At 40.7% G+C, this 227,443-nt stretch overlaps 11 protein-coding genes and 3 long non-coding RNA genes across 36 annotated transcripts; 4 read left to right on the top strand and 10 right to left on the bottom strand.

The window, feature by feature from the left end:
* Positions 1-588: 588 nt before the first annotated feature.
* On the bottom strand, positions 589-10,401 carry eif4e1c (eukaryotic translation initiation factor 4E family member 1c). Of its 2 annotated transcripts, none has more exons than XM_031305553.2 (7): positions 10,300-10,401; positions 8,819-8,904; positions 4,716-4,811; positions 2,390-2,453; positions 2,097-2,210; positions 1,830-1,969; positions 589-1,700 (listed from the first exon to the last, which is right to left on the bottom strand). In XM_031305553.2, the coding sequence occupies exons 1-7, from the start codon at positions 10,315-10,317 to the stop codon at positions 1,586-1,588; spliced, it is 633 nt and encodes a 210-aa protein (XP_031161413.1). In that variant the 5' UTR covers positions 10,318-10,401; the 3' UTR covers positions 589-1,585. The 2 variants fall into 2 exon arrangements, with proteins under 2 accessions (XP_031161413.1, XP_031161405.1); XM_031305545.2 differs by having other exon boundaries at positions 10,291-10,362.
* Positions 4,165-4,709, bottom strand: LOC116054186. Its single transcript, XR_004106015.1, has 2 exons — positions 4,413-4,709; positions 4,165-4,365 (listed from the first exon to the last, which is right to left on the bottom strand). It is a non-coding gene; the product is annotated as an uncharacterized LOC116054186 (long non-coding RNA).
* Positions 10,402-13,377: 2,976 nt separating the features above from the next.
* tet1 (tet methylcytosine dioxygenase 1) lies at positions 13,378-43,627 on the bottom strand. 2 transcript variants are annotated; one of them, XM_031305374.2, is made up of 12 exons: positions 43,332-43,627; positions 40,364-42,724; positions 20,125-22,399; positions 19,464-19,554; positions 18,829-18,922; positions 18,258-18,466; positions 18,015-18,165; positions 17,712-17,801; positions 17,408-17,545; positions 17,110-17,286; positions 16,799-16,943; positions 13,378-16,660 (listed from the first exon to the last, which is right to left on the bottom strand). In XM_031305374.2, the coding sequence occupies exons 2-12, from the start codon at positions 42,551-42,553 to the stop codon at positions 15,603-15,605; spliced, it is 6,618 nt and encodes a 2,205-aa protein (XP_031161234.1). In that variant the 5' UTR covers positions 42,554-42,724; positions 43,332-43,627; the 3' UTR covers positions 13,378-15,602. The 2 variants fall into 2 exon arrangements, with proteins under 2 accessions (XP_031161234.1, XP_031161247.1); XM_031305387.2 differs by having other exon boundaries at positions 20,125-22,393.
* A 100-nt stretch (positions 43,628-43,727) lies between these two features.
* Positions 43,728-53,281, top strand: slc25a16 (solute carrier family 25 member 16). Of its 6 annotated transcripts, none has more exons than XM_031305483.2 (10): positions 43,728-43,816; positions 45,426-45,551; positions 46,357-46,449; positions 46,534-46,667; positions 46,982-47,045; positions 47,440-47,561; positions 47,718-47,784; positions 47,928-48,090; positions 48,198-48,266; positions 50,168-53,281. In XM_031305483.2, exons 2-10 carry the CDS (start codon positions 45,458-45,460, stop codon positions 50,322-50,324), a joined length of 963 nt encoding a protein of 320 aa, XP_031161343.1. In that variant the 5' UTR covers positions 43,728-43,816; positions 45,426-45,457; the 3' UTR covers positions 50,325-53,281. The 6 variants fall into 6 exon arrangements, with proteins under 6 accessions (XP_031161343.1, XP_031161349.1, XP_031161356.1 ...); XM_031305489.2 differs by having other exon boundaries at positions 43,760-43,816; positions 45,407-45,551; XM_035992278.1 differs by lacking the exon at positions 43,728-43,816 and adding an exon at positions 44,859-45,174 and having other exon boundaries at positions 45,441-45,551.
* Positions 53,282-53,850: 569 nt separating this feature from the next.
* On the top strand, positions 53,851-59,996 carry alox5a (arachidonate 5-lipoxygenase a). Its single transcript, XM_031305455.2, has 14 exons — positions 53,851-54,120; positions 55,267-55,465; positions 55,575-55,656; positions 55,747-55,869; positions 56,583-56,689; positions 56,812-56,984; positions 57,087-57,233; positions 57,332-57,535; positions 57,620-57,706; positions 58,040-58,218; positions 58,415-58,536; positions 58,875-58,975; positions 59,392-59,562; positions 59,720-59,996. Exons 1-14 carry the CDS (start codon positions 53,971-53,973, stop codon positions 59,897-59,899), a joined length of 2,025 nt encoding a protein of 674 aa, XP_031161315.1. The 5' UTR covers positions 53,851-53,970; the 3' UTR covers positions 59,900-59,996.
* Positions 59,997-62,476: 2,480 nt separating this feature from the next.
* Positions 62,477-144,721, bottom strand: march8 (membrane-associated ring finger (C3HC4) 8). 9 transcript variants are annotated; one of them, XM_035992270.1, is made up of 10 exons: positions 144,602-144,721; positions 123,020-123,213; positions 91,834-91,842; positions 83,408-83,458; positions 75,368-75,447; positions 74,024-74,962; positions 67,789-67,969; positions 66,814-66,949; positions 65,066-65,080; positions 62,477-63,895 (listed from the first exon to the last, which is right to left on the bottom strand). In XM_035992270.1, the coding sequence occupies exons 2-10, from the start codon at positions 123,110-123,112 to the stop codon at positions 63,591-63,593; spliced, it is 1,809 nt and encodes a 602-aa protein (XP_035848163.1). In that variant the 5' UTR covers positions 123,113-123,213; positions 144,602-144,721; the 3' UTR covers positions 62,477-63,590. The 9 variants fall into 9 exon arrangements, with proteins under 9 accessions (XP_035848163.1, XP_035848166.1, XP_035848164.1 ...); XM_035992273.1 differs by having other exon boundaries at positions 144,582-144,720; XM_035992271.1 differs by lacking the exon at positions 144,602-144,721 and adding an exon at positions 144,323-144,575.
* Positions 63,098-81,490, top strand: LOC118493223. The gene is made up of 3 exons (XR_004895213.1): positions 63,098-63,198; positions 80,342-80,348; positions 81,438-81,490. It is a non-coding gene; the product is annotated as an uncharacterized LOC118493223 (long non-coding RNA).
* On the bottom strand, positions 70,432-72,037 carry LOC118493224. The gene is made up of 2 exons (XR_004895214.1): positions 71,335-72,037; positions 70,432-70,632 (listed from the first exon to the last, which is right to left on the bottom strand). It is a non-coding gene; the product is annotated as an uncharacterized LOC118493224 (long non-coding RNA).
* A 12,601-nt stretch (positions 144,722-157,322) lies between the features above and the next one.
* Positions 157,323-173,818, bottom strand: zfand4 (zinc finger, AN1-type domain 4). 2 transcript variants are annotated; one of them, XM_031305443.2, is made up of 10 exons: positions 173,462-173,818; positions 171,575-171,886; positions 170,402-170,477; positions 169,640-169,707; positions 169,307-169,490; positions 168,757-168,904; positions 166,988-168,223; positions 165,059-165,113; positions 159,029-159,146; positions 157,323-158,394 (listed from the first exon to the last, which is right to left on the bottom strand). In XM_031305443.2, exons 2-10 carry the CDS (start codon positions 171,756-171,758, stop codon positions 158,259-158,261), a joined length of 2,205 nt encoding a protein of 734 aa, XP_031161303.1. In that variant the 5' UTR covers positions 171,759-171,886; positions 173,462-173,818; the 3' UTR covers positions 157,323-158,258. The 2 variants fall into 2 exon arrangements, with proteins under 2 accessions (XP_031161303.1, XP_031161296.1); XM_031305436.2 differs by having other exon boundaries at positions 169,307-169,493; positions 173,462-173,817.
* A 345-nt stretch (positions 173,819-174,163) lies between these two features.
* On the bottom strand, positions 174,164-185,550 carry washc2c (WASH complex subunit 2C). 4 transcript variants are annotated; one of them, XM_031305398.2, is made up of 31 exons: positions 185,349-185,550; positions 183,979-184,104; positions 183,580-183,744; positions 183,360-183,428; positions 183,045-183,218; positions 182,830-182,923; positions 182,674-182,735; positions 182,509-182,565; positions 182,303-182,413; positions 181,928-182,012; positions 181,692-181,751; positions 181,444-181,568; positions 181,248-181,338; positions 181,074-181,127; positions 180,785-180,985; positions 180,538-180,686; positions 180,274-180,384; positions 179,702-179,794; positions 179,513-179,614; positions 179,293-179,406; positions 179,020-179,195; positions 178,744-178,873; positions 177,970-178,407; positions 177,725-177,850; positions 177,480-177,581; positions 177,215-177,289; positions 176,952-177,011; positions 176,236-176,463; positions 175,421-176,125; positions 175,145-175,316; positions 174,164-174,996 (listed from the first exon to the last, which is right to left on the bottom strand). In XM_031305398.2, the coding sequence occupies exons 2-31, from the start codon at positions 184,102-184,104 to the stop codon at positions 174,851-174,853; spliced, it is 4,401 nt and encodes a 1,466-aa protein (XP_031161258.1). In that variant the 5' UTR covers positions 185,349-185,550; the 3' UTR covers positions 174,164-174,850. The 4 variants fall into 4 exon arrangements, with proteins under 4 accessions (XP_031161258.1, XP_031161265.1, XP_031161275.1 ...); XM_031305405.2 differs by having other exon boundaries at positions 181,444-181,565; XM_031305415.2 differs by lacking the exon at positions 176,952-177,011.
* A 2,041-nt stretch (positions 185,551-187,591) lies between these two features.
* slf2 (SMC5-SMC6 complex localization factor 2) lies at positions 187,592-202,608 on the bottom strand. Of its 3 annotated transcripts, none has more exons than XM_031305344.2 (21): positions 202,420-202,608; positions 201,794-201,828; positions 200,941-201,479; positions 200,555-200,803; positions 198,802-198,847; positions 195,482-196,941; positions 195,284-195,363; positions 195,056-195,169; positions 194,783-194,950; positions 194,325-194,430; positions 194,148-194,235; positions 193,912-194,053; positions 193,703-193,790; positions 193,393-193,569; positions 192,693-192,787; positions 192,469-192,556; positions 192,198-192,323; positions 191,928-192,005; positions 191,718-191,804; positions 189,200-189,268; positions 187,592-189,035 (listed from the first exon to the last, which is right to left on the bottom strand). In XM_031305344.2, exons 1-21 carry the CDS (start codon positions 202,452-202,454, stop codon positions 188,475-188,477), a joined length of 4,431 nt encoding a protein of 1,476 aa, XP_031161204.1. In that variant the 5' UTR covers positions 202,455-202,608; the 3' UTR covers positions 187,592-188,474. The 3 variants fall into 3 exon arrangements, with proteins under 3 accessions (XP_031161204.1, XP_031161195.1, XP_031161212.1); XM_031305335.2 differs by having other exon boundaries at positions 187,863-189,035; positions 195,284-195,366; XM_031305352.2 differs by lacking the exon at positions 201,794-201,828 and having other exon boundaries at positions 187,863-189,035; positions 195,284-195,366; positions 202,420-202,581.
* A 1,090-nt stretch (positions 202,609-203,698) lies between these two features.
* Positions 203,699-207,144, bottom strand: LOC116054035 (phosphoglycerate mutase 1-like). Its single transcript, XM_031305323.2, has 4 exons — positions 206,851-207,144; positions 205,701-205,975; positions 204,751-204,931; positions 203,699-204,548 (listed from the first exon to the last, which is right to left on the bottom strand). Exons 1-4 carry the CDS (start codon positions 206,987-206,989, stop codon positions 204,379-204,381), a joined length of 765 nt encoding a protein of 254 aa, XP_031161183.1. The 5' UTR covers positions 206,990-207,144; the 3' UTR covers positions 203,699-204,378.
* Positions 207,145-214,320: 7,176 nt separating this feature from the next.
* marveld1 (MARVEL domain containing 1) lies at positions 214,321-217,109 on the bottom strand. Its single transcript, XM_035992261.1, has one exon. The coding sequence runs from the start codon at positions 216,596-216,598 to the stop codon at positions 216,101-216,103; it is 498 nt and encodes a 165-aa protein (XP_035848154.1). The 5' UTR covers positions 216,599-217,109; the 3' UTR covers positions 214,321-216,100.
* A 439-nt stretch (positions 217,110-217,548) lies between these two features.
* On the top strand, positions 217,549-220,790 carry LOC116054012 (arginine vasopressin-induced protein 1). 2 transcript variants are annotated; one of them, XM_031305298.2, is made up of 3 exons: positions 217,549-217,782; positions 219,037-219,395; positions 219,500-220,790. In XM_031305298.2, the coding sequence occupies exons 2-3, from the start codon at positions 219,046-219,048 to the stop codon at positions 219,756-219,758; spliced, it is 609 nt and encodes a 202-aa protein (XP_031161158.1). In that variant the 5' UTR covers positions 217,549-217,782; positions 219,037-219,045; the 3' UTR covers positions 219,759-220,790. The 2 variants fall into 2 exon arrangements, with proteins under 2 accessions (XP_031161158.1, XP_031161142.1); XM_031305282.2 differs by having other exon boundaries at positions 217,554-217,782; positions 219,032-219,395.
* The last annotated feature ends 6,653 nt before the right edge of the window (positions 220,791-227,443 follow it).

Raw genomic sequence — 227,443 nt, 5'->3', positions numbered from 1 at the left:
ATAATAAGTTACACTAATAAGGATTTTAGCTTCACATTGAGGTTCTTTGAGCACTTCCACTTAATAAAAAATGACCACTATACTCAGTGAGAAGTCCTGTTATTCTGCTGATACAGCTTTTACTTTATAGCTCTACCAGAAGTTGGAGGACGTTGCAGTACACCATTCAGATAGATTAGTCCCTGTGACGTCACAAGATCCTGTTTGACTGGATGACTGAGTGATAGTCAGAAAATAACAGTACAAGGACAACAGCATATTATTCAACAGGTTACTGATCTAGAAGCATTGAGTACAGTGTTATGTATAGTCATGTACAGTGGTTGTCCGTAAGCTTTCCATTACGTTTTTAGGTGTGGTCAATGTGTGTGAGTCAGAGGACAGCAACTTAAAAGCCCTGAAAAAGTATTTTCTATTTCTCGAGTGATGTGAATACAGTAAGTGCTTTGAATTACATCTCTTGTATCAAAATTGCTCTATAAATAAAAGATTATTATTATTATTTTGTGCCAAAGTTAGAACAGATTGCTAGAAGTAATTAGCAGGTTTGTAAAACCATAAATGTAATGACAAAACAAGACAACGTGGTTCTGGTTTTAATGCAAAGCACTTAACCTTTACTTGAAAGAAGGTAATATACATCCTGGAATTACAGATAGATACATTATCAGCAAAATCATTTCACAATGAGTATCTTTTCTTTGCATTAAACAAGAGAGGAGTGTGACATTATCTACAGTTTTTGTTAGGAAGAAAACAGTGAAAAGCACACCTAATTCTTTCAGCATCTTTACTTTATGGTAAAAAAATTCATCTATATGCAGTACTCTATATAAAAAAAAAACATCTTTCATGGTTGTCTTTCAACTAAGTAATTCAACTGCAATGCATACATTATAAATAAATGTAAGGGGAAGAAAAAAAGTTTAAAAAGTTCTACAAGCAATATTCCACAATTCCAGCATGGCTGAAACAATAAGTGGCCTCAAATCCAAACCATATACTTTGGAGTGCGACCACAGCTTTTACAAACCTTTAAGATACTGTAGATTCTTCAAACAGGTGTGTCTGAAAACCCAACTCATGCGTAACACTTATGGAAAATCAAGTTAAAATTGCCATTAAAAATTGTTCAGTGAAAGGATAAGTTGACTTTCCTCTTTACCTGTGAGGTGAGAAACAGTTTTTGTACTGAGTGAGAACTCAGCATAAGAAAAACGCAAGACTGTATAGTTTTAGTTATTAAGTACTGAAAAAAAACAAAAAAAACTTTTTTCTTAGCCAAGCTAGGGGAGGCCACTGGTATTAATCACAGAACTCTTCAACTCTAAAAAGGAAATAATTTGTATTATCTCGCTCACCTGTTACATTTTGAACCAAATACTCCTTTCTGGCCTCCTCCCTATTTATAACTATCACCCCACTGGTTTCTCATGTTGCAGGAAGCGCCAGCTGTATACACTATGAACAATTCTCTTTTCAATAAAAAGGAAAAGACACTTGACAACTCAAAATTATTATTGTGATGATGCGGTCTGTAATTGTTTAAATCTACAGCAAGATGAAATGGGGGTGGTGGAGTTTTTCAAACGGAGTACATGTTCTTGGTGGTGGACCCACTCTTGCTGGATGTGTCGTCATGCGACTGGTAGCCAATCAAGGCTTTGATGGGGACGCTCAGGCGCTCTTTATAATTTTGCCTGTGGAAAGAAAAACAGTGAGTGCTGTGTCAAGACTAACACTAACTTAGTGTCTCCATCTAGTGGTCAGCTACAGTACTTTCCACCACTTGCGTTATTTCCTGTCGACGATGTGAATTTTCAATTTACCCTATCGTCATGATGGCTTCCCTGTTTTGGCAGTTGCTCGTCCAGATGGCTATTTTGTCGCCTTTAGGTCTGACGTTGACCACAGCTCCACACACATCTTCACTTGCCTCATCAAATGACTCACCGACTAAACACAGGAGCTGCAAAATACACAACACATGACACACTATGAATCATATTTGTTGTATGTTGTTTGTATCATGAATCCCAATCGTTGAGAAGAAATAGGTTTATCGGGGAGCTGCTCCATGAAAACAGTTGTCTTACCGTCTCCATCCAGTAGCGGTCAAGGTCATTGTGTCTCTGTTGCTTATTGAGAGTCATCAACCATCGACCCCCCAGCTTGTTCCTGTCGTCCTCCCACATCGGCTTGATCCCATCCTGACACACAAAGTGAAAACGCTATTAAATCTTAATTAATGGTTTCACTACTATGAATTTGCAATCATAAGTTTAACTCTGCTACTCGAATGAGTCTAATTTTACATGCTGCAAACATCCCAATGGTTGAAAAGGGAAACATTTAAAAAAAAAAAGATTATTATTTTTAAAGGCCTTACCTTAAATAAACAATAATCGCAGCCAAAGCCAAGTTTGCTTGGTTGCTGTATGTGGTTGTATAATCTGTAAGAAACACAGAATAGTGTTGGAAGTACAGTATTCCAACATTTTGACTACAGTGACAGTATGACCTTCATCGGACATAACTCAGATTCATTGGTACAGTGAAGAATTATCTGAATGAGGGATATGGTGTGGAAAACGTCTGCGGTCCTTTAAGTGTTCCGTGTCTCTGGGGATCAGCTGGACGCGGCGGCAAAATCTGCTCTAATTAAGGACATCAGTGATATCACTGGTGTCTAGAAGAACTACAAGCTACTTTAGCTTTGGTAGCTGGGAACACAAAGCCGTTCACAAACTTCTTAGGGGTGCACGATATTGAAAAAAAGTTGATATTGCGGTATCGATAATGAATATTGCGATATCGATATTAATTTACATTTTTAAACATATGTAAAATTACCAAAGTTTTGGGAAAACGCATCAAAATAGATTTATAACAAATAAAACAAGTTTTCTGACTGTCATATTGGACTGGTACAACATGTGTCTACAGAACAGGACATGTTTTACTGGTTGTACAGTATAAAATAAATAAATAAAGAGCATGTCTATAGAACAGGACATGTTCACTCTCTCTTGAGGTCCTTTCTTTTCTTTCGCTTCGGTTTGTCGTCTCTGTCTATTTCTTCACTGATTTATGGTTCTGCGGAGGCTCCACGCAGCTGATGTTTATACTTGTGCTCTGGTGTGTGCGTCGAGCCGGTGTGTGTGTGTGTGTGTGTGTGTGTGGTAGAGCGAGGAAGAAGTGAGAGAGTGACGGCGATTTTCTTTGGAGTGAGTAGAGACTCTAGAGTCATAGTGAGAGAAACGAAGTGTCTCCCCTGTTCTTTCTGACCACGGTGGGAAATCTGGAGCAGGAAAAGTTAACTCTCTCCTTGATTTCATGTTGTTTATGGAGAAGGAGAACCAGGAAATGAGTCGGGGGAAATGCAACGCTACCAAGTGATGTGTATTTTTCGAGAGGTGCATCAAAGAGTATAGACGTAACAAGAGGCGAAACTCAATAGAATGTTGTGCTGCAGCTTGCAATGGAACATTCTATTGAGTGAAGCACCGCCATCTTGGACTGAATGCAACACAACGTTCCATTGAGTTTCGCCACTTGTTGCTTCTATACTCTTTGGGTACATGTTGGGTGGGATGCAACGCTTCACAAATAAAACTAAATATCGCATAATTATTGTGACGCTTTCGGTATATCGTGCAACGTGATATCGCGATAACGATATTGAGTCGATATATCTTGCACCCCTAAAACTTCTATTGTATTACAAATGCGGGATGCAACGCTTCACAAATAAAACAAAATATTGCATAATTATCACGAGACCTTTGGTATAATATCGCGCAACATGATATTGTGATAACGATATTGAGTCGATATATCTTGCACCCCTAAAACTTCTATTGTATTACAAACTAACTAGGGGAGCCGGCATATTTTCAGATCTTACTGTGAATTAAGATTAAAATAAAAAATAAAAACAGATGCTGATTGTTGAAACAGTGGAAAGACTTAACTAAGACAGATTCAGTGAGTTTTATTTTTTTTGTGTCCCATTTGAATAAAGTGTGTTTTATGATGAGTTAACAATGTAACGTTAATTAATCTCGTCGGAGAAAGAGACAAACTTGAATTCAAAAGGTGTACGGTTGTATTTTTCATTTTCTTCTCATTTAGTGAGTTTATTTTGTTAACTAAGAAAGCTAAGAGAGTTTAGCGCTGCTCGCGCAATGCATCCTGGTAAATGTAGGCACAGCTGCCATGGCTCCACAAGCAGGAGAACTCCAACTCAATGGACATCCAAAGTAAAGGTGCCAAATTTCCCCTTTAAACCTGTAAATTCCCTTGTGTTTTACATGTCATATGTGAAAAGGTGCCAGTCGCTTTCCAGTAAAAGTTGTTCTGCTACTTAGGGCATGGTAATATTTAAGAAACTTTAAATATTATAGATGCACATAAAATGAGAAAATAGAGGAAAATGTAAGCATAAACAAAGTTGTTGCATACTCAAGTTGCCCGCATGTTAATTTAATGCACACCACTATTTCAGCGATCTGTGCCCCCATCTGCGTTAGAAATAATTTAATGACCGGCTAATTTCTCTAAATCTTCATAAAAATAAGTGTTTGGCTTCAAGAAATCCCTTCTTATCTTCACGTGTATCACTGAGTAAGACACTTGTTTTTCAATATGCCATTCTTCTGAGGTTTATAAAGTGACAAAAACATAACATTACAGGATTAGTAGAGAAAACTTACGCCCAAAAGTCTTCCACTGTGTCAAACTTGGAAATGAGACGCAAGTTCTCTGTCCAGCTTTTGCTCTTGTCATTTTTGAAATACCACAGGGCCCATCTGAGAGGAAAAAAAACAAGAATCAAAACACTCAGCAAGTAACGGACTGTAGGGAAACTACTAAAGTACAATCACATACATATACACACATATACAGTGAGGAAAATAAGTATTTGAACACCCTGCTATTTTGCAAGTTCTCCCACTTAGAAATCATGGAGGGGTCTGAAATTGTTATTGTATGTGCATGTCCACTGTGAGAGACATAATCTAAAAAGAAAATCCAGAAATCACAATATATGATTTTTTAACTATTTATTTGTATGATACAGCTGCAAATAAGTATTTGAACACCTGTCTATCAGCTAGAATTCTGACCCTCAAAGACCTGTTAGTCTGCCTTTAAAATGTCCACCTCCACTCCATTTATTATCCTAAATTAGATGCACCTGTTTGAGGTCGTTAGCTGCATAAAGACACCTGTCCACCCCATACAATCAGTAAGAATCCAACTACTAACATGGCCAAGACCAAAGAGCTGTCCAAAGACACTAGAGACAAAATTGTACACCTCCACAAGGCTGGAAAGGGCTACGGGGAAATTGCCAAGCAGTTTGGTGAAAAAAGGTCCACTGTTGGAGCAATCATTAGAAAATGGAAGAAGCTAAACATGACTGTCAATCTCCCTTGGACTGGGGCTCCATGCAAGATCTCACCTCGTGGGGTCTCAATGATCCTAAGAAAGGTGAGAAATCAGCCCAGAACTACACGGGAGGAGCTGGTCAATGACCTGAAAAGAGCTGGGACCACCGTTTCCAAGGTTACTGTTGGTAATACACTAAGACGTCATGGTTTGAAATCATGCGTGGCACGGAAGGTTCCCCTGCTTAAACCAGCACATGTCAAGGCCCGTCTTAAGTTTGCCAATGACCATTTGGATGATCCAGAGGAGTCATGGGAGAAAGTCATGTGGTCAGATGAGACCAAAATAGAACTTTTTGGTCATAATTCCACTAACCGTGTTTGGAGGAAGAAGAATGATGAGTACCATCCCAAGAACACCATCCCTACTGTGACGCATGGGGGTGGTAGCATCATGCTTTGGGGGTGTTTTTCTGCACATGGGACAGGGCGACTGCACTGTATTAAGGAGAGGATGACCGGGGCCATGTATTGCGAGATTTTGGGGAACAACCTCCTTCCCTCAGTTAGAGCATTGAAGATGGGTCGAGGCTGGGTCTTCCAACATGACAATGACCCGAAGCACACAGCCAGGATAACCAAGGAGTGGCTCTGTAAGAAGCATATCAAGGTTCTGGCGTGGCCTAGCCAGTCTCCAGACCTAAACCCAATAGAGAATCTTTGGAGGGAGCTCAAACTCCGTGTTTCTCAGCGACAGCCCAGAAACCTGACTGATCTAGAGAAGATCTGTGTGGAGGAGTGGGCCAAAATCCCTCCTGCAGTGTGTGCAAACCTGGTGAAAAACTACAGGAAACGTTTGACCTCTGTAATTGCAAACAAAGGCTACTGTACCAAATATTAACATTGATTTTCTCAGGTGTTCAAATACTTATTTGCAGCTGTATCATACACATAAATAGTTAAAAAAACATCATACATTGTGATTTATGGATTTTTTTTTTTTTAGATTATGTCTCACAGTGGACATGCACCTATGATGACAATTTCAGAGCCCTCCATGATTTCTAAGTGGGAGAACTTTTTTTTTATATATATATATATATATATATATATATGTGTGTGTTTTTAACAGCAAAACAAGAATATTCTTAAATCTCAGTAGTCTGAGGAAATCTCTAAAAAGTAATTTACTGTGAGTACTATTGTATGAAAAACAAAATATCCTTAAGTTAAAGTCCTAATAACAGATATGCACCCTATTTCACAACAGAACAGCTTGTTGGAAAAGCATGCATATCGATGCAAAAGAACAGAGAAAGCTGGCCATCATCAGCACTACAAGTGCAGCCTTTGTTTGTGACAGACGCTGTTATTCTTTCATCTATTCCCAGGAGGGATGGGGCTAGCAGGGGAGCATGAGGGCAATGAGAGGACATTAGCCGAACCCTGCGCTCTCCACCACCCCGAACCACCACCACAACAACAGTAACCATCAACCACACCCATGTGCCATAAACACTGATGTTAATTCACTGAACGAAGACAAATCATTGCATTAAACTGTACTCCTGTCATGTAGAAACTCCACTTGCACACATTATTACACAAGAGTGGTGGAGGGACTAGACAGCATACAAGGGCGGACCAATTAGAAAAGCCTTTAAAATCCTAATTCATTCAACCGTTTCCTCAGGCGTGGGTGGTGGATTGTATTGCCAAACACAGGTGTAGCTATCTTGGCTAACTGTGCTCTTGTTTTGACATAAAGGCACCACAAATGGAGAGACATAAGAATCAGCAGAGTGGCTCAAAGAGGCCTTTTACTGTATGTCAACATTTAATGAATGAGGAATGGTATGAGAACCTTGTTTTATCTAAAATCGTGACACACTAACTAAATGACAGTATTTAAACCTATGTAAATTATTATGTTGCCAACATATGGGCAGATATTAGCTTATTGCAGATAAATTGTTTCAGTGAACGTGTGTGCGTCGTCAATAAGTAACAAGAAATGGTCATTTTGGAGGTTGTGATGCAGTATTAGAAAGCAATAGTTTTAGATAGGTGTTCCTAATACACTGGAAACTGTATTAGGTTTATATTTGTATATAATATATAACACACCAGTCTTACAAAATTCTAATTAATTCAACAAGCCAGGACTTCCTTATAGTGAAGAACAGTTGTGAGGCAAGACGGCAACATCTAGCCCTCTAAATGAGCCGTTTACCATTGACTGTGACAGTGGACGCTTCCAAATACAAAAACCCGACCACAGTTTAAATCAAATCTGAGCGCCTAAAACCAGAATAGCTAGAGCAGCAGATGTGGACAACCTTGACCTCTGAGGCTGGGCTGAACAAGCAGAATGGCCTAGAAGTGACTTACTAAGTGAACTACTCAGCATTTCCTAAACCGACTGTACAATGCTCCTGAATAGCTCGTCACTTCCACAGAACTATGATAACATTTCTAAAAGGACAATAGTGAACAACAATTGCAACACTGACATGCAGATTAGGAAGCAGAACGTTTCATTCTGTACTTCTGATTTAAACCTAAAAACAGCCTCCACTTATGATATATACCTGTAAATTTACCATCATGATTTTCTTGTGACTTTTCTTTGCTTTGGCACTCTTCAACAAAACACAAATATCCACCAGTTGTCAAAAAAATCATTTTACTAAACATGTAATGGTTTAAAAACATTAACACAAAATACCAGTTTACAAGTCAGTCACTGTGGAGAAGCACTTTGACTACTTTCTCTACTCAGCTAGTATCAAAACCAGCAGTACCCAATCATTGTTGGTATTAAGTCTACCTTAAGTTTTACTATTTTAAGGATTGAAAAATCAGTTAATGACCTTCCATTTGCTCTTCAGTGCAAAACTGAATTTATGCAACCTCTCCAAACCACTTAAATGTGTAATTAATATGTACTGCAATAAAAAGACTATTGACCTTATTCTAAAAAGGGGACAATAAACAGTACTAACAATTCAGTTTTACTGCCTTTGACTTTATACAGAGCATACATGGTTTAGACTGAAGAGCCCTCCTCCATGTTGTGTGTTACATTATTAGTTTCCTTCTAGTAATTAGCCTTTGTCCCATTATTTCTGTTATGTTGTGACTATGTGTATATATATTGCAAAAACCTATTTTGGGTCCTTTTTAACAGCAGTAGACCATATGTTATCAAGCAGATGGCTTACAGTATTTATCGCAAAAATGCCATAAAAACTTTTTCATTAATGTCAAAGTTTTGAGGATCCACAAATACTGTTTAAATGACAAATTCTGTATTACAATTAGTGTCTAAATATCAATTAATATCAGAATACTGCAGTCTGTATGAGCACAAGCACCTTTCGGTTGAAATACCCTGTCAAACACAGCAGCTGTTTTATTCTCACCTGTTTTGCAAGGGGTGCTTGATATACTGCTCAGGATTTGCAACGACTTGGCTTTCAGTTGGTGGTTCTACAGTTTCGGGTGCCTTCTGCGGGGACACACACAAACACATATCTTTGAATACAAAAGACATTTATTCATAAATATCTATGTCAGTCTCCTCCCTGTGTGTTCATTGATCGCCACTAAAATGTGCAACATTTGTACAGGTTTTCATGCAAAGCTGAGGTGGCAGATGTATTAATATTTTACTAATCTTGTGATATATTTTTAGTATATAGCCTAAACTATAAGAATGCTCCGAAACCGATACCAGTATCAGAAATGCCTCCGATACTGCATAAAATGCTGGTATTGGTGAGTATGTGGGTCTATGCACCAATCCGATACCACGTAATTTATCACTGAAAATTATATTACTTTAAAGTAGTTTAATCTTTTTCCATTATGACTGTCAAATTAGATAATAAAAGAAAGTTATGACATTCATTCTCTATATGTATTTCATGTATGTAGTTCATGTTTTAAAAAGGGTTTAACCTTAACCAGAGTATACAACAAAGATAGCAATTATATCACATCCATAAGGGGTTAGTAGTATACCGCAGTTAAAAAATCGGTACTCTGTATTGGTCGATTCGAAAGTTCAGGTATCAGGGTATCTGAAAGGAAAAAATCGTTTTGCAACATCTCTATAAACTATTATAAAAAATATCTACCTGATAGGCCATCACATCCACATTATAGTTATTGATTTTTCTCAGGGACCATAGCTATCACACACACTATTAAATATGTTATGAAACATAACGTTACACTGCCAGACTATCGACATGTAAGTTAATGTTATGTGTTAATTTTAAGGTAATGTTAACTCATTGTAGTGTTAATTATTTTACAGTAGTGTGCAGCTCTACAACGTCAAACACTTCTAACCATTATACGTTTACAGCTCACAAAAAACAGCTATCATTTGGTTGGTTAAAAAAAACGTTAATAATCAATTGGTAAAATACACGCTAACGCTACAGTTAGGTAGCTAAGTTAACATAACATCGCTAGCACTAGTTTTAGCAGACATGCTAAGCTAGCTACGAGCTAGCTAGATACACACGTGTCAAGATTGTCAAACATTTAATCAATATTAACATCGTATGAGCATTTAAAAGGTGCTAATAGTTAATTATGATCACCAGGATATTAACTAATATCGAAGTAGATTAAAACAAATCATTGATTGGAGTTTGAATGAACGACGTGCAGTGAGTCCCTCCCTTGCCTTTTATCCATCACATTGCTGTGCATGCTAACTGCTAACTGTGGTCCACATCAGGGAGCCGAAACACAATCATTTCCCAAATATTGGAGATGCCGTTTCAAGGAAGCAGGATTATATAACAAAGTCGCAAGATACAGTGAATATTTAGCTAGTTTTTCCATGAATATTAGTCGATTTTTTTTCAACATCTCTTATCTCTCTTACCGGCTCGGATGTCGCCATCTTGACAGTAGAAATGTTCTGCCTGTTCAGCGCTTCTGCGTCACACTGGTCACACTCCAGCCACTCACACACCTACGGAAGCCACTAAAGTCCAGTTAACTAAAGAAAGGACACAATCAAATTCAATAATTTTGATGTAGATAGATCAAATCTAAGTATAATAGTTATGGAAGCCCATTTTCACCAAGGTCATGAAAAAAATAATTATGAATATATATTATAAAAGTCATTAAATGAGTTAGTAGGCTATTTCAAAAATAGTGAGAACATTTCTCAAAATAATGATCAGCATTTCAAAATAATGACTATATTTTGAGAAAGCTTCTCATTTTTTTCAAAAAGCTTCATATTATTTTGAGATACTAAGTCATTATTTTCAAAAAGCTTCTCATTATTTTGAGATACTAAGTCATTATTTTCAGAAACTCTAATTATTTGGAGATATTATCTCAATATTTTCAGAAACTAAGTCATTATTTTTTAGACTTACAGGATCTTTTTTTTCATCAAATTGGCAGAAATGGGCTTCAATAGATAATGCAGATGCAGGTAGAATTAAAACAAAAATGTATCAAAGCCCCAGAATCACATGGCCCAAGATGCATACAAGGGGCCCATGTTACTGTCTGTATGTGAACATCCTTATTGCACCTATTAATGCGAAAAAGGTGTATTATGATAAATCCTCCCTCATGGTACTGGTCATTTTATTCAGGGAAAAAAAAATGAAAAAGTGAAGTGCATATACAAGTGTCCTTTCCAAATATTTCAGTATTTATATTTCAGGCATTTAAGCATGACAGGTAACTCCACAGAGAAGCTGTGGTATATGTAGAAGGTATTATTTGAATAAGAGAAACAGTGTTTCATTTGTGTAAGAGTGGCAAGTTGGATGGACGCCTGAGCTGTTTTTTGTTGACAGACTAGCCCATCCTCGTGTAATGTCAAATCAAAGCTAGTGTGACAGTACATATCATTGATGATGTACATGGGATTTCTAATTTGCCTGAATCCTCACTATGACTTTTTTGTTTCTCTAGTAGTCCATACATTATTGACCTTTGAATGAATTTACCATAAAGAGTAAGGTTATATAACTCTGTTTAAATTCTTCACAGATTGCCTTCATGGTGTAATTACTTCAACGCCATCACTCCAATGGTAGCTAAATCCAATTTCACTGTCACTCCCTCCCAATTCCTTATAGTTTACTCTATAATGAGCTGTAAATGAGATTTCAGACAGTTATGAATCATTGATTAATGAAAATTCACAAACTACCCAGCAGTAAATACAATCACCAGTTGCAACATTAAATTAATGTTGCAATTGTTGCATCAGTAATTATAATCCATTAGGTATTTTTAGATGGTAATACTTGTGTAATGTACTTATGCACCAGCATTTTGATGGCATTACTTTTACTTGTAATAAAGAGTATGTTTACAATGTGGTATTTTTATTTTTATTTAAAGGTGCAGTAGGTAAGCCTTACGGTAGAGATCCATTTGTCCGACACGACTGAAACGTGGTGTCGCGACGTCATACATCCATGGTTGATGCTCCACGCCCCTGACCGGCAGCTGATTGGACGAACGCGTGTTGTGGGTTTGTCTTCTCGAGAATTTCAACAGAGTGTCATGGCGGCTCGTTGAGAATACGATCTCGTATTTTACGAAAATAGTTCACTGAAACGTGCTTCTGAAAACATTTTAAGTAAGAAATAGACCATGCAGTTGCTGAATCTGTCTTTATTTCAGATCGACAAAGGTCAGTTTAAAAGATTTTCGTCTACTTCTACTGGATAGTTGCGTCGCGTTTAACGGATTCATTTGCATAAAGATGGGCATAGGCCAGCTTTTGGACGCGCAGCATTTTTTCAAATGCAGCGCCGCCTTCCCGGAATGCTTTGCGTGCACGTTGAAGTCGCTTGACGTCACCCATAGGAATAGAGTGGGGCGCGGCACGACAGAAGCGTTGCGCGGTCAAATGGATCTCTACCATTATAAAACTAACTTTCTGTCATATTTGCTGTTCCAGTAGAACTACATGAAGCAGGTAATTAAGAAAAATCCAGCTTCTCTGGCACCACCTACAGCCTGTAGTGCGATTTGCAAAAATCCACAGCTCCCTGTTCAGATGCACCAATCAGGGACAGGGGGGGTGTCTAACTGGGTGTCAGTCACTGCTCATGCACACGCATTCCTTCTCCCTTGTGGGGGGAGGGGCTTAGGAGAGCGTTTTGGGCTCTAGCAGAAAGGGGGGGCAGGGGGGACTGAGAAGTTGTCGATGTTCAAATCTTTTGGCTAAGTCTTCGCAATCCTACCTACGGCACCTTTAAGTAAAAGATCTGAGTACTTCTTGCACCGCTGCTTTCATTAAGTAAGAAAACTGATTGATTCAGTATGATACTTTGACTTGAGCTCGACATTAAGTTTAATTAAACTTAAAAAAATATAGACAAACACCTTTCTTCCACTTGTGTGTTTATGTTCTTCCATGTGTCTTTTTGATTTGTTGTAAGATTCAAAAAGGCCAGTGCAGTTGTGTGAAAATGGTTACATTTATGATTCACATTCTCTTTAAATTTCACTAAACTCCTGAAGCACTCTTGTTTGTTGAAGTTATTAAATTATTCATCTCAGTCAGCAGTAAATGATTTTCTTACATCTTCAATGCCATTTGAGAGGAGAAAAAAAACATAAATCATATTACCAGTTCTGGCAACAAAAACAAAGTACAAAAACAAGTAGTGATTCATCCCCAGACCGAGATAAAGAGGACTCTAAATGACTTAACTGAAATTCCACAGCAGTGAGTCATACAGTATGCCAGTGTGGGAAATTTAGAGAGAAAAAAGTTTTTTTGGCTTTTTTTAAATGAAAATGAACTCATAAAATGTGTTGTGTTAATAACTAACACGATGCAAGTGTTTAGAAAATAAATGCTTAAAAAAACCCTTACATATAACTTAACAGTTAACTGTCCAAGGTTGTATCTTCATCTTTATCACACACATACGCATGCACACACAACAAATCAAGACAGAGGAAATATTGATCAGGTCCAAAATATAAATATGACTTTATTTCACAATCCAAAAAAGAGATCAGACTTCCATATAAGGAAAGCTAAATTTAGTCTCTTCTCAAGTCTAAACTGGATATATTTTGAGCAACGTACAGTAATTCAGTTTCAAAATAAACAAGATCATCTTTGTCTAAACACCATTAACAGTACAGTAAAAACAAAATGGTTCACATTCATATTTACACATTTTCTACTAATAAAAGTTTTTTTTCAGATTTTTCAATGCTGGTGCTAGTTGTTAGTTCCTCGTTGATACAAAGACTTTCATGGTGGACTGAGAACGTGCCCCACAGTAAATCAAAAGAAACTTTACAACTGTAACTTTGTTATGTTGTGTTAAAACATGTTAAATCAAGTGATTTAAAAACAGTTTACATTCATTTTATTTTGTGTGTATGACGCGATTTTTGCAGTTTGGTTATCCGTGGAAGACATTTGAACTCTAAATGGACATCTGCACAATAAGTTGCTTTTTACTTGAAAAACATCATGATCAATGATGGACATACCAACGCATCTCAGTCTGTCAGCCAGTAATCATCCAGAAAAATTCTACAACTACTAAGGTATTGATTCATATACCAGATCAGTGTGTGCTGAGTTTTATAAAAGCACCATGCCATCACTGTACAGTATATAACCAGATCAAATCAATGCATGTATCTTGACATCTTTTGCTATTAGCACCAAAAGGAAACATTATACCACCAGTGTTAGTGTGAATATCAGTGAAAGGTCTTTTATCGGTTGTGCTGAAATGTCATTGATGAGTTCTTAAAATGAGGAGCTTCTCATTCATGTGTAATACAAAATAAAGATCATGATTTAGCAAGAGTTGACACCAACCCTAGACCCTGTATAAAAAAAACTGTAAACGCTCTTCACAAGGGTCGAGCACCTTTGAGTGGGGATTGTCTGAGTGGGATCTGATGTTTGAGTGGTTGACCAACAAAAGCACAGAGAAGGAAAAAGAAGAAATAGTTTGATTATTCAGGATCGGCTGACACAATTTTGTTTTCAAATTCTGAGAATGGACATTAAAACTAGTAATATTCTGTTGACATATCTGACACTTCTTCGTCTTATTAGCACCATCAAAATGTACAGTACGTTTTTGAAATCCTATAGTCACACTTGTGCCCTGTGAAAGATTTTTTAAATTCCTATTTTTCAGAAGATGAACATAAGTTAAGAGCCATCAATGCTAAGCACTTCATTGTTGCAGCATTTCATGATTCCTCATTGTGCTAAGTTTTGAATTGCATGAGATATGTATGCCATTTTCAATCAAATGGATGAAAATCAAATAAATGCAGAAATACTGTAAAAATAAAACCGTGTTCATGCTAGACTGTCATATATATATATCTCTATCTGTACATACATATTCAGGCCTATGGATTGGGACCTTTTTCAAGTTAGGTTTAGGGAAATAAAAAAGTGCTTCTTAATATGCCATACATATCTGTGAATAAAAGACAAACCATCCAGACAAAAATTAAAAAAATTAACAAAACAACAAACCGAAGAAGTACATTTCTTTCATTGACTGCCAACAGAAGTCAGAGGCAGCAGAAGGAAAAGCACAATGCTACAAGTGACAATCTATAGTAAATATATGCACAATATTAGTCTTATTTTATACATTATGTGATGTAATGAGTTTAACAGAGGTTACGGTGAGAATGGCACCAACGTAAAAGCCAATGAGATTCATCTTATAAAAAGCGAACTATGGGCTGAAATAAAGAGCATAGTCCTACTGTACAACATCAATTCTGAGTGTCAACACATAATGCAGGTTATCGTAGAAATCTTGCAGTAAACAGGCTTACACCAGGAATTAAATAGAAATCGTTATGATCAGAATAAATAATCAATGCTTTTTTGTTCTTAATCATGTATATAAAACCAGTTTAAAAATCTTTAAAATGCTTCAAAGCACCATCTCTTTACAATAAAAACACAGAAACTCACAGTTAAGAAGCCAACAAACTTTGGTCTTCCTCATCACTTTGAAGGCAGAGACGAAGAAGGGCAAAGTCAACAAACAGATACTAGAAAAGCACAATGACAACGACGTAAAAATGAGAGTCGCAGTTTGAAGTTGATTGAGGTAAGGCAGAAGTACAGGGAGTAGGAGTTTTCTGTGTGTGTGTGTGTGTGTGTGTGTGTGTTTGTGTAAAACATGTTGACTAAGTCCAGCGATTGTAAGGGCCCGTCACTTGGGTAAGAGCATAAGGGGACACGGTGACGACACCATCCCTCGGGAGAGTCCACGCTAGCCGTGTGGGGACATTCATCATCCTCCTGGTCTCCTCTGCCTCCTCCCCAGTTTCCTCCTCTAGTTCCACACCTCCAGCTCTGGTGCCATTCTTCCCAACACATTTGCTCGGGCAGTCCTCCATCCTTAACCTTTCTGCCTCCTCCTCCTCCCGTTCCCGTTCCCGCTTGGCCATTTTGGCATCCCACATAGCCATCCCGTGGCCTGGTTCATTTAGAGATTTGTGCTGGTAGAAGACCAGGGAGATGCGGGTCGGGTGGCTGCGGTTTGGCCTGAGGATAGGGGTGGTGGCATGAAGCTCCCGCCGTGCACACTCTATCAGGATGGAGCCGTGTGACGGTGCCACGGCGACTCCGCCTATATCACGGTCCAGGAAGTTGTGTTCGCTGTCTGACCACACCTCTTCCTGCTTAACTTCCTCAGGTTCAAGCGGGGGAGCTTGTGGGGGAAGGGGGAGAGATGAGAGCGGAGGGAGACCATGACCTCTGACCTCTGCTGCGACATCTCCTGCAGCCCTGTGGAGTCCATTGAGCCTGCTGAAGAGGCCCTCAGAGGTAGGTCTGGGGGAGAAGGAGGAGGGAGGAGGAGCACTCCCACTGGGGGAGAGTCTGTGCAGAGGAGAGCAGTGCACCGTGTTGGGCTCAGTTTTAAAAGTATGGGAGTAGTCAATAAGGGCATTATGTGGAGTTATACGAACACTCTGATCACCAGACGCTGGAGAATAACCATTCACAGTCTCACTTACTGTCTTATAATTAAGAGCTGAGCCATTCTGTCCAAACTGCAGGCCAGGCAGGCCATGGTAGTTGGGGGAGATGACCTCCTTCTGTGGGGTGAGCCCTGCACTCAGAGTGGGGTAGCTGCTGGTGCTCTGGTTGTAAGTGCTGGGTTGAATCCTCTCTGGTGGGTACCTTCCAACGCTGGCAGGTCTGGGTGGTAGACTATATGAGCTGTAGAAGCCCTGTGGCTCTGTTTTAGACGTAGAAAATATGCATATATATATATATAACACTGATGTAATCATCAAAAAACATTTATACTTTCAGACCTCAACATTTTACTTTTTAAAGCAGATTAACAACATGACTAGAGACTTGGATTTACTACCTTTGTTGGGGGTTTCGCTTTTTACTTTCCCAGGAGTGAGAGGAGTCAGGCCGAGCTTCTTCTCCATTTTCTCTGCTTGAGCCCTCAGACGAGCTTCTTGCCTAATCTTACGGGCTGATTTCACTGGCTCAGCCAGTAGACGCACCTGATAAATACAAAGAATCTATGATTTAAAACGCGATACATGTTTAGAATTTTATTTTGAATTTTTGCGACAAAGGACTCAAACCACTGACGTTGATAATAATAAATAACACTTATGATAAACATAACAATAATAAATAGCAAAAGCTGCTTTCCTGTTCACTCACCTCTCGAGGAAAAGCAGACAGAACTTGCAAAGCACCACTTCGGATCTTGGCCCACTGGCCCTCAACCTGACCAAACTCATCCCTATCAGAGATCTTGTAAAGTGGCAGAACATGGAGCTGCTCATCTTCTGGTATGTTACGCACTGCACGGTTATCTTCCTTGGTTAAAGTGCACACCTAAAAAAGGACATCAACAAAAGGTAAGTTGTTCAACCAAACAGTACCAATCAATACTTTAAGGAGGTAGACACATGATATAGAAGTAGATAGCATGGTGTCACACTTGTAGCTTGCTTACCACAGTGCTGCCATTATTCATGTTGTGAGTGTCCTTGTGAGCGTGGGCACAGAAATCCACACAGGCTGTTACCCCAGAAAAAGGACGTCCCTCCCTCCCACCCAGCCGACAGTCACTCCCTGCCGCCTCATTTTCCACCTATGAGAGGTGAAAGGATAGATAGAAGTGTTTGGTTTGGGGTGAAGTAGTTTGAGAACAAAGAGAAGAAAATTAAAATCACTTCTATTGGAATTCTATTAACTAGTAGCCTAAGAAAGCTCAGGATCATCAGAGGCAAGTGTGGCAGCTGTTTAATGTTTCATACCTGGTTTTGGAAGGCCTCAGGAGCCAATCTTTTGTAGAGTGGTGCGAGGTCAGTGGCGAGACTGTGAAGGTTGTTCTCTATCTTCTCCTCCTAAAAGTAATAGACAGATTTACGAGTTTTGGGGTGAATAACAGCTGATTGAAAAAAAATACAGGTTTAATTGTCATAGCCAACATAAGCCACTAGAAAGCAAATGTTTGACAAAATATCCTCTTACATCACTATAACAACAGGTAAAACAACTATGAGAGATTATAACAGATGATTTCTTCTAGGATTTCTGGAAGATGACCACTCCCTCACCTCCTCCCGGTAGTCTCCAAGCAGGCGAAACTTGCGGGGCACTTTGCTGCGGGCAAACTTACAGCCATTGAAGTACATACTCCAGGAGCAGCCAAAGGAAAATGAAGCTCCACAGGTGTCTGGGTCCAAACCCTGGCATGCACATGTACGACTGTGGAGATGGAGTGGCGGGAGGAAGATAAAAAATCGAACAAAAACTGGGAAGAAATAGTGTCATTGCAAAACAAAGGAAGAGGTACTCACTCTTCATTGAGGGCACAGCGACGGCTGGTGGGGGAGCCGTATTTAAAGAGGGTCTGTGTAAGATCCTGGTAGAGATTGTCCGCCACCGGCCGAGGGATTCCCTCCCACGCCAGGATGAGGATCACCAACACGGCAGTGTCACAGTAGTGCCCTGGCCTCCGGCGGACCAAACACAGCAGCTTCTCCTGTTCACTGTCACGCCGGATCACCTGTCAGATGATTGTCACACAAAAAACAAGCAGATGAATGACAGCACTGTAACAGACAAATAACAATATATTTTTTTAAATATCACAAAATTATGTAACCCTATGGGTTAAGATGGTCATGTTTAGGTGTAAAGCCTCGACATGTTTATGTTTAGGGATGAAGGTGGAAATTATTATATTTAGGTTATGGTTGAATGGTTGGGGGAAGGAAAGGGTTTGTTGTGATAAGGGTAAGGGTAAGAATCTGAGAGTGACTTCCGTCTCTGCCCCTACTATGGTGGGATCCACAAGAACACTTCAATACACAGAAGACATATTCAGGACATTTAAGTAACTACCATAGAGAAGCACCAGCCACCTACCCATTTAGCTATTGGACACCCCTGGGAGCTCTTGCCTTCTTTCCCAGTGTAAACAACAACTTCCACCCTTACTGCATTTCCTTTGGCACCGTATCTGTAACACACATACGTTTGTGCTATTGACCACAGAGCACATATCACTGACAACACATACTGTATTAAACAGCATTACATTGCTATCCATACCTTAGGGCAACTGACATTACATACATCCAATCAATAAAATGCACAGACTGTAGAGATCTGTTAATATACTCCAATGCACAGCACATTAGCCCACACTGTTTAGTACAAAATAAATACCCAAATTGCTTTGATTAGAAATACATTTTTCATCGAATAGAATTACATTGTTTCAGTTAAATGTGGTTGTCAGATGGACTGTGATGGACCTCAAGATGTTTTAAACAGGCTGACATCTTGGTTTATGGGCCCCTTGTCTCAGCTCTAGGGGTTTCCTGTTTCAACATGTTGTGTTTATCTGAGACAGAGGGTACCCGTGTTGAGCTAGCTCAGCAATGCTTCCTTTTAACGACAGACTCTTTTTTTTTTTTTACTAGAACGCTCTCAGCATGTTTGGTAGAAAACACATCCGCATATACACAGTGTAAACAGAGTGGTAGTAGTCACTCTACCTGTTCTCCATCAGTTCTCTCACTGCAGGAACACTAGGTCCTGCTCCAAGGTGAGTATAGTAAGGGCCTTCCTCCTTTTCAATGAAATGATCTGTTGGAAAAAAACAAAAAACAAGATCTATTTAATATCATAGCAACTTTACAGAGTATAACTATCCTTCAAATACTGATATGATGCTGGTATATGTTTGAGAAAAACTCTGATGCCCTTGATTAAGGAGACTGATTAATGTAAATGCCATATACACAGTAAATGTAGCTGGATCTCAGTTCAGGGGCCACCACCTTGGATGTCTGAATTTCAAGACCAGTTTATAAAGGGTCAACATAGCATCCCAAAGCCTTCTCCAAATATGGCATAGAAATGCAGCCTCCTTTTGCTCGAATTGGCCCTTGAATTAGGACACAGCTTGTGTGCGTGTGTGTGTGTGTGTGTGTGTGTGTGTGTGTGTGTGTGTGTGTGTGTGCGTGTGTGTGTACGTGTGTGTGTTGGCATCAGAGAGAGAGAAACCAAAGACATTAGTTTGAGGACTGCCGTTTTACTCAAAAAGCAAACTTTTAGGGTAGATTTAGTCACAAAGTGGAATATATCAAATGTGACACCAATGCAGATGCGACACACTTATCTTCCTCTGAAAGGTGTTAGGTAGCACCAACTCACCCACGCATTGACAGGATGGAAGATCAGCCATTTTTTTGGAAGGTGTATTGAGCAAGTTCTTGGTAGGGGTATCCAGAAAACTCATAGGAGACTCCAGAAAGCTGTTGATGCTGTTCTTGGATGGAGTTGATTCTGCAGAGTGGGCCAGATCCCCATCAGTAGCTGTGGACAGGACAGTGACAGGTCCTGCCCTTTCCAGCTTGTAGTAGCCCTGCTGGCTCGGAGGTGGGGACTGCCGAGCCCCTGAGAAGCCATTAGCCAGACCATGATGACCAGTGTTGTAGCTGAGGAAAGTGGTATTGGCTGGGCTGGTGTTAGGATCAGCATCGTGCTGCAGCCCACCACAGGGCTGCGCTACCTGAGATAACAAATGCTTTTCACACTCCTGCCCTGGTCCTGCATCATGACCATTGCATGGATTGTGTTGGTGGAGTGGACCATTTGAAAGTGACCATAGATGGTTTTCTTGACCACGAGTATGGTTGATCCTTGTGAGAGTGTTGTAGTTCTGAGTCTGCGGCCTTAACAGGGCTGTATTGTGTGCGTTACTGTGATGGATGAGTTGCCTCCTATCCTCCTGAGCCTCAGCCAAGTATCTCTTCAAGTCAATTTGAGCCTGAGGCAGAAACAGGTTCCTCTTGTGGGATTTCCCCTGCGGTTGATTCTTCTGGCCTCTGCTCCTGTGGGCCGTCTCTCCATTTGGCATGCGTTTTGAGAGGGGGGTCCTGCAGTTGGTTCTCTCATTAGGTCCATCACTTTTCTTCTTCCTGGGCTTGATAGGCGTAGCTCTTGTTTTTTTCACAATGGGCTTTTTCTGACTGGGGGGTAGCTGGGAGTTGTAGTTGTATTTGATGGCTGACACAGGTGTTCCTTTCAGAGGGTTGTTCCTTGACTGCTGGTTGTGTCGAGACTGGATGATGAAGGCCAGGTCTGCCAGCTGAGCTGCCACCTCCTCCTCCTCTCTGTTTCTCCTCACTTTAGCAACAACCCTGTCTCTGTCTTCCCCAAACAACCGTTCATGATCTTTACTGAAATTCATGTCACTGGGATCTTTATAGGTGCATTCCGACTTGATGACATGAGAACCAAAGCCTGGCTCTGTCCTCCTGCAGGGTGCTTTATCACTGTCTGAGCTGGCTTCTAAAAGATACTGCAGAGACAGCTTTGTGTTCGAGCTCAGCCCCTGAGAGCACTGGGTAACATTCCCTTGTCTGGCCACAGGAGGGTGTATGACTGACGTCTGGTGCAGTGGTGAGCTAATGACCGAGACTTTGTTGTAGCGGATAGCTGCTGTGGGTTTGGCTTCTTGCAGGTTTGTATTTGTATCAGAGGTTGAAAATGGGGCAGCAGTAGAAATGGGATGTTCACACTTACTTTCAACTTTAATGGACCCTGGGGTGCTTTGAGGTATAGCTGCCAGTTGGGTCAAGGCCTCAATTGCAATAGCCTGATCAAAACTAAGATTTCTTCTCTCTGCCAAAGTCTGCACGCTTGGTTGCAAGACACTTGGAGGAGGTTCACTTTTGATAGGCTGGGGAGTCCTTTGCAGGCTAATAGGAGTGCTTTTCTGACACAAGTCATTTTTTAAGTCCTCTGGCTCTTTTTTGACAAAGTGCAAATCTGGTGGCTCTGTTTTGATGGAGCAAAGAATGGAAGAACGTGAGCTGAAAAGTTTCTCCTCCAGTCCCTTCCTCTCTGTGACAGAAAGACACACCACGGCCGCCAGCGTGGACAGTGGGTCTTCGCAGACCTCATCTTCATCACTCAGCTGTGTGGTGGCCTGTTCAGTGATCCACATCCACGGCTCCTCGAGTTTGATCTTCTTTAGTGGAACTGACATGTCGTCTGGAGGAGTCTTGGGTCCATCCTGAGGGCAATCTTTAGGGATTGCAGTTATTATAGTCCTTTGAGGCTCAGATGCAATCGTAGTCCTTTTATATGCAGACTTCCGATCAGAGTGTGACCCAGTGGTCATATTAGCACCGTTGGGTTTTGTCAGGTTCTCAGCAGAACCATTCTGAAAAGTCACAGAAGAGCATAAGTGTTGGTGAAGTGCAATGCTGGTCAGCTCCAGCCCTGGCTCTCTTTTAACAAGTGCCAGCCGTCCGCCTTGGTCCGAGGCCAGGTTGTGGGTGAGCAAGTGGGTGATAAGGGGAGCTTGTTTATGAAGTATGTGGCCTTCCTCCCCCTCATCCTCCTCTGTTGCCGTGTGGGTGTCATCCATCTGTGTCTTGCCTTTGCCATTTACTGAACCACTTTCTGGAACCACCTGAGACAGAGATATATATATATATATATATATATATATATATATATATATATATATATATAGAGAGAGAGAGAGAGAGAGAGAGAGAGAGGGAGAGAGAGAGAGAGAGAGAGGTGACTCAACAAGCTCTGGCAGTATACAGTGATTCAGCTTGTTCTAAACAGTCACGGCACACAGCACAACAGATTGCCTCCCAGCATGGCATAAGCATCTGCTGCAGCCACTATTGAGGCTGTGGAAAATATTATGACATATGAAAACAAAGAATCTACTCTCTATAAATATTGCCGAAACCGATCTCTAAAAAAAAGCAAATAAAAAGTTAAACTGAGCTAGTTCACAGTTGAGGCTTCAATCAGGAATAGATTCCTGCATGAGCTGTAAGGTAGCTGAGAGCCAACAAGTAAACATTTAGAGTCACGCATAGTTCATGATTCCGTCACTACTATTGGATCACTGAGGGCATGTGTTCAACGTGCAAGTACATGATGTGTTTGTGCCGGGTTTGTAGGTGTGTTCCTGGGCATGTGGCATGTGTATGCAAGCACATGTAATCATTAACACAGCAGCCCTGCCATGTTAACCCCTGTGAATTGTTAAGTGAATAATTAACCTACTCAGGGTCTTATCCAGACACAGTGCAGCTTGACCCATTGGCTAAGACGGATTCTGACTGCCTGCGGAGTTACGGCCATTTTAAACTAAATCATAGTAATAACGCCGTAAACAGGAATAACATCCAATGATTTAGAAGGAAATTTAGGGGGAAATAGAAGTTAAGGCAGTTTTATCAAAGCTTTGACGACGATCCTTTGGCCAGAATATTGTAGTTTACAGGTTATCTTAGAAACTAAAAGGGCACAAAGCCAAATCATTCTAATAGAAATATAGCTTATATACAGTGTTTCTACAACTGAATCTGTAAAAGCCTTCTTTATTTTTCATCATCTTGAGTAAGCATATGATCAACTGAAGTAAAGCTGCTTCTTATTTTAGGATTTAACCCCACATCACTAGTCTACTTGCCTATTACAGAACTAAAGCCTCAGCTGACAAAAGGATTTTTAACTCGTTTGCAGGAGCTGGAGGATATGTGTGAATTACTATGCGCTGTGTTTATTGTATGTGTATGTGTATGTCTGTGTGTGTCTTTGTGTGTGTGTGTGTGTGTGTGTGTGTGTGTGTGTGTGTGAGGCATCCCATTTTCCCTCTAATGAACTAGCGCAACTGCAGGGTAGCTGGAAATTTGTTCTTTATCACTGTTTACCTGGCATAAACACCCATTAAACGCCATCATTGCCGCAGTTTTAATGCATTTTACAGCAGGAGATGTGCACTCCAAGCTGACAGATCAAGCAACAGTACTTCAATATAAACCAGACTCCTATGAACCCACAGACCAAGCAGAAACACTTTATCAGTTACATGTGCTCTATTCAACTTTGTTCTCTCTATTTCCATCAAACATGGGGGCTGGGGTTGGTCCACTTAAAAGGTTCTGAGACATCCTGGATAAAATGGTAACAGTTTGTTTGACTTCCAAGCGCGTACAGTGAAAACAGAGTTGAGCCTTGTGACATCCCACATGTTATAGCTGCTGAGCAAGGTCATTTATGAGGAAGAAGGCATTGAAAAATAAGAGATGAAGAGTTGGTTAAACTACTTTCTCAAAATCCTTTATTTAGCATGGAAATTGGTATACAATATATTTAGTTTTATTACATATCATATTATTAATCTTTATTTGTATACTGACTGAATCTCAACCTAGACTGTATTTCTGATAAGGAGATTTGACCCCCAGAAGCTGCTGTGTGAATTGTGTTGCATTTAGTGTTTGATTGCAAATGTGCAAGCAAAAGAGAGCGAAAACCAAGATTGTGTAGTCAAGGAAAGAGAGTGAAGAGAGCAAAAAAAGCAGTATGTGTTCAAGCTGTTAATACAATTGAAGCCAATGTCATTGGAAAAAATGTGTACATCTTTATTTATATCTACTGCAGTGATTTCCAGTCTGGTTTATGAAAATCCATAAAACATGCTGTATCTGATAAAAGCCCTTGTTCTTAGACTATGCGGGACAGGCACTGGTCAACCTGGTGTTTACCACTGATGGCTGAGATAGCTTAAAATGTTTCTCAAATTTAACTCCATTGTTGCTGTGCTGGAAATATTTCAACATGGCACCACTTTGTGCCTGTTCTTGGCTGGTTATCCACAGGAATTCAAGGCACAGTGCCAAAAGCTTTATTAAAACAATGTTAAAGAGGTGTAGGGAGGATTTGACTTTAGGTAGAGGTCGTTTGACAATGCAAGGGAGAGTTTCAGTGACTATAGATATATTCATGGTTGATAAAATGCTGAGATCACACATTATTAGTATGGTGGAAGCGATTTATTACCATGTTTTTTCACTGATGTGATATTCCTAATCCCTCTCTGATCCATTGCCCTTTTCCACAGTCCACTACACTCTCCGTGACTGTCAGGACTGTTCCGTACTACTAGAAACACGCTGCTGATGCAACAGATAGCTGGAGTTCAGCAACAGCCGTTGCAACAGGGTGCGATACCAGCTCCACAAAGCATGTGGAAATGAGCCACCGCAACGTCCAAATGTAGAAAGAAAAGCAAGTGAGAGAAAGAGGGAAAAAGATGGGGAGCAGGGAGAGAGTGGAGAAAGGCAGTGTGTCTGTCACAATAAACTGCTTTCAATGACAAAGCAGCTCTGGCCGGCTTCCAGCACTGCACCAGACACACGCGTGTCTCTATGCATGTGAATGCATGTGCATCCAATTGTGCATGCAAGTGTTCATGATCCAAAGCTGACATCAAAGTACAGCCTCTGTTTTTAATTATGTTGCATTTAGCCTTGTGATAACAAAAAGCCTAATGCAGGATGTAAATGCAGAGTCATGTGCTCTCATTTAGCCGCTGGGTCTCTGGAGAGAGCTGGGTCTGTGATGTGTTAGGGCTGTGTCTTTGTATTGTGCTTGTTGTGTCTACCTCAGGGTGTCTAAAGTCACTCATATGTTACTGTACTGTTTTAACACAGTCTTCTTCTTTTCTGTTAGACAAACACAAACCGACTGCTGTGCCTGTCAAAGCTTTGAAAATCAACAAAACATATGTTAGAGTAGCTAAGGGTGATAGCTTTACACACAAACACGTTCAGAAACCGACCTTAGCAACAGAAGTGTAACCATTGCTTGAATCCTAACAACCCTCTCTCTCTCTCTCTCTCTCTCTCTCTCTCTCTGGGTCTCCAAGGAAGTTCAAAGGAGTGTGTATATATTCTTCACTCAACAACACAGACATACAAACACACTCATATACATATAAACAAGTCTATTCCAATAAAAAAGAGTGTTCCAAATTCATGAAATAAATAATAAGTAACTTTCAGCTGTTGTTCACTTTGTGGCTGTGCAGAAATCATACAACGTTAGGATCTTCACCTTACAGTGCTCTTAGAAATGATACACAGAAGAATTATACACAGTAAAAGCATGCTTACTTCCTGGCTGAGAGTGTAAGTATAGTGTTAGTAGTGGTTTATGTGTGTTTCTCTGTGCACGTGAGAATTTCCTTCATTCATTGAGTGAGTGTTTCCTGTCTGTGCTAAACTCAATGTCACATAATCAACACTACATTAAAAAGAAAACAGTGACATTGGACCTTATAGATGGCAATAAACCTAATGAACGGGCTCCTGGTACACCAGTATGAATTAGAGCTTAATAAACTATCAAATTATACAGATTAAGACAACATCAGCAACAGAAGGACCTTTCCTACAAACCACACATTAATAATGTTGTCACTACTGCAGCCAAACTAGTATAGCCTGTCAAAATTAAGTTACGACCCACGGCTTAACAAGCACTTCACTTCTCTGCTAAGCAGTCAGATAACAGCAGGTCCAGAAACATGGCTGTCAAAACCACTGCTAGAAAGAAAAGGGGAAGCAAAGGGGCTCTTCATACATTATAACGGCTAAAAAAGCCATGCAACAGGAAAAGAGAAGAGGGGTGTCTGCTACCGTGGAAACTGACCTCTTTATTGCTGACTTTGTTGTTACATCCTTTAAACCCACATGGAAAAGACAAGCCAAACACTCACACACAGAAGCCCGGTTCTCAGTCATTCAGTAGGAACATAACAACACCAGCTTCCAAATAAAGCGCTCCAATCAGCTAAATCCAGGGTGGCAAAGGGAGAGAAAACGGAGGATAACCTATAGATGAGCTCCATTGTAGCTGACCCATCTGCAGCGAGACAATAGACCCTAGGGTGAACACTCCGGTTGCCTTTACCTTGTCTGTCCTCGGAGGAAGCCCTTCAGGTTTAGGGCAGCATATCCCTAAAAGATATTGGTGGCCATCTTGCTTTGCCTTCTTTCAGCCTCAAAAGAGAACGCTGGCTACAGTAGCCGTGTGCAGGGCAAGCTCCTGGGTGTCATGAGTAGGGTGACTGTGAGCCACTGGAGAAAAGTGCTGCTACAGCAGACACGCACACACTCGCCGCATGCACACAGATATATAGACACACACATACGGGATGCCTTTTGCAGACGCAGACAGAGCCTCATCAGCCAATGGCGTGAGGACCTTAGCGGCTTGTAAATTATCTTCCATGCCTAGACTCTCCTAAACAAAGGATCCCCTATGTGGGCTTTTTACTCCAGCCCTACACACATGGATTGGTGGCAAGCTGTGGAACGGATACTGCACACATGCTGGATCTGGATCACAGAAAAACAACTCCACCACCGCTGAGATATTAAACTCTGAAGCAGTTCACTAACACTGCTTTTGGGCTCTTGGTGATTTTCACTGAATTCCTTGCCCAACTGCTGAAACAATTAGTCCATTAATTAATTTGCAGAAAATATTATCTTCAACTGATACATATTATTTATTTCATATCTTTTATTTGAGGATAAATTGATGAAAATTAATTACTTGCTTAAGTCCTATATCAAGAAAACGTAAACTGCATATCTTTGGTTGGTTGTTTCATGGACTGTTGGTTGGATGAAACAATTTGAAGACTTCAACTTGGGCTCTGTTAAATTTTGATGGTCACTCTTTAGCATTTCCTGACATTTTATATACACAGAACAATTCATAAGCTAATTAAAAAAATTGCCAACAGATTAATTGTTAATGGAAATAAGCCCGCCTGCTAACTGTTAGTTAAACGTACACCTATGGCTGAAGGATGATCAGGGGTGACTCCTTGAGCCGCAGAGAAAAGCTGGACTATGACAATGTGTGTGAATGCAGATGTTGTTAAAATGCTCATGAGCAAAATACTTCTTTTCTTAAGCAGAAGCCAGCATCACATGACTGACACTGGCAAATTAGCAGTTATGAGCATGCCTTTGTGTGTATTTGATAATCTTTATATTGAATATAATATGTGTATGCGTTGCAGTCTGTCCTAGTAAACATGTGGCAGCATCATTTTCTGCAGAATGTTTAATTCCCACATGATCGAGAGACTATGTGGAAGACTGTGGTGTGAGCAGAAAAGAGGATGTTCACAGCATCCATACTGTCTCAACAACCCCTCCCCTCATTCTCTCTCATCCAACCCCCAAAGCCTTTTTCTCTTTATAAACAATTCCCTGAGGAAAAGCTGTCGTCAGAGAAAAAAACACAGAGACAGAAATCAAAAGACAAAAAGAGAAATATGTTATGAGAGAATAAAGTACTCCCCTTTTTAAAAGGCAACCATGTGGCCAAGATGCTGAGGTCAAACCAGGACAAGGAAACATGAAGACAGCCTGAGCCAGTGCCTGTCGTTAACACTCTAGAAACCGATCTCATTGTGGAAGCAGAGAGTGTGCAGCTTCATTCAGACACAACAATGAAAACTATATCAGTGTAGTGTCCATGTAATAAACATGACAATATCAGGATGAATAGAAATAATGGACAAGCATGCCATGGTGGGAGATGAAGTCATTATTAAGGGACTTAGAAATAAGCCAAGTCAAAATCTCAAAAGGTATTCATAAGGATGTTACACCTGCTAGGCCTGAATTATAGCCAATACAGCACATGATTAAATGTGTTTAGGAAAAGGATAGGTTGAGCCCTCTACGACCTTAACACGTCACAGTTCATTTATAAAAATGTACCTATTCCCACCATATTAACATTTAACTACAATGTTTTAAATACTATGGTGCCATTTTTGAGAACGACAAACTATACTAAAGATTTGCATGTTTTTATCTGTTTTTTATCACACTGAGTCAGTCAGTCAGTTAGATGCTTACAACTTATCATAGTCAAACTCCTGCAGGCTGTGGCTTCATGCATATGTTGTCTCACGGCAAACATTTTCAAAACCAGTAACATCACACAGGCTGTGTTCAGATATCATATCCTTTGCTACGTGTTAGCAGGCAGCTGGTAATTTATTGTACATCTATATATACACGATTAGCATAAAAAACAAGTAACATTCAACAGAGGTAATTTTCCCCAACAGTCATAATCACAAGTTTCCTGACACACTGTAAAACAAACACAGATGTAGACTAAACACTTGAAATATACACAAGGCATGTGTGTGCTGGAGCATACTTCATCCCTACAAAAATAATATTTCCCAAGCACTGTCAGTAACAGAAAACCTCAGTCCACATTACAACAACATATTCTCAGCTATTTTAATTACAAAGTGGATCAGTGCCTGCAGATTCAGAATCCGTATTGCCTATCCATGAGGACATACTGTAGCTTTTACGGTAGTTTAACCCTGAACTGGACATAATAAACTTGTATGGACATCTGAAAAATCAATGTGGATTCACGTAACAGCATTTCATTACCATTTACACCTGCCGAAATATGCATATTTCAATTTTTCAGTCATACAAATCAAGAATAACTTCCTGACTAACAGTAATGAATGCACTGGACCCACCTTACATCTGGATATGTTTATGATGGTAACTAGTGTACCCCAGTTTTCACGCTTACCAAATGGGGAGAGATAATAGATATTTTCAGATTGACTGTGGCAGTTATAGCTGATCTCTCCTCTTAATGGTAATATCTCAGGTAGTCTGACAGGTTTGTGGCAAAGTCTACAAACTAAACTGTCAAACAGGTTAAACCAACCTAAACAATAAGATACACACCTACCAACTGCTACCATTTAACTATCAACTGGCATGTGCTGCTGAACCTGCTGAACACAAAATGGTGAACTACACAATTTAACAGCTAGATAAATTGAAATGGTACATATAAACTGTGACTTCACTCCCCTATGATATGGTGTGTAAAGAATAGAAAAAATAAACTTTTTTTCCTCTGGCTGTAACATTAGTTTAAACAAACAGCTCAACATTTATTGGCTAATGTAACCTTTGATTCTCTGGTATAAAGACTAACAAATACACTATTACATTATTACAATGTACATGACAATATAATTTATAAAAACATGCACATTACAGTACATCTCTATTATAAAAATATAGTTTAAAATTAAGCATGAACTGCGTTGGTTGTACTGTCCTTCTTTGCCTTGATAGCAGTCCTCCTACTGCAGCCACTCCATTCCTGCATCCAAAAATACTCCACAACAACCAACAATATTGCACCACACCCTTAATTTTCAGCTCTTTAAGTGTCCCATATGTTTTTTCCCTTTAACGAGCTACCCAGCTCTTGTTAGGAACAAGTAATCTGGACATTAATCACCCTAAGCTATAGTAAATGAGCATGCAAGTGAGGTAAAGAAAGTTGTTCTGCACCACAGTCGTAAACTGTCTCTGACACATCTGGAGGCTGACCCATGGAGACCGGCCTGGTGATGGAGCTGTGCCAAGCATGATTGTTGCCAATAGTTGTCACTACTGCCATTACTGCTTACGCTAATGTAAACTTGTCCCTCATTTGCATGGAAACGCTACAGATCTTTGATGAAGAGCTGTAGTTTAAGGAAGTTTCTCATATTCTTTCTTCTTTATTTAAGTTGTGACTTTTTTCCTTCAGTGAAAGATAACAGTGGGAATAGCGGTAACAACCATGGGAAAATGTGAAAACATAACGATGTGCTTAGTCCCCATGCTGCTCATCCAGTCCATTAATGCACAAGTTACCTCCCACACAATCACAGACTCAAACATCTATTTGACCAGGCCAAAGCCCAAAAGACCAACACACACATAAACATTTAGAAACTAAGTATATGCAGTACTAATCTATATGCAAACCCCCACATTAGCATTTGGATCCTGTGAAGCCAGACCGAGACAGTTTGAAAGCTGATTTTCCTTGAAGAGAAAACCTTGAAACCATAAAGTCAGTTACCTGAGAGGAGGCAGCAGTATGGCTCACATTCAACAGACCCCAGAGGCCGCTCACAAATCACACTATTACCTTTTCCAAAAGAACATAGATGTGGACTCGAGCCTTTGACTAAATGTCTACACAATGGCTTTCTGCACTCTCTTCTACATGCTCTCTGCTTCCTCAACAAACACACATAAATACAAATGCATGTTTGCAGCTTTCAAACTTCCTGTATGGGTAGTTTGTAACCCATGGGGGAGCCTATTTTGGACACAATGGAGTCACATTCACAATTCCATTTAGCACACAAACACAGAGTGTGTTATGTAACATACTACAATCCCACTTTGGAAGAAAATGTGCACCATTCAACACCACACCCTAAACCCACATGGACTTAATTTTAGGGCCGTCAGTGGTTGGTCAGCATGAGGGGATGGTGGGTCACTCCAACTCTCACACCTCCAGCCAGGAGAGGAGGGAGGAATTTTAGAACCTGTATGCATCAACGAAATGTCCTCTTTAATCTTGTGCCTGTACTATCCAATGTGTTTCTAACTGCTGATTTTGGTCAGAAGGTATAAGACAAACATCTGTATAAACACACAATGAAGTATTAACTCATCATAGTTCTGTGGTGTTATGTTTTGGAGTTGCTGTGGCTAAATATGGCAAAGTGTTTCACCTTAGGAAGGAGAGAAGAGGAAGGTGAGCGGGTCCTCAGTTTATGTAAACAATGACAAACACACACACACACACACACACACACACACACACACACACACACACACACACACACACACACACACACACACACACACACACACACACACACGCACTGACCCAACTATACACACAAACAGTATGCAGGCAGAGCAGCACGGGGCCCCCAGATCCTCTAACAATGAGACAGGAAAAGGCTTACTTAAGTTTGCGCTAGTACAACGTGCTGAGTAGGCACGTTAGCCATATGACTGCACGTGTGTGTGCATGCACTCACACACAAATATGTGTGTAGACAGATGCATTCAAAATCCAGTGGTGCATTAGTGACTACACATACTGTACATACAGATAAACAAGCACATGAGTTCATTACAGCTCAGTGGATGGAATTCTGGGGTAGAGAAATAATGACAGGAGGGAGGAAGAAGATGAGAGTTTTTATCCTCCTCAGGTGAATGAGCTATTTAGGCTAAGTTAGGCAGGTCAGGTTGATGCATGAATAAGCTCTGGTTTCTCCAGAAGGAGGCCACTGTGTGCCCTTGGTAGGATTTGAGTGGCATTTCTATTGGGGGGCAAAGTGAGGATTTCTTTTCACCCAGAGAAACCAAGTGGCACGACTTCAAAGCTTATCCAGGGACTTAGAGCCTTACAACAGTCAGGACACGGCACAAACTCATAGATGCAAAGAACTCAGCTGACTCAGGAGTGGAACAATAGTGGTATACAAGTTTAAAGCTACAAATATCTTGCTGAATTATAACCATTAAAGATACTACAACACATAATCAAAATCTTTGCATTGCTGTTGAAGAAACCGAATTGCTGCTGAGCTGCTACACCTGAATGTACATTAAAGCAAACTGAGTGGAGTTCCCCGTCATTACAGTAAATCATTGTCTTGGGTTGGATGTAAGCCTTCAACCTGGCACAGCCTGGGCCATACATCTGCTCTGATGTATAGTGGGCTCTGGCCAAATAACAGAGCCCCCAAATCACATACAACAGACATTTCTCCTTGAGTCTTTTTTGGGCTACTACCCAAGCCCTGCAACTATTACAGAAAACTACCTCACAGGGTTGTTTTAAATTTAATTGGCTTGGAACAGGTTAACAGCAAATACAAAGCAACCCTAATCAGAGGCAAGGTAATATAATAAAATGTGTGTCTATGCAGAGGAAGAGGTGAAGTCAGAGGAGAGAGAGTAGGCTAAAGCACAACACAATGTGCTTCATCATAATGACTTGGCTCTGATAAAATGTTGGCAGTATCTCTGACATTTCATGAACCTTCCTCACTACTTCGGCCCTCTTCTTTCCCACACATTTATGTAATAAGAAAGGGAAAAAAAGACTGTGGATGTGTGTGTCCTTCGGCTTATTGCCAGAGTGCCCACGTGCATATGTGGGAGAACCTTTACTCATTTTTGTGAAAGGAGAGTGACACACCAAACTCTAGCATGGCCTAGAAAATACATTTGGGAAAATTCACACTTATCACTGCTGACAATTTTCTACAAGGTTTTTTACTTTCCAGGCTGCCAGTTGTTCCATTTCACTTTAATACAATATACCAATCACCTTGAAGAGGCTTGAAACTTGTTTGAGATAGATAATGCATCACAGTGAACATCATGTTTACGTTAATGATAGTAGATGTTGCAGCATGTAATTACTGTGTGGTAATGTAGATCAGTGCAGACTCAGATCAATCTGCACTTGTAATTGCATATATTTCTTCCTCTTAAGAGTTGTGGTTTTATAGTTTTTATGTTGTCAGTGAAAGATATTATGTCTAGAATAGATACATGAAATGTTTTGTATATTCTGTGTATATTATATTCTTCTTATGTATCTTCAATAAGACTGCTTTTGTTGAACAATAAAAGATCAATTAAAACTGAATGAGAAATGTGAAATCTGTGTCAAATTCTTGCTCCAAAACAGAGAGAATCTTGAAAAATGTTTACAGTATAACACAGTGCCGCAACATATATTGATAGTGTAACTGTGATATATATATATATATATATATATATATATATATATATATATATATATATATATATATATATATATATAGTAGTGCATACAGAGTATTTTAAAAAGAATATAGCTCGTTATTTCGTCCCAATTATAAAAAGAAGCTTACTTAATAATTACAGTTTATTAGCAACAAAAACAAGTGCAATTACCTCACTGAATTTACAGAGATAATGTAGGCAATTTTGCCTTGTTTAAGGCATTCATCCCTTGCAGACAGCCATAACTTGTTGCTGACCCACTATGAGCAGGACAATCTGAGTAGTTTAACCTAATTACCTGCATATAGGTTACAGAGTTCACAGCCTTAAACCCATAGTGCGTGTCTGCTGATTATCTCCACTAATCCTCCTTACGACCCAGAGAATACTCCACCAGACAACAGTGGCAGGTGAAAGGTCAGCATCAGACAAAGAGGTCGCCATAGCAACCGTTGGTGCTGAAGACTTCCATTGCTGTGTGTGTGTGTGTGTGTGTGTGTGTGTGTGTGTGTGTGTGTGTGTGTGTGTGTGCGTGTGTGAGAGAGAGAGAGAGAAAAAGAGGGGGAAGAGGAGCTCAGACCTGACAGGAGTGTCTGCTGGAACAAACCACTCTCACTTTACATTAAGCTGGTTCCATTTGAGAACAATGCGTGTGTTTTGCTGCATGATGGCCTGAACTACAAGCCGTAAAAAACCTTCATGCACCCTACACACACACACACACACACACACACACACACACATGCATACAGCCATGTGCATGGACATTCTCCTTTGACACAAAAATACAGGTAATATTCATTCAAATGAACGCAGACACACACAGCTTTCAATATCTGTTACAAAGCAAACAGTCACCGTTGGGTGCTGCAGGCTGCCTGTCCTCCCTACCAGAGTGCTGTCTGAGGGATGGCAAGTGTTTTCCTGATACACGTGTTGTGTCAGCTGGGCTACTTTTCTGGCAAATGCATTGCAGCAGAACAAAAAGGAGTGGAAGAAGTGCGGGAGATAAATTAGTTCCAGGCGGAGCTGGGCGCTGAGCTGGCTAGCTGACTGGAAGCTTGCAGGCTACTATTTGTAAAAAGTAGAGTCTCCCTGCAGCTGTATTGTGCTGAACTGAATGCTTCCTTTGCTATGTAATTATGGTGAAACCTCAAACTTACCAAAGTGTATTTCACCAGGTGCATGGTCTTGATAAATGCAGTGACAGAAGGAGACACAAGCACTCACGGATAATAGTTATACTATCTGCTCAAATGTGGGCGCAGTGTCTGCACCAGTAGGAATCGGTGAATGGAGCTCTGGCTGATATCAACATTAGGTGCATTATAGTAGTCCAGGCCAGAAATATTCTATGCTACAAACTGTCAACTGGTCAAAATGGCAGAGTTTGGGCCGGAAGCTGGCTGAAGCATCAACGAGGGCCCGCAAGCACAGTAATGTGGGCGAGCGAGCTAGAGAGTGACTAAAAAGAGCGAGCTGCGTTAATACAAAACAGTGAATTAGAGAAATGAAACGGTTTTGTCGTTTAATCACTAGAAATGTAACTGTAGCAAGCATCTCACTATCACTAACGTTATCCACATTCATGTTAAGATGCAAAAAATTATATATCCAGCTACAAAAAAAGCCTAAAAGTCAGAATTTAGAACGGAAGTACAAAGAGTCATTCCTATGAAGATGATACACTGTCTCGTCACATTGGTGTAAACTAGCAGGTTTCAGAATGTTGCAGACCGGCGCTTTGCAAGTAGTTGCAAGTTTCAACTTGACTCGTTGCGAATCTTTGGTCTGAACTGGGGAATTTACGTCTCTGCGAAGATTCAAATGTGAGATTGGCAGTCGAATCAGACTCCTTCGATCGAAGCATCAAATATACGACTATTCGTTATATTTCAAAAAGTTTTCCGACATCCAGTATCAGGATGTTGAGGCAGGCAAGGAGGTTATCCAAGCTGCTGGAGTTATTGGACTGGAGAGGGACATATAGCTGTGTGTCTTCCGCATAACAATAGTGGGAGACACCGTGCATGCATAAAAACAACAGAAGCCCAAGAATGGACCCTTGAGGAACCCCACAATCAAAATGAGCAACATAGGAACAGGCATATAATAACAGAGAAGTAGCGGTTAAATAATAGCATGTTTGAAACCATTTGTAAATTATGCCAGAAGTCAGAGAACTATTAATAATCAATTAAAAAAAACTCTTTAAAAACTTTGTGGTTGGGATACTATCTAAAACAGCAGAGCAGGGATCTTCAACGGGTCCTCAGAGTCAATGCAGGGGGGCCTCCAAATTATTATTTTGTTTTTTCAAAAATGAAAAAGTCTTAACATGAAGCCAACATATTATTAGCAAATATAAGTCCCCACTGCTTACTGGCCTATAGGTAAGGTAGTCACTAAGGCCATCCATAGATACAGTTAACTCTATTATATGCATATCACCGCTACAGTGTAATGATAGGAAAAAGGAACTAGTAGAAGCAAGACACATGGTGGTACTACACACTCAAATCTTAAATACTGTATCAGCTGATTACAATGGAAACGTACAGAACTGCAAAAACATCTTGCATCCATTTATGAATTTCATTACATATTTAAAAACCTATGCTAGTTTAAGTCAAATAAACTGCCAGCACTGACTGACAGAGGGGCAATATGTTTGTACTATTTTGCAGAGAAGTGAATGTTAAAAACATTATCAATGAGTGCTGACATCTGCCTTGTTAGGCCGTAAAAAAGTGAGTCAGTTATGCAGCCTGAGCCTACAGCTCTAAACATGTCAGGACTGTTACAGTCTAATTCACTCTACAAAAAGTGGAGCTTTTGCACTCAATGAACTGTAGTATTTTCTTTCTGGTGTGTACGTGTTAGTGTGTGTTGGTGTGTTCAGGGCCAGGTCAGACAAGGCAGTGAGCCCTGTCCTCATTGCCCAATACATAGCAAGGCCACGAGGGGGACATCAAGCCTGAGTGAAACCAGACATTTTTAAAAGGAAAGCGCCACGCTCACTCTCTTTCTTACAAACACACAAACCTTAAAAGCTCAAAGGTTTACATTTTTAAACAGTTTTAGTGTTTTTGTATGTTGTCTTCAAATACACCAGCCTTACACTGTTCAATCTGTGTTCTGTTTTGTGTGTTTTTTTGCAAGTATGTTATGTATATAAGGTTTTATGATCAAAATAAATCACAGCCACACCAACCATAGTAGCTCACTAAAACCATGAACAGAATCCACATGCCACTACATGAACTCTTTTTTGGCCTCTGCGCCTTTTTTCACAATCTCGTGGGGTGGAAATTATTCGTTGGAAGGGTGTGTGAGCTTGATCAACAAGACTGGCCAGCAAGTAAGTACACATAAAGTAAACCCTCATACACTCACAGTGTGGTTTCTTGAGTTATAGATTTAAATACAAGACAAGAGGTAAAGTTGCTCACCCTGTTCTGCATCTAGAATTAAGTAAAGGATGGATTTGGGAATATGACCTACAGTACAGTTCATCATGATGATAGCTGTCCTGAAAGTGCAAGCTTGAAGCACCTGGTGCAGGCTCCAAACCTGCAGTTGCATATAATCAAACAAAAACCTGTTCCCAAACCACAAACACAGGCATTGCTATAAATATGTGTATGGCAATGTGATGTCAGTTGAGAGAAATGGGGAAACAACAATTGGCTATGTTGCCTGAATAAGAGTGGATCTGCAGTTCTGTCATCTTATCACTCTGTCTGCTGTCCAGCCGCAGCACGGATCACGCAAATGCGTAGGCCTGTCACAATAACACATTTTGCTGGACAATAAATTGTCCCAGAAATTATTGCGATAAACGATAACATTGTTGTTCTGAGACCATTTTCATTTAATATAATGATAATGGCATAATAATGCAGGTACACCTTTTCAAAGATCAATAAACTTTTATTTCTAAAGAATATTTAACACTGGAACTGGAAGACATTTTAAATATCCACAATATGTCTTTGATCTCCTTTAGTATGTCGTCTTTCACGCTGTTGTACAGTTGTGGAATTGCCGTTTGTGACACGTATGTTCTCCCAGGCAATTCGTACTGGCTGTCAAATGTTTGCAGCATTCGTCGAGTGTTTGTTTGTGCGATAGACTACAGACTCTGTACTACATTTAACAATTATTTATTAAACACTAAATATTAAATTTAAATAATATATAATTAATAAATTATATCTATATATATGTGGCTATCTGCCACATGGCGAGTAAATGTTTGTATCAAAATAGTTCTATTTTTCAGTCTTCATTTAAGGCGAAGGTGCAGCTACTTTCTTCTGCTCCTCTGCTGTCTGCAGGTCGGAGCTTCGCGGGACGGGCCGACACCCCCACACACCCACACACATACACAAACACTGGCGCACACACAAAAACTGGCGCACACACCAGACGCCAGCCACCACGTCACTTCTGTTTACTGAAAGCTATCGTTTACCTCAGGCTAATTAATTAGCTAGTAAGTGGCGATTTTTGGCAGCCAGCCTACCAAAAGAAAGCACAATGAAATTAAATAACCGATCATTAACCGTTGACCGACAAGCAGGTAACGGAGTCTCAGTTCACCGTCTGGGAGCCTCTGACACACTTTCCGTACTCCGTATCCACGGACAGCTGTAGGCTTGTACCAGTTAATGTTCTGTGCATTGTCGGACACATGCAGCCACTTTCCTGAAACCGCTTGCAAGACTGATAAGTCCACAGCGGCGTGTATGTCCGAGCCTGTCTCCACCTGCAGGTTGTCAACTGTGTGCTTTGGAATGAAAGGGAGAAAACAGGACGCAGAGTAACACGTAACGTAACATTATCGCGGCTGGAAAAATTATCAAGCTCATTTTTTTTATCGTGCGATTAATTGATTTATTGACTATCGCGACAGGCCTACATATACGTATTCTATGTAACGACAAAAGTCACAACAACCACATATACTGTAAATGTGTATTTGATCTACACGCACTGACCCACATTTCAGGGTATTCCAAAAAATATGTTTATAAATCTCTTCCTCCTAGCCCCCTCTTACACTTACATAGAAATAGTGCACAAAGGTCGTCACTACTAATACCGCAGGTGTTATATAATCAGCCCTAATCTGCTACTGCCACTGCTACGACACTGAGGACTCGGCCAGTGTATGCATGCACGCTTGCAGGCACAAGATTGCACTGCCACATGGACCCTCACTCACAGTTGTTCACACAGAGCCCTCCCCCAGCCACATGGACACCACTGAACTATGTACTGTTGTGTAGCTCTGGTAGCCAACTGCTATAAGGAACTCTTATTTCCACCATCCAAAATGATTGAGAAAATGTGTATTAGCCGTCTGTCCCTAAATAAGCATGTTATAGATAAAGCACCATAATCAGAAATGCTTTTTAACACCTCGTCTAAATAATTTTACTACTACTTTATAAAGTTTCATGCACAAACAATTAAACGTAGAACCCTGCATTAATCATTTTTGGCCACAAGGTGGTAGAATAACTCCGAAACAAGCTGACAACCACACAGCCCTGACACAATATTGGTATTGCTAAAGTATTAGCAAACAGTTGCCTTCTTCTTCCACATGCTGCCCAGAGCAACATTATAACTTCACTGGAGTTGTGTTTCTGGGCACTCGCCAAATTAAAGTCCAACATTCAATAGCCTTTTAGCTCTGTTTTGGTCTCAACTGAGTCCTGAGAAAATATATGGGTCAGTAGGCTACTTGATAAATTTGTCTGTCTGCCACTTGTTGCTGGGCAGGTAAGTATAATGTTTTGTTTCAAAGCCTGTTTGCTGAAAACAGCTAAAAACATTTAAGTTTCAGGCTGAACAGCTAAACAATGCTCTGACACTCGCTATAGAGCTCTGTAGAGCTGAGAGTTGCAGATTCAAGTAATATCTGTAGGCTCATCACTATTAGCGTGATAGTGACACCCTTTTCACATTGTGTCAGTTTTCACATCGTCATCGATTATAGCGGTTTTAAAATTGACTGGGGAAAAAAATCCTGGGTGTTCATTGTCTTAATGGGTTCTAAAATATGCATTCACAATGCCATTCAGTGCCACTGTGCAAAAACATCCGGCTCAAATTGGCCTTAATTACTACCCATACCCATTCACACACATAAGCATGCACATACGAGTGAGTTCCACAGTCACCATGTGGAACTCATAAAATAGCTTATTCTCTTGCTTGCACCATGGATGGCACACACACACACACACACACACACACACACACACACACACACACACACACACACACACACACACAGTTTCCAAGCACATGTTGAGATGCTGCTAGTCATGTGACAGGGCTTCCCCTCTAACACAATACATCATCAACACTGAAGTTGTGGATTCACACCTGATCTCTATTCTCTAAACAGGCGCACACACACACACACACACACACACACACACACACACACACACACACACACACACACACACACACAGCACTTCCTCTTTTATCACTCAACACATTTCCCAACATTTAACGGGAAGATGCCATGAAGTAGAGTGTACATCATCTGTTGAAATCGACCGAGACAAATGTGAAACGCAATGTTAAAGTGAAACCTTCTGTTTGTCTAATTCAATACTCGATCATTGCTGCTACCAGTGGGCGGCTGGGAAACCTCGGAGATCAAAAGCTATGCTGTCAGACAATAACCTTTTTTCAGTTGCTTCAGATCATCTGTTTGTAGATCGCATAAAGAAGCTCCAATAAATTCCCACTCAAATCATTGTCTAAATTTACCTCTTGTGAGAATGAACTGAAGACCTGACTGCAATAAAAAAACAACTGCAATGTGTTACTATTAAATGTAATTAAATGCACATGTGCAGTGTAATAATAAGCCTCACCTGTGCAGCAGAGAGCATGAGCAGAGATGAAGGTCTTCTCCTCCTCAGTTCTACGCACTTCCTCATCTTACAGATCTGGTGGCCAGTCCTGCGGTTGAGGCAGCAACTGCACTGGCCACAGTTGATCTTCCTCAGGCATGGCTCACACGTCCCACACCTGCTCCGCTTCTTCCTCTCCTTCTTCTGTGTTTTCCAGGAGGGCAAGCAGGCCTCCTCTGTCCCACAGGATCCAGGTAGAATAGAGGGGCTGGATTCTCCATACCCTGCCTCTGATTCAGTGTCAAAAGAAAAAGAGGAGCGTGTGCTTTCTGAGCTGCAGGAGAAGGTGAAGCTACCGTCCAGAGAAGGAGTCGAGATCTTTGGCACTGTGCCTGGCTCTGACACTGCTACCACAACACTGTCCTTGCTATGGTTTGGTTCACACTCAGCTGTAAGGGCATCTGTGCTCAACTGAGGAACAAGTGACAATGACAGCGAAGATGTCACTTTCTGGCTGTGGCGCGCCAATGCCTCTCGATTGAATTCACTATCTTTGGTCTTCGTCTCTGCTAGTGTGCAAGCATGTTTCTCTCCCTGAGGAGAGGGGATCGCTAGGCTTTGCAGTTGGTGTGGTTCCCCCTGGCTTGAATCCCTCAAGCTCCTGGGTTTGAAGGAGTCACTATGTATAATAACCGGCATATTTCGTTTTACTAGAACAGTCTGCACCCTCAGGGCAGTTTCAGCGACAGCTGAGGACCCTGTGAATTGAGGTTTAGCACCATGAACGGTAGGTTGCATGTCTGTCTTACCTTGGCTCAGAACCTCTGGCTTAAGTACCTCTGAGGTGAAGGGGGCTTTGGTGGGATTTGAGGTAGCTGCGTTGGAGACTGATAGCACATTTACAGGTGATTCTGACTGTGCTGTCAGTCCATTGTTAGAGTGAGGTGGATCTGGACATTGAGAGGCTGGAGTGCTGGGGTGGGAGTCAGCAGGATTGATGGAAACATCATTCTCCTTTTCTTTATTTCTTCCCTCTTCTCCCTCACAATTACCCAGCCTCTCAACAATCTGCTCCATCACTTCCACGGTCTCATTTTGTCTCTCAACGGCTTTCTCTGCCTCTAAACTCTCTCCTCTCTCATGATGTATCTTCTCTTTTCTCTCGTTGACAAGTATCACTCTTTCATCTGTCCTATTCTCTTTCACGTCTGACATGTTACCTTCCTCTTGATATACAGTACACACATCATCTTGCTTACTATCACTGGCAAGGCGATCAAACTTATTTACGAGGATAGATGAACTGTCATTTCCCTCGCTGCTGCTCTGCACCCCTGGTGAGCCACTATTCATTAGCACAGAGGGGCTATCTTTACTTCTGTCACTGCAGAGTTTTAGCTGTCCATCAACATCATCACAAACCCTAATCACACACCTCAGGTTACCTTCACTGTTATGACTGACAGGCTTTTTGTCTTTGGGTTGGGTTATAGTACTGTCACAGCTGCACTGCACACAGTCTTCCAGCATATCGTTACACGGTGGTGAATCTGCTTTAAGAGGGCTACACTCTTTAGCATTGTTGACTCCTAAACCGTGATCTATGATACTCGCAGGAACTTCAAAATCAGTTATTAGAGAAACTGGAAGTGTTTCTTCAGCAGCACAGGCCTCCAGATTCTCATTTCCGTCATCGTCAGAAGTTAAATCGTTGATGCTCGTGCCTGAGTGCTGGTTCCTTGTGTTTCCTTGCTGTGATGCTGCTTGTCTCCCTGCGCCCCTCCTGCTGTTTCTCCCCCCTCTGCAAGGTTTAGGAAGCTGGCAAAGAGTAACAGACATCTGTGTGCCCCGCAGGGACTTCCTTCGCCCTAGGGGGTCTTGTAACTCACCACAGTGGTCAAGCGGATTGCTTGGCCGTCTAAGCCTTGCAGATCCTGTTACATTTAGGGCATGGTTAACTCTGCCAGAGGACCTGCCAGGGCCCTGACTAGCAGGTCTGCTAACCCCTCTTCCACGGGGGCTTCGGCCTGACTGTGCCTTGGCCCTGGCTGTTGACCTTTTGGATTCTGCAGGTGTTTTCTGGGGCCTCTCTGTGGCTCTTCCTCTGGGTTTATTTGAGTTACAAGTTTGCTTCTTGGTGCTAATCACTTTCTGGCCATTTTTTCTCTGAGCAGGTGTCTGTCTCCTGGTGGGTTTGGTAGTAGCAGGCATGGCTGAGGGTGTGGAGAGGAGGATTTCTGGCAGACAGCATGGGAGCCAGTTGAATGTTTATCTTTTGTTCAGCACACAATTTTTTTTCTTCTTTTTAAAACCTTCCTCTTCTGCGTTTTATTCTTATCTATTATATTCTGATCTCTTTATAGTGTAATTGCAGTGCATGGCCTATAAAGACAGAGTAAACAGGAAAAGAAAATCAAAATACAAATAGTCTCACCTTTAAATGCATTTTCAGTGTAATAAAGACAAACTGTTAGCGCAGTACAAACAATCAAAGACACCAGGTACAATTCGATGACTGATATCATGTAGTACAATAGCTATAAAGCTAAATCTATACAATTTTTGTTATTCTTTACTTTGCTGGAAATGACACTTTTGCCCCGCCTGAAATATCTACTCTGACGAGCAAATGCTGTAAGGTTGACGTCAATAAAGAGAATCCAATGCACTTATACATAATACAATATTTCGATATAAGAATTATATGAATACAAATAGTAGCCTTTTGCTTTAGGAATGGCTAACAGGACTCAAACAGTTTAAAGGGCAGGCACGTTGAGGAGTGGGCTCTAGCCGGAGGTCGGATCCTGTTTTCGTCTTTCTGACTGGCGGAAGAGGGGGTTATTACCGTGTAAAAACGCCTTCAGGGTCGCTGTTTATTATTATTTTTGCACTTGACCGCTGTAAAATAAAGTGCCGTGTAGATATAGGTTGTTTTGTTGCCCGTGAGGTTTTATTTACACGTTTACGGCTGAAATGCTTTACATACCAGAGAGCGACAGTTGCACTGCCTGAACTGCTAATAATACTCCGCTCCAGGGAGACAGCGAGACCTTGTATTGGTTTCCCTCCTCGGCAAATATAGACTGCTGGCAAGTTCAATCCTCTCTCGACGATGACACATATACATGGTAAAAGCACCAACATGAACATACATCGAGCGGAATAGTTGGTTTTCAACTTGTACCGTGTAGTTTTACCGGAGCACGACACCCGTTAAAATATAAATCCCCTCTTATGTCAGTCCATTCGGGGCAGCCCCGCTCACTCTCCCTCCACCAGACTCAACTCCTGTCTCTGCTGGCCAAAAACTCGTCGTTGGCAGTGGAGGGAAGCGTGGAAAAGAAAACCTGGAATGGAGTAGCCTACTGTCGTTTGTCCCAGTGTTGCTAGCACTGTGTGGTTTCAAGTAGAAAGTGGACGCAAGGGTGTGCTAAAAATGATTGGAACGGATTACCAAGGCAACACCAGTTTGTAAGGATAATAAATAATTTATTGTACGTTAATTTTTAGCACGCTAGCTTTTTTAAAGACAGGATTTAAATTGATTATGCAGAGTATTGTGTGTGTGTGTGTGTGTGTGTGTGTGTGTGTGTGTGTGTGTGTGTATATATATATATATATAAAAAACATTTTTACGTTATTAAAGTAAAATTCGTCTGACCAGCGGCGTTCAATTTGACGATAATATGTGATTTGTAAACTGCAATCGGTACTTCGCAATATGTCAAGGCTGCGCCTCCGTTTGGGGGAAAGAAAACAGAAGCGCGTAGCTAGCTAGATGTCAATGCAATTTGACGCGTTTGGATCATAATTTTGACAAATGTGTATGGATTTATTTCTTGTTGAACAAACGTTTGTTTTATATAGCTAGCTACATGTATAATACTTATTTTGTGACCTTGCCTGAATCTGAGGGTTCGTAAAGCTGATCACCGTCAGCCTTTCCCCGTCTAAGTAGCTAGTTAGCTAGCTAGCTATGTGGATCAATGACCCAACACAGTGGTCAGATATCGCTTATCTGGACACACCTTTATCGTTAGGATAACTATTATATGTACTGTACATAATCAACATCTTGTTAAAGACCAACATTTTGATTTTGACAGTCTGCCGCTGCTGTAACGTTAGCAGCCTGTCGTTAACGTTAGCTAGCTAGCTAGCTAGCTAGCCTGTTACTGTCACCACCAGTTATTTAGCGTAAAGTCCCGATTAGCTTTTCTGCATTTTCCTGTTTCTCTCCTGATATGAAAGCGCGATTATGGCAGGGGAACAAATCAGGGTTTTTGGATGTATTGTTGGTGCAACCAACTAGCTAACGTTACACAGTAACTCTTCGGCATAGCGTTATTAATTTAAAACGGTTTGTAGATAAGTTCAACCTCCTCTGTTTAAGCTGTGGCCGTTTATACGGATTGTTTTCCCTCAGAAAGCACATAGACAGTTAAAGAGGCGGGGTGATGAGACCATAGACGGTAGATAAGAAGGATGAGACTGAGCCTCCCCTGGATGACGTTTTGCCGCTCTGAACAACGTCATCCTGCGACATCAACATGCGACTGTTTTCGGTCAGAGCAGTTTTGCCAGCGGGCGAAGGACATGAATGCGGTTATGTGAATCTTGACAGCTCCTCAGCTTCTTTCATTACTTCAATATTTTGTCCGTTTTTTTACTGGAACAGTTAACGACAAGCTTCTCGGTGCGGGACCACCAGGTGTCCATGGTAACGGACAACAGCCACGATTACGAGAGAAAGAGATTTTTGAAAGATATTTCATCGGACCGACCCTTTACTTTGCTGTTTCTTTGCCTCTAACAGTTTTGATTATCTTGTGAGTATGAACCAGGGGTGTCCTTGTCTTTCAGCTAAATATGTCCACTACTCCACTGGTTGTGGCTCTTAACCCTAACACTTATGTCCCATTTCAAAGGAAGACTTATAATCAACCTTACACCAGCCTTAAGTCATTAAAAAACGGACAATTGACAGAAGGTTGACAATCTGGTTTGCCCATAGAGATATTTGCCAGGATGATGATACATACTCATAACGTGCATTTACAGTATTTTCTTCAAATTGCAGTCATGGATGTGGCAGATTCTTGATCAGGAAGGATGACATCAGAGGCTGCGGTCTCCACATCTCCTGCCATAAGCAGCACCCCTGTCAAGAGGGACTACTACTTTCTTCGCTCCTTTGTGGCTGGAGGTAGGATCTGACACATCAGTTCATACCATCAGTTTCAGTTCTGTGATGATTCACACAAGGGGACACAGTTCCAAGCCTCTGTGTGTCTGCAAGACTGCTTCCCTTTACCAAAGAAACCCTTTCTTATTTGCTTTACTCCCCTTCTTTCTTTTGTAACCTATAAACTTATGTCTGTGCATGTTTAAATAAGTTGCTTCAACAAAACCTTAACAGCAGCTTTGGAGAAACCATGTCTCTGCTGTTACTGATCTCTCACCTCCCTGTGGAGGTTGGCAAGCAAACATGGAATGATCCTTAAAGAAATAATGATTACTAAATTAATCATTATTCACATACTTATCCCTATACCCTTGTCCTTAAAGCCTGCTGTGCTACCTTTAGCACACCCTGGTTTACGTTTCCCTACATGTGATAGACATTTTTTTAGTTTGTACAGTATTTGTTTCCTATATTGTACTGGTATTTTAAGTTACAGTTTTAAGACAGTAAATATTAGTACGTTTCTGTGTCATTGTTTGTGATTCTTCCTTTATTGTATTATGAAATGTGTTACATGAAAATCTGAGTAGTTGACTGTTTCACTTGTTCCCTTTTCTCTGACTTTTCTGCAGCTACTTTTGTATGATGACCAACGTTGAACTATTCAACTGTTCAACTAGCTTTAAGTGATGGGTCTGTTTAATTGCCAGATTCACTCAAGATAAAACAAAACAAAACCATTACCAACCATTCTACTATAGTTACATGAAAAGTTGCATATTTAATAATAAATGCATTGATGCCGTGTTTTTCTGTTTTTATTTAGGTGTTGCAGGATGCTGCGCGAAGACTACCATCGCTCCTCTGGACAGAATCAAGATTCTTCTTCAAGCGCAGAACCCCCATTACAAACATCTAGGTAAAAACAAGACATGGAAAGCCAATAAGTGTTTGTTTTTACACATATGCGCCACATGAGGGAAACTCTGATCTATCTTTGCAGGAGTGTGGTCCACTCTCAAGGCTGTGCCAAAGAAAGAAGGCTTCCTTGGCTTGTACAAGGGTAATGGGGCAATGATGGTCAGGATATTTCCTTATGGAGCCATCCAGTTTATGTCCTTTGACAAATATAAAAAGGTACAGTTACAGTATATACTTTACTGTGGAATAATTCTTTCAAAGAGAAATGTTATAATAATAACTGGGTCGTAGTAAAACGAACAATAGCAGTTTTCTAGGGAACTGTAATCAGCTTTCACGTTGTTACTGTATGTGTTTTTTCCTGCATTTTGCTACAATTCAATTATAAAAACTTTAGTTGTACCCAGGTAGAAAATTTGCCAAATTTGAAGAGTAGTTAGACAAAAGAAGTAAAACAAAGTTGAAGTAAAACAAGAAAAATTTCAGTGCATTTGTTTTTATTGGTTGACTTTTGTTTCCTCCCTTTACAGCTGCTAAGTAAAAAGATTGGGATCTCTGGACACATTCACCGCCTTGTGGCCGGATCAATGGCAGGTAATATATCTTTCCCACTTGCCTTTTCAGTCTGTGCCAGCTTAATATCATGTCCTCTTGAATCATAGACTATGTTTAAATTTGTCACCTCAGGACACACTTTCTCATAATGTGACATCACTACGATGCAAGTAGGCGTCATGCTTTGTTACTGTGTGCCAGACAAAAAGAAGAAAAAAAACCAACTTGTTATTGCATGTTATTAAATCTTCAGTCTGCCATTATCAGTATAAAAAGATTGAGTAACAAAGTGGAAAGTCAGTCACATGGAATTAAATACAGCTACAATGTGTGACTGTGTCTTAGTGTTTAATCTCAGTAAATTATTTTGAAGCATAACTATAGTCATAAACTGTGTTTTTACAACGTGTGTTCTTATGTTGTGTGTTTTCAGGGATGACAGCGGTGATATGCACCTACCCTCTGGATGTGATCCGAGCCAGACTGGCCTTCCAGGTGACAGGAGAGCATCGATACACTGGAATTGCCAATGCCTTCCACACTATCTACCTTAAGGTAGTGGGCTAGGGTTGTTCTTAAACAAACAACACAGTCTTCACAAACATTTTATCCCTTCATTAAAAATGCATTACATTTTTTTTTGTCAAGGTTGTTAATAATATATACAGTATCTACTTCTTACTACAGACCTGTTTCTCTTTTTATGCAAAGGAGGGGGGCATCTTGGGCTTCTATAGGGGACTGACACCAACACTTATTGGAATGGCCCCTTATGCAGGTGATTATTACGATTATTTTGCATAGTTTGATTGTGCTCCACGATCATTGAGCAGAACAACATTATATGTCCTTCACATATGTAACCAGTGTTCTTTTGGGTTGCGTTAGCCTGACTCTTTGTCTCCCACTTCTATCCTTCAGGTTTCTCATTCTACACCTTTGGCACTCTGAAGAGCCTTGGCTTGAAACATTTCCCAGAGCTGCTGGCACGCCCCTCCTCAAACAACCCTGATGTCCTCATTCTGAAAACCCATGCAAACCTGCTCTGTGGGGGGGTTGCTGGTGCCATCGCTCAGTCAATATCGTAAGTGCTGAGGGCAGGCAGCCAACAAGCCTCGAGCTGACTGTGACTGGAGTTTGCTATACAGTGATTTATTGATGATTCTGTCACATTGTGTTTATTATCACTAGGTACCCGTTGGATGTTGCTAGGAGAAGAATGCAGTTAGGAGCCGTGCTTCCTGACTCTGAGAAATGTGTGTAAGTATCACCAATGTTCCTACTCTCTATATTCTGTTATACTATGATGTACTGCTGTGCATTATACATGTCAGTGTGTGCAGTGTACTTCATCAGACAAATATTTTGCTCCTGGATTCCTAGTCTCATTTAAGAATTGTGTTGTGAAAAATCAAAACAAAGAAACATACAGTATAGTTGCTCCAGTATTGTGTTCCAGTTTTGCAGTGAAACGTATGGGTGACCATTTTAAAGGAGAAATGAAGGAGAAATAATTTTAAAGTGCCCATATTATGGAATGAAATCACTTTTTCTGGGATTTGGGGTGTTATGTTGTGTCTCTGGTGCTTCCACACACATACAAACTTTGAAAAAAATCCACCCATGCTGTTTAGAGTGAGATACGGTTTCTGAATGTGTCCTGCCTTCAGTCTCTGGGTGAGCGGTTCAAAATCGGCACGGCTTGTGACGTCACAAGCCGAAACGAGCAGGCTAACCGCAACCATTAGCTCGTAGCGTTAGCATGCTAACGCTATGGCTAACGCTAGCATGCTAACGCTAGCATGCTACCTCGTTCTCAATAGCAAAGCACTGCTACAACACACACAAGTTCACCATAATCTACAAAAGAACTACTTACATGTGCGCCCTCATTTAGAAGTCTCCCAGCTGATCCTGCCTTGTAACTGACCGAAGTTGTAGAAACAGCCTTTCTTTTACTGTCTATGGAGCTAGCTAGCTGACATGATCTACATCTGAGCTACTGGGCATGTGCAGTGCAATCAAAGATAGTACAGAAGAAGAAGAAAAGAGGTCTCACTCTGTAGCTAAAACAGAGACCAGCTGAAAAGAGGATCTGCAGCAGTGAGAGAGAGCACTGCAGTACAACACAAATATGGTGTTTTTTGAAAATTAAACCATGTAAACCTATTCTGGTACAACCTTAAAATACAATTATGAACCTGAAAATGAGCATAATATGGCTGCTTTAAGATTGATACTGAGGGTAATAATTGAGGTGAAAACTGCTCACACTACACTGCTGATGAACATCATCATTTCAAAAGCAAAATTAAGCTACAGGATTAATTGGTATTGAAGAAGTTGTTAGTGAGTGTGTCTATTTGGGGGAGTTTCCTCCGGCATGTTTTTCTGCACTCTCTGTAATATGGAGTCCTTAATACATAATGTTTGGTCCCTGTTTCTCTCTTCGTCTCTGTGGCAAGGTGTCCATGTTTTAAAAAACTAAAATCTGTGTTTGAATTCAAGTGTTTGGGACATAAATTGAGGAGTTTCCTCTTAAAATAGTTGATTCCACATTTGGCTTTATAAGCAGAGTTTGATGAGGACGTGCATGCTCACAACTTCACATTCCAGAACATTCCAGAGGTTGGTGGGCTGTTTACATTAGCCTAAAACTTCAAGGAGCACAATAGCTACTGAGCTGTAAAACTACAGCAACATACCATTCGTACCTGTACACGTTTACACAATGCCAGTCCAAACACTGCTCATTGTTCTTGCATTATGCGCTTATCCTTGATATTTAAGAAGAACACATTCATAAGGTCCAGTCAATACATCAGTGCCCAAGAATTTGTCTCCTACCCAAGGTTTGTTTTATGTTCATATGGCTGCTGTTCACCAACAGGGTTTAGTTCCCCACAGCACAGGCACACCTCAAGAACAAACAAATTGATTTATCATGCCTGTAAAGTCAATAATAAAACTGTACATTGTTGTCATATGCAAGATTTAATACTTAATTGTCAGCTCAACATAGTTAGGAATTAGCTTTAGGGGAGCTAATAAACAAAACCTCAGGACACATACTGTATCATGACCACACAAACAGTGGATTTCTGTCTGTTTTTTTCTGTCATTCTAAAAAGTGTATGATTTCTTGTCTTGCACCTTAACAGATCACTGAGCAAGACCCTGACATACGTGTATAATGAGTACGGGGTCAAGAAGGGATTATACCGAGGCCTTTCTCTCAACTACATCCGCTGTATCCCCTCCCAGGCCGTGGCCTTTACCACCTATGAGTTCATGAAGCAGACCCTTCACCTCAACTAGCCGCTGTTTTCATTCCTTCCGAGTCATTAAGGGATCGACCTCAATGCTTCATCATAGAGTGATCGGAGGCTCACTCGCTACGTCTTAAACTCTTCAATGTGGGAATCGCCTTTTCCTTGAGTTCACTGAAGGCAACAGAAGTCAGTTAACGTGGAAAAAGGAAACTGGATATCAGACAGTAAGGCACTCCTCGTCTGTCCTATTTCATTCCCTCTTCCTGCTTTTGTGAGTCACCGCCTCTTAAGAGAAGATTTACTCAAACACACGACATGTGGCTTGAATTTGAGCAACTCCCTCATCAGTGTCTCCATGGATACAGCAGGTCAGCGGCTTGGTTGGTTGGATGGCTCGGGGCAATGATATGTTCTTTAAAAATGTTGTTGGCAACACCACAACAACCCTTTGATTGTGTAGAAGCCCCCTCATTCACACAGATGTCCTCATACTCTCTTTTTCTGTCTATCTCATGACCCAAAGTGATATAAGATGGACACCATCTTAAAATGATCACATTAGCTGTTTTTTTCTAATTTAAAGTAAAGTTTCTTTACAAAGTCAACTCGGTACAACTCAGTGCTATGCATTTATTTGAAAAGCGTATCACCCCTAAGCACTTCAATTCTACAGCTCCTTTTTTTTTTTTTTTAATAGTTTAATATATTCTTTTTTCCAAATGTTGTTGAAGTGGCTGGAGTTTTAAAATAATCTGATCTATAAGGTTTTGTTCATTCACAGTTTAGCTTGTCTTTTAATCTACAGTGCAGGTTTGGGGTGCAGTAACTTTAGGCGAAGTTGCTGTTTGTGTGTCTTTGCCTTTGTTCTCGACACAAATCTAAAATCAATTTAATAATAATAAAAAAAAAAAAAGATGCAGTGGCCGGGGTGGCACATAATTTCAGTTTAAGACATTAACATTTTATTGCTAGTCTTTGAATAGTGCAGTTACTGTATGCATTTTCGGTTTTATGTTGGTTAATGTGCACTCAGTTTTTGTTTAGCCTGTAGCTTTGATATTGAATTATGTGCATCTTTTCTCAGCTATGATCAGAAAGATATTTTGAGTTTAAGATGTCAGCATTTTGACATAATATGGATTTAGGTCTGACATGTCTGGAGGGAGGTGAAGGGACTCAGGAGAAATTTGCACTTCATCACTGTAGCTTTTTCTTCATTTATGTATTGTTTTAGCGACCTATTGCCACTGGGTGGCAGCATTGAATTTAAATTGTATTGTTTACCATCAGAGCTGGACACAACATTCATTTCATACATATCTTATCAAATACAAGTCAGATTGCCTAACAAAAGAAAGTTGACTATATAATAGTAATATATAGCAGATAGTGAGTATATAATAGTAATATATGCAGCGTTTTTAACCCAGTTCAGCTAAAATGTTTGACTACCCACCAGAGCTCCTGCAGGTAGGCTGAACATTAATAACTGAATAGAAAAATTTCCCACTGGCCTTTAATTAAAGGCTGCATTCACACCAAATCAGGCTTATTGCTGCAACGCCGGATTTGGTGTGAATGCAGCCACCACCACTAGTCACCACCAATGTTTACGTCTGCCTCATTAGTTGTACAAGCATCCGTCTTTTTTCAGCCTGTTGCCTTTCTCTGCATTTAATGTCTTACTTCACCAGAGTGATTACTGTGTTTTATGGAATTTTCTTCAAAAGTTTCAGTCGATGCCTCAGGTTTTAGATCACTGTATATGAATAGGGGGGAAATTGCAAAGAGCAGATGGTTTCCGACTTGGCTTGTGACCGCTTAAAATGAAGCATGACTACATACAACCACTTATCACAGTTAACATCTATCCACCAACATTCAGATGTTTCATTTGAATGATTGTGGGAGGAGTGAAGAGGTAAAACTTTACTCTTAATATTTCACAAATAAGCAAATATTTGAGGAAAGTCCAAACACACAAGCACAAAATTGTGTCAGAGACGGTCCCCTTGACCCTACCAAAATCTGTGAAATTTTTTACATACCCTGGTATTCCCCATCCCCAGATTACGAGGTGATGTCACGTTCACCCCCCACACCCACCCCACCCTCCGACTCACTGTATAGATGCAGCAGTCAACTGTCAGTAGTGTGGACAGTATGGAGTAATGAAAGGTCTGTCAGAGCAGTGGGGTGGAGCGGCAGCAGGCTGCTGCGGAAGCAGGGGTGGTAGCGTGTGTGGTTCAAATGCACATTTTTTTTAATTTGTAAAGGGAAGCATGTTTAAGCTAAAATGGAGTGTTAAGTTGCTCTTTGATAATATTGTGATCGCTGAGATTCGTTTTGTGTGAGGTTAGGAACTACTGCTAGTATACTAATACTAGAATATTGTGCATGCGCGCAAAGGTGTTGTTGAACAAAAGTGTGAACATATAATTCTCCCAAATCACAAGCGAGATGAATAAGAGACCTCTATTTAATTCTTGATTAAAGTGCATCTAACAATGAATAAGCTACAGTATCTGTAACTGTACCGCCCTGCTGTGCGTAAGAGCTTAATCACACACTCTCACTGGTGATAAGTGGGAAACAAAATATAGTATTCAGTAACATTTCTGCTTTTCATGGTTCCACTCATTCATCTACAGTACGGCTGTGCTTTAATTTACGCTTGTTTTTTTGTTTTTGTTTTACAAAGTCTCCTATCAATCCTTCAAGAGCAGATCAGCTCTGTCCCTGCTGCTCACTGCAACACCTGATTATGTACCGTAGGAGAAGGCAGATATTTCTATATGTAAATGTCTATAATAGTATGCTGTATTACTTTATCAAACTATATTAGATGTGACTGAGACAAGATGCATAGTTTTGAGACTGATTGAACAATGAAAATGCCTTTTTTTTTTTGTCAGTTATTTTCTCAATTTGTACATGTACATGTTCGCCTGCCTGCTTTTCATAAGCAGTGTCTGAATTAAATGTCACCTTCTTAAAACGGTACCAATGCTTGTGTCTTTATTTTGTCTGTAAGTATGAACATGTGAATGTATTCTTTTTTTTTTTTTTTTTTTTTTTTTTTTTTTTTTATCAAACTTGTGAAGCAGGAACAAGTAACTTCCAGTTCTCACTTTGAGTTTTACTCGCACAGACCCCTGTTAATGTTACAGTTTCAGCTGTAAAACCACAGATACATTTGCATTTATTTTCCTGAAACTAGAATACACTATGTGTTGTTCAGTGTCACGTACTGATTTGACTGGTAAATGTGATGTGTAAAAGACGTGTATGTTCAAATGTTCCATTTCCACATCAGTCAAATAAAACATTCTCGGTTTCGGCCTGTAATACAGGAATTTATTCCATTATCCTTTTATTAACCACCCTCCTGTTTGCAGACAAAGGCAATGGCGTTGATATCAACCCCCTGGACACCTTTACCTGCGCCCACATTCATGTCTGTACACCGATAACACATCTAGGAAGGGCAGTTGTATTATATTCTGACCTCATTTATAGTGGGTGGAGAGCCGTGTCTTGCACCTCCCTCTTCTGCCTGATTACACTTGTTATTGTTTGTGCAAGGGTAATGGGGAGAAGTAGACATCAGTGAAAGAAATAGTTTTGAACAAGAAGGGGAAACTTGCTTTTGCAAAAGATTTACAGAGGGCGTTTGGACCTGTGGGACCGCCATGCCTACTTACACAGTGACTGTTTCCACAGGGAGCCAGTGGTTCGCAGGGACAGATGATTATATCTACATTACACTGGTGGGCACGGAGGGATGCAGCGAGAGAACGCTGCTGGACAAAGCTCTGTACAATGACTTTGAGAGGGGGGCGGTAAGTGATGTTACACTGCTGTAGAGCTGTGAGGAAGACTGTGACAGCTACATGTATTTTAAATTTCTGATGAATGGTGAGAATGGTTTCAACAACTACAACACTGGGTTAGATTGTTTGCATGTTGATGGAAAAGAGGAAGAAGTTACGACAGAGATGTTAGTTCTGTTTTTTTTTAACAACTTAATTCTGGAAGGAAAACAAAAATAAGCAGAAAAAAGAAGTCTACTCTAAACAATTTGCTGCTGTTAACATAAAGCAGATTTTAATGGAAAATATAAGCAGCTTTTTCATTTTATCTTTTATAATATACTGTACACTGTTCAGTGATTCAACATTAACAAAGTAGAGGTCCTTCTACAATGTCACTAAAATGTATTCTTGAGATCAATGCTTCTATCAGTTGATATTAAAATATTTGAAATTAATTCTAAAGAAGTGGGTCTTGAGCTGAGGTCTGGTCCAGTATCAAAACAAAATTTTGCATTCTTCATACAATGTTTTAAATTAAAACGTAATTTGCCATTGGAATTGAGATGCAAGTTTTAGCTGTTGTCCAATGTAAACCTGAAATTTAATTTGAGAAAAGACATTTTATTGAGCTAAATAATGTTTTATTACAACATAATACAAAATGTTAAAGTCACATACAGTATATGTTAGCTTCCTACAACTTTCTCTTCATTGCATATTTCAAACTTGTTTTTAGGGCTGCACGATATGAGGACAATATGTAATTGCGATTATTTTGACAGATATTGCAATTGCAATATAATTCACAATATTTTGCAATATTTTTGCATCATTATTCTTATTTTCATTCAAATTTCATTGATCATTGTGTGATTTTGCGAGGATCTGTACCAAACAAAAACATTTTTCTTAAGTCTGTATAATTAAATAGGCTGGGATATCTCTGTAGTACCACAATACTTAGTTCAGAATGGTATTTGGACACATATTTTGCCTTTAACAAATTGTGCTCCCTCCTGCAGTTTGGACATTGCACCAGTCCATATTGCGACAAAAAGCATGTGGTGACATGTGAAATGTGTTTCACCCACAACAAAACTTTAACTACACTTAAATACACACCTGATTCCTTTTTTTTCCATCTTATTTATTTAGCCGCTGATTTAATTGCAGGTGGACTCCTATGACGTGAGGGTTGGGGAGGACCTGGGTGAGATAGTGTTTGTAAAGATTGAGAAGAATAAGTACTGGGTGCAGGATGACTGGTACTGCAGGTACATCACAGTCAAGACTCCATCTGGAGACTATGTGGAGTTCCCCTGCTTCCGATGGCTGGTGGATGACAAAGAAGTTGTGCTGCGGGATGGAAGAGGTACATCAGTTCTTTTTTTTTTTTGCAAAACAGACTGCCTGTCTCCTTCTTTGTCATTAGTCAGAGTCTGAAAGTACAAGCCATCCCCTTTGTCTTGTGTCTGCTACAGCACACCTGCCTCAGGATGATAAGACAAGCATGGTCAAGCTGCACAGACAAAAAGAGCTGGAAAAAAGGAGAAAAACCTACAGGCTAGTTCACTCTACACATGCAGTTTGTGCTTGTGTTGTGTGTTACAGGAGGCTGAGGCTGCTCACTAACATCTCTGCTGTCCTTTATAGATGGAAGGAGTGGCAGCCAGGCTTTCCCATGAGCATAGATGCTAACAGACACAAGGATTTGCCCCGGGACATCCAGTTTGACACTGAAAAGGGAGTGGACTTTGTACTGAACTACAGTAAGGCGTACGTGCTCCCTCTAACAGCCTGCTGTAGTAAAGCTTTAACAGGTTCACAGTAGTTGTGAGGACAGTTGCTGCCCCTCGGTCAGTGGAGCTTTAACCTCAGGGTGTTTTTCAATGCAAAGTTTTCATGATCAGATGTTAAACTTCAGCCTGATAACATGCTTCTATTTTCTGTACTCATGATTTCCTGGAAAAACAGAGGCGTCATTGTGTATTTATCACCAGGGAACATTTGCATTTAGCTTTTATGCAGGCTTGATAGCTTGCACATAAACATAATAACACAAAACTGATCCACAACGCAACTGTTTGCATCATGTAGTAGTACTGCTAAAAATCGCAACGAATGACAAAGCTTTGAAAATGATGTATGATAATGATTTGTGGACTGGAGAAGTAGGTGAGATGGAGAAAAATGAGTCACACAATTTGGCAAAGGGAGCTTCAAAGGTGTTGACAGAAATGCTGCATATTTGTGGACAGAAATTATGGAAGGAAAATTGCTTTTAAGGCTGATTCTTGCTGCAAAAATCATCGTAACTACACATGCAGTATAACACAACTCTCTTTTCCAAAATACATTTTTAATTGCAGTGTTTAATTGACATATTACATGAAAATGCATCAGATTTCAGATACTTCTTGATCGCTTTGACATGAATATAGTGACAAATATGATGATGATGATAACCATGAATAACCATGAATTTCCAGAATAGAGAACCTGTTTGTGAACCAGTTCATGCACATGTTCCAGTCCTCCTGGAGCGACTTCGCTGACTTTGAGAAGATCTTTGTGAGAATCAAAAACACAATCTCAGGTCAGCCTCATATATTATATTATATTATATTATATTATATTATATTATATTATATTATATTATATTATATTATATTATATTATATTATATTATATTATATTATATTATATTATATTATCCAGAGTATGTGATGCAACACTGGAAGGAGGACTTCATGTTTGGGTACCAATTTCTAAACGGTTGCAACCCGGTAATGATCCAAAAGTGCACCAAACTTCCCGACAAGTTTCCAGTCACTCATGAGATGGTTTCTGTCAGCCTGGAGAGGGAGCTGACTCTGGAGCAGGAGATAGAGGTAGACATTGTTGTGTCTGTTTCTGTGAATCTATTTATAAGTTATATGTCTCTCCTGAATTCTCCTACTCAAGTACAATGTGAATCGATGTTCTGTCTCCAGGCAGGTAACGTGTATATAGTGGACTACGAGGTGTTGGACGGCATCAGTCCTAACAGCACAGACCCATGCACGCTGCAGTACCTGACAGCCCCGATGTGTCTGCTCTACAAGACCACTCAGAACAAGATCCTGCCCATAGCCATACAGGTACGGTGATGTTGAGCAGCAGCAAGTATGTGTTACACAATGAGGGGGACATTTCTCCTCTTCTACCTGCTTTTCCCTCATCCTCCATCTTTTCCCAGCTTGGGCAGACTCCAGGTGAAGACAATCCAATCTTTCTGCCCACTGATGGTCAGTACGACTGGCTGCTGGCTAAGATCTGGGTCCGCTCAGCTGACTTCCAGTACCACCAGAACATCACACACCTGCTCAGGACTCATCTGATGACAGAGGTGTTTGCTATTGCCATGTACAGGCAGCTCTCTGCTGTTCACCCTGTGTACAAGGTAAAACATAGACTCATTAACTGATTAGTTGATTGATTGATTAATTAAACGATTGATTGATTTATGGATTGATGTTCCTTCTAGCTGCTTATCCCACACATTCGTTTTACCATCGCTATCAACACCAAGGCCAGAGAACAGCTCATCTGCGAGTGTGGCATCTTTGACAAGGTGAGTTGGTGAATACAAAATAAAGGGACAAACTTTACAAACTCAACTCAGTCTCTTTTTTTTAACCTTCAGTTAATTTGGGCTTTTTTATTTTTTAATTTGGGCTTTTTAGTTTTTGTTTTAGTTAGAAAGCAAGATAAAAGCAAATAATGTGGTGGATAAGAAGGAAAAAAGCCAATTCCCTTCCATTAACTAAATTATAATCTGAAAATGACCAATAAATGTCAGTTATATCTAGATGCTTTGCTTTATTGACACTCAAAAGCACAATCATTAGCTGCAGGAATAATGAGTGACATGTGATGATGCTGTATCTTCTCCATCCTCGTCAAGGCTAACGCAACAGGTGGAGGTGGTCACATCCAGCTGATCCAGAAGGCCGTGAAGTCTCTGACCTTCAGGTCTCTGTGCTTCCCGGAGATCATTCAGGCGCGCGGTGTGGACAACAAGGAGGAGCTGCCCACCTACTTCTACAGAGACGACGGCTACAGGGTGTGGGAGGCTACCAAGAGGTGAGTAACAACTCATTTTAAGAGTTTTTATGGACGCTACTAAGGAATAGTTTGTGTCTGAGGGAGTGAAAACAGTCATAACAAAGTATAAATAGTGTGGGAACATATTAACATATTATTGTGTGTGTGAGAAAGAGAAGTTGCAGCATTTTTTCCCCCTCTATATGTGACTGTTGTCCTGTTTTCTGTCTGGCAGTTTTGTGTCTGATGTGGTGCATATTTACTACGCTAGCGATGAGACGGTGCAGGAAGACGAAGAAATCCAGGCCTTCATTAAAGATGCGTGCAGCTTCGGTATGCAGGACTTCGATTACTGTGGTGGGTACACGTTACAGATGTCCTGTTCAAAATGCAGCACCTAACCAATATGTAAAGCTTCTTTTCCCAAGGAGAGAAGCAGCTCACTCAACCTTCAATTTTTTTTATTAGTGTAGGGTTTTTTGGAGAAGACAGTTACGACAGGAAACTGACAGCGTTACAAATTCAAATCTGTTCTGTCATAGACGAATGGTTTGAGAGTTTGGACAGGAAGCCACAGAAGTGTGATGGTGTCACTGCTTCAGTGTTGTAATAACCTTTGTGCATTTCTCTATTACCTGCATTGTGCAAGGGTCTTTTTTGTAAAAGCTTACTTTGTCAATTCTATCCGTGCACAGAGTTTCCAAAGTCCCTGAAAACACGTAAGGAGCTGATAGAGTATCTGACCGCCGTTGTGTTCACTGCTTCATCTCAGCATGCAGCGATCAACTTTGGACAGGTAAGTAATAGATTAGCAGGAACCTGACATTCATATAATATATAATATAATCAAAATATAAAGTAACAGAACTTGGAAAACAGAAAAATGGTCCCTGGGACTGATATATTATTATCTGACACTATTGGATTGCTAATACTGATGAATAGATAAGTAGCATTTCACTGTAGCTAGTTTAGACTACTTTATATACAAGTAAGGTAGTTTCGTCCAGTGCTTCCTGACATAGTTGTTGACAAAAACAAATGATTGGATTCCACTGGTTTCTTCTTTAATGATGCATTGCATTTTTATAAAAAAAAAATTATTTTTTATTTTCATTTTTTTCTTAACCTGTAATGTAACTAGTAATTATAGCTGTCAGATAAATGCTGTACTGCATGCACGTACTGTATATCTTTGTGTACATTGTGTAGTATGACTGGTATTCCTGGATCCCCAATGCTCCATCTACCATGAGAAGGCCCCCGCCCAACAAGAAGGGCCTGGCAAATGTGAACTTGATCATCGAGAGCCTCCCTGATCGTGGACGTTCCAGCTGGCACCTGGGGGCCGTCTGGGCCCTCAGCCAGTACCAGGAGGGCGAGGTACGGAAAGGGCACACTGTGTGTGACACACACACACACACACACACACACACACACACACGTCTCAGTACAGACTGGCTGTTTTAAGGAACAGTCAAAACTATAAATTTCTAATTTCACAATAAGCCTCCTGGCTGAATGGCCTGTCTCCCTGCAGCTGTACCTGGGCATGTATCCCGATGAGCATTTCATAGAGAAGCCGGTAAAGGCGGCCATGGAGAGGTTCAGGATTCAGCTGACAGAGATAAGCAGCTCCATCAAGAAGAGGAACGACGGAAAGAAGCTGCCTTACTACAACATGTCCCCAGACAAAATCCCAAATAGTGTCGCTACTTGATATTTTGCAAATAGCACCTTGAAGTTATGCTATTACTGAGCTGGGTACATATGCTGTTAGAAAACGGTTACTTTTTCACTTTTCACTTATTGGGGTGAAAATGAGTCAGCAATTAAAATGTTTTCATTTCTAGCTGCAGTGTGTTATTTCTATGTGCTCCTTTTTCATAGTATAGTAGTAGAGTATATAACAGAACATGGTAAACTGCTTGACATCTGATAATACTGAAACAGTAATCTTCTCACAGTGTCACTAAGAAGTCCCGTTACCTTCCCATTTAAATTCAGAACACATTATTTTAATTGACAAAGACGCAAAGCATTAAAAGTAACGTAATTTTTATTTGGTTGTTCTTTTTAAGTCTACATACTTTGTTCGATAATGGCAAATTAAACTGAAAACACATCAATATTTCTTTTAAAAACAAGTACTTTTACCAATTTTTTTACAGTTACTATTCCAAAGTAAATTCACAGACAAATGTGGAATGATATCATAAGACAGGGGAACAGTCATATAGGTTCAAGTCCAGTCAGTAGTAAACAAATGTAGCTTTATGCAAGTTACACTATTCCCAGACATGATAAAATACTGGGACAGCGAGGCTGTCAAATGGGATTATAAAATTAAGAAATCAGTTCATGTCATGATTAGACACTAAGAAAAAAAAGAAAACACTGCTATCAGAGAGCAACATGCCTGCTTGTAAAGTTGTCCTAAAGTGGCCTCAAAACTTCTGTCTCAGACTTCATGAAAGGAGCCAGCTCCTATGAGAAGAAAATAAAGAAGAAGCATAATTTACATCTTTAATCTTCCATCTCAAAGAAACTACATGCCTAAATATCCCATGTTGTTTATGTGAAAAATGTGAAATGTTTAAATTTGATGCTGCGGTTAAATGTCTATATTCTGCATATTTAAAATAAAATTCATCAAGCAATTTAAAAAGCGAGATGGAGGAGCAGATGTTCACATTAAGTTCTGGGAATCAAGGTATCTGAAGTGCAAAACAAAGAGTTAAAGTGATGTTCTGGCATTTATGCCTGGGAGAAAAAAAAGTGTAAGTTGCATAAAACTACTAATGAAAGGATTTCTTTTTTTTTTTTAAATGAACAAATTGTACTCGGTTTTCTTTTAAAAATAAATACAACACAAAATGAAGAAATAATCATTTTATACCCAGAAGACACCCTGGACATTAAACACCATTACATAACTATATAATAGAATATCAACAAAAGGGTAATTGCACTTTTTATCTGTCTAATTGCACTGAGCCTCGCAGGTATCAAAGTTTCAGAGAAGCTTCTCATTACTAGGTCTTAATCCAACTTGACACACAACTCCCTTGGCTCATATTATGTATTAAAATTATATTAGACTCCAGATCTCAAGTCACCGTGGGGCATATACACAAGTACGCTATGAATTGTTGCAAAAACAAAGCACAGATTTCATTTATTGCTGCTGCTGCTGAGCAGTAATTGTCACATGTTGTTGGACCATCATTGTTCACAGACCGTATACTGGTATCAAAGACATTTTAAAAATGTGGGTGTTGTTGGAATGGCTGTGAGGCTCAACATGAGCCTGGCATCACTGTGCTCCCACATACACAAAAGCACTTACAATGACTGTAAGCCCAAAAACACATCGCTCTGAGAAATCAACAGCTGCCTACTTCAGACTGCACCTTCAGCTTCTCACCAGCAGGCGGCGCTCCAGTCAGCTCATCAATAAAAGATGACGCATAATGTCACAGGCAGCAAATGTCGAGATGTATTGCATTGCTTTTATAGCACATTAAACTGATTGTTAATAAATGTGACAACCCAAAATGTTAAACACAAAAAAATTAAAATCATCCTGAATGCTGAAATAATGCAGTTAGAGTATTTAAGCTGTGCTTCCTTTTAGAAATGAAAAAAAAGGTGTTCGAGTAATTTGTTTTATTTGAGCCACAGAAGGACAGATGTGAGAAAAAAACTAAACACCAAAATAGACACACCATGTGATAAGAGTCTGGCAAGAAGAAAGAAGACACTTTCGCTGAAACAGACTTCTGCTTGCCTGAAATGCTGAGCAATTATCCTATAAAGTACATCATGTGCAAACATCCAATCTTTCACCTTATATTCAGGAGTGTGTTAATCTAACTGAAGGGATGGACTGTAAATGTGCAGGTCCTGCAGAGCAAAAATGTGCCTATTTTGAGCAGCCAAATCAAATACACATAGTCAGCCTGCTTCTAAATCAAAACTATCCATGAAGCAATGGGAGGACAGACTAAAAATAGGCAGCTGTGGATTTCTCAGGGCACATCCTGTGACTAAGCAAACAAATCAACATATTAAAAACTGCACATGGAATATCACACTGGAAATACTGTGTCATTCGCATGATAGAAAAACATGAGCGGCGCTGTTTATGCCCAAAGGCTCTTGTAATGTTCTCAAGACATGGAAATTATCTCGCAATTTCCTGTGAACAGTAAAAAATGTTGTTTTTCTTTTTATTTATATATATATATATATATATATATATATATATATATATATATATATATATATATATATATATATATATATTTATTAATTTTTAATCATTTAAAAAAAAAAAAGTTTACATTCTCAAAGCCTTCAGAAAGTTCATGTTGGGGTAGAGAAGCTATGTGGATGGATTTTCCATGATCTGCATTAGAGCTTTGAGCCTGACGTCATATTCAAAACTCATTTTGTCTATTTTAACTAAAACACTCAAATGTTTCTTTCAGCATGATTCCATTTTTAACCCCCAATTCCTTTTTTGTCATCCATGGGAGGGTTATTATATATATGTTTATGTTTATGTGTGTTTGAGGAAATGTCAAATAAAACCGGAGTTCAAAGTTCGAATATGCTCTCCCCCATGTACAACACATACAGTAACAGAGAAGAAGAAAAAAAGAGTAGCAAGAGGAAGGGAGGGGATTTGTTGTGGGAACTAAAAAACAAAAGTGCTTCGATGCATGTCCAGATCAAGGCCTGGTCGGATCCAGACCAGCTCAGAGCTGACAGATTACAGCAACCGAGATGGCAGTAGCTGGAATGTTCCAGAGATCCTATGTGCGGCGCTACATACTGATCCATGGCAGGTTTGCCCAAGACGACTCACAGGAGGTAAAAACAAACAAATCTAACAAACAACACAAGCAAAGAAACCACGCATTAGAGACATGTCGACATCCAGAGCCGTTTGTGAGTCCATTTGTCTCAGTCCTGCTCTCCCAGAGGTGTACATACAAGTGTGTGTGTGTGTGTGTGTGTGTGTGTGTGTGTGTGTGTAGTGGTATCTCTCTGTAGAGTGGTATGCTCCAGGCATCTTCAGACATTTACAGAAGTCAGTAAAAACAGTCCGGTCCTGGGAAATATGAAAGGCGGAGTGTGGATTGAGGGTACAGGTGGAGGGAGGGATATGGTCTGATAGGAGGAATGTGGTTAGAAGAAAATAGTCATGGTCTGTCAGTCTCTGTGGATGGAGTTTTGGAAATATAAGACGACCAGAGGAGGACAGTGGGTCAGTCGGAGATCAGAAGAAGGGGAGTGTGTGGTCGTTCCTCGGTCACCGAGCATTTCCTTGACGGCTGCTCTTCACTATGGGCCTGCTTGTGTGTGTAGGATACGTAGGACAACCAATGGCATGGACTGAGTGGTCAGACATGGAGCACCTCCATGCTGTAGTCCTCTGTCTCTGTGTACTGGGAGGCGTTTGTGTCCGACTGGTTGGGCGCCAGAGCTTCCTTGCTCTCCAGATTCGGCTCCATGAGAGGCGGCTTCTCCAGCGCCAGCTTTTTACATGTGTCTGGCCGGTTCTGGACGTATATGACCCGGTTGTAAGCCTTGAGTCTCCTCCATAGATGGATGTAGACTTTGCACTGGACGTACATGAACACTAGTCCACCCGTAAAGCCAATAGCCACCACCACCAGCTTGGTCCAGAAAGGCCATTCTAGGATCCCTGAGAAACAGAGAGCAGATAAAAAAGAACACATGCACCAGTCAAACACACACTGCAAATAGGGCAATAGTTGCATTAATTACTTTATACTTTTACATCAATGTGATAAAGATTTTTCAGATATTCAATTCACTGAATTAGATAGATGATTTTCCAGAAAATGCACTACTTACATACAGCACATTGATAATGTGACATAAAACTACACATACCGTGATAGAGGATTTTATCGATACCACCCATTAATTTTCAGATCAGTCTGCACAACAATGTTTTATAAACAATAAGAAACAAATGATTGCTTGAAAAGCGGGAACACCACCACTAAAAAACTACAACACGACAGCAGGCTTTAGAAAATAATGATTTGTAGTAAATTTGCTAAACCGTGCAAAAACATGTCTATGGTCCCTGAGGCAGTTGTAGCATTTCTGAAAATTGCAAAACCCCTGAAACATAAGGCCTCAAGTAAAAGGTAAAAGATGTGCAATTATGGAAAGCTCGTTACCAATATTTGGAAAACGAGCAGCAGCACTAAGAGGCAGAAAAAGGATCTTCAAAAACAAAAAGGAGAACAAAAAAAAGTGTCTATAGAAGTACTTTGAAAATACACAGCTGACCTGCAACCGTTCAGTCTTTTCATGTTGGCCATTATACTTCAGGTAGATATTAAGGCAAGGAAGGTCCACAATTGAATGACATAATAACGTCATAATAGAAGTAGGTATAAGGAATGAAATACAAAAATGCCTCTTATAATGGGAAGAATACTATTTCACACAAGGTGGACATAGTATAATTTATATGGTAATACTTACTATGCTTATACAAGTTTATGAGAAGAGATTAGAGTGTTTGTTGTGTAAGAATGTTTGAAGGTTTGTTTTAATCATAAGTCACAAAGTACAACACAGACAATAAATCACAGCATGTTGCTCGGTCATTGTCTGTCTGCGTTATTTCGTTGGAACACTCAGTGAAGCGGTGTGAATATAACCGGCCTTTAAGGGTGAAGAAGCATTTTTATCCTGAAATCAAGGCAGACAAGGGAAGGAAAGGGGTGTAAAGTGAGGTTGGAAAAGAACTGGACACAGCTGACAGAAAAGCTGACGGGGAAAACACAATTCAAAAGGTCAAGGAAAGTCAAAAGGTCAAAGTTGAAATGTTTACCTGGGATTCTTCCGGCTGCATGAGTAAAGAAAGTGTAAGTATCATGTAAGACACACAAACAGATTGATAGAAAAGCGCAGAAATTGAAAGTAAAGTCCAATATTACAGTTGTATGAAATTCATCATGCAATCATAAACATTACATCTGCTTCACAAATCAAAGTAGACAATGGAATACATTTCAAGGCGTATTAGATCTAACTCTGTTGCAATATTTGCGAGCAAATTGAGAGAAAAACATAACTGTAGCAGAGGACAAACAGGACTGGTGAGCAGCTACTTGGCATCACCATGGTGATTGGACCTGACAGCCCTTAGGGACTCTAATAAGTCCGAATCATCAGGTTGGGCTTAACAGACACAGCCTGCTCTTCCATCTGCACGCTGTCTCAGAAGCACTGAATATGCCAGAGAGGAGTGAGTGGCAGCAGACGTAGTGCCAGCGGAAGATACAACAGCTCATCATTCAAGCAGCCTTCTTCATTTTCAGCCCTGATAGCGAGAGCATGGCCCTATCTGTCCGTAACTCAGTGCTGCTGACCACTTAGGTCAATATAGAATATATATAGAGCAGCCTAGGCGCTAGGTGCCGCTAAAGGGGCTTTTTAAACTCCTACTGTAGTCACAATTTCCTCTAACGCTTTAAAAGACCACTAACGCCCTACTGACCACTAGTTTTTACAGTGTATGGTCAGCAGCAGGTCAAAGTTTGGCACATACACATAATACTACAAAACAATTGGTGACCAAATCTGCCAACCGGCTGTAGCTTCATATCTACACACTGATGAAGGCCGTATTTCCAGACAAATGATCAAATAAACTTTTTGAATGATATGTTTGCGACTCTCTCTTCTTTATATGTATACATGCATCTAGGATAACGCACCAGTTGGTCAAAGCACAGTGGCAACCCTACAAATAGGCTTCATATTTAGTACGAAAACATGAGTGGTGTCAATTCTCTCGTCTAACTCTCGGCAATAAAGCAAATAAGAGTATTACCCAAAATGTCAAATTATTCCTTTAAATTGCTTCACAAAAAATTGCTTGAATATCATTGTGTGTTTAGATTTGTGCTGTCTTTGCAACAAACATGCATGCACCAAGCTGTTACTAACTGCTGTCACATTATGATGCCGGTCCTCACACTATGTACCAAGTCATTTTCTGTGACACACACACACACACACACACACACACACGCTGATAATACACACACAGTCGTAAAAACAACCACACAAACTTACACACACTTTTAAAAGTTAAGGGTCACCTCACTTTGCAGTAATAACCTCTGTCTGAAAGTCTCAATCTCAAATTGGATCTTAGAATGATAGACGTAAATATATCTATTTTTAAAATCTCTTTTCTTTTATGTCTTTTTACTTTCTTTTTTATGGAAATTCCCAAAAAAACATATAGCCAAAACATCATCTTGAAGAATCACAGGCTCAGCACACTCTTCTACACATTTGTTCGTGACTTAGATGCCCACTGAGCTTCTGCAAGTGAATTACGCCCACATCTATTCCAGTCTTAGGGAAAATTTCACACTATTTTCACTCAATACTCACACAGCTGAAAATAACACTACAGTTATGCAGATCTGTCATAAATACTGTATATGAATGATGGAAGACTGTGGATAAATGGTCGACATCTAACAACACTACATCCAACACAGACAACGGCGTTACATCAATGATTTCGTGTATGTTTGTGTGTGCGTCCGAGTCTGTGCTGACCTTGTCTGATTTCGTCTGCTGTTCTGTCGATGAGGACGTACAGCGACCATACCACGCAGGTGATGGCGATGACATGGAAGGTGACCGAACACATGATCTTCCTTCTCTCGCTCGCCGTCATCTGTAGCTTCTCCCACTGCGGCAGAGAGAAGGAGAGGACAAGGGAACGACATTAAAGGAGGTTAACAATACATTTACACACAAAGACAAAAGCTTTCAAACACACTTTAAACTTAAAGCAATTCAATTGCTGGCTCTCTTTTCTGGAGCAGCTCGGAGTGTGGGCTAAATAATGGATGGAGAGCATTCACCTTCTGTGATCGAGATCCAATGCTACATAACGTTTCTTGGCATGGCGAGTAAGACTGAAGAAAAGTGGCATACAGCCGGCAGCACACAGAGGCCTGGTGCCTTGTCTGTCACTGGCTTCACAATACATAATCAGGAAATGAGCCCAGGGATACAAAGAAAATACCAAATACTAAATCAGTTTTGTAAATGAGCTGTACAGGCTGTCCCAACATCCAAAATGCATTCCTCTGTATTTAGTGATGAAATGATTGCAGGGTCACTTTGATGAGAAGCGGACGTTGCAGTGCGAGATGGAACCAAGCATCTTTTGATAAACACTTCACGGCAAGACCGAAATACTCATCTCATCTTCACATGCTCATACGTGAACAATTTCAATGTTGACCAATAGGATTCAGAAGCTATTAACAGCGGAGCATTTGTTTAGGGTCCTTTGTGCAGCTAATGAAGGTTGGAGGAATTTTAATTAGAGTGTCCTGCTATCTTCAGGCCACAGCGATTGATAAGAGTCTTTAATGGGAGTGTACTGCCTCTGAACTATTTCAGTTAAGTTTGGACAGTCTGAGCTGCAACGACACCCTGAATTTATCAACTGAGGCTGAACTAATGAACGTGTGCATTAATTGACTTCAGACAAATATGTGCACATCCAAATGGTCTTACCTTGCGCAGTGGTTTGAGCTTGGTCTCCATTATGAACTCATATTTACAGAGCTCACAGCAGCGAGTGTCGGAGCTCTTGATCCACTGCTGTAGACAGGACTGGTGGACGAAGCGCAGGCTCCCTGTGCAGTGGCATGGTGTGATCAGAGGACTCTCGTCATCCCCTTCACAGTGACAAATCCTACGGGAGCCAAAGAATACAGTCAACACAAAGCTAGAGGCTAGACAGCTGTAATAGGAGGAAGACAGGGGAGAAGAAAGATCAAAAAGAGAAAAGTTGGCAGGCAAAGCTGACAGATATTTCCCTGAACTCCAGCAAACAGAGTTTTGGAAGATGTGTCAGCAAACTTGTAGCATTATCTAGTATACTTTTTTTTTTTATTATTTAGAAAATGCTAAATTATTCCACACATGCCACAGATCTAGAAAAACAAGGTGGGAACATTATTTCACAAATATTTAGACCCTGAACGCAGAAGACAATACATGTCCCACATGAATAAACTCAATCAAGTCAAACTCATTTGATTCAAAGCGCTTCATTTGCAAATCAAAATGACATTTTAAGAAAATAACGCTGTGTTCTTGCAAGGTCGCAGAGCAAAATTGGACACAGCAAATCTAATCTCAGATACCCTGAAGTTGTAGCAGCAGCAATCTTAAGGGGTTGGAAGAAGTGATACAAGTTGCCTGTAATCATAAACATATTAGACACATACAAGGAGTGCAGACAATATAATCAACAACATGGCATCCAATACACCAACACAAATGTTGACCTAAAAAATAGTTCAATTTTTAAAGCTTCTCAAATCTGGCATTTGTTGCAATGCTACTGCATGCAATTGCATTCAATTTAGCAGGTGTTTGTAATATTATGTTCATCCCCCGTAGATGCGTCTTCTGTACAATATTCTGGCAAAGATGCGGAGAGCTGGAACATTCGATAAGGTGTCTGCTACCGCTAAGGACTGCTGGACAGGCTTTTCTCAGTGAGAGGAACCAATCAGATTTTGATATCAGACTAAAGCGGTCCCCCACTCCTCCTCAAGATCACATGTCGGACACGGTCTGACAGGTTAGAGGACAGGAGCTGTTAGTCACCCATGCTAAGGAGGAGTGTATTTGTCGCGGAGATAGATTGTGTGAAAAAATCCAGACAACTTTGTACACACTTTTACCAGTAAGCAAGTCACAGTTTTGTTTCAGTGGTAAGAGACAAAATGAAGGGTTGGAGAAGGTAATTAGAGCACACACACACACGACATTGAATGAGCAATAAGCCCAAAAATCAGCCACTGCGTCTTACACCAGAACAAGCTACACAGAGGAAGCCACAAGCAGTTATTTAAACCTATACTTCAAATCAACTTTTTTTACCGATTGCATAAACCAGGAAAAGCTTTGACTGTTTCCCCCTGAGTGAGTGGCTCTTCTCTCTCAGGAAGAATAGACGAGTAAACAAAAGCATCTAAAGAAGATGCAGAAGGAGAAGAGAGCAGGGTGTTCAAATGGGTCTGTCTTTATCCTGATTCAGGGGAGGAAAATAACACATTAAGACACACATGCACACCCACACGTTAGAAAGTGAGCGAGCAAGTTAAGGTCTATTTCCAGACTACACTGATCTGGCCAAAGCGTTACAAGATTAAAAGACAAAGTGAACAAAGAAGGATAAAAATAGGTCATTTCTACAGGTTTCTCAAATAGAAAAGGAGGTGGAGGGAGTGGAATGAGGAGGGATTAAGGGATAGAGGAGGCACAATTAACGTCTCTGGAAGAGCGTATTTTCTCTTGCTTATGGTTTTTTGTATGGATCACAAGATGAACTGCAGATTATGTCCCCACACATACTGTTGTGTACAAACTAAACAAAAAACAGCCTCAAGACCTGGACTCTCTTGGTGCTCATATCAAGGGTTGGCTCCTGCTGAAATGGACAGATTTGACAAATGATTCTAATGTTGATGTGGATTTGTTTTTAAACATAGGAGGGCATAACAACAGAAAAATTGCTACACCTCCACATGGAGCCACGGTGGAAATAAAGTGATCAGTAAACAACATGAATGGAAGAGGACTGTAGGGATCTTGAGCTGAGAAATTTAGGTTTCAAGCTAGATGCCTGCTAGATTGTCTTTAAACTGCTGCAAAAAGGCACTTAAGAGATAACAGAATAATCCCAAACCGCTATTTACTGTATCTGTTTCGGAAGCAGCACATTCCAAGCACGTTAGGCATGGGAAGTTAAAATTTAATTTGCATCGCTTGAGCAGCCAAAACCCACCCTGTTAAACAGTAATTTCGGGATGGCAGAGGCGCCGTTACAGTATGTCAACATTAAAATGTGAGAAGCAAAACAGAGTCGGGAAATCACAAACACCACAAGCTGAGCGAGAAACGAGCTCAACAACATTAGAGCCCTGGCGAGGCATTCACTTTTTTGCGGTTTGCCCGTCAGTTACCTCGTACTTCTCCTGTGGCATTCAGCCGATCTTTGCACTCATAACTCTCAATGTCTCACTTTAAGATTCACTCCCTCCAGCTATTCCTTGCTCTGCCCTGGACCTGAAATGTTTATGTATTTATTTTCAAATTAATTTTTCAACACCATCTTTTTTTTATATTTCTTTTTTTTTTTGAGTTTGTGCTAAACAGATTTTCTTCGGGCTGGTATGGGGCAGAGTGTGACATCCAAGGCATTTTGTTCTCTCCTGTTCTCAGCATGTTTTTAGTCGGAACAGTTTAAGCTCTACACTCTGCTAGAGACACGCTGTTCAGAGAAAAACACAATTCAATCAGAGGCAGCACCACCCTTTTTACTCCTTTCCCCTCTGTGCATGCCTTAAAGCAGCCATATTATGCTCATTTTCAGGTTCATAATTGTATTTTAAGGTTGTACCAGAATAGGTTTACATGGTTTAATTTTCAAAAAACACCATATTTTTGTTGTACTGCAGTGCTCTCTCTCACTGCTGCATATCCTCTTTTCACCTGGTCTCTGTTTTAGCTACAGAGTGAGACCTCTTTTCTTCTTCTTCTTCTGTACTATCTTTGATTGCACTGCACATGTGCAGTAGCTCAGATGTAGATCATGTCAGCTAGCTAGCTCCATAGACAGTAAAAGAAAGGCTGTTTCTACAACTTGTCAGTTACAAGGCAGGATTAGCTGGGAGACTTCTAAATGAGGGCGCACATGTAAGTAGTCCTTTTGTAGATTATGGTGAACTTGTGTGTGTTGTAGCAGTGCTTTGCTATTGAGAACGAGGTGGCATGCTAGCGTTAGCATTAGCGTTAGCATGCTAACGCTAACGCTACGAGCTAATGGTTGCGGTTAGCCTGCTCGTTTCGGCTTGTGACGTCACAAGCCGTGCCGATTTTGAACAGCTCACCCAGAGACTGAAGGCAGGACACATTCAGAAACCGTATCTCACTCTAAACAGCATGGATGGATTTTTTTCAAAGTTTATATGTGTGTGGAAGCACCAGAGACACAACATAACACCCCAAATCCCAAAAAAAGTGATTTTTTCACAATATGGGCACTTTAAGAGGTTACTTCTCTCTTTCTGTGGCCATGCTTGCCTTAAAAGAGAATATGAAATGTGCTGAGAAGAAACTTATCTTTAGGAGGAAGGTTAAGGAATTACAGACTCTTGTGGTTTATATTGTTAGACGTAAAAGCTTAAAAAGGTACTCTTTGGAGTTTTTAAATACTAGAGGCCCTATGCAGCCATGTTTGTGTCCCTGTTTTGTTAGGAAAGTATCTGGTGTACACAATGTGTTTAGTTGAGAAACACAAAATGTAAACATGTGTTTGTACCTTTAGGTTCCTCTGAAAAAAAGTCCAAGAGTCCAAGTCACCTCTTGAGAGACTTTCGATTAATACTTTCTGAAATGTTGTCAACAAATGACCTGGCTAATAATTAACATGCCATTCGTCTGTTCAAACAACCACGCACCCATACACAGACTTTTACAGGGGAGGTCAGGTTCTGCGCTCACGCTTCAAGCCACCTGACAGAAAGCTGCCATGATGTGTTTGTTAGTCAGAGACTACGCAGGCTATTTGAAGCTAATAATCTGTCTCCTGATCTCTGAATCTGGTCACCTTGCCAATTCTAAGCTCACGTATCTCTTAGCCCACAGCTGACGTATAAAACGTATAATCTGGAACGGACTACATGCACAGACCACAGCCCAGGGGCCAAAAAAACAAGACAGACGTATATAATTGACATTCCTTTGTGTTTAAAGGGGTGATAGAATGATTATATAGGGTATTTCACACTGTTCCTTAAGGTCTCCTAATAGAGTATGTAACATTGGTTGGGCTGAAAATTGCCCAAATGCTATTTTATTAGGCCCTTAACTACCCTGTGAATATGGCTCTATTTGGAACAAGAGCTTTTCTTCCAAATATGGTATGCTCATGAATATTCACATGAGCTGCGCGCTGATTGGTTTGAGCGAACCACATAGAAACACATTGGAGACGAGACTGCAGGTCTCATATTTCAGACACTGCAAAGTTATACATTGTTTGTCGGGCTATTTCGTTATTAAATTCACTTCTGAGACTTTTTTTATGCTCAGTTTTAATTTCGTCACGCCACTCATATAACATCTACCCCAAGGTCTTATAAAGCTAACAATGGTGTCCGATTTCAATTTAATGCATTTTTGTGAACATTAGCTAGGGATTTCGTTAGTTGCTACTGTCCCTTCAATCCTATGTGTACAGATCGCGGCTAGTTAGCTTCACTTTCGGCATAATTAAAGTATATTTACAGTTTGAATTTCATCACGCCACTTATATAACATCTACCCCAAGGTCTTATAAAGCTAACAATGGTGTCCGATTTCAATTTAATGCATTTTTGTGAACATTAGGGATTTCGTTAGCTGCTACTGTCCCTTCAATACTATGGGTAAAGATCGCGGCTAGCTGCAGGCCCTGGAGCTCCATCAGGGCCTCGGCATTTTGTAGTCCAGTAACCCAGAAACGGTGACTTTGCGCGGGTATGGAGCACCGCGGGCTTCCCTTCGTGACAGAGATCCAGCTAGCTCACAGCGAGCCGGAGTCTATGAAGTAGGACACGCCGGGCGGCAAGGCAGCACTGGCCGCTGTCACGTAGCCTGCTGAGCTCCTGCTGAACTCCGACACACAGTCGGACAAAATTTGCAATTAGCCATCAATTTTCGTAAAACATAACATCGTAAATATCGTAAAATATTTGACCACTGCCTTTTCAGCGGCAGTTTCAAAATGTGAGATTTGCATAGTAAAGGGGTATCAATGGGATTTTGAACTTCTATGTATGTCCTATTTACCCTCCAAACTGTCGTTATTCAACTATGACAAGGTAAAAATCGGTTTTGCATTCTATCACCCTTTAAGACATAAGAGGGCCTAAAAGCGATCAATGTAGGGCTAAAAAAAATTAGTAAGATCTACCGCTACCATGCCTCATCTGTAAGGGCCACGCAGCCATGACCTCGTCTGTAATCAAATATTACTTACAATCTGTCCTTCCTAACATAGCCTGGATCTGCCAGGCAGATTGCACACAGACTGCCATGTGAAGACTGATGATGGCCCTGTTAACCCAGTCGTTTATTGTGCCCTGTCTGCTTCTTTTACACTATTTCTAAGACGGACACACACTCCATTCCTCAATACTATTAAATGTTTCACCCTAACCTCTGCCCCTACATCTTTTCCTTAACATTGCCATCCATATTACTGCAAAGATCAAAGCTTGCAGGCAAAATCAATCACAAATTTTCGCAGCCTACGTAAGACACTGAAATGCCTCATCAATCTAGTAACAATGAAAAATGATTTAAAAAACACAGCTTGACAGCACAGTAAAAAACATGGCACACATACTGAGATAACTGTAAAGTTAAATGAAATTGTATGAAATGAAATAAAATCATCTTTCCTCTAGAAACACTAGTGGTTGAATCAGGACATCTCATGGTGCTGCAGTGTGTGTAGACTAAAGCACCTACGTGTCAGGTTCTCCTGATTAACAGCTCCACTCCGAGCAGCGGTTTTGAGGACAAATACTGCTATGGTGCAAGATATTTGCTGGGTAGTTAACAGGATGAGAAGCTCTCCACTACTCCACAGGGCTCTGGGGTTCACTGCCACGTTACGGCACAGGGATGGTCTGGGCTCTACCAAGTCACAGGAAGGGTGGATTATACCATCCAGAAAGTCACCCACCTGCACCAGTCTTCAGATAGCGAATAGGGTGACAGTGGCCCAGTTTTCTCTGACAAAGGGGACGGGCAGCAGTCCAAGTCGCTGTCCTCATCCATAAAGCACAGGGGGGCAAGAGGAGCACCTGTCCCAGCCATGGTGACTGTTTCTGGGGTGGCCAGCTGAACCTTTCCCCTTGAAACTAGACTGGGCTGGTCCTCCTCAAACACGTCGTCATCTCCCAGTAGATCCTCGACCGGGTAGCCTAACTCACTGCCTTCCAGAAGGACACTAGAGGACTTGGTGATGTGGAGATGAGAGGTGTAGCTGCCCAGCTCAGAGCACTGCAGGCTGGCCGAGGTAGAGGATCGAGAGAAGGGGAGTAGGAGATGGAGAAAGTTGGCGCTCGGAGAGTGATGAGGGTGGAGTTGGGTGTTGGAAAGAGGAGGAGGAGGGGTGCGGATGGCAGGGTCAGATGGGAGACAATTGGAGGGAGGGATGCACAACATGTATTTGTAGTTGTTGGTGAAGGAGGGGACGAGGTGGGGGTTGGTGCGTGTTGAGCAGGCTGGATTTTGGTTCTGGTGTGTGGGTGCTGCAGCCAGCTTGCCGCTGAGCATGTGCGCCCTTTGATCTGAGCCGGGTGGCTGAGCGGGCTTGGGCTTCAGCTCCAGCTCTCCCTCCGAGCAGGTGCGGTCTATAAAGTGCAGGCCACGACAAAGGCTGTCCACGCGTTGGCCCACATCGTTCAGAGACACAGAAAACCTGAGCGAGCCGTTTGGGCGGATGTTGACGGAGGAGGGGCGGAGCAGGGAGAGCCAGTCTCGTTGTTTGGTGTGTTTGGAGGCTGGTAGGCCGTCTGTGCAGAGGGTGGTCACTGAAATACCTCCTGAACCGTGACAGGTTTTACCGTTTGAATTCAGCAGAACCACTGCAGTCTGCTTCTGACAGTCCTGATCCTCACTGCTGGTGTGAATGTGTTTTATGCATGTGCGTTTATGAAAGAGGAAGTAATTGACGGCAGTGGTAAAGGACAGCAGGAAAAGGAATGAGAAAAGACAAAAAAGAGAAATGGAAAAGACATCATGCATTTGAAAACAAAGGAACTTGAAAGAAGGAGATACAAGGTTTCGGGGGCTTTGCCTCTGCATGAAAATACCAAACACTGGATGACCCATTTTACTATATAATCCATTTAACAGCAGGTTACACGCAACCAAGACTACTTCAAACAGTGACAGTGTATTGCTCAAGGGTAAAGGATAAACATCACCCAGTGATTACCATTAATGGACTGATAAATAGATTCAATTCATTTAAGTTTTCATATCATTGTGGACTGAGGAGTGAAATGGAGGTGGTTTGTACCTGCAGATATCCTGGCTGGAGGGGGAAACCGACGTCCTGGAGAAACTGCATGGAGCGTTGACTGAAGTTGGGCTCCCCGCCTAAAGGAACAAAACAAAGATATAACTAAAGAAATAACTACTGTATTATTCAACAGGCAGGATCAAATCATATTTCCTGTGTTTCCAGTAAAGGTCCTGTGTGGTGAGAATGAAAAATTAATTATAAATCTGATCTTTACAGAAAGAGTAAGCACTTCACGCACTGATGCACAGGATGATAAAAAGGAAAAACACAATACTGGCTGTTAATCTGTCTGATTAAAGTAGAGCCAAGCAAAATCTGTCTCACGAAAACACCAGGCTGCCACGGAGCGAAGCGCTCAGGAGACAGACTGCGAGACAGAGGGAGAGTTATGAAGAATGAGGCGCTGAGAGAGGCACAGCTGGATGACTTAAGGCTATAGACTTGTTCAGCCTCAACAGAGAATTTTTATACAGATGCAACAGATTACTAAAAATGGTTCAAAAGGAAACTTCTGGTTTATTACAACTTGGGCTTTATTCACAAACGCACAAAAATATATATTTTTGCCCTTGATTATATAATTGATAGATTACTCAAAATTCATTAATAATAAATTATATTTCCTTTTAATACTGTACTATCTTATACATTGGCTGCTGTAACTTCTCATATACTGACACCTACCAAATTAGCCAGCACAGTAATCACAAATCGCAGTCACTGCAACATGGTTGTGCGCACTGCATGCACCGCTCCACTGTTTTAGAGTTTGAGTGTGGATGGATGAACGTGGTATTTCCAACATTTCTGTCACATGGAAAAACTAAAACCTTTTGGAGCAACTACAGTATCAGCTTTTAGAAGTTATGGCACCTCTTTCCTCTTCTCCAGCCATGGCCACAACAGCTGAAGGCCAACCTTTTCCAGGAAAGTGTGTCACTTGTGAAATGTACTGGCTTCCAAAATTAGAATTTGGCCAAAAGAACTACTTAAGGCTTTCTGCAGTCTCTGCTCACAGTGACTCCTGGAAGTTTTTTTAAAACTTTGGACAGAGCGAGGCTAGCTGTTCCCCCTGCTCCCTGCAGCTAAGCTGGTTCTACTTTTATTTTTAGCATACAGTCATGAGAGCGGCATCAATCTTCTCATCTAACTTTAAACAAGAAAGCGAATAAGTGTATTTCACAAAATGGTGAACTATTCCTATAACAATGTATAAAACGTGTGACCCCAATCACAATGGGTAAAAGAACGGATCAGATGATGTTTGGGTTGCAAACGTTAAGAGACGGGGGGGCGGGTGGGGGGGTGGGGGAGCGGTAATTTCAATGAGAAACTAATTAACTATTGATTTCATTTCTAACTAAGGGGAAATTTATAGCTCATGAGCCCTGACACCAATCAATAGAAAATTCAATGCCCAGCTATGCCCTTCGGTCTGTTTTTCTGAACAGCTCTTTTCTGTCTTTTTTCACTCCCACAAAAAAGACACAAACATGCTGTCCCTCTCTTTTCTATTGTCCTTCTTTAATAGTTCATCCAAGGTTGCTTGAATGTCTCTTTAATATTTAATTTTCTTATTTTAATAAGAACTGCGTAAGAAACAAAAAGATCAGATCAAAGCAATAAAACATAGCAACCAGCACTATATGTATGCTGCTTCAGCTCTACAACATCGACAAAAGAAACAAAAAACTGATGACATATGCTGAGCTAAAACATCATGTAAATGAAATATGAGTGTAAACTTGTAAAAAAAAAAAAAGGTTAGTCATGCTTACACTAATAACACTGGATGGTACAGTATCTTTATTCCTTAGTTTAATATGGGTGTGTAAACACAATGTTCCAGTGCCGTCTTGCCTCCGTTAATCATTTGTGTTGTGATCTCGTGTGAGTTGGCGGATAGATAACTAACTCTGTCTCTGAGCAGACTGAAACAGCAGAGTGATGATAACATAGTTGAGATAGTAATGATTAACATCCTAACAGCCTGTATGACTCTTCAGACATCAGCTCTCTCAAAACTGCCCTCTCTTACGACAAGGACCTTTGATGAGCAAATGAGTGCCAGCATTTAATGGAGAAGCAAAACACTGCGGGCAATATCTCAACAACTACTGAAAGATTGTGTCATATTTTACTTTAGAAGTTAGAAACTATGAAAATAAAAATAATTATTGGATGTATTAGTGGATGTATAATGTATCCACTCAGTTCTTGTTGCATTCAGTTCTTTGGCTCTGATTTGCTAATTCATTACAATCCAGCCTTACATCATACTCTGACTGTAATGAACCTGTTTATTTTGCTTGGAAACGGTCTCTTAAGTCATTATCATAACTAATCATTTAACCGCTCTCCTTGAGAACTCCACACACACACACACACACACACACACACACACACACACACACACACACACACACACACACACACAAATCATCCTCTTTCCACTTTTTATACCTTTCATTCATTTTCTTATTTCTTCTCCTTTATCACATCTGCTATTACCACGGCCTTCATTCTTCTTTAACCGTCTCCATCTGTACCTGTAGAGAACTATAGCTCTCATTTTCTAAGCCACAGGGGCCTTTTAAAAGAACAACCTTTAAAATCTAACAGTAACAATGAATCACTGCCTCTCAGTGAGAAGCTCCTTACAAGTTGGACACATTGTTGAACAGACCGCATGACTGGACCAGATCTTGACAAGGTGCCAATAGAAAAGCAACATAGAAGATAACCATCAAAATGCATTATTTACCTTGAAAACAGAACAAAACAAACCCAAGGTGTCAGCATCCACTTATCCTCATCAACATCACTTTCATGTCACACTGAATTCTTTTTAATATATATTCTATTATTAAAAACTTTTTATGTTTGACAATCCAATCCAAATTCAAGGCCCACTTACTACAGTACATGTAGCTTTTCCCCAAGTTTTTGACCACATCACATAATCTTTATCAGTTTGTGATGGAGGTCGAACTGTTGACATGTTTCTAAGGTCAATAATCAACTTTAAAGGGTACGTTTTCTTTCACTTTCTTGCCAAGGAAGATTGATGTTTGTTGTCTCATGTTTCTCTGGGAACTTTAATGTTAAAGTACTTGCTAGAGGTTTTTAATAGCTGCAGAGCTGACATGATCAGTTGATTAATCGATAGTAAATCAACAGACAATACTCTTGTTCCAGCTTCTCCAATGTGAACATATGCTGCTTTTCTCTGTTATATGTGATAGTAAACAGAATATCTTCTGATTTTGGATGCTGGACATTTTTCATAAAGAATAAATGATTGACCTATTAGTTAAAGGAATGATCTGCAGATTAATCTATTATGAAAATAATCAATATAGTTGTAGCACCGGAGCCAGCTTCAGCAAAAACCAGTAAAAAAAAAAAAGAAAGAGCAATGCTGCTAGACAAACAAACAAACAAAACTAGGATGTGTTCCAAGAAATTAATAATTAACTTTCAAAATAGTGGCTTGGCTCAGTGCCTGGTTTTAACATTAGTGGTCTGCCAAGCTGAACTGGTCCAGTAGATATCTAGGTGGACAGACCTGGTTTGTGCACTGTAGCAATGGAGCATGAAACTGAAGCAGCTTGAATTTCCCCAAACATCCCCAGATGTTTGGCTGACTGTCAACAGCTGCCCACTGTACGGTGGGTCGCTGCTTTGTGTCTTTTTAAGGACTGTAATAGTTTAATTCCTTCCCAAACAGTGTAGGAGGCATCACACAGCTCCCTGGCACGGTGCTAAAGAGAGAAACGGCTACAGCTATGCCTCCTGACCTCGCCGAGTAGAAAATCAACTCCTGCCAAATCACCGGGCAATCCTCAGCCCACTAAAGCTTTCAGAGCTGCTTTTATAGATATTCTACACTGACCATTCCTTCATTTAACAAAAATGCTGATTATTTGCCCTCAACTCCACCTTTCTTTCACAAATCTCCAGACACAAACAGCTCGATAAAAGTCACCTTCTGAATACATGAATCAATGAACAAACAAATACACAGCAGAAGAGAGATAATGAGGTTTTGGCTTTGAATACACGCACACATTTATATCTAAGACCATACACCTTAATCCCCCACAGTGACAAGCTCACTAATGGAGGCAATATTATCTTTATGAAACAATTTACCCCCTGGCTAAATGCTGCAGCTAGTTTTCCTGTTTCTGTCCTGTGTATTATCTTGTGTATTACATATAGAGGTCCTGGTGTGTGTGTCCCATGACAGGTATTCCAGCGAGTGTTACATGTAACTGGATACCTGGAGAGGCAATGTTTTTCGGAGTCGATTAAAGAAAATACCAACAGTTCAGTTGTCTACACCACAAAGGGACCACAAATATCCTGCCAGGTTATCAGTATAAAACTAGAGCAGATGCTTTGACAGAATGTACAAATTCCTCTGACATACAAATGATCCACACTGTATTTCCGTGCCAAGCTGGAAATGTTATGAAATGTTCCTCTCAGGCCAATGCTGTGGTTGTTTATGTAGAGAGATATCTTTTAAGCAGGTCGACAATTGGATATGTGCACATTCATTTTTGATTTGATCTGACACGAGCCAATGTGATTAAGCTTGAATCTGTGCCATGTGAAGCAATGTGGGGTATGTTTTTGTGTCCTTATTTTGAGTCTGGCTGGAGCTTGTGTAGAAATGAATAAAAATGAAACACGTGTCAGTCAAGATCATCAGCTGTGGCACATGTGTAAATGAACTTAAGTTCTTACCAGCTGTGCATTTTACTGTGATCCATAAAAGTGCTTTCATCTTTCATTTTATGGAGCTTTGCATCATATATGAACTTGACCTACATTTTATATTCTTTCAGCAAAAAGGAATGTTTCAAAATAGGAAAACTGCAGAGTGGGGAAACTGCATTTATGCATAAAATAATCTTCTGTAGTCTCTCAGATCATATTCTGATTCAAGCAGCTTCCAAGGAGAGTGGTTTCAGGAAGGAAAAAAATATATAACACCTCTATAACAGTCCTCTGTTGAATCATGTCTTTTTAGTTTAATGGCGCGTTCATGCCACCTCGGAATGACAGGGACCGCCTCCGTGATTACGATGTTTTTCCGACTACCAGCGTTCACATGGTTAGGATGGTCGGGACGCGTGTTCTTCTTCTTCTGTTATATTGGCGTTTGGCATAACAACTTGTTGCATGACAGTGTGTGAAAACCTGGTGAAAACATGAAGGCCACAATAATTTGCTGCTGTTTTCTTATGCGAGCATACAAACAGCACATCGTCAGGTGTTTGTGTTATCTGCAGGACAACAAACGGGAAAGGACACGGATAAGGTTTTTTTTATACATAGGCCTATTTATGAATAATTTGAAACATGTTATGTCTGTGTATGTTTCTCAGCAGAGGCGTTTGTCCACAATAAATAAGTTTATTGTCATTGAAATATGTTGAGTGAACCAAATTCGCCTACATCAAACGTCAGTTGTCAACAACGTGTCACCAACTGGGAAACTCGGTTAGCAAAATCTGGCCCGAGTTTCCCACCTCTGATTCCCACAGGAAGGGACGTGAATGATGACGTTTTCACTCGGAAAAACGTTTTTCCGATGTCCATGAACGCACGGTAAGTCTTTGACAATATCTGTCAAGAGTTTGAAGAGGACTTCTTCTATTTCCTTGCTTAGGTATTCCAAACTAGTCTAGCGATTCCAACCAGCAACCTTTCCAGTCACAAGCCTTTTGTTGAGATTACCGGCAGACCAGAGAACAATTAAAATAGATTTAAAACCTGCCAGTCAGTGGTATTTCCCTTTAGGAAGGAGCAAGAAACACCAGCTGACAGGCAGACTGCTGGTTATTAATTAAAGCTGTCAAACTTAAGAGCCTTGTTAATACTTTATTTCTATCACTCCATTAAACACACATTTGTTAGAGGTACGGTGGTCTACGTAGGACATTCAATGACAATGCACAGCGTCTAGAAAGTACTAACTAATTAAATCCACCCCTCCATTTACGCATGAGATACCTGGCACTACGATTATTGGCCATCTCGTGTGTGTGAGTGTGTGTGTGTGTGTGTGTGTGTGTGTGTGTGTGTGTGTGTGTGTGTGTGTATAAAGCAGGTGCAACAAGAGAAACACTTATTACGACTCCAGACTTTTCAGATGTGACTAAACTATCAATCGTTACCATTATACATTCAGTTGTACTGTTCAACCTAGACTAAATGTTTGAAATAACCAGGATGTTCTTGAGCATGTTTAAATGAATCGGTTTCACCTATTTTAAGCCCCAACAAGCTATTAAACCAAAATATCCTGCCACAGCAGCTCCAGTCTGATACGGCTGTCTCCACTGACACAAAACAAAACCCTGCTGGAAACAAATTGACATTTTGGGAAATCGCCTATTCGCTCTTTTTGCTGAGAGTTTGATTAGAAGTTTGATACCACTCTCGTATCTGTCTGGTACATAAATATGAAGCTACCGCCTGCAGCTGGTTAGCCGAGTATAGTATAGCAGAAAGACTGGAAACAGTGGAAACAGCTTGCCTGGCTCTGTCCAAAGGTAACGGAATCTGCATACAAGCATCTCTAATGCTCACTAATAACATGATGAATCTTCTTTCTTTAATCTCTATAAAAAGTGTAAAGACTTCAAATCATAGTTTTACAGGATATGTTATGTGCATGATTATTTTATCAGCTACCATAGGCAATTTACATAGAGGTAATGACTTCGCTTTCCACAGAACTCAATCACATGAGCAAGTCCACAAGTCCATAATCCTTATATCACTGTTTTGTATTTGTACTTTAAAGTTCTTACCCAACTTGAGTTGGAAACATTTGATACTGCAGGCGTACGCCCTGGTTCAACTTTGTACTCACTGCTGTTGTGCACACAACACACCCTTACAAAACAATGGATGACTGTAGTGAACATTTTGGGTCTGTTCACGTTTGGTTTCACTATGGAATCAGTAGTAAGATAAGATAAGATAAGCCTTTATTGATCACTAGAGGGGAAATTCAGGTGTCGCAGCAGCACAATAAGTGTAGATGAATAGAGAAGAGTAAAAGTAAAGTACTCATTGTTCAGCTGTATTGCACAGAAAAATGTGAATATTGTGTCATGATTCTGTGTATTAAATACACATTAAATATATTGCATTAAATACGATACAATAGATGACTCAGGCCATGATCAGGTGCATGAAGGTATTAGTGTGTACAATCTACACATGAAAGCCTTCCTGGTTTCACCACATCTCTTATCTGCCATCAAATTGAAATAGAAGTAAAATATGAGTTCTATTAAATAAATCAATAACGTGAGCCAGTTTATGTAAAGTGGTCAGTGTTTGTTTTACTGAGGCCATACAGTATACACCTCTCTAGTCTGAGAGTGGCACATTATCTTAGAAAACAGTATATTTATATTTAACCATATATGTGACCCTGAAAATGATTGTTGGTATATTCGTCCCTCAGGTGCAAAACCTTCCATCCCTCACGTTTTAAAATAACTGGCTTGTGGATCAAACATTATTGCAGGATTGGTCCCATGGTGATGTAGTGACCCTGACACCTATTAGCACAAGTAAAGGGTTTATCCTTATAAGAGGCTCAGGAGAAAAAGGATTTAATCAGATTCAATGCAGGGTGTAGCTTTGCCTGAGAGAACGAAGAAGAGAAGAGGGAGGAAGGAAGGGAAAAAATAGAGAAAGACAAGAGTCACAGAGAAACATCCTGTCTGACAAAGAACAGTGAGCTGAGAAACTGAGTTGAAAGCCATGTCTACTCTCTGGAGATCTCTTGATCAGAGGGGAAGCTCCGATTGTGGTGATGTGATTCAAGAGAGGCAGGTTATCAGCTACTCTCTGTGTCTGTCTCTGCTGTCAATCTCTGCCTACCTCCAAAGCTCACATCACCGCCGTCCTCCTGTCTTTATGTTCTCGCTCTTTTCTCTCTCTGTGGCGGAGGAAGGCCACACATCATTCATTAAAAAAATGTCCATTTGTTTTGCTCACCTTTGATATATTGCTGGACCTGCTTGCAGAATGACCCAGAGGCTTTTCATTCTGTAAAAGAGGAGAAGAAAGACAGATCATATCTGCACATGCATTCTGCACAGTGAAAACTGACATATTTACTATTGGCATCACACTAAATGTGTAATGAATGGTGCTGTATTTGATCATTTGAAAAGATAGAAAAATAGAGATTCAGATCTATCACTAGATAAGTGACATTTTGACCTGCTGGTGGCACTACAGTAAACATCAGGGGTTCACCAAAGTCAGTAGGATTTGTCCTCCTTGCAACATGAATGTCTGAAGCAAATTTCATGCCAATCCATACAATAGTTGTTGAGATATTTCACTCTGGACAAAGTGGTGGACTGACCAACAGACCAACATTGCCATGCCTAGAGCAATGCTGCTAGCATGTATACAAATTACAATGAAAAGCAGATTTATCTCATAATGCAAAGGTTTTTATAGTGTAGATATGATAATATGAATGAAGAATTCTATAGCAGGAATAGGAAGGACTGATTCATGGTTTGTCTCCTAACGAGCACAGCAAAGCTACATTTCTCAGCAGCTGAGCCTAAGCCGTTTGGCCTCTTAAGTTGGTAAACAAAGTTCTTCTGGTGTGAGACGAAAGGAGGACAAGCCGATTACATAACACATCCGTCCAAACTCCAAATCAAATGGTGTCAGAATATGTGTATCATTACCCAGGGAGCGAAACAGGCCAATACTGTCAGCACTCCACACAGTCCAGTATTGTTCTGAGGCTGTAATGATCCTCGATTCCCACTAAGTGTTCTCGGCTTGCATCCGAGACTCGGATAAACAGCCACTGGGGTGTTGTACTGCCTTCAGTATTGGTATTTAAGCGTTGCGTGGTTTCTTAATGAGTAATCAATCATAGTTACATAATGCTGAGTTCACACCGGCTCTGACAGGACTGTGGTGCTTTGGAAGCAAACAAATCTTTGTGAAGGTAAATCAACTCTGTTCATAGACTGTACATATACAGCAGAAAGCATGGCCAGATTAAACTGTTAGGGGCAAACATTTCCTCCAAGCTACAATCACATACAGTGCACACAGCAGACCACACGTGGAAGTCTTATTATTCAGAGTATTTGTTAGAAGGAGAAGGATAAAGATAAATCATCTCATTTTCGAGGGGTTCTTTAAGACAATTATACAGAAAATGCATGTCGCCCAATTTCTTTGGAGATTGTGGGAACGAAGAAAAAGGGTTACTCAGTATGTCTCAGACTATATGTAGATCTATATGGGATTAAATGTTGTTTTAAATATGGAGGATAGTTAAAGAAAATGGATTTAAAAATGAACTGCAGCCAGTGAAAATGCCTTTTAGACTTAGGTGGTAACCAAGCGACTCATATATACAACCAGAGTCCCAGAAATCAACCAGTATTCCTATGCAGGAATAACACAACCTGACCCAAAATTTCAAGTGTGTCAATTAGTTTGTGATATTTTGATTACATTTCAATGTAATTAAGCATAAGAATATGTGAGCACATGAGAAACTAATTAAGTTGATTTTGAACACTGGAACCTTAGAGGTCTGGGGCCAGTTGGTAATCCAGCCTTGCAGAGGACACCAAGAGAGACACCTGAAGACACACACACACACACACACACACACATATATATATATATATACTGATAGGCAGCATATGTTTGTGTGTGTGTGTGTGTGTGTGTGTGTGTGTGTGTGTGTGTGAGTGAGTGAGAGAGAGAGAGAAAGAAAGAAAGAGAGAGGGAGACACACACACACACAAGAGTACCCAACTTGCTTTTAAATTCTTAATTACTTCAGCGCTTCACTCTTGTCCTCGACTAGTTGTCATGGTGATAGAGGACCACTGTGTGTGCCAAGTCTCTATTTTTTATATATATATATATATATATATACACACTCTCTGCTTCCTTCCATCTCAATAACTCCTGAGGACATTTATTTAAACACAAGACGCACACACACACACACCTTGAATATAGTTTCTGAGAACGCAAACACAGCTGAACTCGCATCCAAACTTACAAATTATTGGCCTTTGAACTACTGTCACACACTCATCTAGTCTTGCTAGGAGCAAAGGGACAATAATTTGTGGTCAGTGCAGAGAGTGCAATTAAACACATCTTACGTCTCCCTTCAAATTTTCTTAGTCAGCTGGTCACAGAGCAATAGCAAAAGTGTTCATTATCTGATAAGGCAAAGAGCTGACATTTTATCAGAAGAAAAACACAATTCTGAATAAACAACTATAGGCAATTTCCTGTCACTTTGACAAACTAAAATGCCATCTGCAGCGTGTGGCCATTATCTTCAATCTCAAACTGTTCATCTCCTGTTTTAATCTGCCAACCTCCTGTGAGATGCACTTCCTAGCTGGTGAATTGACAATTCGAAGGCTTGGATTCACATGCAAAAATATAGAAACGAGGACAAAAAAAGTCTAGAAAAACATCACCAGGGATTTTGCAGATATAACTCTCCTACTCCGTACTAGTGGATTAAAGTGAAGCAGTTCTCCTCCATCTCCATGTTATTTCTTCAATGCCTTTAATACAATATCACACAATGATAAATACAGCTCTCAACGGGTGCAATTTGTGCAGCAAATCTATTGTCAGATTGTCGAAGAACATACACAAAATGTAGTTTTTTTTTGTTTTTTTTTTACAGGAGATGACAGACAGGGATAACAGGCACTGCAAAAGCATAGAACAAAGTGATGATCCTTCCCCTCAATCCTCTTTTCTTGGCCAAAAATGGAATAACAAGCAGATATGCCCAGACCGAGGGTTTCTGGGAAATAACAAGGCCACAAATGGACCGATGACTTTCATAGACAGCAGTGCTTAGAGCAGAGAGGCTGCAGACAGATGACAAAAGATGAGAAAGGAAATAGATCAACACCATTTCCATGCGTCCTCTCTTTCTTTCTAACCCTGTTTCTCTAAAATTCCTCTCAAACTGTGCAACCTGTACAAGCTCTGGGAGTCACCTTCACTGCTGCCATGACTGTAGACTATAAAGAGCCTTATTCTCTGGGCTCATGCATAATTCTGATAAAGAAGGGTTCAGGTTTCACACACCGCTGTGTCCGTCTTTCTTCACCTCCTCTGTGGGTTCGTTTGCAGCCCCAGCCTTTGATAACAACTTTCAGACTGGACTCAAGGCTTGTAAGAAAACGACGCAGGAGAGTACAACAGAAGAGGGGAGGTCATATTCAGAGGGATCGCTGTGTCTTTCAGGGCTCTGTTCTTGGCCCACAGAGGGGTAGGGCTCAGCTCGTTTTTATGCAAAAATCAAAAAAGATAAAACCTCAAAAAGGCAGGGTTGAATTCACAAAGTTTTATCCTCAACAGAACTTTTTAAATGTAAGGGTAATGATTGGGAAATAGATTATATACACAGGCTAGAACTGAAACAATTCAGTCAATTTTAATCAATTGGCAACCATTTTATAATCAATGAATTATTTCAGTTGTTTAATCAAGCACTCAAGCAATCAATACCAAACATTCTAATTATTTGTTATTTCCCACAGCCCAATATGACATTCTCATAGCTCATTTTGTCTGACCAACAGTCCTAATAGAGATATTCAATTTACTAATATGACGAAGACAGCATAACATCCTCACATTATTTATCGGATTTTACATGAAAACACTTAATGTGACCACAAAGAATGTAAATGCTTGTGGAATATGAAAGTAAAATAACTGATCAAATACTGCTGTAGGACTGATTGTGAAAACAGTAAAACACTGAAAAGAGCCGTAAACTTTGAAAATTACATAAACCAGCCTAAGGTTAATCTCTCTTCTTTTGTTGACAAACTAGAATTAGAGAAATTAATCTTGCTACTAGATTCTTCCTCCTGGCTTCTGCACCATTTCCCACCAGCATCATAAAAGTATGTTTGTGTTTGAGGTCAACAGCTTCTCAGAATACAAACCTGAGACCTACCGTCAGCGAGGCTGCTTACTGCACCATCTGTGCATATCTAAACCACAACACAGACATGAAATCGAATTTCGCGTTAGGCTTCACAAATGAGAGATGCTTGTTAAGCGTGCAACCCTTCACCTTGTACATTTTTTGTCATGAGATTGAGACAATTTTAAAACAGCTATGGTGCAGAGTTTGTGATTGTTTGTTTGTTACTGCTTATGCATTAAATATTATGCATGCATGTGGATTTTTTAAATTATTTTGTTGTATCCATTTTCCTAAACTGGCTCCATCTACTTTCCGTTATCTTTACTTCCCTGGAGTATCTTTAACCATCCCACAGAGGACATGCCTGGACTTGTCTGGAGTGATAGTGATTGAGACACTCATAGAAAGACTAATGCCACATGAGTTTGTTTTTCCAGCTGTGAATAAGCAACCCTAGTGCTCCTTTACAACAACCTTTTAGCTGCAGTGCATTATCGTCTGTCAAGGCTTCAATCAGTGGAAAAAAATCAACCATCAGATCTCATCATTGCCAGCAACATGTTAAAGCCAACATTTCTGTTGCCTGGAATCCTCTTAACTCTTAACCTGTAAAGAATCACAAATATAAACAATCAACTACAACATGCTCCAAGCATGGAAAAGAAAGAACTTCAACCTTCTTCAAGTCACTGCAGAAATATAATTAACGGGAAGGAAACTTGGAGAACGCAGACCTCCGCCAAGGCCTGGCCCATAACATTAACAAAACATTAACATTAACATTAACGAAAGTGAAAAATAATGTGTGTATTGTCCTGGAGAATTGGATCCGCTCCGGTTCTTCCTTGGCCCATGCTACACAGCAATGCAAAGCAACTCCATAATCTACTGTAATAACAAACCACCTGTTTCCAGAGGTTTTTGCTTTTGGACTTATAATTGGTGGGATGTATGAAAGCATCTATTTTCAGGGTGCCAGGAGGCAGAACACTGATTATGGGCAATCAATGGCATTTTAACAGATGTCCTGGAAAACACAATGTTCAACAATGGCACCTCTGTACAGGAAATGCAAAATACATCAGGTTTTCTTACAATAAGCAGCTCCTTGCTGTGCGTCCCAGACACTGACAGAGAGTTGTTTAATGCGACAGTTACACAGTTGAAAAAGGGCCAAAGACTTCACTAAAAAGACTAGGAGGGTGTGACAGAGATTGTAGAGACAGAGGAAGAGACAGAGAAGTCAAATGAATGATAGCTATCAGACAGTGATAATGAGGGGACTGTCGAAATAATTAAATCAGGGAAATTAATGGAGGTCTTTCTTTTCCTTTGTTCCTTCTCTGTAAATCCCCTGCATGTATAAGTGACCTTTGCAAGCTGCTTAACTCTTCATTCAACAGAAGGGTATTATTTCATAATCATCAGTTAAATGTCCAGCAGCTTACTGTACCTACACCTTTGTCTATGCATACTGTAGTGTGTTGAACCAACTGCTCCACCAACTTCTACTACTATGAAAAGTATTAAACATGTATGTATCAATAGATTAAACTAACTCATCTTCAGTCACTTTGGTAGTATTCAAAAGGAATAATGGATGTTACACAACTGAAACCTTGGGTGTTTAAGGATTAAAGGAAACAAAAAATAGAAGAAATATATAAAAATATAAATAAATTCACTGGCCTAATTTAAACATGATAGGAACAAGAAGAATGCATGTAATCTCACACAATGCATGTAGAATTTAAATATGTGTTACCAACAAGTGAAAACACCTGTCCAGGTGAACAGAGCCTTTCACTAATTGGTGAGAGAACTGGATTTAATACAGATACAGTAGAATATTATTTGATCATGTAAGGTTGTCTTTCCATGATTATTTGTTGGAAATCAATAAACCGAGCTAACTTTTTGGAAAATCCCATTCCCTGGTGAGGGATGTGTGCTTTCTGAAATTGTGAAGTAGATGAAATGGTCAATTTCATGTCAGCTTTCACTTCACATGAAACCATTAAATGGCTTTACACTGCACTTTCAGTTTCAGACTACTTGCAGCATTTTGTGGGTTCTGGTGTCAGTAAAACACAAACATATGCAGGGATGCACGTATAGCCTACATATTTAATTCAAGTTGCCAAAGTCTACTTTAAAATGAGCACCATGATAAAAATGTTTATGAAATGATTTCTGCAGAAAAAACACCACACTTAAGCAGACAACCATAACCACTTTGTTTTCAGTTAAACACAATAAAGCTAAAGATCAACAGACAGTAGATTGACAGGGTAGGGAGTAAAGCTTGTGGATCTGCAGGTATGACATCAGAATAGCTTTCCCTGAATTATACGGCATAAACATACCATGATCTGCTTAGGGCTGATCATTCTGCCAAATGCAGATCTAAAAATTAGGCCATGCTGCTTTTCTTTTTTCTTCTTCCTCTTTTTTTTTTAAATGCACAAGTTGCTGCAGACGAGCAGACACAAAATTTCCTTCCCAGACAGAGAAAATAGCATTCCTCCGCATAGTCTTAGCTCCTCCGAGAAATCTCCCAAATCACATAAATCAAATGCCAGTGATGTCAAATAGGCCATTGAAAACACACTTAGTCTGAAAATACAGCTGACATGCACTAAAATGCACACAGATATATTAAAGTAAATATTGCATTGACTAGCTCTACCCCCTCAGAGGTCCCAGGCACAAATCCTTGCAGCAAGTGCGATATCAAACCTCAACAAAGAGTCCCTTGAGGAAAAAAAATTGGCCTTTATGTGGTTTTTCTCTTTCAATGTCCAGCGGCCACTTCAGGAGGAAATGCAGGAGTGGGCAGCAGGGCAGGAGAGCGTCAGCAGATACGAAATCTCAACTATGCACAGTAACAACCATCAGTAAAGAGCTTGGCTGACCACAGACGTCTAACCAGACCCAGGATAACTGTGTCTGAGGAAGGGAAAGGAGGCTGAAATCATGCTATACAGAGATGTCAAGCACTTTGTTTAGATTCCAACAAAGCTAAGCAATGCTTTTGAACATTTGTCTAACGTGGCAGTCTTATTTGAGGGTATTTTCTTTTTACACCAGAGGCATTGGCTCAGCAAAACAACAGCCTCACAGTGTCAGCCTGCAGCATCTGTGTGTGTGTTTCGGTGTGTATCATAAAACCACATTAAACTGAGATGGCATGTAAAGTGAGACTGCAGGGGAGGCACGAAACACCCCCAGACTCTGTGTTTGCACACAGCATTTGTTTGTGTGTGAATAAGCATGTCTGTCTGTGCTCTCATGAGCAGGATGTGAGCTTGTGGTTTCTCCTCCTCCTCCTCTTCTCCTTCTCCTTCTTCTTCCTCCTCCTGCTCTATCCGTGCCTCATCTTTCTTCATCCCAGGCATAATTACATCAGTATGTCCAAACAGGATATGGAAGAGGAGAGACAGTGAATATCACATTCAGTGCAGGACCATGTGGACAGCAACCTATTCTGGCTGTGCGTCTATGAAGGCTATATGGCAGTATTATAGATGCAATACCAGAGTCTAATCTAACAATAATGAGAGCTACAGTAGGAAACTACCAGAGGAACATGAAGGAGAATGGAAAGATGACAGTACCAGTAGGGTGTGATTGCTTTATAAAGAGAGCAAGAGATCCAAAGATATGGTAAAGTATTTTTGTCCCTCACATTTCCTCATTAGCTGCACTTGGGGTCAGGCTCTTCTTCCCAATGACATAAGTAATTATTTATGACTTGTGGGAAAAAGTCAAGCTACAGATAATTAGTTCAGTGCAGTGCCTCCTATTATATTAGCTCCGTTATTAGTGTGTGAACCCTCAGTCCCCTTTTCATATAATCCTTCAATAACTCACAGAAACAAGAGTCCTTTCTATGGCTGGGCATCGTTCAAAATCTTTCGATCCGGTGCCAATTTCGATACCTCAGTTTCGATGCCGGTTCCTTAACGATACTTTTTTTATATATTATATTATACGTTTTAAACGTTTTAAAATCCATTTCAACATCAACAAAAATACATTAAACACAAAACTTTTATTTTCCACCTGAATTGTGAATCAAAACAGTTACCAAAATTTAAAAAGTCTGGTAACACTGCTCACTCAGAGTAACATTAATAAAACTGGTTGTGCTTTTGGATAGGTGTGCGCCAAATGACATTGTGGACAGGCTAATATTGAACTAACTAAAATGCAAAAGAATGTAAACAACAAAGACTTTTTAGTGCAAACTGCATAATGACACAAACCTTTAACAATAAACTTGGTGACTGCCCTGTTGTCAACAATGAACTAATGGAGAACTAACTTAACTGCAAAGGAATGTAACTGAATTACCTTGTTGCTGAAAGGTGCTGTAGAAATAAAGTTGCCTTGCCTTACAACATTAGCCTGTCAGTTAGTCACCAGGGCATAGAAACCACTGTTGTGCCTGCTTGTCTCAGAGGAAGTGTAACGTCAACAGCACCGCGACCGCTTTCGCCTCGCCATTAATATCATATTGCAGCAAACGCCGTCTGCGTGAAGTTTTGAAAAACTGTAACCACACTTGAAACCACTTTATCGGCATTGCTGTGACTCACTGTGACTTCAACAAAACTGCAGAGCTGATGTAGTTTGCTCGAGTTTACTCCATCCGCACCTCTGCGTGTGTGTGTGTGTGTGTGTGTGTGCGTGTGTCGGAGCTCCGCTCTCTGTCAATATGCAGAGAGGACAGATAAGCTTGCGCTTACGCGCTCTCAGGTACCAAAATTTGGTACCGTTTGATTTAAAGTGAATCGGTCCTCGGTAGTACCGACGTAATTCAGTCGGTACCCAAAAAAGTACAGCATTCGGTACTCAACCCTAGTCCTTTCTGTAACAACTTGAGGCCTGGGCCCACCAAGAGCCTGAGCCCTTCTTATAGCTAGCAGCAGCTGCTTAAAGAAGCATTAGCTCTGGCACACTCTGGGAATATGAACACCCTATCTGAAGTGTAGGAACATTTGAAACAAGTTCCTCTTTAAATAAAAAAATATATAAAATATTCAGCATTTAGCGTGCTGAATACTATGTGCATGAGTTCTCAGCACTGTTGGATGTTAAAACCACGAAAGGGTTTTTTAAAAGTGAACTCTTTCCGAGGAAAAACAAGACGACGACGACAACAACGCTCTTAATGGAGGTGCTCTGTGGGCATGTTGCAAAATACCCAACTTATGAGTGAAACCACGTTAGGGCTGCAGTAAAACCACACCGTCTATCTATAAATCGGGAACTCTCTGTGTGTGTACCCACACATGCGCAGTATGTGCAAGCATTTCTGTCCTCTGCATGTTGGCAGAGAGTGGGGCTCCGACACACACACACACGCAGAGGTGCGGACAGAGCGAAGCTACGTCGCCTCGGCCTCGTTTGAGTCACGGCTATGCCAGTAAAGTGGTTCCAAGTGTAGTTACACGTTGGGTACTGGAACCGAATTTCAGGTACCAGTAAAAATGTGAACAGTACCCAACCCTACCTGCCGGGCCACATCGTTACGTGCTGTAGCGGCTTCTCTGGCAGGCTGAGCCGGGCTCCCTGCCCGGGCCACATCACTACCTGGATGTGTTGGTTAGACAGAACAAAAGGGGACGTCTACATGAGCCGCAGCTGAGCCGCGACTTATAGTTATATAAAGTTGTGGGGAAAAAATACTGGAAACCAAGTATTCGGCCCTTTCTGAACAGGCACGCGCTCAAAACGGGCACTGCAGTATATCACAAACTCCTGCCTTACTGTCTACTCCTGTCCGGTCACTTCTCTCTCTGTCCTTACCTCCTCCCCTCTCCAACAGGTTTTAAGCTCTGCCATGACATGTGACTGCATTAATCACCCCCCCCCCCCAGCTGCACTTTTGACACAAAGCTCTGTGATTTGGTGCATCAGTCGATGATGTGATATGCTATATATATATATATAAGGTCACTCTGCCACTAAGGCCTTGTGTGTTAGTCTGGAGTTTGTGTGTGCACCCATTAGCAGAAATCACACTCCACACAGTGCGTTTACATGCACTGCAGGTTAAATGAATTACCGGGTTATGCCAGTTCTCCCCGTATACATGAGCGGGGAAGAATGGGAAGAATGATGGGTGTAACTCTACCTCAGGTACAGCAAGTGTAGCTCTGCCAACGCACAACAGAATAATAAGGCTTTTTCTTCCGGTTGATCTATGTCAAAATTACACCGACCGGCCACTAAATTAGTCAAATTTAACAACTTAATGTTTCATTCACACACTCTTGAAACAGCGTAGGAAAGCACAGGGCCCTCGCCAGATAAGTTAGCCGGTGGTCGCATCAGGCTAGTCGGTCCCTCCACTTACACAGCATTGGACAGCCCCAGAGTTGGACAATCTGTTTAGCCATCTCCCGGTGTCCGCTGCTTGGCGGATGGACTGTAGGCTGCTGCTGCTGCGGATCTGAGCAACGCTGTTTTGTTTTGTTGCATCATAGAAACAAGTTGCGCTGACGGATTATTTCCGAGTTAAATCCACTCCAGCGGAGTGGGGAGGTGCAGTACGAAGCATGCGCAGACGCTTAACCGGACCATACTCCGGTTAAGGTATATACATGCAGGAATACCCCGGTTACTAAAGGAGTTCTCTAGGTCTGTTAACTGGGTTACAAGAACTCTTTTAACCGGGATAAGGTGTATACATGGCGTTTCAGAAACCGGGGTATTGCCTTAACTCAAATATATTCATTTTTTTAAACTGCATGTAAACGTTGCCCTTTCACACCAGAAGTAGAGTTGTGTGCCAGAGCACATGAGCAAAAAGACAATAGAAAAAACTCAAGATGACAGAGCAGATGGGTTAGTGAGTTCATGTGTGCTGAATCTGACCAGATATGGTATTTTAGAATGTCCTGTACTTTAGCAATCTATCACTGTGACAGCACGCAAATAGCCTGAAGAGATTAAAAACAAGAATACTCATAGGGCGTTCAAGTTCACGAGTCACATACAGTATTTCTGTGCACCCCCACACATCCCGAACAAAGGGCAGAGGCACAGGAGAAAGTGGGTCAACCTTTCACCCTGAAGAGGTGGCAGATGCTCCTCTGAACCACACAAACAAACACGTACAGTAACGTAATGCATGCATGCCCAGGCACATGCATTGACTGCAAAAAACTACATCCAGGATTTAGAGTCTCCAAATAAATAGCAAAGAATACACAAAAACACATGCAGATATGCATCTTTGCAAAACAAACAGGAGGGACAGACGACCATTTCTGACAATCTCTGCTCATGTTGCTCTCCATTTATCCTCTCTCCCGCTCTCTCTCTCACAAACACACACACAAATAAAAAAGAACCACACATTCCTGGCAACTCTTTCATCTCTCGGCTACTGCAGCAGAAGAACTCTGCCATCACCACGGAGACAGAAGGCCTCACCATAACAACCACTGAATGGAAAAACCAATGAGCCCCTTTCCTTTCAATGCCATCTTCTTTTCTTCATACACGCCTTATAGAGGATTGACTATGCATCTAGATATGATGTAAAGCTATGTTTTTTTAAACATGATGTAGAGCTTACACCCTGCAGCGTTGAAAATAATCACAACAATGACAACATCGACATCAGCACCATCAACAAACACAAGAGACAAACATCCACAAGAGCAACACAACCAAGAACAAAATATCTGTACCTGAATCTTCATTTTCCAACAGGAATTCATTTCTGGATCCTGAAGCCACCTCACCTATCTTTCTTTCACACAAACACACACACACACCCTTACGCAGACAATGGTTCCTCAGGGAGGTTACATGCCCCCTCTGTAAATCCTCGAGGTGAGCCGAGATGGAGAGGGAGAATGAGAGAGAGAGAGAGAGAGAGAGAGAGTGCTAACAAACCAATGTAGTGGAAGTGGAGCTACAGCAGCACAACGCGGAAACAAAGACAAACACAGGAAAGATAGGGAGAGAAATGGCAGAGGGAGGGAGAACAAGCAGCTGCCCTACATTTTCTTCACACACACAAACACAGAGGCAGAGCTGCTGCTGCTACTTGTCCAGGCTTGCGCTCTCTCTCTCTCTCTCTCTCTCTCCTCACAGACACACACACACAATACGGTACTGTAATCCCATTGGCCGAGCAGCCACTTCCTCCAGCTGATCTTGTTGGGAGGTGGGGGAGGGGCAAACTGTTGTTGAATCATTCATGAGAGGGAGGTGGTGTCCTTTAAATAGACTCCCTTTGCTCTGCACACTGAGCTTAACCTTAAAGTACCTTTCTCTAACCCAACTTAAGCCTGTCCTGCCACACACACACACACACACATTTTAAGACAAAGAGTTAGCCACCATTGTCCACCAATCAGAGAGGCCGTTACTGGCTCCACCAATCCCCAGCAGGAACAGAGGGACACGAGGTGGAGCAGAGATAACAGAGAGTAATTTATTACACACATCCTCACAGCTGTATTCAAGGGCAAAGTAACAACACAGCACAATCATTCAAATACTGAGCAATACTACAGGCCATTACAGGCTGAAGTCCACAAATTAACGAACCAATTAAACCTTTTAAAACAGCTATAAGTCACTTAGGGTAATGATGCTCGTTTGTTAAGAAAGTAAGATGATAAGGAGCAAGATTCTACCAACTTTTGATAGATAGGAATGTTGGCTATGAAGGAAAGGGATTAACAAACCTCAAACATGGTGTGTTAATTGCAGCCGCCAGCCGTCTATGTTAAACACTCTGAAACATGTGAACATTCCCTGATCACGAGCACATGTCACATACAGTATGTACAGGCACATGAAGAATCCATTCAGACCCCTGGGTTATTGTGGAGTATAAAGTCATGCTGGGTATATTTTTTTTTCACCAAATGTTACAGTATTGACCTTGTTTGAAGGGTCAATATTGATGATAAAAAAACAAAAACTTTGGATTTATAGAATGCTCAATAAGGACTTTGATATGAAAGTCATCTTATAATTTTTGCTTGTCCTTGATGATGTCACTCTTCTCTAGTGACAATGGATAATCTTTTATTTGACACCTGATGTTTTTTTTCCAGGTCATTCTGCTTCGATTTATGTCATTTATAGCCAAAGACATAGATGAAGCAGTGAGAGTTACTGTTCTTTATCTACACACTTCCATTGGATAATGAGCTGAGCAGCACTTTACTTTCATTGAGTAACACTGCTTGAACGGCTTTGGCCTCTATATACAGTCTTACAGCAGGTCCACTGGCTCGTGGACTTTGGCCAGCTAACACAACGAAGCGATTTTACATTTTAAACAACAACTGCCACATCAGTGTTTATACTAGAATCTAACTTTGAGTGGTGGAAAGTATATTTACTCAAATGCAGATTTGAGGTATTTGTACTTTACTTCCATTTTATGCAACTTGATACTTCCACTACATTTCGGATGAAAATATTGTATTTCTTACTCCACTTCATTTATTTTACAGCTATTAGTTACTAATTACTTTGCAGATTAAGATTTTACATATGTTACTAACTCACTTTATGAACAGTATATAAATACTACAATGTGTAAAACATATTGTGATATTATGTAACTTTAAACTATACTTTCCAACAGTATTTAAAGTGGCTATATGTAATTTTCAGTTTGTCTTGATTCTAGCGGCCGCTTTGGACTTATACTACGCCTGCTGTGAGATTGTTGTAGCAACGAACATAATAATAACTTAGAGTTATATAGCGCAGTTCATGAAACCCACGGACGTTTTACACAAGTACAGGGGGTGGACAAGGGAAAAGAAAATAGCAGGCCAACACAAACACTGACTAAAATGAATAAAACGTCCGCACTGAATGGAAGGGGATGTAATTTAAGTTATTTTATGAATGAAATAGACTTATTACATACCTGAGGGTCAATTTGGGGATGTTTTTGAATCATTTAAAATCCCGTAATTGTCTCTGAAAGCCCGACCGGGATAGACCCGGGGTTTCGCCGTTGTCTTTCACTTTCCCTTTTAGCTTTTAGTTGTTCTTTGTTCAATTTCCTTTTTTCTGTGATGGTCCTGGCCCAGTATCAGCCATAACTACATCAGATAACTTCTAAAATAAAATGTGAATACAATTAGGCCTATATAAAGAAATCTCCTGCTACCTTTTACCTGGCTAGATACTCACTAACACAGGCTTTTCCGGTGTTACACCGAAATCTGTGACCCATCAAAATGTGTGCTCTGTAGCCCCATCTACCTGCCGTAAATCATTTTGTGACTTTGTGGGTAAAATCGGACCTGGGCAAAGGCACTAATAAAAACTATATAAAAATAGCGTTCTTTTCACTGTAAGTCTCGTTTCCTGTTACAGTTCATTTATGATCAGATGAAAAATTAGTTTCAGAAACATTTAAAAGTTATATATATAGTCACTTTAAAAAAGTTCAACTGAGCTGAACTACGGTGGCCCTGAAGTGCAAATCACCACAGCAATTAGAGAAACGCAACAACAAATCATAAAACACAACGGCAAATAGGAAAACACAACAGAAAAAATGAAAACACAACAGCAAATATGAAAACAAAACGGCAAATAAGAAAACACGACAGCAAATAGGAAAACACGACAGCAAATATGAAAACACGACAGCAAATAGGAAAACACGACAGCAAATAGGAAAACACGACAGCAAATATGAAAACACGACGGCAAATAGGAAAACATGACAGCAAATATGAAAACACTTCAACAAATCACAAAACACAACGGCATTAACTTCTACCGGAAAAGGTAGGGCCTATCTAGTAGAGGACGGACCCTCCTGATTGGACAGACGCACTGTCTGTCTTTTGACAGGAAGGAGAGGTGAAAAAATAAAAGTGCCTCACTGTCTATGCTTTTAACAGACGGACTAGCCGTTTCTTATTTCAAAACACTGGACGAAATGGATGTGTTACTATAAACTGTGCTGTTGGTGAATCGGCGTCAGTCTGCTTGCAGGAGGAGAATATTCTGTCAGGAACTTTGCTCGCAACGTGCAAAGGTAGGTAACGTTACCGACACCGATAGGCTTTAATGTAAGCAATAGTCGTTTTGTCTTATTTATCCCATGTCAATAAATTAAAAACTCGTGGGAGTTCATGTTTGTACAGTAGTGATAACACTTACCGGTAAGGAGAATTGCAGTAGCTAACCGTTTACATTAGCTTGTAGTTTACTGCATGTATGCAACATTAGCTCATTGTCCAGTAGCTTCTAGCTTTCAGACAAATGCAGTGCAAAATATGATCAGCAACTACAAGGTAAACGCTACCAGCTAATGAGCTACCACAGGCAGTATGATATGCATTAAACTGCAAGTGAGAAAGGGTAAATAGTACTGTAAACACACAAGCTACAAGGCTACAACCAACATATGAAAAGTCATAATACCTCCATTGATAAACACCCACTAATACAGTAAAGGTAGGTGTAAGTGTGTTAAATGGTCAACAGTTGTCAGTTAAGACCATGATGAAGAAACTACACCACTACACAGTTACATGAAGTACCTTCATGTTTCAGTATGCTTAATATACTTGTGATACAATTCTAATCTTACCAGGACAGGTTGGATAACTTCTGGACTAACCTAATCTTTCTCCTTCTGTCTGCAGTCCGGAAGCAACACCATCATCGGGAGCTGAGTCTGATCGCCGCTTCATGTTGAATATACTTGTGTACAGTATATAGTAATGTTTGAATAAATGTTATAATAAAGATACACGTTTCATTAATGTCTTTTTAGAGCTTGTATACCTAACTAGTTATTAAAACAGGTAGCATCTGAATATAATTACTCAGTTAGAAGTTTCCTGTGTCCAGGTCATAATTTGATGGAAAAATAAACATTGAAAAACAGTTTATATTATATACACACCCAAAAACTTAAAAGACACAGACAAACTAGTTAATTTAATGCATTTATTTTTTGAATGGCAATCTCTAATATAGCAAATAATCTATTCAACATCTCTTTTTGGCCTCTGTCTCCCTGCTTGTCTTTTGCTTTCCCTCTCCTCCTCATCTCTCCCTTCTGGTGACGCTAGTGCAGCCACGACGCTGAAGTTGGCATCCGATTCGCAGCTTCTGATTTGGCAGTTAAGGGGAACTTAAAACTGTTTTTTTAACCTCTTACTGTATTGAATGAGTGTTAGTCATTAAGGTAAATTTATAATTATGTCTAAAACACACTTTTAGATTTGTGAAAGCTTTATTGTCTTTATGAGAACACAATAAGTTTTTTTTCACATATAAACCACATTAGACTAGGTCTAGATCCACCTAGACTTGTCAAATCTGGACTACATTATCCCAGAGAGGCTAAGGAGTCTTAAAAACACAGTTTGGGATTTGTGAAAGCTTTATTCTATTTGTGAAAATGCCATAAAGGGAGATTTTACTGTTTTTTGCATATGTAGACCACATTGGACCAAGTCCACATCCAAAACCACAATACCTAAACTTGTCAAAACTGGACAAGAATTAACTCACTCTCGCCATGTCATTTATTATATCCATGAGCAGGTCTTCCCCTGTACTTGTGTAAACACGGTAACGCAAACTTGGTAATCTACAGAGGGCAATACAACACCGTAAAGAAAAGACCTTTACGACAGCAGGTGTGGTGAAAATACTACCACTTTTGTCCAAAGTGGCTGCTAGAATTAACACAAACTGAAAGTTACATATAGCCACTTTAAGTCATAGAAAAAAATGTCTTCATGAATATAATGTGGAACTACTGTGGACCTATCTCTGACAGCAACACATTTAGGATGTATTTGATCCTGTCAGAAGACACCATGGTGCACACTTTATCAGAGAGTGTGTCACAGCTGTCGAGGAAGTTTGACAGGTATTTCACAATCCTGTCCAGCTGGGTTTCATCATCAAAGAAGATCGGGACCCAGCGTTCCCCAGAAGTGGGGTTGCTCCTCACCTGAGACAATGGCCTATGAAGTATGAATTAAAAAAAATCTTAATACTCAGTCCTGCCTCTTTTTCTGAGGAAAGGTGAGAAAACAACACTTATGATGAAGGAGAAGGATTTGAAGAGTAAATTAAACCACTGGCAAATCTATGACGATATTTAGATTGATTTCCAAAAGGTAAAAATAACTTTTTCTACTTTTCTTTTGAAGTGAGAAGGAAGACCTGCTCATGGATATAAGAAATGACATGGAGAGACGTGGACTTGTACGTTGAATGTCAATTAGCAAAGGCCATGCTGTGGCAATAAAATAAAACAGTTTATTTAGCCTCTCTGGGATAATTTAGTCCTGATTTGACAAGTCTTAAATATTGTGGTTTTGGATCTGGACCTGGTCCAATGTAGTCTATATGTGAAAAATACAGTAAAATCTCCCTTTATTGCATTTTCACAAATAGAATAAAGCTTTCACAAATCTCAAACTGTGTTTTTAAGACTCCTTAGACTCTCTGGGATAATTTAGTCCTGATTTGACAAGTTTAGAAAAACGGTGAAATCTCCCTTTATTGTGTTCTCATAAAGACAATAAAAGCTTTCACAAATCTAAAAGTGTGTTTTAGACATAATTAATAATTTACCTTAATGACTAACACTCATTCAATACAGTAAGAGGTTCAAAAAACGGAGGATCAGTCACTTAGCAATGTAAATTATGTTTCCCTGCTGAATCGGACAGTTTTAAGTTCCCCTTAAATTTCCCCTTAACTGCCGAATTGGAAGCTGCGAATCGGATGCCAACTTCAGCGTTGTAGTGCAGCCTCCATTTGTTCCTTAGTCCCTGTTAAAAGACAGCAAACACAAGAAAAAGATCTTTACCATTATAAATGCTATAACGGAATGTTATACTTGTTACATGGGAAACTACTCATACATTTTAGCTTTCATTTAACGTTGCTAGTGAAGTTAACAAGGTGCAGCTTTACCTCCAATCCTGCAGCTACAACTGATAAACAAACCAATTTCTAAATCTCTGCTAACATTACGCATATACAGTAACGGCTTACAAAAAGAGATGAAAATGCCACCGGACATTAAACTTTACGAACACAAATGGCATAAAAGACAGCAACACAGCTAGCTAGCTAACAGCCTAATGTTAAATGATAGGTTCAGTTAGCTTAACGTTAGCTCGGGGTGTATCTACCTAATTATAATAGCAATTTGTACCAGCATTAATGCGTAACACTTGACATTGATGTAACACATTAACGGTGATAACAAATGTACGGCAAACACTAAATATACTTACATTTAAATGTTAATTGTGCCATCAGCGATGCCGCTCCAACTCCCACTTAGGTCCGCCATTGTTGTTGTTTTTTTAACGAGCCGGCAAAGCCGCGCGCATAGGATTGTGGGTGATTTGGGAGCGCGAAAGACAGACAGTGCGTCTGTCCAATCAGGAGGGTCCGTCCACTGCTAGATAGGCCCTACCTTTTCCGGTAGAAGTTAATGCCGTTGTGTTTTGTGATTTATTGAAGTGTTTTCCTATTTGCTGTCGTGTTTTCATATTTGCTGTCGTGTTTTCATATTTGCCGTCGTGTTTTCCTATTTGCTGTCGTGTTTCCTATTTGCCGTCGTGTTTTCATATTTGCCGTCGTGTTTTCCTATTTGCTGTCGTGTTTTCCTATTTGCTGTCGTGTTTTCCTATTTGCTGTCGTGTTTTCCTATTTGCCGTCGTGTTTTCATATTTGCCGTCGTGTTTTCATATTTGCCGTCGTGTTTTCCTTATTGCTGTTGTGATTTGCACTTCAGGGCCACCGTACTGAACACTTATCAGTAATAATATAATATGATAAAACACTTTGTGCATAATGAGAGAGAACTTATTTTGTTTATAATTCTTCTGTACTTTTATTGAAGTACTATTTTGAATGCAGAACTTTTACTTGTAATGGAATTTTTTCCACAATTGATGACTCTCTCTCCCTGAAACCAATTCCAATACCTCTGCTGATACAGATTCCCAATCTAATATCAATGCTCTCTCTTTTGTTAAATGCCCTATGTATATAACATTACAACTTATTGGATAATGTTTGACTTAATGAATGCAATGGATAGTCAAAACACTGAATGTTTTAAAAGACACTGACAAGGAAACTGTATTTGATGTGGAACGGCCTTGTCTGACCAATAACCAATCTGCCTTACTGATCAAACCAATCCGCCTTACAGGATCAGTATCGGCAGCAATACAGATCCAGCTGATCTTGGCAACTCTACTCTACACAAGCCTTTTTGCACGTAGCAAAATTCTCTCTCTGGTATTCGAGCATGCCATTTTCTCTGGTGTACTTCAAAATCATAAGCTCATGAGCTAAACGAGAGCTGGTATAAACCCTGGCAGTTTGTGGCTGTAAATGAACAGTGTGAAATTGGACCCAGGCAGCAGTTAAGTGATGAAGCAACAGTCAGCTGAGTGAGGTTTGTATAACTAGCTTCTGAATCCATTCAGAATAACATGATTTCTAAAGGTGAAGATAATGCATCTAATTTACAGTACATCAACACAATGTGTCCAATCTTGTCGCTTCAGCAACACTAATAATTTGCATGTGGATGGTTAGAGTGATAACCAGTCCATCCAGAAAAACGTGATTATGCAATCGCATAATTCAATGCATAATCAGCCAAAGTCCGCATATTTATGCAGGGGCCGCATTTTTTCAAATACGCCGCACTTTGCCGCATAAATTGCCGATTTCCGCGCAAAATATGCGGGGCTTGCCTTATTTCATAATCCCCGCATTTTCGTTGCAAAAAAGTCACATATATCTTAGCAGAAAGTTGAAAAATGTTGCGTTTACTTCACACAAGAGCAGCCATTTTCTCCTGTTGCCATGGGAACGTTATGAAGTGACGTAATTACGTGACGTGAACATCATCGAAAATCTGCAAACCCCGCGATGAAGCCATGATGAAACCGCAGTTTATGCAAGTTCCCACAATTTTTGCAAGTTCCCGCAATTTCATCACATAAAATTGCATAAATATCCCGCATATTCAATTGCATTTTTTAAGAAAACGTGCCGCATAATCAAGGATTTTTGCCCGCAACAATTTTTTTTTTTGTTGAGATAAACAACTGCTGTATGTTTCTCGTGTAATCATACACCTATGGATTTACAGATTCATGACTGTAGGTAGTACTACAGCTACTCCATTTGATCCTTGGTCTCCTTTCTGTTTTTTGTTATGTGCCTTGTTGTACTGTTTTTGTCTGTCAAATGTACACAAACTCAATAAATACATGTTTAAAAAGAAAAGACAAATGAATATGATTTAGCCATCAAGGGAACAAAGCAGGACAAAAAAGCAGAGATCGCTAAGCCGAGGTGAGAACATGCTATAACTGCAGATGATGCAAGTGTAGCTTTCCGGTCACTCAGCCAGCTAAGAGCCTCGTCACATTAACAACACATAATGAGCTGGTGATCTTTCAGCACAGGTTGACAGCACCACTGGCTTTTTAATGTATAGCTACGGAACAATGTGGGTTATTGAGAACAGCAGTTTGACCGATCACAGCCCCTGTCAGAAAATATCAATCACAGCTTAAGTGTAACAGCCTGATTTTAAGGCAGGAAAGCGGAGCCTTACAAACTCAGAGACCTGAGAGGAGGTGAAATATAACTCTGACAGTCTGATTTCTACTGAGGGAGAAACATGTAAGATATCCCACAGGGCGTGAAATTGAGCTGTAATAGCCTTCTCAGTTTATATTCAAATACAGTCATGCATACTGATAACTACAACACTACAGCTTGTCTGCCTGCTGCACATTTCAATCAAATCTACCTCAAATTAAGAGAATAAGATGAAGGGAGAGAGACAGAAATAAAGAAGAGAGAGATGGTCCGTGAGAAAAATCAAAAAACTATTAATTATTCATTATTATTTCAAGCAGTTTTACTTGTTTAATATTCTGTAAAATGTTGAATAACTGCGCAGGGATCCTTTGCTACTTATCTGCTGTAACCGTATACAACGCTTTAATCTGGAGCTTTGCTTTTCATTTATATATCACTGTGTAATGCAGCGGAGGATGGTTTCTGAGCCTTGTGTATTCATGGTACATAATCTGCAGACCAAAATACACAAGCAGAAACATTGAGTGGGCCGTCTCTGCAGCAGCACGACCACGGCACAATGCCAGCAATTCACCGTCCCGTAACAAGGGGGTGACTGAAGTAGCTTTATTGAGTTGTGGCTCTCCTCACCACTGTCCTCTTGCCCAATATCTCACACAACATTACACCCAATGGACACATCCATCTTGACCTGTGAAAGTCGATGAATTTGTAGAATGGGGATGCGAGTACTTTCAGCGGGGCGGTCGGGTGGAGGGGGGAAAAAACTATAAAATGACCTCTTTCTGGGAGCCACACTTTCAAAGGCTATTTCTGGCCGGGCTGCAAGGCTGGAAACTGGACTGTGGAGCGTGCCAGTATATGCACCCAATTACTGTGTTTAACAGACACAATTCAGGAATTCACACTGGTGGCAAGATGACGCACACATGCAAACCGTAACTAAAGATGTAGGAGGGAATCATAACAATATGGAGCAGCGCGTTTACAATTCCCCATGGAAATTTCACAATAAATGATTCATCAAAGCAAAAGAGTGGGGAGTTTAATCAAGCTGATGAAACACTGTATAACTCAAAGATGAATTATAATCTTGATTTGGCCAACTCATTTTGAAGTCCAGAAAGATAGAGGTGTGCTCAAAGGGTAACTTTGAGGATGTACAAACGTGTAACTAACTTCAGGCACTCATGTGTATGTAAAAGTTACAATAATAACAAAATCTACATGGCCCATTCATGGGGGAAAATGGAGAAAAAAAAGAGTTTTGCTATATAAATTGATTAAAAAATTTGATTTGAATTGGGTAAAACAGGTGGATATCAAGAGTGTCATTCCCCCAAACCCAAACTTTATTAGCCCAAGTGTTGCACGTACTGTATTATCCATGAAAAACAAACTAGATAGATTGTGCTCACATGATGCATAGTCTAAATTCCAAATAATGTTGTGCAGTATTTAATCCATTTACCTCAATCCAACACAAATTAAGTTTTTATTTCAGCATAGGCGTACCGGATATACCGGATGTAATGGGAAGTTAGAGTAGACGGGGCATGTGATAGGTAGAGAGGCCAACATGGCATCAACATCTGGCCATGATAAAAAACAATTTAAATCAATTGTTCTGTGTTAAAATAAATGTTTCATAAGTTAAAAAAAGGGTTTGAAATAGATGTTCTCATTCACGCTTGGGTATACTTTTGTCTAAAATTTGTCTTTTGTACATTTGTTCAGGTCAGCATAAGCATAAGTTACAGTATGTTGTAGTGTTCAAGGACTAGGGATTTGAATCGCTCACTTCCTGGTTTTGCCACAAACACGTCTGATCTGCCACTTTTATCTCAGGCATGTTTAGTTTAATACGACTGGAGCCCAATCAGTCCACTCTGAGGAAAATATGAACGCAGTGTTCTTCTCTGAGAGCGCAATCTGCAAACATCAGACATAATGCAGAGTCCTTTCACAGTCTCCTAGTGTTTTCCCGGCTGAAGACATTAGTACAGAGCAGAAGAAGCTCTGTATCACTAATGAGTGACTCACTGTCATGTCATCGAGCAGAACACACTGTACTTAATATGGTCATAGACAGGGTCAGTGTCCTATCAGAGTAGCAGCTGTAGTACAATACAGTGGTACAATAGTAGAGACTGCATGGACTGAACTGTATCTATAACCGTATCTACATCAAAAAGACAATATTTACTCAAGAGTCATTTATTCAAAAGGTCATGAGTGTGAGGAAGTTAGAGCCAGAGTACCCTAGAATACTGTAGTACATTCCCCCAACTGTTCAGAGTAATTATTTAATAAGCTGCTACAACATTCAAAAGTGCCAGCAGGTTTGGATCATATTACTACTTTATGTAATAAAATCCTTTTCTCCTTAAGTCATCCAGGGACGTTTCACATTCTTTCACATTCTCACTGTTACACACATTTACCTCTGGAACCAGTACAACCACAGTCTGGTCTGTCTGTGATTCAGCAGTTCCACCGAAGCAGTTGGGGATTAGGGCTTTGCTCAAGGGCATCTCAGTGGTGGTAATGAACTAGGAGCTCTTTCTCTTAACCCACCCACATTTATCCTGCTGCTTCAGTCACAGTATGCTGTATTGTAAACCATAGCAAATATAGAGGGTATAAAGCACCACAAACTGATGGTCAATCGTTGAAAGACTGATCTTGGGCTCTTTAATGATTTCCTTACAGAGAGTTGCGGTGTTGGCTCATGTTTGTTATCTAATATGCACTAACTTCCACACACACACACATCACATTGAAGATGTGCAATAGCCAGCAGCCACACAGCCCTCTATTTAACGTCTGACAGCATCTGGGTTTATCAGCATTTAAAAAAAAAAAAAAAAGGCACCTTCAGCATTCACTGTTGACTGAAATATCGGCATATCAGTCTCCACATCAGCACCTGGGGCTAGTGATAACCTTCTAAATTAGATAAGTATTTTACCAGTGCATTAGGCTTTATGAGGAGCACGGGACGACAGCAGAAGCTGACGACAGACGTAGATCCTGCGCAACACTCTCAGCAGGATGGATCAATGAATCCTAAATGCTTCTCAAGTTGCAGCAGAGTGCTACTAGGTATGACCAGAATCTCTCTCACTTAATTAAACCGCCACCGTATGCATGCGAGCGTTTGATGAGACGAGTCATCAAAAGCTATTGAGATGCAGACAGTGGCACAGAGCCACGAGGGCAGAGCTCATTGTGCTTTTCAACTCTTGACCTGGCTGACCTGATGTCTCTGGCATCAGACTATTCGTCTCTAACCACTGATGAACAGAAAGGGCTTAAACACCAGCACAGATATTCAAATTTAAAACTGAATGGCCACAAATGTACACGGTTTGCTAAGTTCTTCTTACTGACAGAGAAGTAATTACAGTAGTTGTGTGCATTCTTTGAAGTAAAATCAATGAGCAGGCTAAGTCCGGCTTTAGCTCTGTCTCCTATAAACATCAGCAGCCTGATGGAGGTAATTAGGATTGCTATTGTGTCTTTCTCAGATAAGAAAGTAGCAATAACAGTTTTTAGGCTCTGGTGTTTATATGCCCAGACTTGTTCAGACTTTGCAGGAAAGGAGAACAGAGGATTTTTCAAAGGCTGTGTGAAAATGATTGGCATACTCCATCCAGCCATCTCTTTAAAAACTCTCTTTAGATCCATCATCTGTGCTGAACTTTTGCTGAAATGTGCATCACTGCAGAAAAGACCTAAGTATATATGTACATAAATAAGAAACACTAGTGCATCCCCCTCCTCAGTACCCACCTCACTCACTTTTGGCCCTTGTCCACTAGCTATAACATCATCAACCATCACCTGCTGTTAAACAGATGGCGCCCCATTACTGACCCTGGACATTTTGGAGAAGTCTGCATTGCAAATTTACAGGTTAGGGAATTTTAAACATCGTCACACACTCAGAATGCAATAATATCCTCTTCAACCACAGCAGCACTATTCCTGTCTTTCAAAGATCTGATCAGGATTTTGGGGTTGTAAGCAGCTTCCCTGCAGTATTCAAACCCTCAGTGGGGGGGCTGCTGGCACACAAACACGCCTAGGGTTACAAAGCTACCTCTCCCACATCTAAACCTTCCATCTGTGCCTTTACCCACAGCAAACAACAGGTCAAAATAACCTGTGAAGTGAAGAGTGTTAGCTATTAGACCCTGTTTAATGACAGTGTGGAGTGATATAATGTTGAAATGGCACAAAGTTGAACTGCTTTACCTCTGATCTAGCTGAAGAGAAACACAGCATGCATGTCTTCACACAAAAGCAAACTACACAAACAGGAAGTATAAATAATTCCTCTAAGAGCTACCATCAGAGGTGTGTTGTTTTGCCGATGTACAAAAGGCTACAGTAAACAGAAACTCTTCAGACATGTTCTGTGTACCAGCGGGCTGCAACACTATTCACTCCTTTACACTACAGCTAGCTGAGGCGAGTAACCTTGAATTTACACACCCTCTTCCTCTCCCCCCTCTGTGTAGCCTACTGACGATGAAGGATGAAGGATGGAACAATAAATCTGTCCCCCACCCACCTATTCCAATCGCCATTTTAAAGTCCGGCCTCATTTGGCTCCCAGATAAATACAGTCCAGAGCAGCAGCAGCAATTTGCATTTAAAGGCTGTTCGTCTTACATGCCTCATGCCTGCAATTTACTGAAAGGTACATTTGCATTTTGAATGCCTAAAAATGCTCAAAAGTTCAGAAGGGGAAACCAGGGAGATAAAATATTTTGAATTTGAGTGCCGTTATTGCTTGTAATTAACACAAAAAAGACAAGTTAGATTCAAGTTCAAAGTTTGAATAGAAAACCGGTCACGTTTAGGACAAAATCTCTGCTGCACCATAGATATTAAGAACCCATTGTACTGGTTTGGAGGCTGGTTGCCAGCTAGTTTTACCGAAAACAAGAAGAGAGATGAAACAAGTGAGTGTTGTGATGCATCAAAAGGCACTTCCTGGTTCAAAACCACTGGTTCTTGCGTTAAGGCTTGTAGGAATGCAATGAGATGAGAAGCTGCCTTGTCAAATACTAATGTATGTATTTGTTTGTTATATATTCTTGTTTAATAAAGTGGGACATAAAGCTACACTCTAAGCTCAGATACACTGGTTTATCTGTGTTTTAAGCCCCCAACGTCTCCTTCCAGGCAGCGCTGTCTGAAAGGCACTAGGATTAGGCAATGGTTATGGTTAGGGTTAAGGTTAGAGTTAGGTGCCTTGAAGTCAATGGTCGCAGCGCTGCCTGGAAGGAGACGTTGGGGGCTTAAAACACCATGGAGCGATACACTCTTTGCTCTACTGCTCCCTGCTGACCCCTATTGGTCCTGCACATACCCTCAACTCAACTTCAAAACAAAACAACTTTCTTTGGGGTCAAAGGAGTGGGGCTAACTTTTTATTTTATGGGTCAATTGTTTTCCTAATAATTCTTCTAAATATTTATTGAAGGTTTCCTGAAAAGAACTATACCATTTGGGACTAATGATAGAAATAAGTGTCATGAAGTTACAAAGGTCTGAAACTGTTTTTTTTCTTCTTTTTTTTGTTTGTTTAGATAGTGGAGTTTAAAAAGAAGTTGTAGGAAAGGAATTTTCTTTGAAAGAACGCTGCATTTAATATTCTTCACACATGTTGAATTGTGTGACTGATTAAATAGTTTGTTTAAAAAAAACTAAGTAGGAAATTATTAGGGATTTAACAAAAAAAATAGCTGTTATATGTTCAAGAGTGAAATGCAATGACTAATGTAATGTAATTCGGTTATTTCAACATGATTACAGCATTGATGGTTTCTGTTGACTCATGCTTGCTTCTCAGACGCCTCCATGCTCTCTAAACTCATCATTCTCCTTTGCTGCGATCTCTAACATCCCTTTACCACAACCCTATTGGCCAACTAGCCAACTGCTCATCAACAAGTGTACCCTATATTTTCATCTCCATATGGCTGAAACTCTTACAGGATCAGGATTGTCTGACACAGCTGTGAGGGGCTCACAATGAGGCTGCAGCAAGCTGCGACGGTGAAATGGATGAGAGGCACATCATAGAGTGAAAAACAAAAAACAAAGCCGGATTTGAAACAAATACGCTGCATTTTGATTGTCTCAAACTCCACCTGTCCCCCTGGAGAATTGCTTCAACTGTTACAGCAGCAATGTCACACTCAAAAAATGCTGTAATCCATGACCGCTGCTGCGCACAGTAAGTAGAGGGGAGCGCATAGCCAAAGCTTACATGCAGCGCTGAATGAGCTAGCTCCCTGGGACATGGGTTGTGTCTGTGAAAGGAAACTGCACAGCATATCAAACCAAAACTATTAGGCCTCACATTCTCCAAAAGGGTCACCTCAGGTTAGGAAGAGATAGACGGAGAGAAAGATGGAGGAAGGTGTGCAGAGGAGCAGACTGCATTTTACATCTTTTTGAAGTGATAAGCATGAAGTTAAAATCCCATCGCTCCAAGCTGCTCCACACTCCAACCTTCATTTCCATCTCCCACTGCTGCCATCTGAAACATATTCTATATTTCCTCATCCTCCTCTACATTATCTCTCTCTATGTTTCATCTTCATTTTCCACCGATTCTATTTACTCAAACCTCCTTCCAATCACTGCTACAATCTCACCCTACCCTGTCAATATTTTTCTGGTCAGCTCTCCGTCTGTGCGCGCTTCCACATGAAATGAGACTGAAATCAGCTCTCAAAGAGGGAGCAGATGGTGATACTTTCCTGATGACATCTTTTGGCTTTTACAGCATTTCTCCACCACTTGTTTCATCCCTTACTCTTTCATGACACTAGAGGCCTTACAACAAGTTCAACAACCTTTCCTGAAAGTATAGAGCCTCATGACCTGCTTGCTTTATATCTCAGCCCTCAGTCAACAGTGTTATACGAGTGAAGTGGCTTTCAATAAACAAAGGAATTACTTTTCATGCTAAAACTTAAACTGACTGTGGACTGCTCAGCTCCAAGCTCAAAAACCAATAATGCATTATTTACATGTCACTGTAAATTTACTAAGTGCTGATTACACATTCATTCCACTTAGATAAGCATGCTTGCTTTGCACATTTCAGAGACATAAGCATCTTTTTAGGATTTGTGAGAGATGGCAGGGAGAAAAGACACCAATCAGCTAATAAAATATATCAAATGTCCTCAGGAAAAGAGTGATAACACTTTTATGGAAGCAGCATCTTTAACATTCTCCTCATTCATACAAAGTGCTCCTTTTCTGCAGCTAGAGTTTCAGTTGTGTTGAGCGGCGTAATCCAACTCCCTGGGAGACCAACAGCAGTCTATATGTTTTGTATTCAGTCAGAGTACTTTGGTGGATAAGGATCTGATGCGTTGCTCCTGTTGACCACGCAGCCACTAATGCACCATTGTCCTCACTTCATTCTGTATCATCATATCATTTTTGTCTATCATAGCATAGCAGTTTCAGCTTTCAATCATGTGGCTGGCTTTGTTTTTATGTGTAACACACATTTACACGTGAGCACGTTCAACTGTTTTCTGCCGATCCAAGAGAAAAATCTTTTTCCCTTACCCAGGACTGCACACTTCCTGGAGTGTGCAGGCTTAAACACAGCTAGTCATCTCCGTCAAATCACACTAACATAAGATTTAAATTAAGACTTGTCTGTGTCTATGTGCTTTGAAGATATTGCTCAACATGTGCTGCTTTACAGATTAATAATTTCCCGACGATGTCAGAGTTAAGAGACAAGTGTGTTCTCTCATAAACATCCAAAAAATGTTTTTTCCCCCGTGATTGTATTTCCAAGAAGCTGAGCAACTGCAACCCTGGCCACAAGTTGTTTGGTAGACAACGCTGAAACAAACAATGGGCGCACGTGCAAGTGTGTGCAAAGCATTCCCTGACATTAGTGCTAATATAAGCTGTGTGTGTGTGTGTGTGTGTGTGTGTGTGTGTGTGTGTGTGTGTGTGTGTGTGTGTGTGTGTGTGTGTGAAAAAACAATTATAGTCAATTTGAGTCTATTAACCTTAAACTGGATAATAGTTAAGAGATGGAGTCTGTTCCATGAAACGTATTAAAAGGAGTCCTTATGGTGTGAAGTGAAAAGATAAAAACAACGCTGGTTTAGGTAGCAGCTTCACAAAGTCCTTGGGAGGTAAGCCTGAGGGAGGCCACAGCCCTACAAGAGAAAAAAAAAGTATTTGTGCATATAAGCATTCAAAAAGACACAGTCTGATTGCTGTCACACCTGGCAGCGTGACCTGAGGCAATGGATAATGGAGTAGCTACCAGCCTCCTTAGGCATGTGTGGAAGGTGCTGTGGGTTCAAATAAACACACCAATCAAAATGACGGAGGACCGACAGCAAAAATCCACAGCTCCTGCTCTTACAAATAGGCTTCACCTCGATTTCACAGAGAAGACATTTTTCTGAGTCAGGTGACCATTGCAAAAGGCTTGAGCTCAGGACATTGGTTTAGAGGGCGGATGACATTGGTCCTCGGAGGGACCACTACCTAAATACTCATCAATGTGGCAAAACGGAAAACCACAGCGCTCCTGGCACAAAAACTATTTGACAGCTCTGACAGAAGCAAAGCTGAGGCATGTTGGGGTGAACAGCAAGCTGCTTCTCCACAGTCTGCCTGTTTTGCTTCGGTCCTGCCAATAGTACTCTTATTCAGTCTTGCCTTTGCTCCGTTTCTACGGCAACAACATGCTCCTCACTCGCTCCCTTTCAAGTTGTTTACAACAGAGTGTAACTGTGCTCTCTTTCACCTTATATTTTTATTCTCTCACCTGGACCCTGTCTCTGTGCTTGTTCAGTGCACTCTACCAGTACTCAATTTCTCCTCATGGTAGACGGAGGTGAATGTCAATGTTGGGCAACAGTCATCTGCACTCTGCCGAGCTCATTGAAAGCCTCATCAAGACACCAGCTACTAGTGCATTCATGCAGCTATGCCATCCAGAGGCTGAGGAGTGATAAGATAAACACCGCAAACACAATGTCATGGGTTCAAGAGTGGCTTATGACCTGTGATACATGGCATCATGACTCTAGCTGCCTATTATCTTTATCAGTCACTCTTGTCTTGAACTGGTCTAGCGGTGCAATAACAGCAAAATACTATATTCACTTCCCAGGGTTAAGAGGCAACGTTTGTCTCAAACGACATTATACCTGCAATAGCAATTTATTTACATAAAAACTTCTATGTCCATAAAATGTCTGAAAGTAAAGCACCGATCTAAGACAGTAGATTTCTTCTCTCTAAACAAGCCTCATAAGATGAATCTTTGTTGAGACACTTGCTGTACGCCTGCTGAAGACGGATTGTTAGATTTCGAAATGTGCTCTGGGCTTCAAGCTGCAGACATTTCCAAGCAACAAACATCTGGTATTCTACTCTTCCTTTGGGAGCTCTTTGTGAATGCTGTCTTTCTTCTTTCTTTTCAACATAACAAGAACAGATTTCCCCCCTCCTGTAAAGCATAATAGGGGAAAAGTAGCAGCCTTGTCCATTAGTTAAATGTTCTCGGTGTACACTGGGCTCTCACCTTTGATTTTGAAACAAAGCTAATGGATCTGTCAATCATTTAAATCAGAGAAGATTTCAACATTTTTGAAAGGGATGAACGCTTATTTGGCTCTTTAGCAGCTCTCCCATGACAATAGTAAACAACTGATCTCACACGGTTATAAAACGTTCTAATTGACACAGATTAAGATCAGCTGTAAATTATAGTTGTAAAGTTGTAAATTACGTATCGTTAACATAAAATGCGCATGCAGGCAATTATAGCGAGGAATGTTCCCAACCCTGATCAAGATCATTTAATATTATCTTCCAATACCATGTTCTCATGTGATATTTTTTTACATCAAACAGCTGCACCCCACCATGAACACTTAAAAAGGGAGTGAAAGCAACTACGCTTATGAAGATATTCTTCAAAAGTGAAAAAATGTTGTGCAGCTTTTAAAGCTTTGATGGTTTCATTTTCTAAAACAGCACAAACCAATTAAAATAGCATAGGAGTCACTAATACAAAAACCAAAAGCGCAGAACATCCTAAAACGTTGGCAAAATATTTATTACCCTCTGTATTGTTTTCCTTTCTGTCATGTCAGGAGGGAAAACAATACAGCAGTGTTTTTGTCTTAGTGCCGTGTGAAAACTTGTTTTTATTTTTAGGCAACTTATTATAGTGGTATTGTTGAAAGTAACTTAACACCACCGCTTTAAACACTGGTTGCACAAATATTACAAGTGGCCATCAGACTGCTTTCAGATTCCATTTTAAAATAGTTCCAGACTTCAGCTGCACCTTAACTTTTGAAAATGTGTCATGTTGACAAAAGTCAAGTATAATGTACATCTGTGACGCCCATGTGGAAGCCTACACAGACATGCTGCAATGTGGTAATTTACTCGGAGGATGAGAATTACACCGGGCTAAGTTTAACGGATATCTTGAAATTCAAAGATGTCTAAATCAGGCCTTATTCCAGTCTCTCAGACAGAGTCTGGACATGCCCATTATAGCCTCCATTCTTGGCTCTCTGGCTACAGTATAAACAACTGGAGCAAATCTGTACTATTTTGTTCCATCCTGAGAAAAAGTCCTTAAAGCCTAAATCAAATGTAATGACCGTTTACTCCACTGTGCCATTTAAGGCTCTCAGTATTGTGGTTTAAGGTCACAGTCAAGTCATTCTGGTCATACACGGGGGGAAAAACTGAGGTAGAAACAGTTTATGACAACTTGAGTCTCATTTGATTAGTTCTGGCCATCATTTGTATTGGTAATAATAATCACACTCATCACCTTAATTGTTGAGATCTGGGAGCATGTTTACATCACCAGAAATAAGTCAGACTGCGGGCAGGTTGGCCAACTTACTTGTTGGAGAAAACAAAAGTGAATGGTAAAAGAGTGGTCTTCCATCAACCAACTTTCTGCTTCAAATATGACCTGCTGCCCTACTTGCTATGTTTGTGCATTCAAACCATTTTGTGCTATAAATAATTATATCAAACATTGCCAACCTGTCTGATGATCTGACTACTAGTCTCTTGCCCCGTCAGACTTTGTTGTACAGATGTTGCCGCGTTCCCAGAACTCAAGAGTAACTTTGGTGAGCATATTTCTATCATAATCAATAGAAAAGATGGATAAAACTCTGAACCAGATTTATTCTTTAACCAGCCACACTGATGGTTCTGTAAGGATAGGCACAGTGGTGCATTGAGCTAAATGCTAATGTCTCAAGCAGATATAATGTTTACCATGTTCACCATCTCTAGTTCAGCGCGTTAGCATGCAAACATTTGCTGAATCACAGTGAACACAAAGTACAGCTAAGGCTGATAGGAATTGTTTAGCAGGTATTTAGTCATAAAACAAAGTATCGGACAAAAATTAAAATTTTGACCTGATGATGGCGCTAGATATAAAGTCAGTGGATCACCAAAGTCACTAGGATCAACAGACCGACACTGCCATATCTAGAGGCATGCTTCAGGCATGGCCAAAATGTTCTTCCTCATACACAGGTCAGGTGACTAAAATGGCACTTTTTACAACAAAATACATGAGCATGGGTTGACTGAGGTGATGATCCCACTATGTGCTCACTATAGCTCATGGCAGCACAATTACAGTATGAGCAGTCATAGCATTTTATAGAGACAAGTTTGTCCGAGTTGAGTCAACATCTGCCTCCCCAGACAACAATAAGGAGAAGTTCACAGTGTGGTCACACTAAGTGAATCCATAGGCAGAGAGATTAACTGCTAATCTTCCACTGCATAGCACCATGGAGGATGATGGAGGAGGATGAAAAAGAGGAGGTGGTGGGAGGAGAGAGAGGAGGAGAACATATGGGAGAGACATTTAAGGAGATGGTGATTGGAGAAAAGTTTGATGCAGTCTCATTGTTAAGAGACTCTAGTGTGTATTTGTGCCTAAACTTCCTCCTCCTCAAAATGATCAACAATTGGGAATCTCATTATCATATCTTATTGGAAAGTGTCTGACTGCCCACTATCTTTCACTGAATGCACAAGAGACTTATGTGCCTGTGCTCTCACCACATACTGGCCACCACAATGGAGTATGGCAGAACTATGAGTCATATCAGACTCATTATACAGCTGGGGTGTACGGCTGCATATGAATAGCATACATCAGGCAGCCATCGTGTGTCAGACTTCACAGAACCAGAAGACAGGCTGCAGCGAGGGAAACATCGACAGTGTCTTCTCAGGAAGATGAATGTGGCCGCTGTGGGAAAGCCCAAAGAGCCTCCACCATTGATCTGGCTGGCAGTGGCTGAATGTTTAGGGTGAGTCACAGGAGTCAGGTCAGCAAGTCACTGGAAATTAAAGACACCCCGCAGAGACACCTTACAGTGAACAGAAGTGCAAAAATAGCACTCTGGATGGAAAACATAGCAAAGACTGAGGCAGCAGCGTGCTCTCTCCTGGAAATAACTTCATCTGTGTTTTGTCCATCTCTCTCTACATTTCTGTCTCTGGTTATCTGCAGGCTCTTCACTTGTGTCTCTGTGCACTATAACTACAGTCGCTCCTATAAATAAGACATTCAAAATCTGAGAAATGCACCTTGGCAAAAATAAATGAGTTCCTTTAAATTAATTTTGGCAAAATTGGTGGCTTTCACAGCTGAGAGCTTTTTTTGAGTTCAGGTGTACTTTCTGTTCCTGCAGTGTGTGACAGACTGAACACATTTCTTAAGTTAGTAGGTTAATAGCTATAGATCTGTTGGATTAGGTTATACAACAGCCTACAAAATATGTAAATTATGCGATCATTTGAAAATGTGTTGTAACTAAAGAACATCTGAAAGCAGCCGAGTCTTCTTATGTAACATTAAAGTGTTAATATTGAGCTGTGAAAGTGTATCTATATGTGGGTGGAGGGCGATGGGGCAGGGGTTAATTAGAGACACCATCTCCTCTGAATGTCTCACCCTCTGCTAAAAGCTGCTCTTCTAAAACCAAGAGCTGAAATACACACAGTGCCCCCTCACACTGAAGACAAAGCAAACTCACCTGCGACTAACATACAACATTATGTCATGTCTACTAGAATATAGAGCAGGTAATCACATATATAAATCTTAATATCGCACAGTCATCACAATGGCTAATGAAAAAAAAGGTGAAGCACTGTCCTTCCTTACAACCATCAAGGCAATCAAAAGGCCCAGCCGTCATGTCGGCCCTTCCACATTTAATTATGTGTTTTAGCACTTCAACCTCAAGTGGCTTCACGCAGCTGGGTCCTCCGGGAAACTCAGGCAAGTCCTGCACAGACGGGCTGACAAACACCACCAGCTGCTGGCATGTGGGTTTGTTTGTGTGTACCTGCATGTCCTTGCATGTGTGTTTTCACTAAGAGAAGCTCAGATAGCGATTAGTTAGATAGAGAGAGGCAAGAGGCAGAAAAATAACAGCAGCAGGGTAATGGGCTGCAGTAAATAAACAGTGGGCAGCGAATCCTGCAAGTTAGTGTGTAGTAGTGCTGAAACAATGAGTCGATGAATCCAATATCCACAGACACCTTTTTTTTTTTTTTTTTTTTTTAATTTAACCTTTATTTATCCAGGTAAGTAGATTGAGAACAAATTCTCATTTGCAACGACAACCTGTCACATTCACACAGTTACACATTCATACCTGGAAGCTGCCCAGTACAACCAGTGTCTGATCTGCTGGCCACTTGGGGTTAAGGGCCTTGCTCAAGGGCACCTCAGTGGTGGTAATGAGGAAGGGACAAACGCTGTTCTTTCACTTTCCCCACCCAGATTTTATCCTGCCGGTCTGGAGATTGAACCGGCGACCTCCCGGTCCCAAGATTGCTTCTTTAACCTTTAGGCCACCACTAGACTGCTAGACAGCAGCTCCTCTTCCTCTGCAGGCTGAGGAGGTTAAACAAGGATTGCAAGATACTCTGCATCTTCTACAGGTGCACCATCAAAATAATCCTAACTGGATGCATTAACCCCTGGTATGGAAGTTGCCCCGCCCTCAACCGTAAGGCATTACAGAGGGTGGTGAAAACTGCCCAGCACATCACCAGGACGGAGCTGCCATCCATGGAGGACCTCTGCACCCAGCAGTGCAGTAAGAAGGCCAACAGGATTATCAGAAACCCAAATCACCTAAGGCACAAACTGTTCTGCCTGCTGCCGTCCGGCAGACGGTACCGCAGCATCGGGTCCCGCACCACCGGGTCCCGCACCACCGGGCTCAGAGACAGCTCAATCCCACAGGACTATAATACTTTTGAACTCATCACTTATCATTATGCATATACATTCCTTTTTACATTCAGTTTCTTAATTTGCAAATGATTTATAGTACGCATTTCATTTGTTATATTTTAGCGCTTATTTTAACTTGCACTATTTTATGTTTAGTTTCTTGTTTTGTTTGATACTTGTGTGATATTCTTCTTTTTCATACATATTTAATTAGCATTGTTGGGGGGAGCCTGAGACTTAGATTTTATTGCCAACGACTGCTTCTCTGTTGCATTAAATAACTTGAACTAGTTGGGCATTTAAGTTATTTATCAAGCAAAAATGGTAAACATTTAGTGGTTTCAGCTTCTCAATGTGAGAATTTGTTGCTTTTCGCTGTATCTATCATTGTTGGGATCATGATGGGCATTTTTACTATGTTTTTGAAATTAAATAGACTAAACTATAAATCAAAAAGATAAAAGACAAAGATAAAAGATCTCTTAAACGCTAATTTATTTATTTATTTATTTTTAGTTATAGCCCTACTGCCTGAAACCAGTACACAGAAGCACCACAGAAAAACATTTAATCTTTAACTCTGTCATTAATGACTTCGTATTTACTGTATAAGCAGCTAAAGACAGGGTGTTTGCCAAGTTTGTGAAATCTTTCAGAATTCCATGAGTGGCATATGCAAAGTAGGTTAGTTTGCTGACACACACAACATTCATACCTTTATGAAAACATCTGCCAGACTAGAGAGAATCCCATTCTGCCTAAGTGTTATCTTCTCTCTCCAGCTTCTGCTTTGTAGACAGGCCGGGGGAACCTGTGTGGCCTCAGAACATCTACACCAGCATGAACGTACAGGTTGTGTGCTTGTGTATGTGTGTGAGAAAGAAAAAGAGAAATTATGTGCACACGTGTCCACTTCCATTTGTGCAACATACAGTAAATATTAACTGGGAACACTGGATAATTTGTTTATGTACCAAACATGCAGCAGGGAAAACACAAAGATGACAGAATCTTTTGTACTCTCACCTTTAAAGTCTGCAAAATACACCGATCACATTCTTTGCTTCAGACTAGAAGTGACCACCTTATGTACTCCAGTCACACATGTAAACACTCTTTTCCTGATAATTCAGAATGTCATGCCTAGTTTACCCAGCCCCAAGGCTTTCTGTGTGACTATCATGGCATTACCATTTGCATGCCCTTCGGCACAGCAATCTGGAGGGAACTGATTTGGATAGTTTACTGTAGAGCCACAAAATGTTTGGAAAATGTTTCTCTGCCTCAAGGCTGAGAAAGGTATTTCAAATATTTTTCAAACACATTTTATCAAACAGTATTTTTTGTGAAAATATTTTACAGATTAAGTCATAATGGGTGTAAACACGGCTATCTGCCATCTCAGCCAAAATGCTTCAACTACACCAAAAGTGCAAGAACGCTGTTTAAAGTAAACAAGCAATGTCACTATACTAGAAGTACTTTGTTAAATCAGCAAAAAAAGCAACATTGAACAGTCCCTGTTCAGCCTGGAGGCTGTGTTCAAAGATTTTTCTATGGTGGTCAATGTTTGAGGGAGTCGGGCTTTGTGGAGTCCAAAATCAGTGCCTGGGAGCTCTACGGCGGCAGTTATTATCAAACCACCAAACATCAGAGGAGAAACAGGGAGTCTCGACTGTCCTTGGACTCCGACACGCGCTTCTTGAAGGACAAAGCTTCCAGCGCTCTGTGTGCTTTCATAAAAAAAAATACATGCAGCATCAGAAAGGTGGGTATCAAGTATCACAGTGCTCAGTACGTGCACAGTCACCGAGATATACTGCCAAATAGTATAATACCCTTGTAAGCGAGGCCATGTATGTTGGTGTGAATACAAGTGTTATGTGAAAGTAAAAGCTACAGCTGTTTCCACTGAAACCTTGCTATATTTGTCAACTCTGCTGGATGTACACTAACCACATGCTGCTCATGTCATTAATTATATTTACAGTAAAAAGACACACCACAAGACTTTCTCCTTCCCTATCTGCCAGAGCTTACTTTATTGTCAACTCATGCATAATCCATTCACTGCTCGCCTTATCAAAAACCCCAGACTCAAATAAATCTGACCATATTATTTGCCAAAGCTGAGAACTGTAAGAGAACTTTTCTTTTTTCCCACAAAATAAAACTCTTCCTCTCAAAGTCTTTTGAAGCTGTAAAATTATTTCTTAAACCTCAAATTTTTCTATCCAAACAAGAGTTCAAATAGTGGCCCACTAGCACATACCCAAAGAGGAGTTCGAAGAAGACAAATGAACTTGAGTGGAGCTGGAGGAGAGAGGCTAGTGAGGGGCCAGCAACAGTTAAAGATGTGTTGCTCTCTGAAGGAGCAGCTGACTAACTCAGAATTCTAAATAGAGGAAAGTTCTGCTTTTTTCCTTGAGGCGCTAAAAGACCAGTTGTGTTGTTTAAGAGGCCAGATGGGCTTGTGCTCTGACACACACACACACACACACACACACACACACACCTTTTCCTACACTCTGTTTCTCCTTTCTCTACTCTGCTGATGGTTCCGACGGGAGTCGCTGGCGTTCATCCACTTATTCCTCAGGGGAAAAAAGGAGGCTCAGCCAGCAGGAGACACACAGAGGGAGAGAGCGATTCTGAGCAGGGAGATGCATGGGTGGATCTTTACACTTAGCAAACATGGCGGCAGGGAGACCAAATGCCCTCCAGACATTATACAGCTTATAGTTTCACTTTTATTCCCCAGCAGACTAAGGTAACCTTGCTACAACTGCTCTCAAAGTTCAAACCCCTTAATCCTGTTAACCATGCATTGTACAAAAAGGTATTTCAGCAACACAAACGCACACCTTTATATAACTTTGGAATTTGTACAAAATAAAACCAGTTCAAAGTGAATCCCAGTTCAGTATTTCACCTCTGCAATGACAAGGCATGATTTTGAGCTTCATAGTGAACACAGATTAGGCTATCGCATGTGTGTGTGCGCGCGCGCGCGCGCGCGCGTGCGTGTGTGTGTGTGTGTGTGTGTGTGTGTGTGTGTAAAGTAAAAACACATATGTCCGCGGCAGTTTACAGTTTGTGTGTACCATCACTTCTACAGCACAGGAGGCTGAAACACAGCACCAAATGCAACATGAAGAAACCTCTTAAGAACACCTGTGCTGTTGCACTTAGCGCCCAGGATCTATTGTGAGCTGATGAGGTAGAGGGAAAAGGGCAGGCCACGGACATATTGTCTTAGCACCTCGCTTTGTTCATGAGCTCAAAAAAGCAACTGCACTCTGAGAGCACTTCACTGTGGAGTTTGATGCTGCTGGAGTACAGAGACCGAAAGAAAGTAAAGATTGATGAGCTGCTTGTGAGACTGAGAACAGATTTTTGGTAATGATCTTGCACCTGACCTTTGTTTTTATTGACAAATCAAAAGTGATAACAATCTCAGACATTAGAAACATCCTGGTAACTCATAATAACATTCAGATGTGAAAGGTTTAAGAATTTCTGAGAGTAATCTTTGAATTCTGAGAAAAGTCAAATCCTCCTCAAATCAGAAATCTGTGATTGGCTCAAATTAACTTTTCAGATGTGGCAGGTCTGGTTTCCAAATCACAGGTTTTTGTGTGTGACTATCCTGAGTGTGTAAAATAAAACTTTTAAAGCAGCAGATATGATAAAATAAAAGTGCTCTCGTTGGCGTTGGTGATTTTACTGAGTAGTTTTGTAAATTTGAAGTAGAAACGATTTACAAAATGCAGCAAAGGTACCAAATCCTGTATTTGACCCACTATTCAACTGCAAAACCAGATGGCCTACAGGTGGTTTTAGGCACAAATGGAAAAGCAGACCAGACTCTGACCAGCCTCATTAGATGCAAAACCTCTGCTGAAGCCACAGGCAACACAGAAATCATTTGTTCGTGAGAGAAACATCGTAATGCAGAATTTATATTGCTGCGTTAGGATTAACACCCTTGGCATTAGAAAATAACTTCTTTTTAATTGTTCTCTGGTGAATGACTATAGTACAGCTGGGGTAACTTTCTCCACCTGCATTTAACTCATGTCATTTAGATCTACATTGTTTTGCTTTTGTCTATATCTAGTTGACATTTCCCCTGATCTTTGTGCATTAAATTAGGTTCTTTTCTTTCTATGTAACAAAGAATTGTTTTTTGAAATACAAATTTCTCACTGTCAAATCGAGTTTATAACAATGACACAATAAACAAAAAAAGGAACAGACATTAAAACATTTTTAAGGCATCTGGCAAATGTTTTGTTCCTGTGGGTGTGAGTGACTGTAAACAGAGCATGACTTAATGTGGAGCTGATACGAAAAGAGTCATTTCTGCCACTTGAAACAATAACTAAACAAAAACCAAATTGAGGTTTTGTTTGCTGTGGTAAAAACTGAGGTTGTGATGGTTATGGTTAGGTTTAGGCACAAAACTCTACTGGATTTGTTTGGGGCATGTGCAGATGTTAAGTAAATAAATGTGTGTGGTATAACAGTCTGCAACTCAGTTTGCAAAGCTAAGATCAGAATCCCCCCTTGCTATTGTAGATCCCTATAAGATTAAAACTACACTTTATGGGATGAAACCACCCCATAATAATTCACTGTGTCCCCAGCCTTTTAACTCTTCACATACCTGCTTGTCCTTGTCCTTAGCTTTCCCACTGCCTGACACCCGCGATGAGGTGACTTCACGGGGGATGACAGAGATTTGGTGCAGTGGCATGTTCATCCCAGCAGAGCCAACCAGGGGCGCTTACACACACACTTTCTGTCCTGCTGCAAGAGCAAAGGGCATGATGGTCTGAACTGTGACACCTTGCCCGCGCTGCCCTAAAGAGGAGGCACAGAGAACAGACAGATTAGCTACGAGATAATAGAAATCACATTCAAATAAGAATATACTGTCTGTATACTATGTATATATTTATTTATTTAATTTTTTTTTTCACTGAGGAAGTTCACACTAAGAAACAAGAAATGAAAGTGGCACAGCTGCATTTTGATCTGGTCTGCGGATCACATACTGAACTATGCCATTATAATAATTTGAGTGATCATCACAAAAAATGTATACCCGCCTGGGTTGTTTTTCTTTTGGCAGCTTTATTCTTAGTTAAATTGACAAAATGATAAGTCAGAGTTAAAGATGAGTTTGGGCTAAAAAAAAAAAAAGGGGATGCCATACATGTGGGGCAACAACAGTTTAAAGGTGTTAAGCAAAGAATGCAAAATAAATGGATGCATAGAATGTCTGCAACAAAAAAAAAAAAACACCAAAATGAGTAATTTTTGTTTTTTAATCACATTGCAAACTCTACAAAAGCAGGCCCATGAACATTTCCTGGTGCTGACCTACAGTACACTGGAAGAAAACTTTGAGCCACTCTCAAACAACCAAATGCATGTGATTTTCCACAGGAGAGCAGAAGTTTGTCTCAGAATAGCACAAGCACAGACTGTAGTAAATTATCACAGAGGTGATCGCCAAAGTGTGTAATAAATCACTACAGGAGGTGAATGTGTGTGTGCAGGAATTCTTGTTTCCAACAACCTGGAGATTCAGGGCCATGATTTCCACAAAAGGGAGAGCGACGGTCCATGTGGTTCCCGGTTGTTCTTGGATAGATTCAGACAGACAAGAGTCATGAAAGCTGCAGCAGTATGGGGCTGTCCTGGGGAGTTACACAAGAGGTTTTACATAAGGGTCGTCTTAACTTCAGTTAATGCAGCCATCTGTACTGCCACTGACAGCAATTAAGCTTTAGCTCCTTCTCACCACTAGGCAGTGCGTGTGTGTGTGTGTGTGTGTGTGTGTGTGTGTGTGTGTGTGTGTGTGTGTTTGCACGCAGACCTGTTTTGCCAAGCAAACCCTCAAGCTCCGCAGTGTGAAAATGACAGGATTAAGAAACCAAAAAGCAAGCAGACAGATGGGAGGTCAGTGAAATGGCAGTAATCACAAACCAGCGTTGATGGCGGGAGTGGGGGTTGGTGTAGACTTTAGACTGAGAATGCCACACAGGTCCACTAAGAAGCTTCCGACCAGCACAGCCAGAGCTGCCACCTCAGTTCATCACTTCTCTGTCTCTGATAAGTACGGTATTTATCAAGATGATGATTATTCTGATCAAACACAAATAGTTAGCGGCCATATGAGCTTCTTGTGCAACAGCTGGCAGTCTCAGGTCAGTGCCAAAGAGGATGGGGGATCATGTGTTAAAGACCAACCAGAAAGCACCTCAGCACTCAAATACATTTTTCCGTCAACCTAAATTGTAAACTAGTCGATTACACGGTGGAAGAATCAGCGACACAGTCGAGGGTGAATGAGAATCACAAGAAAAACTAATTTAAAACAAATAGAATAAGTATTGTTAATTTAGAGCGTTAGTCACCACTTTATTTGCTCACAGAAACATTTTAGCATATCAATTTTGATTATCCTCACAGACTACTAAAAAGACTGAATGACTTCATACAACGCGACTTGAAAACAACTCCTAGTTGATGATGCCTTTAGATACCCAGCAATATCCTGTTGGTAACTCAAACTGAAAAGGAACAAAAATGAAAACACTATCAGTGGAAATTGACACTTTTTTTTTAAAGCGTGTTATGATGCTACTGTAGCTGCATGTGTTGGCAACTAGAAATCAATAAAAACTTGGGATGGCCTGTTTACATCCAGTCTATAATTATTCAACTCCTTTGTCTGCATGCCTTGATTCCTTACTTCCAAAGCCATCGGTGAAAGTGAAGGGGATTTTGGGAGTTGAATGCAAAGCCAGTAAAGTAGTTCACTCCCTTTTGGTAATTCTATCTGTATCATCAGTGTGACCTCACTGTGAATTGGTGAGATATGGCTGCAGAATACAGGTCACTTTGATGGGCAGAGAGCACCAGTGTTGTAGTCGAGACCACCTAAACCGAGACCAAGTCATCACCAAGAGCAGAGTGTATCGAGACCGAAACAAGACCATGACTTTGAGGGTTTGAGACCGAGTCAAGACCAAGACCAAGGCAGGGCGAGACCGAGTCAAGACCAAGACCAGATTTGTGTTATACAGTCAGAGCTTCTCTTGTCTCCTGCATTCACATTCTTGGGAGTGCGTGGGGGCAGGGAGAGAGGGGTTTAAGGTAACAAATTCCAAATAAGATATGAGTCAAGTTACTAGTTGCATTAAGTTACACATAGGCCTAATTCAGACAATGCACAGGAAAATTCCTGCAGCCAGGTCTTGACTGGCCTTAAAATAAAATCCTGAATCCTTTTTATCCAAGACAAGACCGAGTAAATGCAGTCGCTTCCGAGACCTTCAAAAATTGGTCTGAAGACCAAGACCGATCTCGAGTACTACAACACTGGAGAGCACACAGAGTCACATTGTGAGCATTTGTGTATGTGGCTAATGAGTTACTGTAAATTAGCGTGGGTCAGGGGCCAAAGTTACCTGCCTGAGAGCATCACATCATTATAGCTCCTACTGTATTCCGTCACAAATGTTTGTATTAATTAACAGTGGGCATTCATGTGTCATTTCCAGAGCTAGATTTTAAAGTAAATATGAGGGATAAACAAAATATATCAAGAAGGTCTGTATCATGTATTTGTGCACTACATTTGCAAAGCTGTGGTTCACTCAAATGTTTTTGCGGTAGTCCGATGAAACAACATCCATCACTGACCGCTGCTGCACCAGAGAGGTTGTTAATGTGCTGCAGTAAAACCCTCCACTCTTAATTGACATTGTGTTTCAAGCCTAAGGGTTGAACTCAGGGGATGCACTAATGGGGGCGAGAGATGTGATAGACCGTCAGGATTACACTTTCTCCATTCATTTTATATACACACACACATACAGTTCTGTACATGCTATAGCGTGAATATTTTTAGGATTAATAAAGCTAAACTAAATCTGTCAATCAGGCTGTCAGAAGGTCCCTTGGATGTGAGATCACCACTTTAGTGTGTGTGTGTGTGTGTGTGTGTGTGTGTGTGTGTGTGTGTGTGTGTGTGTGTGTGTGTGTGTCCATCCGTCCTCTGGGCTTGCTGCCAGTCAGTTCACTGCAACAATATTAATAGTTACAAATCCAACTGCACTCCAACCAATCACAGGCCTCATGTGGTTCCAATTTGACGCTAACCTGTTGCCATGGCAGCAGCTCCAGGGGTCAGTTTAAGGTGTTAGGAGACGGATGCACCGCTGACTGGTTATAAGAAACTGTCAAACTAAAAGTGAAGGTGGGTTTAAAGGGATAGTTCGGATTTTTGAAGTAGGGTTGTATGAGGTACTTATCCATCAGTCAGTGTATTACCTACAGTAGATGGTGGTCTGCTGCTAGCTTAACACATCTGAATCTCTGACCAAACTGATGGCAGTCAAGTTGCATTGTGGTAATGCAGGCATCCGGTATTATTATTATTATTATTATTATTATTATTATTATTATTATTATTATGAGGTTATTGTTATATTGAAGTTAGGGCCCATGTCATTGCCCAGCCCTAGTTAATCATCATTAAAATGTTAACATCATTAACATCTGTCAGAGGAGAGTCCTGACAACCAGAGGTCTACAGAGAGACAAGCCCATCAAAATAATACAGGAGCTCCTATTATCCCACTGAAGTCAATTTATTCTAAAGAAACACAATTCTGCCCTTCTCCCCAGCTCTTCCCCCCCTCTGCTCCTGCGCCAGGTAAATGACAGTCCTGTCTCCTCTACGTTCTGCTCAGCTGAGCTCTGCTGTTACTCAGTTTGCCAAGAAGCCCCTCTGTGTCCCTGCTGTCAGATCAGACCTGAGATATGGCTGAGAACCCATTCTCTGGTATTGATGCGCAACCAGGCAGAAAAACTTGGCTGTGTACCAATCAATCCTAGCATTACACACAAATCAAAAAGATTAAGAATAAAAAAAAGTTGGGTTGAAGAGATATTACAACAATATTTTGGACACACACACACAGACACACACACACAGACACACACACTTTGGCATCGCATTTCCTCATGAGGTTTGGATAAATTGTTAAACAAATTTAACTGTCAAATTTGTTGTAAACTGGTAGATAATTTAACCGTCACTGACATTGTATAATTTCATAAATATGCACACACAAACACACAGGCTGGTGATTACTTCAACAGTTTTTCATAACACACTGGGAATAAATTCTTTTTTTTTAGCTCATTGTCATTTCAAATGTAGCTGCATCATACATCAGCACCAGTGCGGTTTGACTATTACTGTGACTTCTTCTCTGCCTCCATGCCTATTTACCCTATATGCAGGATTAATCAAAAGCATATGATATTTCAGTTAACTGCATTCATAATGCCTCTGTTAACTGTCCCATTTGATAATACCGTGAGTCCCAGTTTGGATGTGATTAATTGTGTGGTTGGCTAAATGAGCTCTGAACAGACTCGGGGGAAACGCGAGAGCTGATGCTTTCTACACACACCAACAGCTCTGGGATTTTACCAACATTTAACACAATTACTTTAACTTTTTACACCGTTTCTCAGCTGCTAAGGAGGTGTGAAGGACAGAGCAAAAATAGACCAAAAAGGGATGACACAGTACTACCAATTATACACATAAAGATCCTGTGAAACTTCTTCTACTCTAAATCTCAAAAAAAGGAAGGAGGATTCATTCATTTACAGTAAACGTTTCATTGTCAGTAAACGTTTCATTTTCAGTACCGCTACCAGAATAAACAGAGATACTGCCCTGGGTGCACAGAAATCAGTTTCTTGCTCTCTAGACAGAGTGTGACAGAGTGTGACAAGTGGCTCGGGGTCAATGTGGAGCAATTCTTTCAATGAATCCTTGTTGAATTCTCCAGATTAGGGTAGTGCTGGGAAGAGACTTGATGACTGAAATTCCAGACACATGAAGAAGTGATTGAACTGCCTTCAACCTTCAGCTCACCATCGATTTCCCAAAAGTCCAGAGAAGAGCGGTTTCATTCGTTAGTTTCTGTTTCAGCATGACACAAGACAGAAGTTATAAACCTGCATAACATCATGCTGGTATATAACTTCATTAAGCCACTTCTCCAGCTTGAGCCCCAACATTTGGTGATGCATTTTTATTTGTTAACTTCTAAAAACCTTTTATGTTGCTTCCCCACCCGCAACCAGACATCACCTTGGGGTGGCCAATCATCTAACCGGCGATCAGACTTGTCAGTCCGTTTTGAGGCGGTTTGAGAGTCCCGTACAGTACACAGGAAACATCACTGCCTCTTATCGCTTCCACACAAGCACTGAACTGCCCAGGAGTTTCTGTAACAGCTGACTGTTTTCTTGCAACTAGCTCCAGAACAAAGGAGTCCCTCCGTCTCTTTTCTTTCTCACTTTCTCAAGTGCTGCCTTCAAGTGCGGTCGGAAATGTTGAGATCCATAAGCGATCTGACAGAAAACAATAATTGTGAAATACAAAGTCTAATTGTGCCACATTTGGTGGTTAAAGAACACAACATAGAGTCACGCAAATGGGCCATTTAAGTGAATCGCCAGATCGCTTTTTCTGGTCTGAATGGGCCCTTATTATTATTATTTATTATTATTATCATCATTTGTAAAGCATTTAGTCCATCCCACTTAACAGTGACTTCCTGGACTGCCAGCAGAGACACCAGGTTGACACTGCTTGCCAAAGACATTTTACGTTACTCCCAATAAAAACCCAGCTTGTTGTTTTTAGTACAGATTAAGCAAACAAGATGTGTGTTAATTAGTGAACATTAAAAAAGGTGCTGGTCACTAGATTTGGTTACCTATGGACAGAGCCAGGCTGTTTCCAGCCTTTTTGCTAAACTAAGCTTATTGATAACAGTGTAGCAATCTTATCGGACTCTCGACAAAAAGGCAACTAGACGGACTTCCCCAAAATGTCAGGTCGCAGGCCTTTCTACCGGCAATGTCAGTTTCATCAGTTGAAATGACAAACATTGCCAGCAGCAGATTATATCAGCTGCAGCCTGTAGTTGATCAGTAATTCCCTAAGTACCTTACCCAAAGGCCAAACTGAAAGTTTGGTTATTGTTTATTGTTGTGAACACAAAACTGCAGTGTTTATGCCTTCACGTCCAACAAAAGGTGATTACAAATTTAAAATCAGTTTTGGTTAATCATAACTTTTATTTTTTTTTAGAAATGTTGAAAGCTGAACCTAAATAGATTTTATAAGGGATTTGAATTCAGATTCAATAAAATGTTAGAGAACCATATTCCTAACCATTACAGATAAATATGGTGTTCACACAACATAGCAAACAGAAGATTGTACAGTAGTATGGGCATAACGCCACCAGACCAGCTGTAAGTCAAAGAGGAAAAGTAGGGTTCTTTCTGTCTGCCATTTTTCTTGGAAAGGAAAATGTCCTTTTCTATCCACAGGGAAACGTTATTTTCTCTCTGATAACCTCACAAGATGCCATGGCAGAAAAGAAATGTGAATACTTAAAAAAGGAAAAAAAATAACACCATATCAATGTGTGGTAGACTTAAAGAGAATTTGATTAGAGTTTTGACAGGATGTATGGATGTATGTATGTAAGTGTGTGTGTGTGTGTGTGTGTGTGTGTGTGTGTAAGTAAGTAAAGCAGTGAACAGAAAATGCAAGAAGGATGTGTACGGATTTTGCTGGAGTAGCAGAATAATATATCTGGAAAGCTAAAGAGATGTGAGAAAAGTCCAAACGCATAAAAAATCCATAATGCGGAGACAGGAACTGAAATTGTTAAAACACCTGCATTGTAGATACACTCCACAAAACACACACACAGAGTAGATTAAATAGACAGATTTTGTAATCTTTCTTACATGTAATAGGCTACTGTGAAGGGGAAGTAGAACAAAGCATAGAGGAAGCCAGAGATGCTAACTGTATACAGGCAAACTTGATTAACCTCATACGGACCTCAATTTCAAAAGATTTTCTTTCCTGCACGTCTAATCCCAATTAGCTTGTATTTAGAGGACATTTATGCGATCATGAGGCAGACACATACACAAGTAGGCACAGATGCAAACTTAAACCCACAGGTTAAACCCACAGATTTACATTTACATGTTGGGATTTTAGCCAAAGCTGAGCTTCAAATTGAGTTACGGAAAGTGAGCAGGTGCAGCCTCTGGATGTCGAACACCGGCTGTTGCGAAAGTCACACCTGCAAATGTATTTTGCAGCCCCGATAACACTTCTCTCTCTGGCACAAGAAAATAAAACGTAATCAAAAGTAAAAGCAAGTGGCTTTCATTACTGACACATATTCGCAGCAGCATTAAAGACTAGACTGCACTGAGCCCCTTCTCTGTTGATTTGGCTGCGTGCTCCCTTCCAGTGCACTGGCTCTGTTTTGAATCGATTAATCATTTGGTCTATAAAAAACCAGAAAAATGCGATAAATGATCATCACAATTTCCTGGACCCCAAGGTTACTCCTTCAGATGTCTTGTTTCATGCAAACAAAACCCAAATATATTCAATTTATTATCATTTAAAATGCCCATATTATGAAAAAAAAGAAAATCACTTTTTCTGGGATTTGGGGTGTTATTTTGTGTCTCTGGTGCTTCTTGTTTCTGCCTTGCTGTAAAGTCCACAACAACAGTTAAAAAAAATACAGACTGCACTGTTAGAAGATGTTTCACTTTTATTATGAACATAATTATGACTAATTCAATTTTATCATGATCTGAGGTACCTTTTCAAAACAGTACAGTCATGCTACTTTGGTGAAATGAAAGTGACCGGCATAGCCACCATAACTATTTGTACTTTCATGAAAATCTACTTAACATTTTGATGGTCTTGCAATAATTTTAGGACTTGCTTCCTGAATTTTCCCATTTTTGCTTGTGCAGCTGAATTGCTCGGTCATATGAAATACCCAGGAAAACGTTAGATTTTACACTATGTGAAAACAACATTCTAAAAACAAGATAGATGATGTCCATACTGCATATTTAGTATTGCAATGAGGCCAAAGAAGCCATTTTTAACCTCCAAGCTCTTCAAGTCTTTATAAACAGGATAAAGCAAAAGACTAAATGCTCACTGTACAGACTTTAACAAGGGTCACAGCGATCTATTTCTTTTGTCACAGCTGGAGATTACTAATACAGCTGGAACTTTTCCGAGACCAGTCACACTGGTTACTTCAAACCTACTGTATTACAGTCACAAAGTGTATCCACATTTCCTCATACCTGCTGTTACGTGAGATGACCAAGTCTTATCCATGACTCTAGGCAGGCTTAAGCGAGATTTATGCTTCTGCGTTAAATCCCCGCTGTAGGTACGTACGCGACGATACGGACCCTACGCCGTACCCTGACAACTTAGCCACTTAGGTAAGCTGCGGCGTAAGACCCCGCAGAAGCATAAATGAGAAATGTCACAACTTAGTTGAGGATTAATGGCGAATTCACCCACAACTATAGACACACTATATTTAGAAAAATGTAATATTGAATCAGTCTTAATATTAAAAAGGTCAGTTCACCCATATTACATTAAAGTTATTAAGACATATTTTCCCACTTACATCTAGTGGTATCTAACCACTTTTTATAGGAACCATTTCTTCATAAGAAAGCAGTTTCAGGACATCCTCGTGGCCTAGGGTTTAAAAGCTGACCATGTCATTCAAGTCTGGTTGAGGAAATTGTTACTTTATTCCCCCTCTCTCTTCCATCATTTCCTGTCAATTCTATTCTTCTCTATCCAATAACAGGAAAATATGCCCTCAAAGTAATTTTGGGAAATTGTTTCTGTGTTTTAAACGAATTTAGCACCACACCAAAAAAAGCCATTCACTTCCATTTAGGGCTGCAACTTATATTATAATCTTTGATTAATCTGCTGATCTGGTCTTTACTCGATTAACTGATTAATCATTTTGTCTCTGAAGTGTCAGACAGACAATTGTAAAATAATTGCTGCTCAGAGGCCAGGGTGACAAATTCATAATGCTCGTTTCATTGAAACAAGAAAATATTCAGTTTGTTATCACAGCCTATATGACAAAGAAAAGAAGAAAGAAAAGCATCAATCCTCACATTTGAGAAGCTGAAACAGGAGAATGTTCCGCATTTATGCTTGAAAATGAAATGATTACATTATTAAAATAATTGCAGATAAATATTCTGTTGACTGGCCACTTGATTAATAAGCTAATTACTTCAGCTCTACTTCCAAAACATCTTGAACACATGCAACTTCGGGGTATGTGGAAAATGTGTCTCTGGAGATCAGACGTCGATGTTTGGGGCAATGAGACATGGTGCACAGTCACACAGAGCGAGTTATTCATCATATAACCTTTGACATCAAGACATTGCTGATTTAGACCCTCATCCTCCCCCTTTGCCTCACAGCAGCCATGTCCAAGGTAATGGAACAAATGATAGAATGAATGAATGTTAGGTTGGTTTGACTAAAGCGCCCCAGCATCCTCCACATACACCCCTCATCTCTTTGTAATGGGGATAATCAGACATGGCTCCAAAATAGCCCACTGGTCATCCTGACAAAACAAAAGCTATCAATGTGCACAAGTTACACAAGTTTGTCGCATGCAAATACAATGTGTGTTAGTCAAACAAAAGAACATTCTTAAGCAGGAGGCTAAAAGGGCTGGTTGTTGCATAGCACCACATTTGCCTGTGTGAACTCCTAAAAATGTCACATACAGCAGCAGGTAGCGTCATGTCAGCCTCATAACCCGAGACCTGATAGAGCAGCTAATCTCTCCACTGGACGGCACATATTATGCTTAAGGTTGTAAAGAAAAAGTCAATTCTGCCTATGACCATCATTACAGCAGTTCACCTGAGAGGTTTAAATGTTACCACAGCTGTGATCACACCAGCTTCAGCGGCTGTACACACATACCAACTTGCATTCATTCAACCAAATTCATATTTTTCAAACAAACTCATTTATTGCTTGAAAAATGTATTCAAAACTACTAGGCTACATCACATTATGTCTACAAAGTCAATTTATTTAAAATACTTTTAATAACTGCAACAGAATTAAAATGATCAAATAACCATGCTGTATTCTCAAGCAAAGTAGTTATTTTTGCTGCTATAACAGGAGAATATCTCTGACATTAATGTATTATTTAACGAGATTTAAGTCATGAATACAAGTCTAAAATACTTCCTTCTAACTCCTCTGGCAATGCAAACACCTCCAGCAGAAACAAATCGCTGGGGAACAGAAAAGTCATTAGTAATACAAACTCAATTCATAATGAAATGACAGAAGGGACTCTGCTGTTATGATCTTCTTGTTGCTTCGCAGAAATCCACATCAAAAACAGTTGATTATAGCTGTTCTGTTTACATCACTCGAGTAAATTACACATATAAATGGTGGATTGATAATGTTCCAAGGAAAACGCCCAAAAAGGTTCCAGAGGTCGCACGCCACTAAGATCGCATGACAATTGGTGTTTAAAATTCAATGACATGTAAACTATTTTCTTTGTCTGCCATGCAGCCACAGTGGCTGCTGTTCAGGCCAATTACAGTTTTTCCTCTAGTTAGTCCAAACAAAACACTGCTGCCGATGCCCCGTGTTTAGAGCAAACTTTAAACTTTCATGAGATGCATATAGGACGAGTCGCTACTGCATAATATCAGTGGGACAGACAGTGGCTAAAAAAATAAATGCATTTACACAGAAAGGTCACAGATTATCAATCAAGCATACCATACTTTCTTTAATCCAAGACAACATTTAGTCAACGCTATTCACTTTTTACGTGACGCACCAGAAGACATTAACACTTTTGAAATCAGTGTGTATCAATTAAGTCGCAGCTTTGACAAAAAAATATTTCTGGAAGCATGTTTGCTCTGATGGATTAGCTATCAAAAGCATTTCTACAAGTAGAGTTTTTACTCCAACAAAAGTAATGAAAATGAACGGCTGACTGGCTTTTTAGAAATATAATCGAATATGATATGCTGTAGAAAATAGACTTTAGATTTTAGAGTCCCCATGGAGAAAATCTTTTCACAACATTGTACATTATGGGCAGCATGCTTACAGAAAAACAGAAGTACAAAACATAACAGAATGACATGCAGGAAAATAACACAGAGTGATAACACAGACAAAGTGGCACTGATGTGTTTAATCTGGGTGTTTTGTTAAGAGCTGCAAGCACCAGGCTTTTGCCATCGCAAGCTCTCTTGCATCTCAGGGACCTGAACCTGCGTCCAGAGGGAACAATAGTGAAATAGCGGTTGAGTGGGTGTGTGTGTTGTCCTGTGCTATTGTGGTTGCGATGTGTGTAATGGCCTTTAACCCTCTGAGGACAAAAGACACACCGGCGCGCAATATTTGACAAAACTCCCACTCAAAAAGCGATATTATAAAATGTCATTTCAGACATTCATCTACTATTTTAGTCATAACCTAAGACTTTGGTAAACTTACTTCAAGCACCGAAACAATTCGTACAACACATCATAAGTCAAGGTTTGTTTTCAAAAGAGATTTGCGGGAATTTCAAAAAGCCAACATCAACAGTTCAGCTTTAGCGCCAAATTATCTCCTTACACATTGCTCTGGGACAGATTTGGGTCTCACTGTATGGAAAGCTGAGTTTGTTCTGAACGTTGTGATGTGAAACACATAGGGATTAGTTATATGCAAATATACCTTAAAGGGGTGGTTCAGAATTTTGAACATAGGACCTCATTTCCAAGTTAGCCAGTGTGTAATTTATCAGTGGAGACCGTTTAACACTTTTCATCCAGTCCTTCCAGTTGCAGAGTTTGCTGGTGCTAGGCTAACTCAAGTCAACAGTATCTGCTAGCCTGCCATTAAAAACAGTCTTACCCACTCCACAGTACCCCCCGAGGCAAATAAACGCCAGACTATTGATGTAAATGTCTGTTGATAGAATAATGTTAGAAATAAAACTACCCTTGCATCGCATTGCAATAGTTATACTTTGTTCCCTGTAGTTGGTAGCATAGGCTACAGCAGCGGCAGAGTGATATTACCTAGGCTAGCGGTTAGCCCAGCCAGGTATCTAGCAAGAGTGTAGCTATACCATTAGCTAACGTAACTCTCCACAATGCATTGAACTGTAACGTTATCTCCACTAACGTTGTCAGTCTCAATCTATCAGTAGCAGCTAGGCTAATGTTATGAAAGGGGCTAGCTTTATTAGCTAGAGTAGCCTACCAAAAGTTATTACCTGTTCATCAGTAGCTGTTGGTGCATCTGGAAAGACGGATGGAACCGCATTCATTGTCAGTGACTTGTGGTCCTTTAGATTGCGGGGGTTTTCAAAGTCGTCTGGTCTAAAATGATCACTACAAATTCGCAACTTGAGTAGAGTCTCGGTTTCTCAGTTTCTTGATGTCCAAGCCAGCAGCAAGAAGCCACAGTTGGTTCCTTTCTGGATCTCACAATGGACATTTGTGGAACCTTTGTGGTGCCCATCTGTTTAATTTATTTTTACAATTTCTAAATGCACACTGAAACACCATGTTGCCTAGTCCTTAGTTTCCAATCCAATGCTTCAATACCAATGTACTAGGCTACTACTAGCGCTTCTGTTTTCTTTTCGGCGCAGTACTACTAACCGGAGCAAAGTAAAATTCCGCCGCTGCTGAGAAACTAGTCCTTCAAAATGTAATGCGATCATTGAGATGCAAGGGTAGTTTTATTTCTAACATTATTCTATCAACAGACATTTACATCGACAGTCTGGTGTTATAATTTATTTGCCTCAGGTGTACTGTGGAGTGGGTAAGACTGTTTTTAATGGCAGGCTAGCAGTTACTGTTGACTTGCGCTAGCCTAGCACCAGCGAACTCTGCAACTGGAAGGACTGGATGAAAAGTGTTGAAAACGGTCTCCACTGATAAATTACACACTGGCTAACTTGGAAATGAGGTCCTATGTCCAAAATTCTGAACCACCCCTTTAAAAAGGTAAATTTAAGAAAATATGTGAAAATGCCCTTATATCTCAGAGGGTTAAACTGCGTTTACTTCCCCGGCCAGGAACCAAGACACCACGAAGACTCGAGCGGTTGCGGTTACATTCAGTCTCGACATACTATTTACACACTCATACTGACCATGTAACAAACATTTAACTTAACATAAGATAACATGACGTGTATTTGTATGTGATATCCATTGATAATGTAGCCTATGAATTTGTATGTACACAATCATCTAAGATGCCCGAGAAATAAAGGCTTCTGGGATCGGTTGATAACTCAAACTTGCCGAGAACCTAGACAACCGTTTGAATATAGACTCATGCAGTACCCTCGGTTACGGTCCTTACGGTCTCGTTCAGTAGCCTGGTGCGCAGTCTCCTCGTGACAGCCTACCTTTCATGTAGCAACATTCACTTCTCTAACTTTTAACTTAACATAACTACCAAGATAACATGACGTGTATTTGTATGTGATGTACTTATTGTGATGTACATCGATAATGTGTGAATTGCCATGAACACAATCATCTAAGATGCACCAGAAACAAGGCTTGGTTAATAACTCAAACTTGCCGAGAACCAAGACACCGCTTGATTACATGACTCGAGCGGACCGGCTGGTTGCACGGTTACATTCGATCTCGTTCAGTAGCCTGGTGCGCGGTCTAGGTAGCTCATTTCCTGATTGATTCTACCACCACCACTCCAGTGGAGGCGCTAATGAGTTAGATTACTACACACACAGTAGCAGAAGAATACCAGCTACGCACAACGGCACGAATGAGGTAAAAGAAAAAAACAGGAGTGAGTCGGTTCATTGATGTATGGCACTCGATTCGCTCGGTTCAGTGACACGAGTCGGGTTAATTAACCGGCTCTTCGGTCAGTTCGTCAACACTAATTTGGAGCGGTCAACCATTTCAACTGGTTTGTTGTTGATGAGAATAGCGTGCTGGGGATATGGGGGACCTATTGCTATTTCTTTTGTTTTGGCTACATTAAGATGGGGGGCTGGGGAAAATGTGCGACAGTGTTGTGGTAGTCCGATACAGAGTTATTGTCTGTTAGAAGAGCAAGGATGGCAGTGTCGTCTGAGTACTGAGGTAGGTGTTGGTGGGTAAGGGGCTGGTGCAGTCATTGGTAAAACTGACTACAAAGAATCATGCAAAAGCACCACTTTAAATCTTGTGATTACCAGAGATGTGCTCATTAGTTTCTTGGAAATAAGTCATTCAGAAATCTTAGTTGACTAAGACCAAATGACCGACTAGTCACCTAATCGACTGAGAGGGGGCAGCCCTACTAAAAACTGACCTGGAGCTTGAATAATAGGGCTGTCCCAAACGATTATTTTTTAAACGATTAATCTAGCGATTATTTTTTCGATTAGACTAATCTAACGATTCATTTTTCGATTAGCGATTATTTTCCCATTGCTCAATTATTAACAATTTATACAAAACAAATTTCAATAAAAGGTTAAAATCTCTATTTATTAAAATTGTTTAACACTGCACTGTTCAAGTAAAATTAATTTGTAGTGCAACCTGAAGCCAGATGTATGTATCAATCCAACAACAAAATAAACAGAGCAAGTGCAAAAAGAGTAGCCTATATTTGCTTTTTTTAACAGTAGTAGGTAAAATAATGAATAAGCTCTTGTAGAACATCCAAGCTCTTCTCCCTTTAATCTTACAGTAAAAAAGTGCAATTTTAGCAACATATGAAATTAGATGTATCAAATAAATCTAAACATAAGGCAAGTTGCATTGTGTCTAATATAACTGTAATTGATTGGGTCACTCATGATGATGGTAAACCAAATCAACGGACTAACGTACCGTTGGGCTACTACTGGGAACACATTCCGTGTCACTATGTTGATAATCGCACATTAACTGGAATTATGAGCCCGAGCCTGATTTTAACCCGACAATTTTTTAATACGTGGGCCATTATAACTGACGTTATAAAGGACTCGTGAGATATCTGAAACAATCTGGCCTGGATGCACAATTATCGAAGACAGTGCTACAGATGGGGGAGACACGATTTTAACACAGTTTGCCTCACACTCAAGTCAGTGCAGGACATATACCCAGAGCTACAGGAGAAGCTGGAGAGGCATAGCTTTCTCCCCACCCAATTAGGCTAATAAAGTAATGATTTCAAAAAACACAAATGCTTGATCAAGGGCCTGGGGATAGTGGCAGAAAATATCGTCCCGACCCGGCCCGTGGGTCAAGTTCGGGCTCGGGCAGAGAATCTAAACTCTACTTGGGAGGGAAAGGGAGCAGAGCAAAAAGGTGAGCAGAACTTACGGTGTTTTGCTGCTGTTATCCTGACTCAGTGATGCATTTTACAAAGTCTACAGACTACCACGTTGTTGATGGCATTAAGAGTAAAATACTCCCACACTTTAGTAGACGTAGACACTTTTGTGTGCGAGCCTTTTTCTCAACGAGTTGTTGAACTTGCGAGGAATCCGTACTTTTTTCTTTCTACGTGTAACGCTAGGCATGGGCCAGTATAACATTCTGACGGTATTCCATTGAACACAATGCATTTTATTTTAAAACACACTGCACACTGGCAGGGACAGGGATTTCTAGTGGTTTTGAAACCGTGATTTTTTTCAAACCGCGGTATACCTTGAAACCGGTAACGGGCTTATGCCTAGTAGTCACATATTGCAACTGGAGAGGCTGTCAACAGACACCTACAAGCCATCCATATTAATAAAAGACACAGCCTCTGTTCTTAATGACAATTTTCATCCCTATTTCCACACTGTCGTATCACTCTGCTTTCAGTAGCTCCTGTTTCAAGACGCTGCCATCAACACTGCTGATTAAGTTAGTAGTAATGTGTCACATCCACCAATCAGACACACAGGGGACAAATTAAAAAGGAAAGACTTGAAGAAACAAGAGGAGAAACAATGCAGATCCTTCCATACACCAAGTAAGGGGTCATTGCACCATTCAATGATGAGCATGGAAATTATGTGGATTACAGTATATGCTATGCCCTTTGCAGTCTACATATCTCAACCTAATTGACCCCAAAATACAATGAAGAGCAGGACAGAGCTGCTAACATTAGCCACCACTCTTGATAGCACCCAGGACAAGCCTGTAACATCCCAAATTAATGTACACTGGAGAATCTATGCCAAGAAGCACTGAAGCTGTTCAGGAAGCTTGTTCACACCTTACTAAGACACTTTGTTCTCCTGTAACACAAAACACAATCCCAATCCAGCTAGTTTAACAGAGCAGCAGGTGAGCACAAAACAATGAATCTGGAATTCCAATCTGGAATGTTTGGATTGTTGATACAAATATAAAACCCCAAACAGGATCAAATCCATTGTATTTGTACAAGTGTGCATTGTGTCTGGTAGCACACAGTATTGTACTGTTGTGTGTCTCTTTCCCCACGCCATCTTCTTGATTCGTTGCCATGAGCAGACAGAAACCTTGGGAGACCGTGAAAGCCCTAATGACATCATCAACCACAGCCCACTACCTGCAGCAGTGCCATCCGACAGTCCATTGAGCTGAGCCAGCACCTCTGCTCGGCTGATGTATAGCAGCTGTCGAGCACTCCCCCTCTTCATCCGGTACATTATCATTTCATTGCACAACACACACATATACAGCCGCACACACATATGTCTGAGTGGGGGAGGCTACTTAAGATCTGTAAGAAATATCAATGTAAACGCTGTCCTATAACCAATGTTTTAACTACTGCCATTAGTATTACTCCAGTAAGGTTTAGTACAAAGGGGTGTATGACACCATCCAGAGGAGGAAGGCATTAGATTGGATCAATACAATACTAATATATTCCCTACAGACCAGCCACAGTGGGGTACAGCAGCAGGGCAGACCAGGATTGAGTTGGTCTGCCAACTGTGAGGCAAAGAGAAACAACACAGTATCATACCTTTATTATGTTATTAGATTACAGCTCAGCCAGACGCTGATACAACAAGACTAGCAGGAGATGTGTTCATACAATTATAGTCCAGGATCAGATAAAAAAGTAGTATGGGACAGCTGCACAGAGTCTACGAGGCACTGGAAACCTTGTGGTACGATTGCAGCTGCCATATGGTGGTAATACTGTTAATAGACTTTTAATTAGTTCAGCCGAGGAACAATAAAAAAAGTAAAACTTGCTAAGCTGGAAGTCTGGTAAAAAGAGGTAATGACTTGACACTATCACGACTTCCGCACAGTCACAGAAGTCCAGGAAAACGCACATCCTGAATAACACATGCACAGTCTGCTGTAAAAGGGATCAGGATACGTATGAAGACTGATTTTTGTTGGCTGGATCCATGTCCTGCCTCTTTGCAAAATGCAAACAATATTATTTTACAGATCAAGCACCAGAGCGAGGAGACGGGTAAGCAGCTGACAGAGATGCAGAGTGAGTCAGAGAACGGCATTGCAAGTGCCCTTTGGAAACAGGTTGACATTAAAAACGGAAATTAAAATATATTAGGACTAAAGAGGATTGCTGATGATTGGGAAGGGCGCAAATCACATGTGGTGTGGTTAACTAGAACATTATCACATCCTCCAGAGTTAATACAGTACAAGAAATACAAAAAAGGAAGTGTGTGTGTGTGTGTGTGTGTGTGTGTGTGTGTGTGTTAGAGAGAAAGAGAGAGAGAGACTGGGGGGAGACGTTGTTTTGTTGATAAGGATAATCTAATTACTTCAAACAATGTGACAAATAAAAAAATAACTGACAGATTAAATCGATGATGGAAATAATCATTAGCTGCATTAACATTAGCTTTAACAACAATTAAAAAGTCAGGCTTGAAATATTTGTCAACACAAATAAAAATATTTCTTTTTCAGCTCTATGCCCTTTGAAACATGCTGTATGTGATTAGTAAGGACTGACGTCAGCTGTTGGAACAAATTAATTAGGGAAAATAAAGATGTAGATTACTGTTGTTGAACCAGAGCTAAAAACTTATTTCTAAAACTCTTCTGTAAGTCGAAATGTTTTTGGGCGTTAAATTGAATTGAACCTCTATATAATAGCACAATAGGAGCTGTCAAACACATCCTGTGTTCCATATTGCAAAATACTGTGTGAAGCACATTTCCCCATCACAACCAATTGTGTCAAACAATGAAGGCAGTTAATTGGCAGAAAGCTACAACCGGAGCCTTCAGATACTTTTGATTGCATTCTTTCCGCCCTCCAATTACTTTCCTCAGAACCTATCTCTGAAGACAGAAAGTAGGAGTTAATTTGCAAGCACACAATGGCCCAGTCCATTAAGACTGCGAGCTCCTTCACTCGCAGTTTTAGCAGCTTAACAGACAGTCTCAGTCACCCTCTTTCTCCCTTTTGGAATCATAATCATAGCTTTACTTTCTCATTTATCCTTACAGTCAGTCCTGACAGGACGACTGACGACTTCAGAGTCTGATGACAGCTCGGGCAGCTCGGGGTCTAGAATAGATGAGATTTCTCATAACCGTGGAATGCTTGTTGATACCTGCAAAATCCTTCACTGTCAGAGGGCACAAAGTCAGCCAGTCATGCTGGAAGACCATGCCAGGAAGAGGAAACCAGAGGGAGAGGAGTGGACTGTGTAGGATGTGGTCATATGAAAGGATTTTATACAGCAAATAAGTTTGTGCAAGTGCAGTTAAACATTTGGAAAACAGATACCTGAATATAGCATTTTAAAAGTCACTTGATATGGTTTCCTACTTATTACGGTCTCCTATGATCAAAATCAAACATTTGATATCGTTGCTATAATGTAACAAAAAACAGAAAATATCTGTGCACTCGACATTAAAACTTTGACAAGTTGAAAATGGCTCATGAATAAAAAGGCTTACTTCTCTTTTTTGCTTTTATTTTTTTCCTGGTACTGTAGATAAAACGTGTTCCCAATTTCTTTGTTTTCAAAGTCAAGATATTTCTTTTGTTCAACTCAAATACAAAACCAAGATTAGAGCTTCAACTGCTTGCTTACAAAAAGGGCACCGTCCGTCACTATTGTTCAAACACTCAACTGTGTCAGAAACTTAAAAACAGCGTTTGTGCAGAAAAGAAGCCAATCTATACGGTCTCTGCGGTAATCCCATGTGAGGAGGCAGGATTAGTTACACAGCAGCACAACAGAGAGAATTCGCATTGTGTTATCTGCAAGTTTATGCATGCACACTCCACAGATACCAACAGGACAATGAGGCTTCTTATCGCAACAAGCCCTCAGTATTTCACAATACTAGCAAAAACGTAACCAAAGGCTATAGTGATGTAACACACAAAGACCCAGCTGGTTCTTTCCATTCAGTCTATGGTTTTTCCTCTAACCTTGACAGTAGCATCATGATGAAGGTGGTTTTTTAAGAAGCTATCTTTGACATGACGCCGCTACATGGAATGAAGAGGAGTGAAAATGTTGGCCTCAAAATACATACCACAGGAGGCATCCACACAGTGGGAGTAAACAAGGGTCAGGGTTCTACTATCCTAAAACCAGTTGAGCTTCTGTACAAAAAGGCACTCAAAACTCATACATAAAAAAATAAAATCCTTTCTCTTATCATCATTGCACCTTAGAGAAATATAACTTACTGAGTTTTGATAATTCCTGTAAATTTTTCTCAATATGCTTAATTTATAAAGTACTACATGGCCTGGCGCCACCTCCACTGCTAGAGTTTATTAAATACAGACAGACATGGATCACCAGAGCTGTTGTAAACAGGGACAGTGAGGCTTCTTTTAGAAAAACCTCCTTCAGCCATAACGCACTATATATTAAAAGGTAGTGCATTATGGAACATACTACCCCCAACTGTAACGGAATGTCACACTTTGGCCACCTTTCAGAGCCAAATAAATTTGTGGCTCAGAGCTAACCAAACGTGCAACCACCACTAACTGTATGCTGTACTGTATTAGCCCAGTAGAGCATACTAATGAATTGTGTCTCTGTTTTAACACCTACTAATGAATTGTCCTGTTTTTCTTTTTCTCCTTGTTTTATATAGCAAATGTTACTATTGTATATCTTTTGTCATTTTTTTATTGTAACTTCAACCTGCCTAATGGACTACAGATGTATATTAGCCCTCGGGCTACAATCTGGCATTTTTATGTGTACTGCTGTACATGTTCATCAATGTGCATTGTCCTGAAATAATAAATAGCCTAAATAAATAATTAAAAAAAAAAAGAGTAGGCCTACTTTGCTTTAAAAAATGTAAACAAGCTCCAACTGCAATACTCACACATGGACTATACAGTGGGTATCATGGCACACAGCATGACTGGAGTGTAAGGTGGAACAAACTGAGGAAAGCTGATCCTGCAGCCAATGAGAAGACAGTGTAATGTCAGAGCCACTGTAACAATTTAATGATGGCAGAATAGGGTACAAACCTCACTACTTATCAGGCAAAGCAACACTTTACAGTTTAAACTTAATGTGGAATTGTTGTGTTGTTGATGTCAAGCTGATGAATCAGTTGACATGTTTTCGGCAGGAAAACATGAACAGGAAAAGCGCTCCGCTTGGCTAGGATCATCCGGTCGGACGCCTCAGACCTGAGGTCTACAGTAGGCTTAAATGTACTGAATACAGTAGCAAATGCTCTGTGAGATGCTCTGTGAGACAAAGGAAGCAGCTGTGAGCTATTCATGACCTGGTGTCCCATCTTACCAAACTGAGCGTCACAAAAGGCTTGGGGAAGACTAAAACAAAGGCTTGCTTGACACGGTCAACATTGCGTCTTTTCTTGATTCACAATTAAATGCTGAACGGACAAACGCAAGCAATTTATTAATTTAAAAAACACAGACATTTGAGCTGACACAAACGCGTTGCTAATTTTTGCTGCAGAGTGCACCACTCGCTGACATTAAACTGAATCGTCATACCTTAATCACAACAGGCTACGGTGACCGTCGCCGGGACCGACTCTTGGCTTTAACAGCGGGCAATAAAAAAGCAAATTCACACACGTTCACATCCCAGCACAGTCCAGACGTCCGTCCGTCCGACCGACCGACCGTCAGCCGTCTCCGGTTGGATTTAATAAAGCGAGAAGCGCAGGGGAGACAGGGGAGACAGAGGAGCCTCAGTGTGAACGGACGCATAGCTGTATTGGACCAAATGTTGCTCCATATTCCAACTTACAGAAAAAAGAAGACACTCACCGCTATGTTTGGCACAGAATGACGACGTTTTGTTTATTTCATTGCCCCCGCTGAGCAGCTGTGTGTAGTGGTGCGTCACTGACTTCCGCGTTAAGATGGGAGTGAAAAAAATGCAAGGCAAATAATGCTTTTGAGGACAGGCGGCGCACGCGGGCTCACTGAGTGGTAGAAATAGCAGCCTATGATGAGGACGATGACAAAACGTTAGATAAAATGTAATAGGCCTACCGGTATCTAATTTTAAGCTCCACTGATCAATATTTTTTTTTACATTAATTAGCCTACTCGTGACTATGTGAAATGTAATGTGTTGATGGTAGTAACAGACTACAGGGCATTAATGTTAGGCCTATCCAGATCTGAAGTTCCCCAAATTAAATTAAATTAAATATAATTAAATGAACGTTAACGTGTGTTAACTGGTTTTACTTCGGTGTTACCACTCTCTCCAGAAACGCAAATTCGCCAACAGCTGTTTTCAGCAAAAAGAGCAAGCTATTTCCCTCAGGAGTTCCTGGAGATCATTTGAGAAAATTTGAAAGTGAAACACGTAGCTACTTCTTTTTCTGCATTCTAGTAAATTTTTCTGCAACAATGAACAATGTGTGCCTTTTCTGCATCAAGTCATGGTGCAAATGTCTTTATTTATGTAAAGGAAATTATATAAGGTTTTTGGGGTGGGTTGCACTGGCCAGTGTTGATTATTGGGGGGGGTTAAATATAAAGTAAATACTGTATATCAGGCAGCAGAAACCCAGTGATGAGGAGGTAGGGGGAGAGGAGGAACCATCATGGAAGGACAAGCCCCTGCATGGCAAGAATGAAAGAACAAGCTCTGAGCACAAGCTGAATAGAGGCCGGGGTCTACCATACCAGACAGGACCCCAGGTGCAGGCTGTGTAAAGATGCCCCTGAGATAGTCCAGCACATGACAGCGAGGTGTAAAATGCAGGCATACCCGGAATTCCATAACCAAGTGGCTGGCATGGTGTACAGGAGCATCTGAGCTGAGTATGGGATGGAAGTCCCAAGGTCAAAGTGGGAGGCACCTCCAAAGGTGGCAGAAAATGACAGAGCTAAGACCCTGTGGGACTTCCAGATCCAGACTGATAAAATGGTGGTGGTTAACCAACCAGACATCGTGGTGGTCAACAAACAGCAGACGAAGGTAGTTGTGATATATGTAGCAATCCCAAGCGACAGCAACATCAGGAAGAAGGAACATGGGAAGCTTGAAAAATACCAAGGACTTAGAAAGGAGCTAGAGAAGATGTAGAAAGTGAAGGCAACAGTGGTTCCAGTGGTAATCAGAGCACTCAGCATTTTTTTTATTCATTATTATTGACATTTTTTGTATAACAATAGATTTTATGGAAATTACATAGTATATTTTTATTAGCCTATGGAAAACAACTCCAGCTCCAATTCAGTCAGAATGTAATAATATATTTTGCTACAAGGTCATTATTTCAGATTATGAATGGCCTGCAGTGTACTCTATGACTCTAGTATATCACACCGTGTACTGCAACTACACCAAAAGAGCAGTGCAGTATGTTGGGAGAAGCTTGCTTATTAAACGAGGGAATGTATCCTCTGTTGACTCAAAGCCTCGGCTCTATCTCTGAAACCTGTCATTGTGTTTGAGCTTATTACTGATTCAGTCCACCACTCCGTCCTTGGGGTGGGACAACGGAGCCTCTGTGCTCTGTCTGGACAAAGTGGGCACCTCAGAAGTGAGTCTGCCAAGTTGTCATGCATGTGTCTCTGCGTCAGAGAGATAGGCTACAGGCTGTCTTGCTGCGTGGCATGGAAAGATTAGGATGTGATTTGTTTTGTTGAATGTGCAAAGAAGAAGTAAAAAAAAAAAAAGCTGTCTTGGTGATACTAAAACAGCATTTTCACCAAATTGACAAGACTTTAGAAATGCAAATTCTTCTTTGGAATTACTGGTGTACCCAACCCTAGCAACAATAATTTACCCCGAACAGATTAGAGCATGGTGTGTTAGTTTAACTGCGGAGACCAGCTGCATAAGAGCAGGGTGTTGACATGTCAATTCCCATATACAAGAATTTTACAAGAATACAAGATAGGGTTCATAAGAAAGAGGAAGCAGAGAGGAAGAAGAGGGTGTGGGGAGATGATAAAAGATTGCCTTCTGTTTTCAAAGTATTTTTCTTGGTGTGTGTCCTTCCTCTTTTCTTACCTGGTATAGTGAACCTGCCAGACTGGTAGTGCTGGATTGTCTTGTGTTTTGATCCCTTCAGCCCTGTGTACACATTACTCAGCAGCTTTGACACTCATTTCATACAAGCACAGATAAACACACAAGTTGAATGGTAATGGATTGTGTTTTGATTCCAGAAAAAGTGCAGATACCTTTGGAATAAATACTATTAACAAATGATGAAAAATGACTTTGATGTGTCATATTATCAGATATCTGTCATAATTTCTTGTTACTTTAAGTTTGTCACATTCATGTGGGTTTAGTTTCAACTTGTACTGTTCCTCTTTATGCCAGTGCATGCAAACTTCAGTTAGCTCTTTTTTAATCATGAAACAATCTAGTGGTTATTTATGACTGCAGATTCTGATTACAGCACTACAAATTTTAGTCTGTATAGATATCTTCTTTTTTTTTTAGATCAACTTTTTATTGTTTTTATACTTTTCAACATACAGAACAGACAAATACAATTGAACAAGAACAAAAACCCTCTCCCACCCAGCACCCTTTGTTTTCCTGGTGTTTTAGCTTGTGTAGCTAAAGTATTATCTGTTTTTCTCTTGTTGCAGCCTGCCTTGCTTGCTCCTACTCCTGCCTGCCTGCCTGCCTGCTTGTTCACCCCGCCTGCTCCTCTCTCTCTGTAAGGATTGGACTCAAACTCAATTGTTTGTTGGACTCTGGAGGAGGCCTTAGCACATGGTCAACGCCACCACTTCACTGGGTACACTCTGGAGAGCGCACTGCACCCACCACTCACCACTGGATTCCCTCGACACAACCCTCCTTTTGCCACCAGCACAATTTATTGTATATATTTCACTCATTAAACACTTAATCTTGATTATTGTGTTTTCCGTCTGCTTTTGGGTTCCACCTCCTGTGCCGTTCCGTAACAGAACGATCTGGCCAAAAAGAATGGACCCAGCAGATTCTGACTCTAACCCTCAAGGTTTTTCGCTCCACCATGCGGTGGCCTCTCAAGGCATCCTGCTCGGCCAACACTCTCAGTTGCTACAAGGAATCATGGAATCCCTTCAACAGCTCTCAACCAACATGCCTCGTGTGGAAAACCATTCCCCTCAGCTTCCAGCTCAGTCTCCACCAGTTTTTTCACCTTCCCAAGCTGTACCCCTGAGTAATTTTCAACCCCGTGAACCTTTTGTGCCCGCTCCTGAACGCTATAGTGGAAAGTTAGGAGAATGTAAATCTTTCCTGTTTCAATGTTCACTAGTGTTCAGTCAGCAGCCTCTAACCTATTCTCTTGATGCTACTAAGATAGCTTATGTACTCAGGTTACTTTCTGGGAGGGCGAGAGACTGGGGGGTAGCTTTTTGGAACAGCCCAGTGACAACTAACGCCACATCAACAATTTGTGTCTGAAATTACCACAGTTTTTGATCACCCAGTTACTAGCAGTGATACCAGTAACCGCCTGCTAAGCCTACGTCAGGGAACCCTCAGTGCTGCTGACTATTCTGTTGAGTTCAGAACATTAGCGGCAGAATTGGGATGGGATGATAGGGCGTTGCAAAGCATTTTCTTTAAGGGTCTCAATGAGAATGTCAAGGACAGTTTAGTGGGTCGGGCCGAATCAAGTACTCTACCAGATTTAATCTCCCTAGCCATCCGTATTGACAACCGGTTAAGAGAGAGACGTAGAGAGAGAGCGGCCAGTTCAAACCCCTTTGCCTACCCGCCTGTACCCAGTCCAGCTTCTCGGATTGCTTCCAGTTCTTCTTCTGCCTGTGCTAACTCTGCTTCCGTGTTACCCAAGGAGGAACCCATGCAGCTGGGACGCAATCGGCTTACCCCTGTTGAGAGGAACCGGCGGTTCAAAGAGAAACTGTGCTTATACTGTGGGGAGAATAATCACCAACTGGTCTCCTGTCCTTCCTGTTCCGAACCATTAAAACACTCAAGCTCACCAGACAAGGACGGGGTCCTGGTGAGTCAATCAGTAATTTCCGATATTCCCCGTAGACGCATTAACATAAAGGCTGTGTTATGTGTTAATGGTAAAGAGATTCCTCTCCAAGCTCTAGTTGATTCAGGTTCTGATGCTAACATTATGGATTCTGAGTTAGTCAACCATCACCAGATTCCCCTAGCCTCACTTGAGACACCCCTAGTGGTCAGAACACTCAATGGGGAGATTTTAGCTCGAGTCTCTCATGAAACATTTCCTCTGCCCTTGTTAGCTAGCAACCATCACGAGCAACTCAGCTTCCACGTTTTGCCCTCAACTAATGCCCCCATTGTTTTGGGTCTCCCCTGGTTACAGCTCCACAATCCCATTATTGACTGGTCAGCCGGTAAAATTACCAGCTGGAGCTCTTTTTGTCATTCCACCTGTCTCAAGTCAGCCCAAACAACATGCATTAACACACTCAGATCTCAACCACCAGAACCTACGGATTTGTCTACTGTTCCTCCTATCTATCATGACCTGGCAGAGGTGTTCAGTAAAGAAAAGGCCTTATCTTTACCACCTCATCGACCTTATGACTGCTCCATCGACCTGCTGCCCGGGGCTCCGCTTCCCACCAGTAGGTTGTACAACCTCTCTGCGCCTGAACGCGAAGCAATGGAGCAGTACATTGGTGAGTCCCTCAAGTCTGGCATTATTCGTTCCTCGTCTCCTGTGGGTGCTGGATTTTTCTTCGTGTCAAAGAAAGATAAGACTCTCAGATCTTGTATTGATTTTCGTGGCTTGAATAACATAACTGTAAAGAACAAATATCCCCTGCCTCTGCTTGGTTCTGCTTTTGAGCCTCTGGTGGGAGCCACCGTTTTCACCAAGCTGGACCTACGGAATGCCTACCACCTGGTCAGAATCAAGGAGGGGGACGAATGGAAGACGGCCAGCGCTAGTCAATGATGTTCTCCGTGATCTGCTCAACCGGTCAGTCTTCGTGTACCTTGACGACATACTTATCTTCTCCAAGAACATGGAGGACCATGTCCAGCATGTTCGACAAGTTTTGATGAGACTACTGGAGAACAAACTGTACGTCAAGGCTGAGAAATGCAAGTTCCACTCTTCTTCTGTTTCCTTCCTGGGATATATTGTGGAGAGCGGGCAGGTGAAGACGGACCCGAGCAAGGTACAGGCTGTAACTGAGTGGCCAGTTCCCACCACCAGGAAACAGTTACAGCGGTTCTTAGGTTTTGCTAACTTTTACCGCCGTTTTATTCGGAACTACAGTTCTCTGGTTGCTCCTACGACAAGACTAACCTCTCCCTCTATTCCCTTTGTGTGGTCTGCAGCAGCTGCCAAGGCTTTCATGGAACTCAAGGACCGTTTCTCCTCTGCCCCCATTCTCGTTCAGCCCGATTCCTCCAGCCAGTTCGTGGTGGAGGTGGACGCATCGAACGTTGGGGTTGGAGCTGTTCTCTCCCAACGTTCAGCAGGTGATAACAAGCTACACCCCTGTGCATTCTTCTCCAAGAAGTTATCGCCTGCTGAGAGGAACTATGACGTTGGGAATCGGGAGTTGCTGGCTGTAAAACTAGCTTTGGAGGAGTGGAGACACTGGCTGGAGGGGGCCGTTGTTCCGTTCCTGGTTTGGACCAATCATAAAAACCTTGCATATATTCAGACGGCTAAGCGCCTGAACTCCCGCCAGGCCCGTTGGTCCTTGTTTTTTGGTCGATTCAACTTCTCCCTCTCCTACCGTCCCGGCAGTAAGAATGTCAAGCCTGATGCCCTCTCGAGACAGTTCTGCTCGGTTCTGGAGGAACCCATCACTCCCAACACCATCATCCCTTCTACCTGCTTGGTGGCGTCCCTGACCTGGGAGGTGGAATCTAGGGTAAGACAAGCACTCCGCACTAACCCTGACCCTGGTGGTGGCCCACCGAGGTGTATGTTTGTTCCCGATTCTGTTTGCTCCCAGGTCCTCCAGTGGGGTCACGCCTCCAAGTTTTCCTGCCATCCTGGAGTGGCTCGTACTCTCTCCCTCATCCGGAGACACTTCTGGTGGTCCACCATGGCGGTGGATGTACGGGAGTTCGTCGGGGCCTGTACCATCTGCGCCAGGGGCAAGGCGTCTCATCGCCCACTGACTGGTCTTCTCCGTCCCCTCCCTCTACCTGGTCGACCCTGGTCACATATTGCTCTGGACTTTGTCACGGGACTACCGCCCTCAAGAGGTAACGACACAATTTTGACCATTGTTGATCGTTTTTCTAAGGCAGTCCATTTCGTGGCTCTCCCTAAACTGCCGTCGGCTGCAGAGACGGCCAACCTCATGGTGAACCACGTCTTCAGAATCCACGGTATTCCTCTGGACGTCGTTTCTGACCGTGGTCCCCAGTTCACCTCTCGTGTGGAAAGCGTTTTGCCAGGCTCTGGGCGCCAAGGTTAGTCTCTCCTCTGGTTATCACCCTCAGTCCAATGGTCAGACGGAGAGGGCTAACCAGGATCTCGAGTCTGCTCTGCGGTGCGTATGTGCCCGCAATCCCTCTGCCTGGAGTTCACAACTCACGTGGATTGAATACGCTCACAATTCACTTACCTGCTCGGCTACCGGTCTGTCTCCATTTGAAGTTTCTCTGGGCTACTCTCCTCCTCTTTCCTGTTCAGGAGTCGGAGATTGCAGTTCCCTCCGTTCAACATCACTACCGCCGGATGCAGAGAATATGGAGGGAGATTCGGCAGGCCCTTCTCCGAACACGGGAACACAACCAGCGGGTGGCCGACCGCCATCGCATCCCTGCTCCTGTTTACAGACCCGGTCAGCAGGTATGGCTCAGTTCCAAGGACATTCACCTCAGTGGTACCTCTACAAAGTTGGCCCCTCGCTTCATTGGTCCATTTGAGGTTGAGAAGGTTATTAACCCCTGTGCTGTTCGCCTCAAGCTTCCTCCTGCTCTCAGGATTCATCCCACCTTTCACGTTTCCCAACTGAAACCTGTTTCCACCAGCACTCTGAGCCCTCCTACCGTCGCCCCACCACCCACCCGGGTCACTGATGGACATCCTGCCTATACTGTTCGGCGGATTATGGATGTCAGACGTAGGGGATTCCAGTTTCTGGTCGATTGGGAAGGGTACGGTCCTGAGGAGAGGAGCTGGGTTTCCCGGGCTCTCATTCTCGACCCCTCTCTCCTCAGTGACTTTTACCGGTCCCATCCTGGGAAGCCCGGTGGTCCGCCTGGATGCGGTCGTTGAGGGGGGGTACTGTCATGATGTCATCATGGCAGCCCGTGCTTCTTTTTTGTTCTGTGTGTTTTTGTTTGTTTTCTCTCATGTCCCTCCCTCCTGTGCCAATTACTGTGAGCTGTGGGCGCGGCTTAGCTGGCAGGTGGCACCAGGTGAAGCTCATTCCCTAATCAACCTCCTGCTGTATTTAAGGCTGGCTCTGTGATCCACTCGTCGCCAGATCGTACCGTCTACCAGTGTGGTATAGTTGCACTCCTGGCTCCCTGTGTTATTTGTTTTCCTGGTGTTTTAGCTTGTGTAGCTAAAGTATTATCTGTTTTTCTCTTGTTGCAGCCTGCCTTGCTTGCTCCCACTCCTGCCTGCCTGCTTGCTCACCCCGCCTGCTCCTCTCTCTCTCTCTGTAAGGATTGGACTCAAACTCAATTGTTTGTTGGACTCTGGAGGAGGCCTTAGCACATGGTCAACGCCACCACTTCACTGGGTGCGCTCTGGAGAGCGCACTGCACCCACCACTCACCACTGGATTCCCTCGACACAACCCTCCTTTTGCCACCAGCACAATTTATTGTATATATTTCACTCATTAAACACTTAATCTTGATTATTGTGTTTTCCGTCTGCTTTTGGGTTCCACCTCCTGTGCCGTTCCGTAACAAATCACACATTGCCTAGTCACTCTCTTCTAATTATTGTGATGTTGAGGTCATTAGGACTGATATGTGCTGCTGTGCTTTTCCATAGGTCTATAGTCGATGATTTGGCTTTGTTTATCCTTGTTGTAGAGAACTCAAGCATAACTATGTCTAGAAAATACGGCAACCACTGTTTTATACAAAGCGAGTGGGAGGAGGGGGGGGGGCAGCGTTGAGCTATCATTTTCTTGGTTGCGGTTGAGCCGGCTAGCCAACCTGTCTTCTGTCTCCCAAACAGGTGTAATTTAGAGTCGTCATTAAGTAACAAAACAGTCTATAGAGTTCTTCTAAAAGCCATGAATTAAAAAAGGCATTGTTTTTGGGTCTGTGAAAAATAGACTTGCAGAACTTGGCAGAGTTGCAAGAGGGAAGCTGAATAATCCTGAAACAGAAAGTAGCAAAGAGGCATTTGGCTTGGTATGTGACACACTGCAAAAGAACAGTTGGAACAGAAGAGAAACAGCTCAAGGAAACCAAATCAAAAACAAATCAACAAAACCTGTATATATCCCACTGTGTTATGAGAATAAAAATAATTCAATTTTAAAAGATTGGTTTAGTATTGCACTTTCATATTGCACTTTCATAAAGTTGGGTGACTCACAAGATTTAGAAAACAGTGGTCAAACTTAATGCAGCAAAAGCTGAGATTCTGACTTTCAGGCTCCAAAAACACTGGATCCTACACTTCTCTTGATTTCCCCCTCCAACACTTGTACACACCCACGTCTTTCAAACTCCAGATCTCCCTTTATAATGTAGGCTTTGTTAAAAATGTGTTGATTCCAAGACCAAGCTAAGACACATTTGATGCCACTTGTATCGACAGACTTGACAAGGCTCCTGCTGAGCCACAGAAAACTGTAAGCAACTCACAGGCTGAGTAGTCCCAGTGGTGGACATGAACAACTTTCACAGGGGCGGCCCAAATGAGAGTAGTGTTTACTGTACAGACAGTTATGACTGACGGTTTGCATCCCGAAAACACATGCCCAAATACACTTCCCAGATGCACTCTCCAATAACCTCCTACTCCTCTACAAATAACTCTGCTGGTCCACAGACCAGCTACATCATTTCAGTCATTACTAATTAATAGACCACACAAATTGGTGAGTCGGCAAAGTGGTAAAAATCACTCAATTGCAAACATAGCCAACTTGGCATCCATTCCCCGTCTACTACAGCCTGCCCCAAAAAATGAGGCAGATAATTCCCTTAACACACTAACAATAGCTCTATTAAATGTCAGATCTTTAGCAGGAAAATCATTTTTAATCAATGATTTTATTATTAAACACAATCTGGATTTTATGTTTTTAACTGAAACCTGGTTGGATCAGAGTAGCAGTGCTGCTGTTCTTATCGAGTCAGCTCCCCCTGGCTTTGGTTTTATGAGTGAGAAAAGAGTTGGCAAAAGAGGAGGTGGAGTTGCTATTTTGTTCAAAGACTTATTCCTATGTACGCAAATATCTGTTGGAAATTTTGCTTCCTTTGAATATGTGGCTCTTCAGCTAAGGTCCACCGCTAGAGCTATGTTTCTAATTATTTACAGGCCACCTAAGTATTGTGCTGCCTTTTTTGATGACTTTGCTGAACTGCTGTCTATGATCTGTGTTGACTTTGACTGTGTAATTGTTGCTGGTGATTTCAACATCCATGTCGACAATCCCCAGGATAAAGGGACAAAAGAGCTGTGCTGTATCTTTGATAATTATGGGCTGACTCAACATATAACAGAGCCTACGCACAATAAGGGTCACATCCTGGACTTAATTATCTCAAAAGGTCTGAACATTTCCAAGGTTGTGGTGAATGATGTTGCTCTTTCTGATCATTCCTGTGTTTTTTTCAACAGCTCTATCTCTGTGCAAAAAAGTGCTAAAACTAAGGTAATTGGAAAACGATTCATTACTGAAAGCACCAGTGAAAAAGTCATTCAGCTTTTTTCTTCCACATCCACCCGCTCTGGAGCCTCAGTAACTGAGCTTGTAGATAACTTCAACTGTTGAATTACTAACGTTACCCTAAACAATATTTTTGATGCCTTCTAATCGGGATTTCGACCTCACCACAGCACAGAGACAGCACATTTTTAATGACATCCACTTGAATACAGATGATGGTAAAACTACAGTCCTAGTATTACTCAGTGCTGCATTCGATACGGTTGACCACAACATACTTTTGGATCGATTAGAAAACTGGGTTGGCCTCTCTGGCTCGGTACTAAAGTGGTTCCAATCCTATTTAAAGAATAGGAATTACTTTGTATCCATAGGTAATTATGTTTCTGAGCACAAAGACATGACGTGTGGAGTTCCCCAAGGCTCTGTCCTGGGGCCTCTTCTGTTGAATATCTATATGCATCCACTGGCCCAGATAATGAAAAACAATAACATAAGTTACCATAGTTATGCTGATGACACACAAATCTACATAACGCTGTTGCATGGAGACTACAGTCCAATACAAAAACTGGCTAGGTGCATTGAACAAACTAATGATTGGATGTGCTACAACTTTCTTAAATGAAGGAAAAACTGAGGTGATCATTTTTGGAGCAAAAGAGGAACGATTAAGAACCAGCGCCCAGCTTCAAACAATAATGTTAAAAACAACAGACAAAGCCAGAAATCTTGGTGTAATTATGGACTCTGACCTGAATTTTAGCAGTCACGTTAAGACAATAACAAAATCAGCCTTTTACCACCTTAAAAATATATATCAAGGGTAAAATGACTTATGTGTCAACAGGATTTGGAAAAGCTTGTCCACACCTTTATTTTCAGTAGACTAGACTACTGTAACGATGTCCTTACAGGTCTCCCTAAAAGATCAGACAGGTCAGACAGCTGCAGCTGATTCAGAACGCAGCTGCTCGAGTCCTCATAAACACAAGGAAAGCGGATCACATCACTCCAATTCTGAAGTCTCTACACTGGCTTCCTATACCCCAAAAAATAGATTTCAAAATTCTTCTGCTGGTTTATAAGTCACTAAATGGTTTAGGGCCAAATTACCTTTCGGATCTACTTGTTAACTATAAACCGCAGAGACCTCTAAGATCATCAGGGACAGGTTTGCTTGCCATCCCCAGAATCAGAACAAAAAAGGGGGAAGCAGCATTCAGTTTCTATGCACCACGTATCTGGAACAAACTTCCGGTAAACTGTAGATTGGCACCTACGCTCAGCTCTTTTAAATCAAGGCTGAAGACCTTTCTTTTCGATACTGCCTTTGTTTAATTCTTTGCACTGCACTGTATTGGGAATTTTATTCTTTTATTCCTGTATTTAATCTGTTTTTGATAAACTGTTTTTAATTTTGTATGAATTGCTTTTAATTTTGTATTAACTATTTTTAATTTTGTATTGTATTGTTTATAACTGTGTTTTAATGTTTTATGTAAAGCACATTGAATTGCACCACTGCTGAAATGTGCTATACAAAAAAAATTGCCTTGCCTTGCCTAGGGGAGCACAGACATTTTTGTCTTCAATGTTTTTCTGTGTGGTGCAGCACCAGAGGCCAGAATAGTCACAATTGTAGGTCACTCACTCTTTCATTCACTCATGCAACAGTGATACGCACCAAGTTCACCATCAGGAATCATACATAATGGCTTTTTTTATGTAACCCTGAATTAGCAAAGGTTAGAGGATGCCAACATTTGGGTAAATTATCTAAAATAAGCCCCTATTATCTTGTGGGCAAATGAAAATAATTCACAGTCATGATCTGTAAACTTTACCATTTATATACATTATATACAGTCTATGGGTGGTACTTAGGCACAGTGATGCTTTGAGCTAAATGCTAACATGCTCACAATGCTAACATGCCGATGTTTAGAAGATGTAACATTTATTATGTTCCCCATCCTAGTTTAGCATGTTAGCAAACTAGCAAACTGAAGTGAAAAGCATTGGTGTGTGTGATAGCCAATGGAGGATGCATTTATCTGCCATGAGAGACAGCAGTGTTTCAGCTGTATATGCTGCACAGCCCAATTATCTTGGATCAAAGCCAGACAACATGAAGGGAAAAAGCAAAGACAAAAACACAGACGTGACATAGGTCAGGGTTTGTCTGTTGCACAGGAACAGCATCCAAAGTGAGAGCAAAGTTTCTAATGAGCAACACCTCTACTGCTCATTTGAACTTTCTACTCAGTGACTCACCAGTAAACAAAACAAAAAGTCTTCTCATATGTACTGATTGCAACATTATATGCACTCAACTTTCCTGGATTAGTTTGTATTTTGCGTGCGTGCTCTCCCTGACAAAACTATTAATATGTCGACTGCATTTTCAAATGAACCATTGGCATAAGGCCTATTGGGATCAATCTACCTGTGGACAGTCCTATCAGATGGGGGGGGGTCCTACAGGTTCTACACGTTCAACAGGTGCAAAAATAATTTCAGCTTGTTGCTAAGGTGATAAACACAGTTTCTCATCTACTTCACAGCAATACATGTATGAAAACTATTAAGAGCTAGCAGTGGGAAAGTTCAAACATTCAATGTGCAAATAATAAAGGAACCGAAACAGAAAGACTTGAGAACACTGCAAAGAAATTACAGCAGGGCTATCTGTAAAAAAAACAGGTGTTGAGTCAGTGATGTCCAGTATGTATGGAAAGAAACTTTATTAGATCAAACCCCTGTAGATATAACAGCATTTAACGTTTTTGCAACAGCTGAGCAATAAAAAAAGACTTACAAAAGATTTTTTTATGGCAACCACCTTACTTGTAGACATAAATACCATAAGCACCCCCCCCCATCCTAATAACATTTACTTGATAGGATTACAGATTACAACTGACATTCACACCTACACGCATACTTGCTATTTAAAGCCAACCTTAAATTTAAATAAGTACTATTTATTAATAATAAATATTAAGTATTTCATCAATAAGTGGGTGTACTGTTCTCTTTTAAGAATTATTTCAATGTTAGTGATGTCGGTATGTATGTGCCCATGTAAGAAAGACATTTAGAGGTGAAGAATATAACAATCTGGATGACGACAATTTAAACACTTCATTACACAAACAGAAATTTAAGTATCCTTCCCCCCACAATAAGGAAAGTCAAACGTATAAATATGATAGTTCTAAAGTGCATCTGTCAAAGACTTGTCGAATGAAAAGTCAACAGCGGTCCTATCTTAAAAAAAAAAAAAAAAAGGCTGACAAAACTAAAACGTGCAGCAGATATATTTAGCAAAAATGACCTACATACAAGCAAAGGTTTTTTTGTTTTGTTTTGTTTTTACACAATAGAAAAAGAACAAGGTAACAGATGAAAATGATTAACATCTTCACATTGTCAATTAGAGATCATTAGTTCTTTGCCATTTCAGTCTATTCGTCTGTTCACACTTGGATTTATTAAAATTTTAAGCAAACCTGGCTGATAAAAAAAAGCACACAGTGGTGAATTAGTTCCTTCTTTCTACTAGAAATAATTTTGCAGACTCTCTTCCATTCAGTTGGTTTGACCTGTAGTTCTTCAGGTTGTTCTTCCTCTATGAAGAGGAGAGGGGTTGTCGGGTCTAGATCTTAGGCAGCTTGGGAGCACTAATGAGAGGGTTGGCTTCTTGCAGAAATCTCCGTCCGGCACTCTTGTAGTCGTAAGTGCAGTCATGCGTCTCTGCATAGCGGTGGGTGGCACAGAAGTTGTGACCACACCTGAAAGATTTAGATAAACAGTCATTTTGTTATTTATGCAAAGATCTAGAAACAATACTTTATATATTTATAGTGTGTGTCCTGACATACCTCACAGTCAGCAAATAAAAACATTGTTTTCTTCATCAGCAAACATCATCTGCTCAATCATCCAGCTATTCTGCTGAGTATGAATGGACTCCTCCATAGCAGGGTTTTCATAGACCGAAAGCCTCCTCATGTGCAACACTATTTCTATTACTTACATTCTGTAATTTATTTCATTCATGAGCACTAATATTGAGTAAATTACATTACTCATTTTATCACAGAAACATCACAGTTAGTCTTTTGAACACAGTCGAGAGCTCTACGTTACACACTGTTGCATCAGATTCAGGGTGTGCCCAGGACGAGGCCCGAGAGGGGGAAGTGATCCAGACTGATATCGTAGAGAGAAACTTTGATAATGCTAATAACAGAGATGCGTTTTCACTGGAGAGATGGCTGTGAGACAAAATGATGAACTAGGAAAAGACCACTTTCTACTAAAACGGCTGCTTCAAGGACAAGAATGAAAAATAGGGGGAGATTTGGTTTAGAGTCAGGCAGTGAGTGGGTGAGTGAGTGCAGGTGGAAATGCTGGAGGCTGTACCTGCACTCGTAGCTGGTGGCCAGGCCAGTCTTCTTGCCACAGAGGAAGCAATGCTTTGAGCTCTTCTTCTTGCTGCCTGTGGGAGCCTTGACTGGAGGTAGGTGGTATGTTGGAGTGCCTGAGAATAGAAATAGAAATATTTACTTTACAGGAGTCAGTGTGGAATTACTGATCGTGTAGTGAAAAAGTTTGTAATAATGTACACACAGTCCAGTCACGTAACTTGGCGGCTCTCTTCTGTAAATAATAAATACAATTTCAAGGGTCCCTGATATCTGCACACAGCATAACTGGAAATTTTAGGAACATTTTACAAACTTTGCTTTAATTTGTGTTTTCTTTAGCATTTCACAGACAGAAATGTGCTCATGCAAGATCCATCACAAAAATCCTGAAGCCATAAAAAAAAAGTTAGATGCAACACAGAGTCCCTTAAGGGAGCAACACGGCATCATGACTTTGCGTAAACATACACGCCACTTTTCTAAAGCCAAATGGCGTGTTATCTGTACGCATTTTGAGCTATCCACATGTATGTCTACGCTGTATACAGCGGATTGTATACACAATACTGTATACACAACACGTGGCATGTTATCGCGAAAACGTGCCGTGGTATTTCCAAAGAACATTGGGAAAGGCTTTAGTAACACTAAATAAAAATGACAAAAACACGACGGTGACCAACGTCACACACTTAGGAAAACAATGAACGGAACATTGGGGAAGGCTTTATTTATTTAAAAAAAAAAAAAAAAAAAAAAAAAAACCGGTTGATAAACGCCACACGCGGGACACGATCCCGGCTCTAATGGGTGATAGTCCTGTGTTTTACCCATCCGCCACCCCAACCAACCTCCGTCCTTTCATACTATTCGCTACGGCGATGATTCACATGTAATGTATGTCATGTCAAAACGATTATGTGTCTTGATAACACGCAGAAATGGCATACGAATTGGCGTGTCATACATACGCCACTTAGTGAGATCAGTCTGAAGGGATAACATTGCATTTCTCCCTATTCAGTACTTTCAGGCATGTTGTACTTCTTACCAAACCCCAGCAATGATGTCAAAGCAGCCATTTTCACCAGCTGTCAAAAGGCAAAACACCTGCTGTGAAATCAAACACTGGAGTGTGGCCAGAAATGCAATAAGTTTTTTTTAAAGTGCCCATATTTGGATTTGGGGTGTTATGTTGTGTCTCTGGTGCTTCCACACACATACAAACTTTGAAAAAAATCCACCCATGCTGTTTAGAGTGAGATACGGTTTCTGAATGTGTCCTGCCTTCAGTCTCTGGGTGAGCTGTTCAAAATCGGCACGGCTTGTGACGTCACAAGCCGAAACAAGCAGCCTAAATGCAACCATTAGCTCGTAGCGTTAACATTAGCGTTAGCATGCTAACGCTAATGCTAACGCTAGCATGCTACCTAGCAAAGCACTTCTACAACACACAAGTTCACCATAATCTACAAAAGAACTACTTCCATGTGCGCCCTCATTTAGAAGTCTCCCAGCTAATCCTGCCTTGTAACTGACCGAAGTTGTAGAAACAGCCTTTCTTTTACTGTCTATGGAGCCAGCTAGCTGACATGATCTACACCTGAGCTACTGAGCATGTGCAGTGCAATCAAAGATAGTACAGAAGAAGAAGAAACGAGGTCTCACTCTGTAGCTAAAACAGAGACCAGCTGAAAAGAGGATCTGCAGCAGTGAGAGAGAGCGGTGCAGTACAACAAAAATATGGTGTTTTTTGAAAATTAAACCATGTAAACCTATTCTGGTACAACCTTAAAATACAATTATGAACCTGAAAATGAGCATAATATGAGTGCTTTAAGTCTCACTGCACTGCAATTCTAAAAACCTGTCAGTATTAACCATTTTACTTTGTTTTGTTTCTATCGTATTGCCATTTCACTGAGCACGAGGAGAGTGCTTTCATACCATGCATTACGTCGGCCTTATGTCTGTCACCTGACACCGACAGGGAAAAAACTGCCAGAAAATAATCTGTCAAAAAGTGTTCACACTGTCCCATTCATGTCTTTTCATCTAGGATTTCTTGTGAGTTCTGACAATTAATTTCAAGCTTGGTTTATGATAAAGTGCACATTTTAAAATGATTGTAGTCAACTAAATTACATGTAAACAGTAGTAAATTAGTGACGTCATCATGTCCTCATATGAACCATTACCCGTCATAATGTTAGAAAATATTTTAGAAAACAAAATGTTAATTTCCTACGTTAGGGAACACTGGCTTATGTCAGCTTGTACCCGTAATCGCGTCTGTGGAAGCATGCAGCTCGGCAGGGTTTGTGAGCCGTGGGGGATATAGGAACATACAGATAAAACTGACAGCTCTGTGATGAAGGTACAGGAAACTCGCCGTCAAGCAGCTGGGCGTGGAATTGGATTTTTATTTGTTTTGTGCACTTTAACCTGCAGCCATACTGAATACAGTGGTTTCAAATGCATTCAAAGCCAAGCACATTTCCCACATTCTCTTGTTTAGTTGACTTAACTTGAGTTTGATTACATTTTATAAAGGGCTGTCCAAATCATGTTTTCTTTGCTCCCAGTCCTAATCTACCCTCCGTATTAAATGAGTTGGATTAGGATTGTTCTGATATGTGCACAGCAGCACTGCAGGGACATGGTACACCGAGAGACAAAGGTACCTTTTTTGTAACTTAAAAGTATCTCAGCTTGTGTCACACTTTTTTTTGGATAATTTTTTGGGTTTTTAAATGGCCTTTAATTGACAGGATAGCTTGAAGACAGGAAAGGGGAGAGAGAGGTGGGACGACACGCAGCAAAGGGCCGTGGGTTGGATTCGAACCCGAGCCGCTGCCAAGGACTCAGCCTACATGGGGTGCACGCTCTACTGGGTGAGCTAGAGGTCGCCCCAGCTTGTGTCTCACTTGCTGTCAGTGTTGATATCTTCATTTAAACTCCAGAGGCCTGTACTACGAAGCGAGATTTGGCGTTAACGAGCTAACTTCAGGTTCAACCCAGGGTTTTCTGTACTACGAAGGTGGATTAGTTGTTATCGGGTTCAATCGCCATGGTAACTTATGCTGAACGCCTAACCTGGTCAGGAGCAGGTTAAGTTGGAGATTAGAGATCAACCGGTGTTAAAGCACCGCCTACTGACCAATCAATACTCGACTGATAACGGCGTCACCGTTCTTAGAAGATCAGCTGGAGCTCGGTGGGCGGAGAGAGAGAGAGAGAGGTGCGCTCATAAAAGTTAAAACATTTAGAGACCGACAACCCCGTTAACATTCCCTGATGGGTATCTTTACGAAAGATATAGATTTGAAGCGGAGGGAATTACGTATAGGCTATTTGTTGGCTTCTTCAGCCGTGTGTTGCCAATGCGCACATCGGTTTAAATTATGTTTTTTTTTTATTTTCTCTCACGATCGCTTACCACTGCTGGGGTTGCAACTGAAATAAAAGTCTAAAGCAAGACAGTTCATGGAAAGCAGAAGTGTAATTATATATGGTCAGATCTTGTGCCTGACTGATGGGGAAGTGACCAGTGTAGTCTAATGTATTGTAGTGGGTGTACTGTACTGTATATTGGCCAGAATCTGCCTTTGGGGAGGAGGGGGGCATATCATAGTGGGGGGGTCTGGGTGTCCTCCCCCAGGGAAGTTTTAAGCATCAACGACTTCATTTCCTGCATTCCGATACACTTTTATGCAATAGGCTACCTTAGAAAAAAGCACGGATAACAATTCAAAATCTATCAAAAATATAATCGAAAGTATGTTACGTGTCATTGGGCATTTTTAAGTGGGTATATAGACATCCTGGAGCTATCACGTAGACTACACCACTGGAAGTGATATTGATAGGATAAGCGTTGTGATTTACGCAAAACAGCATCGGCTTTTTATGCCAGCTTTCCTTCCTGCATTTTGCCTGTAAAACCGTGTCTGTGTTCTTCATATTTATGTAGAATTATAGTTTGCTCTTGTTATGTAAAATATGCGACTCTGGTAGATGTTTGTGATTGGTCATGCTGCGCAAACACCGCCTCTTTTATGTGAACGCACGCGTCTCTAGATTGGGAAACCCTGGGTTGATTGAACTAGTTGTTAACCAGCGTCGTGATACGGGTTATGCGGGACCGCGGTTGTTAGGTTAGGTGAAGCCGGGTAACTGAAAGAAATCCAGACATGTTGATCTGGATTCGTAGTACAGGCCTCTGGTTGTGTTGGTTTGTGTTGCTCTGCAGTTCAGTCACTGATAACCGAGGAAAAGGTTCCAATGTTTTAATGGAGCTAATTGAGATGTTTGTCAAAGCTGGTGTACCAGGAGCACAATGGGTTTCTATGAACAATAGATCTGCATTACAGACCAATCAAAACATGATTTTTTTAATAGGTCTTACTTTTCTAATAATTTCCAAGGAAGTTACGAAGTAGTAGTTATTCTAGGGAAAAACTTCTTTCTTGAAATAGCTCCATTTAAACCGAAGTAAATAATCATTTGTCATTTCTTTACTAATGGGAACTATCCAACAGTGTCTCTATTTTTTCTATAATTAGTATCAAATTATACAGTTTGTTCCAGGAAAACGCTGGGAAATTATTATGGTAAAAACAGACTTGTAAAATAAAGAGTTACCAACTAGATTTAGCAGAGCAGTTAGGGACATCCCAATTTGACATAGACATTACCTAATTGTGACACAGTGAGAACCCATTTTTGCAACAAAACCAAAATACAGAAATGCCTCATTTACATAATGTGTGCATTCAGATTGTTATGACCAGATTGATCTTAGATGCATTTCCTTTTTATTACCCTAGATAAGTCACTAAAACAACTTATCAAGCTGTACTTCAAAAACTGAAAGTATGAGGGAAAAGACTCCTTGGTCTGGTGCCATGAATGCCAGGTGCTATTATATCCACAGTGTACAACTGGCAAACAGCCAGCGGAGCATCATGCATCATCATTATGAGGTTTCTTATCAGACTGAAGTGGAATATGTACTGACTGAGGAAACCATAAATGATGTTACGAAAGAAAATAGAGAGCACATGAAATCTCAGTGGAGGGATGACTCACTTATCAGGACAACAACATAGTCAGAGCAATAATAGAGTGAAGAGGCCACTCAAGAAAAGGAGTTTTATCCAGAGTCCAGTCTTGAACGCCACTGAAAATATATATTGAGTTTTTCCAAGAATGCCCATGTATTCTGACTGCTTATGAGTATCTACAATATGTGTAAGAATGAGAGAAAAGTGTAGGTGTGTAAAGCGAGGAAAGGCAACCCCAAAAAGACCAGAAGCTGTAATTACTGCCAAGAGTTTAAAATGTATCTTTTAAGGACTAAATTAATCTATTTTTAATGACCCATTGAGGTGTGAACACCAGAGTCAGCATACTTAGTGGCTCTGATAGATGGTATATCTTTTGGAAGCACTCAAATGCCAAAATAATTTCTGTAGATATTATGTATTCCTTTCTGTGTGAAAATGCAGTTGAAAGTAGAGACTGACTTAAAAGTAATTTGTGTGCAGTCGTTAGTTGGGTCGTTGAGTCGATTCTTTGAACACCATCAATACATGCTCAGTCTTTGGGAAACACTGATGAACAAATGTCCAGTATTAAAAGAAAAAAAAAGTACCTTGACTCACTACTTGATATATATTTATCCTTATGAATAGCCTAAGCATATCAGTGGATGAAATAAATAAGTGAGTGTGCTTGTGTGTAGGCCTGGCACCTTCTGTTGTTTGTTCTGCTTCAGTTATAGCAGTAATGAATATTTAAAACCACTGCGGTGCTTTGTTGTAGCGCTCACACAACATGCACTGAAGGATTTCACATAACAACATCCTCTCTATATGCAACTGCACCTCTCAAGACCTGCATCGTTAGCTCAGAACCATTTGGCTACAATGCACTCTGGTACAGCAGGTGGCTGTAAAGTCCACAACTCAAATGTGCAATCCTACCACCACAACTCAACACTTTCTTTGTGCTTTTCCCTTACCTAATCTCCCGAATGAAGTCATGACTCCCCCGGCTGATTCAAGAGTGTTGGTGGCCTGAGAAAACAACAGCAACATAACATATTTTTAGAGCAAATCAATACAACAATAGCACTGCTTTTTCCTGAGAAAAATCTAAATGTTTTACTCAATGTTGAGCTGGAAAAGAGCTTAAAGTTGTCACTATTACTGGTGAAGTAATACAAAGTAAGTATCACTAGGAATGAACCATACATAACATCAAAAATGGAGGTGTATATAATTTGAGTGTTTATGTAGACAAAAAGACACTGAGAAAACTGATATGGTTGTGAGAGAACTGATGTTCCTAACAGAACGGGAGATCATTACAAGATGGACTCAAAGATTATTTTTGATAGACCTTAGCTATTTTCCATGAATCATAATATTTGCATTTCTCCTTGTGCATCAAACTTATTTACAGGGCAGTGAATACTGCTTGATACATTTTGATATATTACATTTTCACATTGTATCAATTGAACCTTACATGCAGTATACCGTGTCACATATGGGTTAATGTCTGATGAAGTCCAACTACAGCATTTTAATAACATATTTAAACTAACAAGCTGTGTGTGGGTATTTTTCTCTCTTTTTTTGCTCTAGGGCTTGAAGATACTATTATCACCCCATCTCGGGACAAAACTCATATCACGACCGACCATTTTCATCTCTAAATGACTCATCAGTTGGATATTAGTGAAATTTGTCACAACATGACATTATAAATACTTGACAGTACAATGTATGCAGTTTTTTTTTTAAATCTATTTTGGTCTACTAAAAAAATAAAGCAATCTGAGTCACTGTTTAAACTGATTCAGATCTTCTTCAACAATTCAGTGACTGTCATATCAAGATATTGCTGTGACAATTATATCAAAAAGAATTTCACATCACCCACCTTTACTTTTAAGCATATGCTACCTTTGTGGGTTGGGATGAGCATAGTATAAGTTCCGGTAGTCATTATTACTAATATTTAGTGAGTGCACTTTACAGAATACACCGTTTAAAAAAAAAAAAAGTACTGTTATGCGTGTTATCAGTGTAGTGTCTTTAGAGAAGTGTTAGCTGATGGACAGGGTCAGACTGATATGTCACATGAGGGGGCGTGGTGTGGTTGATCTGATTTAACTCAGCCATTGCAGGTGTGTGGGAATTTTGATTCAGGAAGCAGAGGCAGAGAGCCTGAAGCGGCCGGATGCTAAAGACCACACACGCTGGAGACAAACATTTTGGGAAAACTGATTCTTATTGAAAACACTGTTTTTATTGAAAATACGTTATTTCCCACAACACAACTTTTTAGAAATACACCTTTTAAAACCTGAACTACAACACAGATAACGGGCTCACGGAGTCACAACGCTGACGAAGGACCCTGGAAAGCTTTGTTCTACGAGCCCAGGTTAGCGTAGCCTTGTAACAGTACAAATTAGAGGTGCAACGATGAATCGATTAGTTAACTATTAAATTAATCGCCAACTATTTTGATAATCGATTAATCGTTTGAGTCATTTTTTTATTAAAAAAAAATAAGATTTCTCTGATTCCAACTTGTTAAATGTGAATATCTTCTAGTTTCTTCTCTCCTTTGTGACAGTAAACTGAATATCTTTGAGTTTTGGACAAAACAAGACATTTGAGGACGTCATCTTAGGCTTTGGGAAACACTGATCCACATTTTTCACCATGTTTTGACATTTTTATAGATCAAACAACTAATCGATTAATCGAGAAAATAATCGACAGATTAATCGACTATGAAAATAATCGTTAGTTGCAGCCCTAGTACAAATACTTAAACACTCAAATTATCCGGAGAACAAAACACAAATTGAGGATTAAAAGTTATTCCACAGATCCAACTTGAGCAGCAAACACTGACACCTCTCTGTACTCACCATGTAAGAGGCTGCTGCTCGGTGTAAAGGTGACATTTGTCTTATCAGATCACCCTGAAGAAGCCTGTTAGTTGGGATGGATGGCAGCCTGGAGCCAAGGCTGCTCAGTCCTGAGGCAGTGGCAGGGGGCAATGCCAGTCCCAGACTCTCTCCAAAGCCATCCTTCCTGTTGCTGCTATCTGCAGCCCTTGTTGAGAGAGATGCTAAGAGTTCAGAGTTATTTAGGGTACCCAGTGGCTCCTTAGATGCTTGGTTGGCCATCTTAGTGATGCCTCTTGCTTCCCTCTTCGAGATAAGCTCTGGCCTTTTGCCAGGTGACTCCACTTTAACACCACAAAGGCGTGGTGGATGAGTTGACAAGGTGGTGGAGGGTTGAGGGGATGTCCTGGCTGGCTTCACTTGTGCTGAGGATTGTGCTTGAAGGTTGGGCTGTAAACAGGAGAGAGTGGAATCAAAAGCCTGAGGCAGCGGCCTGGTAGAAGTGGATGATGAGGTGGAAACGGGCAAGGGAGAGGGGGGGCTGATATGAAATGGTGTGCCGGGCTGTGTCCTCTGACCTCTGCTGGTGAAAGTATCACTTGTCCCAAGTGTCCAGGTACTGAGTGGGGAGGGGGAGAGCGGAAACTGGTGCTGAGCCCCAACCTCGAGGGACCGACGACCTCCCTCTGGCTGTGTGGACACATCCAGACTCAGAGGGTCTAGCAGTTCCCCAAATGGAGCTCCAGGTTGTGCTGGCACCACCACCCCAGGAGCTTCCTCTAATAAACTCAGCCCGACTGCCTCCCCTGCAGGCTCAGCAAGGTCAAAGGTGGCTTCAGGTGGCCCCCTGATACACAGCGGAGGGAGCTGAGGGTACACACAGTCCCTCATCAACCTGGTGCTGCCAATATCCAACCGGGACACTTTAGGAGGGGGCCGGATCTTTGCAAATGGTGGGCATGTCTCCCATGCCTCCTCCTCCTGAAGCATATAACAAGAAGGCGAGGAGAAAGAGGGAGGGGGTCGTCTAGGGACAGAAAAGTGGGCAGAGGTTGCAGCAGCAGACGGCGGAGAAGGTTCTATGGATTCATGATCTGTGATTGGAGGTAGTTGTGCATTTGATTGCCACGGCTGGTTGATCTGGGCGTGTGAACGAAAGAGGCGATGATGGTGACGTGTGTTGGAAAGTCCTAGAGAGCCACCGCAGGGTTGTGGGCTGACAGGGGGCCGTGGTTTTACCTTTGCCAACTTCTTCGGCTGGAGGACAGAGACACAGACAGAGGCAGTTAGATTATACCACAGCACCCTTTCAAACATACTGTACATTTTCAGTATTTTTCCCCATTCTGTAAAATTATAAAATCATAGTGCTTATCTCCTCACTTGATTTAGGCTGCTTGTATAAATTAATTATAAGCATAAAAAAATCTTTGAAGAGCCAGTACAGTTTAATGTCATGAAAAGATCCATCCTCTTACAAACATATGCAAATTATTGTTTGACGCAGTACATCTGCATTATGCAAAATGGTTGCAGGCTACCAATTTTAGTCTATGATTATGAAAAGCAGGATTCTATTTGGTTTAATTATTTTAGGGATTGAAAAAAATACAACCATGAAAAAAAATGGCTTGAAGAATAGCTTTCACAGAAAGGGGACAATTCCTGTTTTTCATAGCATGTCTACATTCAAAATGGTGTGAAAATAAATAATGTGTGGAGGCCACATTTGCCCTCTCTGATAGGCAGTACAATTTTAATAGGTTTTTGTGATCCCAGTTTCTTCCAACCTTCTTGTTGAGGTTCATGTCCTCCATCTTGGCTTTGAGTAGCTTAATTTTGTTCATGGTGATGGAGTTCTCAAGGCTTTGCTGTTCAACTGCAGAACTCGCTCCATCCTCCTCCTCCTCTGCACACACATTGTACACCGAGCCACCACTGGAAAATATGAGAGGCAAAAACACTCTTCCGATTAGTGATCTAACAAAGCTGTTGGCAGTCTCTTCAGTGGTCCTGCTCACTTAACTCAGTGCTACGACTACCACTGGATAATCAATGTTTATTACTCAACTCCACACTAGCTGTATAATTAGTTATTTATACTTATTTATCCTGTTTTTTCCTATTTGTGCCTTTTTTTAGCACCATTCTGAGTACTCAGAACCTAATGCAATAGTCTCTGTTTATATTTCATATGTTACTGCATGTTTAATGATGACCAATGTGAGATAACCCCTGGCCCAATTCCTTTTATATGCATAGTTTAGTATTTGGACTGATAATATAATGATATAATACTTGTGTTTAAAAACAACAAGGACAGTATGACAATATCCCAACCTCAGAGATTCAGAAAGAGGGGTCAGGGTTCCATCTCCCCTGTCGACCACTCGGAAGAAGTTTAGCTGGTCATTTTCACGATAGACCACAAATGTAACCTGCTTGTTGGCCAGGCTTTTCTCACAACCCTCCTCCTTTGTGCTCTCCATCAGGTCAGTCACCTCTTTGATAGGATCCTCCATGGCTACTGACAACAGAAGAGAGGGGGGTTCTGTGGTTAAAATGATTTAAATTCCCAAATGTGTTAGAGAATTTATGAAAAATCTTTTGATATAATGGAAAACAGATGTCCAGCTGCCATGTGAATGTACAGTTCGTTGGTCTTTTCCTTACCTCTCCTGGTGTTAATTGGGCCTCCCCTCATAGCTAAGACCAGTTTCAAAGTGCAGCCCTCTGCAATGCTGCAAACACAAAAAGACCGATGATCAATACAGCAGAATAAGTGAAGAGTATTGTAACCTATTCCCCAGTGTATGTTATTGTAATGGAAGAGAAGAAAATAACAGTAGGCAACATATTTACTTTTAGGGTAATATGCTTTACTTCTGAGGCAGAGGGGAGATGCTCTGATATAAAGTAAACAGCACTCCAAGGTTCAGGATGATTTCCAGATGAACTTAAGTACACAACTGGGAATTCCTCTGGAACATTTGTTTCTGATGTTTCTTCAAAAGCATGCTGCATGGTGTTAGGCGAGTCTAGCAAGATAGCACCAGACGCTGTTCATGTGGAGAATTAAGTGACAAGCATTCATAGCAATATACCACCATCTGCAGTCAGCAGAGGACTGGAGGGTGAGGTCCGCATCTCGTGAACTGGCAAGAGTGGAGGGGCAAGCTCTCTAAATAGGACCAGTACGCCACTGGTCTCATCTGCATCCTGTCTACATCTCTGGCTCATTTCCGATTTGTTGAACTGAATTAAGACGGAGTTACCACCGCAGCAGGAAGGCTTTAAAAGTGCACATGCAAATTACTCTTAATGTACACAAGGTGTTTTCAAACATATTGCTAGTAATTGGTCTTGTTTTCTTTGTGATTTTGCCTCGGTGTCAGTGCTCTGTAGGACAGAAAGGTTCAGCAGGAATATATTTACCCATAGTCATGTAGACAATGTTCATCATCCAACTCCAGATTGTTCCAGATAAGGTGTTGCTGGGCAACAGGGATACCTTTAACAAGCAAAATTGACAAAGACCTGTTCATATTTCATATACTAAAGTTCACTAATCTGACAGACAGGCAAGTTGGGAATGCTGCCAAAAGAAGCATCCAAACACCACTAAAGATGATTCATGTCTGCCCCCTAAAGACAGAACCATGTTAATTGCTGAAAAAGGGCAAATCATTTAAAACAAAACAAAAAAAAAAAAACTTGTAGATGTGCTAGTGTTATCTCACCATAAAGACAGCTAAAACTAAAACTTACAGCTAAAACTGTCAAATACATGAGGTTGGTTGGACTACTATATGTCTACAAATGTATCCAATATTGCAAATTAGACTAAAATAATAAGACCAGTTGAAGGATGACACCCTAATTAATACAGATGCTCTCTAGAGCTACTCCTTGAAATGAGATGGAGTGTATGTGTAGTCAGGAAGCTCTCTGTGCCCACAATGAGTGAACTGGCTGACCCGGCGCTGGAGGTGAGCCAGTGTTAGTGAGTGAGCATTGGTCCTTTCATTGCAGAGTGGTTTTCTCCATCACAAACACATTTGGCCTGGCTGTCACACCTCCTCACACACAGAGCACAGAGAGGCCTTTCTGACCAAAACTGAAAACGATATGAAAGGTCCCAAATGTTTTTTTTTACCAACGCACAATAGCTTGAATTACAAATAAAAACTGACAGCCCTAACACTGGTCAAGATGTAAAGTGACAATAAGTCTAAGTGCTCTTAATTTAGAGTGTAACCATGAGTTTTCTGCCCATTTCTTTTTTTTTTTTTTGCATCTATTGTTTTTCCCACAATGTTACATTGAGTGTGGTAAGTAGTTCTGATCCAAGTCAACAGCACAAACAACTTAAAACTTTGAGAAGATACAGTGACTCCACAGAGCAACACACATGACTGAAAAACTGACCTCGCAAGAGACTGAAAAGACCATACAAAATGGTCAAACAAATTACTTCTCATCTTCCCAGTCTATCGAAAAATTTATACAGCTTGCTGGCTCAATCAGTGCAATACCTTGACTTATAAAGTATGGACACTATTCCCAGTAGGCTAAAACATGCAAACTACACATTGGTGTGCTTTGTACCTTCCAGCCTCTGGATCTTTGCCTTGACTGAAATGACAGCCTCAAAGGGCAACACACGCAGCTCAAAACAGGTCCCTGTCAGGGTCTCTATGAAGAGCTCCATAGTGTCATAGAAAGGGAGCTTATAGTGAAAAGCTCCCACACTGTCGTCATTAAAGAAGGGTGGCTCCTTCCTGTCGGTCATCTTGGCAGACTGGGAGAGCGACTTCGGGGATATGGTTAAATGGGAGGGCTGGCCCAAGATGAAGGAGAGAGGGACAGGCACTGCTCACTAGCCTCATGACCGTCACACATCATGCAGGATGACCACAGCTGTGAGTAGAAACAAAAGCACTGCATGATTATCAGAACTTTTTAGAAGGTTTGATTAGTTTAACCATTCCCTGCAAACTAGCTTCCCACAGGTCGAGGAATTTATTTGTGATAATCTACGCTTTGGAAGTCGGCTCAGAATTCACATAGCATTCAAAACCTAACCTCTGATAGCCAACTCATTTTTGACTGTACATGAATGCACCATTTTGACAGACTTTTCAATAAATCCATGCATGCAACTGCATTTTTTTGCAGACATAAATATATTTTTGGGCAGGGGAATATATATATATATATATATATATATATATGTGTGGGGAGTGTGGGGCACTGACAAAATTAATAACATAATGTTAAAGACTGAGCTATGCACACGATGAGGTAGTTTTGTAGGTAACGCAATTCGGATGGACCAGTGGTAATAGACAAAAATATGCTCATATGTAATAAAAAACAACTGTCCACAAGACTGAAACTGTCTTGTAATACATGGAGGAGCAATTATTTTAGGACAAGGGCATGTTATCAGTGGCAGCAGACATGCACAATCCTCTCATGAAAAATTCAGTGAAGTATATAAGGCCTTGGCCAAAATTCAAGAGGATCAGGTGTGTTACATAAGCCTATCAGTGGTATGAAGTGTCCTGTGCCTGACCGCAGCCTCTGACAGATCACTTGACTCACCAACATCTTACAAAATTGAATGTGAGAGGCAGGTTAGTCCAATCATGCTTTTATTTATTCTGAAAAAAATAAGCAATGTGAATTCAACATTTGAAATAATGTTATGTCATATAACCCACAACACTTTAGTTTAAATGTGTCCTTCCATTACTTAAATTTAAGTAATCTAGTTAACTTAAGTTTTTCTCCTTGGAACTATTATATATATTTTCTGGGTTGGGACTGATGAGACTGATTAGCTAGCTATTTACGTTATATATGAGCTTGTCCCTTTGTGTTTTGGAGTATAGTTGTCCACAAGCTGCTGTCTAGACCATAGGCTATATTCCACACTGACCCTCTTAAATGAGATATTCCACTTCACTGGGGCCTGACAGGAGCTCAAGTAACTGTTAAACCACTTATGCCCACAAAGGCGTAACTTACAACACTAAAGATGAACTGTCTCTCTGATTGTTGGCTCTATAATGTTATTATATAGCTAACCCATTCAGAGAATTAAGGGTTGTCAAAACAGGACAGTCCCTGAAGAAAGCGGTTAGGTCGTCATGTTACAGGCGACGCTATGACGTTATGCAGATTCAATCTGCATAAAATCTGAGATTTCCTCGGACTACATTTAACCTTTTATACAACGGTGGTTGACCACACCACTGTGGTGAAGCCAAAGGCCACGTCGGCGAAAAGAGACTAAATAGGTTAACGTTAGCTAGCCATTAAGCTAGCTAGTTGCCTGACAACGGAGCTGAATGGAGTTGGAAGTCGCCGCAATCCGACTAACGTTAGCAAAGAAAGGTCACACAAGCAGTAATAATTATACCTCCCAATTTTCACGAAGCAGTTTAAAACATTGGTTAACGTTGGTACTGATTATTAAAACCTGCTTACCAGTATCTTCTGCAATAACACGGCAGTGAATCCCGTCTAGCTGCTGTTAGCTTTCGTTGCCATGTTAGCCAACAACTCAAACAATGGCTACCTTTCTCAGTGGTTGGCTAGCAGGCTGCTATGCTACATCCATGGGCTTCAGTCCTTTATAGTCCGGTGTTACGTTAGCTAGCTGTCGACGGTTGCTTTCAAATCTAAGCAGCATTTCATCACGTTTAACCCTAAAAACTACACACGGAACAAAATAGACATGTCGTCCGTTGTGGGTCGCCGTGGCCCCTTGTTAGCGACATCATACCTGTCAAAGGCGTCTAAACAACACCTTTGTCACCTTATTTGATTGACAGACAAAGGAACCAATTAGCGCCAGGGATGGTGAGGTGGGCGGAAAATACACACCCCATGTTCACATGAAGCCGTTTTTACTGTACACGTTAATAAAATGATATACCGTCAAAATGTCTGTTTTCAAATGCGTGCCAATTTGTAGCCCCATGCCAGCAAAAAGATAATGTCATGTTCAAGGCACAAACAGAAGAATTTAATGACCCACTTACTGTGGGGGAGGATATATAACTTCAGGTGGGTTTCTCTTTAAATGCAAATAAGGGAGCAGCTTCGATTCTTCCTTTTTTACTTTAATAATACTGACCTCAGCAAAAAAACTAACCCTAGCACAATCATACAAAAATGAAACAGAAATGGTGTTAATAATCACAGATCTAAAGTTCCCTTTCTTCGGAATGGGCTTCCTGCTCATATCAGACATGATCGATATCGAAGTCTAGACAGACAAAACGCAAGTGACTTGGAAATAATCACACTCATTTCAGATAGCATAAAATATGTTTCTTTTTAGTTTTTAAAAATTAATTTTTCATTTTTCATCACAGCCAAAGTTAAGAAATTGATGAATTTCTTATTAATAAAAACATTGTCAAAATGCCTAAGACAGTAAGTAAACACATTGATTTCTCATAACCATGATATGGCACAAACCCAAAAGAAATGTAATCTCAACATGGTCAAACCAAAGGATAAACATCTTCAAAACAAACAAAACAATTTACTGTTAATTTCTGCAGGCTTTGAGGCTAAGCATATGATATGCTTATAAAGTGCTATTATGTATAATAAAGATTAACAGTATATAATACATGTTACATAATATGATCTGATGCCGAGATGATTTTGGAAGTGCTGTCAGAAGATGACTGGACTAGTTTTTATCTGAGTCTTTATCTGGCAAAAATAAGCCCCAGTATTTATATGAATTCATATGAATAAATACTCTATCAACAGTGTATCCAATCTCTAATCTTTCAGCGATCCAAGTAACAAAAGAATGAATCCACAATTGTACAAATCTGGCTTCTCAGAAACAACAGTTCATTTTCCACTTAGAGCATTAAGTGGATCATCGAATATGTCGCTTGAATCCGCTGCTGTACTGGTCTCCTGAGACAGTGGGGTTTTCTTTGATTTATGGGCAGCCTTCGTCACTGGTTTTACTGTGCTTGGTGAGAAGATGTCATCTTTATAGAACAGAGAGAAGGACAACATATTTGGTTAAATATGCCAATTAAAAAAAAGGTAGAGCACAGGACAGACAGTATCAAAAGTGTAAAAAAAAAAAAGAAAAGAAAGAAAAAGAATGCCTGCATGCGTTTTATTGTTTCTTACCCATGTCATCATCAAATATTGACTTGGTCTCTCCCTTCGTCTTGGACCTCTGTTTTGGTTTTAAAGTGTCCGTCAGGTCAGCAAAAATGTCTATGTTGTCATCGAACAGGCTGGCGTCAGGGGTCTTCTCTTTGTGCTTCTTGTGAACTTTAGGCACGGTGGCTACTTCATCCTGAGAACATAGAAATTCAGCCGATAAGGAAAGAAATGAAACATGTTCTTATGATGTAAAAGACAACCTTGACAGTATTACCATCAATGTAAAATAAAAGGTACCTCGAAGATGCCCTGCTTTGAAAAACTACTGCTGTTCTTGATTTCTTTACTACTTGGTGATATGGGAGTGGAGCTGTTGCTCACTCCAAAGATGTCCTCATCATCCTCATCTTCTTCCAAAAAGGACGAGGCCATGGCTTTCTTAGTAGTTGACCTTGGTTTGACCTTTTGGAAAAGGTCATCAGTGTTGGCATCAAAAATGGATGGGAGAGTGCTTTTGTCTTTGTCTTTCTTCAATCCCACCCCACTACTGGCCTGAGGTTGTGTAGTCTTGGTAGTCTGTCTGGTGGAGGATGTTTTAGGGACTGATGTGGCCCCAAACAGACCGTCAGAGCCAAAAAGGTCATCCTCATGAGAAGACGGCAGCACCTTGGTATTGCTGCTGTCTTTACTGGATTCTTTCTTTCCAGCGTTTGTGGATACTGGCAGTGTCAGTACAGAGGGTCTGGGGGAGATTTCAGAGAGAGAGGATTGAGGTAAGGAGGCGGGCAAGGCTGCGGGTGCAGCTGAGTTAGGTAGTGTTGGACTGGCACGTGTCTGGCTGGACCTGTCTGGTGACGGTAAGGCTAAACCAGACAGACTGGGGTTCAGCCCGGGAACATCTCCACCCACAGTCTCTTCTTTATCCTTTAAAGATCTTTGGGCCGCTTGCTGCCTCGCTGCTCTGGACTGGGGTCTCCGTTGTACAGAACCTTTAGCACGACTCTGCATGACAGAAGATTTGCACTCACGTCAGAAATCCAAGGGATGGGAAAGCAACTAAAAGAATTGTAGATAACATATATTATTCTTCAAGCCAGGGATCAAACACTCACCTTGTGTGCGCTCTGCAGTGTTGTAGCCTGGACTGGGGCGTCGAAGCTCACTCCTCTCGCACAGTCCGTCTGGGCTTCTACAGGAGTTGTGGCGGGGCTGGGGCTCAGGCTGGAGCTGGACACCCCAGAGGAGGAACTAAAAACGATGCCAGGGAGTACACTTACAGCCCCATGCGTACTGGGGACAGCACCAGGGAGCAACGCAGCAGGGTTGATCATCAGATTGGCCTGAATATAATAAGATCAGAGGCATCAATACAATTTATCAAGGCTAAAAAGACACCATGGAACCTGAACAAAGACTATTTAAACACAGTTTTCCCAGTTAACTACACATTTATAACTACTAACCACTCTCATTTTATGACGTTTGTCAGAGTGGTTCCACGCAGCAGATCATTCAGAGAAAAAAACAAAAACCAAACAGGACTGTGGATGGAAATGAGGCAAGAGCAAGATGCAATAACACTGAAAGAAAGAGCGAGCAAATTCTTCCAGTTTAGCAAAATGAAATAAAACAGATAATTATCTTCATTTTGGTAGTCATGCTGCTGTATCGTAGCCAAGCTTTTAAGTTGGAATATGAAAAAGCCCAGACAGAAGACACCTTAAAAGAAAAAAAGGTGTAAGAGGGAATAGAAAAGTCTTTCCTCAGGAGGAATCGGAGTTAAATGACAGGAATGAAGACTTTTGATTAAATAAAACAGAAATATTACTTGAAGTTTCCCAATCCTTGATGAGGAATCTTTAGGTTTTACAGGGCTTGGTGCAGGTTTCTGTGTGGTCAGATTACAGCAGATTCAGAATTGTATCCAATGAAGGCATTTCTTGTGTTTATCTAAAACAGCAGTGTGTAACAGCTAATACAACAGCAAACCCTAAATCAAAACTGCATGGACACACAGGTATGTGTGTTTATGGCTCAAAGAAACAAAACAGCCCATGATATTATTGGAGTACGTGTTTACTGTAGACTCACCTGAATCTCTGATAAAGATTCTGGACTTGCTAGTGGTGCACTGTCATTAGGTGTACTGGGCTTATTTGCTACTTTCTGAAAATGAAATTGAAAGAGGAAAAATAAGAGAGGGATGAAAGTTCTCCCGCTGATATAAAATTTGTGGTTCAAATCTATGACTAACACAGCTGTCAGTGGCAGTTCAAGCACAATAAAGACAAGTCATATCTGAGGAGAGTTAGACGTTAGGGAAGCAGGTATCACTAGAAAATAATCCAATTGCTACCGGAGGAGGAGCTTTTGGCTTGATAGAGCTGAAGAGGTCATCCTCATCGTCATCTGCAAACAGACTTTGTGCTGCCGGCTTCACTGAGCTGAGCTTGGAGCTCTAAAAAGTAAACAGTCATGTATCCTTACAATCTAGTGAAAGACATCTGCATTTAGACACAGTATGCAGTTGAGTAAAACATGCTGCTTGCAGAGAGAAGAGAAACAGATCTTCAAACAGATAAGCACATCTAATATACTGACCCCAGCTTTCTCGGAGGTGGCAAACAGGTCAACATCTGGGTCATTGTCCTTCTGCTGCTTTTGACTGAACAGCAGCTCCTCATCCTGGAACACACCCGTGCTCTTTGCTTGCCGCTCCTCTGTAGGCTGTAAAAATGTTTTTACAGACACACATTTTAATACCTCGACTGCAGGAGAAACAGCATACGAATGCAACATAATCATTTTGTCACACTATTCTTAGGTTTACTGTAAATGACACAAACCTTTAGTGTGTTACTCGCTGTGGGTTTACTGGGTGTGAATATCGGCTCATTCCAATCAGATTCATCTTCCTCCTCGTCATCAAATAGACTAACAGCGTTTGTTTTGACTTTCTCTTCCCTCTTTTCCTCCTTCTTCTTGACACTTGGTGGTGGGCTGTCCTCAGAGAGGAAGCTGTCGTCATTGTCTACTTCATCCAACGGGCTCTTTGTCTGCTTGCTGGCAAGAACGTTGATGCCTCCAAAAAGATTGACTGCTCCGGCAGGCTTCTTTTTACCTGCGCTGATCTGTGTTGAGGTCGCTGACGGGAGCAGCTCGGGGCTCTTTGCTGCTGGCTTCTCCTGCTCTGAAGGCTCGTCCTCTGCTGCTCTAGTCCTAGAAACTACGACCTCCTCTGATTTCTCTAACAGGGAGGACAACTGAGAGGCCACAGCAGGTTTCTGAAGAATACAGGTATTAAAAAAAAAAATTCAAGCTCAGTGTGGAAGATAATTTAAAATCACATGGTGTAATGAATAAACTATTACAGAATCAAATTGAATACATTATAACAAATATCACTGTTGTGGGCAAACTCATAGTGCCAACCTGATTTTCTAATTTGGTGTTTTCTGTTTAACTGAAGGATCTAAACTAGTCCTGTAGGGGCTTAGGGAAATTCTTTCACCCCTTGAGCTTATTAAATCTTTTTAAAGCCCACTGGAGGTTATCTTCCAAAACAAGAGATTGTTTTCATGACAAATGTAAAAATACAAAAGATTATTTAGTGTACTTACTTTAACAGCTGGGGCTACAGTGTTTATGTTGGTAGCAGGTTTGATGCCAAAGAGGGATCCTTTATCTTCATCATCATTATCGTCACCCTCATCTTCAAACAAGAGAGCAACTCTCTGAGACTTCTTTTGACTATATGAAGAACGACAGAACGAGAGGATAGGTAAGAATTCCTGGCAATACAACATTTAAAAAAAGTATTGTGAAAGTGATTTTAATGCAATTGTAACAGTGAGCAGACGTGTATTTGCACTGTTCCTCCTTACAAGTGTACATACCTTGACTGTGTTGTTGGAGCAAACAGGTCATCCACATCGTCATCATTGTCAAAGAGGCTGCTTTTGTGAGACGGTTTGGCACTGGGGAGACTGGAGGGGGCACTGGCACTGGACTTCATCCCTCCTGTCTTGACCTCTGATCTCCCCGCACTACTTTTAGAACCCAACCACTGGTCCTGTCATTCAAATATTCAGGGAAATAATGTATCATGTGGTATTCTCCATTAAATATTGGTATGCAGCAGTAAAATATGGCTTTTTCTATTCTCATACCTCGTCATCACTGAAGAGGGAGCTGGACACAGACTTGGACAGACTGGGTTGCGGTGTAGAGGCTTTGGCTTGATTAGGTTTCGCTTTAGATTTAGCTGCAGATGCAAACAGATCCTGCAAGGTGAAGAACCAGATTATTGTAATTTACTCCCATCAAAAACAATCAAACCTAATTCAGTTGTGTTCAGAAGTGTGTGAAATAGTAGTTTATTACTCTCACCTCTTCTTCCTCATCATCAAATAATGACAAAGGGGCCTTGCTGGTTTTGCCCTGGCTCGTAGGTTCAGGCTTAGACTGGCTCTTAGGGATGGCTGGAGATCCCTATAGAAGGCAAATACACATATAGTGTAATTACAGTGTATTATTACTGTTATCACTTTTTTTTCCAGTGAAGTTTCAGAGCCTTACCTGGGTGTCTTCATCATCTGAGAAGAGGCCTCTGGTCTGGGGTTTCTGAGTCTGCTTGACAGCAGCCTTCGCAGCATCCGGAGCCGGTCCATTCTGCAATGCACAACATGAAGATGAAAATGTAATGTAGTTAACTTTCTAAATTCCTTTTTGAAAGTATGAAGTTTTAGTCTTGGAAGAAAATACCGGTAAAGAGCAAAGAGAACTGAACTGTATCAACAGGAGTAAAGGCCAGCAGTGCACTCTCAACTAAATCAAATTTGGCCTTTTATCAGACTGCACTTAAATACTCTGAGTAAAAATCAATATAATGACTGCAACGAAGTCTGTTCATTTAATGGCATCCATGGCTGATAACTGAGCTCGTGAGTCAATGTAGGAGCAGGTACAACCTCAAAACAAAAAGTAAACAGTATGAACAAATGAAAATACACTGAGGCCTTCAACCAGTTGATGGTGTATTAGGAGGCAGTGCAAAACCTTTTTGGTCATAAAATTGCCAATTTGCATGTGAAAACACAGCAAATTAGATTTTGTCAGGAGTATATTGATACACAATGATCTATTCAGACCTCCTCAGATTTCTCTGACTCCTCGCTGGTAGACGGCTGACGTTTTTTCAGGCCCTCACTGAGCAAGCTTTGAGTCCCGGGTCCAAACATGGAGATGGCCCCTGCCGGCATCTAAACATAACAATGAATCATCAGCATAGGAACTCTTCTCCAGGCCACAAAACACTATGTAGATATACCAAACAAAATATGTAAGTCATACGACATGAAAACATAATACGGTCGTGTTCAACCGCATTGAGAAACTTGAATGTTGCTCTTTACCTTTTTCTCAGGTTGTTTAACCTGCTCTTCCAATACTTCCTTCTTACTCTGGGCTGGAGTTGGCGCACTGAACTTCTCACTGAAAATATCCCCATCCTCATAGTCTTCGTCAAAAAGGTCAATAGCTTTCTTGGGTTTCTCCTGTCCAGCTGAAAAAAAAGGAAAAACAACCAACACATGGTTTGAGGGTGAGGATCCCACCTGAACCTGGACTGTAGAACTAAAGTGCTTATTCTCACACACTTACCAGAGTCAGACTTTTTCAGGCTTTTACCACTGAAAAAGTCATCATCCTCATCCTCATCATCAAACAGCCCACCTACTCCTCCACCAAGACTAGCTCTTGTAGGAACTTGTTTGGAGGCAGCATTGGTCTTAGGAGCTGCAGTCCCATTCTCTTTGCTCTCCACTGAACCAGAGTCATTCCCTGAAGTGAAGAGGCTGTTATCTGTGGAGAGAAAGTGATTTGGTTTGGTCGTGGATGATAAAGCAGACAAGGACATGATATTAGCTGTCATACAAGTAAATGCTACTACCTGGGAATATTGAAATGGCACCTGCTGGAATCTTCTTTCCAGGTCTGTCAGATTCTTGAATGGAAAAGAAAAGTGATGTAGCATCTGCTAGTCTAGTTTGTTCTGTATGTTTGTACCCATCTTATCCATATGTCTTTGTACATATTTGTCTAGAAAGTCTGTGTTAGGTCTCACCTGCAGTTTGAGCGGGGCTATTTATGCTCTCATTCACCACCCTTTTCTCTTCAGACACAGGAGGTTTTGGTGCATCAGAGAAAAGATCACCCTGAATGGCATAACATAATACAGCACAAATCAAATCCTGGCTGAAGATCAGAGTATATGGGAATGAATAAGCTCTAAAAAAAAAAAATCATTTAGTTTAGTATACCTCGTCATCATCGTCAAACAGGCCTCTCCCCCCACTGAAGAGGCCTCCTTTCCCTCCAAATGGGGAGAATTCATCATCATCCATCTTCGGTGGCTTAAACATATCATCTCTGTCCTCTTCAGCTGCTGTTACAATGTACATAAACAATACTGAGGAGCAAGCTGGGAACAATGGGCCTGCTGTGGAAATAACTAATGCAAAATTAAACAAAAAGTTTGAATTGCACTGCTGATGAATGAAAGTCCTACCCTGTGGCTTTGAAGGCTTTGGTTCTTTCCTGCTTTTACTTTTCTTCTTAGATGTCAATGCTTCCAAGACATGACATGATGGAAACACAAAAGCCATGAGCATGCACATGCAACAATAAAAACGATACTTAAATCCCAAATGTAAACTTTGATGCTGTGTTTTGCTTAAATTAAATATGAAGAGTGGGAGTAAAAAAGTGAGATGATATACTACCAGTTGGTTGATTATGACTTACATGCGTGATCTCCTTCCGGTTTGTTAAGTGGTTCACCTTTGATTCGGGCTGCCAGCTCATCAGCAAAAGACGATGGGCCTGTGTTCTGAATGTGACATAAAAACTGATGATTAACAATGTCCCTGAGATACATCATATCTGAATGATTTCAGACTGAAATTACAAATAACCCATTCACAAAAGAGTCACACTCCCTCTGTGTGTGTTGTAATCCAAGCCTCTCTGTTTTTGTTTTGATAGCCGGTCTGGTAGTGCATGTGACCATGAAAAAAACATATATATTGCACGTATTGGGGAACTGTCGTGCGGAGGCAATCCTTACCCGCTGTGTTTGAGTACAGCTGCTCTACTCTAGCAAAGTTGTAACAGGTATACCTTTGTGTCATCGTCATCATCATCATCATCCCTGTCTGATTCTCTGAATATGTCAGAATCGTCATCCTCCTCCTCTTCATCATCATCCTCATAACTTAACATGGATGACTTCTATGTGAGTGTGGGAAGAGAATCCAAAATTAAAAAGTTGTTTTAGTTTAAATGTAATCTTTGAGGTGTTTTGGCAGGCAGCCAGCCAAGCTTACCTTTCTAATATTATTGTGACCTTCATCTTCCTCTTGATTAAAGTCCTCATCTGAATGCTGTTGAATAAATAAATAAATAAATACATACATGCAATGAGGTTTTCATTTTCCTATGCAAGATTAAAAACCTTGACAAATACTGTGAAAGGAAAAAAAAGGTCTTACAATTGCTTCTTTGCCATCTTCGCTCTCAATTACACTGTCTCTGTCACTGTCAACTGACATTTCTAAAAAAAAAAAAAAAAAAATGATACAAATACATGAGGGAAAATGTACAGTATAATGTAGTAGCGCCTGAAGAAGCTGGCATAAGTATATTACCATCACTTGAGAGGTCACCAAGTCCAACATCCTCGTGTTCCATGAAGGCGTGGGAACCAATCAGATATGGAAGTGGCCTGTCCACATACAGATCCTAAAAGACAAGGACAAAAACAGACACACAGGATAAAGTACATTTATGTAAAGATGCGGTATCACATGCATTTCTGCAGTAATTGCAGTAATCATACATTACTGCGTCATTAAGAGCACACCTTGGGCTCCAGGATGGCCTCCACTCGGTCTGTGACCTCCTCATCCTCTGAATCAGAGTTTCCAGCTTTGATGTCCAGATGCTCGAAGGCTGACTCCAGCACTTTCAGACCATGGTTTACAGCTTCCTGCATCTTAGGAATCATCTCTGCCTCTTTCTGCTCTCGAGTCTTCTCCTTTAGGGAAAACAAAACAGACTGTGGCCATACTATCCTTGATAATAATACTGAAAAGCGTTATGCAGTTTTATACTGGTTGGTCAGTGTTGTACTCCATGCCATCAAAAGTTAGGAGAAGGAAGGATGAATTATTTATACCTGCTCAGGCCGCTTCTCCAAAGTATCAGCCTTGGGAATAGTGTCTTCTACCTCTTCATCATACACTCTCTGTAACAGGACACACCAGATAGAGATTACATCATGTAAACTGCAACATTTTAGTTCCAAAAGTACACAAACAAGTAGACTGAATTGTCACAGTTATAGCACAACAAGCAAAACTGTAGTAGAGCAAAAAATGTGTAATTATATACATTACATTTTCTATAAACTGTGTATTGGAAAGCATGAGAAAGTCGTTAAAAACAGAGTGCAAGCAGCTATCTGTGGCCTTGGTGTCACAGATCAGACTGTCCAACTGCTTTTCAATATCATGCGTCTTTGACAGCATTCTCTGGGAGAAGTCTTGGAGGAACAGGAAGAGCTGTGAAGAAAGAAAAAGACCTATAAAGACAGCAACAGTTGCAGAGTTCCTTTCATTACACCAAAGTAGAACACCTTTCACAATGCCCTCCACTAACCTGTAATGAAAATCTTTTTGTAAAATAAATGAATGCGCACTACTCACATTCCTGCAGCATGTTTCAGACTATTTGAGAACAGATTATGATTAATTACTTGGCCTATTACAGAGCTGGGGACAAGCTTGGACCCTTACCCCTGAGTCGGCTGCCAAGGACCAGTTGGCACTGCTCTGCCGCATCTCTTCAAGAGTCCAGGGTCTCTCCCAAATCTGTTCACTCGTGCTTGGGCCATTTGCTATTCCCTCCGGCAACCCGCTCATCTGCAATCAAATCCCTTGTTGTTATTGGAATTTATAAATCATTAAGGGAAAACCCAACTTAAAAGATTTTTTCTTCTTGTGTAATAATTTAGCTCACATATCTGTTTTAATTTGTATATTTGAACCAGTCTCTGCTGGATGTAAACAGCTGAGAGACTATTTGAATGTGGAAGCTTGTTAGAGGAAATAACATTTAGGTAACTTTAAAAGGCAACAACAAGATGTCTTTTGTAAATGTGCAACAATATTGCCAAAGCCCAAACCATAAAGTGTAGTGATGACATCTACAAACAAGTCATGGAGCATTTGGAACAACTCTCAGGACACTGTTGCAGTACAGACGGTGATATCACTAGGATAAAGGAACAATTTCTTATGGATGCTCTGTATTTAGTTGCTAAAAAAAAACAATACTGTGCAAACACCAAACTACTGCATCAGTTAAAAAAAGAAACCTACTTTGGAAGCATTCTAAAACTTGGTCATCTCGGCTCACATTGCTGACAATCTGTATTTAGCCCTAACATAACATGTACAATAGTTGGCATACAAAGTAAGGTCTGTGGCATTAATCCACAAAGAGGACAAATAAATCATAAAAGATGCCTCCCTCCAACTGAACAACCAGTATGAAGTGCTGCCCTCTGGTCAAAGGTTTAAACCTCCCCTCTATAAAATAAACAAGGCACAAAAATCATTCATCCCAATGTTTTTTGTCATTATTGTGTGTATGACAGAGCCCATTCTATTGGAAGACATTTCCAACAGAGTCAGATTCATTGCGAATAGACCAAGTTTAAAAACTAACCGAGGAGACAATAAATTCACAGTTGATCTGATTTCCTTCTCCTGGGGGGACTGTCTGTGTGTGCAGATATTGACTTTAGTTTAAAGGGTCACTGAAATACCACACGATAAATTACATATTAACTTGTAACGTTATGTTCCATTTAACTATTGTAGTTGTACTGCTACACTGGCGTTACCGATACAACAAACTAGCTTTGGCTTTGGCAATGCAATGACGTTACAAAATTGCGGAAGACAAGATGTTGCGTCCATATAAAGTTGCCTAATTGTTATTTCCTCCTACTAGCGAAAGACTAGCGAGAGAAAGCGGGGACTGTTTGGCTAGCAGCTAGCTTAACTTAGCTAGCTAACTAGCCAACACCAACGTTAGCTACAGCTGTTCCAAGCAACACAGAGTAATATATCAACCCAAATTTGAGTGCTCTCGTGCTTACCTTGAATACCTCTGGTCAATCGCTGTCCACGACGGTCAACTGTGGTCACAAACGACGTAAAAAATAAGATCGATTATGCTAAATTTGGCCTTTCTCTCATTGGTCTTCTGACAGGTCAGCCATGTTCTGTCTGCAGACAGTCACCTGACTACTGTCGCCTAGCAACGCAACGAAAGTGGGGCGGAGTGAGTGGAACCGACCAACAACCGAGGCAAAGCTGTTGTGCCGATTTGAGCCTGTCAGCGATTTGCATACGCCTCGCGGGAGAGTGCACAAAACTACCAGACATTGTAATGATTTCTACGCCAAAGTAACGTTACTGTTTCAGACGATTTTTTTAGGGGTTTCGGCAATGGTAATAAATTAACTGAAGTCAGAGTCATTATTCGACTAGTAGCATTTCCCTGATACGATTGGTCTGAATTTGCAAGGTTTCCTTAATCATTCAATATTTCTGAGGGCAAACTCTTTGGAGTTCTTTTTTGCTGTGTTTATAAGCGTATCCGACAGTTATATTAAACTGTTATTCGTATAGAGGGTTTTAAATGCGGGAAAAAAATGTCAAATCCACTGTTACATAGAAATCACTGTCCAGCCAAAACAGCACAACATATATTATCTGGTATTGTTTGATCCTGAAGTGTCTGAAGAAAAGGAACTGGCTACGTAAATGCAATACTGAATTTGCGTTTTTAATGCATCGAGTTGTTATATAGGCGCCGTCAGGCGGGATAATAATGCCAATGGTCACTGCAGTCAGTGTGTTCATTAGACAACTGTTCAAAAGTTATAAGTAAACTTTGGAAGAACATAACTTCTCAGTTATTGAGAATGCTGTTAACTTACATAATGAAAATAGTTTTGTAAAATAAATGAATGCAACAACTTTTGACTGCAATGCAATTGGAAATGATAAACTTAGCACAAAAATTAAGGAAATTTGTGTTTGGTAGATTATTTCTCTGTGGTAACAATGCTTTTTTGACACCAAACGAGTCGCGGCAGAATAAGCTGTTTGGCATTGGCAGAGAAGATCTGGCAAATTTTTTCATGGGCGCAACCCACATACTCAGCGCTGCTGCTCATCCCACAAATGCATGTTCCTTACAAATGGGGCGCCATTTGAAAGAGAACTAAACAGGCTTTCCAACGGTATAAAATTTATTGCCAAAAAACATTGTTACCCCAGAGAAATAATCTACCAAACACAAATTTCCTTACTTTTTGTGCTAAGTTTATATACAGATATCCAGCAGGGGACTCTCTCTCCCCAGTAATAAGACAACCTGGATGCTCAGTGACAGTGTTGTGTTTTGTATACCAAAGGTTTAAGGCTTGTGTAGGATATATTTTTGTGAGAATAAAGTGAGAGGCCTTAGAGTTCATGAGCTGACCTTGTCATATCTGCTTCTCTGGGTTATGAGAGGCCACCTGGTCTTTTAAATGGTAAGATATTATAAAGGGAGTGCGGGATATTGGCACTACCCGGGGACTTATTAGAAACTGAGAAAGGCCTCTGATCAGGGGAAGCAGAGACAACAATGGAGCTGTGTCTAAGATGTGTTTCGCAGTAAGTAAGAAGTAAGACTCAGGCATGAAATGACCTTGTTTTGTCCCTTTTCTGCTCTGCAGAAGATAAGAACAAGTAGCTACATATCTCAGGCAGAATACACACTGTAAAACATTGATGAAACAGAGTATACAATTGGAGACACCTGTCTGGTTAACAATAACAGCACTGTCTTCTTGCACGTCATCTTTTAACAATCTCCGTGAGAAAGCCCGACCTGGACTACATCCAGCTGATAAGCGAAGACACCACCATGAAGAAGGCAGAGCCTAAGATGTATACAAGTATGAGGTTTTTAGTTAGCGAGCATCAGATGCCGGACGGGACTTTGTTTTGCGAGGGAGAGAGATTAGACTTTTGTCTTGAAGGTATTTGATCCTTGTGCACAAGTTTGTATTCTGCAATATCATTCACTAAAGCTTTGATATAACTTATCTATAAGCAAATCCTGTGTCTTGATTTGATTCTGGTCTACCATTTTAACGAACACTTACATGGTGTAGTGACCACAAATTGGAGTCGGATAGTATCTGGCCTTAATTGGGCCAGACCAGAACTGGTCAACAGTCACACTTTCTCCTACACTTGTCACAACCTTTATTTGGACAATGTCTTTTTCACTCAGTCAACACTATTCAGTTAATAGTGTTGGTTTAATAAAGGCAACAAAGACTTTTGTAAACAAAGTTTATTTTGCTATTTGGCAACAGCTATAAAAAAGTATTTTTTATCATTAGAAAAATATTTTCCCAAATGGGGAATTTAACAAAATGGCAAACATTCAACACAATTATAACAAATCAACAAACAAGATAATATGTATCTGGAAACCTTTTAGAATGTTGATTTAATAGGCCTTTTTCATTGTGGGAAAAAAGCACAGGTGAAGACATTTGAATAGAACAGAGCCATTGTTAATGTTATTGGTAACACCTGTGCTTTTCCTACTATGACCAGTCTACTGTGAAAAAGGCCTATTGTTTTATAATTACTACTGTAGGCAATTAAACAATAATGGCTGAGAATCCTCATTGCAAGCTAATGTTTTTAAGATTAAAACTTTAACATGTTGCATAGTCAAGTAGATTTTAAGCATTGTGTCATGTTTCCACTTGAGGCTGATCTGCAGGATATCGTACATACTGTTGGTACATCAGCTTTTCAGTTACTCAGACTGAATTATTAACCATTATTGAGAAATTACTTAACTTTAACAAATGAACATAGCCGAAAGACAACAAGGATGTAAAAATGTCCCTCCAATTAAACACAGGTTGTTGTGGGCACTCAAATACAGTAACGTATTTAACATAGACGCACATTTTTACACATTGCACACAGAAGTGTAAACAGAGGTGCAGTGAGAAGTCATTTACATAAGATTTTAACATCAAGTTATTAAAAAAGAAAAAAGTTTTTTTCATAAATATGCAATTAGTATTTATATTGACAATGAAACATGGGGATTAGGGATAGAGGAGGGTAAGCAGATTGAGTGCAAATTGAGCTTAACATTAAGGCAAAAGCTGATAAATACAAATCTCTATGACACTAAATCACAAGCTGCAACCTGGTTGTGGTGAAGACGTTTCTTTTGTCTCGGCCAGATTTTCAGTCTCTGCCTCAGTACACTCTTTTTCCAGCTCGTGTACTTGAGGTTCCATCTCTGGCATCTCTTGGTTCAACTCCCCATGAACGGTTTCTGTCGCTTCCTCCGTTTCCTTTGTGTCATCCATTGCATTGTCTCCCTCCTTTTCTTCTGGCTTCATGTCGTCCCCCGTCTTGTTTGTGTCATCCACTGAACTGTCTCCCTCCATTTCTTCTGGCTTCATGCCGTCCCCCGTCTTGTTTGTGTCATCCACTGAACTGTCTCCCTCCATTTCTTCTGGCTTCATGTCGTTCCCCGTCTTGTTTGTGTCATCTATTGTGTCGTCTCCCTCTTTTTTCTTCTCGTCCTCAGTAGTCATTATAACCTCTTCCGTTTCATTGGTTTCCTCTTCTTCATCCTCCTCCATCACAGGCCCCTCTCCATCATCACTGTTGTCCATCTCCTGCTCTTCTTGGCTGCTTGTCAATGTATCCACAGGCAAAGGCTGCCAATAGTCATACAGCTTACCCTACGGGAGGAAAACATAGAAATGTAAATGAGAATTATACAAACTTTGACTTTATTTGAGGACTCTTAACTAAGCTTTCTTTAACTGAATACTGCTTTTATCTTTTAAAGAGGAAAAAAACTAAATAAAATATTCATATAAAAGTATGTATAAGACTACTGTACATGGAGAGGCCTGGTCCTCTGAAGGAGCATCTGCCACTTGGTGTAGATCCTGGCCACTAGGTCCTTCACCTGGAAGGAGAGGAGGAAGTTAGACGTTGTCAAACACACTGCTTCTGGAGAGCACACCCTAGTTTTAATGATTGGCTCGCATGACTACATCTTGAAATCAAGTCAGCAATTTGTCGATAAATTAACGTATCATCGACAAATGTCATAATTGATTCTTCAAAATCTTTGTTTTTCTTTTAGACTAAGCAATTCATTGATTAAGAAAATGATCAGCGGATTAATATACAGTATAATTGAGAAGAAGAAAATATTTAGTTGCAACCCTAAGGCATATTTTCTGTTTAATAACATTTAAAAAGAGAAAATGATAGAGAAACATTTCAGGTTTCAATTCTTAGTAATTCAATTGTTGGTCATTATTGGTGTGCTACACACTTGTTGGATAGATAGACATAGGAACAAAATGTACATATAAATGGGACTTGTGATAGCACTAAATGTCTATCAGTTATTCTTCTAAATGCAATTTGGTTAAATGGGTCAATTGCAGTTCTTATGAAAACTGTTAACCTAAAATCAACAATAATGTAACATTCAATATAACAGTCGGCGAACAAATGAGTTAACCTGACATGAAACTAGGGTCTGTATCAGTAAGACCTTCCGTATCTGACGAGGAATCCCTTCCGTTACTTCCGTCTCAAACTGCTTTTACTTGAGATTTAACAGGAATGATCTCTGTGATAAAACTGAATTTGTCAGGGACACCGCTGCTACTGACATCAACGTAGCGTTGGAAAGGTTTTTAACCTGAATGACCTCAGACTAGTTGGTAATGGAAAGCTTTGAGAAACTGGTTAAACAAGAGATACTGAGTCCGGTGGAACATCAGGGAGGTGCACTTCATCTTGTTTACCAGGCAGGTAGAGGTATCGAGGTGCCACACTCATGTACATTTGGAGGCCCCCGAAAGCAACGCTAAGCTCCTATTCATTGACTTTTCCTCAGGATTCAACACAACCCAGCCATAGTTATTGCTTTCTAACTGCAATAAATGTAAATCTCATTGACTGAATGGTGTTAGGGTCAATAGTATTTCTCCACAGGGTTATATTCTGTCTCCCATCCTTATCTTGTTCACAAATTTAGCAAACATAACTAGATTCCATCTTATCCCTGTAGCCATTACAAGGCAAAATCTGTTAATACAATAAATACTTGCAGCACCTGCCCTCCATCTTTACCTTACTGAGAAGTGCACTTTATTTGGCTTACTAATCCAGGATGGAAGTGGGTCTATCATTGGCTGTTTTTATTTCTAACCTATACATGTTTTATTATTGACATATTTTAATATTGACATACAGTATTTTAATATTCCTAATGTTAAAAGCATTTTAACAGAATAGTATACCCTCAATCTGGCCCTGAGGATACTGGATGATCCATCCCACCCACTTTTCTCAGAGTTTCCCTCCCCCTCCCCTCTGGACGTAGATTTTGAATGCCCCTAACAAAAACCAAACGTGCCATTACATCATTTGTGCCGAGGAGCATTCAGTTACTGAACAGATCAGACACAGGCACATAGACATTTTATAATGTGCACGATTGATTATTTATTTAATTATCTTAGCTATTGGACTGATGATTGCATGTCACCACCATTGCTGTGTTGTTGTTGTTGTTGTTGTTGTTGTTGTTGTTGATGTTCTGTTTTCTGTATCCTCTACGTCTTCAATGTTGTTGGATGTTTGGTGTGGTTTTTATTGTTTATTGTTATTTACTGTTGTCTGTGCTTCATTTTTAATGTGACTCCCTTGAGTGCAAAACAAATTCCCCTCGGGGCAATAAAGGTTTCATTCATTTAAATTGTGCTTATTTTATACTACTTGTGTGTTTTTGACTATAGATTTCTGCTGTGTATTGATAAATCCCTTCGAATTTTGACTTTAATGCCTGGCTGCAAGCCAAATTTTCTTCAGGATAATAGAGTTTAAACTTGAAAGCTTTCAAAAAGTGCAAACCTCTGTCAAGGCTGCACAAGGTCCCATATTATGGTCATTTTCAGGTTTTCTACTAGAACATGTTAACATGCTTTAATGTTCATCGATGTAATCTGTCTGAATATTTTATTATTAATAAAATTAATATTAATTATTATTGATATACACACTCTGTTTTAGCACTCGTTTCTCCAAGCCTCCATCAGAGGGCAGAATATTCTAATGAGCCTGCATGTGACATATGAAGGGCTTGCTGAATCCCATGTTTTCTGATCTAGGCAGCACACAACACTGACGCCGTTGTCTTATTTCACAGTTTGTGGTTTGGTAGGCACTCCAGATAGCGAAATGTACGTGCACGAGCGCGGCAAGTCAGTTTTTCATGGTATGTCCCGTTTAAATGCGTTGTAGAAAATGTAGACATTTTAATACTACATCTGGATCTATATCAAAATGCACACTGATACACACATACCTAAAGTTATTTTTGAAATCAAACTCACCTTGCTCCGATAAAGACATTTCTCACTCTCTCTGATGTCACACTTGATGTGCGTTTCCAGCTCACAGCACAGAAACAGCAGCTGCTCCTGAGAGCCAGAAGAAAAAGGCAAGACAACTTTAACACACCTCTTAAAAAGGCTCAGACATCAAAACACCCCATGATAATACAGCTGATAAATAACCCCTTGAGACCGGAAAAAAAGTCATACCTTTTGATGAGCTGGGAAGAACTGAAATTTGGAAGCTTCATTTGCCAAGGTCAGAAGGCTATAGCAGAGGTAGTAGGACTGCAACACAGGAGAAGTGGAAAGAAACTTGCATCAGAAAAAAATTGCAAGTCATGTTTAATTCATTGACAAACACATTCAGTTAAAATTCTGTGATTACTTAAAACATAAAAAAACTAGACATATAAAACAAGACAAGAGTGATCAAATGAATTTAAGGATGGAACATTTTGAAGTTTAAGGCATGCTCACCTGTTGGTCAAGGGTGGCCATGTACTCGTTGTCTTTATCTTTCTGACTTCTGCTGGAGGAGGTTAGCATGCCGCGGAGGAGGGTGGAGGGTTGCATACGGGGCAGGTACGGCCTCAGGTCAGAGAGCTAAGCACGGAAGAGAACAAGGAGCAGAGAACTATAGATTACTGAAGATGTCACATTGTGATGGTCATTTAGATAACTACATATTTCAACTGCTGGGATCTAAAGGAAACTATACAGGTTTAGGCTACACACTGAAACAGATTACCTGAAACTCTTTTTCTCTGGGCTTGTAAGTACAATTTCCATCCAACAGTTTTGAGATCATGGACAGGCTCAGATGTCCACGCAGTTGCCTATATAAACAAAAGTGAATACATTTTTCAATGTGCAATACAATAAAATCAAATATCTGAAAAAAATGGTCTCATTGTGTAGGAAAAAAAAATGGAGATGAGCAGACGAGAGGAAAACTGATAAAAAAAGACTTACTTTCCACGTATGTCCTCAGGCAGCAGTTGAACTAGTAGGCACATGTTGTGGTGGTCATCTGTCAGATCAGTAAGGGCCAGACAAATTCTGGGTAGCTAAAACCATTTTTGATAAATGAATAATTAGCTCAGTAAAAAAAAAAAAAAAATAATCATGATACTATGAATTAAAAGGTGAACATTTTAGCCAGTGGATTTCCATGCCTTTAAACCAGTTTTCATGACCAAACATTCTGAGATTTCTGTGTATGCATGAAAACTACATGCAATATATTAACCACAACAAATAAAGTACATTTTTGTACAGTAGGAATTGGCGATGAGTCAATATTATCAGCTGCCAGTGGGAATGTACATTCATAATCACGTTTATCATTTGACACATTCCTGCTGCCAAAATTTCAATGGCAGACTCAAAGCAAATTGGAGCTAAAAAGTAAACTCCAAACATGTATTAAACGTCTTGTTTTACTTTTTTTTTTTTTTTTTTACAGTTTTGTCTGTTAGGAATAACAGTGGCACGCAGTGCACTTCACCCTAAATCAATTTGATAATTTTACATGATTTTGCGCACATTTACCATGTAATGGTACATACTGGAAAAATATTCCTATTAATTCCATGTTTTTCCTAAACTTTTCGAAGCCTGGAAAACGCAAATTTTATGACTTTTAAGGAATCCGAGGCATGTCTGAACTCACCATGGTGTCCCAGTCCCTGATGTTCTTGACAATTTTGTGCTGTAGAGGGAACAGTTCCACACTGGACTGGAGGATTAGCCGTGTGTCCAGGCCCAACCTTCCCACCACAGTTAGCAGCAACAGCAGCTCGTCGTCGCTGTATGCCCGTGGACAGAGGCCCATACAGTAAGACAGGTACTGCAGACGAGAACACAGGAGAAGTTGTGAATGATCTCAATGGTGAAGTTCTCTCTCTCTGCCAAACTCTCTTTCTCGCAGACGTGACAACAAACTCTTTACTATCAGACATCTGTTTCCTTTTGCATCTCACCTTCAAGATGTTGTTGCAGTTGTGTTCAGGGAAAGTGCTCTGTTCCCTGTTAATGGAAGGAGTCTCACTATTGATGTAGATGTCCTCCCTACACAAACACACAGAAATTCGACTACATGAGATTTAAACAAAAACATCAAACTTTCAGCTCACAACGTAAGCTTTTACATAGTAAACAAAGAAATGAATGAAACAGGAACACTGCTTACAGCAAATCTCCCTCTGTGAATGGAGGCTGCAGATTCTCAAAAGGGAAGAGAGTAACAAATGCAATTCCCATATTCATCAGGACCAGCGCCACATCGGCCAAACTGGGCACCCACACTTTAAACAGCTGGCTTCCATTTTTCACTGAGGAGGCATACACACAGAAAAGACATCCGTTAAACTGTCCTAACAACAATGAGAAAATACCAAAAGCTTGGGTGGGGGGGGGGGCACTCACCTATCTGATACGCAGCAGTGTACGCAATGTCACAGAGGGCCTGTAGTATATTTTCAGATATCATCCTCTCACTATGGACTGACATCATCTGACAAGATCAACAAAGAATTATTGTCAAAGTTCAGACAATTGGACAGAAATCCCTATTGACATGCTTCATATGTGCGCGGGGCCTACCTTGAATAGGAAACGGGTAACCTGAGTTGGACAGGGTGAGCGACAGTCGTAAGCTTCCTGGAACAATCCAATATTTACATGCAATCGCAGTTGAGCAGGGCTGGACCTGGGGAACGTAAGTGGAGAGAGAAAGCTTAGAGGAATTCATTAATTGGCAAAACTAACAGTCTAAAGCTTTGCTAATGATCAATATAGCGCCTGTGCCCACCGAAGCCATTTTTGTTTCTGAGGCCAGCATGTTTTTAAATTCTTTGCAAAGGGAGCGCCGCGACACTATGCTACAAATGCCAGCAGTGTGACGAGGCAGAAAATGTTCATCCTCTGGGACGCATGTGGTATAATCACATCACTGAGGACCATAATTACCAATATCAAATTTCATGACAATCACGTCTTCAGTTGTTGAGACATGTTGCTCTGAAACTTCACGTGTATATCCACACACAAATACAACTCACCAAAGAAGCGTTTTCTGTGCTGTCCCTTGTGGATTGACCATGCATTGTCTGAGCTGCAGCGTATCTTTGTCGAAGATCTGGCCAAATTTCTCCAGGTTGAACACTAGTTCTCCTGGAGGCACTTCCCTGATTGCATTGGACATCAAAGAGTAGCGCTGCAGGAATTCCCTAGAAAACAAATGACATAAAAATGCAGATTACAGTTAACTACTGTGCAAGGCCTGTGTCCCAGTGACAAGGTATAATGTGTCAGTGTGCTTCTGCATGATTTACTGTTGTTCAGCGGAGACGCCCTCCTCCTGGTTCTCCTCAGCCTCCTCGTATTCAGCTAATCTCAACAGGTCCTCCTTCCATGCAGTTTGAAGTTGCGTCTCAATCTCTTTCACTCTGATGGATGAAAAGAAAGTGGAGAAAATTAACTCATCAAAATCATCTCATGTGCAGCTACTGTAGCTTTATATTAAAAAAGGTAACGGGAGTGACATTTTCTGCATAATATACTTTTTATTGGTGTTGATTTCCTTCAGTATCTGGTCGAGGTTGTTCTTGTAGATGCCTGACTTTGTGGTGGATGGCAATGGCTGCTGTGGGGAATACAACCAAAAAGATAATACAGGTTTTATTGGTCTTTTAGCTCAGCAAGTTGCTGATCATACATTCATTACTATGTGCAATAAAGACAAACCATGTGAAGCTTACAGTTTTTGACTGGCAGCTACGATGTCCACGTGTACTAGGCTCTGAGAGGGCTCCCTTCTCCTGCGTATCTGGAGGCTTAGTAACACGCTCCATAATCTCCTGCAAAGAAAGCAGCTGCTCCTCCTCACTGCTATGGGAGCTCTCAGTTAGATCCAAATCTAAAGCAAAGCTCAGGCCTAGGTCCACCTCTACATCTATAGGATCCTCTTCATTCACCAGCTTTCTATGCCCTTCACTTGCCTGCCTGTCCGGGAGCGGAGACTGAGAACAATGAGATGTAGCAGTTTCTGCGCCAGTCTCTAAGGCGCAGGGTCTCTCATTGTTGGGGAGGAGAGATGTGCATTTCTCATCAGATTTAACATTCTCATCCTTAATCTGCCTTCCTGAAGAAGCGATAGGGCCGTTTTTGAGATCACCGTTTCTGAGATCACCGTCCTTGGAGCGAATAGATTTTAAGTCCTCAAGTTTTACCCGCTTTAAAACCACAAATGGCAAGAATTGTGGTTGTTGTGCTGATGGCAAGGAAACGACTGGGGTGTCCACTGCATGAGGAGAACCAGTTTTGCAACACGAGGACCCAGCAACTGAGGTATTGGTGCTGGTCACTGTGCTGGATGACCAACTTTTCTCCGAGGTGGGGGATTTGATCCCATCTAACTTGGGCTTCGCAGTTTTATGAAAAGGGCCAACTACATAGGTCATGGGATCAGGGGTGAAAAGCTCATCTATGTCATTTGGGATTGCAACAGATCTTCGTGGGCGGACAGTCTTGTTCCGTCCTACCGTACGACAACTCAGAGAACCTGAATTAGTTTTTGAGGCTGGTTTGGGAGTGCTACTGTCTGACTTTCTGCTCTCCCCCACATGATTACCTCTGCTCAGGGTTTTGACTGGTAAGATGGAGGTACGGTGAGTATGACCAGCATGGTGTCTGCCTGCCTGAACATGACGTGAGCTTCTAGTGTCCTTCTGGGATACCTCAGAGGATAAGAAAGAGCTTGATTTATCCCTTTTATTGTTTTCCTCACTTATTTTCTTCCTTTCTTCACCTGGATTTGAAGGTCTTAACTCTAGTAAATTCAAACTGTGATTCTGGGTGGGATTTATAAAGGCTTGCTTTGCCCCGATTGATGGTCGTCTTATACAAGGTTCTGGTGACAGTGATGCGCAGGATGACTGGGTGGGTTTAAATGTGGAAGACAGTTCCAAGTGTGTTGATTGGCCAGGTGCTGGTTCTGTGCACAGATGGCTATCTGTGGTTTTGGGGGAGACTTTCAAACCTAAAGAATGCCTCGATGACGGCTGAGAGAGCAGCGAAGTGCTGAGTAAGTTGCCATCAGTGGGCTTTAGTGTCTGTGCTTTGCCAGAGTTTATATCTGGTAGACACAGTTTCTTGGCACTGTCTCCACAGTCCTCAAACTCCCTGCACCTCTTCTGCGATGAGCAATTCGAGACCACTTCTGGAGACAGAAAAAGACATGACAAAAATACTTTTTACAAATATTGTACACAAATATAAATACCAATGTCAGCGTTCAGCTAAATTTTACTATGCTACCATGTACAATTACCCATATACTGCCGTTTTTTCACCAGGAGCAATGGGTGGCATGTAAAAGTAACAGCTTTAACTAACAGTTGAAGCTCACATCCATATTTCCAGGTATTTAGCAACTTGTAAAGAGTACAAGTGCCAGTCTCCCCTCTCTAGCAGTGAAAGTAATTGAACAAACACTGTCAAAGCAGTAGGATTCATAATAATAATAATAATAATAATAATAATAATAATAATAATAATAATAATAATAACCGTGTTGCTGTGGTCTCTCCCCCCTCCCTGCCTGTCAAGGTATTGGTCATACAAGTAGACTGACATACCGTGTAACCAATCAGAGAGCCAGAAAAAACAAAAATGCTGTGAAGAACTGTAAGTGAGTAAGGTTGGTTGACGGCACTTTGTTTACTGCTTATGTAACAATGTTGTTCCGAGTACAAATAAGCTCTATCTGCCAGTGCGGGAATGTTGCGACAGCCACCAGAACACAGGTGTATTGAGAAATACAGAAAGCTTTCCCTGGCAGTGATAGGCTTAGTCAGCATTGTGTGAACGTGTTTAGCAAGGGCTTGAATGTAACAGATATTCACTCATATGTAAAAGTTCCACACTCCAGCTTAAAAAAATTGTACTATTGCTGGAGATGATCATAATACTCTGCTACTGAGAAATGTCCATCCAATGTTTTAAGACATGCCAAACCAGTTGACATTCCCAGAGCCATCTATCTTCATCACTCAAGTAAAGTGAATTAACATGACATACCGGTCAATGACAATTTCAGTGTAGTCAAACTACGAGATGTAAACCCCTTCACAAACTCAACACCGGAGGCCTGTACTACGAAGCCAGATTTGACATTAACGAGGTAACTTCAGGTTCAACTCAGGGTTTTGTGTATCACGACGGTGGATCACTTGTTACCGGGTTCAATCGCCGTGGTAACTTATGCTGAACAGCTAACCTACTCGGAAGCAGGTTATGTAGGAGATTAGAGATCAACCGGTGTAAAAGCACCGCCTACTGACCAATCAATACTCGATTGATAATGGCATCACCGTTCTTAGAAGATTAGGTGGAGCTCGGTGCGCACAGAGACAGAGAGACAGAGAGAGAGACAGAGAGACAGAGAGAGAGAGAGAGAGAGAGAGAGAGAGAGAGGCGCTCAGAAAATTTAAAACATTTAAAAGACCGACAACCCCGTAAACATTCCCTGATGGGTATTTTTATGAAAGATATAGATTTTCACCGGATCTTGTGCCTGACTGATGGGGAAGTGATATTGATAAGCGTTGTGATTTACACATTTACAGCGTCGGCTATTTTTTGGCCAGCTTTCCTTCCTGTTTTAGGAAGCAGCGACTGTATTGCGTTTTGCCTGTTAAACCATGTCTGTGTTCTTCATATTTATGTAGAATTATAATTTGCTCTTCTTATATAAAATATGCGGCTCTGGTAGATGTTTGCGATTGGTCGTGCTGTTCAAACACCGCCTCTTTTATGTGAACGCGTGCACCGAAACCCTGGGTTGACTGAACTAGTTGTTAACCACCGTCGTGACACAGGTCATGCGGGACGGCGGTTGTTAGGTTAGGTGAAGCCAGATAACTGAAAGAAATCCAGGGCATGTTGATCTTGATTCGTAGTACAGGCCTCTGATGCAACTCAACACCTGTCACTGCAGTGCAAACATTACATGCCAACAAGGTTAAAAGATTGCAGCTTTATGAGTGAAAGGTGGAAAAATTTACTTTGACAATATTACCTGGAATTAAGTTTTCACTTGAAGGTGCTTGTTTAGGTTGTTGGTCCTGAAAAAAGAAAACAGTGAAAAAAAAAAAGCAATAAACAATAACAGTGTTATATTGTATCCCATACCATCAAAGACAGAGCTACACCTGGGTCATGAGTTAAATACAAGGTACCCCCAGGATTCTCTAAGTTAAATTTAAGACTTTCACCTGAACAGGTACCATCCTAGCGACCACAGAGTATGAAAATGCGGACTCATGCTAACCTGAGTCCACACACAGCCTGCAAGTTTGGTCCAAAGTAGTAACAAAAAAGGAAAAAGTAAATGTAAGATGACTCTGTATAAGGAAGAGAGCTACTCTTGATGTTCTTTTGCCTGTAGAGGGCACTCCTGCTTTGTTGACGGGTGGGGCATCTCATAATGCATATTCTTTATGTACAGACCACAGAGAGCCAAACAACCTTAAATAAGGGGTCAGACACACCGCACTGGAAAAAGAAGAGGCATTTTGCTGGAGAGTGTGAAAAAACAAAAGTATTCTTAACAGTGGTAGAGGTAGGGCTGCACAATTAATCGCAATTTTATTGAAATCGCAATATGAACCATTGCAGGGGGGTCAAACCATTCTGAATTAAGTATTGTGGTGCTGCAGAGACATCTCAGTCTACAAATTGTATGTAAACTAAAAAAAAAGAATCTTTGTTTGGTACAGATCCTCGCAAAAATCATACTATAATCATTTATATTTTTTTAATTTCTTCAATTTAATGAAAATGAGAATAATGATACATAAATTATCATTCCCTCCAATATCGTGAATCATATCTCAATATCAGTCAAAATAATCGCAATGAGATATTTTCCTTATATCGTGCAGCCCTAGTTAGAGGCAGACAGTAATTTCGATTTGGAGATAAACGACAGAAGGTTAATAATAGTAATACGTCAGTGTTTAACATGAATGTGTTTATTACTGTCGCCAGGCAGCCTGCTTTCCTTTCTCTCTCTTCTTCTTCTCTACTACGTTTTGCTTACAGGTTATTTTGTTTGTACCCCGCCCCTGGCATTTCAGAGAATACTGCAACAAACAAGGCGTTGAGCACATAAACATCTCCGTGCGTGCAAGAATAACAGAGGCACTATCCTAATCTACGGCCCTCCTCAGAGGCATGACAGTCGCAGACATCTGCACAGCGGCATCTTGGGCATCTCTGTGCCCTTTCAACCATTTCTATCTGCATGATGTGTCTGAGTCCTCCATTACTCATTCGGTCGTATCCATGCTAGACAGCAGACGCTGTTAGAGCTGGCATTTAATATGGAATGACAACTACATCAAATTCCACAGTCAAGAGCATAAAGCAAAACACTGATGTCAACCTTACCTGTACTGTTGTATAACATTCAAGTCACACCACACCAAATGGAGCAAGTTAACGTGCCCTGTAAATAATTTAAATAACTAGCTGTTCAAGTTTCACACTGCCCTGTTTACAAGAGACACTCAGTTAAATAAATATAAGTACACTGATTTACTAAACACCTGGCAAATGTTCTTTAAGCCATATCACCTGAATCTCTGTTTTAGTCATACTGCAAAGGCTGACAACAGACAATGCTCTCCCCAAGTGAACATTATTTTGGCCCCAGTACCACAAGCCTGGCTTGAGACCGTGCTTGCAAAGTAATGATGATCAGCTCAAATTCTATTACCAAAATCCTAAACTTGAACTTGATGTTTTATAAAACATGTGCCAAATTTTACCTGGCAAGGGGCAACAGGGCTGGGCATGATGGGTAAACTGGAACCACTACTCCTGTCAGAAGGCTGGGTACTCGGAGAAGGCTGGTAGCCCCGCGAGGGACACTGGCTCTTCTCAGGACTCCCATCTTTTGATTGTGAGAGGGGCTGTGGGGAAACGGCTGGAACTGCACGGGTGTAGAATGATGGGGTTGGGGGGGGCCTGTGGAGCTGGATAGTATGAATGGGACTTCTCACGTCGCTGGATTGAGCCTAACAGAGTAAATGTTAAAAGCCACAACAATTCAGCATCACAACATTGCTATAGTGGAGTACAGGTAACAAACAAGACACTTTTTAAAGAAATCTTGATTTCACTCATGGCCATATTAAAAAACAGAAAACAATACCTTGTTTGATTCTGGTCTTTGTGCTGTTAAATTTTTAAATCCTGAGTAGGACAAAGAAACCTTGGATTCAGTCCCTTGATCTCTCCTGGTGTGGGAGGATGGGGAGTGGTTGCTTAAACCCTTCCTGTATTGAGGGGACGCAGGGTAAAAGACACTGGGAGGCCTATTAGCTGTAGTACTATGAGTTGGGCTGACTGGAGCAAACCACGATGAGTAGGAAGACCCTGGAGGTTGATGGTGTTGGCGCTGCAGAGGACCCAGACTGCCCCTTGGCATGGGATTGAACCTATTCACTAAGGGGCCAATGTTAGTTGGGCTGCTTGGAACAAACCCTGATGAATGGATTGGTCCTGGAGGATAAGGAGGGTGCCCTGATGGACACAGTCTGTCCCTGTGGCACAGCTCAGGGCTTTGAAGTGGCAACATTCTCCTAGGAGGTGGGTAAGAAAGCCGGTTGAGCTGAGAAGGCTTCATTGGAGTCTCCTGGAGTAAAGGTGTGTAATGGGGTCGGAAGCGCTGCTGGAATACAAGGTCCTTCACTAAAAAAAAAAAAGAAACATTTGTGCATTATGGTCTTATGTCTCCTAATATATTTAGTGCCACTTAATGGTCAAGTGTGAACAGGGTTAACATGTTGCCAAATGTCAGCCACCCAACATAATTTGATATCCGTTTTGAATCTGCTCCAGGAAGGAGGCAATGCATAAGAACCTGTCTTAGTTAGAGCTGCATGTTGTTGCATTCACTGTTTGCCATGTCTAGATGTTAAAATACACCATGAAAAACACAAATGCGTTAAGGCGAGTATCACGGAGTAAATACACTTATTTTCCGAGACAACACTTTGACCCACCTTTATTCCTCGGGGGAAAGTATTCTGTAAGAGTTCTGTAAGAAAGCCAGAGAGGGGGAACTGATCATGTTTCGATCATCAAAAAGTTAGTCTTGTCACCAAGACGACAATAATGCAACTTAGCAGAGCAGTTTTTAAATAAGTAACGGTAACGTCAGATAAAGAACCAAAGTGTTGCAGAAACGACACACCTAGCACGAGTTGTCTTACCACAGTCAACACACAGCTAGCTAGCTATGTCTATGGCCAACACAAGGAAGACACCTGCTAGTCCGTTTCTGCCAATCATATTACGCTACGTGACGGCACGAGTCCAGCAGACAATATGTGGAAGCTTCAGGGGCGAAGTGCTAACTTATTAGTTACCGTTAAATCATTACATAGTGTTTGGCTCGCTTTCAGAAAAAAACACATTAACAACCACGTATATTTGTACTTTAAGAGCGTACATAATGGTCTACTAACAGTGCCTGGTTAACAAAATAAAATGGAATATTAGCAAGTCGTTACTGTTTCAGGAAGTGCTCTGTTTAGCTAGCTAGCTGGCTAACGCGCGTTCAACTTAGCAGTGGAGTGTTGTCACTTGGGTAGTGACAAGTGCAAACAGAGTCCGTAGGTTTTCTTACCGAGAGTTTCCTTGATTTTCTGTTGTTCTTCTCATTTTGAGAATTAAACCGGCTGTCTTTAACCACAGACAGCGAAAATAACAGACTCAGAGCTCCACGGCTAAAATCATCTCATCAATATGATCTTCTCCCGCCTGTATCCGATCTAACAACAATACGCGAATTGCATTGCGGAAGTTGGAGTTTTTCTTCTTCTTCTTTGAGGTTTATTGGTGGTCGGGAAACAACGATTTGGTGCATTACCCCCATCAACTGGTATGGAGTGTGGATCAGAATAGCTACTATTTACAATATTCTAAATAATAATAATAATAATAATAATAATCATGAATAAAATAATAATGATCATAAATAAAAAATAAAAACTCATATCTTCTCAATTTATTTTGTCTAAGATACTGAAATAGTAATCAATGACACTTTTTTGTTCTTTAAAGAATATCTATTAAATCACACTGTACTTTTATTTCTTCTTTTTCTTCTTCTTCTTCTCTTTGTTTAACTGCAGCTGGCATCCAAAATGTTGCATTGCTGTTCCATCTCCTGCTCCTTAAGCTATTGCCATTCCTGGTTTATTTTTTCCAAACAATACTTTTTACTCCAGATAAAGATAGAACTTTAAGTCCAGCAGTATTCCAAGTTAAAGGGATATTCCACCTAAATGGTTCATCGTCCCACAGAAGAATATATATATATACATATACATACATACATACATACATACATATATATATATATATATATATACATATACATATATATATATATATATATATAATTTTTTTAATATATATTTTGTCACCTTCAGGTATTCATGACCAACAAGACAAGCAGACACAACAGCATTAGATTTGTATATTTATTACCGTCAGAGCTTTCAGGGTACATTTAATCACCACAGAGGGGATTACAGGGGAATAGGAGCTGGAGGCACATAAATATGACACCAAGTGGCAAAGACAGTCCAAAGGCGGCAAAACAGAGTAACAAAAATAATAATTAAATTTAGACCTTTTATCTTCAGTTTAAATCATGCTTCAAAATGGTACTGTGAAACTGGGGGGCTATAATCCAAATAATGGATTTATCATTTATACAGTGCAATACTGATAGCAAATTGTCAGTTTAATTGTCTTAACTGTCACATCCAGCTCTCAAGAGATTGCAAACTTACATCTCTTCATCAATGGAATGCTTTTAAGAGGTGAGATAGAAAATAAGTTGTCCATCCTTCGCAGTCCCTTTCATTTAAAAAAAAGTCTCATAAAGTCTTTTTTTAAATTAAATTGTAATACTAGATAATAATTTGGTCCTGGGCAAGTAATCAGTCAGTATGATCAGACACACATAGGTGGTATAACGTCCTTACCACCATCAACAAACCGAGGCCACAACAAGAAGGGTCATGTCTCACTCATTCCCCACTCTTTATCTTAGATGTGTGTGTCGTAGCATCAAAACACGTGCTGTGGCTTGGATTTTTATTACTGACTGTGGAAGAGTGACCACAGCCAGGATTTCACTCCTTTTTCTGTAATTGGTTTAATTACCATTTAACCTGACATTCAACATCCCTGCCTAGGACACCACAGCTTAATGTAGTATACAAGTACACAGGGATGCATAGGGATCTTTACTACACAGATAATACACTGCCTTTATCAGCAATGTTGTCCATTTCAGTTCAATGCTCCCTTCTTAAACGTTGTTATATTAATAATCCATTTTAGCAAAAAATATTTACAATCTCTTGAGAGCTGTGGCTCTATATCTCAATCGTTCACCATCTACTATCCCTGACTGTACAAGTAGAGTGAGGTTGCCTTTGACAACAATCTACAGTGTACTCACCATGTATTACAATCGAAAATAAATGAGGATTTAGGAAAAACACTAATCTGAGGTCAGTTGTGAGCAACAACCTACTCTGTCATACACAGAGATGGCTTTTCTGTGTCTTTACTTCTTGGCCTTTCCTTGAGCAGCCACAGCCTCCATGGCTTTGCGTACGGTCTCCCCGTCTCCCAGGAACTGCATCGGCTTCACAGGCTTCAGGTTCTTGTCGAGCTCGTAGAGGATGGGGATGCCTGTTGGCAGGTTCAGCTCCATGATGGCTTCATCTGACATTCCTACAGGTGGCAGCCAGACAAACACAGTTCAGTTTCAATGGAATTCCATTGAAAAGGGCTGTATGTACTATTCTTACCAAGCTGGTTGACAACATAAGATCGTTGTGATAGAATTTAAGTGAAGGACAATAATAAATTGTATTTTGGAAAACTACTTGAATTTCCTTATTGCTTGCGGGGAAAATCTCATAATGCCACCCACCCTCCAGGTGCTTAACGATCCCCCTCAGACTGTTTCCATGGGCAGCGATGAGCACTCTCTTTCCCTGTTTGATTTGAGGGGCGATCTCTTCGTTCCAGAAGGGCAGCGCCCGTGCGATGGTGTCCTTAAGGCTCTCGCAGGAAGGAAGCTGGTCCTCAGTCAGGTCTGCATAGCGACGATCCTGCAAGGAACACCATCTAAATTTGTAAAAAACATAATAGAACAGAATAGAGACAGCAAAAAAATACTGGATCTCTTTGTCTTTAATCATTTTCCGTAGAAACCTTCCGTAGCCTAAATGCATTGAGTAAGTAAGAATGTCACTTTTAAAGCAATATTGTCAAGCAATATGGTGTTCCTTTGCAGGAATGAAAGAATCAGCTACCTTAGTGACACTCTTCTTATCAACGTGTTGCTGATCAATTAGTTTTGACAGCCACGATTAGCCAGCTAAGAGTTACTACATCTTAACTTCGGAATACCATGTCCATGCAGACTTCTTCAGAACAGTTTGTTTCAACCTTGACTGAACTTTGAACTTGAACCTAGCAGACCTCATTTCTGCCGGTCATATATTAACTCACCTTGGACATTATTAGGTAACAACATTAGGGGATATGCTACCAAACAGTAAGGGACTGTATCTCTGGTAAGGGGCTGTCAGATATAATTTGCACTGTTGTATGTGTAAAACATATAGCTATTCAATCTAGCTGTGCTGTGGGAAAAAATATCTTATATCCACTATTTACACTTTAAACACTCCAGTCGTTTCTGGTGATTTCACTCAGCTGATTATAGGGCCTGACTGCAGAGATCAGTTATAGTCATGCCTCTTCTTTGTTATGCCTGTGTGCAGTTAGTTGGTCAATATGTACAAAACCATGTCTTTCCTAAGAGGCCAACAAAGCTCTTGGTTGTATGTATTTATTGTAGATATTATATCTTACCTTGCTGATGATACTGTAGTAGTCATGGTCTGGGCCCATGGGGGGAGGAGGGATATCAAACGAGCGTCTCCAGATCTTCACCTGAGCCTCTCCGTGCTTGGCGGCTGTCTCTGCCTTGTTAAGCCCTGTCAGGCCTCCGTAGTGGCGCTCATTGAGCCGCCAGGTCCGATGCACCGGCACCCACATCTGGTCAATGCTGTCCAGGACTAGCCAAAGTGTCCTAGTGGCTCGCTTCAGCACGGAGGTGTAGCAAATGTCAAACTCAAAGCTGGCATCTGTAAGATTCAGGGAGTAAGAGACACTGGAGTTTAATGCATTTTGACTGCAACAGTTTATAGAAAATTCCACTTGGATACTGTGACTGCTTCTTTCAGCTTTGTTTGATTAGTAAATACCCCCACACTTCCTTCTGGCAATAACTAAAGACGATGTTTACATCATCATATCACTGTTTTTTACAGTCCACAAAAACTTAAGACATTCAATTTACTGTCACATACGACAAAGAAAAACAGCAAATTATCACACTTGAGAAGCTGGAACCAGAGAATGTTGGTATTTTTCCTTGAAAATGACTGAAACGATTAATCAATTATCAAAATAGTTACTGATTCATTTTCTATTCTAGTAAAATCGACTAATTGATGAATCAACAAATGGTTGCAGCTCTAGCTTCATTGCAGTCTGGTTTAATGAAGCTACTCTCAGTGTGGGCCAATATGTCTCTTTAATGATTTCTTTCTGTTCTCCTGCTGAAAAAGCATTGCATGATGTCCATTTAAGAAAATGACCCACACATTTAGGCTAACTGTATTTATGCAAATTGCTTTGCTTTCCAGTGGATTAATTTCGTACTTTTTGCAGGCTGTTCTGGAGTCATAGACCAAGAGGAACACATAATTAAAAAAGGATCCTACTTTTATTATGAAATATTCTATGCCTGTATAAACTATGCTGTCGGCCCTATCACTAGCGCTAGCACCCACATAAAGGTATCACTTCTGCACGTTTGCACATCTTCCATTCCTGACACGCTCAGGGGGCGGTCGACGGTCTGATGCAGAGGCCATTATGCAATCGTATTGGCCCTACAGTTTTTCAGAGACAGTACAGTAGATGATAGGAGAAAATTAAATTAGTTCCCCCTCACCTTTCAGGGCCTGTCCACCTCTCTTCGCCTCCTTCTCCCCGGTTTCACTCAAATCTGCATCGAACCAGCCGCAGAACCGATTCTCTTGGTTCCAGTTGCTCTCTCCGTGGCGAATTAACACTAATTTGTAGACAGCCATGTTTGATTACAATATATATAATATATTATAATATTTTTTATTTATTTATGCGAAGATCTTAAATTAACAATTCCCCACTTCAGAGAAGAACACAGGTCCACTCCACTCGTTCGCTGTCAAACCGGTGAGGACTTTTGCCTTTATCCCGTGTATTGGTTACTCACACACTTCCTGGTTTTTCAAACATCCAATGAGATTCCGCTAAAGAACGTATCGTTCATTTCTCGACCAATGACAGCGGTGGGCGTCAGCGGCGGGGACTGTTCCCTGACCTCGTTCTCTTAATACATCCATGCCTGACCTTCATACTGTGCGTTGCACTTTATTGACTTTTCATTGTGTTTCTCTATTACCCTAGCCTGGTGGAGGGCGGAGCCAGGCTACTATTACCCCACATCTATCTATCTATCTATCTATCTATCTATCTATCTATCTGTCTATCTGTCTGTCTGTCTGTCTGTCTGTCTGTCTGTCTGTCTGTCTGTCTATCTATCTATCTATCTGTCTGTCTGTAATACTAGTGAGAAAGTGTGTATATATATATTAAAAAAAAAAAAAAAAAAATATATATATATATATATATATATATATATGTATATATATATATATATATATATATATATATATATATATATATATATATATATATATATATATATACATACATCATTTAAAGGTGATTATAACTTCTTGTTACATGGACAGCTGAACCAATTGTTGCTTTTCCTCCTTTTCATCTGTAGGTGGTGACTTTGGCCACAAAACATTTAACTGCAACTATAGCCCAGTAACTATAAAAAATATGAAAACACCAAATTACAATGACCAGGAACAGCACCATGTCATTATAATGTAAAATGTGCATCTTTGATGTACTAAAGAAACACAGATTTGAGAAGAAACAGTAAACTACATTTGAATTAAGAATATGAAAGATAGGAGGTGTGACGTAATTACAATATGTCAGAGCATTAAAGATCCAGGTTTGAGCAGGGACAGGTTTATATCAGTTATAAAAGGAAAGACCTGTACTGCATTTTTGGCCCTGTGTGGAGGAGTTTTTATTGGAGTATTAAATACTGCATTTGCATTGCATATTGGCAAACAAAACCTCAGTTTGTAACACAAATATTTATAATTCTGAATGTACAGTATATTAGCATGTTTGCATTACTCTTAATTTATTATTGGATAAAAAATTAAAAACTTGCACTTACAGTTGCACTTACATGTGACTCTTTGTAGTTTGGCTTATTTGAAGCTAATGTGGTTACACTTGATGTCCGGAGTTTGACCCTTCATGGTTGAAAGCACTTAATTGGAAGTCGCTTTGGATAAAAGCTGCAGCTAAATGACATTTGATGTAATGTCATTATTTATTCTTATTATTCTTTTGTATTTATCTGCTGGAAACTTAACTATTTCACGCTGATGGGTTTTGTTGTTGCTGTTGTTGTCGTTGTCGTCGTCTGGGAACGGTGCACTGCTGACTGTATGATGTCAACATTTTTTTCTGTTTTCCCCCCTGGTCAAACACAGCTCCATTTTCCTCACTCAGAATGTGAAAGGATTCATTCTTCACTCCATGATGTTCTGCATGGGACAGCAGTCACATGCATTTGTGAAAAGACAACTCAACAAATAATATAGCCCATTATATGATAAAACAGGGTGAACTCCAAGAGAGGGTCAAAGAGTTACATGGGGACTTTCTCAGCTGTTTTTTAGCCACTTAGAGTTAAATGAAAGGGTTTTTAAAAAGAGTGGTATGACAAAACCTAACCCAACTCAAGTCCCCTTGTTCCTTTTTTAGAGCTTTCTCCTGGACATTATAAACTTCATTTTTGAACTAGACTAGATGAAGCAAAGGAAACTAGCACCCTGGCATAACTCGCAAATTAAAACAAATCTCACAAAAACTTGAAAGTAAATGGCGTTCCACCAAACTGGAAGAATCTCGTTTAGATTGGCAAGACAGTCTGAAAAATTATAGGAAGGCCCTCAGAAATGCCAGATCAGACTATTACTCATCACTAATAGAAGAAAATAAGAACAACCCAAGGTTTCTTTCAGCACTGTAGCCAGGCTGACAGATAGCCACAGCTCTATGAGCCATCTATTCCTATAGCTCTGAGTAGTGACGGCTTCATGAGCTTCTTTAATGATAAAATTATAACAATTAGAGATAAAATTCATCACCTTTTGCCCTTAACTTCTAACGGTTCACCTTTAAACGCAGGACCGCTAGAAAGAACGACAAGACCTGACATATACTTAGACTGCTTTTATCCTTTAGACCTTCAACAATTAATGCTAAAGGTCTCTTCAGCTAAGCCATCTACCTGTCTCTTAGACCCCATCCCAACGAGGCTACTTAAAGAAGCGTTACCCATCGGTTAACACTTAATTACTAGATATGATCAATATGTCACCATATTTAAGAATAAACTGAAAACCCTCCTCTTTGATAAAGCTTATAGTTAGGGAGCGAGTAGAGTAGAGTAGAGGGAGGCAGGCTAGTACAGCCCGATCCAGTTGGGGAGAGTTCCAGCCCGACCAGGCTCCTCTCCTTAACCTGTCTCTCTTAGTTATGCTGCTATAGTTCTAGACTGGCGGGGAAGTTCCTTCCTTCCTGTGACACACTGAGCTGCTCTCTCCTCTCTCTTTCCATTTGTTTCCATTTGTGTGTATCCTTGTCCCAGAAATGCTTGTTACTAACCTAGCTCTGGGGAGTTTACTCCCCGGAGTCCTTATGTTTCTTTTTTCGCCCAGAATATTCCCTTGGATTAGGGTGGCACCAAGATCTTGGTTGGAGCTGTCACTGTGGTCCTACGCTCTGCGATGCCCTGCAGTGTCCGGCTGCATCCTGCTACGTCCACCCATGCTCTGCTTTGCCACGCTACATCCTGTAACGCCCTTCAGTGCCCTGCTATGACATGAACTACTACGACTACCATTTGTAGTCACTGTTCCATTATCTTTGTGACTATTATTGCCAACGTTCATCACATCCCCAACCGGCACTGTCAGACACCGCCTACCAAGAGCCTGGGTCTGCCGAGGTTTCTTCCTAAAAGGGAGTTTTAACTCGCCACTGTCGCATTAGCCACTGCTAATGCTTGCTCTTGGGGGAATTACTGGAATTGTTGGGGCTTTGTAAATTATAGAGTGTAGTCTAGACCTACTCTAGTGTCTCGAGATAACTCTTGTTATGATTTGATACTATAAATAAAATTGAATTGAAAATTGAATTGAATATAGCTGATAGCTGAGTAAGGAAAATGGGGAAAACACACAGCAAATGAATCATGTTAGATTAGTCAGAAACTTCAAACTCAGAACTCAAATACATTTTTCACATGTGTGGCCCTAATCCTCTTCTGTAATATTTGAAGTAATTCTGCTGGTGGATTTCTGCTGTTTAGCTGCTGTGTAAAAGATGCACAGTGCGGGCTCCTAAGTAGCTCACCTGGTGGACCGCGTGCGCCTATATACAGAGGCTTGGTCCTAGACGCAGAGGCCACGGGTTTGATTCCGACCTGCGGCCCTTTGCTACATGTCATTCCCCCTCTCTCTCCCCTTTCATATCTAAGCTGTCCTGTCACAAATAAAGACATAAAATGCCAAAAAAAATAATCTTAAAAAAAATAAAAATGCACAGTGTCAGCTTTGGTTTTGAACAGTGGATCTGTTTCATGTAGGCCAAGTGACAGAGAAGATTATTACTATTGTCTACTGTCAGAGGGTGTACGGGCCAAATAAGATAAATACACTTAAAACTTAAAGCAATGAACCAAATTGGAAATAATCAAATTTATGTTTTTTGAAGTGCTATTACACCTCCTAGTGGGTAATTTAAATAATTGTTTATAGTATTGAGCAGTCAGGAATGATTGCAGTGAAACGTTATATTTCATTTTAATAATGAGCTACATTCATTAAATATGTACGGATTTTCCTTTAGATATCATTATTTTTTACAGTTATTCTTCAGGGAATTGGACATTGTTATTTGGACTTTACGGTATTTTGCTTTGATGTAGGCTTTTGACAATGCAGTGTAAGAATATTAAAATATCAAATAATGCAAATATCTTTTTTTCCCAAATATCAGGGACTTCAACACATTTGCTCATTTTATGACCAGAATAATATAAGAATAAATGGGATATTGTTTTGATTAGAACGGAAAATATGCTTTTAAATGTGCAGTTTTTTCTCGCAACTGCAGTGTGATGTAACAGAGAGAATTTGGGTGGTGCTGGGAAACAGTTTGTTTTTTTTACTCCCCAGTGTGTTTTAGTGAGGTAAAAATTACATGCGATGAATGGCAGAGGTGTCGCTAATTTCTACATGAATCAGTGCTCAAGAAACAGTTAATGTCAGACTACTTTCATTTCTCTCTTTTTAGACTCATTTACTCTGTAACATGCTCTCAACTGAATTGGCAGAGGAAAGGAAGTGGTGGTATTTTCAAGGCTCTATAAATAGCTATCTTTTCCCACCACTGGCTGCCATTGCCCTCATGCAGCACATGAACACTGTAGCCATTCAGAAGTATTGTGTGGGGAAAAGCTGCGGCAACAGATATCCAGTAATCCTAGTCACCATGTTAGGAAACTATAAACCGAAGAGTGTCAGAGGCAAACTACACAACCTGCATGCCAAAACACTGCGCCCATTCATGCCTTACACAGACAGGAAATGTCAATCCCAGATTCCTGCTTAGATCTTTAAGTAAGGCATTTTTGCACATCACTTTTTGCTTTTTTTGCTGCTCATTCACTTGTTCTGTCAGTCTCCATCTGTTTTCCCATCGGCCCCTCTCATCTGCAGTGGAATGTGCATCTCAGCAGTAGCTGACGAAAGTGTGGGTTAAAAGGGCGCTGCTGTGTTCATGTGTCTGTGCATACATCTAGCCTCCCAAGCAAGACATGAGACGAGGACTGTCAGCAGGAAAACAAAAGAGGCAGACACACTCGGATTGAATAAAGCACTTCCACTGGGAATTACCCAACCAGGATTTCGGTGGGAAAGAAAGACGGGGCTCTTCCAGTGGGGAGCTGCTATTTGGATTTTAACCAACCAAGTATGCACCTGGTTCAATAAACTGTGTAACACCCGGCTCTGGTCTGTGAGAAAGTCTTGCAAAATCAAGGCTACCAAGTTGAAAGTCAGGACTGTGTACAGTCAAAAAGTGTGGGTTATAGTTTTAAAGTGTAGATATTTTTTTAAATATTGAAATGTCCTCTTGAATAATCCTGTTTTAAAACACTACTGACATATGTACACTGAAAAGTCTTTTTGCGCAACAAATACTCTCTGTTCAAATTCAGCTGATGCTAATATGAGGCTTCAGCAGTTAGTCAAATTAGACAGTATTTGATTGCTGAGCTTTGGTGGAGGGATAGTAACATAAAGAGGAAGTTTTGTACAAAAAAAGCCTATAACGTTGGAAAGCACCTAATGATCTGAATAACTCAGACTGCTTAAGTCTCATATTAGCTTTGTTTTGTGATTAAGAAAGCATTTTTTGCACACAAGGACTATGGATTTTGTCCCCACACCACTTACATTGGAATCACTTAAGCAACTAGATCTAAACTTAAAAAAAAAATATGTACCCTTTAGGATCAGGAGTCTTTTGTTTTTTTGTGTGAATATTTGTGGTGTTGTGTATGTATGTATATGACAGAATCAAATCAGTTCTTCTACACTAATGATAACTCTTGAAGCAACGAAGTGGTGTGATTATAAGATTTGTACTTTTTTATTTTAGCAAGAAGACTTGAATTAAATACCTTTGATGGCAATCATCTGGCCTGGTAAAATAGATCTGAATAAGACATGTTTTCTACCAGCTCCATTGATGCTTTTCTGCAGCTCACATTGTGTTCTGTACACCACTATGTTGGGAGGCAAGAAGCCAGTCAAAACAAGTTTCCATGTTTTTCTGAATTTTTACTGAGAGGGACAAAAGACATTCCTACCATTTCTTTATAGATATATCATCTCTCTCGGCAGTGATTTAATTACAGCCATGAGTCTCAGTAATGTCATTGTTATACATTTGGACTTCAGAACTCACTTGTAGATTTTCTGCCAGCAAACTCTGTATCAGTTTTTATGTGAGTTGACATCAGTCCATGGGATCAGTGTGCATGACACTGTGCTTTCAGGGAGGGCCAGAGGAACCGTTTCGAGGAGCTATGATGACTATTGGACGTCGGGTTGGTCGCTCGCAGATGGGTGGGAGAGCGCATACAGGAAATGTCTCTTTGGATGAGTGGCCAAAAGAAATATCACACAGTCTGTTGGCACTGCAGTGAAGTTCCTGGCTCTATACGTCCTTATACCAATTTGTCTGGGTTTTCCTAACTGTCTGTGTAGCTGGAGAAAAAATACAATAACCTCACTCTTGTGGTGCCCACACCCTTCTAATAGTGTCAGGAGGTAGGATTTCAAAATGTGTGTTATTACCTATGATTACACAGGTTTCTTGTACATGGATATGATGTTTGAGGATTAAATTCAAAATGGGCTCATACACAAAATTGACAAATCTGAAAAGACGTGACATCTATAAACTGTGGGCTGTGTAATAATAAGGAGCCTGTTAACGTGGGAAGCAGGGTAAATGTGGAGAATCCTTTTCAGGCCTTAATTGTCAGCATACGCTATAGTTGTGAGTCATCCCAAACTTAAATGATTCACCATGGTTACTTTCAGTATCAATTTGAACCCTGGATTCAGTGCTTTGTTTATGCACCACACAGGACTGTTGTGTACTGTCTCTATCTGGTTGTGTAGCAGTGTGTTTCCACAGGCACCGACACGTGGACAGGACAGCACTTCTGCGGAAATCTCAGAGGGGGAGAGGACGGGGCGGGGGGGAGGGGGGGGGGGGGCGACTCCTTTCCTCCTTTAAAGTGCTAGATTTATATCCTGCAGCTGCAACATTAACCCTTCACTCCTGTAACTCTGGCCACAGATGTCACCTTGCACTTAACACACACACATTTTATTTTTCCTGTCGTCATTGCATAGAAAGGCCGCTGACCAAGAGGATGATATACTGTACAGTTGTTCATGTACACACTAAATAGGCAAATAATTTAACAGTTTCCCTACTTGCAGTTTGATCTGTCTCTGTCTTTATATGGTCACCTTTTTAGTTTCACTACGCCTCTGAAATCTAACCAAAAAATAAGTCAAGGTTACACGTATAAATCAGGTAACAGCAGATATTCCCTGCAAGCTGTAAGATATTTCTCACATCTTTATCTTTCATTACTTTATTGTAAAGCTGCTGCATTTATATTCTAATCTCTGCATTTTTGTTGCCTTTGTTTGGATTCTTGATTATGAATCTGGAGCTGTGACAATGCAACATTTGATCTCTAATGCTCTTTTCCCAGAAGAACTCATCGCATTCAGTTGGCAGCGGAACAAGGAAGGGAGGGAAGCAAAATACCCAAAAAAGTAAAGTGTGTCTTTATGTGTGAGTATTCTGCAGCATTTTTCACCATATGCCCCAGGCCAAGTTTGCTAAATATAAACACAAATTTGTCAAAGAGAGCTACACAACTGTTCACATGTAGTAATGCTACTTTCCTGCTGACTGTATGAAGGCATCCAAACAGAGTTGTCACAGCATGGCTTTGGTTTCTGTTAAACCAACTTGTCTGCAGCATGTGTTTTTAAGAACTGCATGCCGCCTGGAATAGACGAGACATTGAATAATCTTCCACTGCTTAATTTTCATTGGCTGAACGTCAGCCCACCTCCAGAACCCCAACAGACTGTTCCGGTAAGAACAAGCCTCTTCCCAGATTATTACACACAACATGTACACATTGTTTCCAAAAGTAGGTTAACTCTCATGCAGCACACACATTCTTTCTATCATACAGCGTATGCATACAGATTGTCAGCGTGTGTGTGTGCATGTGTGACTCTCTCCTCATCTGTTAGAGATACAGATAAGTCTAAGGATCTATGTCTTTAATGTGGTCAAATGACATTGCATACAAATGATCCCTGCTGATTGGCTGAGGCTTTTATCTCCCAACAGGAATTTCCTGAGGGCTTCCGTCACTAGTCCCTCTAAATCTGTGTTTCATTTTCAAAAAGCCACCAAAGTGGCCCCGCTCTTTCTCTACTTTTAACTCAAAGTACTCAAACAAAATTAACAGTTTTCCTTGACGCTGTTTGTTGAAAAGCTTTTGCGTACCAATACATGCTCATAACCAAGGAAACATATCACCGGCTCTCACTTATTGCTCTTTATTCTTTGGCTTTACATAATGGACACTTGAGGAATATTTTTGTTTAGCATACACATTGTAGCACCAATCACATCCATATTGTTGGATGTTGTTGTCACAACCTGGTTGAGTATACAGCATTCTGACAGAAGGCACTTATGAACCTGTTTGCAGCGTTTAAGTGAGACAAAACTAAAACAGTAACTGTTCAGTATAGTTTGCTGTCGTACAAAAAACACGTAAAAACAATATATACATTAAAAAAGGGCAATGAAAAGACTCCCTTGTAAAAAAAAATCCCATGAGGGGTTTTAGATGGACAGCTACTCAACACAAATCTACAAATGTATGTAAAGCCCATTGTATTGTAAACACTGAATATATTGCCACTATAATAGCACCTACAGGACTATTATAATGATTCTTTATAAGGAAAAATTACATTAGCCTAAATAAGTGGAAAACAAACGTTAGAGGTGGAGGCATGGCCTTAACTACAACTAGGAGACAGACACACGTGCCTTAATAAAAGGGGTACAATGCTTCAGACCTCCTAACAAGTCACAATCAGACTCCCATCCTGGGTAGGCCTCTGTACCAGGAGCTGATTGGGTATTTTCATGTCAGCAACTCTTAAATTCACTGACAGAATGATTTTGGATGCCTCACTACCAAAGTGGAAAGTTTGGTGTGATGAGACAATAGAGACACACCTGTGATTAGAGTAAGCTAGCTGTTGAGTTAAATTACAGTGAAGTTAACTATTCATCATCTTGCTGTGGATACCCCACTAAAGGACCCATACCCCCCTCACTCCCTGTTGCCATCACCCCCTTCAGTCTTATCAGATGACCGTGTGTTCTCCTCGACACTTCCTGCACGCTCCATTAATAACCGACAGGAGGTAAGCCAGGCAGCACAGGCAGGCGAACACGGCAGCTGTCAGGTAGACCTTGTACAGACAGAGGTGCTTGTACTGCTCCAGGTTGCAGTACGAGTTGCGATCCGTCTTGTAGATCATGACACCTATGGCCGGCAGGTAGAGCACGGCGGCGGCCACGTCGTGCGCCAGGTTGGTGGACAACCAGCGCTCCCCTCCCAGCAGCGGGACGAGGTCCTGCTTGTCCAGCAGGGTGAGGAAGAAAAGGGCGAGGGTGAGGAGCCAGAAGAGGACTGCGACGAACAGGACAAAGTGGATGGATCCTTCGTATTTGTTTGCGGCGATGGTGACCCACAACCCGGCTCCGAACACAATCTGCAGGATGCGGATAATTCCCCAAAAACTCTTGAGGAACTTCTGGATATTCTTCCTCACCTGCGACTGCGAAGGTTGGGGTGGCATCTCTCTCCTCCTCCGGTCACGCTCGGTCCCTTTTTCCCGAACAGGGCGGGTGCTTTCTGCCAGCTGCAAACAGCTGGGGGAAATGAAGGGCAAAAAGTGGAAATAACGTGGTGGAAGGCCGGGTTTGTGGTCTGAGAATGCAGCCCAAACTGGACAAGTGTATTTACAAAAAAGGAACTCACTGTTCTTTCCACAGCCCCGGGGTTTTGAAATGAAAAACCTTCTTGTATGTTTCGTCTTTTCCGTTTCCTCTGTTGAATGTAGCGTCCGTGTTGGGGGCTGGGTGATGGAGAGAGGCCGGCCTGTAATTCAAAGCCTGCTCCTCCTCTGCCAGATTTATGCATGTCCGCTCATCTGCTCATGCTTTTCTCCATGGTGTAGTTTCCCCTGGGGTGTGTGTGACCTCTCTCCTCCTGCTTTTTCGTGTGACCTCTCTCCTCCTGCTTTTTCGGTGAGAAAAGAGCAGTAGGCTTTATGAAAGTGAAGTGAATGACGAAATGTTAATGTGTGGACAGAGATTTCAGCAAAACACAAGCATAATCATTAGGCTTCCATGCTTCAACATATAGGCAATATTAATGTTTTTTTTATTTTAAACTGAAACATTACTTGTTTCAGTTAAAGAAACAAAACATTATATAGGCATAATGATAATTGTAATAATAATAATAATAATAATAATAATAATACTTTTTTTTATTCAACAGGATATATAACACAACAAAGAACCGTGGTATTTAGAAGCCCATGCGTCATCCTGTTTGCGTCTTTCTGCCCAGCATGCTCACATGTTACTTCCCTCTCAAATAATTGACAGCCGCTTCTCGTGCCAGCTAGGCTTACTGACGTCAATGGATTTCAGCATGCGCACCATACGTGGCCAGGAGGCGGAGCCCGCCACCATCCCCTTCTCCCCCCAAACCCATGATTAGTCGAAATTAAGCTGTTTCCCAACCCCGACAGGAGAGACCAGAGGATCTCTCCATTCTCATTGGTTGTTTGACGACATTGATTTGTGATTGACGGTTGGCTCCAGGACAGAAATTGGGTGCAGGTAAAGTTGGACAAACAGACACTCCTGCTGCATTTCAACCGCTGTGGAAGCTTTCATTGATGAGGAACAGCGATGCAGAGGGATATGCTGTTTGGAGCAAAGTGCACCGAATATATCAGTTAATCTTCGGGTAAGCAGAAGTCCTTTCATTTTAAAGACTGACTCTCACGGGATTCCTGTTTACTGTTAGCCACAGCCAATGAAACCCAGCGTAGACAGTAGGCTACAGTAAGTTGTTCAGCCTGCATCGTATTTAATATTGTATAATAAGACCAGGAATATTTCAAAGATGATGTTATATTTTCTTTTTTACGGACTCTTTGTATGCTTAGTTTGGAAAGGGATCCGGTTTATGCAAACAGTAGACTGTCAAGACACCGGTGGGAGGGAAATAATAGAGACGCCTGTGACGTTTGGTCATTGTTAACATAGCCTACTTAAAAATAATAGGTTTGTGAATGTGTAAGTGTTTTTCTGTGAAGAGCTGCATCCCATAATGATATATATATATATATATCAAAGGTGTGTCCTCAAATCACCTGCTTACTATAAGTTTAGTACTTAAGTTATGCACAGGACAAAGTCATTTCTTGCTCATAAGTTGTTTGTGATGTAGTGTATTGTTAACATTCCTTGGATAGACCTATCCTGAAAAAAATGACATTTATCATAAATGTCATGTTTTTTATATGTTTTTTATAGGACTAAATAGTAAATGTGTAATTAGGAATATATTATATTTAACATGTTTATGTATGCACCATCCACCAAGGCAAATTCCTTGTAAGTGTTACTTACTTGGCAATAAATCTGATTCTGATCAGGAAAGTAATATATTTGACACTTGCAGAATAAAGCTTAACTAAAAGAGAATGTGAGACTTCATTCTTGACTTAGTAAAAATTAAGTTTGATGAATTGATCTCAACTCTTGGTCTTCATTAGAGGAGTTTTCTTCTACATAAACTAAATCATCTGCTGATGAAAGCTCTGAGGAAAGCTAGTAAGTGGACCTTTTATTTAAGATTATTTTGTTAAGCTGAAAGAAAGTCCTTTCAGTGAAAAGGTCCCTGACCTACATGCAGTCATGATGTTGGTCACTCACTCAGCTAATACCTATCTGTGAATGTCCCCCTTAAAACCATATGTGAGTAAAGAGAGATAAAATTACCATCTGCAGTTTAATAGGCTTTAAAGCGCAGCTCGTCACTCACTTCCTAAAGTAGGATTAGGGAATCAGAGCAGAAGTCTCGCAGCTGTCTATAGGTGTCGTGACGCACAATGTGCTCATGTACTTTATATGTTACGTTCTTTTTTTAAGCGTCTTTGACTTTGAATACACACCCTAATGAGTGGAAACTCTTACTGACTTCTCCACAGAGTAGAACTAGTGTATGCCACCTTTTCCCGTGTTTCTCTGGATGGATCCCGGACCCGCCTCCCCTCCTTCATCCGCGGTGGCGGGCCCTTCCTCGCTATGGCGGCTGGCTGAGAGGAGGAGCAGGAAGGCTGGCTCGGCGAACATTTTCAGCAACGTGAATCTCTGGCAGCTCCAGAGACTGTTCAGGGCAGCGGGAGATCAGGATGCGGAACAGAGGGCCCAACTGGTTTGGGGTCACGGAGATGAGGCTGAACTGGCTCAGGCTTTGATAGGACTGAGGGCCCGAGGTCACAGGAGAGGGCTGAGGGCTAATGGGAGAGAGGCACTGGGCTCACACTGGCTACGAGCCTTCAATCACCTCAGGTAGAAAAACTGCAGACCTGATGTGATTTCATATACATTCACAACATTAATCATAGTGACTTGTCATCCATATTGTTTTTAACAACACTATTTACGTTGTTCAGAATCGGGGAGAGCTCTTCAAGCAGCCAGGGGAAGGATGCCGGGGAGGAGAGTGATCCTGAAGCAGGAGCACACAGCAGTCCAGAGCCACGCCGGCGCACCTCCGTAGGGACAACAGGAAGAGGTACAGGGGCCACAGTGGTACTAACTGAGAGCCAGGGCCATGCGGGGACTTCTGAGAGAGCACTTAGAAGCAGCTCAGGAATGAGGAGAGGAGGAGAGAACAACCCAGAGAGATACCTCCACAGAATACTCCACTGACTTGACCAAAAGCACTGAGATGCAGAACTGACTTTGAGTCTGTGAGAGCACTTCAGTCTGCACAGCCTATCGTTTCTCCTGAACACACATCTCATGTGTTCGCAAATTGGAGCTAGGTTGAATTAACTTCTGGGAAAGGCAACAGTTACAACTATATTGTAGGTTGAAAGAATAGAATATTTTCTCATAATGCCATAATGTCTGGCCTTCTCATTGAAATGATCAGATGGCTGTATACCCACACTGCACTGTTACTCGTTACAGACACATCTCCATCTGGATACTGAAGGCAGCATAAACCTCTGACTGGCCCCTGGTTTCTCACAACTTTATATTGAGGTTACCTCTCAAGAACAGCCTTATGTGTTTTCCTAAATTCATCCCAACACTTACACTAACCATGCATACTGATACAATGGATGTGAACAAGTTATTATGATCACTGTATAGCAAATAAGTCACTTAAAAAAATTATTAAAGTGACTAGTACTGATATTCTAATATATGGCTGCACTGTGGATGAACTTACAGTTATATCCACCTCCTGTACCATAAAAAGCCATATATGTAGTACGTGAAGTTTAAGCCACTAAGTTTGTTTTTGTGGTTATACAACACTATGAACGGGTAAGAGTGCAATGGGTGGAATGTCGGTGTCATGAGATGTAGAAATGCATATCCATATACTGCACATTCGGAGATGTTGACTCAGACTTAATGATTCAACACATAAGAGTAACCTCTGCCAGTCACTGGTTTGAAGTGACTGAAAGTTTTAGGTGATCAATGCTGCTTAAAGACCAACAATAATTAATAATAGCTGCAAGGCCAAATTTAAAAATGTCCCTTGCTGTCCAGGTAAAGACAAACTTTAAAAAAGTAATGTTCTCATATTAAAATATTTATTATCACAGTGTGAAAACCAACTTTGCCTATGAAAAGACTGTATGTCACCAACCTTGATTAAGCCTTTGGATAATACTGTTTGATGTGTAATGTTTAGATTTCTGGTAATAAAGAAGTGAGTCTTTGTATTCTTTGTCATGTTTTTCTTTATACAGTTATAACACTGACCATTTTAAACAATTTTCTCAGTAAGTATACATATTTCAGTTTACTGAAATGGCTTAAAATGTATATGCAAGTTTTTATTAACATTTTTATATATATATATATATATATTTTATAATATAAGTAAAGCATTCGTCAGTGTGTTGTTTTTGGATGCTCATTTTCACTCTTGTCTTACGTCTTGTACATACAGTTTACACACATTCACACCCAGGACCTGCAGCTTGCACCGCAGTCTGCCACTGTTAACCACTGAGCAGCTCCACTGGACCAGTTGGGTGTTAAGTGCCTTGCTCAAGGGCTCCTCATTAGCTGGTTTTGATGAATAGAAGAGTAATGCACATTTTCTTTTCCCATCCATGCATTTCCAGCAGCTTCTTACAAAACGATGCTCTAAGAAATTGCACTTTTTTTGCCACAAAAAAAGAGCACTGCTTAGTAACAGCTGGTAGACCTGTATCAGCTGTATTAGGGGAAATGCTGCCCTCTAGTGGTCATATCATATCTAGTCATATCTAGTAATTATGTCAAATCATGTAAATTTTATTTATATAGCCCAATATAACAAATCACAAATTTGCCTCAAGGGGCTTTACAATCTACAGCAAACAACACCCTCTGTCCGGGACCCTCACTCCCCCAAAAACACTTTGGGGAAAAACAGAAGAAACCTCAGGAAGAGTCACAAAGGGATCAGTCTCAGGCTGGCCAGATGTGCAATATATATTGTGTGAACAGAATAAACCAACATAAAGTTACAATACACAATACATAGCCTACATACATACATACATATATACATACATAGAAGAAAAACATGGATCCAAGAGAATGTCAAGTAGCTTCCAGGTGTCGCCAAACAGGTAGAACCTGAGCGACATGTCCTCCTCTCCACCATGTAACCTGGAAACTGGGCAGGTTACACAAACACAAAAAGCAAAACTAAAGCTAATTATTCACACAGATAATTAATGCAGTAGTGTAACTTGGCTTGTGGCCACTAGATGGCACTAAAGGTTTTGTTTTGGGAAAGCAAACCATTAAAGTGAGTCAAGGAAGATTCCTACTTGTCATGCATAGCAGACTTTCCCACAGAAAAATTGTGGGTAGACTCATTTTAACAGCTTAATAGGTGATCTTGTTGATACTTGCTTGTCTTGTTTAACGTGTCTTTTTTTGCCAGGTTCCCCAAATCACCTTAATACGCGGTGATGTCTAGAAAGGTTTTTATTAGAAAGATTTATCCCCACTGCAAATATAATGTCCACACCCTCAGGCAGAAGCTGTTTTGGTTTATTTTAACAAGGTTGATCTGTACATGCAATAAACATGTCACTGTCCTTCCGTTCAGTTTCTTACTACCCAGTCTGGTTAGCAAGAAGAGAAATCAGGAAGCCCTACTGAGTAGATCAGGATAGACAGGAAGGTCTTTATCTTCTAGATAACATGTGATGCATGGCTAGGATTACCCTGCATCCAGCAGATATTATCTTCCCCATCAGCTTCCTCCATCTCCTTCTGGGTGATGCAAAGCGATTCACAGGTGATATGGGAGATAAAGTCCTTTCTGTACCATGGATCTACTCAGTAGTGCCAGGCTGGTGCAATGGCAAACTGAGACATCTGAAGGGCAGCTTTATAACATGATGAAACCTTAGCAGCAGATTGGCTCTGAGCTAATCCTCAATTCGCTGAGCTGCTCACCTTGTTGAGTAAAGGAAGCTCATTGCACAGAAAATCTCATTTTAGTGCCTATATGGGTTATCTTAACTTTTCCTTCACTCCATAAATCTTGTGACTATAGATGTGGAATGATGATCCAGCAGTAATAGAGCTGCAGCCGGATTTAGTGGTTTGCTTTGTGCCTCAGCTCATTCTTCACTGTTCTGGTCAGTGGTGGAAACTCTGAGGTCCTTATGCTTCTCTTGAGAATATCCATATTATGCTACTTCACTACAGTTCAGTGGGAAATTATTTTTTACTTGTCTACATGTATTTGGTAGCTATAGATAGCCTACTAAATTCAGATTTTACATTAAACAAAACATATGACAAGCTCACAATGCATTGTTAAAGATGACCCACATACAAAAAACAATGTGTTCTCTTGTTACATTTCAGATGTGAATGAAGTGTTTAGCCTGGTTGACACCAGACCCTTCTCAGTTGTAACTGAGAAGGGTCTGGGAAAGGTTCATTGACAGTTAATTTCAGAGTGGGGGTACACCAACGGACACCAACCCGTCACCAACCGGGTGACGCTGCGCTTCGGTAGCCGTCATGTTGAATGTAAACAAGAAGCTGCTCGCCGTCACTATCGTCGTCTTGTAAAGCCCGCCTCAGCGGTTGTGATTGGTGCCTCGATTTTGGGGACATTGGAAATGGGTTTGAATCAGACTGTATATAAGAGTGGACCAACAGATCCCGTTGCTCTGGACGGAGACCAGTGAAGGCCTTTAGAAGCTCTTTTCCGGTGAGCGCTGAGCGTTACTGTGCAGCCTCCAACTGAGAGAGACGACGTAAATGTGACGTGAGCAACGTGTCTGAAAGTTGGAAGTCTTCTGGCAACTGTGCCAAGAGAAATCTCAATCATTCCCAATCTTGCAGAGACGGAGAGTGTAGGTATATGTAAGGAGATAACATGGACACAGGCTAATTATTGCTAACTAAAATGCTAGTTAACATTAAACAGCTAATGTAAGTCTAAACTGCCTGCGAGCTTCTCCTGTACTATACGGTAATTCCTCTACTATGCGACAGTAAGTCCCGTGGTTATGACACAATCGTTAGCCTATTTTTACAAAAACGTCTGCTACGGAGCCATAACGTGAGGTACAAGGTAATGGAGCCTTTTATACATTGTTGTGTTTCTTTAGAAATAAACAATGGACAAATAAAATCTTTAAATGCTTCAGATGTAAAGTTATTCACTGTCAAAGTGACGTCAAAATGAATGGCAGTCAATGGAATGCTAACGGGGGGTAATCGCTTTGTAGCATCAAAATGGCGCCAATAATGTTAACTAGCATTTTAGTTAGCAATAATTAGCCTGTGCCTATGGTATCTCCTTACATATACCTACGCTCTCCGTCTCTGCAAGATTCAGAATGATTGAGATTTCTCTTGGCACAGCTACCAGAAGACTTCCAACTTTCAGACACGTTGCTCACGTCACATCTATGTCGTCTCTCTCAGTTGGAGGCTGCGCAGTAACGCTCGGCGCTCACCGGAAAAGTGCTTCTAATGGCCTTCACTGGTCTCCGTCCAGAGACACGGGATCTGTTGGTCCATTCTCTGTCTATGGTTTGAATGGGCTCTTCGCCAGACTGACTTGCAGATAGGGATGGGCGATACCACACTTTTAGGATTTGATATTATACCGATACTTTTTCTTACATTTTCATCGATATCGATACCGATACTGATACCGTTAATTTCTTATTGCCAATTTTTGTCAGTAAAAATATTATTACATTTAAGACAAATCACAAGACAAATACAGACCATTTATACAAAATGTAAATTAAATAACATAAATATGAATTAAATAACATAAATATGAATTAAATAAATTAAATATGAACAAAAACATACACATTTTCACTTTTCTTATTTCTCGAAAAAAGACCAATCTTGGTAGAAAAAGCTAAAAGTAAAAAACAAACAAAAACAAAAAAACTAATACATCATAACAATGTTATGTTTCGAACCTCTTTGTAGAAGTAAACATGTAACACTTCACTGAAGCAAAAACAAGAGGTCATAAAGATCATAATAAACTAGGAACAGTCTGCCATATCTTACGCTTCTCTGGTTTTTCCCATAGACTGTGTCGGTACACGATCCGTTCTGCCTGCACGATCCGTTCTGCACATGCGCAAGATAATACTGTTTTACCGAGGATACGACCTGCACGATCTGTTCCACGCTAGCCTATGGCTAGCCTCCACCGGGAAGCTAACGTTAGTTTAACCAAAGCCCGTCTACGGAAAGCCGTTCCACTCCCTATTAAGCCCCATTGTACCTACTTTGGTTGCAGTTCCACCAGAGTTCCACTGGGGGTGATCACGGTCCAGTGCAAAATGAATGGGACCCTATGGAGCTAGACGGCTAAATTTGTCTCTTTCACCTGATTGTTGATGAGAAATCTCAGATTTGATTGTAGTTTTTGCAAGTTCAACATGGATTATAGGTCGAAAGTTGAATGAACGAGTACTTATGCCCTTTCGATTTGTTACAGGTTGAGTCGTTGTTGCCCATAACACGCTAGCATTCTGCTAATGAATGCTGATTGGTCAATGAAGGACAGATTACGATTGGAGATCCCGCTTGACGGCATCCGAAGCAGAACCAGAATGCCAGAGTGAATATTTCGGCGTGGTCTTTAAAACATTAGCAAACCTCTTTCTAGCACGTGTATTGACAGGGAGAGTCTAACCTGTCAGCTGTGTTGTCGATGCCTCGAGAGAAAAAAGGAAGCGACTCAAAGCTTGCCGTAAAGCAGAATCTCTGGCCGTATATGTGTATGACGTCATTGACATTTTAAAAGGCTTTTTAGAACAAAAAAGCCACTTTAAAAAAATCTAACACCCAGCAGTGTGTATTTTTTTAGCCTCCCCTTTCAAATGCAACATTCAAATTACTAGACAAAAAATTATATCCTGAGAAAAGTGGATTTTGAGGGGTATAGCTCCATAGAGTCCCATTCATTCTGCACTGGCCTGTGAGCGCCCCCTATATGGAACTCTGGTGGAACTGCAACCAGTTCAGAAGCCGGAAGTAACGAGAGAGTGGAACTTCTTCCCTTATTAGAAATTCTTTGGTTTAACTAACAGCTAATTCGGCTAACCGCTAGCTGACAGCTAGATTCAGTCTAATAAAATAACGTTAACTCAAACGTAATGGGAAAAGCAGGCTACAGCTAAATTAAGACTTCACAGTAATAACAATAAAGACAATTATTGAGTGATTGTATTTTAAATGAGCACAAGTAAAGTAGAACTGACGTAACAGCTGTTATATATGTTAGGTGTTTGTTATATATGTCAACGTTTATTTTCAAGTTTTATTTTGAGGGTCTTTTAAAGTTATTACATGCTGTCTCAGCTAGCAGTTAGCCGAATTAGCTGTTAGCTAAACTAACGTTAGCTTGCCTGTGGAGGCTAACGGCAGACCGCTACAATCAGCTAGCGGTTAGCCGAATTAGCTGTTAGCTAAACTAACGTTAGCTTGGCTGTCGACCGGAAGCGTGGAACAGATCGTGCAGTGTCGTAAATCCTCGTACAACCGCGCATGCACGAACATTTTGCGCATGTGCAGAACAGATCGTGCAGGCAGAACGGATCGTGTACCGACAGACTGTATATAAGGTTTTTCCTCCGGCTCCTGCATTCGTGCTGGGCTGGCCTTGGCTGTGTCGCACGTTGACGCTCATTCGCTCGTCTCCTGTCACGTGACATGGGCCAGCTCAATACGCCGCCAGGTACAGGGGTGTCCCGGCACATAGTAATTTAAGTAAGTAATCTAAAACAGCTGAAAGTGATGCATACACCCCCAATTATTATTTTTTAGTTTATATCGATATTTTTTTAAGGAAATCAATGCCAAATGAGTAGCGTGAGTATATCGATCTATCGATACCACATTATCGATACGCCCATCCCTACTTGCAGAGCAAATCTCAAATTTGCCGGAAGTTCGTCAGGGTTTACCCAGGCTATGAAGTGTTAGCAGTTCTACCAAAGAGGGATTGCTTATTTTCTATCCCATTAATCATATCACCACCACTGGACTGAACTACATAACCGTGTATAAATTAGATACGTTAGCTATACCTCAACATGCTATAAGCTATAACATTAAAATGCTGCTTACACATTGTAAGAGCCATTTTCATTTGTTTTGGGTGTAGGACACAAATTGTCCACTGGTGTTATAGTGTGCTTTTGAGTAATGTCTATTTTAAATAGGAACCTTTCAGCAGGTAACGGGGTGCTGTTCGGAGGATCACAAATAGTTTTTGACCTCATCAAATCGCTACACACAAGGGGGTAAGCGAACATCCGCAAAGCATACCTCCTATGGAGACATTTTGATGCTAACAAGCCATCACCTGCTGTTAGCATTCCATTGACTGCCATTCATTTTGACGTCACTTTGACAGCGAATAACTTTACATCTGAAGCGTTTAAAGACTCTATTTGTCAATTGTTTATTTCTAAAGAAACACGACAATGTATAAAAGGTTCCATTACCTTGTATCTCATGTTATGGCTCTGTAGCAGCCGTTTTTGTAAAAATAGCGACATTCTGTTGCATAGTAGACAAATTACCGTATAGTCAGGAGAAGCTCGCAGTCAGTTTCGACTTACATTAGCTGTTTAAGTTGAATTACTAATGTTAACTAGCATTTTAGTTAGTAATAATTAGCCTATGCCTATGTTATCTCCTTACATATGCATACATACATACATACCTATGCTTTCTGTCTCTACAAAATGATTGAGCTTTCTCTTGGCACAGCTACCAGAGGACTTACAACTTTCAGACAGGTTGCTCACGTCACATCTACGTCGTCAAGCTCAGTTTGAGGCTGCGCAGTAACGTTCAGCCAT

The sequence above is a fragment of the Sander lucioperca genome, chromosome 15 (assembly GCF_008315115.2).
Source record: "Sander lucioperca isolate FBNREF2018 chromosome 15, SLUC_FBN_1.2, whole genome shotgun sequence".
In the NCBI taxonomy this organism is placed as follows: Eukaryota; Metazoa; Chordata; class Actinopteri; order Perciformes; family Percidae; genus Sander; species Sander lucioperca.
The sequence above is the reverse complement of the archived record's forward strand: the minus strand, read 5'-3'. Positions and strand labels throughout refer to the sequence as shown.

Excerpts from the sequence above, each read along its gene's own strand:
- washc2c (XM_031305398.2), bottom strand. The coding sequence starts at position 184,104 with ATGAGCGGGTTGCCGGAGGGAATAGCAAATGGCCCAAGCACGAGTGAA. Across the intron at positions 177,851-177,969 it reads CAGCGAGTAACACACTAAAG|CCTACAGAGGAGCGGCAAGC; the intron begins GTTTGTGTCATT and ends ACATTTTTACAG. Across the intron at positions 177,582-177,724 it reads CCACCTCCGAGAAAGCTGGG|AGCTCCAAGCTCAGCTCAGT; the intron begins GTCAGTATATTA and ends TTTACTTTTTAG.
- zfand4 (XM_031305436.2), bottom strand. The coding sequence starts at position 171,758 with ATGACCGACAGGAAGGAGCCACCCTTCTTTAATGACGACAGTGTGGGA. Across the intron at positions 168,905-169,306 it reads CCTCTTTCTGAATCTCTGAG|TGGTGGCTCGGTGTACAATG; the intron begins GTTGGGATATTG and ends CATATTTTCCAG. Across the intron at positions 168,224-168,756 it reads ACATGAACCTCAACAAGAAG|CCGAAGAAGTTGGCAAAGGT; the intron begins GTTGGAAGAAAC and ends TCTGTCCTCCAG.
- slf2 (XM_031305335.2), bottom strand. The coding sequence starts at position 202,454 with ATGAGAAGAACAACAGAAAATCAAGGAAACTCTCG. Across the intron at positions 194,951-195,055 it reads GGCGTCTCCGCTGAACAACA|GGAATTCCTGCAGCGCTACT; the intron begins GTAAATCATGCA and ends TTTGTTTTCTAG. Across the intron at positions 192,006-192,197 it reads TGGCCACCCTTGACCAACAG|TCCTACTACCTCTGCTATAG; the intron begins GTGAGCATGCCT and ends CCTGTGTTGCAG.
- LOC116054035 (XM_031305323.2), bottom strand. The coding sequence starts at position 206,989 with ATGGCTGTCTACAAATTAGTGTTAATTCGCCACGGAGAGAGCAACTGG. Across the intron at positions 204,932-205,700 it reads ACTACAGTATCATCAGCAAG|GATCGTCGCTATGCAGACCT; the intron begins GTAAGATATAAT and ends TGTTCCTTGCAG. Across the intron at positions 204,549-204,750 it reads GATCGTTAAGCACCTGGAGG|GAATGTCAGATGAAGCCATC; the intron begins GTGGGTGGCATT and ends TGCCACCTGTAG.
- march8 (XM_035992270.1), bottom strand. The coding sequence starts at position 123,112 with ATGAACATGCCACTGCACCAAATCTCTGTCATCCCCCGTGAAGTCACC. Across the intron at positions 75,448-83,407 it reads GGTCCAGCAATATATCAAAG|GCGGGGAGCCCAACTTCAGT; the intron begins GTGAGCAAAACA and ends TTGTTCCTTTAG. Across the intron at positions 66,950-67,788 it reads AGCTCAAACCACTGCGCAAG|TGGGAGAAGCTACAGATGAC; the intron begins GTAAGACCATTT and ends TCTCTGCCGCAG.
- alox5a (XM_031305455.2), top strand. The coding sequence starts at position 53,971 with ATGCCTACTTACACAGTGACTGTTTCCACAGGGAGCCAGTGGTTCGCA. Across the intron at positions 55,870-56,582 it reads GTACTGAACTACAGTAAGGC|AATAGAGAACCTGTTTGTGA; the intron begins GTACGTGCTCCC and ends ATGAATTTCCAG. Across the intron at positions 57,536-57,619 it reads CTGTTCACCCTGTGTACAAG|CTGCTTATCCCACACATTCG; the intron begins GTAAAACATAGA and ends TGTTCCTTCTAG.
- marveld1 (XM_035992261.1), bottom strand. The coding sequence starts at position 216,598 with ATGCCACCCCAACCTTCGCAGTCGCAGGTGAGGAAGAATATCCAGAAG.
- LOC116054012 (XM_031305298.2), top strand. The coding sequence starts at position 219,046 with ATGCCACCTTTTCCCGTGTTTCTCTGGATGGATCCCGGACCCGCCTCC. Across the intron at positions 219,396-219,499 it reads CGAGCCTTCAATCACCTCAG|AATCGGGGAGAGCTCTTCAA; the intron begins GTAGAAAAACTG and ends TACGTTGTTCAG.
- slc25a16 (XM_031305483.2), top strand. The coding sequence starts at position 45,458 with ATGACATCAGAGGCTGCGGTCTCCACATCTCCTGCCATAAGCAGCACC. Across the intron at positions 47,562-47,717 it reads TCCACACTATCTACCTTAAG|GAGGGGGGCATCTTGGGCTT; the intron begins GTAGTGGGCTAG and ends TTTTATGCAAAG. Across the intron at positions 47,785-47,927 it reads TGGAATGGCCCCTTATGCAG|GTTTCTCATTCTACACCTTT; the intron begins GTGATTATTACG and ends TCTATCCTTCAG.
- tet1 (XM_031305374.2), bottom strand. The coding sequence starts at position 42,553 with ATGCCTGCTACTACCAAACCCACCAGGAGACAGACACCTGCTCAGAGA. Across the intron at positions 18,923-19,463 it reads AGAGAACTGATGGAGAACAG|ATACGGTGCCAAAGGAAATG; the intron begins GTAGAGTGACTA and ends TGTGTGTTACAG. Across the intron at positions 17,802-18,014 it reads TTGGAGACTACCGGGAGGAG|GAGGAGAAGATAGAGAACAA; the intron begins GTGAGGGAGTGG and ends TATTACTTTTAG.
- eif4e1c (XM_031305545.2), bottom strand. The coding sequence starts at position 10,317 with ATGGCGACATCCGAGCCGGTAAGAGAG. Across the intron at positions 4,812-8,818 it reads AAGCACCCCTTGCAAAACAG|ATGGGCCCTGTGGTATTTCA; the intron begins GTGAGAATAAAA and ends TTTTCCTCTCAG. Across the intron at positions 1,701-1,829 it reads GAAGCCATCATGACGATAGG|GCAAAATTATAAAGAGCGCC; the intron begins GTAAATTGAAAA and ends TTCTTTCCACAG.